Source organism: Rattus norvegicus, chromosome 17 (assembly GCF_021556685.1).
Source record: "Rattus norvegicus strain SHRSP/BbbUtx chromosome 17, alternate assembly SHRSP_T2T, whole genome shotgun sequence".
Classification (NCBI taxonomy): Eukaryota; Metazoa; Chordata; class Mammalia; order Rodentia; family Muridae; genus Rattus; species Rattus norvegicus.
Window position 1 is genome coordinate 14,299,910 of NC_141550.1, and position 265,508 is coordinate 14,565,417.

The 265,508-nt window shown below is 45.1% G+C and overlaps 10 protein-coding genes, 4 long non-coding RNA genes, 1 other non-coding gene and 1 pseudogene across 32 annotated transcripts; 8 read left to right on the forward strand and 8 right to left on the reverse strand.

Annotated features, from left to right (window-relative positions):
- Positions 1-964: 964 nt before the first annotated feature.
- Positions 965-6,351, reverse strand: LOC120097801 (spermatogenesis-associated protein 31E1-like). The gene is made up of 4 exons (XM_087591659.1): positions 6,137-6,351; positions 4,889-4,940; positions 4,300-4,360; positions 965-4,052 (listed from the first exon to the last, which is right to left on the reverse strand). Exons 1-4 carry the CDS (start codon positions 6,317-6,319, stop codon positions 1,088-1,090), a joined length of 3,261 nt encoding a protein of 1,086 aa, XP_087447785.1. The 5' UTR covers positions 6,320-6,351; the 3' UTR covers positions 965-1,087.
- A 16,131-nt stretch (positions 6,352-22,482) lies between these two features.
- Positions 22,483-28,134, reverse strand: Spata31a5l1 (SPATA31 subfamily A member 5 like 1). Its single transcript, XM_087591660.1, has 4 exons — positions 27,895-28,134; positions 26,654-26,705; positions 26,079-26,139; positions 22,483-25,827 (listed from the first exon to the last, which is right to left on the reverse strand). Exons 1-4 carry the CDS (start codon positions 28,078-28,080, stop codon positions 22,554-22,556), a joined length of 3,573 nt encoding a protein of 1,190 aa, XP_087447786.1. The 5' UTR covers positions 28,081-28,134; the 3' UTR covers positions 22,483-22,553.
- A 12,532-nt stretch (positions 28,135-40,666) lies between these two features.
- On the reverse strand, positions 40,667-108,470 carry LOC689316 (hypothetical protein). 2 transcript variants are annotated; one of them, NR_144439.1, is given in 3 exon segments: positions 40,667-41,123; positions 105,023-105,143; positions 108,384-108,470. It is a non-coding gene; the product is annotated as a hypothetical protein LOC689316 (long non-coding RNA).
- On the forward strand, positions 42,928-60,794 carry Fbxw17 (F-box and WD-40 domain protein 17). 9 transcript variants are annotated; one of them, XR_015640867.1, is made up of 10 exons: positions 42,928-43,085; positions 46,004-46,041; positions 52,393-52,553; positions 52,843-52,961; positions 55,949-56,158; positions 57,717-57,875; positions 58,661-58,885; positions 59,267-59,442; positions 59,523-59,650; positions 60,372-60,794. XR_015640867.1 is itself a non-coding variant. In NM_001082409.1 (10 exon segments), coding segments are annotated over 10 exon segments (1,401 nt in total). In that variant the 5' UTR covers positions 42,975-42,995; the 3' UTR covers positions 60,481-60,781.
- LOC139441155 (uncharacterized) lies at positions 75,148-75,770 on the reverse strand. Its single transcript, NM_001436249.1, has one exon. The coding sequence runs from the start codon at positions 75,661-75,663 to the stop codon at positions 75,430-75,432; it is 234 nt and encodes a 77-aa protein (NP_001423178.1). The 5' UTR covers positions 75,664-75,770; the 3' UTR covers positions 75,148-75,429.
- Positions 108,471-111,016: 2,546 nt separating the features above from the next.
- On the forward strand, positions 111,017-118,773 carry Nutm2 (NUT family member 2). The gene is made up of 7 exons (NM_001419755.1): positions 111,017-111,166; positions 113,049-113,760; positions 114,716-114,844; positions 116,025-116,152; positions 116,562-116,857; positions 117,206-117,322; positions 117,742-118,773. Exons 1-7 carry the CDS (start codon positions 111,109-111,111, stop codon positions 118,507-118,509), a joined length of 2,208 nt encoding a protein of 735 aa, NP_001406684.1. The 5' UTR covers positions 111,017-111,108; the 3' UTR covers positions 118,510-118,773.
- Positions 118,774-124,630: 5,857 nt separating this feature from the next.
- Positions 124,631-178,011, reverse strand: LOC134482691 (uncharacterized). Of its 6 annotated transcripts, none has more exons than XR_015641117.1 (8): positions 175,594-175,755; positions 175,364-175,508; positions 159,642-159,820; positions 144,588-144,771; positions 142,403-142,529; positions 141,787-141,925; positions 140,594-140,669; positions 124,631-126,401 (listed from the first exon to the last, which is right to left on the reverse strand). It is a non-coding gene; the product is annotated as an uncharacterized LOC134482691 (long non-coding RNA). The 6 variants fall into 6 exon arrangements; XR_015641120.1 differs by lacking the exon at positions 141,787-141,925 and adding an exon at positions 177,841-178,011 and having other exon boundaries at positions 124,669-126,401; positions 175,594-175,707; XR_015641118.1 differs by lacking the exons at positions 124,631-126,401; positions 141,787-141,925 and adding exons at positions 132,672-138,557; positions 177,841-177,989 and having other exon boundaries at positions 175,594-175,707.
- Positions 153,434-159,088, forward strand: Spata31c2l3 (SPATA31 subfamily C member 2 like 3). The gene is made up of 4 exons (XM_087591661.1): positions 153,434-153,664; positions 154,850-154,901; positions 155,436-155,496; positions 155,862-159,088. Exons 1-4 carry the CDS (start codon positions 153,482-153,484, stop codon positions 158,962-158,964), a joined length of 3,399 nt encoding a protein of 1,132 aa, XP_087447787.1. The 5' UTR covers positions 153,434-153,481; the 3' UTR covers positions 158,965-159,088.
- Positions 178,012-186,051: 8,040 nt separating the features above from the next.
- On the forward strand, positions 186,052-191,469 carry LOC148000013 (uncharacterized). The gene is made up of 5 exons (XM_087591668.1): positions 186,052-186,266; positions 187,078-187,316; positions 187,451-187,502; positions 188,039-188,099; positions 188,349-191,469. The coding sequence occupies exons 2-5, from the start codon at positions 187,299-187,301 to the stop codon at positions 188,929-188,931; spliced, it is 714 nt and encodes a 237-aa protein (XP_087447794.1). The 5' UTR covers positions 186,052-186,266; positions 187,078-187,298; the 3' UTR covers positions 188,932-191,469.
- On the forward strand, positions 189,068-189,760 carry LOC148000014 (uncharacterized; the record flags this gene model as incomplete). The annotated part of the gene is made up of 1 exon (XM_087591761.1): positions 189,068-189,760. A coding segment is annotated over one exon (693 nt), but the record flags the coding sequence as incomplete, so codon positions are not given.
- On the reverse strand, positions 191,203-205,720 carry LOC148000015 (uncharacterized). 3 transcript variants are annotated; one of them, XR_015641124.1, is made up of 7 exons: positions 205,587-205,720; positions 203,328-203,441; positions 203,097-203,245; positions 202,235-202,306; positions 201,127-201,223; positions 191,956-192,133; positions 191,203-191,714 (listed from the first exon to the last, which is right to left on the reverse strand). It is a non-coding gene; the product is annotated as an uncharacterized LOC148000015 (long non-coding RNA). The 3 variants fall into 3 exon arrangements; XR_015641125.1 differs by lacking the exon at positions 203,328-203,441; XR_015641126.1 differs by lacking the exon at positions 202,235-202,306.
- Positions 205,721-217,997: 12,277 nt separating this feature from the next.
- On the forward strand, positions 217,998-223,454 carry LOC134482689 (spermatogenesis-associated protein 31-like). 2 transcript variants are annotated; one of them, XM_087591667.1, is made up of 4 exons: positions 217,998-218,206; positions 219,396-219,447; positions 219,984-220,044; positions 220,296-223,454. In XM_087591667.1, the coding sequence occupies exons 1-4, from the start codon at positions 218,024-218,026 to the stop codon at positions 220,732-220,734; spliced, it is 735 nt and encodes a 244-aa protein (XP_087447793.1). In that variant the 5' UTR covers positions 217,998-218,023; the 3' UTR covers positions 220,735-223,454. The 2 variants fall into 2 exon arrangements, 1 of the variants encoding a protein (XP_087447793.1); XR_015641123.1 differs by lacking the exon at positions 219,396-219,447 and having other exon boundaries at positions 218,006-218,206.
- On the reverse strand, positions 223,044-241,093 carry LOC148000016 (uncharacterized). The gene is made up of 9 exons (XR_015641128.1): positions 240,960-241,093; positions 238,718-238,831; positions 238,487-238,635; positions 236,873-236,969; positions 234,367-234,513; positions 233,533-233,616; positions 233,000-233,127; positions 223,933-224,110; positions 223,044-223,696 (listed from the first exon to the last, which is right to left on the reverse strand). It is a non-coding gene; the product is annotated as an uncharacterized LOC148000016 (long non-coding RNA).
- An 8,093-nt stretch (positions 241,094-249,186) lies between these two features.
- Spata31c2l2 (SPATA31 subfamily C member 2 like 2) lies at positions 249,187-254,924 on the forward strand. The gene is made up of 4 exons (XM_087591664.1): positions 249,187-249,493; positions 250,810-250,861; positions 251,398-251,458; positions 251,710-254,924. The coding sequence occupies exons 1-4, from the start codon at positions 249,260-249,262 to the stop codon at positions 254,798-254,800; spliced, it is 3,438 nt and encodes a 1,145-aa protein (XP_087447790.1). The 5' UTR covers positions 249,187-249,259; the 3' UTR covers positions 254,801-254,924.
- A 2,127-nt stretch (positions 254,925-257,051) lies between these two features.
- Positions 257,052-257,124, forward strand: Trnak-cuu17 (transfer RNA lysine (anticodon CUU) 17). Its single transcript has one exon. It is a non-coding gene; the product is annotated as a tRNA-Lys (tRNA).
- A 1,418-nt stretch (positions 257,125-258,542) lies between these two features.
- Positions 258,543-259,483, reverse strand: LOC148000017 (general transcription factor IIF subunit 2 pseudogene; annotated as a pseudogene).
- Between the last annotated feature and the right edge of the window lie 6,025 nt (positions 259,484-265,508).

The window sequence follows — 265,508 nt, forward strand, 5'->3', positions numbered from 1 at the left end:
TTGTGAAGTACGAGTGTAGGTTTCCAAATTATTCACATAGAAAGGGTTTCTGTTCTCCTTAGATCTTGAAGGATGGTAAAGTATGAATGTAGGTTTCCAAGTTGTCTACATAGAAATCTTTTACCAGGAAACAATCTACAACTGACAGACATTGTCTACACCAGGTTGGCACTGGTGCAGCATCATATGACTTGAATGTCCACATGTCAGCAAGGAGATGGGCTGGGCAGGATGATTCCAGGTCTCCAGGGAGGGCACTGAGGGGACTGACTGGGATGTCTCTGGTTTCTCTGCAATCTTTCCTGTGTTACTGAGCAGGCCTCTGTGACATGGCCCTCAGTAACCACCTATGGTCACAGACTGCACATTCTATTCTGGCTCTGGCTCTAGTCACAGAGGAAGGCAGACTGTGGACAGTTACTGACCTATTGAACAGGCTGTAATAAATACTAATATGGACTCAGCCTACATCAAGGTGAGTACGAACTCCTGGGATAGGAATTCTCTATGTCTGTCCTGGGAATGTAGGGAGAGCTTTTCGTACCTTTGTAACAAGGATGAAATGTTTGTAGTTGCTGTCTCTGCACATTGTGTGTACAGTGACACAATCATCAAGGTGGGAAAATGAAGGGAACACATTGGGACCTAGACCTGGGTGGGGTCTTTACGGGGTTGGCTCATCCTAAAAAAATGTAGTGTTTTGTTGTCTTTGCAATGACAGATGCTTAATAATAACTATAAAATGATGTATAAAATGATGTACTGTATGTCGATGACACCTCAAAGTGACTGTGCCTTCCCACCTGCCCTGTCTCTCCATGAACTGCACTGAGGCAGAAATATGCTATTCCATCACTGTGAGACCGAAACCACTGTGGTGAAAGGCAGGGGTGTTTACAAGGAAGCAGCTCCTATCTGGGAAGGAGCCATGAGTGCAGGAGGAAGAGCTCCGAAAAAGAAAAATCTTTCTTTGCAGGTACAAAACCAAGTTTATTACCAGGAAGCATGGGGGACACAATGGATGGGTAGATGGGACACCTTCTAGAAAAAGGATGGCCAGAGCCACCTGCTCCTTGCCCTGTCCTGGTCAGGTGTACCTGGTGTCAGAGGCTTGCTGGGCAGCAACTGAATGTGAGGACCAGTCAGTTCCCGTCTGACTGACTGGATGGTTCTCTTTGGGACTCAGAAAGCAGGCACAGCCCATTCCTTTCTTTGTATTTTGATGAGTGTCAAAGGCTTTATGGACAATGCCTGACTGCTGTTTGTCTGTAATTTCTCTGTATCTGAAGGAATGGTTGTGCCCTTCGAGGCTGCTATGTGGCCAACAGCCTATTCCAACCTTTGTTGTAATTTTACCTGGGTCACAGGCTCTCTGGGCTTCAATCCCTGACTGTAGTTGGTCTTCAATCCCTGTATATGTAAAGGGGAAGTTAATGATCTCAGGGCTGACATGATCACAGCTCAGTCTGTTTACTGCTCTGCTGTGGATTGTATCATGCAGACCCACAGGAGTGTGGGATGGGTCATCCAGCTGGGATGTCAGGGACTCCACTTTACACCCTAGTACCTTTGATTGGTACTCTTCAGTGTTTTCCGTGATCCGGACGAGAGCATTCACAAGTGATTGTATTTCAGCTACTGTATTGTAGAGGACCTTGTTTTTTGTTACAACCTCCTGTATTTGCTTAGTACCTGAGGTAGGGAGAACATTCTCTAAGAAATCCCCCTGTCCAATGTATTTTGTGCCGGAGGTTTGATATTTTGAAGCAGTCCCTGTGATGTTATCCCAAGGACTTTTCGAAGTAACCTCCCCTTTCCCTGGAATCCAAGTCTTGGTTGTATCCGTGATCTGGGTGGAGCTTTGGATGGAAGGACTTACCCTCCTGAGCCGTTCTCCCTGGCTTATGGCTCTAGATCTTATAGTAATCTGCTTCTCTTTCTGGGGATGGGACCCCTTGAAATCTTTCACTTCAATTTTTTCCTTTGGGACACATATCTCTCCAGTTTCCAGCATTTCATGTCTCTTCACTAAATCTTCACTTAAAGCCAGTGTAGTTATGGGGTTTTGGCATGTAATTTGAAAGCTGGGCATTAGGTGCTGTGAAGGCAAGCTGACCTTGGCAAGGTGTACTGTACTGGGGACATCTGGATCATGACTCACAGGCCAGGGCTGTGCCTGCTCCTTTGATTTCAGGTCTATCTTACTGTGTGATTGTGGTTTTTGGACCGAGTCCTCTGAGTGCTGTAGGGTAGGTGTTTGCAGATGACCAGGATGTTGGTTGGGCTGTGAAGACTCAAAGTCCCTGCGACTGATATTGATGGATTGGCCATTGTGAACCTCACTGGATCCCAGACTCACTGTCCATGCAGATGGCTCTTCTTTCACCTCCACTCTGTTGCTTGGTTTGGCTGCTGAGGGTGGAATGGTTTCATCCTGACCAAGCACTATCACACGACAGCAGGGTTGAGATGAGTCCACATACTGAAACCCCTTCCATGGTAGATACTTGTCAATTTTTATGCTTGTATTTTGTTGGAGACTGCCTGTTTCACTTCCTTGGATGGTCCGGTTCTGCTGGGGTTGAGCCTGGAGGCAGAAATCAGGTTGCTGACTACTCAGGTGACTCTGCCATGAATCTGGATGAGCTTTTGAGGGCCCATGGCTGGCATCAGGTTGAGGGGCTCTTTGGTTCTCTTGCACCTCTGCAGCTGAGTGCATACACAGAGCACTCTCTAGCCTGGCAGCTAACGCACTTTCTACCCTTGTCCCTCCTGGGTCCTGGTGATGCAAATTTTCCAGGATTGTGGCAGCCTTGGAGTAGTGTTCCTCCTTGGAATCACAGATGGGGGAGGAGGGAAACACAACTTGGGGAATGTTTGAGGCTGGAACTCCAGGTGGGGTAAGATCCTCTGTCTCAAGGATCTGCAGATATGATTTCCTTCTGTGTTTGACTGGAAGTTCTGTGATATCTAATGCCAGCTTCCTTTCAGTGTTTGAGTCATCCATGGAAAGATATTCAGCAGGGTTCATGTAGGACAGTTCGTCTGACTTTAGTGTGGGAATACTAGGATTCAGCCCCTTTTTATGGATGCTGCTTGAAGTGCAAGGCAGGTGCTTGCTCCCAAGACCAATGCCCTTCTTGATGGTGGTATGTTTTTCACTCTTTTCTATGACCTCCCTTAAGGGGACCTCCACGGGCACAGACCCCCTCATTTTGATCCACGTGTACCTTTTGTGGTCGAGGATGGATGAGTGGACAGATTGGGAGAGTAGAGGCCTGCTCTTGCAATAATGACTGTATGCTGGAAAATTTCCCTGAAGCTGGGCCAGCCTCCAGGATGGGAGGAATATGATGGGGGTTCCTTGTTCTTGTCCCACATTAGTTTCCTTCCCTTCATTCTGTGGCCCCTCATTTTTGTGGGCCATCTGCCAATACTCAGGAAGGATGGAGTGGGACCTGAAAGCCTCATCGTGTAGGGTCAAGTTTTGAGTCGGTCTCATAAAGGCTGCCTGATGTTTTTGGATATCATCACCTTCGGTGGGGTTCCAATACTGTCCATGTTGCCAGGCATGTTTTTCCGTTGATAGGGATACCTGTATCCCTTTATCACTGGTAGGATGTGGTTTTCTAAAGGCCTGCCTCTTGAAACAAGGAGGTGTTTTGATTGGTGTAGAGCTTGGGAAGATTTGCATTAGTTGGGCCTTTGTCACAGCTAACAAGCTTGGTGTCACAAGTTGTGCAGGCAATGGCTGTTCTTGGGAACACTCTGGAGGTCCTTGAGCCTGGGAAGGAGCTTGGCCAGGGTGACAGGCATCACAAAACCTCATGGTTTTATGTTCTGTTGAGGAAGGGCTTCTGAAGATGTGGGCAGTAGCCAGGACCGACTCAGAGAACAGAGTGGATATGCCCCAGAAAATGTGACTAAATTCCTTGTGTATAAGATATTCCAAGAACTTGAGATAAGACAACAACTGAAAGAGAGGAAGGTGTTCCATTTTCTGAAGAGGGTTCCACCAGGGACGCCATGTGGAGTCCTGGGGAAGTTGCTTGCTGAAAGTGCAAAAGAAAGGAGGCAAAAGCATCAGCAACAATCAGAAGAACAAGAGGTCCACAACTCTGTGTAAATAGGGCACCTATAGACATATAGGGCCTCATTGCCTCCATAAATCCTGTCTCTCAGTGTGATATCCAAGAGGCCTGTCTTCCCATCCCAACCTGCATAACATCTTCAGTATGAAGATACCCAGACCCTTATACATTTTGGCATGAAAAATTCCACAAGCCAGATATTTCTTACATTTTCATAGGTCGTGATGGAATCTTGGTCTCTTCCACATTCTTTCTATCTTCTCTGCAACCTGGAGATGGTCATGTAAAAAATATAAGGAATGAGAACACCTAGGACTGAGGCGTCTCTCATGACTCCCCATGCTAAGAATGGAATGCTCAACTCCCATAGTGCAAGGACAGAACACTGAGTGTGCACAAGGGGAATGGAGGGAGTTTATCTGCCCATTAAAAATTTCCTTCCCCCCTCCACTCCTGTCATTCCTGTTACAATAAGGCAAGGGCCACAGGTTCAGTTATGTGAAAGGGAATTGCAGGTCGGAGAACTGAAGCTCCCCCGTTTTCAGGTGGAAGTGGGATTCCCCCATAAGGGGCACAGAATCACTGCAGTGCCTTGAACAACATTCCCATGTGCAGCACTCAGCGCAGGTCAACCACAGTTTCTTTCTATCACAAACATGGGTGTTTTCTGAATGTATATTCCTTCCCTGAAGCCATTCTTCTGTTCTGCATATCATGTCCTAGGGTTTACATCATGACCCTGGTCACTGAGGGATAGGCCAGATTTACTATCTCAACCCTAAGAAACGGTAGCCTACCTTTGACAGTAGTGATTTTCATCCTGGTCTTTCTCTGCCTCATCTTCAAATCCTGCCATTTAGAAACAACACAAATTAGTTGGGCCCCTTCTACCTCTCTCATTGACAAGCTACCTGTTTTCTTTGGTCCTATAATACATGAAATCTTAATTTCCCAGGGAGATCTCTCTTATCCCTCCTTGCCTCTTCAACACTGTACATAAATCCATCTCCTTATTGCCTTGTTGGAAAGGCAGCAAAAGGGGCTTCCTATGCCACAGTTACCAGGGATGTCCTCAGTTAGTGTTCCTCAGACTATGCAGCTGCCTCTGGTCTCAGGTGATATCTGCTTCCTCAGAGGAGAGGAGACTCAAGCCCTGATTTGAGCCCTTGGTCTCATCACCTGCTTCACATCAGCTCAACACAATTGAAACCAAGTGCCTGAGCAGAGGACAGATTGCCTTGCACTGAGCTTGTTCTGCGTCCTCAGCAACTCAGAAATGCAGTCTTTCCAAGTAGCCAGAGTCGTACTTAGTGCCCTCTCTGCATCCTCTTACCAATGGTGTGAGAGCTTCAGGCAGACACCTCAGGGCCACACTCTCCTATGCCCTTCCTGCTAACCCATTCAGACTCTTTCTGGAGATTTCTCATTCCCTGTCTGTAGCTAGATTTTAGCTAATTTGTTGGTTCTTCTTTCTTTCATCCTTCTCCACCCTTTTCCTACCACCCATTCTATCCCCTAACACCAGACAGAGGAGAAGAAGGATAGAGGGTTAAGGGGGAGACATTATTCTTGAACTATTCTGCTGATTACAGGGGATGATGTCCTTGGTGAAAATTTGACCTTTACTATCAGGATATCCAGGATGACTTCTTTTTTCTTCTGTTCACACAACTAATTAACAAACCACAAATACCAACAAGGGCTAGAAATGCCCAACAAACGAGAACCCCCCATGCCTCTCAAGGTTCTAGCTTTTATATACCCTCCAAAAATTTCCCAGAATTCCAAAAGTCACAAGAACAATGAAACTATCTGCCGTTGAAAAATTCATGGTCCTCCTTGGTCATGTGACAATACAGTTACTGTGGACAATCTGAAGCAGCCCCTTATCACCCACCAGACTTTAAAAATTAAATTCTTATATTTATGGTTCTTTTTTTAAATACCAGAATTGTCACTAAACCTGTATCTCTATGAAAAGTTAGAGAAGCAGTAGTGAACAACAGACAGCTTCTCTATTCCATGTGAACCAAGGCTCTCCTCACCTCTGTGATGTCCATTTCACTTTCACATGGTGACACAGGGAGGTTCTTCAGGAAGGGGGTCAGTAGGAAATAGAGCCCAGCTCCACACAGAATGGCAATGCTCATGTCTATTGCTGTGTCTATAGTGCTGGGGCTCACCCACGAGTAAATAATGCTATTCATCAGATTGAGAAAGCTCTCCATCTTCTGAATCGCAGTGCAGCTCACAGGCCACTGACCTGTGCTGTATAGCATGTGACTTTTCAAGGGGGCTCAGGCCACATCACACAGCTGTGGTCTCCTCATCACAAAGGGCGCCTGCCAGGGGAGAGGGTGCCACTGCCCCTCCCCAGCCTCCATGCCAGGGTTACCTGCTGTGTCTTTTCCCTTTCCCTTCTTCCTAATCCTGTTGCTGTATCAGGCACAAATAGACCTCTGTCCATATTTTGTTCCTTCTTTCTGAGCACCAGTATTTCTCGGCGTAGGCATATGTTTTGCTCAACCTACTTTTATAAGATTTCACCCTCCCCTCTGACCCTCCACCCACCAGTGAAAGAGGAATGTTATTAGGATATGGGGGGACAGGGAGCTGAATGGAAATAGTTCTTTTGGGACATTTCAATCTTCCTTGTACCCGGTTCAGTTCCCTAGTGAACACCAAACATGAATTAGCAGCTTCAGTGCTGTCTACTCACAGACACCACACATGAATCAGCAGGGGCAGTTCTATTCAGAAGAATCTGGGAGGCTGGCCTGTTGGGCCCAAGTCTAATGAGACGGCAAGAATCCTCGAGGTTCTTTGGTGAGTCTTCTCAGACGAATCCCCAGGAGAAGCTTAGGAATGCAATGTAAGGTGGACCAATACAAGCTTTTCTTCAGCAATGACTAGGAAGGCAGAGTAAGGTGAACCAAAGCCAGAGATCCCATTGTCTCTGGGGTCTTATCAATATTCCTTCTAAATATCATGTTTCCTTTCATGTGTCACCTGTGTCTGCTTCAGGCAAACATTCTTTCATGTGTCCGCTGTAGCAAAGCATTCTTTCCCCTGTCTGCCCCAGCAAAACATTAGTATCATCTGCCTGGGTCTCCAAAGAAACCCAAAATTTACACTTTACCTTTGTCTTCTGGAAGATATCTGCTCAGGTCCATTGGTTCTTAGTTTTTCAGAAAATGAGCTTCTCTGTGGAACTTATGTTTCCTTCTTAGGGATTCTTTCTGTAGGGTTGTGTTTTTCTGTAGATTTATGTTTGTCCATTATGTGATCACAGCTCATCTCCATTCAGACATTAAACTTCCATTTTCTCCTATTTATTTAGCTTTGTCATTGTTCAGTATAATCAAAAACAATGTACTTTTATTGTCTTCTGGTATAGGATGGTAAGGATAATGAAATTCATTTCCGAATCATAAGAAAGCACGTGGGTAATTCTGAACTAAACCTTCTATGATTATTGCCATGCTTAGTAGTGTTTTCCTTCTTGACATGTTCAGTTTTCTTAGTTACCAAACTCTAGTAGAATTTATTTAGGTATTTTTAACTATTTAATTGTTTTGTTGTTGGGAGTGGTACCACAATCAACATGGCTGTGCCCTTATCTCCTTGTCATAGACCACATCCTTTGAGTCCTTGCTCAGAAACGGTATCCCTGGGCCCATGGTAGTTCTGCTTTTAGGAATGTCTGTACTGATTTCCCCCATGCTTCTCCAGTTCACACACCAGTTAACAGTTCCTGATGGGTCCCTTCCTTAATCTTTGGCCAAGTTTCTCTTTTGTTTTGATCTCAGTCATTGTTGTTAGGTAAAATGGAATCTCAATGTTTCCCTAATTTGAATCTATCTGATGGCTAAGGATATTGAAAGTTCTCTGTTGTGTCTTCTCTGTTATCCTCTGTCCCTTATAATTTGGTGACTTATTTTGGTTGTTTGTGTCTCTTTTCTTGTGTTCATTATATATTCTGAAGTTGAATTTATCTGAAGGCAAAGAATGTTGATCAATTGGTAAAATAGTTAATTTTAAAATTGTTCATTAGTCCATATATTGGTTTTTTGATATTTAAATTGCAATTCTTTGTACATTCTAAATGTTAAGGCCCCACATTGGAATTTCACTAGTGGGATTGTCTCCCATCCTCTAGGCCTGTAACGCAAGCATCTTTGTTTGAACAGAGACTTTTAATTTCATTTCATCTCATTTTCTATTTATTGGGCTCTTTTCTGTGCTACTGGAGTTCTTTTTTTCCATTAAAGTTTTTTATTCCCTTTATCCCTTGATCCTAGTACATCTTTCCAGTCTAAGTCTCACAAATACCTCCCCCATTACTCCCTTTCCTTCTCCTCAAAGAAGGGGACACCCTACCTTGGATACAAACCAGCCCTTACAATCAACTGGGAGAAGGCCTAAGTGCATCCTGTCCTGTCTGAATGAGGTCTACGCAGGCAGTCCAGCTGGGGGAAGGGAATCCAAAGGCAGGCAACAGAGTCAGAGGCAGCTCCCACTGAAATTTTACAGTATCCACAAGAAGCTTGAGCTGCACAACTGCTACAAATGTGTAGGGGGAATGATGGATTTGATGTGGTCTTTCATTTGGTTGGTTAGAATTTAATTGAGTATTTTTCCACTTATTTATTAGTGAAATTGGTCTGAAGTTCTCTTTCTTTGTTGGGTCTTTATGTGGTTTATGTATCAGAGCAACTGTGGCTTCATAGAATGAGGTAAGTAGTGTTCTCTCTGTTTCTATTGTGTGGACTACTCTGACAAGTATTGCTATTATGTCTTCTTTGAGTGTCTGGTAGAATTCTTCACTAACACCATCTGGACCAGGGCTTTTTTGGTTGAAGATTTTAATGACTGCTTGTATTTCCCTATGGGTTATGGGACTGTTTAAATACTGGAGCTGATCTTGATTAATCTTTGGTGTATGGTATCTGTCAGCCATACCCACACTCATGCATTTCATCTAGATTTTCCAGTTTTGTTGTGTCTAGGCTTTAGTAGTAAGATCTGATGATTCTTCAATTTCCTCAATTTCTATTTTTATGTATCACTTTTCATTTGTTATGTTGTGAAATTGGATATTGTCTCTGTGTGCTTTAGTTGGTTTTGCTACGGTTTGTCTATCTTGTTGATTTTTTTTCCTTTTCTTTTTTTCAGAACTGGGAATCGAACCCAGGGCCTTGCGCTTGCTAGGCAAGCGCTCTACCACTGAGCTAAATCCCCAACCCCTATCTTGTTGATTTTTATCAAAGAACCAGTTCTTGGTTTGGTAATTCCTTGTCTCACTTTCTTTGTTTCTAAATGATTTCAGCCCTGAGTTTATTTCCTCGCTTCTACTCCTCTTGTGTGTGATTGCTTTCTTTTGTTCTAGAGCTTTCAGATATGCTGTGAAGTTAGGATAGTAGGATTTCTCAAATTTCTTCATGAAGGCACTTAGTGCTCTTTATTTCATGCTTAGGACTACTTTCATTGTGTCCCATAAGTGTGGATATGCTGTGCCCTCTTTTTCATAAAATCTAGAAAGACTAATTTCGTTCTGTATTTTTTCCCTGAACAAGTTAGCACAGAGAAGAGAGTTGAAGAGTTTCCATGAGTATGGGAGGTTTCTGTTGATTGACAACTTCTGTTAATTCCACTGTGTCTGTGTTTAATTACTGTTTCAGTGACCTGTTTATTGGTGAGAGTGGGGTATTGAAGTCTGTCACTATTATTGTGTGAGGTTCAATGTGTACTTTGGTCAAGTTTCCTTTACAACAGTGGGTGAGCACATGGGCACCCACACCTGTAAGAGGTGCTGTGTGCCTGTACTGTGTTTGGAGATGGTGTAAGTGAGCAGCAGTAGCTCTTTCTTAGTACAAAAGCAAAATAACTGAGATGGGGCATAGAGAGTGAAGACTCTGTATCCATCACAGGCATGAAGAGTGCGCACATACTTTGTAAGGCACCATCTTCCCTGAACACAGAATCATGTGGATTTCACCCAGTGGTAGATGGTACAGTCTGATCTTGAGCATGCTCAGTGAAGGAGGGTCTTGTCATCCTGAGTTTTCTCAGCTTAAGGCCATGTCACCGAAGCACAGAGATTTCTGGTATGGGGCAGATGTTGAGTTGTTTGAGCAGGAAAAGCACCCCCTCTGTAACCGCACAACCCCAATAGGCCCCAGATTCAAATGATAAAAGAAGAACACTGATACCTCAAGTTGTCTCAACAGTCACACATGTGCCCACAAGTTACACTAAGCACACACAAACACACACACACAGACATACACACACACAGTCACACACACTCACACACACACACACTCACAGTCACACACACTCACACACACACATTTGACAACTAGTCTCTGCTCTGACAGAAGTCAGTCTGAGACTGGAGACTGTGATGGTCTGGAGATGCGGCACTCAGAGCCCCTGGCTAAGAGTTAGACCTGTTAGATGGTCTTTCTTCAGAGTTTGTAGGCTCCACTCTCCCTGGGAAGGAGTTGTATATATGGATCTTGCTTGGTTCCCAAAACATGAGCAGCAAACCTACTTAATGCTGAATTGGATTACCTGTGTGAACCCAGGCTTATAAGCAGGTCTCAGAGAATCCTGGGTACATAGTGACAGTCCCTGCTTCTTCTGATAGTACACCCACATTACCTCTACTGTGAGGCTGGGCCTAAGGGTCATACAGGAAGGGACACCAGCCTGAAGTGAGCTCCAGATGCATCCAAGGACAGGAATGAAATGTTTATGCTCTTTCCTTGTTATTGTCATTGCATCTTGGATCTTGAAATATGCAGTGTGTGTGTTTGTTTTCTGTGGGTGTGTGAATGTGAATGTTTGTATGTGACTGTGTGTGTGTGTGTTTGTGTGAATGTGTGTGTGAGTGTGTGTGTTGGTGTGTGTGTTAGTGTGAGTGTGTGTGTGTGTGTGTGTAGCACTTTTGCTCCTATCAGCTCTCTTCTCAGAGGACAATGTCTGCCATCTTCAGTGACCCTGGTGTTAAGGCGTTGTGGCCAGCTTTCTCCATAAAGATTTGTTTTGTTTTTGTCCTCTTATTTCTTCTCTCCCTCTTTCTCCTCCTGCTCCTCCTGTTCCTCCTTCTCTTTTCCTTCTTTTCCTCTTCTCTTTCTCTTCCTTCTCCTGGAGTTATATGCATGCTAAGCAGTGATCTCCCACAAGCCATAGTCCCATACTCAGATATAAAATTAAAATAGACTGTGAAGTGCAGAAGCAGTGTGATATTTCCTCAGTTAGAAACATAACCAACTTATCATTAATGATTACTAAATTTGTAGGGTTTTTGCAAGCTCATCATAAAAGGTAGCCATTGCTCAATGATATCCTTTGTTTAATTATGTAAATATATTAAAAGGATATTATGTGCATGATGCTTAACATACCCATTGCCATCACCACATGGAGGTCCCACTCTATGGGTCACTATCCTCCCAGTGCTCTCTCTTAGACTTTGAACAATCTAGGCTGACATGCCATGGGTGACAGGTAGGAGCTTTGCCACTGAGTCATCCTCTGTACCTCAGATAAGAGTGCTTAGTCATCCTCAGTGATTTTATACAATGGAATAAGGACATTTATTCAAGGGCAGGGCTCTATGTGTCACAGGCTGACCTAAACTCTCTTAAGTATTTGAAGATAACCTTGAAACCTTGGACATCGGATCCTCCTGTCTCCTCTGGGAGCTGGGATCCCAGGCTTGTGCCACAAGCATGGCATGTGTGGTGCACAGAATGGAATACAGTGGCTCCAAACTCTCGCTTCATCCGGTTGAGGACTGTCAAAGCTTAGCTTTTTATCATCCATCGTCTGCCTGCTGAGGTCCTCATCTCTGGAACAATTGAAAAACTCACATTTATTGGCAAGTGGTAGCCATTGTTAATAGCTCTCCCAACCCCTGAAAATCTGACCACATGAGAGGTGGAGGATGATCAGGAGTTCAAGGCCAGCTTCAGCCATATAGCAAAATAGAGGCCAGCTTGGTCTACATTAAATCCTCCTTGAACAAACCATATAAATACCAAGGTGTAACCACTCTGCAAATCAGTATGGGGAACTCTTGGGAAGCAGAGAACACAGGCAGATGTGACAAAGCCATACCACCCACTGATTTACTCCCAAAAGAATGGGCATCCTACTTCCCTGAGTCTTTCCCTGGCAAGTGCATTGTGCCCTCCCCCCTCTCTAGTGGAGTCACCCCAGAAAACAGGAAAGTACAAAGGGTGTGGGAGCTGGAGGGTAGTGGACAGGGGGATAGTAGGACACAGGTGCCTAAAACAGGGGAAACAGCAAGAAATATGAAGGTGATTGTGACAGTTTCTGGGGATGAGGGAGGGAGGGAAAACACTGAGAGAGGATGGCACCAAGGATGATAGGAAAAACCAGAGGAACATTATTTTATTTTTATGTAAACATACAGAAGGTGGACACACAGACAGCATCCCTGTCCCTGCACACTGCACACATATTCTGAAAACTCCCCAGAACAAAAACAGTGCACTTTATGAAAAGGAGTAGGTTACTGGGTTCTGGCACAGACCTGTGTACGTATGGCTCCAACAGTTTGTTCACCCGGATCTCATACTTAGACACAGCAGTGTATGTGGTACTGGACAGCATGGAGGGCAAGTCAGGCAGGGGATGGTTTCCAGCAGGGGTGGTGGTGGGGATGGAGTCTGCTAGAGAGTCTGACCTCCAGCTGCGTCTGTGATGGGGTAGCATTGTTTGAACTCTATGAAGGTTACCTCTGTCCATCCTAACCTGCCTAAGGCATTCTCAGATTGGCTTTAATATAGAGCTTCAGACCTAGATCTGCGCAGGACAGGGAAGGTGGGACTTCTGGGCAGAGAGAGGAACTGTGGGAAGAATTCAGAGGTTTGAGAGATTTACCAGCCAGCCATGCATGAAGTCAGATGTACTGAGGGAGAGGCAATGGACACATGTTAGATGTGAAGCAGAATACATGGGTTAATAAGTTACACCTGCTTGTTTGAGGTAGCAAGCTAAGGCCCAAGCACAATCAATAAATACAAGTCTGTGTCGCTGTCCAGCAGCAGTCGGGTGAGACAGTTCTGGGATTGTTCTGTGAAGGAGTTCAGGAAATAGCAGTGAGTAATGGCTGGAACCAGGGGTGCTGAAATGCCCGACACCTAACTGTACCCATGGAGTTTCATGAAAAGGGAGGTGGTTATCTAACAAGCCCTGATATCTAGCAGTGCCTGCAGAATGGGGAGAAGGAGAGAGAGCCTGATGTGTAGGAGTTGATGTGGAGGCAAGGACTCAATATCCAGTTTTGTTGTGGATTGCAGGGTGAGAGCTGGACTGGACATGTTTCCTACTCAGCCACAGCGAATCCCACATGTACCACTCTGCAGCAGGCCCTCCTGGATACCTCAGGGTACTACTGTTTGACTACACTGTCAGAGTTAGTCTGTGCCTTGGAGGCCTGGAATCTAAAGGTTGGTGTGTGCTGCTGAAGTGGAGGTTTCCATCAGAGTCTGATGAATCACCAGGCTGCTGGCTTCCCCTAGTCGTGTGTGTCATAGGCCTGATTTCCAGCATGGTTTGTGGGTGGAGTGGGGTGGATGCATGGCTCAGGCTGCTTCAGAACCAGGATAGCAGAGCACCTCAGGGTGAGAGTCTTTATCCTGCACTCAAAACTGGAGATTTGCAGCCAGGGATCAGGACGTGGGGACTGGGTTCTGTGAGGAGCAGGATGGGTAGTCAGTTGTTTTCCTTAGATTAGCTGTTTTGAAAGTGTGGGCTCTGTTGTCTCATTTTGCAACTACCAGGTGTCTGGGATGGGGTCAGCTGCTTTTCTTCTGCCTTCCCTAAATAGCCAGCTCAGTTTAGGGAATCAGCTTTTGTGGGGTTCATTTAAGAATAGTTCTTTCCACCCAGCAGGGAGGAGTGAAGCCAGATCAGCCTGTCTCCTATCCCGGTATGAGTTGGCACATAGTGAAAGGAGAGGTTGGGAGGTGAGAGCTGGCCTGGCCAGAGCATGCAAGCCCTTTGCTGTACCTGTTCCATGGGAAAGAGCATTCCTGAGACTAGGTTTTAGCTAGTCACCAACAAAGACCAGGAGAGTTCTTGACAAGTGCTGGGCGCTTTTTCCTGGAGCATGGCAGAGAGAGGATCTGCAGAGAGGTTGTCTACTTGGGGATTCATGAAGGGCAGCCACGAGACCCTGCTCTCAGCTGCTCTGTGAGATGTGGTGGCACAAGTAGCTGCTGTAGCAGGCTGTGCTGATTATCCCTGTCCCAAGTGGGTGTCAAAGGCTTCATCTTCAGCTCCCCGCAAGCCTGTTACTTCCTTAGCTGTCTTGGGAAGAGGAGAGCCCCCAACCTTTTTTATGGACAACCAGGTTAATTTCATATCCTTGGTATTGTGAATGTAAGAGCAATAAGCTGTTTTATCTCTGTAGTAGGATGCAAAGTCTTTTGGACTTGTGTGCACAAGTAGATGGGTGTATTTTTAGTTATTTTTGAAACTTCCCAATTTCCATCATGACTGTATCAGTTTGCACTGTACCGGCAAACAATACTAGTTTTTAATCAAATTGTACCTAGGACCCCCCCTCCCCACTTGAACAATTTACATAGGATGGCAAGGCTCCAACCTGCCTGTCTCACATCTTCATGAGCAGAGGCTGGGGAAGGCCAGCTTGGAGCCAGGCTGCATGGAGCCAGGCTGTAAGCTGTGCCCTCCTTGGCTGCATGGAGCCCCTCTCTAAGCCATGCTCTCACAGGCTGCAGTGGGGTCTAGGTGTAAGCTGTGCCCTCCTGGGTTTCACAGCTGCTTCTGCTGGAACATCCTCCACCATGGACTGAGCCTGGGACAGACCTAAGGAGAGAGTTTGCTCTCCAGTTCCAAGGGACCTAGGTTTGCCAATGAGAAGAGGAAGAGCATACATTCAGGGGGAGATGGTGACAGTGGGCAATGTTGTCACCTCTCCCTCTTCTTGGACAGCCACAGGCTACCAGATTTCTTAAGGACTCAGGCAGTAGAGAGCACCCTGCATTATCACGCCTAGACTTGGACCAAAATTGTCCTGAGCCGCCTCTTTGCTAAGCACTTGTGTTCTTACGAACAAGTTATGGACTCCGTCGGCTCAGTGCGAGTGATGTAGACATCTCTCTTCGTGAGGCTTGAAGTGTAGGCAACACCCTGGTCACCCTCATCCTAAGGGAATCGTGTTTCACCTTTGGACCTGAAAATTACCCCAGCTCTGGGCAAACCCCAGCTCTCTGCCCTGCGTTATCAGGGGTCCCCCAAGTCTGTCCTGGACAAGAGCGCTGAAGTTCTGGAAGATATCATCTTCCTTCCTGTGACACATTTATCAAAAGAACCCAGGTCCAGAGCATTGGAAGGATTCACCTTGGGGCTCTTAAATTTCAGGGCTCTGTCTATCCTTCTGTAGCAGGCGGCTCACCCCTGATTCCCTGGCCTCTAAGTGTGGCTGTGGATTCCAAAGCAGCATTCAGTGGTAGTGATGCCTGGCGTGCCTGAGATCTGCCTGCCAGGGCACCAGGGGTCTCTTCTCTTCTATGCTGCCAAATTCTGGTACACAGCACACACAGGTGGTAGTGCTTCCGGGTTCAGCTCTGCTGATGAAACCCAGACTCCTACACAGTCACAGAGATTCCACCAACCCCTCAACTGAAGAGAAACAGGAAGAACCAGGTCACCTAATAATTCTCCCTTCCTCAACACATGCACATTTGAGGCCTACTCTCTGCTCTGACAGAAGTCAGTCTGAGACTATGATTGCCTGGAGATCCCACACTAAGAGCCATTGCCTAAGATCCAAGTCTGTTAGAGAGTCTTTCCTCAGAGTAAGTTGGCTCCAATTTGCCTGGGAAGGAATTCTGTTTATGGACCTAGCTGTCCAATTCAAATTGAGGGGCAAGCTCACCGGAACCAATCTTGGACTATGTTGTGTGGCCCAAGGATTATAAGCAGGTATGTAAAGTCCTAGGGACACAGTGACAGTTCCTGTTCCTTTAGATAGTGCACACACATTAACTCTACTCTGTGCCCATGTCCACGGGTCATGCAGAAAGTGATGCCAGCATTACAGGAGCTCCAGGTGCACCCAAGAAGAGAAACGAAACGTTTATTGCGGCTGACTGTATAGTGTCATTGTATCTTGGGATCCTGAATTGTGCAGTGTGTGTGTGTGTGTGTGCGCGCGCGCGCGCGCGCACATGCGTGCCTGTGGAACTAATACTTCTATCCACCTAGCACTGTTCCCAGAGGACAGAGTGTCTGCCCTCTTCAGTGACCCTGGTGGTGAGGCTTTCTGGACAGCTTTGTCCTGTTCAGGTTTTTGTTTCCTGTTCTTTTGTATTGTCTTGGTTTTTTTTTTTGGTTTTTTTTTTTTTAATTCTTTCATCATGCACTACCTTTAGCTAGCAGCAGGTGGCGCTTCCTCAACGATGACACTAGCCAAGATGGAAATGAGCTTTAGACCTGGGACTGACACAAAGCATCCAAGTAAGGTAATAAAAGGTAAGAGTCAGGGAAACCTCTAGGTGTGCTGGGGCACGAGGGGGGTAAGGCAGACACTGAGAAGTCTCCTGTCAGGACAGCTTTACTCCTCTCAAACACTGAGCAGCATCAGGGAGAGAGTCCCCACAGCACAGTGTTTGAAAATGAAGAGGCTAGGACCTCTGTTATGAGAGGGATTCCAGGCACTGGGGGTGATTCTCAATGGAGGAGCAGAGTTTGGTTGTCCTGGGGATCATATATGTCCTTCAAGTTCTGTGAACCTAGACAGAGAGGGAACAACCTCCCAGAGTTTTGGGGAGGAAGGAGCTGCCACTGAGAGGAGAGAAGAGGGGCACCCATATCTGCCTTGCTAGTGAGATGGGTCCCTCACCTGCCTTCTCATCCTGTCTGAATCACATTGGTCAGGTTTCAGGTACTGACATGCTGTTTCTGCCGCCTGGCTAATGGAGACCTCGGGGCTGCAGGCGTCTGGAATCTGAATCTCCCAGGACTCTGTGCAGCACTGGCTGGACAGTCTGTGGTGAGGGAGACACCCAGGCCCCTGCCTAGCACCTGCCCTGTGGACCATCGCAGGGAAGCAGAGCCCTGCCCTCTTCCATGTCCCCTTTTATGTCCAGGCTCCTCCTAACCTGCAGATTCTGCATAGCAGAGAAAACACACCATGTTTGTCTTCAGAGACTTGGCTTGTCGCATACAGCATTATCTTTATTTCCACTATTTTCTGGAAAGTGACATTATGTCATTTTTAAGGCTAGGTGCTTTTTATCTTGTATACCCTTCACATGCTTTTGTTTGTGATCTGCGTATTTTAAACTTACCCTATGTTCACGAGTGAACTGATCTCGATCCTGAGCTTTTAAATGTTTTGTTGAAATGGTGCGAAGTATCAAGTACTCACGTTGAGGTTTTCACGTCTTCTGCATGAAAGCATTGACATAGTGTTGGTTTGCTGTAGTTTTAATTCTATGTGAGAGCACACATGTGGACAGAGGACAGACAGGCTGTGGGGCCAGTTCTCTCCTTCCACCATGTGGGCTTGAGGAATAAGTCTCCGTCATCAGGTCTGGCAGGTAGCAGCTCTGCCCAGGGAAGCAGCATATCTTCCTTTGGTCTGGTTGTGGTGACAGAGTAACAATGTCTGCTGGAACACATGGGAAGGTGTCCCTTCCCTTCCAGTTATGGAATCATTCCAGGAACATTGGTGTTCTTTAAAAGTCATGGAAATTTCATCCACAGTGATGTCTGGCCTTGGGATTTTTTTTGTTGATTTTTTGTTTGTTTATTAATCTTTCAACTTCATTGACTCTTACTGATATATAACATTGTTGTACATTTTATATATTAGGAAATTTGCCCATTTCTCCCAGTTTCAAACTTGAGTACAGTATGGGTTTCTTATATTTATTCTACAGATTCTATAGGTTCATTTGTCCCTAGTTTTATTCTGAATCTTCTTGTTTGGTTAGTTTTGGTCATGCTTCCTCAGTTTCCTCTGTCCTTTCCAAGGACCATGCTTTCTTGTTGTTTTAGTTGTTTTGTTATGCTTGGTTTTTTGTTATTTCTCATTCATTGTTGTTTATGATCTGGTTAGGTTCAGCTCTCGCCTTCAGCATGTTTTATCAGCTATGGCTCTGAGGTTTTGTTTCTATGACTCTGAAGTGCACTGTGGGACCTTCTCACATCTCTCTCTCTCTCTCTCTCTCTCTCTCTCTCTCTCTCTCTCTCTCTCTCTCTCTCTCCTGGGAATTGAAAGCCGTACAGCTTCCTCCCATCCTGCTTCTCTTGAGTGCAATATCATGGTTTTCATGTCAGTGTTTAGTCAGCTGGTGTTAGCATGGGAATTGCCGAGCAACCTGCCAGCAAGTGAAGAGAGCAGGCAGCAGTGAAGCTGGAACTGGAGTTAGATCCTCCAAAATGTGTCCGTTTCACACGATCTTGTCACCTTCAGGACCCTTGGCACAGAAAGGCAGCTTTCCCCAGCTGTGCCTCCTCCACAGGAGGCATAGGACACTTTCAGGGTCCAGGAAATGGGGGAGAAAATGACTGAGTCAACGTGACTGAAATTGACATAATGAATCTTCTGGGCCATCCAAATATAATGCAGCTGTTCCCCCTCATAATGGGAAAAGGTATCTGTGTGGTGCTGTGACGACTGCTGAGGGAGATCTGGTGAGCCTCATTGAGAAGGTCGGGCGTCTACAGGCAGAACAGGCTCAGCCCCTCTTCACAGAGACGATGTTCAGTTCACTGAGCAGTGAGAACAGCATTGCACACAGCAGCATCTAACTGTGTGAATTTGGCCATCAAAGTCACCTCTGGAGAGACGTTCAAGCCTAGTGATGGTGCAGTGTGTGCTGTGCTGAGGCCAGATTCCCAACGTACTGTGTGTGGCAGGGAGGCTCTGCAGCTGGAACTGATCACAGCAGTATATTGGCAGGTGCTTTGGGATGTTGTATGCAACATTGTCTGTTATCCTAGAGTCTCATATATGTAGTTAACTTGGTCCTCCCACCCTGTTAACACTGTATAATTATTGTTAGTGTAAGGAAATTTAGGACACTCACCATAGAGATTTCTAGATATCAGTCCTGCCTAGACAGTATCTCTTCTACTGTGGCGTATACAGTGCCAGGTTCCAGAACCTGCTCGACAACCCCTCTGACCCCAGTATAACCTGAGACTCAGGGATAGGTATCAGGTCCTGCTGGACACCCCACCACCTGTCATTGACACAAACATTCTGCTAGACTCAGATCTTGCTAGACAACTTCTGCCCTGGCGTAAGAAAGGAAGTTAAAGGTTATTGGCTTCGGTGTTGATAGAATTTCTTCCTAAGGTCCCAGTGACACACTCTGACAGGATACACTCTGGGAATCAATGAATGAATAGGGCTCACTTACAGAGCCGAGGCTACCTGCAGAGGTGCGGTACCCAGTGAGGCTAACATCTTCCACATACCTACCTGGAGGGAGGCCCCTGCCCTAGTTTTCCCTGGCCTATATCCTCTAGCCCCACTCCAAGGCCAACATCAGGAAGGAAGGTGTTGCACACAGGATTTGTTTGTGGCGGTGACTCTCTTCCTGGTTGCAGATGAGCCTCTTGTATTGGCACACCCACCCACCAAACAAAAGAGAAAGGTCCACACACATAAACACACACGCCACACACATGCATAATCACACACACCACACATACACATACACTGCACATAGATGATAGTGCAATACTTGTCCTCTCTTTCTGTATACGAGGGTCTCCCTCTAGATAGGAGGTCCCATGCCCCTAGTAACCTAGTGATGCCCCAAAGCCCATCTCAGGAGGGAACAGAGTTTGTGTGTGAAGTGGGCTGGAGCAGGGCACTAAAGGCACACATTATAGGAAAAGGAAGAGAGAGGAAAGCTCTGGGAAGTGAGCCAAGTAGCAGGTTAGCAGGTCAGTGTGCAGCGATAAAGTGTGTTTCCAGGTATGAAAAGAAGTCTTAGTTGCCTTTATTTGAATGGGGCGTGCTAGCACAACTCTTCATTTTCCCAACTATTGTTTGGCTTTGTTTTTTGTTCGTAAGTATTTGTTACAATATATATGGGTCATATTTTCTCCTCCCTCCAACGTTTCTCAAAATTTTCTCTCACTACCCACCCAACTTTATCTTTTTATCTTAAGTGAATCAAAAGAAATAAAAATCATAAAATTATAGTGGTCTGGAGGTTACAATTTTAAAACATGACTTGTACTTAGAAAAGTATCTAATATAAGGAGGAAATCCTAGAAGGTAAATTTTTCAAAATTATGAAAAGATACATTTAATCGTCGTAAACTGAAAATAGTAACATCATCTTCATACTTTAATGATGGCAAGGGCTATTATAATTGATACATATTCTAATTTAATGAAAATGAGAATTCAATGTAATGATAGATTTCATGTTTTTTTTTTCCTCCGAAATTTCTGACAGCTATACACAAATAAAGGGGCAAAATAAAATCCTTTTGATGGGTGAAGTAGTGAAAGTCTTGTCTCACAGTATTAGGACCTGTGGGACTGGAGAGTTGCCTCCGTAGTTAAAAGCAGTGGCTGCCTTGGGCAGAACCAGGGTTCATTCCCAGCACTCACATGGTAGCTCCCAGCCCTGTGTAAGCCAATCTCCAGGGGAAAGTTCTTCACATGGAATAATTTCCTGCCAAGATATAACCAGTGAAATGCTCACATCCAGAATATACCTTCCTATCAATCAGTGAGGAGAAAGGAAGAGTGAGACTGGCATGGCAGCAGGTAAGAAAACAGAACCATGAACAGCACCAAGCAAACCGAAGTCTTAAAACCCACCCGTTCACCCTGTAGTTACTCAAGTGAGCGCGACTGGGAAAGGAGGCCCGAAGCAGCCACAAGCAAACCGACCCTTGTGCCAGTGGGACCTCTGTACACCAGAGGAGCAGCCCTAGAAGCAGGGATGCCGCATCCAATGCTACAGTGGCAAAGGGAAGATGGCCGACAGAGAGGAGACAGAGCATGAGGGAGCCGGGCTGCTGAGGTGAGCAACACAAGCTCAGGGGATCAAGATTCTGCTTACATGTGAGGAGGAGGTTCCTAAAGCAAGGTGGCTGTCCTTGTTGAGGGGGCTTGGTGACAGAGAAGCGTGTGGGCTTTGAGGGGCTGACAGCATCCCGCATGTTTACCCTAGGGAGTTTGTGCACTTCTTTGGTTTATACTAATTCATTGATATCACTTAGTCTTAGCTATATTGTCTTTATTTTACACTAAAACCAAATATATGAAGGAAACACAAAAGAAGTGGAGAGGAGATCTGGTGAAGCAGTGGGGGATGAAAGGTGGATTGCTTCATTCAGGGCTTGCAGGAGGAATGCAGAGTTGAAAGAAAATTATGGGAGGAGAGAGGGGAGGTTGAACTTTGACAGAGCATAGATCCAGAAAGGGTCTCTGTTCTCCTCAGATCTTGAAGGATGGTAAAGTACGGATGTAGGTTTCCAAATTGTCTGCATAGAAATCTTCCACCAGGAAACAATCTACAACTGACAGACATTGTCTACCCCAGGGTGGCACTGGTGCAGCATCATATGAGCTGCATGTCCACATGTCAGCAAGGCGATGGCCTGTGCAGGATGATGCCAGGTCTCTAGGGAGGTCAGTGAGGGGACTGACTGGGATGTCTTTGGTTTCTCTGCAGGTTTCCTGTGCTACTGGGCAGGCCTCTGTGACATGGCCTCCAGTAACGACCCATGGTCCCACACTGCATGTTCTACTCTGGACCCTACTCTAGTCAAAGAGCAAAGCAGACTATGGACAATCTCTGCCCATCACACAAGGTGAGGTAAGCTGTGCTAGGGCCACCGTCTGCATCAAGATGACAGGGGCTCCTGGGATAGTTGTTCTCTATGTCTGTCCTGGAAATGCAGGTTGAAATTCTCCAACCTTTGAAGTGGGGATGAAAAGTTTGTGATTGTTGTCTCAGCACATCATTCTGTAAAGTGACAGAAACATAAAGGTGGACAGTAAGGGAACAGATTGAGCCACAGACCTGGGTGGGGTCTTCACGGGGTTGGCTCATCCTGAAAAAGTGTAACCTTTTGTTGTCTCTGTAATGACAGAAAGATTATTACTAACTGCACAGCAAAGGGAGTGTGTGAGGGTGACACCTGAAAGTGACCGTGCCTTCCCACCTGCCCTGTCTCTCCATAAACTGCACTGGGGCAGGAGCAATGCTGACCCTCCCCTGCTCCATCACTGTGAGACAGGAACCACTGTCCTGAAAGACAGGAGTGCTTACCAGGAAGCAGCTCCCATCTGGGAAGGAGCCATGAGCTCAGGAGGAAGACTTCCAGAAAGAAACGACTTTCTTTACAGGGACAACACCAAGTTTATTACTAGGAGGCATGGGGGACACAATGGCTGGGCAGATGGGACACCTTCTAGAAAATCGGTGTGAGAAGGCAAGGACAGCCTGAGCCACCTACTCCTTGCCCTGTTCTGGTGCCAGAGGCTTGCTGGGCAGCAACTGAAGGTGAGAAGCAGTCAGTTCGCCTGTGCTTGACTGGACGGCTCCCTTTGGGACTCAGACAGGAGACACAGCCCATGTCTTCCTTTGCACTTTGATGTGGGTCCAAGGCCTTATGGGTAAAGTCTGGCTGTTGTTGGTCTCCAAGTTTTCTATATCCAAAGGAATAGTTGTGTCCCTTGGTGCCTCCATGTGGACAGTGGGTCATTCCTAACTTTTCTGTAATTTTATGTTGGTCACAGGTCTGGTCTGTGAGACCCAGCTCCTGCTGGTGTTGAATTCCCCTGTACATACGTGAAAGGTCATATTTTTTGGGCATAGGGAGCTGGTCTGAGAACATCCCTCTGTTCACCTGGTTCAGATGTTGGTCACAGGCTGTCTTGGCTTTAATCCCTGACTGTGTTTTGTCTCCAATCCCTCTTTTTGTGAAGGAACAGTTATGCATCTCGGGGCTGGTGTGGCCCCTGCTCACTGTGCTTGCTGGTGTACCTTGATTTATGCCATAGACACCCTCAGAAGAGTGGGATGAGCTACCCAGCTGGAATTTCAGGGATTCTATTTCACACCCTTGTACCTTTGATGTGTCCTGTTCAGTGTCCTCTATGACCTCAAACAGAAAGTTCATAAGGTATTGCAGGTGAGCTATCATACTGCAGATGACCTTTTTCCCTGTCCAGTCTTCCTCTGTCCGCTCAGCCACTGCTGGGGGCTGATCTTTCTTTGAAGTGTCCCCTTGTCCAATGTCTTTGGAGCCAACATATCCATGTTTTAAAATCTCCCTTATGTCGCTCTTCCAAGAGCTTTTAGAAGTAGCCTCTCCTTTATCTGATGTCCGAGTCCTTGCTGTATCCTTGAGCTGTGTGGAGCTCAGGCTACAAGGCCTTGATCTCCCAAGCCTTTCTCCCTGGCTTATGGCTGTAGGTCTTATAGAACCCTGCCTCTCTTTGTGGAGACACAAGTCCTTGAGATGATTTATTCTAATCTTATCCTTCAGGACTCTATTCTCTTCAGTATCTGCCCTCTCATGCGTCCTCAGGAAGACATCACATGAGCCCTGGGCAGTCTTTGGCTTTTGGCACGTATTCTGGAAGCTGGACATTGAGTGCTCTGAAGACAAGTTGACCTTGGCAGGGTGTACTGTACTGGGGCATTCTGGATCGTGTCTCCCGGGCCTGGGCTGTGGCTGCTTGTTTGAACTGACACTGATACTCCTGTACCCTTGTGTTCTTAGAGTTGAGTCCTGCGAGTGTTGTGGAGTACATGTTTGGAGATGGCCTGGGCTTCTCTTGGCCCCTAAAGAGCCAAAGACCCTGGGACTGATATTGATGTCCTTGCCAGTGTGACTCTCGTTGGATCCCAGACTCCCTCTCCATGCATAAGGTGTCTCTTTTTTTACCTCCCCTGCTTTAGTCTGTTTGGCTGCTGAAGCCCATTCTCCAGGGCCCACCACTGTCCCATTCCACAAGTGATGTCTTGAGTCCCCCTCATGAAAGCTCTTGAGTGGTGCATGCTTGGCCTTTTGGGGGTTGTTATTTTGTTGTAGGCTGCCCTTTCCAATCCCTCGGATAATCCTGCCCTCCTGCGGTTTTGCCTCAAAGTACAAAGCAGAGCGCTGAATACTCAGGTGTCTCTTCAGTAGATCTGGATGTGTTTTTGGGAGTCTATGGCTGGCAGCAGGTGGAGGGGCTCTTTGTGTCTTCTGCACCTCTGCAGTTGAGTGCATAGACAGAGCCCTCTCTAGACTGGCAGCTGATGCACTTTCTACCCTTGTCCCTCCTGGGTCCTGGTGATGCAAATTTTCCAGGATCACGGCAGCCTTGGAGTAGTATTCCTCCTTGGAATCCCAGATGAGTGAGGAGGGAAATACAACACGGGAACATTTTGAGGCTGGAACCCTATATGGGGTGGGATCCAGTGCCTCAAGGATCTGTAGATATGGTGTCCTTCTGTGTTTGACTGGAAGTTTTGTGCTATTTGATGCCAGCTTCCTTTTAGCCTCTAAGTCATGCAGAGAATGATCGTCAGTAGGGTTTATGTCGGACAGCTCGTCTGTCCTCAGTGCAGGGTTCCTGGCTTTCAGCCCCTTCCCAGTGATGCTCCATGAACTGTGAGGCACATTTTTTGCCCCAGCACCACGTCCCTTCTTGATGGGCTTTCCCATATCATACCTTGCTGTGTCTTTCTTTAAGGGCACCCTTCTGGGCTCAGACCCCATCCTTTTACTATGTTTGTACCTTTTGGAGTTGCGGACGGAAGCCTGTGGAGCCTGGGAGACTTGAGACTGCATAGTACAGTCTGCTCTGTCCTTCATTAAGGTCATCCCTGCAAACACAGACGCTAAGATTTTGCCTAAATTGTAGCTCTTGGAATTGAGGATGGAGGGCTGGCCAGGCTGGGAGAGTTGAGGCCTTCTCTTGCAATAATGATCAGTGTTTGGTGGGAAACGTCCCTGAAGCTGCTTCAGTTTCTTGGATGGAGGGAATCTGATGTGGGTTCCTTGTTGTTCTCCCACATTTGTTGCCTTTTCTTTAGTCTGTGGCACCTTGTGGTACTGGAACATCCGAAGATGCTCAGATGCAGGCCTGATAGCCTTAGTCTTCAGGGTGTCCCTGGGCAAGTTCCCAGGGGGCTTTCCAATGGCTTTTTGATGGTTTCGTTTAACATAACCTTTGACGGCTTTAGAATACAGTCCATGTTTATGGGACAGGCATTCAGGGGGTAGGGATGTCTGGATCCCTTTCTCAGTGGTAGGACATGACACTCCATAGGCCCTTCTCTTCAAACTGGGATGTATTTGTTTTGGGGTAGATCTTGGGAGGATTTCCTTTTCTGGGACCCATGTCAGATCTACCAAGCTTGTTTTCCTATGTTCGTGAGGCAGTGGCTGGTACCAGTAATGCTGAAGTCCTTGAGCCTGGGATGGAGCTTGGGCAGGGACACAGGGATCACTAAACCTCACAGATTTCTGTTGTTCAAAGCAAGGGTTTCTGAGGACATGGGCCATAGCCACAACTGATTCAGAGAAAATAGAGGATGTGCCCCAGAAACATCGATTAAATTTCTGCAATATAAGATCCTCTAAGCTCATGAGGGAAGAAAACAGCTCAGAGAGTAAAAGGTGGTCCGTTTTCTGACTTGAGTTCCAAAAGGGTTGTGGTGTAGAGTCCTGGAGAAGTTGCCTAGTCAGACTGCAAAAGAAGGAGGTGAAAACCTCTGCCCAAGCAGAGGATCAAGGGGCCCTCAAGTCTATAAGTATGGCATTTGTACTCAGAGCCCTCCCTTGCCCCATATCCCAGTCCCTTGGTGTCGCATACTACATGGCTGCCTTCAAATCCCACCCTGCATACACCTTCCATATGAAGATGCCCAGACCCAGAGCTCACCAGACCCAGAGCTCACATTCTGGTATGAAAAATTCCACAAGACAAAGATTTCTTACATTTTCATAGGTTGTGATGGAGTCTTGGTCTCTTCCACATTTTCCCCTCCATCTCTACAACCTGGAGATAGTTATGTAGGATCAGGATAAGGAGTGAGAACACACAAGAGAGTGGCATCTGTCTTATGATTACCCATGGTAAGACTCTAATGCTCAACCACCATAGTCCAAGGACAGAACACTGAGCATGAGCAAGGGGCATGGAGGGACCTCCTCTCTCCATTTACACTGTCCTTGCTCCTCTGTCAGACCTTGTAATTCCACTGACAACACTATAATGGCCACAGGGTCAGTTATCTGAAATAGAAATGCAGGTGGGAGAACTGAAGCTACCTGGTGTCAGTTGGACCTGGGAGTCCCCATACAGGGCACAGTATCACTCCAGTGCCTTGCACAACAGTCCTCTGAATAGTACCCAGCCCAGGCCAACCACAACTCCTTTCTATCACAAACTTGGGGATTCCATAATGATAATTTCCTTCCCAGAAGTTCCCTCTTCTTTCCTGCATATCGTGTCCTCCTGACTGAGGGTTAGGCCAGAGGGCGTTTCTCTCCACAGAAAAGCAGAAGCCTACCTTTTTCCACATCAGTTTTCCTCCTGGTGTTGCTCTGCCCCCTCTTCACATCCTGCCAGTTAGAAACAACACAAGTGACCCTGCGTCCTTTCCTCCTCTCTCTGGTAGACAACCTTCCTGCTCTCTGTTCTCAGGGATAACATGAAATCTGCATTTCTCAGCGGGCTCTCTCTCATCCATCCTGCGTCATTCTCACTGTGTGCAAACATTTCCTTTTGGCCTTCTTGGATAAACAGCAGAAGCTGCTATGTATACCACCCTTACCAGGGATGACCTCAGTCACTGTTCCTCAGACAGGATCCTCCTACCTAAGGCTGCTCTCTGCAGCTGTCTCTGTGCTGTCAGGTGATATCTGCTTCCTCAGAGCAGAGGAGACTCAAGCCCTGATCTGAGGGCCTTGGTCTCATCACCTGCTTCACATCAGCCCAACCCAAAGAAGGCAAGCACCTGAATGAGGACAGATGACCTTTCACTGAGGGTGTCCTGAGTCCCCACCAACTCAGAAATGCATCTGCCCATGGAGCCCAGTCGTCCTGAGTGTCCTCTCTGCCTCCTTAGACATGGTTTGAGAGCTTCAGGCAGACACCTCAGGGCCATTCTCACCCCTTTGCTGCCTGTCAGCCCTGTCTGACTCTGAGATTTCCCCTCACCTGTCTGCAGCTGGACATTAGCTACTTTGTAGCTTCGCCTTTCTTCCACCTCCCCCACCCCTTTCTCCCACCCATTCTATCCCCTAACACTAGATAGGGGAGAAAAATAGCAGGGAAAGGGGGAGAAGTTATTGGTAGATTATCCATATCTGTCGATTAGGTGGATTGAATTCCTTTCATCTTCCCTGTCAGGATACCAAATTTCTTTTTCTTCTTTCTTCTGCACAAACAACTACTGAACAAACCACAAACACCAGAGACCCACAACAAAGGACCCACATGTCTCCTAAGGACCTGGCATTTGTTTATTCTGGAAAGTCCCCAGAGTTCCAGAAGTCACAGGAACAGAGAAACTCGCAGCTGATGGAAAATCATGCTCTGGCTTGACCATGAGCAAGGCTCACTCAGCTGCTGTGGACAAGGTAAGCAGCCTACATCCCATCCCTGAGTTAAAACAAAGAACATCTTCTTATGTTAATGTTTTTATAAAATAATCAACTGCCACTAAACCTGTTTTCCAGGAAATATGAGAGTAACCGTCATGAACAACAGCTTACTGCTCCATTGTGTGTGGACCAAAGCTCCCCTCACCTTTGGGATGTCTGTTTTGTTTCCAGAAGCTGGTGACAGTGGGCAGTCCTTCAGGAAGGTGATTAGTAGGAAAAAGAGCCCCACCCCACACAGAATGGCAATGCTCAGGTCCATTGCTGTGTTCACAGAGTTGGGGCTCATCCATGAGTAAAGAATGCCTTTCATCAGATTGAGAAATCTCTCCATCTTCTGAATGGCAGTGCAGCTCACAGGCCACTGAGCCCTGGGCTGCAGTGTGAGATGTGTCAGGAGGGCTCAGGCAGCATCACACAGCTGTGGCCTCCTCATCACAAAGGGCTCCTGCCAAGAGAGGGGATGCCACAGCCTGTCCCCAGCCTCCAGCCCAGGAGTCCCTCGTGTGTGCTGTCCTTGCTCCCTCCTTCCAAGGGAACCAGTCACAAATAGATCCCAGTTTATGCTTTGTTCCTTATCCCTGAGCCTCAGTAGTCTTTTGTGTAGACATATATTATGTTTATCCTACTTTAGTAAGGGTTCTCTTCCCCTCTAGCCCCCCAGCCCACAGAGAAAGTGGGAAAGAAAGGTTATTAGAGATCTGGGAGAAGCAGACGTGTGTAGAAATAGTTCTACTGGGCAATTACAATCCCTGTTCTCATCCAGTCCCCTAGCAAACACCAACCATGAGTCAGCTCCTTCAGATCAGTCCCCTGGGTACAAGGAACACACTAATCACCAAGGGCAGTTATGTCTGAAGAGTCTGCAAGCCTCCCCAGTGGAGCCAGAGTCCAAGGAGACTCGGGAATCTCACTAGAAGTTCTCTGGTGACTTTCTCTCTAAGAAGACCCCACAGGCAGAGCTCAGCAATTGTAGGGGGAACCAATCAATACAAACTTGTCACAAGCAATGACGAGCAAGGGAGGGCAAGGCGAACCAAAGGTGGAGCTCCTTGTCTGTTGGGTCATATCAATGTCCCTTCTAAACGTCATGTGTCCCCTCACGTGTTTGCTACAGCAAAGCATCCTTTCACCTGTGACTGCTTCAGCCAAACTCTCTCACCTGTCTGCCCCAGGAAAACCTCAGTATAACCGGAGTCTCTAAAGAAACCAGACGTTTTCACTCCACCCTTGTGTCCTGGAAGCTGTCTGCATAAGTCCATCAGGTTCCGAGTTTCTGACAAAGTGGCTTCTGTGTGGAACTTGAGTTTTTTCCTTGGGGATTGTTATTCTCAGGTTGTGTTCTGTCTGCAGATCCATGTCTGTCCATTATGTGATCCCAGCTCGTCTCAAGTCAGACGCAAAACTTCCATTTACCTCCTATTTTCAATTTTGTCATTATTCAATTAATTCTAAAACAGTATACTTTTATTTTCTTCAGCTATAGAACGGCACGGAAAGTGAAATTCAGTTCTTAACCATAAAAATGCATGTGGCTAATTATGAACTAAACTAGCTATGATAATTTGTATGACTAATAGTGTTTTGCTTCTTTTCTTTACATGTTCACTTTTTCAAAGGAGCAAACTCTGAAAGAATTTATTTAGGCATTTTTCAACTACCCAATTGTCTTGCTTTTGGTAGTAGAATCACAGTCAACATGGATGTGCAGGTATCTCCTTGGCAGGGTGTAGACCGCATCCTTTGAGTCCATGCTGAGAAATGGTATCCCTGGGGCTATGGTAGTTCTGTTTTTAGGAACTCTAGAACAATTTCCAACATGCTGCTCCAGTTTACACACCCAATCCCAGCTCTGACAGGTCCCTTCACTCATCTTTGGTAGAATTTCTCCTTTGTGTTGATCTTAGCCATTGTCATTAGGCAAAATGGAATCTCAAAAGTTGCCTTAATTTGAACTCCCCCGGAAACTAAGAATAGTTTCCTGACCCCTAAGGTCCAATCAGGAGCCAATCTGATTTGATCACACCAGGTTCTTTATTTACAAGCTGGATTTCTGGCTTAAGTCACTACCAACCCACAGGAAGGTTCCAGCAGAGAAAAGCTCTGAACGCTCATCGGGTCAGGTTCTATAGAAAATGGCAAGCAAGGTGTAAGTGTTTCTAGCCTGGAATGCACATGAGTGGGAGGTTACTGTTGCCTTAACATAATTGGCTGCTGTTGGGAGCTAAACCATAAAATTAACTTCTGCATTTCTCCTACTTAGTGGGGCTGTTGGGCAGGGGTGGGCGTGTAACCTGGAGGTGCAGATTTGTTGGGGACCCCTGGAAACTGGTGCGAGATGCTGGATTTGTTGGTGGGATGACCTGGGGGTGGAGCCCTTGCTGGACGTAGACAAGAAATGGGAGCTAAGCTCAGGTTTTCTAAGATGGAGTTTAAAACCCAGAAATTTGATGTCTCACTGTCCCTTCTCTGGTAACCGGAAGTCCCAATCATGGGACTTCCTGAAGCTATTATTATATTTTAGAGGGGGTATCAGGGTTGGTACCACTCAAGTCCTCATGGTGCCCCTGTGGCTTGGGTAGGTGGCCCATCAGTGGGACACAGGAGGGAGTCCCGAGGCTGAGTAACCTCCAGCTGCTCCAGTTTGGCCTCAGCTGATAACGGATCTGCCATTCAAGAGTGAGTGATGAATGCACACTACAGTTGTGTCAACATTTATGGTGGTAGATGTGAAGGATGGCATGGGCGTCTTTCCAGCATTGATTTAATGCCAGTATCTCTTGACTAAGACTCATTCTGTAGGCTGGAATCCATAGGGCTCTGGAGGTAGACCTGTTTCACAGAGAACAGGAAGTTTAGGTTTTTGTGGTAATTTCTTACCCTGATAAGCCCGCATAAAAAGCACACAACCAGTTATTATATTTATGAACTCTGTTCCTAGAGTGGGCGGGTCTATCACTGTATCTGTCTGGTCCCCAGCTATGAGACCCCCACCCCGATACCTGCAGCTTCTTCAAGCCATGTGGTTCTGCCCCATCTTCCTCCTCCTCCTATCTGAGACCACCCGTTCCACCTTTCTTTTCCACTGCCCAATCATTGGCTCATGTCTTTATTTGTCCAGTAAGAATGGGGAGGATGTTCAGGAAGATCACCTGAGTATGTGATCTACTTCTGCAGACCCTCTGGAGGAAGCGAGATTAACATCAAAATACAAACAGCGCCAGGGCAACTGACCACAGTTCCCCCTTTTTGTACAATTAAAAGGCTCTTTTCTCTCAGATATAAATTGAGCACAATTCTCACAATTATGCAAATGGTAAAATATAATATGCTTTTAACATACAGTCTATCATATTTGTCAATTTAGATAAAGCACTCTACTCTTTATCTGAACTTTAAGAGTTTACGATTCTACACCTGAATTACGTTCTGATTGTATTTTGCATTACCATCTGAGAACCATCCTGTCAAGTCTATATCGTATCTCTCAATGCTAAACAACTCAAGTTTGCTTATGAGACTCTAACCAGTCTTCAACACATCAGAAATCCCAGAACGAATTAACTATTATCTGAGTATATACGAAACACAAAACATAGATTCTAGGACTTAAACAGTTTGTAGAGACGGCTGACTATGTGGAAAGCCCCCAATTTCTTATAAAGTTGGAGCATCGTCTCCAGCCTTCAGGCCCAGTACCATCTGACAGACCTTGAAATGAAGCAGAAGCAATGGAGAACTAGCTTACCCTGTCTTGGCAGAGTTTGGCAGTCAACTATCCCACATCTTGTTTTTCCTTTTTGGACAGTATTTTATCTGCAGATGATGTAGGCGAGTTCTGCCCAGGGGCTACCTTGTCACAATAAGCAACCTCGCCTGGAGACAAAGATGCTCAAAGTCATCTTTGAACTGTGAAGGCGGAAGCTGTCAGGGTCAGACATGTCTCATGGTCAAATTATCCTTAAAAATGAAATACCATTAGTGATAACCATGCCTCTGGTCACACTTGTCCTCAAGGAGTCTCTGGACGGGAACGCTGACATAGGCTCTGGCGGAACCCCAGCTCTCTGCCTGGATTGGCAGGGGGCCCCACGAAATGAACCACAACGTAGAAAGTCCCCAAGAATGCAGTACACTGAGAGACAGAGTGACAGCAATTACAGCATGCAGCTCAGCCTTGCTGAAACTGTGTCAAGCGGCTGCGCTGGCCCCATGACTCCTACCATCTCCAGTGGAGACGGCTCTGCCCTATTTCCTTTTGAGAACTGTCCAGCTCATTAGCCCATTGACTGACCGCTTGTCTTTTAGTGTTTAACATTTGCAACTCTTTACATTCCGATGTTAGCACCCCACAGTGATGATCTTATCCCATACTTTAGGAGGTCTGTTCCCTCGAATGCTAGCATCTTCTTGTGCTGAAGCTTTTTAATTTCATGTACTCTCATTGTCACACATGGTTTCATGTACTCTCATTGTCACACATGGGTCCTTCCCTGTGCTCTTGGTGCTCCAGTCAGAGAGTTCTGCCAATGCCTGTGTAGGAAGACTCTTCCTTCTCCTCCCTCCAGCAGCCTCAGCACTCAGGGTTGAAATTCAGGTCTTTTGAGGCTGGAGAGATGGCTCAGTGGTTAAGAGCACTGACAGCTCTTCCAGAGGTCCTGAGTTCAATTCCCAGCAACCACATGGTGGCTCACAACCATCTGTAATAGGACCTGATTCTCTCTTCTGGTGTGTCTGAAGACAGTGACAGTGGACTCATACATGAAGTAAACAAATCTTTAAAAAAGATGTTAAATTCAGGTCTTTTGTCTATTTTGATCTGATATTTGTACATGGTGAGAGGCAGAGCTGTCTAAATTCTTCTTCAGTTTTGAGGCCTCAGTTGATTGTGCCACCCAGCCCCAGGCTTACATCTGTCTGGGCCCAGCCCCAGGCTTACACCCCCCGCCCCCCGGGAAGAGATACCCAGCCTGAGGTGATCAGATATGTCCCATTGAAGAGGCCTCACCCTTTCCCACCAGCCCCAGGAACAAAGACCGGCCCCAGTGGCTCAAGTAAGGTCTGCTCACTGGGCCCCTGGAGTGTGCTACCTACTAGTCAGGAGGATAAAGCAGGAGGCTTTCTGAGCCTAGGAGTTCAAGATCAGCTTGGGCAGTGTTTTCAAACCTCAGATTTAGCCGTGTGTGTGTGTGTGTGTGTGAGAGAGAGAGAGAGAGAGAGAGAGAGAGAGAGAGAGAGAGAGAGATGAGAGGTGGGGAGGCTCAGCTGATGACGTTTTTCTGTGTTCCTTGAACTTTCTTGCCTCTGAAAGCACCATGAAGCATGAGCACAGACCCCACAGTTTGATCTTTTTTTTTTTTTTCTATGTTGAGTTTAACCGTGTTCTAGATTAAGGTGACATGTCATGTCATCCAGGAACTCCTTCAGACTCTGCAGCAAGCAGCTCTTCTCCAAAGGGTCTCAGTTGCTCTTGCCTTCAAAGTCATAGACTTTACCACACATGCTTCTTCATCTCTCCCTGTGTGTGCATGTACACGCATACCTGTGTGCACATATGTGTTCATAGGTTCCCGAGAGTGACCAGTGTGAGCTCTGTCATTAAGCAGTAGCCTCACCTTCTGTGCTCCCAGCCACCTCAGCCCCAGGGGCAGAACAGCATCGTTGCCATGACAGTATGCCTGGGACCCGGTGCTGTGCCCGACACATACCTAGCTGCATGGGTCTGTTGAACAAATCGGCACCTCTCTTTGCATTGTAGGACGTCTCTAGAATGATATGCTGTGTGGCTCGCCTGTCACTGTTCCTCATGAGGATGTTGGAAGCAGAGAAGGATGCTGCAGGTAACTGTGAGAACAAGTGTCACCTACTGTAAGCAAGGAAGGGGACACCATGCCTCAAAGAATGACTGGAGGAAACCAACAAAGACCTGGACACTCCACATCTGCACTTTAATATTTTTTATTCTAAGGCAAGTAGCATTTTCACCCTGGGTCAGCAGGTGAAAGGCTTATTTATATATGCAGGTCTACCGTAAGCCCCATTTTTAAGGAACCCAGAGCCCCTGCATAGCATTTCTACTGATGTGGCTTTTCATTTAGTTCACAAACATCCAGGGGCCAGGGGGAAGCTTGAAGCTTGCCAAACAGAACAAAGGAGAACCGTGTCCTGGGACAGCGTAGAGGACACTTAGGAGCACTTGGACACCTCTGTTTTCTGCAATCGTGGAAACCTCCATAGGAAGCGGCATGCATCGCCACTTTTCAGCAGGGCGGTGGCCTTGGCCAGGGGATCACTCCTGGCATCACTCAGTATTTCCTGCACAGCAAGAACAAGGCCATAACGGGCAAAAGGGGCTTCTGGGGCCATGTCCCGTATCCCTGCAAATAAAAATGGTAGACCAAGTGTGAAGGCTAGCATGGGGAAAAATGAGGCCTTTTTATATTCTTTTTTAATGAAATTGTTCTTCTTGCCACGTCTGGCTACAGTGTACTTCCAGTTTCAGTGAGAGGTATGGGCCCGATCTCCAGTTGCCTGTGGGTGTGAAGTCTGGGACACGCTGGTGCCCATGCCTCAAACAGCTGTGAGCCTTGTACTTCTGAGGTGGCAGCACCAGCCTTGATGCCACAGAATTCACTCCAACTGAAGCAATGGAACTGATGACAGGAAAGATGGCCATGGGATGCTATGGGGTTGATATCGGAACTCCAAAACCCAGTCTGAGTCCACAGAGTGTGGCTCGCACTGTCTGAGGCAGACTCATGTGTCAGTGAGCTGTTAGCGTGTCTCCTTATAGCTTCAGGGTTACGGTGCAAATAACCCTCAAGCAGGAGCTCCATAGCCTTACACCGATCCTGCTCAGGAATGCCATGGGCAGGCAATGTAGGGTGCACATGTCTTCACTGCACTAGCTAAGGCCTGGTTCGCACATAATTGAGATACATCAGTTCCCTGTGAAATCCTTATGCTTTCCCTGGAGGAAGACACTGCCTCCCAGATAAAGCCCACCCTCTCCCTTCCTCAGACAACACATCTCTCTCTATACCTCATCTGTTTACTTTGGCTTTGTTTTCTTGGTGTTCAACTATTGTAAATTATCAGAGTAGCTAGAAACAGCAGCAATTCTAGTCTGTGCATTTGATGTTGAGGCTAACCTGGCCATGCAATCTTCACACCATGGAAAAGCCTTCAGGGGGAAGGAGTCAGAGACACACCACCACGATAAGGAAAGAAACACATTTAGGGGGTGGATAATGGACATAATGTTTGGTATTACCCAGGACTAACTAAGGTCAGCTTTCTCTGCAGAGGACAGAAAGTTCATTTTGGCTGGTTTCCAGGGACTAAGGGAGACAGCCATAAAACCTCTCTGCCTCCTTCCTTTGTGACACCTGGGCATTTTCTGCAGTGGCTTCCCAGAGGTCATCATTTGCAGTGACTAATGTTGCCTGGGTGGCCCTGCTGCTGTCCTGGGCACCAGGTTCTGGAACAAATGGCTCCAAAACAAAACAAAACAAAACAAAACAAAAACCTCCCACCCACCAACATGCCTGGACCTGGGGCCTCTACCCGCCATACCTCAACTCACTTGCACCTATCCATTTGGGACCAGGGACCCAAGATGAGAAGATGAGCTCCTTCATACCTCACATGGGCCAACTGAGCCCACAGAGCTGATGGCAAAAGAGCCCGTGGGGGGCTCTGGGGTTGGATTCTGAACTCCAAAACCAAGTCAGAGGCCACACAGAGAATCACAGCTAGGGCCAAAAGGCCTGGCTCATTAGCTCCAAGGGCCATCATGGAGAGCCTGTCCTTCACTAGAAGCTAACTATTCACCACCCCTCTTTCGGTGTTCCAATCTGAGGTAGACATCGTGGGTTACATGAGGATCTATGCAGACAGACTGATATATAGGAGCTCTAATGGCACTCTCCACCCCCACTGTGAGGGTAGGAACTTGTGGATAAGAGAGTGTGCTGGGGGTTGGGCATGTTGCTTTCCTCTCTCTCTCAGGTAAGAGTTCCACACCACCAGCCCAGCCTCCTGGGCAGTGCAGACATGATTGTGTACAACAAGGCTACTGGACCCTGATGGAAAGCAGCTCTGTACACACCAGAGACTAAAAGCCTTCCTCAGAAACCACCATGCTGAAGCACTCACCCATCTGGCCTGCTTCACTTAGGGCAATAGCTGCCCTCTTCTCTTTCCTCGTGCCCTGGTCCCATAAAGTGAACAGGGTCACAGGCTGGCCTCTGCAGTCACCCACTCAATCAAACCCACTCTGGTCCCTTGAGCTCGGTGTCTCTACCTCTATTTCCCCCACGGGAATCACCTGACAGTTGTGGTTTTACAGCACGGTGCAGGTTCAGTGGCTGACCCACTCAGTCATTTTTAGCTCTTCAGCAAGTCAGGCCATTACACTGTCCCCTGGGGATTGTGGGAGCCTGGCCTCTGCTGCCTCCTTATCCTTACTTAGGCCAGCGTTCATCAAAACCAGGCTTCAGAAACTCATCTTCTGCCACCGGCTGGCACTTAGTAGACTCAGTGCCATCTTCAGCAATAAGAGTTCCACCTACCATTTAGTACTAGAGGTGGCCTGGCAACTTGAGGGTGTCCAGTCGATACTGCACCACTGGTCGAGAGTTTCAGTCCCATGGCAATCCATTTCCTTGTAGGTCTGATCCCAAAGGTGGTGTTGGGCACAGGGTAGAAAAATGACCACTGGCTTTGTAAGGGCTTCTGTGTCCAAGGCCTGACAGGGCCGTCTTCTCCAAAGTGGGACAGCACCAACTCAGTGATCCAGTCAATCTCCTGGGTTGGTAGAATAAAACTCAGACTAATGGAAACCAGTCAGGGAAGGAGATGACAATATCACCTGGGTACCAGGGCCTGGACCAAGGAAGCTGAGAAGACAAAGACACAGCATATAGTAGAGCTGCCCAAGGCTAGGTCAGACAGGAAGAGGGATGGTCTCCTCCTGAGCTGGGGCTTCCCTTCTCCTCTCTACCCATACCTCTCCTGTCCATGCCAGGAGCAGTTTGCCAAGGCTGCCTCCCATTTGTGCACCTTGACCCGGAGCTCTCCTTTCCTCATGACTGCCCAGGTCCCGCCCCCTCCAGCTCCACTCTTCTGGGGACTTGCTGCATGGCCTATTTGCCACCCAATGCCTTCATCCCTTTCCCTCAGCTCAGGATCTTGAATTTCCTCAGGACAGACTCTCCTTCTGGCCCCAATCCCCACATCCCATTCTCTATCCTTCCTTTCCCTTCTCTCTTCACCTAGCCCTCCCCTCTCCCCATCCCTTCCTCTACTTCTCCTCTCCTCACCCCCTCCCCTGCTTTCTGTATTTCTTTCCTACGTTGGTCAGTAGAAGACTGTTAAGCCTGAAGGGGCCAAGCTGGTGAAAAGGCCCCGGGTTCAATTTCCATAGGTGACTGAAGGTCCCACAGGTCCCTCAGGAGCTAGGGTGGGGTGGTGGTGAACCGTCTTTCTCTGGCTCCAGCATATAGTACTGGGACCACAGTGAGCCGAAGGAGGCAGGAACCCAGCAGCTGGAGGAGTGATGGGCTCGGGGTGGGGGTGGGGGTAGAAGGGTGGTGGTGTGCCCTACTGGCGTCTAATGAGTGTGGATGCAGACACGCTCCTGCAGTTCTGACTTGGATCCTTCCCGTGGCTCTCCGTCCACACCAGGTTGGAAACAGACACGACATTCAATAACCATAGAACTGGGCGTGTTCTTCACTCCTTGAAAAAATACGTGGAGAGAACTCTATTAGAGACTTTGACATAGACAGGACTTAGCCTGGAGCCACCCCGCTGTGTCCTCCCTTCTGAACCTGTGTTCTTCCATTTGCCAAACCCTCCCTCCCTCTTTCCCTCTCTCTCTCCCCCTCCTTCCCTACCTACCTCTAGTTACACCCTGTGCTGTCCCCTTCTGCCTCAGCTTTCCCAGATTTCCTAAGAAGGACAAAGTTCCTTCTTAGGTGAAAGACATCACATTTCATGTCCTTGTGATGGGTGCACACTGCAAAGGTTAATTAAAAGGCAAATATAAAATAAGAATGAAGAAGTATTGAAAGGCCAGCGGAGTGGGGAAGACCCCACTCAAATCTCGAGACAACACAGCCCCCCAAGAACTCACGAGAAACCAGTCTTGATGTAATGAACAAGAGGTGTATTTGAGGAACCAGAAACAGAGGAGTCGACCCCAAGCCCAATTAGGGGAAGGGATTTATAGGGAGAATTACATAGGCAGGTGGCAACAGTTACACAAAGCAAAGCAATTTTACTAGTTTGTTTACATTGGTGCACATGATCTAGCTTGGGCTCAGTCCAACTCCAGGCCACCCTGCCTCTGGGGCGAGCTGACCCCAACTCTTTTTCCTCAGGATTGGTAAGTCAGGCCTTATCGAGGCCAGATGTCTTATGTCGAGTTAGGCCTTAATGAGGCCAGATGGCTTATGTTCGGCCAGGTCTTTTCTTTCTTTTTTTTTTTTTTTGGTTCTTTTTTTCGGAGCTGGGGACCGAACCCAGGGCCTCGCGCTTCCTAGGTAAGCGCTCTACCACTGAGCTAAATCCCCAGCCCCGTTCGGCCAGGTCTTATTGAGGCCGGATGGTCTATGCTGAGCTAGGCCTTCTCGAGGCCAGGTGGTCTATGGCTGGACTACTTCCCCATAACATGTGGTGTTATTCTTTTGTGAGGTGTACTGGCCCTCACAGCAGGGACAGTGGGGGATAGTTTAAAAATCTTTATTCTTTCAGTATCAAGATCGCCTCAGTTATTGGGTCTCCTGCAGACTCCGATGTCCTCACCTCTCACTGTAACCTCTTACCTTGGGGATATAGTTTCTTCTCTCTGGGTCTGGAGGGCAAGAGCAAAATGTTCTAAGCACGTGGGTCTATCTCCCTAAACCCTTCCAGCCCCTGTGTCAACTGGACTCAGAGGCTGTGGGCACAACCTGAGGCTGGTTCCTGGGGATGTTTGGCCCAGGATGATTCCTGGGAAGGAAGATAGACCTGTGTCACCTCCACCGGCCCCTGCGGTTGTCATATCCTAGGGTGGTGCAGAGGAGGATGGTCATCAAGTGGTGGGATGTCATGCCAGTGTTACTCTCCCCAGACTGCTGGTTATGATATTGGTACCCAGGGCATCACTCTGCAACCCTGGGCTGCACAGTGGTCTTCTCCCAGCAGCACTGTATGCCGGGAAATTCTTCAGCTCTTCCACCTTCCCTTCTCCTCCTCCCCCTCCAATCGGCTCGTTCCAGATGAGAGGAAAGGAAAGCAGGTTTACTTCACCTCTTCCTTGGGGAAAGGGGTGCTGACGACCTTGGAGGGGTCCCTTCAGAACAGGGCTTCAGGCTTCACAGCCTGCCGACAGGTGTCTGGATAGGTCAGACACCGTTGCAACCTATTGGTATGTTGCTTCACCTCACTAACCTTGCTGTTCTTTGTAGATGTCATGATTTCCCAGACATACAAGGTTTCCACCATGCTCGTGACTGGGAGTCTGGGGGCTGTCTTTATGGAGGCTACAAAGTGAATCTCCTTCACAGTCAGATAGCCATGCATGCCCCTTGGGCTGGCCTGTAGGCATCCTGGTCTTGGGGCCCACATAGAGCAAGCACATCATGAGACATTGCATGATCCTAGATGGGTTGGTAGAACCTGATAGTGTGCGGCTGTGATCAGCCAGCGCAGGCCTCAAGGGGTTGACGCTTTGCGTGGTGTGCAACCACAGAAGTGACTGCGTTATGAATTACTACGCCAAGGAAGCACATGCTGATGGGAAGTCCCTGGTAGCCTCTGCCCTCCAGTTAGTATCTCTTGGGCTAAAAGGAAAGGTGGTCAGGGGATCCCCCCCCCAGCTCTTGCCCAATGCAAAGTCACTGCTCGGCATTGTCTGTCCCCTTCACTAGGATATTCTCCAGTTCTATGTCTGGGTGGGCCGTGAGTGCTGTCACCATCCAGTGGAGAATGAGGTGGCCCAATGACACTCTCCAATCTTCCCTGCTGCAAATTCTATGACCAAATACGGCTTTGCTGGCGTGTCGATTAAGTGGAAGAGGGTAATGATATTTGTATGTTATCCAGACTCCATGAGGGCCACCTCAGTGGTGATGCTGGAGGTCCTGTTGACGCCCTTGTCCAAGATTGTCACAGCCACTTCGGTGTTGTGTGGATGTGGCAGACACGCTTTGTCTCTGCAGATGTGCCACAGGCAAATGTCACTGACATCTTGGACTTATCTTTGAGGGCTTCCTCATCAGAGGGCTGGCCTCAAGCTCCTCCTCCATTGCCACCATGTGAAGTGTGACATCATTGTACAGTGCTAGATCAAACAAACAAACAAAGCAGGTCTAGGAGACAAGTGCATGGTTATACAATCCTATGTCATTAAAAAAAGAGTTATCTTGAACAACTGGATGATGACCTTCAAGGTTATAGAAAGATAAGAACAAACCAAACCACAGAGCATAGTCAACAAAACACAATAAAAATCAGAGCTAGAATTAATAAAGATGATCGGAGCTCGTTATATGCATGTATAGAAATGTCACAATAAAATTCCTTATCTTGTACAGTTAATATATACCAATGTAAGCTTTATGATGAGAAAAGCCAGAGTTGAAAATGATAAGCATAAATAGTCTACATGGTGGTTTGAATGAGGATGACCCCCATAGGCAGGCAGAGAGAGAGAGAGAGTCTCAAGTTGGTGGAACTGTTTGAGAAGGATTAGAGGGTGTCTCACTCTGGGTAGGCTTTTAGGTTTAAAAACTCAATCTTTCTCTGAGGTAGAGAGATGTAAACTCTCAGCTCTTGCTCTAATGCCTGCCGGCCTGCCTGCATGTAATTGTAAATCAGACTCAAAAGCACAGCTAGTAAGTGGATAAATACAAAATTTAAAAACCAAAACAGGCTGGGCAAAGTGACGCCTATCTTTAATCCCATTACTCCAGAAGCAGGGCAAAGGGAGAACTGTGAACTCTGGACCAGCCTGCTCTACATAGCAAGCTCCAGGCCAATCTGGTCTACATGGTTTCAGGCCAGCCCAGGAATTAGAGACTCAAAGACAACAGAATCAAGCAAAACGGCCCCATCAAAAATCAAAGAGCCAGTAAACGTACTATGTCAAGGTCCAACTGATCAGGGAAGCCCAAGTTTATCAACGTCTATCCAAGTCCAACTTCTTTCCAAGCAACCAACAGCTTCTCTCAGGTATAAGCACAAAGCCAGCTGGAGCCAGTGCCTTGTATGAACAGGTTCCTATGACGACTCCTTGTGAGGTCACCCCAAAGACGCACCAGACATGGGGAAGTACGGCCCACATGACGTTCTTCTTTCTCCCGCTATTTTCTTGTGGCCGTTCACCTCAACCTGACAAAACATGACACAGAGAAGGAAGAATTTACTTTGGCTTAGGCTTTCTGAGGGCAGGGACAGGATGGTGGTGGGCTCAGCTGGTGGCCCTGGCAGCAGGGTGTGAGGCATCTGGCTAACATTGCACTGACAGTCTCCCAGGCCTCCCAGAAGCCCCAGTATTGCCATAGAATCTCCAACTTTCAAGGGTTTCCCAACTTTCTAACACAGTGCTGCCTATTGGGGACCAATGGTACAAACACATAAAACAGACCCTTTCGCTTTATTAATGTCAGCAGTAGTAACTCTGCTAATGAGAGACTTGGGACACTTTGTACTTCCCTGGGTTCAATGCACTGGCATTTACTAGTTAGGGAGTGACTGTAGGGTGCTTCAGTGGTCTTATGACTTGTTAATAATTTGACATTCAAAGATCCTGTCTATCTCTTTACTCTAGGTATGCAAACCCTTTTCATTTAAACATGGGTCAATGGCTTTAAAGAATGGTAGGCCTCACTGGTGCTGCAGTGCACAGGGATTCGTGTGTACACATCTGGAGGTACTAGATCCCTCCACGGCTGGCCCATGTGCAGGGGTGGGAGAGGAGGTCATGTCTGTCATCCCAGTTTTAGGTGCTCCTCAGTGAAAGGGGGAGTGGCGTGTGTTGGGAAGATGACCAGGTGCCTGGTCTAGGGCAACCGTCAGCTTAGCTCTCTGCTCCACACTCTTCTTGGTCACCCCTCTTGCCTTAGGTCACCTTATGCTATGCACAAAGCAATCGTTTCTGTCCCTGGAGGGTTGGGAGATCTTTCCATGTTCAAGCATCTTGACCGTAGTGCACTGAAATGACCCACATGACACAGTTATTGGCAACCATGGTGATGAAGCCAGTTAAAGGTTTTAAGGCCTTTTTATTGATGGCCAGACCAAGAACAGGCTTATGCCTCTGAAGAGTCTCTTGGCGTCCAAGCTCAGGGGTGCAGACTTTTTAAAGGCAAAACTCACAAAGACCATAATTGACATCAAAGTCAAACGAGGGTCAAGGAACCTCCACACGTCCGTCACTGGCAAAGCATACTGATTATTTCAGACATAGTGTGTCATTTTTTTTTTTTTGCTTGTGCCTTTAAAATGTATTGTAGTTTATTTTTGGTTAATATATCTGGCCCATGGTCAAAGCCACGGAAATGTCAAATGTGTGGCCACTGCAGACCGAGCTATCTGAGCAGACAGGAAATGAGAGTCGAAACAAGATGATGCTCCCTTAATCATTTCAGAACCACACAGGCCTCACCTTGCTTAGGGAAGGTGTGGCTCTGACTGGGGAAAATGTCTTCACCTGCCCACCAGTGGCAGTAATGATGGTCTATGGCCAAGGATGGGCAGTGTGGGCTTGTAGCTGCCCTGATCCCTATAGGAGTACAGAAGCGTTCATTACGGACACACAGTACTCAAAACTTTCTCTTTTCTAAGGTTAAACTTATTTGTGCGTGGTGTTAACAGAAGCTGTAAATTGCAGTATTAGAGGAAGCAACTGATCACAATAGAAGATTCATGCTTCCTACGCTTTGTCCTACGGCGCAGCCCATTTCTGGACAACACCGAATGCATATAAAAACAATGCAGAATCATAAGCAGGGAGGAGGCTGAAGCCAGAACCGGTGAGGGACAAAGACTGGTTGTAAGAGGAGAGGCAGAGAGAAAAACAAGGTCAAGATCAGGCTATTCTAACTTCAGTGTTCGCTAGGCCAGAGCAGGATGGAGTTAAGGGTCAGCAGCTGGGGAGGAGAGCTCAGGAGCGGAAGTAACCAGTACTAATTCCGCATGTGGGCGGGCTTCTCTAACGGTGGAGGAAGCGGACGCCCGCAGGGCTGGGGCGTGGCAAGCAGGATGGCGCTGCAGCTTGGCCCGCACGAACTGCAGCACGTCTTCTCCTTCCTGGAGGCCCGCGACCTGCTGCGCGCTGCGCAGGTGAACAAGGTGAGGTCCCGGGCGGGGTCGCCCCACCGGCGCGTACCGCCGGCCCGGGGTCGAAGGGCTTCTCCTCCAGGAATTGGCTTGGCGGGTGGCCTCGGATGGCTCCGGGTGGCCCCGCCCTACCCTTCCAGTCCACTTTGTTGACCACGCCCCTGTCTTGGTGGTCATCTGCCCCTAGCACTCTCTAAACCCCTGCAGTGGGCTTCCCCTGAAGGACTGACTGCAAGGGCGACTAATCACTGTTAGTGTAAGGTACTTATTTTTCCTTGCCAGATTCATTACTGAACTGTGACCGAAAAAAAAAAATGCTAAAAACTCTCCCTCTTTAATGTCTATCCCAAGTACCCGGTGCATTGTAGTGTGTCTTCATTAAATGTTCAAAAGGTTAGACGCAACGTTGCTTGAACAGAACACTTAATTTGCAGTTTCAGACCTGTTCGGTTTTAAAGCTTTTACTCACAGAAAGAGACCAATACTATTCATTCCAATCTTGTCAACTTTGCCAAAACCATCAAATGACAAGCATGCCACTAGCTCTTCTGTTAGGATCACCAAAGAATGGTACCCCAAACTCAGATAGTTCGCAAAAGCAAAGAGCGTTTACTGAGCTGAGTTTCCGGCGAGTTGGGCTCTCCCCACTGGGAAATGGAGACCCCTGGTGGACTCCAAGCTCAGCTTTTGTTGTCCGGGGAATTCCAGGAAGGGGTGTGCGCCTTTATCTCTATCTCTCCGGGCCTGACTGATTGTACAATTCCTTAGGCTCAGGAGACGTCCCAGCCGGTTGCTTACTCATTCTAGCTACCTATCCTTACTTCAGGCCAGAAGGCGAGGTGTCCTCAGATTGGCTGTCCACTGCTGTGGTTGGCTGACTGGAAGTTCCTGGATCCCGGTTCTCATTTCTGGGAAACAGAAACTTTGGCCTGTCATAGAGACAGCCTGACTCTGGCTAGCTCAGTCTTTTCACTTCAGACTTCATCAGAGGACCCAGAGTTGACATCTGGCAGTGAAGCTGGAAGGTTCTAGACTAAGGATGTGTATGTAGATAAGGCATCATCTAGTTCTGTGCTTTTTTTTTTTTTGTCGTTCTGGGGGAAGTGCCTAGGATCTTGAGCGAGCCATGTTTTCTTACCAGGTGAGGGACCTTCCTGTCTGCCCTTGTGGGTTTTTAATGCTGCAGTAGTTTGACCAGTATCTCTAGCTATTTCTTCTTTCTGCTACATGGTAATACTTCTTGGGGCCTGCATCTTTTTCCTTTGCATCAGTTGTCAAAACTTTGTGAATTGGAGAACTCACCCCACATTCTAACAGTTGGTCATTTTACACCTTGTCCCTGACAGACCCTGGAGAGAAAATGGAGGTCGTGATTGAATGGTCTGCCTACAGCGACTAGTTAACATCTTGGTTGATGGATGGAGATGGCTAAAGTTATATTTTAAGTTTAAATTACTGTGGGTAGGAGATCTGTAGAGCAAAAGTTGCCTCTCTCTTGCAAGCCCCACCTGTACAAGAACAGAAAATTTTCTGGAATGCCGGGGGCTGTTGTTCGTGTAAGATAACAAGCCACGAGTTTTCATTTCTGTAAACAAGATTGGTTACCTCAACTACACAGGATGCGCTTCATCACACATAGGTGGGAAGTACATAGGCGAGAAGTAAGTCAGGGACGTACTTGCCCTGAGTGGACAGAGGTGGCAAGTATGCAGCCTCATGGGTTTTGCCTACATAAGCCCCCATCTAATGTAATCCAGTGACATACTTTGGAAATACCAGGTATGGACCTGTCCAGGGTCCATCATCCTGGCCAATATGCATGTCTTGGTCAGTAGTTAATAAAGCTTGCTTCAAATTTGGCTCAAAAATTGGTGGTGGTGGTGGTGGTCGTATTCTCGCCTGGTGAGCTTAACTTAGTGAACAGGTAAATGATTTCTACCTCTGATGCTGTTCCAAATGCTTGAGTAGCTTACTGGCATTTTTACTTGGAAGCTTGGGAGCAGTAGGGTCCTTTTTCTGTTTATTTTCCAACCAGAACCTCGTGCTCTGAGGCAAATTACACAACCATCCTTTTCATATTTATGAGTTGTTTGCATATCTGGCGTGTTTCCCTACATCTCTTTAGACCAGCTATCCAGCCCTTGTGTCTCTGAGCTCCTGGGCCCCGACCCATCAACCCCACTGAACCTCCCTTTCATCACTTGGTGGTGGCTGTTTGCCTTTTATTTATTATTCTCTCCTATATTACATTCCGACTGCAGTTTCTCCTTCCTCTTCTCCAGTCCCTCGCCCACCTCCTTTTCCCCCAATGTCCATTCCTCCTCAGTTTCCATTGAGAAAAGAGCAGGCCTCCCAGGGATACCAACTTGGCCTAACAAGTAACAGTAAGACCAAGCTGGGCAAGGAGACCCGGTAGGAGGACATGGATCCCAAAAGCAGCCAAAAGGTCATCTGTTCCCACTGTTAGAAGTCCCACAGGAACACCAAGCTACACAATCATAACATATGTGGAGGACCCAGGTCAGACGCCTATAGGCTCCCTGGTTGTCGGTCCATCTGTGAGCCCCTATGACCCTGGCTTAGTTGACTCTGTTGGCCATGTTCTTGTGGTGTCCTTGACTCTTCTGGTTCGTCCAATCCTTCCTCCTCTTCTGAAGGGTTCCCCAAGCTCTGCCTAATGTTTGGCTGTGTGTCTCTGCATCTTCTCCCACCAGTTGCTGGATGAAGCCTCGCTGATGACAGTTATGCTAGGCACTGTCTGTTTTTGTGACTGGCCCATTTAGTGGTTCTATGGTTTGGAATGCCCCGGGTTGAGCTGTGTTGAATGCAGGGCTGGTTTTGTTCTTTGTTCCCCTCCATGGGATTTGGTAGGCCATGGTGCTAAATGGTCATTGACTGACCAGATCTGTCTTTCCCACTCCTTATTCTAGGTCTGGAATGAGGTTTCAATGACCAATGAACTGTGGAGGTGAGTGAAGAGGAGCCAAGGGTATCCTGCAAAGGAGAGGGGCTCGTTCACCAGAAGTGGCTTTCAAGTGTCTTATACCAAGATAAAACTACCAGCAGCTGGAGGATGGGCAGCAGCTGAGTCCTCTCAGGCTAAACGTAGGACAGGCAGCCTTGAGGGTCAGGTGGGAGTTGTATTTTAGTCACGCTTAATGGGAAACAACTGTTCAAACATGAAGTTGCTTCAAAAGCTGGAGGGGGGGTCTTTGCTTTTATTTGGGGGTAACTATGACACCCCAGAATTCTCCGTTATTTCAGGGCTATCTTAGCTTACTCAATTTTCAGCATCTTAGGTCCTGTGGGGTTTCATTAGCTTTTATTTTTTTTAATTGGTTATTTTGTTTATTAAAATTTCAGATGTTATCCCCTTCTCCAGTATCCTATCCACCAGCCCTCTATCTCTTTCCCCCTCTCCCCTGCCACTTATGAGGGTGCTGTCCTACCCTCCCACCCGCTCCTGCTCAGAACCATGGCATTCCCCTACCCTAGGTCACTGAGCCTCCATAGGACCAAGGGCCTCTCCTCCCAGTGATGCCCGATAAGGCCATCCTCTGCTACATATCTAGCTGGAACCTTAGGTTCCCACATGTGTACTCTTTGGTTGGTGGTTTAGTCCCTGGGAGCTCTGGGGGGAGGTCTGGTTGGTTGATATTGTTGTTCTTCCTATGGTGTTACAACCCCTTCAGCTCTTCAGTCCTTGCCCTAACTTCTCCATCAGGGTCCCCATGCTCAGACTGATGTTTGGATGTGAGCATCCTCATCTGTATTGGTCAGGCTCTGGCAGAGCCTCTCAGGGGCCAGCTATACCAGAATCCTGTCAGCAAGCACTTCTTGGCATCAGCAATGGTGTCTGGGTTTGGTGTCAGCAGATGGGATGGATGCCCAGGTCGGGCAGTGGCTGGATGGCCTTTCCTTCAGTCTCTGCTCTACTCTTTGTCCCTGCATTTCAGTTTTTTTAAAAATAATTTATTTAATACACCATCACTGTCTTCAGACACATCAGAAGAGGGCATCAGATCCCATTACAGATGGTTGTGAGTCACCATGTGGTTGCTGGGAATTGAACTCTGGGCCTCTGGGAGAACAGTCAGTGCTCTAAACCACTGAGCCACCTCTCCAGCCCTGCATTTCGTTTTGACAGGAGAAATTCTGGATTAGTATTTTTGAGGTGATGGGTGGCCATCCCTCGACCTGGGACCATGCCTGTCCACTAGATGTGGTCTCTCTAGGTTCTATCTCCCTTTTGTTGGGTATTTTGACTAATGTCCTCCCTGTTGGATCCTGGGAACTCTTGGGTCCCTGGCATCTGGGACTTTCTAGTGGTTGGCCCCCAGTTGCCCCTCCCTTCTTGCTAATCTCCTCCTTTCAAATTCCTTACTCTCTGTACTTCTCCCCCACCCCCTTTCTTATTTGAACCAGCCCCGTTTTCCATCCTTCTCTCTCCCCCTCCAAGACCCCTCCCTCCCTCGACTTCAAGATTATTTTCCTCCCCCTTCTGAGCATGACAGAAGCATCCACTTTGGTGTGATCTTTCTTCTTGGGTTTCATATGGTCTGTGAGTTGTATCATGGGTATTCTGAGCTTCTTTTTGGCTAATATCCACTTATCAGTGAGTACACCATGTGTGGGTTTTGTGTGTGTGTGTGTGTGTGTGTGTGTGTGTGTGTGTATGTGTATGTGTATGTGTATGTGTATGTGTGTCACTGGGTTACCTGACTCAGGATATTTTCAAGTTCCGTCTGTTTGCCTGCGGATTTCATGAAGTCATTTTTTAAAAACAGCTGAGTAGTAGATTCCATTGTGTAGATGTACCACATTTTCTGTATCCATTCCTCTGTTAAGGGACATCTGGTTTGTTTCCAACTTCTGGCTATTATAAATAAGGCTGCTATGAACATAGTGGAGCACGTGTCCTTGTTATATGTTGGAGCATCTTTGGATGTATGCCCAGGAGTGGTATAGCTGGGCCCTCAGGTAGTGTGCTATGTCTAATTTTCTGAGGAACCGCCAGACTGATTTCCAGAGTGGCTGTACCAGCTTGCAATCCCACCAACAATGGAGGAGTGTTCCTACATCCTTGCCAGCATCTGTTGACACCTAAGTTTTTGATCTTAGCCATTTTGACTGGTGCGAGGTGGAATCTTAGGGTTGTTTTGATTTGCATTTCCCTGATGACTAAGGATGTTGAACATTTCTTTAGGTGCTTCTCAGCCATTCAGTATCCCTCAGTTGAGAATTCTGTTTAGCTCTGTAGCCCATTTTTTAATAAGGTTATTTGGTTCTCTGGAGGATAACTTGTTTTTTGTATATATTGGATGTAGGATTGGTAAAGATCTTTTCCCAATCTGTTGGTTGTAGTTTTGTCCTTATGACAGTGCCCTTTGCCTTACAAATGCTTCTCAATGTTATGAGGTCCCATTTCTCGATTCTTGATCTTAGAGCATAAGCCATTGCATTCTGTTCAGAAAAATTTCCCCTGTGCCAATGTGTTCAAAGTTCTTTCCCACTTTCTCTTCTATTAGATTCATCATATCTTGTTTTATAATGTGGAGGTCATTGATCCACTTGGACTTGAGCTTTGGACAAGGAGATAAAAATAGGTCAATTTACATTCTTCTACATGCCAACTGCAGGTTGAACCAGCACCATTTGTTGAAAATGCTGTCTTTTTTCCACTGAATAATTTTGGCTCCTTTGTCAAAGATTAAGTGACCAAAGGTGTGTGTGTTCATTTCTGGGTCTTCAATTCTATTCCATTGATCTACCTGCCTGTCTTTGTACTAATACCATGCGGTTTTTATCACTATTGCTCTGTAGTATAGCTTGAGGTCAAGGATGGTGATTTTCCCATGAATTCTTTTATTGTTGAGGTTTTTTGTTATTCCAAATTAATTTGCAAATTGTTCTAACTCTATTAAGAATTGAGTTGGAATTTTGATGGGGATTGCACTGAATCTGTAGATTGCTTTTGATAAGATGGCCAATTTTACTATATTAATTCTGCCAATCCATGAGCATGGGAGATCTTTCCATCTTCTGAGATCTTCCTCAATTTCTTTCTTTGAGACTTTAGGTTCTTGTCGTACAGATCTTTCACTTGCTTGGTTAGAGTCATACCAGGATATTTTTATATTATTTGTGACTATTGTGAAGTGTCGTTTCCCTAATTTCTTTCTCAGCCTGTTTATCCTTTGAGTAGGCTACTGATTTTTTGAGTTAATTTTATATCCAGTCACTTTGCTGATGTTTACCAGGTTTAGGAGTTCTCTTGTGGATTTTTTAGGTCACTTATGTATGCTATCATATCATCTGCAAATAGTGATATCTTTACTTCCTCCGTTCTAATTTGTCTCCCTTTGATCTCCTTTCGTTACTCTGGTAGGACTTCGAGTACTATATTGAATAGATAGGGGGAGAGTGGGCAGCCTTTTCTTGTCCCTGATTTTAGTGGGATTGCTTCAAGTTTCTCTCCATTTAGTTTGAAGTTGGCTATTGGCTTGCTGTATATTGGCTTTTACTGTGTTTAGGTATGGACTTTGAATTCCTGTCTCAGGCTGGTCCGTGGTTCCTGTGTCCCATGGGGTCCAATTGTGTCCCCACTTGGGCCAGGTTTTGGAGCAGTAGTGGTGGTCTCAGCTGTGATCTTATGTGTGTCAGCAGCCCTGGGAGACCAGCTCTCTCCAGGTGGGATTTGGGTGTGGAGAGCTGTGGCACAGGGTCAGCCCTGGGGTGCCGATCATCAGCTTTTATAACTAATATTGATTACAAAAACAATCTCAGGTTCAAAGCAGACTTTCATTGAAATCCATTCTTAGGGAACTGTAGGTAATTTAGGTAAAGGCAGGTCTTGCCTTGTGTGCGGCTCAACAAAATCATCTGCATGGATGAAGTGGCAGTGCAGCTGCCGCTATAGCCCGTGGGGGGCACACATAAGCCAGGGCAGAGCTCTCCCTGAGTGAAATGTTCTTGAGAAGGTAACAGAGGATTCCGTTTTCATCGCCTAACTTCCTTACAACATCTCGATGCTCACAAGTTCATTTTTCTCTTGTTCTTCTTTTTGATGTAGCATCATGATTCTTTGATGTTGACAGCTGTCAATCCCATGCAGGCCCAACAAAATCACTCAGCAGCTCTTTTTGTCTGGGGCTGGTCCACATGCTTTATTCCTATAGACCAGAGAGTCCAAGACCACATTTGCCCGGACGTGTGAGCAGTGGAGGCCTCGTGCCATACACGCAGAGAGCTTACATACTGAGGCTGACCGTGGGGGTTTCTGTTGCTGTGACGACCAGAAGGCAACTTGTGGAGGGCGGGGTTTATTTGGCTTACACTTCCACATCACTGTGCATCACTGGAGGAAAACAGGACAGGAACTCAAGCAGGGCAGAATCCTGGAGGTAGGAGCTGATGCAGAGGCCATAGGGAGTACTACCTATTGGTTTGCTCCCCATGGCTTGCTTGGCCTTCTTTTTTTTTTTTTTTTTTCTTCTTTTCTTTTTTTCGGAGCTGGGGACCGAAACCAGGGCCTTGTGCTTGCTAGGCAAGCGCTCTACCACGGAGCTAAATCCCCAACCCCTTGGCCTTCTTATAGAACCCATGACCACCGTCCTAGGGATGGCACCACCCACCATGGGCCTGGCCCTTTCTTATTGATCACTAATTGAGAAAATGCCTTACAGCTGGATCTCATGGAAGCATTTCCTCAAGAGAGGCTCTTTCTCTGTGATGACTCTAGCTTGTGTCAAGTTAGCCCACAAAATCAGCCAATACAATGGATGTGTAAGTTAGGATAAAGGTCAGTTTGTACTGGTGGTGTTCAAACTGTGGAACTGTGAACAGGCTCTTTCCCATCTGACCACATTCTCCGCTTTCTGAACTGACCCATGACGGGTAGCAGCAGAGTATTCTGTTTTAGCTCCAGTTCTGAAAGCTGCTCTCCTCCCCAGCCAGACCTCCACTGTTCTTGCACTCAGCTCTCACAGCACCATTAGCTACTCCTCTCCAACTCCAGACAGGAGCTTTAGTCCACATAAACACATACCAGCAGTAAAGGCAAAAGGAACTATGTAGAAACACGGTGTGGAGGTGGTGTGAGTGCCTTTTGTAACGTTGTCGACTGTGGTACGAAAGCAAAGCACTGTGACCCACCCCATCTCCTGCTCTTCTCTTTTCCAGCTGGGGTCTAAACCAACACACCACACTCCGACTCTTACACAGGCCGTCTTTCCTCACAGCCTAGGCTGGCTCAGGCTCAGCGCCTGTACTGCCTCAGTCTCCCAGGCTCTGGCAAGTGCACGCCTTTACAACAGCATAGAAAGTCCCTTAATGGGTCTACAGTGTAAGACGGTGTGATTTATGACACATGTTAAAGGAGGAAGGACAGAAACAGACACGTATGCACAGAAGTTTTACTACTGAAAATTGATTGTGTACTAGTCAAAAAATAAAACTTCGTATTTCAAAATCCAAGTTATAATCTTAAAGCCAACCACTGAACAGTAACTAGTAATACAAAGAAATGACCAAGAAATTGAAACAGTATATTAGACCGTGCTTAACACAAAACATGGCAGTAATGAAGTATTGGGGCTTAATCCAAGAGAGCATTAAAATAATGAAAAACACGATTACACAACCCAAGGGCTTTCCCTTGGAAGGAGCCACAGAACTGGCAGAGAGAAATGGTCCGGCTTAATGCTGTACACACGAGATACACTTAAGTCTTCCTTTTTCTTCTTTTTGTTACGAGAGTTGGAGATCAAAGGCTGTGCTTGCTCGGCAAGCACTCCTGAGGCAGACTTTGGCTTAAAAGACGTAATGTGCTGAACGCTGGGTTTTGGAAGAGGCATACGCAGACAGTATTGAAAGCAGCTGAATGCCAGCACTGAATAGAGTTTGGGGTCAGGCGTGTAAAGAAGTGTCATAATGACAAACAGGTGGATCTGAAGAGACCCTCTGACCCCTGGCAACAGCAAGGAAACTCAGGAAGGACCAACAGAACAGCAAGGGCAAGTGGGGAGTTTGACATAGTTGGCAACATGAATCCGTCCTTTAGCGTCTGTGTCCCCAAGAGTGGGATGGTGGTGAGCGCCTCCTCCATAGGGCTGCCGTGAGGGGCAGCCTGTCATATAAAAGGTACACATGGTTCACACTGCCACCATTCACTTATCATCAGCACTGCCCCCGTTCGACAGAGCAGGAAGTTGAGGCCTAGGTAGGGACAGTTGGTTTCGAGGCCAGAATTCAAAGCTAGATCTGGTTTCGGAATCACTGACTGTTGTGTCCTGCCTAAGCTTGTGCGTTTGTGTTTCAGGCAGCTGTGTCTGAGGCGATGGGCCCCCTGCAAGGCCCTCCCAGTGGTCCTGGGCACGCAGACTTGGAGGCAGTACTATTTCTGCCGGTCTGAGCTTGAGTTCCGTGTGAAATCTGGGCGGCCACAGGACTTCATCTGCAAAGCTATTTCTGGGCACACAGGTATGGGCTGGAGAGTGTAGGAGCCATGTCCACTCCCACCGATCCCCCTCTTCCTGATCAAGTCTTGGGGTACTTGGCATCCCAGCTGATGCCAGTTGATGAATGCAGGTCTATCATATCATAGGGGGAAAGAATAAGTTGCTATCTCCATTTCTAAATTGTCTAAAACGGCAAGACGGGCCTCGGTAGGCTCTGCTCTTGGGAGTGCTCACCCACCAGCTGAGTGGCTATAATGGGAAAAGAGGAACACATGTGTGTCAGATCCATCTCTGCCTGTGCTCTCTTCCAGGAACGATAGATCAGCTGGCCTACGTCTCACCCCACGAGTACCGCTTTGATGAAAAGGCAAGGTCCGTGGTTTGCACTGTGTCTTCAGACTGTACGGTGCGTGCCTGGGATCTGCAGGAGGTGAGCTGCACCCTGGGGAGGGACGTTTGGGGTGATTCTCTTAATGCAGGGCAGGTGTCCCATTTTGCAGATGAGACATCTGAGCTGTGCCTTCGGCTGTCACCAGTAGGACAAACTGATAACAAGCACAGCCAGGGGACTTTGGAAACTTGAGTGTGACCTATTTTGTGTGACACATGCTTGGCTTCCCTCTTGAGACCAGACTTTGCTGATGGTGGTGGGGGCTCTTGTGGCCTGTGCCTGGGATGACAGCTGCTTTGCCATTCCTTACTTCACAGCAAACCACACAGTCACGGTCCTCCATGCTGGAACTCATGTTGACACCAGGAGGTTCTGCAAGAAGACAGCTTTTGGTCAGCCCTTTGTGTGTGCGTGAGCGCATGCCAGCCTGGACAACTTGCCTAGAATTTTGAACCTTGTCAGTACTTGTGCAGATGTAAAATCTGAAGTGTTAGATGGAATATAAAACAAAAGCATCCACACTAACGGCAGCTTGCCCCGGCAGACGGCCTCTGCTGAGAGAGCGCATTCTTCCCTTTCCTCCTGTCTCATTGAACCCCATCGATGGCTGTCACCACGGGCGCCTCCAAATTCCTGTGGCTGCTTGGGATGCACCCTTGCACACTAAGCTCTGTTGCTCCTTTCTCTGGAACTCAGTTGAGTCGCATGAAGGAAAACACCACACAATCTTACTTTAGAACCAACAGGTAACACAATCGCTGGGTGCAGAATCTAGCATCTTAAGTTTACAAACTGTTCTAGGTCAGAAACCCTCCGGTCAGAATCCACTCGAAACAACAGCCTCTAGCCTCTTAGTGCAGCAGACCGTGGTGTGCAAGGGTGCATCCCGGCCAGCCACGGAAATCTGGAAGTGCGTGGGTGCGCGTGGAAACAGCCAGCTATGGGAACTTAGTGAGATGGGAGGAGACAGCCCTGGTTGAAAGGAAAGTGTGCAGTCTCAGCCTGCCCGGGCTGGAGACAGACTGAGGCCATCTGCTGGTGCTGGCCTGGTATTTTGTGTTTTGTTTTGGAGATAGCATCTCATTCTGTACACACACACACACAAATTATTAGGTAAATAATTTAAAAAGACATCTTTCCATTGTTGCCAAAAGAAAAGAGTGATGTGCTGAGTGGGCCAGCAGCATTTTCTTGAAACGACTCGACCAACTGTTTAACCCCTCGTAGGCCCATCTCTGTCAAAACTACTTACCAGGCCCGCTGTGACACAAAGGGAGCCACGGACAATGTCTAAACAAGCGAAGAGTAGTGACCCCCAGCAGTACTTCAGGTCATTGCTCCTTTTTGAAACCGAGATACAAAACTGCTCAGTGGCCTGTGTGGCTGCGGGCAGGCGGTGTCACCCCAGACCCTGCATTGCTGCCTCTCCATTGTCTCCAGTGTGGGATGCCTGCAGGACGCCAGCAGCCCTTCCTGCCATCCGGCCTGGTCCCAGCCTTAATGCTATTTGTGAGCAGATCTTACTGTCCTTTCTCCCTGAAGGAGTCCGATGTCGAGCTGGTGCTGGGCCACACTGAGCCCTGCTTCGCAGTAGCAGGCAGGGTCTTTGCCTGAGCTCTGGAGGTGACAGATCTATGGTCCTCTACTGAAAGGTTCTAACCGAGGGGTTCACACCCCTTTCCTTTCCCACCATATGTTATTTAAGGACATGAAAAGAGAACCTTTACCAGACAATCAAACCTGCTTATGCCTTGATTATGGGCTTTGTAGCTCCAGAAATGTGTGAAACCCCATTTCTATACAAACTGCTGGGTGTTTGGCATTTTGTGGCAGCAGCCCAGATAGAAGGACAGTATGTACCTTTTAAAATTGGCTTCTGTCAGGTAGCACATGCTCCTCCATGTGGTTTGTAGGGTCTTGTATAGCTCAGGCTGGCCTGAAACTTGGGATTCTCTTGCTTCCCTAGTGTCGGCACCCCAGGATGTGCAAACCGCAGCTGGCTTGTGTTTGTGCCTTGAAAGGTTCTAAAACAAACTGGCAGGCTGGAGAGTAGGCAGTGCCCGCCTGGCTGGGAGGGAATTTAGTGAGTGGCGCTCGTCTGTACCTGGAGGGCTGGTGTTTTCTTCTCTCCTTTGTCTGCCCCTCTCTCATTTGTTCATTAGCTTCAATTATTTCTTGGCACATTGCTGTGGGATGCTTTTGAGGAAATGCTATCAGAAGAAACTGTAGAGCCTTGCAGAACTTTTCTTGAGTCTCCTAGAAGTCCAGAAGCACTTGCCTAGCAGGCTGGGAGATTAGTGAATGGGCAGCTCTTGCCTGGCATGGGTGAGGTTTGGGGTTGAATCCCTAGACAGTCACTTCACCATCAATAACAACAAAAGCACAAACAGAAACTAGACAATTCTGATGAACAAATATTCTCCATCCCTTCCTTCCAGTCCTTCAAATTAACAGTGTTAACAGTTTGCCCCTTCTCCTGCCCTTCTGGCTTTTTGAGATCAGGTTGGATTTTGCCCTGCAGCTCAGGCCGGCCTGGCGCTTATGGGAGTCTTTGAGCGTTTCCTCCCAGTCACTGGGATAGCAGTTCGTGATGCCATGCCTGCCTTATTTTGCTTGTTTTCATCAGAGTAGTTTGCGTCCATCCACACCCAGATACGGGATTCTTTTAGTATTTAATCTTTTTGAAGGTTTGCTGTTCATGTGTGAATGCGCCGGTGAGATCATGGTGGTCAGATGAGGGTGTCAGATCCCTGAGAGCTGGAGTTCTAGGTTTTTCTCTTTTTCATTCAGTCCAGGACCCCAGCTCATCAAATTCTCACGTCAGTTAACCTAATCTAGCAATTCCCTGTCATGTGTGACATAGGTTTGTTTCTGGGTGAGCCTAGAACCACACAGGTGGGTCAGCCTCGGTCTGCTACGGAGCCTGGTAGAGTAGGCCCAGGAAACCTATGCTGATTGATAAAAAACCATATCTATCTATGGAATAAATCAAGCCCAATGTCAATAGTTAATTTTGTTGTTGCCAGGGCACAGAGATGTGGTCGAGCCCTGTGCAGCCTGCCCCTCTGGTGAATTTGGTGGCCTACCCTCAGCTGCAGCTGGTTGTCACTGTGGATACACAGGGCCTGATCCGGGGGTGGAACACAGACACAGGGTCTGAATGGGCCTTCTTCAGCTTACCCACTTCCTGTTCTTCAATGGAGGCCTGCGACCACCCAGAGGGCTCCTTCCTGCTGGTGAGTGACACGCACATGCGCACACACACCCACCCGTTCTCTGGAGCCCCTCGGGGTCTATCCGTCTCTTGGGGTAGCCACTGTGGTGGGTGGAGCCCGATTCCCTCTTCATAGCGGGGCGCTGCTCTTCTGGCTCTGTTTTGCCTGAGGGGAAGGCAGCTTGTAGGCAGCTCGTCTGTCCTTCAGAAGCAGGTGGCATCAACTGTTCCCCGCAGCCTCTGCTGATGTGGTGGGAGCCTGCAGGGTGCACTCTCTTCCTTTTGTAGCCATGAACCCTTGCTTTCCTGTGTGCTGGAGCCCTCTGTCAACTGTGTTTCTTCACTCCTTCACTTTTTGTAGCTTTTTATGAGGGGCAGAGCTCCTGACCTTCAGGGGCCGGTACCTTATACCATGTGCACCCTGCTTTTCAGTTTGCCAGTGTCTGTTCTTCCCGTTGTCTCCACAGCCACCTTCAAGGGTCCTCACCCCAAGTCGCAATGGATTAAATTCTGGCTCCTTGGCTTGGGTTTCCTCTCCTCTCTCAGGACCCCAGGGGAGCACCCTTTTCAGCTGGTTCCCCGATATACAGTGCCTGGAGTCCGCCCTCTGTCATACAGTGACACGATGAGAGCCCCCTCCAGCACGAACTTATCCCCTGGGGAAATCAGCTGTCACGCAGACCTGTGGCTGGGTGTTGAGGATTGTGTACTTGTATTGAAAGTAAAACAGGTTTTCCTCCACCAGATGCTGCCTGGCTTACTGCAGAGGTTTTGGCTTGACACACACACACACACACTCAGTCCCCACCCTCACCCCGACATGCACACATACATACGCACATGCCCCCCCCCCCCCCACACACACACACGAACACAGCCGTGGATAAAGCTGTTTGGTCATTTTGGCGCCTGCCTGACTGTTCTTCGCGTCTCAGCTGTTGTCACTTCCTTTGAGTTGAGGACAGTGGCTGTTCCTGTTCCGACTCTGTCCTTCACCAGGTCACATGCAGGACACAGTCTTACCCAGAAGTGTTAAAATGTTTATTTTTCTACAGGCAAAGTGGGAATGTGCTTTGAACTGGCTTCCAGAGTTGGGTGGTTATTTCAATTTTTGAAACTTTTTTTTTTTTTTTTGTTCTTTTTTTCGGAGCTGGGGACCGAACCCAGGGCCTTGTGCTTCCTAGGTAAGCGCTCTACCACTGAGCTAAATCCCCAGCCCCTGAAACATTTTAAATATGCATACTTTCGACCTAATGATGATAATTTAGGCACCCTCCTGAGTGTATATACAGGGTCTAGGCAGGAGCACTCAGTGTAGCAGAAATTATAGTGACTTTTGTACTCAGGGTGACCTTCCCAAATTAGTAAACATTTTCTTTTGACCTTTTAAATTGCCCTCAGTGCCAGAGGAAACACAGAGGCGGGCTGCTTCTGTCCTGGCTTACATGGCAGGCTCCTGCAGGGGACTTGGCTCGGCTCTGAACACTTACATTGCTGTGAGCTGTGCCCACCTTTCAGCGGGGACTCGGCTCTGTCAGGATGTGGTGGTACACCTCCTCCTCACTTTCTTTCTCTTCCAGGTAGCCTGTGCTGAAGGGACCCTCTACACCATGACGGTACCTCAGTTGCAAGTCGTCTTCAGAGTGGCCACATTTCCTCACACCCCTGTAAGCCTCATGTGCTCACCTGACAAACAGTGGGTACTTGTGTCTGCACAAGACTCCGACTTAGGCCCAAAGGTCAGTGCCCAGGAACCCAGTTCCTGGTGAACCTGCTGCAGTGGGGGGTGGCTAACGTTTCTGCACAACATGGTTGCAGGACATGGGCTCTCAGACCACCACAGGACCAGGCACAAGTGATGCCTTCCATGCAGGAAGCCCAGTCCTGTTATTCTCTTACTCTTTCCTGTCACCATGCTATGAGCTAAAAGGGTCAGCTCTCTGTTAGGAGGGGCAAAGTCAGCTTTGAATAGGCTGGGCTTGGGCATCTCGACTGGGATGGTCCTAACATGTTGTCTGAGCTGAGATCAGGGCAAAGACAAGTGCACAGTGAGGCCCATGCAGTGCTGGGGAAGAGAGCATATGATGCACGGGGTGCGGGTCTGCTCTGCCTCATCCTCTGTGGTCAGGAGCAAGCCCTGCAAGTCACAAGGAGTATACTAACCGTGACCTGGTTCATAGACACAGAGATGTCCAGTCATTTGCCAGAGGCGAAACCCTGATTGAGTGCCAGAACCTAACTTACAAGTTAGACCCTAGAAAGAAGAGCTGGTAGAACACAGGAGAGAGACGTGGTAGCCAGGGAAGAAGCAAATAGCAGTCTGGTACAGAGGATACAGGATGCTGTAACCCACAGCCTAGAAGGGGGACAGGAAAATGACCTGGGTTGCCCTGTTGGGCCTAGAATAGAGGCTTCAGTGTGTGACCAGCCAGGTGTCCAGGCCGTCCCGCCAGAGGGTGAAGTCAGCTTGGGGCTGGAGGGCTTTGGGAACAATCAGACCCCTCACCACACTGTGACCATACAGGGGTGTTTCCACAGGTGTTCTACACTCAGCCCTTGCTACACCCATCAGAAGACAGACTTCCTGCCTCTGCTACCCTCCCCATCAGGCTGAGCTCCAGAGCATGCTGGGCTCCAGATGAGGCGGCCAGGCTCATGGTGACACACAGAGATGACAGTGGCGTCCATCTGGTTATCACTACCTTCGAGTTAAAGGCCAACAAGTCCAGGGACAGAGTGAGCATCCTGGGTAAGGTCCCTGTGCTGGCCAAAGCCTTTAGTTGGTACTTGAGGAGAGGTTCCTCACAGTTCCTCCAGGATAGTCTCTTTTCCCTTCCGGGGAAGGAGAGCAGAGTGGCCTGGAGCCTTTGCTGCATGATTTCATGTCCTAGGTGGTGGAATGCTTAGCACATGTTGGTCCCCATGTGGTCCTTGTCTTCAGGAGTAAATTCCACACCCATGGTCTCTTTCTCTGTGGGTGGTGGCACCCCAGCACTTTACTGCTCCTGGACTGAGCTTTAGGGGCCGAGCTCTCTAACTGTAAAGTCCTGCACTTTTCAGTGTACCAGATCATTGGGTGAGGCACACGGCCATCCCAGAGAAGCAACCTGTGTGCTTTTATTCTCCCAAGCACAGCAGCTGGCCAGCTTCCCCCTGCCAGACACCATGACTCCTCACCTCATGCAGGGCCACGGCTCCCAAGTGATCCTGCTCACCTCTGGGTCAGAGCTGGTGCTGTTCAACATTCACGGCCTGCAGCTGATGGCCTTCCAGGACCACCAGAAGCCCATCACGTCTGTGTGGGTGGTGAGTGTGGTACTCCCTTCTGGGACATGCTTGCTGCTCTTGGGAACCCATGGCTGGAGCTCACTGGACTTCTTTTCAAGGATCCAGACCGTGTCATCACTGCTGCCTTGGACCTGTCCTTGTGTGTCTACGTGTGGAATAAGGAGAACACGTCTCCCATTCTCAAGAGCTGTTATCATTTGCTCGGGGGATCTCACAGATGGGCCAGGTAACTGGCTGTTCTCCAGCCCTGCATCTGTAGACTGGAAAAGCACTGGTTTTCTTTCTTTTGCAATAAGTTTTGCCACGTTGCCCAGGATGGTTTCAAACTTCCAGCATAAAGTATTCCTCTGCCTCACTTTCCTCAATAGCTGAGACCAGATGTGCATATCACATCTGCTGGAAGGAATGATTCTAAAGGAATTGTGGGAAAGTCCAGCCTCGTTAGCTGGGTCTCAAGATGAGCCACGGTGCACACCCATTTCTTATTCTGCCACAGATCAGACTTCCCAGCTCTCTCTGGGTGCTGTGTGTTGTCTCCTGTATTGGACAAAACCAGCCCATGCTGATATTACCCACACTTTGCAAATGAAATAGATGAGAAATTTAGATGTTTTGTGTATAGTCCACAGAGAACATGGGGGCTAGATGCAGGTTAGACCTTGAAAAGGTCCTGGGAGCTCTTACGGGCACACAAGCTTTGACTGTGGATGGGTGCACTGTAGACCCTGGTGGAGACGCACGTGGATCATGGTGATTCAGGCAGCCCTGCTGGGGGAACCTGACATGCCCTTCCCCCTGAAGAATGCAGTACCTTTTCCAGTCTTGGTAGCGGGCTAGGTAGGATTGGGATGGTGCAGGCTGGGCTCTGTCTTCATGTAAAATCTTTTTTACGTAGACGTCTGCCTTTATTCCAAGGTTAATGCCTGGCATGTCCTTCTTCCTCGTAGTGGATTCACCCACGTGAAAAGCGACAGCAGGAGCATTGCTGGGGTGGAAGCCAGAAGCACTGGAACAAGTATTCTGAGGTCATATTGCTACAAGGTTCAGCTTGGGTAGGCGCCACCAGTTGAAGATGCTCTTGCTTGGTGTGCAGAGTCCTTACCAAAGATGTTGTTGGCTCTAGGGAAAGAACTAGCAAGGTGCCCGCTGCCTTCTCACAGTGAGCCAGTCAAGTAGTTTCTATTGTCTTAGGCTTTCCTGTCCTGCTCAGAGAAGCACGGGAGAATCAGCACCATCTCCAGTCACAGAGTGGACCGCTTATGGTAGTGATAATTAATGGCCTGCTTGTTTGCAGCGTCCAGATGGCCATAGAGCTGCTTTTGTTATCAAGAATGTAATTAAAATATTTTTATCTGCCTGTGCTGTAGACATACATTTGTACGTGGACTTTGTTGTTGCTGAGATGAATTCTGTGAGGTCATTTTGAAAGCTCAAGGTCACTAACAGAGCAGAGTGGCAGGGTCAGCAGGGGAGCCCTGGCTGGGCTGGTGGGTGTCTGCTAGGCTCCCAAGTGTGAGCAGTATGAGCAGGCAGCCACTCACGGAAGCCCAAAACAGACCTCGGCCTAGGTCAATAGAGCACCTCACTTCCAAGGAGAAGGCTGGGGAGCTACATGGAGCCAGGCGGCGTAGCAGCAGGGCACGGCCAGGCTCTGTTCTGGCACCCTGCCTCCTCGGTTGCCAAGTTTAACAACAGTGTCTGTGTACCACAGATGACCGTGGGCGTGTAGGACATAGATGGCATCATGAGACTGCCTCCCCTGAAGCTGTCAGTGGGAATCCTAACTTAACTCCACCACAGACAGGTCCATAGGCTGTTCTATGACTGAGCCATCCCTAGACAGCCATGGACAACAACGAGGAGGAGAAACCAGCAGACATGAATACTGTGGCCCAGCAAGAAAGGTAACGGTCATGTTCTGAAGATGATGGGAAGGGTCAGACCAGGCAAAGCTGGTTTCTGCTGGAGACCTCACGGGCACGTTCCGTTTGCAGGGCCTTGCACAAGCAGCGTCCTCAGCAGATGATTCCTGTTAAATCCCTCCTTGGCAAAGTGTCTGCTCTGACATTACAGTGACTCAAGGCTGGGCCTAGTGCCCCTACCCAGGAACACAAACCGCTCTAGGGATCTTGCTCTGGAGTTGTGAACCCGCGTGGTAAGGGAAGTCTTACTGGAGACAAGGGGCCAAGACCAGCCATAGCCAGTTAATCTTGCTGAACGGATTGATCTTGGGTGTGGTGCTCTGGGCCCCCAAGAAGAGACTTAAAGAAACTGCTACATGCCCCAGTCCTCCAGTTCCATGTTTTGAAGCTCCCTTCCGGTACTGTCAGTGGGCACAGCAGCTGATGGGGCAAGAAGCCACAGGTGAGCACATGAAGCTATGTGAGCCTTCCTTCTGCAAACCAAGTGAGAGACGAACCAAGGGGCCAGGCCGGCAAGACAAGCTCATCACCTCTGCCACTTTGAGAGTTCAGCCTAGTCTACTTAAAGAGTGTAAGCCCGTCCTGAGCAACTTAGTTTCAAAATATGAGGTAAAATGAAGCCAGAGATGAATGTCATTTAGTGCTGCAGACCATTTGCCTAGCTTGTGAAGCCTAGGGCTCAAGTCCTGGTACTATTTAAAAAAAAAAAAAAAGGAGGAAGAAGGAGGAAGAAGAGGGGGAGGAGGGAGGAGAGGGAGGAGGGAAGGAAGAGAAGGAGGAGGAAGAAGTAGTAGTAGTAGTATATAAGTTCAAGTGTTATCTGGAGGTGATAATACAGGATTTTAAAAAATATAAACAAGTTCTAAAAATATTGCATTCTTTAAGACATGGCTCAATGGTTAAGAACACGGACTTCTCTTCTAGAGGACCTGGGTTCAAATCCCAGCACCCACATGGCAGCTCACAACTGTACCTTGAAATCTAACACTCTCACACAGACATACATGCAGACAAAACAACAATGCACATATAATAAAAATAAATTCTAAAAAAGAAAAAATGTTGCCCCCTTTGATACTATATTTTAGAAACCTACATAAGTTGTTAGAATTACTAAAGCCAAACTCTGCAATACTGGCAAAGCATCCCATGTTGTAGGGCACATTGGCCGTGCCACCAGGTGGACATGGACTGCTGAGGTGGAGCATGCTCTAACCCCAGGAATCTGAGGTTGAGATGGCAGGAGTAGAGCTGGCCCTCCATGCCCCCATGCCTGCTTTGGAACACTTAACCATGACCCTCAACGAGGTGGTCATGTAGCACAGCCCCTAGAATTCTTCCCCGTGCAAATAGAGGCGTCACCAGCACCATAGCCTTAGCCAAAAGCATGTACCCCCAAATCACATCCCCACTTCCCAAGGTTCATATAGTCCCTACCCACATGGAATAAAACACACAAGTTATTTCACCAAGAATGGTCTCAGAGTCGTTGTTTTTACTGAGTTGTAACACTTAGGGGAAGACTCAGCAGGGACCATGAACCCCATCTGCCTGGCCAGGCTCCCTTTGGCTGCAGAGACTTACATCACACTGTAGACGCCATAGGAATCCAGACCCTACCCCTGCGCCTCACCAGAACCTCTTTAGTCCTCGTTAAGAGGTGTGACACTCCCAGCATTCCCCGCTGGGCCGGAGCCTACGCACCATATCTGTCCCAAACTCCACTCCATCCTCCTTGGTCTGGCATATGGCGACATCTGACACCCCCGAGGGAAGGGGTGGGCTGGGGTCTAGGGACACCACCCGTTCCAGACTTTGCCCTGCTTTCTCTGAGCTGGTGTCCCCGAGGTGCCTGGACACCCCAAAAGGAGAGGCAGAACGACGCCAGGTGTGAGTGAGAGTCACTGTACCAGCCACTAGGCAAGATGGAGTGTCCTGCTCACGGGAACAGTAGAATGTACAGGAGGAAGACAAAGACTTTCTAGAACAGTCATTATTTCCATGTACACAGAATACTGACAGTATTGCTATAGTTTTTACGTGGAAAAAAATCCTAAACTACACGTGGAGCTACAACCAGTCAAGAACAAGAACAGACTTGTAGAAGCAAGAGTTAGAGAATGGGACAGGCCTGCCCTGTGAGTTATAAAGAAAACAGAAGCTCCAATTATTAAATAACGATTGGCATCAGTGCATACAGCAGAATAGAGGGTCAAGAAACAGCAAGGGATCTAGAAGCTTAGGCACACTGAGAGAGGGTTCAATGGGTGTGTGGGGATCAAAGCTGAAGAGGCTTCCCCAGTGAATAAAGTCAGATCCTCCCGTGTGCTGGCACATTATCGCTCCTCAAATGGAAAAGGCCAAAAGGAAAATTATAGACAAAACAGGGATGCAGATAACTCATGGCACAATCCCTAGTGTGTGCCCCCCCCATTCTTTTTATCTTATACAGGAATCACACCTTTATTTACTGCGTATCATGACATCAAAAGGCTTATTTATACGCGGTGGATTTTGTTTTAGAATGCATGCTTGTAGAACTATTGTGTGATACACAAGAAACTTCTGTGGGAACAAGAACTGGAAAACAGCCAAAATAGATTGCTATGCTCAGTAAAAAGTGACGTCGAGTAAAAGAGTATGGAGCAAGTGTGACGTCACCCACAGAGCTGCCCTTTCCTCACCACATACGCTGCAAACTAGAAATGACCTCCCTTTACAGGTCCAAGGGCCAGTCAACACAAACGTCCTGGCTGGTTTTGTGAGTCAGCTTGACACAAGCTAGAGTCATCGGAGAGGAAGGAGCCTCAGATGAAGAAATGCCTACATGAGATCCAGCTGTAAGGCCGTTAAGTCTCTCAATTAGCAATCAATGGGGGTGATGCCATCCCCAGACTGGGTTCTATAAGGAAGCAGGCTGACGTGACCTACAGATACCCAACCCCTGCAAGCCAGCAATTTCCATTCGTTCTTCCAGCCCTCTGGCCCTCTCCTGTCTCTCCCCACACCTGATCCTGAACCTCTCCGCCCTCCCCCCACTTTCTCATCTAGTTTCCTCCCTCTCTCTGCCTCCTATGACTATCTTATTCTCCCTTCTAAGTGAGATTCAAGCTTCCCCACTTGGGCCTTTCATCTTGTTCGGCTTCTTTGGGTCTGTGGAGCATAGCATGGGTTTCCTGTATTTTACGGCTCGTATCCACTTATGAATGAGCACACACCATGCATGTCCTTTTGGGTCAGGGATACCTCACTCAGGATGACATTTTCTAGTTCTATCCATTTGCCTGCAAAGTATCCTTCTTCTAATAGCTGAATGGTACTCTGTTGTGTAACAAACCACAATTTTTGTATCCATTCTTGGTCGAGGGATATCTGGGTTCTTTCCAGTTTCTGGCTATTGTAAATAAAGCTACTGTCAACATGGTAGAGTGCATGTCCTTGTGGTAATGGTGAAACATCTTTTGGGTATAAAACCCAGGAGTGTTTTTATCTGGGTCTCAAGGTAGAACGATTCCCAGTTTTCTGAGAAGCTGCCAAATTGATTTCCAAGCAGCCGTACACGTTTGCGCTCGACCAGACATGGAGGAGTGTTCCTCCTGCGCCATATCCTTCCCTGCAGGAGATGTCAGTTGAGCTTTCACCTTAGCCATTCTGATGGGTGGGGGATGGCATCTCAGGGTTGTTTTCATTTGCATTTCCCCATGGCTGAGAACACTATAAACATTTCTTTAAGTGCTTCTTGACCATTCAAGGTTCCTCTGTTGAGAATTCTGTTACCTCTGATTTCCATTTTAAAGTTGGGCTATTTGGTTTGTTGGCGCCTAACTTCTTAAGTTCTTTATATATTTTGGATATAGGAATCTGGGATCGGAAGGCTCCCAGGAGTCTATGGAGGTGACTTTAGCTGAGACTCATAGCAGTGGGAATATAGAACTCTAAGTGGCCACTTCCTATATCCAGACAGGACTCCTAGTGGAGGGACAAGGACACCAACCCACCCAGAAAACTTTCAACCCAAAATGTATCCTGTCTACAAGAAAGGCAGGAACAAGGATGGAGCAGAGACTGGGGCAATGGCCAACCAGTAACTGGCCCAGCCTGAGACCCATGCCATGGGCGAGCACCAGTCCCTGACACTATCCGTGATGCTGTTATGCTAGCAGACAGGAGAATCCCCTCAGAGGCTCCACCTCCACCCAGCTGTAAAAACAGAGGCAGAGACTCACAGCCAACACCGGATGGAGCTTCGGGGCTCTTACGGAAGAGTTGAGGGAAGACCTGAGGGACCTGGAGAAAACAGGAACCCACAGGAAGACCAAAAGAGTCAACTAACGTGGGCCCTTGGGGGGTTCACAGAGACTGAACCACCAACCAAACATACACGGGCTGAACCTAGACACCCACCCCCCAAATATGGAGCAGATTGGTCTTCATGTGGGTCCCCCGACAACTGGGGTGGGGACTGTCCCTAAATCTGTTGCCTACCTGTGGAACCTGCTCCCCTAACTGGGCTGCCTTGTCTGACCCTCAGTGGCCCTGCAGAGACGATGCGTCAGAGTGCAGGGGCACCCAGGGGCAGTGGGCCTCCACACTCTCAGAAGGAAAGGGGATTGGGGGAAGGGATTGTGTAAACAATGGACCAAAAGGAGGGTGTAGTGGTTGGGATGTAGAATGAATGAATGAATGAATGAATGAATGAATGAATGAGTGAGTGAGTGAAGAAAAAGAAAGAAATATAGGAAGGAAGAAAGGTTGAACAAGCCATGTGAAGCAAGTCAGTAAGCAGCAGCCCTCTATGGCCTCTGTATCAGCTCCTGCTTCCAGGATCCTGCCCTGCTTGAGTTCCTGTCCTGACTTCCCTGATGAACAGCAATGTGGAAGTGTAAATTAAATTAACCCTTTCATCCCCAACTTACTTTTTGGTCTTGGGTTTTTATCATAGCAACAGAAACCCTAACTAAGACAACAAACAACCAGTTAAGCAAAGGAAATTTAAGTTCCAAAGCATTTGGCTTAATCTTTATTTTGTTAGCTGCCACGTCTAACATAAAATGTCTCCCTGCATCCCCATTTTTTAAGAAAAGAAAATTGAGAGATGAGAGCTCACTACCCAGGTTTGCCTAGAACTCTCCATCCTGGACCTTCTCACTTCTGCTGCCTGAGTGCTGGAGTTACAGAAGTGAGCGGCTAGCACAGCCTGACCAAAACCTAAGTCTTTATGTACCAAAGGCACCAGGGAGTTAAAAAGCACGTTGTCAGCTCAGTTCCCACAGAAGGCAACAGACAGGAGTCAGGGATACAGTGAGGAGGCCCCTTTGCTCCAGGTTGTCAGTGTGGACAAGAAAATCAAGCCATCTGGAGTGGTTGCTTAGTGGGGTGACCTGGGCCTTCCTCTTGGGGTCTGAGCTCCCCAGATGAGGATATGTTCACTGCTGGGTGTAAAAGTTTAGAGACACCTTGTGAGGTACCTGTTTCCAGGCTCCCTTTACCATTTTCCCATCATATGAAAGCAAGCTTCATCCTTGTTGTTCATAGCTACGGCCCCAACCTTTCCTGTTGAACCACTGACTCCAAGAAACACACACACAAACACACACACACACACACACACACACACACATACACATTCTCAAGGCAGTGAGTACAGGTTCTTTTCAGTTAACAACAGTCTCTGAAAAGAATTGTCACCATTCCCACACCTGGTAATTTGGCTTTTAATCACCACGAGTGCAAGGCCACACAAATGTAGATAAAAGTATACAAGAGGCCCACTCCCTAGATGCGCAGAGAGAAGCACTCCTTGTACTTGCTGGCTCTCGGCTTCGGGTGCTGATGAGGCATGGCAGTGGGAGTTGTTAGTGTACAGGATGTTCTAGACCGGAAGGCGGTATCCAGATCTCAGTGGATCAGATCTCATCCCATCACCACCACTTACACTAACCTCAGTGGATTGGCTCCAGTGCCCTGAGCTCAGTGTCTTGTGTCCTAAAGGACTGTGTGTGTTATCAAGCTGATGGACAAGGCATTCGGCAAGGCTTTGGGAGGGGCACAAGCGAACTCACATGCAGGGATGGCAGACTCATCCCCTAAACTGTAAGAAAGCAACCCGAGCTCAGCCAGCCCGTGTGCATTAATTCATGCTCTCTGCTCCTGACTCGGGATGCAATACAACCAGCGGCTGCACGTTCCTGCCACCCCGGATGCTTGCTGCAGTGAGGAACTGTACTCAGACACTGAGAGCCACATGCATCTTTCCTTCCTTAAGCTGCTTTGCCATAGCAAGAAAAAAATAACTTGGTTTGAGGATTCTGGTGGCAGCTTATGAACATGTGCAGAACGGCAGATGTGTAAGGGGGAAGAAATAAGACTGAGTAAGAAAGATGAATTAATTTTATAACTGGCTTTCTCTTGGGATCTAATCCCGTCCCCTGAGATCTGCCAGATCCCTCAAGATGGCTAACTCATTTAGGAGGGTCAGGCCTCTACCTACATGCCTCTTTCTTCTTTTAGGCTCCACCAAGTCATCACCACCTGTACACTGCTACATAGGAGAACAAGATGGTAGCACGTGCACCTTTGGGAGCGACCCTGAAATCACATCAAAGCCATGGAACAGTCCTTGCACCTCTCAGAGTCCGATCAAGGCTCATCTTTAGCTGCCCAGCAGATATAAGAGGTACTCCTAGACACTAACAAAAGAAACTGGTATGGGCTTTTAAAGAGAACCGAGTCAGTTCAAACCACACAGGCCACTGTCTGGATGGTGTGCAAGATTTGGCTGTACCATATTTAAATTCACTATAAGTAAGGGGGCCTCCAACATCGATGCTGTAATTTCTAATGAGCATGCTGGAAACAAAATACAATTTCACGGACAGAGAGTTCTGATGTTACCTCCCACAGCCAAGGAATAGCCTGGCACTTCCTCTCCCCTCTACTTCCTTGAAGAAAAGCTGCTGGTTCTTCTGAGGCCCTGATAGGGACTTGGCACTCTGAGTCCCTGTGCTGCCAGCTGATCACCTAGGACCAGCAGCTCTGACCAGTGCTATGGGGAGAAGCATCCTCAGCTGCCACTCTCTCATGCTTACTGCACTACAGACGTACAGTAATCCAATCTCAACTGGACGGCACCCCAGCACTATTAGGGAGTAGCCAGTTCCCCTCTGCTGGTCACACATGACCTGCAACTTCAGTCTCTACCATGATACTCTGCCCTTTCTTGGGGAATTCCTTTCTTATGGGATGTTCTTTTAAAAGCACACAATTCACAGAAGACGGTCACCAAAGGCCAGCAGTGCTACTGCTGGAGTATCCCAGCTGCCATGTGTGGCTGAGAGAACAGATAGTGTCACAAGGCAACAGCCGTACAGCCAGCCATTATGTGACATATTGGATCCAGTTCCGTTTTCTAAAAATAAATTGTCTCCCCTATGAGAAGCCCATGTGTGAATGCCTTATGGTCAAGGGGCCAACTTGGTATACAACTAAATTAACTTGTTTTGCAGATGCAGAGGGCACCTGATCCCATACCCATAAAAACGCACCACGCTTCTAGATACTGGTGATTAACAGAGACTCTATCACCCATGTGATGCCGCCACAGTACAAACAAGGACCATACATTTGCTCAGGACATCATGACCAGTCAGCATAGCTCTCCACTGGCCAATCCTTCCTCGCCGGGACAAGGTTAGACATTCAACAGGGATACTGATACCCAACAAATGTAAGACAAACTCACACAGATGTATGGGTTCAGCAATGGGGGGCTGAGCCCATAACCAACTGAGGTGGTCCAGATGCTGACGATGGAAGATAAACCAGAGGTTGCTTCCCTGTAACATCACAAGCTCTGATTCCTGCTGCTTAAAACTGCACGCTCCCATGAATTTACCTTCACAGACGCACAGAGAATACCCCACCTGCACACAGTTTCTCCAACAGCACCTGGCTTTCATGCCCTTGGGGTCACTCACTCGGAAGGTGACAAGCACAATGTGTATGTGGTTCCCCATAGGAGGGTGACCAGCAGCAGAGAGAGACCCATGCCCATGTCCACATCCACATGCAAGGCCTGGGACTTTGCACAGAAACTTTGTGTACTTCAGGGATGGTGGTTTCAAACAATGAGTGCTGGCGTTTGCTAACTAGCCGTGTACCTGTTAGCATATCTTACTATGTTTCGCTCTAGTTTTTTTTTTTAAAGATTTATTGTTGTGACTAATATTTTAATTTTACCTAGGTGTGTGTGCCCGTGCACACACGCAGGTGCACTCGTGAACATGCATGTATGTATATGCACACATGTGCTTGTGTAGGTCAGGGTCAATGGAGCTGGAGTTACAGATGTTATGAGGTTGTGACCTGGGTTTTCTAGAAGACCGACAAGTGCTCGTCTGCTGACTCATCCCACCTGTCCCTGCCCTAAGACTTACCAATGGCTGGGGAGGTGTCAGAGGGCCTCAACTCACATAAGAACCTTGTCACATGTTCTCCAGGCTTCCTCTACTAGGCAAGCCAGTCAGCTAAGATCATGCCATGAAATTCTGCCTTGTATTCAGGATGGTGGCTTACATTTGTAAATCCAGCACTCTGGAGACTGATTCAGGAGAAATGTCACAAATTTGGGGCCAACCTGGGCTATACAGTGAGTTGCAAAGCCAGGCTGGTTACAAAGTGAGATCTGTCTCAAATTTGACACACACACACACACACACACACACACACACACACACAGAGACACACACAGACACACACACACAGACACACGCACACACATACACACAGCACACACACACACAGACACACATATACACACAGCACACACACAGACACAGACACACACACACACACACAGACACACGCACACACATACACACAGCACACACACAGACACAGACACACACAGACACAGACACACACACACATACACACACACACACACAGACACACGCACACACATACACACAGCAAAACAAAGCAAAGTAAAATAAAAAAAAAATCACTACCAAACCAGACCTTGGCTTATGGCATTTACGATTATAATTTTTTTCCCCTGGGAGCTCAGGCCCAAACCCAGGCCCTTGCGCTTCCTAGACAAGCACTCTACCACTGAGCTAAATCCCCAACCCCTACAATTATAAATCTTATGCACTCACTGATAAGCGGATATTAACCCAAAAGCTTGGAATCCCTAAGATATAGTTCACAAACCACAGGAAGCTCAAGAAGAAGGAAAACCAAAATGTAGATGCTTCAGACCTTCTTAGAAAGGTGAAAAAAGGGGTTGGGGATTTAGCTCAGTGGTAGAGCGCTTGCCTAGGAAGCACAAGGCCCTGGGTTCGGTCGCCAGCTCCGGAAAAAAAAAAAAAAAAAAAGAAAGGTGAAAAAAACATACACTCACAGGAGGAAATACAGAGACAAAGTATGGAACGGAGACTGAAAGGCCATCGAGAGACTACCACACATGGGGATGCATCCTATATACAGACTCCAAACACTGACACTATTGTGGATGCCAAAAAGTGCTTGCTGACAGGAGCCTGATATAGCTGTCTCCCGAGAGGCTCTGGCAGAGCCTGACAAATACATAGGGAGATGCTCACAGCCAACCTGTTCTCAGCCAACTGAGAAAAGGGTCCCCATTGGAGGAGTTACAGAAAAGACTGAAGTAGCTAAAGGGGTTTGCAACAAACCAGACCCCCCAGAGCTCCCAGGGACTAAACCACCATCCCAAGAGTACACAGGAATGGACCTAGGGCTCCATCCGCACATGTAGCAGAGGATAGGACTTGTTGGGTATCAGTGGGAGGAGAGGCCCTTGGTCCTGTCAAGGCTCGATGCCCCAGTGTAAAGGAATATCAGGGCAGGGAGGTGAGAGGGAAAGAGGAGTGAGAGTGGGATAGCAGGTTTATGGAGGGAAAACCAGGAAATGGAATAACATTTAAAATGTAAATAAAATGCAATTAAAAAATATAATGTGGGATCCCGGCCCACAGATCCCTGCTCCCAAACCCCGTGGAAGAGAGAGCTCATCGCTCAGACAGGTGGGCACTCCTGAGACTGCAGGGTAGGAGAGACTGCCAGTACTGACCACTCTTGCCCATATCCCTGGCCAAAGAGGAAAATGAATAGGGCCTCTAGGAACAGGAAGATAGGGGCACTCAAGCCGCAGGAGCGTTGAGGTCCAGACTGTGACCAGATCTGAAGGGACCTGGTCAAACAGTTTCCTGCACCCAAATCCTGTGGGAGAGAGAGCTAGACCATCAGAGGGGCAGATATGCCTGGGAAGCCAGAGGAGACTACTCTCTTCCCACGTTTCTGACTCTAGAGGAAAATGCCTAATGCCATCTGGGCCCCCTGTGTACTGCTGCCCTCATGGAGTGCTGAAATGCAGCTCAAGGAGTGACTTCAGGCCTGAAAACTGAGGTAAGAACAACTTTTCTGCTCCAAGTCACCTGCCTGGTGGACTCAGGACACACGCCCAAAGGAACAGCTGAAGACCAGTAGACAGGAATGACTACAAGCCTGAAAGCTGAACACTCTGCTCCCATAACTGGCTGAAAGAAAACAGGAAAACAGGTCTATAGCACTCCTGACACAAAGGCCTATAGGACAGGCTAGCCAATGTCAGAAATAGCAGAACAAGGTAACACCAGAGACAACCTGATGACGAGAGGCAAGTGCAGGAACCCAAGCAACAGAAACCAAGACTACATGGCATCATCAGAGCCCAATTCTCCCACCAAAGCAAACACTGAATATCCAAACATGCCAGAAAAGCAAGATCTAGATTTAAAATCACAATTGATCATGATGATGGAGGACTTCAAAAAAGACATGAAGAACTCCCTTAGAGAAATGCAGGAAAACACAAATAAACAAGTAGAAGACTATAGAGAGGAAACACAAAAATCCCTGAAAGAATTCCAGGAAAACACAATCAAACAGTTGAAGGAATTAAAAATGGAAATAGAAGCAATAAAGAAAGCACAAAGGGAGACAACCCTGGATATAGAAAACTAAAGGAAGAGACAAGGAGCTGTCTACAAGCATCGCCAACAGAATACAAGAGATAGAAGAGAGAATCTCAGGAGCAGAAGATTTCATAGAAATCATCGACACAACTGTCAAAGATAATGTAAAACGTAAAAAGCTACTGGCCCAAAATATACAGGAAATCCAGGACACAATGAGAAGATCAAACCTAAGGATAATAGGTATAGAAGAGAGTGAAGACTCCCAGCTCAAAGGACCAGTAAATATCTTCAACAAAATCATAGAAGAAAACTTCCCTAACCTAAAGAAAGAGATGCCCATAAGCATACAAGAAGCCTACAGAACTCCAAATAGATTGGACCAGAAAAGAAACTCTTCCCGTTACATAATAGTCAAAACACAAAATGCACAAAACAAAGAAAGAATATTAAAAGCAGTAAGGGAAAAAGGTCAAATAACATATAAAGGCAGACCTATCAGAATTATACCAGACTTCTCACCAGAGACTATGAAAAGCCAGAACATCCTGGACAGATGTCATACAGACCCTAAGAGAACACAAATGCCAGCCCAGGTTACTGTATCCAGCAAAACTCTCAATTAACATAGATGGAGAAACCAAGATATTCCATGACAAAACCAAATTAACACAATATCTTTCTACAAATCCAGCCCTACAAAGGATAATAAATGGCAAAGCCCAGCACAAGGAGGCAAGCTACACACTAGAAAAAGCAAGAAACTAATCGTTTTGCAACAAAACAAAGAGAAGACAAGCACACAAGCATAACCTCACCTCCAAATATGAATATAACAGGAAGCAAGAATCACTATTCCTTAATATCTCTGACCATCAATGGACTCAATTCCCCAATAAAAAGACATAGATTAACAAACTGGATACGCAATGAGGACCCTGCATTCTGCTGATTACAGGAAACACAGCTCAGAGACAAAGACAGACACTACCTCAGAGTGAAAGGCTGGGGAAAAAACTTTCCAAGTAAATGGACTGAAGAACCAAGCTGGAGTAGCCATTCTAATATCAAATAAAATCGATTTTCAACCAAAAGTCATCAAAAAAGATAAGGTAGGATACTTCATATTCATCAAAGGAAAAATCCACCAAGATGAACTCTCAATCCTAAATATCTATGCTCCAAATACAAGGGCACCTACATACATAAAAGAAACCTTACTAAAGCTCAAGGCATACACTCAAACTAATAGAAGAAAAAGTGGGGAAGAATCTCGAACACATGCGCACTGGAGAAAATTTCCTGAACAAAACACCAATGGCTTATGCTCTTAAGATTAAGAATTGACAAATGGGATCTCATAAAACTACAAAGTTTCTGTAAGGCAAAGGACACTGTTGTTAGGGCAAAACGGCAACCAACAGATTGGGAAAAGATCTTTACCAATCCTACAACAGATTGGTTATATAATTGGCCTTATATCCAAAATATACAAAGAACTCAAGAAGTTAGACCGCAGGGAAACAAATAACCCTATTAAAAAATGGGGTTCAGAGCTAAACACAGAATTCACAGCTGAGGAATGCCGAATGGCTGAGAAGCACTGAAAGAAATCTTCAACATCTTTAGTCATAAGGGAAATGCAAATCAAAACAACCCTGAGATTCCACCTCACACCAGTCAGAATGGCTAAGATCAAAAATTCAGGGGACAGCAGATGCTGGCGAGGATGTGGAGAAAGAGGAAAACTCCTTCATTTTTGGAGGGATTGCAGACAGGTACAACCATTCTGGAAATCAGTCTGGAGGTTCCTCAGAAAATTGGACATTGAACTAGCTATACCTCTCTTGGGCATATACCCAAAAGATGCCCCAACATATAACAAAGACACATGTTCCACTATGTTCATAGCAGCCTTATTTACAATAGCCAAGAGCTGGAAAGAACCCAGATGCCCTTCAACAGAGGAATGGATACAGAATATGTGGTAACTCTACACAATGGAGTATTACTCAGTTATCAAAAACAATGACTTTGTGAAATTCATAGGCAAATGGGTGGAACTGGAAAATATCATCCTGAGTGAGGTAACTCAATCATAGAAAAACACACATGGTATGTACTCATTGATAAGTGGATATTAGCCCAAATGCTCGAATTACCCTAGATGCACAGAACACATGAAACTCAAGATGGATGACCAAAATTAGAGTGCTTCACTCCTTCTTTAAAAGGGGAACATGAATACCCTTGGGAGGCAAAGTGTAGAACAGAGGCAGAAGGAACACCCATTCAGAGCCTGCCCCACATGTGGCCCATACATATACAGCCACCCAATTAGACAAGATGGATGAAGCAAAGAAGTGCAGACCGACAGGAGCCGGATGTAGATCGCTCCTGAGAGACACAGCCAGAATACAGCAAATACAGAGGCGAATGCCAGCAGCAAACCACTGAACTGAGAATAGGACCCCCGTTGAAGGAATCAGAGAAAGAACTGGAAGAGCTTGAAGGGGCTCGAGAGCCCATATGTACAACAATGCCAAGCAACCAGAGCTTCCAGGGACTAAGCCACTACCTAAAGACTATACATGGACTGACCCTGGACTCTGACCTCATAGGTAGCAATGAATATCCTAGTAAGAGCACCAGTGGAAGGGGAAGCCCTGGGTCCTGCTAAGACTGAACCCCCAGTGAACTAGACTGTTGGGGGGAGGGCGGCAATGGGGGGAGGATGGGGAGGGGAACACCCATAGAGAAGGGGAGGGGAAGGGGTTAGGGCAATGTTGGCCTGGAAACTGGGAAAAGGAATAACAGTTGAAATGTAAATAAGAAAATACCCAATTTAATAGAGATGGAAAAAAATAATGTGTACATTGCGTGTTACCACTTTGAGATGTAAAGAAACTCACGCAAAAAGCTAATGCTTATTTTGCGTTGTGGGACAGATATGGGTGGATTCTTTCATTCATGTCCTCATTTAAAGTCTTACTTTTGGCTTCCAATTGCATTTTTACTGCTTTCTTTGGTTATATGGAGAAAAAAAGAGACTCGGTGTCTTTGGATTTGAAGCTTTAAGATGAATCTTTCACCTGCAGTTGCAAATGTCACCATAATTTTCCTTGAGGAAAATACCCACTAGTCTTTTGAAGCTTCACCAAAAACAACTTCAGCATTATCCTCTCCTTCTCGATCTCTCTTATGCGGAGGAGTAGAGCTTTCTGTAGTTTTCGGATGTGAAGCCTGGTCCTCTTTTCCTCTCCGGAGTTGTTCACAAGGGCCTTCCGGAGGCATACACCATCTCTAGCTTTGAAGCTTGCATTCTTTATTAAGCTACCCATTCCACCCCTCTTGTAAGTGTGGCCAAGTGGGATTGATGAGGCTCAAGGCAGGGCAGGGCAGCTGCCTATAAATGTCTCTGGAACAGAGCGGCATGGAAACAAAGCTCACGGAATCTTGGAGCTGGGTGACATCAGAGATGTACCTAACCCCAAACTCTAAGACTCAGTGCACAGAAAAAGCGTTTACTCTAGGGTGTTAACCACTGTTACTCTGGGAACAGATTACTATATGTAAATACCAGGCGAGGCTGGCTATCAAATACCTCCTACCACTTTGTGCTTCTACTGATGCCCCATGGCAAGTGCCTTAGGTGCTTACCAGGACCAGAAGGTTTATGTTTATGGGGAGAAAAAATTAGAAGGATGATTCAATAATTGTGTTTAGTTTCAAAAGTGATCCATTATTGTGGGAAAACTCTGCTAATTAAGGGCGCAGTCTACCACAACCACAGAGTCCCGAGCTTGGCACAATATGGGAGACTCCCTTTGGTTAGCAGGGCTTCTTCTCCTCTGACCTTGTCCAGGGAATTTTAAGGCCCCAAACTCACCTCTACCTGAGGATGTCAGGTAGTCTCAATTAGCTCATAGGATCAATTTCCTTTCCCTTGATAAAACCTGTTCAGCCAGTACCTGAGATTCCTGAAATGCTTCCCCATCTAATGAGGCAGTCCAGGTATCCTAAGCCCCCACCAGCCAATGACCTTTACCCATCCCAGATGTCCCTATCCTCAGTCCCCTAAAACTTTATAAGCCTTCATTCACCCTAAGTAAAGTTGATCAACTGACAAGTGGTCCCAGTGTGGTCATTCACAGGGCTTCTGAACCCCCATTTGATGTCTCTGCTCCTACTGCCCTTGTGGGCTGATTAGGCCAATCAGAGCAGGGGTGTGTGTGCATGTATATATTTATATGTAATAATTATACTACATACATTTATGTTTACATGTTATATATTTATAAGTATAAATATATTTCTATATAACATGCATATATATGTGTATATATATACATACATATATATATATATACATACATATATATATAAAACATTTCTGTTACAGAAAGCTAGAGTGAAGACAGTAGCAAGGGTATATGTACTGGGATTGGCGATACCAATACAAATCTGGTTTTTCTGAATCAGTTGAACTTATGGCTCTATCTGCCAGTCAACTATCAGCAGCAGCAAGGACGGATACACAGCTCTAAGACTAGCCCACAGCAGCCTGGGGCACTCTTAATCTCGTAGAGACCTCAAATTTGGGCAAAGCCAAATCCTTCACTACAGAGCAGAATCTTAGTATCAACTAGCGTGACCAAGTACAGTATATTAAAAGACATTGTAAACACAGATTTTAATGAACCTGCACACCTATGGGCGTTGCAATCTGGTATAAACACTCTGGAAATCAATCTGGAGGTTCCTCAGAAAATTGTATATAGTACTACCTGAGGACCCAGCTAGGTACCTGAGGACCTCTCTTGGGCATATACCCAAATGGCTCCAATATATAACAAGGACACATGCTCCACTATGTTCCTAGCAGCCTTATTTATAATAGCCAGAAGCTGGAAAGAACCCAGATGTCCTTCAACAGAGGAATGGATACAGAAAATGTGGTACATCTACACAACGGAATATTACTCAGCTATCAAAAACAATGACTTCATGAAATTCATAGGCAAATGGTTGGAACTGGAAAATATCATCCTGAGTGAGGTAACCCAGTCACAAACAACACACATGGTATGCACTCACTGATAAGTGGATATTAGCCCAAATGCTTGAATTACCCAAGATACAATCCACAGACCACATGAAGCTCAAGAAGGATGACCAAAGTGTCAGTCCTTCTTAAAAGGGGGAACAAAAAAATTCATAGGAGGAGATATGGAGGCAAAGTTTGGAGCAGAGACTGAAGGAGTGGCCATTCAGAGCCTGCCCCACCTGGGGATCCAGCCTATATATATATATATATATATATATATATATATATATATATATATATATATATATAGCCACCAAACCTAGACAATATTGATAAAGCCAAGAAGTGCATGCTGACAGGAGCCTGGTATAGCTGTCTCCTGAGAGGCTCTGCCAGAGCATGACAAACACAGAGGCTGATGCTAGCAGCCAACCATTGAACCAAGAATGGGGTCCCCATTGGAGGAGTTAGAGAAAGGTTTGAAGGAGCTGAAGGGGTTTGCAACCCCATAAGAACAAGAATACCAACTAACCAGAGCTCCCAGGGACTAAACCACTACCCAAAGAGTACACATGGAGTGACCCATGGCTCCAGCTGCATATGTAGCAGAGAATGGCAATGTTGGGCACTAATGGGAGGAGAAGCCCTTGGTAACTGCCAAGGCTGGACACCCTGCCCCCAGTGTAGGGGAATGTCAGGGTGGGAAAGGGGGTTGGTTGGGGATGGGAACGCCCTCATAGAAGGGGGAGGGGGATGGGATAGGGGGTTTATGGATGGGAAACCAGAAAAGGGAATAACATTTGAAATATAAATTTAAAAAATATCCAATAAAGAAAAAGAATAGAAAACAGATACCAAGTCTCAGAAGATATAATTCTATAATTCTAGAGATAAAAGGTAACTCCCAAATAAATTACATTATTGCATGATTAAAAAGAAAAGCATGAGTGTTAAAAGAAAGAGAGGCACTTGAGAGGAAAAGCAAGACATGCTAGAGACCATGGCTGTGGGCTTCTCAAAGAAGACACAGTAAACACAGGCTGCTCTGTTGGGCGTGACTGACATCTGAAAAGGCTGTTAAGAAGTCCCCCCACCCCACCCCACCCCACACTTTACAAAGCATTTAAAATAGTTAGAGGACTGGCAGTGGACAGTCACAAGGCTGGTTTGGATGGAAGCCTGATCTGAGTTTGTCCTCATGTGGAGGCAGAGTTACATCGTTCTGTAAAGGACGAGGAATAGGCCCAGAGAACGTGATAAAGCTGGAAGCTGTAGGAGCTGGGGCCATTGAGAAGGGGTACCCTGGACAGTAGCTAGAGCTGGAAGGTGCTAGGATATCAGGGTGGGGACGAGGGTGGGCAGGATATGGGTCATTGGTTGTAAAGAAGCTTTCTGGATGAGGTTCCCAGAAGATTGCAGTTTGTATCTGGGAAGACAGAAGGGTGTGATTAAATGTTAATTTTACTGGGCTTCTGATTGTCAGCTGACAAGAGTCTTCAACCAGGTCCTGAGCACAGGATTCCTTTTCCATCTTGTATCCCCATAATTGGCTCTGGTGCGTGCGTGCGTGCGTGCGTGTGTGCGTGCGTGTGTGTGTGTGTGTGTGTGTGTGTGTGTCTGTCTGTCTGTCTGTCTGTCTGTCTGTCTGTCTGTCTGTGTCTGTGTTTATGAAGATACATGTGTGAAAGCCAGCAGAGGGTTTCAGTTTTGAGGCACGCTCCCTCACTGGCCTGGAACTTGCCAAGTAGGCTAAGCTGGCTGGCTAACAAGTTCCAGCTGTTCTCAGGTACAATGGTGTTCTGCCATATTCTGCTGTTTTACATGAATTTTGAGGATCATATTCATGGCCTCATGGTTGCAGGGCAAGCCCACATCTTCCTAGCCTCTCTGTCTTTCTCTCCACCTTTAATTTCACGTCAGAGATTTTGATCTAGAATTTATAAGGAACCTTCAAAAACTAAACACTAAAAAAGTCAAATCATCCAATCACTGTATAAGCAAATTAACTGAATGATCAGTTCAATTTTAAAAAACCTTCAAATGTCCCCACAGTCTCAACAATGTTTAAAAGTTCAAAGTCTCTTCTGAGATCCATCCAATTGCTTAATTCTAATTCCCTATAAAATCAAAATAAAAAAGCCAATCACGTACCTCCAAAGTCACAGGATATACATGCCATCCCAAAACATCATAGAAGGGAAATCCTGGATAAAAGCACCAAAACCCACCCAGCCAAACTCCAAACTCTGCATCTCCATGGCTGCTGTCAATGCTCTTCAGATCTCCTTTCTGCCTTGTTAACTGCGGCCCACTTCCTTCTCTGAGGCTGGCTGCACTCCCTGTTAGCAGCCTTCCTCAGCAGGTATCCCACAGCTCTGGCATCTCTAGCATGAAGCGGTTTCCCGTCACAGCTAGGCTTCGCCGATCGCCTCTCAGAGGCTCACTTCATGTTGCCAAGCCTCCACTCCTTTGCCTGACCGTTTCAATCCTGGGCCATCAACTGCAACCCAGTCTGTACTTTTACCAATGGCCTTCCCTGGCCTCTCACAGTGCCCAGCCTCAGCTGGTCTCCACGACCCCTTCATGCCTTCAAAACCTATAGCACCTGGGTAATGCTTACACATTACCAGGTCCTGCTGCTGCAGGAGATACAACCTTGGCAATCTCTAGAACACAGCTTCTCCGTGCTCTCAGAAATCACCTCCCAGAAGATTTCGCCTCAGTGATGCTGGTCTCTTTTTTAATCACTGCTAATTTCTTAGCTCCAGCTGACCGGCATCATTAACTGTCTCTGTAGTCTCTTTCTGCTCTTGATTCTAAAACCAGAGCCACATGGCCCTGATTACTTACTGAGTTCTGCTGCTTACTGGAGTTGGAACGTGCCCCCCTTGTTCTATTACATTATAATCAGCTGTCTGTTTTCCAACTTCTTCACCGCCTAAGCTTGGCTGTCCTGGAACCTGCTCTGTAGGCTGACCTTGAACTCAGATCTGCAGGGCTCACTCTTTCCTGAATGCTGGGATTAAAGGTATGGACCACTAGCTGGGCTTTAGCTTTTCATGGCCACTGATCCTCAAGAGCAGGATCAAAAGTCTGTGTCTTCCAGCCTCAAGGTCTGGATCACACTTGTGCCCTCCACGTCTGGACTGTAGTTCATTTTAGATTAAAAGTCTAAATGAAAATAACACCCAAGTCCCTAGTTCCACTACAAAAGCATAAACAATAAACTTAGCAGGGTGGGGTCTTGCTTCCGGGTGACCACTCCCTTAATCTGAGAGTCTCCTAGAACAAAGGATTCAGGTCCATTCTACTTCCTGGTGCCCCTATGTTCTTTTTAATGCATTTATTAACATGTCTGCGTGCTCTGCCTTCACGTGTCCCCCTCTGTTCCTGAATCAGACGTGTTTGTATTTTTCCGTCAAAGCTTGCTCCTTTTCATCAAACACTCTTCCTAAGAGTGAATTTTAGTAACTACATAACAGAATTTATACCTGGCTGTTTTAAGGTTTCTTTTGTCAAAGCAATTAAATCTAACTATCTTCACCTTAGCCTCAAGCAGACTCTTCAGACAAAGACAAAGAGCAGCCACATTCTTCACCAAAATATCTTAAAATAGTCTCTAGGCCACATACTGAAATTCTTTTCCACTGAAACCTCTTGGGCCAGGTCTGCACAGTTCAAATCACCCCAATACCAATGTCTTTTATACTCCTATTAGGATGGCTCATTAAGCCCCGCTTAAAAGCATTCCACTGCATCCCAAATCCAAAGTCCCAAAATCCACATTCCTCCAAATGAAAATATGACAGCAATATTATAGGCCTATTACAGCAATACCCCAGACCCTGGTACCAACTTCTGTCTTAGGATTTCATTGCTGTGAAAAGATGCCATGACCATGGCAACTCTTATAAAAGACACCATGGCTTACAGGTTCAGAAGTTCAGTCCACTATCATCATGGCAGGAAGCATGGCAGTGTCCAGGCAGGCATGGCACTGGAGGAGCTGAGAGTTCTATATCTTGTTCTGAAGGCGTCTAAGAGAATACAGACTTTCAGGAAGCTAGGAAGAGGGTCTCAAAGCCCACCTCAACAGTGACACACTTCCTCCAACAAAGCCACATCTACACCAACAAGGCCACATCTAGTAGTTCTGAAAGAGTCAGAGTTGGGGTCAATCTAAGGCCAGTGGGAGAGTTCCACCACAAACCTCCAAGTACAAAGACCCTTCCCTTCCAGGGAGTAGTTAGTTCCCGGAGCAACTGCAAACCAAACTGTCAAAGAAAGCTACCTGTAACTCCCAACTAACCTCCCCTTGACTCCCAACCGTCCCCCTGGAAAGTCCGGAACGGTCCACTGATCATTAGTCAGCTTGGGGGTCACTTTGCCCCATCAATAATACCCTTCCTAGTTACCAATTGTTTGAATTCTGCCCCAATTGTTTGCAAGGTATATAATTCCCTGTCAGAGTCTGCTCGGGGTCATTACCCCTTGAAGTGGGAGGACCCCGACATGTCGGAATTAAACTCCTCTTGCTTTTGCATCGATCACTGTCTCTGTGAGTCTCATTCAAGATGTCCTGGAGGAAGTTCAACTTGGACCTCAAGTTGAACTGGGCCACGCATATTCAACCTGTCTGCAAAATATGGTCTTTAATCTAATAATGGCGTGGATATCAGGTGAATAATTAACCATTTTCTACTAGACTAAAACCTGCTGTATGAAATGGACCTTGACACTTCATGAGGCCAAGAACCAGGACTAGATAGATAGGTCATGGACCTAGGGTAAAACCTACTAATACTATTCTGTTAAGTGAACATAGCAATAAAACATCTAATGATATATCACTATATCCATAGATCAGAGCATAGCTTAACCCTCACCAGAGGCTTCTTTTTGAAGTAGATGGGCATTAATTAACATTAACAACTAGACAGCGTGCAGAGCATGAGGGATCGTGGGGCATTCAGCCCTAAATGGGATGTCTTCATCATAGCATCCTTCCCCTCAGGCTTCAGGGAATCTATGTGACGGAGGTAGAAAGATGGTAGAAGTTAGGGTAATGGATATTTCCCACACACAACAGGGCAGGTGCGCAGGTGAATTTACAGAGACGATGACCTGCAGAGACCTCTGTAAGCTGAAGTCAGCACAGAGGTGGTGTCTTAGAGTTTCCACTGCTGTGAGCAGACACCATGACCAAGGCAAGACTTATAAAGGCCAACATTTCATTGGTGCTGGCTTACAGGTTCAGAGGTTCAGTCCATTATCATCAAGGCAAGAACATGGCAGCATCCAGGCAGGCATGGTGCAGGAGGAGCTAAGAATTCTGCATCTTCGTCTGAAGGCTGCTAGGAGAACACAAACTTCCAGGCGGCTAGGATGAGGGTCTTAAAGCCAACACACACAGTGACAGACCTACTCCAACGGGGCCACGCCTACTCCAACAAGACCACACCTCCAAATAGTGACACACCCTGGATTAAGCACATACAAACCATTACAGGAGGGAAAGTAGTGGCACTAAGTTCCGCCTCTAGTCAACAAGTGTTTTTTCTCAATTGTGAGCTGCTGGAAGTGGGGATATCAGTTTTCATCAGTGGAGTGACAATGAGTTTATCAACCACGATCCAGGGCAGGCTTCATGATTAGGTATTACTGACCAACCAACATAAAATGGACTCCACATTTTTTTGTGGGTTCTGTATTTATTTTTTAAGAGAGAGAAGGAACATAAAGTTGGGTGGGCGGGAGATAGGAAAGGATCTAGGAGGAGTTGGAGGAAGGAGAAAGAATATGATCAAAATATATTGTATGAAATTCTCAAAGAATAAAAACATTAAGAAAATAAAACATATGGCCTGGAACTTTACAAAACAACAATAACATGTAAGCAATCAAGGAAATGCAAATTAATCTGCTTTGAGATTCCATTTCATTCCATTCAGACTATATTCAAGAAAACAAGATTCATGATCACAGCAGCTGTGTTACCTGCACCAGATGGGCCCATTGTGATTCCAGCATGGATGGGAGGGTGGATGTATGAGGCTAGATCCCTGCCAAGGTACTGGCAAGTAATGGGATTGGAGGCAGTCATTTTCTCCAGTAATGTAGTCACTGGTAACTTGCCCCTGTTCCAGGAGAAAAAAAAAACTTGCATGCAACCCTAATTAAACTTAGTGAACCATGAGACAGCAAAACAAAAAGAAGTCATGAAAAGCAGGAGAGTAACTTTGTCTTTGCTGCTTGGGTTCTTCTTTTGCTGGCATCTTGGAAAAAACCTCCATTCCTCTGTCCCCTGTCATTTTCTTTGTGGCATTTGAAATCAAACTTCCCATTCTGCTTAGCTCCACACCTGGACTGCACTTGTAACTGTCTCTCGGTACTGTGTGGGTTCTTCTTTCTACCCCCTTACTTCCACCCTCTCAACCCCCTAACACTACATAGGAGAGAAAAACAGATAGAAAGGGATGAGATCCCTGAATAAAGTCAAGGGTTTAGAAAGAGGCGGCATTATCATTAGGCTACTTCCTGCTGATTAGGGGTGTCCTGTTCTTTGGGGCAAGTTTGATCTTGGCCATCGGGATACCTAACTTCTTCTTGTTATTTCTTCTTTGCACAGGAGTACATAACAAACCATGACCAACAACACACCATACCTCTCAGTGGCCTAGCATTTATATAGCCTCTGAAAATACCCAGAATTCCAAACTTCACACAATCATTAAAACTATCTGCAGGCAGAAATATCATGTCTCTGCTAGAGCACCAGGCAAATCTCAGTCAGTTGCTGTGGGCAATCAGAGGCAGCGAACGTGAGATTAAAACAAAAGTATATTCATGTAATATTTCTGTGTTTTTTTAAAAAGAAACCAAAACTCCAAAATTGTCACTACAAGATTTGCTAAAGAAAAGGGATTTAAGGAGTGTCAGAGAAGGAAGAGAGAGGATTATGAGGTTGAAAATGATATCTATATATATCTATATCTATATCTATATATATATACACACACATATATATGTAGTGTATATAATATGTAATATATATATATATATATATATATGAGAGAAAATATCAAATAAATAAATAAAGACGAAAACAAGCAGCAATGAGTGCTGGTGAGGATGTAATGACAAAATCTTATCCCATGCTGGGAGCTTCCTTGAGCCACAGGTACGCACATAGACACACACAACACACGCACAGACAGCTACACACCCATACATAATACACATAAACACATACACAGATGTGCCTAGAAGTCTGTGATGATTCAGTATAGATGATAAAAATTACATACAAGGGATCTTGCACATTACTTAACAAAAGTCTTATAATGTAGAAGGCAATGTAATGAAAGAATTAAAATGCTTTACAAAGTTCATCCAAAATCTCTCTCTAACAAAGTTGTCATTGAAAAGTAACAGACATTCAAAGACAAGAGTCAAAGGAGTTCATTACCACTCGTCTAGACCTGTAAGAAATATCACAAGTGGTCTTGGTGGGATAGCCTAGTCAGTAAGCATTTGCCTTGTGAGTCTGAGGACCTGCCCTCCACCCCCAGAACCCAAGTGAGAATGCTGGGCATGGTGGTGAACACTTGTGTTCCCAACAGTGGGGAGGCAGGGACCCAGGGGCTTGCAGAGCGGCCAGTCTACCCTAGTGGTTAAGTTCCAGGCCAGTGAGAGACAAAGGAAGGAGAAAGCTTTTCTAAAGGTAAGACTCAAAGCATCTGTTCTCCACATGTGCACACACACCAGCACACATATGACGGTGCACACATACCTGCTTACGGATGGGTATGCAACATACCTGAATATGAACACACATGGATAGCCACACACAGGCGCAGATCAAGTACAGCAATGTCCATTTGGAATTCCTCTTGTGTCTCCTCTCTGCCTTTTCTTCCTCACCTTCCATGATCACTTTTGGTGGAGAGAAGCAGTCCCTTGGGTTTCAGTTAACTGGTTTCAGGAGTCTAATTCTGCTGTGATAATCCTGCCTGAATGGAATAACCCTTCCACTCTCAGATCCCCAGGGTGCATCCCCATTCAAACAAGCCAGTGCTTCACACACATGGAACAGGAGTGAGAGATTGACAGTCGGGTGTGGCTGTGTAGATGGAAACAATGTTCATGCTTGTGCTGGCTGGCGTTGTGTGTCCACTTGACACAAGCTGGAGTTAGCACAAGGAAGGAGCCTCCTTCGAGGAAATGCCTCCATGAGACCCAGCTGTAAGGCATTTTCTCAATTTGTGATCAAGTGAGGGAGGGCCCAGTCCACTGTGGGTGGTGCCGTCCCTGGGCTGGTGGTCCTGGGTTCTATAAGAAAGCAAGCTGAGCAAGCCAGGGTGAGTAAGCCAGTAAGTAACATCCCTCCATGGCCTCTGCATCAGCTCCTGCTTCCTGACCTGCTTGAGTTCCTGTCCTGACTTCCTTTGGTGATGAACAGCAGTGTGGAAGTGTAAGCTGAATAAACCCTTTCCTCCCCAACTTGCTTCTTGGTCCTGATGTTTTATACAGGAATAGAAACAGTAATTGTGAAGGTCGAGGATGTGCAGAAATCTGCTGTTGGTTATTTTATGGAATGTAAGGTGAAGAACTGGGGCTTTGAGGGAAAACTTGTTTGCTCTGCTTTGTCTCCCAGCTCTTTTCTCCAGGGCTTCTCATTGTCGAAGGGTATCCTCTGCAACGGCTCCTCCTTGCCTTATGAATTTGATTTTAAATAAGAAGGTGGAGATGCTCATTTCAGGTGGTTGAACTCTAGTCACATTTTCAACAAGGAAAGAAAAGAGCACTGTGAAGAGATGGTGGTCTCTCCTCAGCCCGGGAGTTCAGGTTCATCTTCTCACTGTAACCACTAGGGTCCTACAGGACCTGCCCCTCCCTCCTGCCCCAGAACCCTCAAAAATGGAGATTTGACACAGAAAAGTAGTCTTTTTTTTTTCAGAGCCAGCATTGAGGCAGGAGGATCGTGATTTGGAGGGGAACCTGGCCTACGTGCTGAGACCCCCGTGAGGAAGTTAGTTAACACTGTGAGACAGAGGTTACTTGGCCTACACAGAACCAATGGGCAGAGTTAAATGTTAGCGAGGAGGACAGGGAGAAGGGTCAATGAGTGATGTGCTTTCTGTGCAAAAGCAAGGACCAGTACCCATGTGCAGCAACAGATACCTATAAGCCCAGTCCCCCGGAGGCTCCAGAGACAGGAGGATCATACAGAGATGTTGGACAGCAAATCAGCAAATTGGCAAGTTCCAGGAAGAATGAGAGACCCTATCTCAGAAAAGAGGTCAAGAGCAATAGAGGAAGGCATCTAAAAGCAACCTTTTTATGGTCTTTATATGGAGGCACACATATATGTATATTATACATGTACACACAATACTCATGCACACAGACAATACTCATTTTTAAATCCATTCAAAATGCTAGTGATATGGTCAATAACCGACAATTTCACTTTGAAATCATCCTCCAGCTACATCTACACTGAAAAAAGACCATTGCAAGCTGGAACCGAGATGAGAGCTTCTGAAGAAGCAGGATAAACTCCATTTTGTCCCTAAGACTTCGTTCTAAGTAAACTTGCTGTTAGGTAGGCGTGGTCCCTACCCTCTGGGTCTGAGAGAAAAATCACTAACTGTCCCTGGCAGTTGCAAAACACACACAACAGCTGTAGCTGTTAACAGATAATGGATAACAGATAGCTGATAACAGAGTTGGCTAAGAAAACATGAAGTCTTAAAAAAAAAAAAAAGAAAAGGAAAGGAAAATGACAATTGGTCTGAAGCGTCCGTGTCCCAGCCTTTAGGACTTTACAGAATTACAAACAACATTATGAAACTGTTATTTGGACAACAATCTCTCTACCCTCTAGTTCCCAAGGCAGGTTGCCACCATGCCAGACATACACATCCCAATTCCATGGTGTCCCAGTGTCTCCAGTGCTCACATGTTGCTAACGAGGACTGTGCTCGTGGAGATTTGTCTCTACAACCCATCTCAGTTCTGGAAGCCGTGTTAGGTTTCCTATGTTTATATTATTTGGTCATTCTCAGATTTCTGACAGATTGAAGACTGATTATAGTCTCATAGCCTATTGGGCTGTTTAACTTCGAAAATACATTATTTTATAAGATAGTTATCAGATAGTAAGCATACAAGCTAGCCAGGACAAAACATAGATTTTAAGCCTTTCTTAAGCGGGAATGGATAACTAAATGTTCTGTTTTAACTGATAGAGTGTTAGACTGGGTGTTAGATAGATTTTATGCTTTTAATTATAAAATGATAATAGTTGTGCTCATCTTATATTTGAGAGAAAAGTTTTTAATTAGACAAAAAAGGGTGAAATGTAGGATGATGTCATTATGCAGGTGAAGGCAGGTACAAGATAGAACGAGGCCTGTCATTGGATGAGAAGGAAGGATGGGCAGGAGAGAAGTTTTAGAGAGGAGGAGGAGGAAGAGCCTGGAGCGAGGGAGGAGAAGCAGTCGAGAGAACATGGAGGCGGATGTTAAGATTCCTCTCTACACATTTACAGGTTGTTATGAATATTCTTAAGGGGTGGATTGTACGGGGCTTTGTGTGTCTAGGTGGGCAATTACATCTTATCAATTGGATTAGAGGTTGTTGTGTTGTGTGTTCTTTCATGTGGTGATTTAATTGAATTCAAGAGGGTGTGTGGTGGCTGGAGACACTGGGCCGCCACAGAGTTGGGATGTGTGTTTCTGTCATGGTGGCAGCCTGCCTGGGGAACTGGATGGGTAGAGAGATTGTTGCCAGGCTCAGAGAGTAGCCATTGGCAGTGTGATATGGGATGGAGCAGAACAGGTGAGAGGCTTTGCTGACTGAGATGAGGATATCCACCAGATATCTTGGGGCTCCTGGGTGCTGGATCTAGTGTGGGGTAAAAGACAGCATTTTTCTTTTTTAATTTTACCACAACAGCCCTTCCCTGTGGCACTCAATAAAGCTCATCGCAGAGTTCCCTACCCTTGGGGGTCGGTCTGGTGTTGCTATGTATTCAAATGCTAAATTCTGTAACTCTAGCTCTGGTTGCCCCAAGATGAGAGAATTGTCAAGTACCCCAGCTTTTGCTGTGCAAACCTTGTTCCTCAAGTTAACTGGGCAATAAAAGCTAAGTCCTGTGACTGGCAGTAGAGAGATGGATGGGACTTCTGGGAGGGAGAGGGGAACTCTAGAAAGAAGAGGAAGACCTTTTGAGAGGAGACGTGTGAAAGATAAAAGTTTTAAAGTTGCCCCTCTAGACACAAAGTTTAGAGCAGAAAAAGAAAACAGGTTAGGCCCCAGAATTGTATGTTCCAAGAAGCCTCTCCTAGGGCTATAGAATGGATAATTACATTGGCCAGCTCAACAGCTTTCTCCCAGAAACTAGCTGACCATAAATCTTAGAGAACAATCTTGAGAAGCAGGAAACAACTTCTCCTAGGAACTAGCGGACCATGAAGTTAAACAATCTGAGAAGTAAGAGACGGCTTCTCCTAGGAAACAATCTTGGGAGACAGAGAGTTCTTCCTTGTGATTTTTTCACTGTTATTCTATGACACCATCCCTGCCCCCTCAGGTTGTGGTTTCTCCCTTTAAATACCTCTTCTCCCAGCCTCTCGGGGTCGAACTCCACTGCCCCTGCGTGGGATACGAGTCTCGACCCCAGTGCACTGGTTGCTATCGATAAACCTCATGTGATTACAACAAGGACGGTCTTGTGTGAGTTCTTGGGGGGTTGCGTCATCCTGAGACTTGAGTGAGGGTCTCCCCACTCCGGGGGTCTTTCATTTGGGGGCTCGTCCGGGATGGGTGACTACCCTCGTCTCCAGAGACCCATTTGGAGGTGAGATAGCATCTGTGTCTTTGTCTGTGTCTGTGTTTTGTGCCGGCTAAACTCTGGGTCTGTATTTGCTACTCTGGGTCTGTATTTGCTCGAGAGTTCTGGAGTTCTGGTTTCGCAGTCACTCTCATCTCGGGCTGAGAGGGAGGCTCGTGTCTCAGGAGAGAAGCGAGTGTGAGCGGTAGACGTGCCTGGGGCTCACTGATTGCACTGCCCTGGGAGACGTCCCAGGAGGTGAGGAGGGACCCCAGGGATGCCTGGGAGATTCCCATCTGGGTGCTTGTGAGGATTCAGTGATTCTCCTGGATTGGAGAAAAGACCTGCCCTCCTGGCCATCTGTATTTCCAGAGTGGTTTTTGTCTGTGTGTCTTAGGTCTTTGTTTTGTGTTACCACTAGATTGAACACACAACTTGTCAGTTGAGATTCTGGTTGGGAAAGAGGAGTGATGTGGAATCTGCTCCCCTTCATCAGTTTTTGGTGAGCTCACAGAAGTTCCCATCTGAATCAGTTCGGTTTTGTGGTGATCTTGCGGCGGCCACTTGTCTTTTGTTTTTGTGCGCACTTCTGTTTTTTTTTTTTTTTTTTTTTTTGTCTGTTAATCTTTTGATTGTCTTTCTGTGTGACTGAATGCTTTTGTCCTTTTTGGTGGACTTCTATTTTCTGGACTCTCTTCTTGTTTTCTCACCATCCCACTTGAGATGCTTGTTAATAGCTGTTATAGGAAATACAGAATCCTACTAGAGGCCAGAAAAAAAATGTTCCAGACATGGATGGAAGGCCCTCACTTCTGCCTGTTGGATTCAATACGCCTGAAGGTAGGGAGTGCTCCGGGTCTGCCCCTAGGCTCCAAGGGTGGGTCTCCGAGGGGCTAAAAAATGCCCCACCAATCTGGCTAAGATAAGGAAAAGATATGAAGAGAAAGTTACAGAAATTTAAAGGGTTAAGAAGTTAAAGAGCTAAAGAGAAATAAAAGACAAGAGGGGAACATATACTGGCCACAGTAGTTAGGGAACCTAAGAAGATAGTACCTGACAACAGAAGAGAATTCCTGGCTAAAGATCAGTGTGCCTAATACAAAGAAAAAGGACACTGGGTCAGGGACTGCCCCAGAAAGAACAAGAAGGGCCACTAGAGAGCCTCTTGGTCCTAGAGTGCTGGCTATGCGCAGAGATAGAAGAGAAGCCTGCCCAGTTGTTTTATAGATACAGAGACCCAACGCTCTGTGCTCCTATGCCCCAGTTGGCCAGTATCCAAAGACCTTGGGTACAGGGGGCTACTGGCAACAAACAATACTTATGGACTACCCAAAGAACAGTGGACCTTGGCTTGGGCCGAATAACCCATGGTCATCCCTGACTGCCCCTATCCCTTGCTCATGAAAAATTTGCTCTCCAAGATGGCTTGCGTGGGCTAAAATGGCTGGGTGAGGCCATGTGTATGCATATCTGCAGACTGTGTATGTGGAGCTTAAGACTGTCTCAGTGCACCAGTACCTGATGCTGGGAGATGTGTGGCTTAGTGCCTAGAACCCATCACTCCTGCCAGCCGGGCACTAACAACTGTCACCCAATCCAGGGTGATAGAGTGGCTGATGTTTTGCCTCTGAATAGAACATCCCAAAAGATGGGACCACTGGTCAGCTGCCATGGACTAGATTCTCCACTGGTTGGGGGCAATCTGGTCACCTTGCTGCCCAGTCCGGACCTGGAGCCACCATAGCATGAGTATCAAGTACTGGCAGAAGCCAATGGGTGGAAAAAAAGACCTCTGCGACTGGCTGATTGATCCCTGCTGAAAGCCGAGGCTACCTTGTCTACCGATGGAAACAGTTCTCTTCATAAAGGTCAAAGATAAGTACATGCTACAATGAAGGACAACACAAATGTCATCTGGGGTGGACAAACCTCTACCCGCCCCCAGCACATCAACGCCACAGATGCCTTACCATCTCTTGGATGCCCTGATGAAGCCAACAACTGTGAGTATTATTCATTGCCCAGGACATCAGGAAGGAAGAGATTCAGTGACATGGGACAGTAACAAAACAGATAAAGTAGCTCGGGGAATGGCTATGCAGGAGCCTATCCTGGTTACAGGCCTACAAGAGACAGCCACTGGGAACTGGGATTGGACTAAGGGATGGCCTCACTTAAAATGTACAACAGAAGAAAAGGCCCAAATTGCTTATCTCCTAGTGTTTATAGATACCTTTCCAGGAATAGATAAAAGCTTTCCTCACCAAACAAGAGACGGCCTCGATAGTCATCCAGAAGATACTGGAAGAAATCTTCCCCTGATTTGGAATGCCCAAGGTAATCTGGTCAGACAATGGCCCTACTTTCGTTGCCAAGGTAAGCTAGGGCGAGGCCAAGTATTTAGAGGTCGATTAAAAATTACATTATATCTACAGACCTCAAAGTTCAAGACAGATAGAATAAATAGATAAAGCTCTAAAAGAGACCCTGACCAAATTAACCATGGAGACTGGCACAGACTGGGTGATACTCCTTCCCTCTTGCTCTCTTCAGAGCAAGAAATCTCCCTTCTAGATTCAGCCTAACCCCCTTTGAGATCTTATATGGGGCCTCAGCTCCTCTGACTGTATTAGATGATGTTACTGAACCAACATGTCATAGTAATAATGATTTATATGCCATGCTAAAAGACCTCCAGGTGATACAGAAAGAAATCTGCTCACAGATGGCAGTAGCCTATGCCCCGGGGACCCCCGAGACATCTTATCAGTTCCAGGTCAGAGACTGCAGCTACATACAATGACATGGAGCCCAGACACTCGGGCCTCGCTGGAAAGGACCGTACCTGGTGCTGCTGACCACCCTGACAGCTGTCAAGTCTCAGCCTTCACTAGACACATACTAGCCGTTGGGGCTGAGAGCTGGGACCTAGAGAGACACTCAGATCTTCAAAAAGCTCCCTAGACTTACACATCAGAGATGGTTCGAGAGCTGGTTTAGTAGATCTCCTTAGATGACTAATCTGATATCTTCCCTTATGGGACCCTTCTTAAATTTGCTTCTGTTTCCGATTATAGGTCCCTGTGTGTTAATAAGCTAGTTACCTTTATTAAAAAAAGATGAGTACTATTCAGATTTTGATGTTACGTCAACAATATCATGTTTTACAAGGTTAAAAAAAACAATATTATAAAGATACAAAAATTTAGTTCTAAGATTAGAACTAGCCACGAGAAGAAGTGGGGAATGAAAGATAAAAGTTTTAAAGTTGCCCCTCTAGACACAAAGTTTAGAGCAGAAAAAGAAAACAGGTTAGGCCCCAGAATTGTATGTTCCAAGAAGCCTCTCCTAGGACTATAGAATGGATAATTACATTGGCCAGCTCAACAGCTTTCTCCCAGAAACTAGCTGACCATAAATCTTAGAGAACAATCTTGAGAAGCAGGAAACAACTTCTCCTAGGAACTAGCGGACCATGAAGTTAAACAATCTGAGAAGTAAGAGACGGCTTCTCCTAGGAAACAATCTTGGGAGACAGAGAGTTCTTCCTTGTGATTTTTTCACTGTTATTCTATGACACCATCCCTGCCCCCTCAGGTTGTGGTTTCTCCCTTTAAATACCTCTTCTCCCAGCCTCTCGGGGTCGAACTCCACTGCCCCTGCGTGGGATACGAGTCTCGACCCCAGTGCACTGGTTGCTATCGATAAACCTCATGTGATTACAACAAGGACGGTCTTGTGTGAGTTCTTGGGGGGTTGCGTCATCCTGAGACTTGAGTGAGGGTCTCCCCACTCCGGGCGTCTTTCACGTGAACGGAGATGGTCATGATCTCAGGCCTGGAAGATATAGACAGCCACGTGGCTGAATGGAGCTAAGTGGTTGGGTTGAGCGAGTTAAGAGTCTGCCCAAGTAAGGCCTAAGCTATGAGATATTAAAAGGTCTCTGTGTGATTTGGGAGCAGTTGGGGGGTAGGGGAGAAATAGCTAGTCAAGGGATAACTGCTGCCATATTAATTTTCAGCACCAATTAATATACAGAGGACATTAATAATCAGTTTTACACCCCAGTCTCCCAACCTGAAGCCCACAGACTGAAGCCGTTCTGAGGTGCAGGATGCAGACCCTCAGGGCATGACTCCAGAGTCACAGAATCTGAGCACCCGAGTGATTTCACATCAACTCCAAAGTCAAAACTAAAGTGACCCATCTCCTGTCTGTCACAACAGGAGCCATTCTCTCTCCTGGGTGTGCTTTGCCCACTTTGCTTCTGCTTCTTTATTAACACTTTTAGTCTACTAAATGCTTCGTCTTGTCATTGCTGGCGAGATGCACGAGACACTCCAGCGTGCGCAGATGTGCACAAATTCCATAGGCGCTATGAATTCACACACACCTACGTGACTAGAGTTCAACATATACATCACACACCCTTACTTCATCCAGAAGCACACATACAACTCCCCCCAAACATTGAATAGCCAAACGAACCAACAGAGAACCAGCACATATATAAACTCCACCCTACCTAATCCCACAGATAGCTTTAAAGCTCCCTCACAGTTCCTCACAGTTCCTCACATCCACTAAACTCATAGGTCTAAACCCTAATGTTTTACACAGACGAGCTACCCTGTCATCTGTCAGCCACCTCAGCACTTGGCACCAGCTGCGGACAGCATTTGGACATGCAGGGCAGTAACAGCATATGATAAAAGATCTATGCCCAAGAACAGCCCTGATGGATGAGACATTTCAACTCTAGGTAACACACAGCAGTAGATGATGGTGTTTTTGGGGCCCAGCGTTTCTATGTGTTGGGGGTGTTGTGGGAGCATGTGAGTATGTATGTGTGTGTGTCCACTCATGAGTGGAGGCCATCTTGTATTATCCCATATCATTCTTAGTTTTGAGGGAGGGTCTCACTGACCCTGGAGCTGACTGAGTTGGCCAGGCTGGCTATCCAGTGAGCTCCAGAGATCATCCTGCCTCCTCTGGGTCCTCAGTACTCTGATTATAAGTGTATGCCAGCATATGCAACTTTTTATATGAGAACTGAACATCTAAGCTCAGGTCCCCATGTGTCCTAGTCACTATTCTCTTGCTGCAGAGAGACACCATGGCCAAGACAACTCATAAAATAAAATTTAATTGTAGGCTTGCTTACAGTTTCAGAGATTTAGCCCATTATCAACAGGGCAGGGAGGATGGCGGGGAGCATAGTGGCATGCAGGGAGTGGCTGGAGCAGTAGCTGAGATCTACATTCTGATCCACAGGCAAAGACACAGATACTGGGCTCAGCATGGACCACCCCCAGTGGCACACAGCCTCCAACAAGGCCAAAACCCCCAATTCATTCTGTAATAGTAATTTTCATATAAATAGATGTAGAAAATTAATCTATCTGACTGTTTATCTTATCTAGTCCCTTCAATAACAACATGAAGAGACTGAGATTTATTTAATCAGGCTTTATCTATCTCACAATACCTGGGCAACATTGATCTATTTCAATCCTTTAAGCTAATCTGGCAATACCCACAAGCCAAAATGCCCAATGCATTTTAGTATTGGTCTGGCTCTCTGGGCTGTATTTTCCCATGATGTCTCCTCTTACCACCCCCCCCCACCATACTGAATTCCCCTTCTTCCTCCTCTCCCTCCTCATCTTCTTCCTCCTCTCTCTTGTTCCTTCCCTCCCTCCTTCCCTCTCCTGGATGGCAGAAGTCTTACCCTATTCTCTCTGGCTGATCAGCTTTTATTGACAAGGTAGAGAACAAATTGCAAGCATCCTTTACACAAACTTGAAACAGGAGATATTTGGAATAAGCATTACAATGCCTTGTCCAGATTGCCACAAGATATGAAGGCAGAGAAATCAGCATTTGAATAACAAAAGGAAAACCTTCACAACATACAAAAGCATCACACCTACACACTTTCCAAATAGTACTGCTGTCTGATGGCTATACCCTAAAACATGTGAACCTATCGTAAGAGGGGGGGCCATTCTTATTCAAACAAACATACTGCATTTGTCCAGCAAGTCGTTCAATGACCGAGCCATCTTCCCATATTTTGAGTTCTCCCCAAATAAACTGTGTGCCCCGTTTTACTTTTGAAGTCAACCGTGCCAATGAATATAAGGAATTCAACATAATATCACATTCTTTGATTTCTTCGTTCTAGAATCGCTAAACAGTCTCAAACAATGAGTTTTTAACCACTTGGTGTTCTACAAAGATCAGCCTCTAATACAGACAATGGAGGTTAAAATAAAGAAGAGAATCCCCTACGAGTGAGGGTAGAGGCTGAGGAGAGCAGCTTGTGGACTGCTTCAGGGATGGTTGACAAGAGATTCTCCTCCCACTTCTCTGCCCACCTTCAGACCTGTGGATCCAGAACCATACAGGTGAGCTTTGTAGGGAACCGTATTGGATTTGGGCCTGGCCGCTTTGTGACTGTATGGCCACAGTTAAGATTACTGCCATAAGTCTTGAGATTGTTGGACAAAAAGCCTCTCCCATGAATTTACAGCACAGGAAGAAAAGACCAAGTATCTCCTGAGTAAACACCCGGTATCTCCACTGCATGACCTCTGCTGAGCCCAGCTGATGCATGAGGAACCGACACACCTGGGCCACACCTGGGCAGTGGTCAATTTACTTCTGCCTTTTGCTTCCTCAGCCTTTGTCCTTGAGATTTAGACTGGTCTTCTGGGATTTCTCCCTAATTAATTCAGGTCTCATAGTTGGTCTTTTGTTACCGAAGTCACGAGCCAGGTAGTCACGAGCCAGGGTTTCCCACTGTGCTTCCCAGTTATTTTCTACCTGGAGACTTGGGTGTATAAGTGGTGAATAAAGCTACAGGAGTCGCTCCCTCTTCCTCTCCTGGCTTGACACGAATAACCTGTATGTGTGTTTCTTTAATCCTGCAGGCTTTCGCCCGATTCTTGGTATTGTGTCGGTGCAGGCGCCGCCAACTGGAGGTCCCACTGAGATTGGAGAAGAGAGGATTACTGACAGGACGTCCCAGAAGCCCTGCCGACATAGAAGAAGGGACGTATTGGGTGAGTGAATAGTGAAAAGGAAAATTTTCGCGCCATGGGAACTGCGAGTTCTACTTTACAACTAGTGGATCAGACAGTTGCTTTGCTCGAGCATCAGGGAATCGGTGTAAAGGAAGAAACAGTTGAAGAATTTATTAAAACCTTAGAAAAAACTAGTCCTTGGCTTGTCCATTCAGGAGAACTTAATATTCCTGATTGGGAACGGGTTATGAGAGATTTGCAAAGAACGCTGCGGAGAAATGGCCCCGAGAGCATTCCTGCCGCCACACTTTCTTTGTGGAGATTGGTCAAGGATGCTCTCTTGAAAACAAGGGGACGGATGTCAGAGATAGAAAGAACATTTGGAGCGGCACAAGATGATGCCTCTCATAGGTCCTTACAAACCTCTGATTCAGATCAGGATTCTAGCTCAGAGGAGGAAAAAGGAGAGACATCAGTAGAGGAATTAGAGGTGCCTAAGAGAAAGATTAATAAGCACAGGGCCACTGAAAGATCAAGATCTCGTCCCCCTAGCGTAAATCCCTTCTTTACAGGAGAGGGAGCTACTGCTCCTCCTGCCTATGAACCCTATTCCTCCTTGCAGTGGTGTTGTGAAGACAAGGCTACAAGGAGAGGGGTAATTTTCTCTGAGCCTCCCCTTGGACAGGGGGTGGCATTTCCTATTGTTGAGGTCCCGGACCCCAGCAATGCGGATCAATCCATCAGACAGCATGCTCCTTTGAGTTTTTAAGGAGTTGAAAAACCTGAAAGAGGCAGTCTCTGCCTATGGTCCCCTCACTCCCTTTACCTCTGCCTTTACTTATTTTTGAGTCCTATGTTGCTTCCACTCTGACTCCTGGAGATTGGCAACAGTTATGCAGGGCAGTATTGAGTGGGGGAGACTTTCTGTTATGGAGGGGAGAATTTCAAGAACAATGTGCGCAACTAGCTAGACTTAATGCGCAAGCAGGATTCCCCCAGCGGAATCTAGAAATATTGACAGGAACAGGACAATATGCAGCCCTTCCAGCCCAGATTCAATACGATTTTGCCGTTTATGCTCAAATTTCCCCAGCGGCAGTTAGAGCTTGGAAGGCCCTGCCAAATAAGGCAGCTGGAGAACAATTATCGAAGGTAGTACAAGGACCCTCGGAACCTTTCCAGGAATTTGCGGATAGATTATTACAGTTGGCTGGGAGGCTGTTTGGAGATATTGATACTGCTATGCCTTTAGTGAAACAATTGGCATATGAAAATTCTAATAAGTGGTGCAAGGAGATTATTAGCTCTCATAAGAATAAGAGTTTGATTGACTATATTAAATTGTGTAAAGAAATAGATGGGAATTATGTGATGGGACAGGTCATGGCTGCAGCCATGCGGAAGGGAAATGGAGGAACCAGGACTTGTTTCGGGTGTGGACAACCTGGACATTTTAAAAGAGTGTGCCCTCAGAATGATAAGATAGGAGGCCCTGGATTGTGCCCTCAGTGCCATAAAGGCTATCACTGGGGAAATAAGTGTAGATCTAAGCAAGATGTTGAGGAACAGCCTTTAAACCTTCTGGGAAATGGGAGACGGGGCCTGCTCCGGGGCCCACAAGCCAGAGTGTACGGAGCCATGAAAACTTCTGTGGTAGAACATACCCCAACACAGTTTATCCCTCAAACCAATCCCTTTTCATCAAGGACCTGGTCAGAGGGACCCCAGGAAGTGCAGGACTGGATCTCTGCTCCTCTGCCAGAGCAGTGTTAACCCCTCAAATGGGCCCCCAGGCCCTTGGCACTGGGGTACATGGGCCTCTGCCCTCCGGGAGTATAGGCCTTTTATTAGGCCACAGCAGTGCCCTGATGAGAGGAATAAGAATCTTTCCTGGAGTGATTGACTCCGATTTTACTGGAGAAATTAAATTTATGGTTTCTGTAGAAAACGGAGTTGTAGTTATTCCTCAAGGGGATAGGATAGCTCAATTGGTCCTTTTGCCCCGGTTTCATACTGATAATCCTGTGTTTAAATCTGCCCGTGGTAATCAGGGCTTTGGGTCCACTGGGCCCGGAGCATTTTGGGTGTCCTCCTTAGAGAAGCGTCCCACACTCACTCCATGGGTTGAAGGAAAGCCCCTGCATGGGCTCCTAGATACTGGAGCTGATACAACTGTAATAGCTAAAGCTTTCTGGCCAAAGGCCTGGCCGCTAGAGATATCTTACTCCACCCTACAAGGAGTGGGGACAGCTACAGCTCCTCTAAAAAGCAGCAAGATTCTTAAATGGAGAGACGAGGAAGGACATGAGGGATGGTTTCAGCCTTTTGTTTTAGAGCAAATACCTACCAATTTGTGGGGACGAGATGTGCTCAATGATATGGGGGCTGTGCTGACAACTCAGCCTGAATGAAATGTGATGAGGAAACAAGGCAAACCTTGTAGTGTAAGCGGTAAAACAGGCTTGGGAAATCTATCCTAAGGGCCACTGTTAATAAGCCTCCGAATGTTAAACCTCTGTCCATCACCTGGAAGTCTTAATGATCCAGTGTGGATTCCACAGTGGCCCCTATCCAAGGAAAAATTGGAGGCAGCTCATCAATTAGCACAGGAACAATTAGAAGCTGGTCATATTGTTCCTTCCACTTCCCCTTGGAATACACCTATTTTTGTGATTAAGAAAAAGTCTGGGAAGTGGAGATTATTACAAGATTTAAGGGAAATCAATAAAATTATGATACCTACGGGACCTACTCAGCCTGGTCTCCCTACTCCTGTAGCTATACCTAAAAATTGGCATATGATAGTTATTGAGTTAAAGGATTGTTTCTTTACTATTCCACTAGATCCTAAAGACTGTGAGAGATTTGCCTTTAGTATTCCTTCCATAAATTTTCAAGAGCCTTCTCATCGCTATCATTGGGTCATGTTACCTCAGGGGATGGCCAACAGTCCTACCATGTGTCAGGTGTATGTAGCCTCTGCCCTAAAGCCTTTAAGGCAGAAATATCCACAGATTTATATCGTCCATTTTATGGATGATATCTTGATAGTGGCTCCAGATGAAAACGAGTTGCTGACAGCATATGCTGACTTACAAGAAAGTTTGGCTGCTACAGGGTTAGTGATTGCCCCTGAAAAGGTCCAAAAGGACTTCCCATATCAATATTTAGGACATGAATTATTATGAAAAGGAATTCGCCCACAAAAACTTAAAATTAGATTGGATACATTGAGGACCTTAAATGACTTTCAAAAATTATTAGGGGATGTAAATTGGCTCCAACCAACGTTAAAATTAACCACGGGACAGTTGAAGCCATTGTTTGATATTTTAAAAGGTGATTCCTCTCCAAATTCACCTAGACAATTAACTCCAGAAACTCGTGAATGTTTAAATGTAGTACAACGGGCTTTGGAAGAGGCTCACCTTAATTATATTGATTATTCTAGGCCTCTTTTATTTTTGATTTTCATATCTGCCTATTCCCCTACGGGACTTTTTTGGCAAGATGGACCTTTAACGTGGGTTTATTTACAAGCTTCACCTGCGAAAATAGTGATGGCTTATCTTCAGGCCGTTGCTCAATTACTGTTTAAGGCTCATAGAATTAGCTTACAGAGTTTTGGTAAAGAACCAGATCTTATCATTACTCCCTATACCAAAGAACAGCTACAACATTTAGCCCAGGAACTTACAGATTGGGCTATTTTAATGTGCACAATTGTTAGTCGATTTGATAACCATTATCCTGATAGTAAGATTTGTCAATTTTTCAAAATGCATCCAGTGATTTTTTCCACGAATTATTGTTAGTTCTCCTTTACAAAAGGCTCGTTTAGTATTTACTGATGGTTCCTCCAATGGTAGTGCTTCGGTAGTGTCTGGAGGGAAGGTAGAGGTTATAAAAATTCCTAATTGTTCTGCACAGCTAGCAGAATTGAAAGCCTTACAATTAGTTTTGGTTATGTTTTCTGATGAACCTTGCAACACATACACTGATAGCGTATATGTGTCTCAGATTGTTTCACCCCTTGAGACTGCTGCCTTTGTTGCTCCTGTTTCATCCATTTGTGCCTGCTTATTACAAGTACAGGCTTTGCTGTGGCAGTGTCGGGAACCTATTTTTGTGGGCCACATAAGAGGTCATTCCATGTTACCTGGCCCCTTAGCACAAGGCAATGAATTGGCCGACTCTTATACTCGATCTTCATGTTGCTATGTGTTAATGAATAGTACTGCCTATGATAAAGCTTTACAAATGCACAGAAAATTTCATCTTAATGCTAGTTCTTTGAGGTTTCACAATGGAATAACTAAAGAACAAGCAGCTCAAATAGTCAGTCAATGTCCCCAGTGTGCCCCATTTATTTCCTCTCCCAATTTGGGAGTTAACCCAAGAGGGTTACAATCTAATGATATTTGGCAAATGGATGTTACCCATATTTCTTCCTTTGGAAAGCTACGGTTTGTCCATGTGTCTACTGATACCTATTCTGGCCTGCTCTTTGCCTCTGCTCATAGTAGAGAGAAAATTAAAGATGTTAAAAGTCACTGTTTACAGGCCTTTGCCTTTACGGGAGTCCCTCGACAATTAAAATCTGATAATGGTCCAGCATATACTAGTGGGCCCTTTAAGAAATTTTGTGAGGATTATGATATTGTACATAAGACTGGCATTCCTTATAATCCTCAAGGACAAACCATAGTAGAAAGAGCTCACTTGACACTTAAGAATTATCCTGAAAAAACTAAAACAGGGGACCAGAATTCCCCACCTGCTAAACTTGCCTTTATTACCTATATTTTAAATTTTTTGTTAGTAGATAAGAATAATTGTTCAGCAGCAGACAGACATTGGAAAGGAAAAAGACATAAGGAAGGTCTGGTCCGTTGGAAAGATTTGACCTCAGGATTATGGAGGAGACCTGACCCTGTCTTAGTTAGGGTTAGGGGTTCTGCTTCTGTTTTTCCTAGAGATGCTGGAGCACCCATTTGGATTCCTGAACATTGTGTTCGTCCTGTCTCCATGGAATCCGGTACCGATGGAGATCGTGATCCTGATACCAGTAGGAACAAGAAGCACACTTCAGTCAGCAGTGATGTCCACCAATAGGACACCAGAAAAAACAGCTGTCTTGCCTGCTGACAACAAGATTCAGCTCTCCTGGTTTGGGTCCCTGGAGTCATTCCTGTGTCCTTAGAGGAAGATGGAGGATTCCCCCTCATCTTTTGTCATCACAGAGATTTTGGCATTGCTGCAGTCAGTGTTACCACTGCGTGTGTCCCATCCCACTGTGGCCTACACTCAGACCCTCTGTGCACTGCTGCTTGCTGGAGAAGACTGGACTCCAGCTGTAACCCCTGTCCCCCCTCATTCCCCTGGTGACTCTTGCTGCCTTAACTGGTGTTGTCATCTTGCAGTCTATAGCTTCACAGGAATGCCATCTGTGTGAAGCTGCTGTGGACTGGGGAACTCTGCCCTGGTTCTGCAGATCTCAGACATGGTTCCATTGCCTGCTGGTTGTTCTAGAGAAGAATGGCCGATCCTGAACTGTCCTGTGAAAGACCTTGTCATTTTCGCTGCTATTGTAGCAGCCATTACTGCTGCAGCCATTGTGTCTGCAGTGTCTGGAGTTACCCTCCCCCAATCTATTGTTAGGCGAGCACAGTGGGTGAACTTTCTGAAGTAGTTGCTAACAATTGGGAATTCTAAATTTTATTACAGGAGCGGCTTGACTACGGCCCTTGGTAGTAGCAGCTGAGGAGAACCAGAGAGACAACGAACTAGATGAGGTGCCCACTACTTATTGGGAGAGGCTCAACTTCCACAATCTCTTAAATTAATGCCATCTGGCCCCTGCTCTTTCGCACCTGGGCTCAAATAAGAGGAATGAGAAGATGACCCAATGTAGCTATCCTCAGCGATGGGCAACTTCCTCTGACCCTTGACCAATCTAAGAAATGGAACCTTGGGGGCGACAAGGTGACCCTATGACAGATAAGGCTGGGGTTCGAGAGGTCAAACCTAAGACAGAGGTGGCTACACCACGTTTAAACATACGGGCCAGTCAAATGCTCCTCTGCCCAGTTTCTCCCCCAAAACACACACGTATAGCCCAGAACGGTGTGTTACAGCATAAGTTCATTCCTAGCCATTGGGGTGCAGTCCTAACTGCAAGAGTGGCTCTCCATGGCCGAGCTGGGCACTCTGTGAGGCATGTCTGATCTCTCTCAGACCACTACTTCCACCTAATGGTCTTTTATAAAAGAAAAACGGGGGAGATGTAGTGAGCCATATTGGATTTGGGCCTGGCCACTTTGTGACTGTATGGCCACAGTTAAGATTACTGCCATAAGTCTTGAGATTGTTGGACAAAAAGCCTCTCCCATGAATTTACAGCACAGGAAGAAAAGACCAAGTAGTAAACACCCAGTGTCTCCACTGCATGACCTCTGCTGAGCCCGGCTGATGCATGTGGAACCGACACACCTGGGCCACACCTGGGCAGTGGTCAATTTACTTCTGCCTTTTGCTTCCTCAGCCTTTGTCCTTGAGATTTAGGCTGGTCTTCTGGGATTTATCCCTAATTAATTCAGGTCTCGTAGTCGGTCTTTTGTTACCGAAGTCACGAGCCAGGGTTTCCCACTGTGCTTCCCAGATATTTTCTACCTGGGGAACTTGGGTATATAAGTGGTGAATAAAGCTACAGGAGTCGCTCTCTCTTCTTCTCCTGGCTTGACACGAATAACTTGTGTGTGTGTGTTTCTTTAATCCCGCAGGTTTTCCCCCGATTCTCGGTATCTTGTCGGTGCAGGCGCTGATAGAGCTTCCCTCCCCACCCCGTACTCCCCCCATCTTACCTGCTCACTGAGTCCTCTCAAGCAAGCCAAGCTGCTCTGAGCAGCCTGGTATCCCAGGGGGACCTCCATTTTCCCCACCACCTCTCTGCCCACCTTCACTGGACCTGTGGCTCCTGAACAATGTAGACTGCAGATCCAGAACAAGACAACCTGAGGATGCCCATCAGAGGCCTGCCACACCAAGGCCATTGACATTAACCCCCTTCTCAATACCTACTACTAGAAGAACATCTGGGGACAAAGCCTATCCAGATGACTAAAGACCCTCGAATGAACAAAACCAGTAAATGCCAGGGGAATAGGATACCCTACACTACAGCAAGCCCTGCATATCCTAACACAACAGAAACACGAGAAAATGACCTTAAATCCAATTTTATCAAAATAACTTTAAAGAGGAAATGAATAAATCTCTTAAAAGAAATACAGGAAAATATAACCAAAAAGGGAGAGGTCTTTAAAGAAGAAACAAATAAGTTCCTTAAAAATATACAGGAAATTACCATTAAACAGGTGAAGGAAATAAAACTGTGCAAGACCTGGACATGGAGATAGAAGCAATAAAGGAAACAAAATCTGAGGGAATCCTGGAGATGGAAAACCTAGGGAAGAGAACAGGGGCAACAGATGCAAGCATCTGGACAGAACACAGGAGATGGGAGAGAGGATCTCAGGCATAGCAGACACAGTAGAAGACGCCGATACATCGGTCCGAGAAAACACTACATCTAAGAAATTTCAGACAAAAAAAAATTCTCAATCACCATAGATGGAGAAAACAAGATATTTCAAGACAAATCTAAATATAAGCAGTATCTATTCGCAAATGCAGCCCTACAGAAAATACTTTAAGAAAACCTCCAACCCAAGGAGGATAATCACATCCAAGAAAACACAGGAAATAAGTCCATCCCCAACAAAAACAAGGAACACACACACACACCACTAACATCAAAATAACAGAAAATAATTACTGGTCAATAATCTCTCTCTATATCAATGGGCTCAATTCCCCAACTGAAAGACACAGGCTAACAGAATAGATAAAAAACAGGATCTATTTATTATTCTGCTGTATACAAGAAACACACTACAGCAATAAAAATAGACACTCCCTCGGAGTAAAGGGCTGAAAAAAAGGTTTCCAAGCAAGTGGACCCAAGAAGCAAGCTGAAGTATAGATATCACTTACCAAAGTTAAATCAAGACCAGATAAACTATTTAAACAGCCCTTGTCTTAGTGTTTCTATTCCTGCACAAACATCACGACCAAGAAGCAAGTTGGGGAGGAAAGGATTTATTCAGCTTACACTTCCACATTACTGTTTCATCTCCAAAGGAAGTCAGGACTGGAACTCAAGCAGGGCAGGGAGCAGGAGTTGATGCAGAGGCCATGGAGGGATGTTACTTACTGGCTTGCTTCCCCTGGCTTGCTCAGCCTGCTTTCTTATAGAACCCAAGACCACCAGCCCAGGGACGGCACCACCCACAGTGGGCTGGATCCTCCCACCTTGATCACCAGTTGAGAAAATGCCTTACAGCTGGATCTCATGGAGGCATTTCCTCAAGGAAGGCGCCTTTGTGGTAATTCTAGCTTGTGTCAAGTTGACACACAAAACTAACCAGTACAGCCCTATAACCCCTAAATAAATAGAAGCAGTCATTAAAAAGTCTCCCAACAACAACAAAAAAAGCCCAGGGCCAGATGGCTTTAGTCCAGAATTCTACCAGATATTCAAAGAAGAGCTAATGCCAATATTCCTCAAACTATTCCACAAAATAGAAAAAGGAACACTGCCAAACTCATTCAATGAGGCCACAATTGGCAATACCTAAACCACACAAAAACTCTATAAAGAAAGAGAACTTAAGGCAGATTTCTCTTATGAACATTGATGTAAAAATACTCAATAAGATACTCACAAACCAAGTCTAGGAACACATCAAAAACTTCATCCACCATGATCAAGTAGGCTTCATTCCAGGAATGCAGGGATGGTTCAATATATGAAAATCCACCAAGGTAATCCATTATATAAACAAACTGAAAGAAAAAAAACGCACATGATTATGTCATTATATGCTGAAAAAACCTTTGACAAAATCCATCACCCCTTCATGTTAAAAGTATTAGAGTGATCAGGGATACAAGGCACACACCTAAACATAATCAAAGCAATATACAGCAAGCCAGTAGCTAACATCAAGCTAAATGGAGAGAAACTTAAAGCAATTCCACTTGTCTGTCAGGGACAAGACAAGGCTGCCCACTTTCTCCCTATCTATTTAATATAGTACATGAAGTTCTAGCCAGAGCAATAAGACAACTAAAGGAGATTAAGGGGATACAAACGAGAAAAGGAGAAGTAAAAGTATTGCTATTTGTGGATGATATGATAGTATATATAAGGAACCCCAGAAATTCTACCAGACAACTCCTACAGCTAATAAACACCAGCAAAGTTGCTGGATACAAAATTAATTCAAAGAAATCACTGGCCCTCCTTTATACAAATGATAATTGGGCTGAAAAAGAAACTAGGGAAACAACACCCTTTATAATAGCCACAAATAATAGAAAATATCTTGTTGTGACTCTAAGCAAGTGAAAGATCTTTATGACAAGAACTTCAAGTCCCTGAATAAAGAAACTGAAGATCTCAGAAGACAGAAAGATCTACCATGCTCAGGGATAGGTAGGATTAACTGTGAAAATGGACACCTTACCAAAATCAATCTACATATTCAATGCAATCCCCATCAAAACTCCAACACAGTTTCTTACAGACCCTGACAGAGCAATTCTCACCTTCATATGGAAGAATAATAAACCCAGGATATCCAAAACAATCCTGAACAATAAAAGAGCTTCAGGAGGAATCACCATCCTGACCCCAAGCTGTACTGCAGACAACAGAGCTAAAAACAATAGTGACACATTTATCGATGGGATTGAATCAATGGCCCAGAAATAAACCCATGAATGATGAATACTTGATTTTTTTTTGTAAAGGAACCAAAAGCACACAATAGAAAAAAAGCATCTTCAATAAATGGTGCTGGCCTAACTGGATGTCTGCATGTAGAAGAATGAAAATAGATCCATTTTGATCACCCTGCACAAAACTCAAGTCCAAATGGACCAAGGACCTCAGCAGAGGAACAGATACACTAAATCTCAGAGCAGAGAAATTGCAAAATACAATGTCCTGGACAGAACGCCAATGGCTCTAAGACCAACGATTAATAAATGGGATTTCGTGAAACTGAAAAACTTCTGTTAGCCAAAGGACACTGTTAATAAGACAAAACATCAGCCTACAGGTTGGTAAGATTGTCACTAACCCTTTATCTGACAGAGGGCTAATATACACAATTTATAAAGAACTCAAGAAGTTAAACACCAACAACCCTAATAATCCTATTTTAAAATAGGCTACAAAGCTAAACAGAAATTCTCAATGAAGGAATCTCGAGACGCCGAGAAGCACTTACAGAGATGTTCAGCATCCTTAGTCATCAGAGAAAACAAAAACATCTCTGAGATTCCATCAGAATGGCTAAGATCAAAAACTCAAGTGACAGCTCATGCTGGCATGATCTGGAGCAAGGGGAACACTCCTCCATTGCTGGTGGGGGTGCAAACTTGTACAACCAGTCTGGAAACCAATTTGGTGGTTCTGTAGAAAACTGGGACTAGTTCTACCTCGAGACCCAGCTATACTATTCCTTAGCAGATATCGAGAAGATGCTCCACCATCCCACAAAGACGGTTTATCAACTGTGTTCATAGCAGCTTTAATTCACAACAGCCAGAAACTGGAAACAACCTAGATGTCCCTCAACTGAAGAACGGATAAAGAAAATGTGGTACATCTACACAATGGAATACTATTCAGCTATTAAAAACCAAGACATCATGAACTTTGCAGGCAAATGGGTGAAACTTGAGACTGAGTGAGTCCTGAGTGAGGTAACCCAGTACCAAGAGGGCATGCCATGGTAAGGACTTATAAGTGGATATTAGCCCTAAAATACAAGTAGCATGTTATACTCCACAGACCCAAGGAGTCTCGATAGGACTGAAGGCACAAGTGAGGATGCTTGAATCTCTCCTGGAAGCGGGCATGAAAAGGTCATGAAGGCAAATTGAGGGAGAGAAGTGGATGGGACAGGGATTCGGGAGGGGAGTTGGGGCATTGGAGGGACAGAGGGGCTGGCCAGATGGCCATGAGAATAAATGGAAATCTGAAACTGACAGGGGGAGGGAGGGGTGGGCATAGGGGGCATCTCCAGGAAGAGACAGAGACCTGGGATAGGGAAGGTACCCAAGAATGGGTGAGGTATCTTCAGCTGTGGGAGTATGGAGCCTGGGGATGCTGCCTCCTGTAGCCAGGCAGGAAGTCTGGTGGATGAACAGGGACACCAACCCACCCACAAAACTTTCCACTCAAAACTTATCCTGTCTATAAGAAATGCAGGGATTGGGGACGGAGCAGAGGTTGAGGAAATGACCAATCAACTTGAGACCCATCCCATGGGCAAGCACCAACCCCTGACACTAATAATGATGCTCTGTAATGCTTGCAGACAGGAGCTTAGCTAGCATAGCTGTCCTCTGAGACACATCACTTAACAGCTGACTCAAACTGAAGCAGACACCCATACCCCAAACTCTGCATGGAGTTTGGAGACCCTTATGGAAGAATAGGAGGAAGGATTGCAACCCCAAGGGGATGGGAACTCCACGGAAAGACCAACAGAATCAACTAACCTAGACCTCTGGAGCTCTCAACTGAACCACCAACCAAAGAACATACATGGACTAGGCCTAGGCCTCACTGCACATATGTAGCAGATATGTAGCTTGGTCTTCACGTGGGTCCCGAAAAACTGGGGAGGGGCTGTCCCCAAAGCAGTTCGCCTGTCCGTGGGATATGTTCTTCTAGCTAGGTTGCCTTGTCTGACCTCAGTGGGAGAAAATGCGCCTAGCCTCAAGGCACTTGGTAAAATAACTGATTTTAAAGGGGGAAGAACAAGAAAAATACCATCCGCACCCAACACACATATCAAAAGCCAGGCACCCTACGGAATGATGGAAAGAAACCCTGGTCTGAGCACTTGCCAATTCCAGTGGTGTAAGAACTCTGAGCGTCAGGATGGCCTCAGGAGGGTACTGAAGTCACTCGAGGCCACACTGCCTGCAAGACACAAGGAACTGACAGCCAGAAGCAGCCACAATGCTGATTGCATGCTCAGGAAGTTAGGCCTGAGTTTCCGTTACCTCTTTCTCTATAACGGACTCTGGACGCCGCCATATTCAGCAAACGTTAAGAGGCGTCCTCCATACTCGCGCTGGCGTGCTCGCTCCAGCGTCCTCCATGCTCGCGCTGGCGTGCTCGCGCTGGCGTGCTCGCGCTGGCGTGCTCGCGCTGGCGTGCTCGCGCTGGCGTGCTCGCGCTGGCGTGCTCGCGCTGGCGTGCTCGCGCTGGCGTGCTCGCGCTGGCGTGCTCGCGCTGGCGTGCTCGCGCTGGCGTGCTCGCGCTGGCGTGCTCGCGCCCTTGTTTATTTATCTGTCTGAGCGGGTGGACACAACGGATGGATGCTGGGAAACAGGGATGGGGCGGGGGTAGTGGGGAGGAGCTCGCGCTAGAACTCCAATAGCATGCACAAAGAGGAGCTCTCAGGTGAAGCGTAGAGCTTTGCGGGGAGAGGAAAGAACACATCGCCGCCGTCCCCCTCCCCAGCCCTGCCTCCTCAATGAACCTGTGCCAGCCAACCCTCCTTAAAACCAGGGATTACAAACCCTCCACCCATGCACCTAGTGTCCTCACCGAACACTGTTGAAGAGATATGACTCCTTCTGGACCCAACACTTTGGATGACATTTGTCTCCTTTGCATCTTTTTTTTTTTTTTCTTTTTTTCGGAGCTGGGGACCGAACCCAGGGCCTTGCACTTGTTAGGCAAGCACTCTACCACTGAGCTAAATCCTCAACCCCTCCTTTGCATCTTTTAAAGTTCCTCTCCCATACTTTTTGAAAACTCCATTAAGAAACAATGGGGGTTTGGGGGATTCAGACCCAGGAGACTCTTGAGACATGCTTTATCCAGACTCTGCCTCTAGGGTCCCTCCTACAACATCCACTGGGTTAAGACCTGCCAATAAATGTTGGTTCACAAATGTTTCCAGTAAAATTTGACATAATATTTTTAATTGAGACTTGATAGTCTGGGTCCCTCTAAACCTCCCTTTCTTTCCCAAACCTGTGGGACAGCTACCAGGGAAGCAGCGAGGCTTGCACTTAGCCGCTTCCAGGATCGTCCCCACTGGGACCATTTCCTAGCAACCCTCTTGTCACAATACAAAATGAGACTGCTGTCCCCCAGCATTCGGCACTGATCAAATGAGATACACAATATTAAAATAGGAACCAGACAAGCTTTTTTTTTTTTTTAAGGGTGCCACAAATGTCCCCCACACAGAAGAGCCCCTGCTCCTTCAGTCATGACTCTGTATCATCAGAAAATACCACAAATCAAACACATATTTAACTTGCCAAGCCTCCAAGGACAGTTAGCACGGTCCACCTTACTCGTGTCCACCTTACTCGTGTTCAGAACAGACATTATCCTGTAATGGAGTAAAATCATCTAATGCAAAGTTCTTTATGATGGAGTACTGAATAGCTCATGCTACTGAAAACTTGCAGTTGGTGTCTTTGCATCAGATAAGTCTCAAAGACTCCTGATATGCAAAATGCAAACAACTCACTGAGGTTACCCTGGGCCCCCTGCGCCACCCAACATGCATTGTGATAGCATTTTCAGTCCATGCAAACGTAATTTGTTTGTGAATGCCTTTTGCTTTAGCATCCTAACATTAACTATTTGTCAGGTAAATTCTATTAAGTCAGAGATAGTCTTTTCCTGCAACCAGGAAACGTGATTTTAAGGATACCAGCAAATTACAAAAAAACCAGGAAGATGGTAGCCTACGGTTGGTGAATCCAGTGTCATGATGGAGCTAGGAATAAGGTGGGCACATGCACACAGGAATCTGTATTGGGCATGGTAGATGGAATGCTGACTTTGTCAAATGTACACAGGGAGTGGGGTTTGTACGCTTGGAAAAGCAGGGCACTAAGAATGCCAAGCCCCTTCACCTTGGAGTGGGAGAATTTATTTCCTCTTCTGTCTCTCACATTTAACCCTATTCCCATTGAGAGTCTCGGGAGGGCCAATTTGTCACCAAAGCCTACGAATTCATTTTGTCATAGTGACTAGATTTTTAATTCTGTTGTCAAAGATGTTTGCACTAATAGGACTCAGTATCACTGAGCCAGAGAGAAGTGATGTCAGCATTGAGTCCTGTAGGCTACACACCGAGTAATGCCTTCACGAGCTAGGACTTCTAGCAAAAGGAGATGGTAACAGAGGCTATCGTGGGCAGGGTACAGCCGTCCTAGCACCGCACTGATTGGACACAGAAAGAGGACTCTGTAAAGAATGGTACGCTCATGGCAAGAAGAGCCATTGGATCTCCCAACATCAACTTTTCAAATATGCTGTACTCCTCTACTACTGAAACCCTTAATGTCTGTCTGAATATATGTTGTAATTTGTTCAGAGTAAATGGAACATTACAAGAAATATTCAAGAGCCTACCCTCTGTCGAAGGGATGGAGAACCCAGGATGAAGGGGGTCAAACGAGGTCTATGGAGGAGGAATGAGAGAAGAGGCATGAGGCAAACCCCAAACATGTGCAGGTATCTCCGACAAGGGTGCATCGTTTGACTTGACCCCAAGGTTCTCGTGCACCTGCCACAACCCCTCACGGAATGTTCCCCCAGTCCTGTTCTACTTCCTGCCCCACCCCCACTCTAGAATGCTGTATGCCACATTCCGGAGCTGTTTACTTTCAAACTTTTCTCAGCTGTGGCTGACTCTCTTGAGTGTCTGCCACACGTTGGTGACTCTTGGGTGTGATTTATCTGAATTGTCTCGACATGGACCTGAGCAGACAGGCGTGGTTACTGTCCAAGCCTATAGGAATAGCTTCAGAAGGTAAGGCTGGAGTGTCAGGGTATGGGGGGTCTAACAGCCTGACAGAGGCAATTTAAACTCGATACTCCCAATGACTGACTGGACTAAGGAGTGGGGGGACAGAGCTCTGGACTTCTACAAGGACGTCTCACCTTGGAGACTGATGAAAGAGCGGGTGATGCAACTATGTTGCCATAGGAAGTCCGCTGATGAGAAGACTTGGACTAGTTCTTCCTGTATGGCAGGCAGGTCTCCTGAACACAGTTCGTATGTGTTTGGGATGGGTCACTGTGGTGGTCCAGAGAAGGAAGGTTCTTAGGCAACAACTGATCTCTGGGTCACTTCTCTTGACTGCTGGAACTTGCTCAATGAAATTGTGGGTTCCAGGAATTTTAACTGAGCCATCCTAGACCTGAGAAGGACCGTTGAGACAAATGGCAAGATGGAGACCAGCTGCATGGGGCCCTCTCTATAGAAGTAGAGGCTACTCCATCAACTGGCAGTCTGGGGTTCCACCTTCCCACCCAGGGAAGGTTTCTCGCTTATCGGGTGGTTAACGTCTTTGATTCTACAGAGGCAGAATTGTTAGAGGACATCAACTAGGGAAGATGTTGGTGCTTGTTCCGAATCTTTAGACTGTTTTAAAATATCAATTTAGAGGTGTTGTCTTGGCACTATCTCTACAGTCCCCTTAGCCCATCGTTTCATTGTGACAGGACGCCTCTCTTCCCTGACACTGCTTTGGCAAGCGAATGGGATGCGGAGTGCTGTTGGTTTTAGTGGGTTCTGAGGTGGCTGGTTTCCTTTGCCAGAGGCTTGAGGGAGAGCCATTTCTACATGTTCTACAGTTACTGTTAAGCAGACCTAGAATGTGTGTCCTGGTCATCATGCGCAGAATCTTTGGGCTTGTCTCTTTGATGTGGTCCTCCTGAGTTCCTGCTGAACAGCCATAACTTAAGATATCTGCATCTTGCTTGGCATCGGGCTCATGACTGTATCCCCAAGTCATTCCTTCATTTAGGTGGGAGCTCATAAGATTTCATGGCCAAATTGTGACAATGTCAGTAGCTGTGATAAACCCCAGAAACCTCCTGGTGTCCCCTCCATTCATCACTCCATTGCGGCCTCCCACAGCCACTGCAGGGATGGCAAGGACAGGCTTTGGAGAGATGGCTTACACACTGGTGCTGTGGGAACAGCTCCCATCCATGGTGGGGACCAGTAATTGTCAGTGTGGGGCTGTTGAACCTATCCCTTTACTGTTTCCTGTGGGCATATTAGGAGCGGGAGCCGCAGCATGGGTAGGGGTTGCTACGGGATCCCCTCTAGGATTCCAGAGTACCGGCTTGGAGGACCTCTCGGTGTTGCTTTTGGATTGTTGCGCTGGATTAGAAAGGGAGGGAACTTTGAGGGTGTGAAAGGGACACTCAGAAGGAGCCGAGGTCAAATTATTTGAAACCTGCTGCCCTCGCAGAGACCCTTCCAGAAACTGGCCCTCCTTGATGGTGCCTTGCCTCCCGTGAGCATCAGCACTGAGACAGTGGGGAGGGAGACACAAACTGATCCATTTCTGGGTAGAGAACTAGAACACTGTTGAGCTTTCTGCCAGAGATTCCTGAAAGGGACTCTCAGAGGTGGGGAAAGCTGGTGTGTGTGTGTGGGGGGCTCCTCTCCACAGACAGCCCAGTGATCTGGGAATCTTGGTGACTGTGGAGGAAGGTCCCTGCTGTGACAATGCTCAGGCAGATGACTCCCGCAGGGGATTTACTCAGGGACAGCTGCAGACTGTATAGTTTCCTCTTCCCGGTGACTCTCCCTCAGTTTCCACTGAATTATCAGGATCAGAGAGCCACCCTCCTGTGCGATTTCCCTCATCCTCCCACTCTCTCCTTTATCTCCACAGCATCTTCACTGGGACAGAACATGACTGTCAACGCTGGTGCCACCATGTCTACATTTGCAACCTTGCCTGTTCTCCCCCCTGCCCCCCAACCAGCACCCCAGTTATTTTGGGAGCCCCCAGCACCCCTCATGACTGCGGGCATCTCTCCCAGGAATCCTCTAGTCCTGTCTGCCTTGCCTGGGATGTCGTTGGTGGCAGAAGATGGGAGCACTGCCCTGAATGCAGCTGTTCCCCTGAACATCGTACCGCTTGGAACACTGGGCAGGCCCGTCCAGCCTGTGCATAATGCCAACATTGTTCTCACTCAGGTGCCTCTCAACTACAATATTCCTGGGGCCCAAGGTGTGGGTATGGGGTACTCAACTCCACTCTTCATGGCAACACCTGCTGCAAACACCTTCATTAATACACGAATTGCTTCGGCTGTCCAGCCCCAAGAGGGAACATGGGTCCTGGGACCTCGCCCTCCCACCACACAGCAAGTTGTCCAGCTAGTTCCTGTCAGGTCTCCAGTGACCTCAGCACCACCTCCGAAAGGAGCATATGGAGAGAGTGTCCCAGCCAACATCCAAGCCAGAAACTCCCCAGAAAATTACTTGTCCAAGCCAGACAGTGTCTATGGGAACTTCCGACGCTGGCAGCATATCAAGACACTCGTCCAGAGGCACTTGCCCCAGACACCTGATGTGGCGGCTTTCTCCTGCTTCCTCATGTGAGTGTGATCTGTAACCGGAAGGTCCTCCTGGGGCTCCAGCACCGTGAGTGTGAGGTAGACAAGGAAGGTGCTGAAGTTGATGGGGCCACTTTAGAGAGACACAGTCTGAGGAGCAGCTATGTCACACCCTGGATCCCGAAGTCCTGGGATCGAGGGTTTGGACATAGGACTTTGATTCCATTGGGTAATTCTTCTCCTTAACTTTTTTATCTTCAAGCATGAATTGGAGGGTTTGGGGCCCACAGCACATCACAGTGGGGGTGGGGAAGAGCACACCTGGATGTGTGTCCCCCACCTCATTGTTCTGGGGAATTCCCCTTAGGCCAGAAAGGCACTGGACCTGCACTGGGGAAATCATTGGGGCCGTTGCTCCATTTTAATCTTCAGCAAGCATTCGCGCCATTGCCCCAGGTAACCCTAGGTTCCAGATCTTTCTGGGGCATTTTGCCAGCCAATTCAGCTACATGACCAGGTAGACTAGATGACTGAAACCACAGACACTATATTCTCATGGTTCTGGACACTAGAGACCCAGGCAGGACCTAGAAGACCCAGCTCTGGTGAAGGGTCCATGGCTGACTCACTGGACCAAAAGAAAACTTCAGAGTTTCTTCTCCCTTCCTGGAATAGCACTCTCCTATCCTGGGAGCCCCACATCATGACCTACACCTAGCTATCACCAAGGTCCCATTTGTAGTGACTTTTACTTTTATTCTGTTGTCCATACTTTCATGTTGCGATCCTAAACCCCATTCATTTTCCCCTACATGGTGATACATGGAGAATTCACATGGCAACTAGAGAAACAGGCATATATCTTTGTGTTGATCTTTGCTGGGGCTCCTGGAGGCTAACACTACACTGGTACAAAGACATAGATGTGTCTGGGCTGAGCCTGCTGGGGCTGGGGTATAAGCCGATCATTAGATTGAATGGTCCTAATGAATTACAGTCCAGTGCTTCGGTCCCTGGCCCGGAGGAAGCCCACCATGAATGTGGAGGAAGGCCTGTGGAGGGGGCTGCAGGAATGGCAGTGTACAAGCAACTATGACCGGATGATCTTCTTTGAGATGGCAGAAAAGTGAGTCAGGGTATCTTAAAGGAGGGCACATGGGGAGCTGTTTAGATGTAGATGGGTCTTGTGAGTCAGGCATCTTGAAGAGGGTGTGTGTTGGGGGACTCTGCTCAGCTAGAGCTGGGTCTGGTGAGCTCATTACCCACACCTTGCCAGGAGGGTAATCTTGCTGTTCAGAGGGCTGTTCTCACTTCCGATAGTGCTGGGTTTTCTGCTCCATGGTCCCAGCAGCTTCTGATCTCATTGGTCATGAGTATCTATCCCTGCTTTTTTGTTGAGGGTCAGGGTGGGAGAAGTGACCCATTCCAGCCCCAGGACACTGAAATATTGTTGTCTCCAAGTGCTCTCCCATATGAGTTCAAGACATAGCACCTCTTGCAACATCTCCCTTCACAGATCTTTAGAGAAGACTGTTTTGGATCACCCTAGGCCATTGCAGTTACCCTGCACATAGGGTCTCCTCTCCTCTAGCACTGTGGGATGTGCAAAGGCCACATGCTTCACAAGTCTTAATGCCATCTACCTGACAATTAAACCATCTTTTCACAGTAAAGACTGCTATGCCAGCTAACAGTTAAGTCACTTCTCTTTTTGGCAGTAGAGACCACTGTGTCTCAAGAGAGTTGCTTCAGTTGATCCTAATGTATCATACTGGGTGAGACTCAAGAGAGCGCACAGGAGATGGATGGCTCTTAAACACTCTGAGAACACGTCTCTGCTCTTTTTGCCTTTGCACCGTGTGCGACGCCCTCATGCACACAGCTCTCAGAAGGAGGCAGTTACACCTCTCAGTTTCCCTTCTGCTTTCTCCCGACATCTCCTGGGCCCTTGTCTCCCAGGCTATCCTAGCTTGCCCAGTCTCCGCTCTCGCATCTCTGCAGCTGGTCCGAGATTCCTGATATATTCCATCAGTTATATCTGTGGCCATCTTGGCAACTGGCTCTTCTGTGTGGCTCTAGGCAAGGTCAAGATGGGACTTAAGGAGGAGTCTCATGTAAGCCCTGCTTGTGACACCTCAAACATGTTTGATTCCCTGCAAGGATCAAGGGATGTAGGGTCCCTCAGAACTGTGGTTATGTCCCAAGGTCAGCAACTTCATGTGTCTGTACCAGACTATGTCAAGACCCTGTGCACATTACCACCATAGTAATCTCCCATGCTGGGCCATGGCCTCCTTCATCCCTAGGTTCACAGAATTTGAGAATGCAGAAGAAATGGAGAACTCAATGAGAAACATCCAGTACCAAGTTCTTGCAACCGCACCAAGGCAAGATCCTCCAAGGCTCCCAGCTCCCAAGGCGGTTAAGGAACCAGGTAGGGTTCACATATATTTAGATTCTATACAGAGGCCAAATTAGTAAAAATAGACTTTTGTCCCACACATAGGCTTCTTCCTTCAGGATGGGGTATTTGCTATGTAGCCTGGGGTTCCTTGCAGCCCTTGGTTTTGAACTGGGTAATCATTGAACTGGCTTCTCTGCCTTCATCTCACCAAGCATCCAAACACCGTGTGATCAGAACCTGGGCACTGAAATATTGGTGGCTCTAAATATTCACTTGTTGCATACCACCTCTTGCAACATCCCCTCTCACAGAGTTTTAGAGACAACTGTTTTGGCTTGCCCTAGGCTATTTTAGTTCCCCTGAACTATATGTCCTGCATGATTTGTCTGAGGTGTCAGTGGTCTCTGTCCATGTAGCATCATGCTTTCCTGTCTCCTAGAATGTACCTCTATGAAGACTGTCCCCAGGACCGATTCTGCCCATCTCCCAGAGTTCAGACACCAGCAGTTACGAAAGGCCAAAACACCCACGGAAATTCCACCAGAAGCCGTGCAGGAGTACATGGATATCATGGACTGGCTGGAGGGGTTTCCTCAGCCATTCGCAGGAGACCCCAAGGAAAAGGAGGAAGATGAGAACAGTGGGACAGAGCAGGAAGGAGATGACTTATACTCAGACGCGGGACTCCTGAGCTACATTGATGAGCTATGCTCACAGAAACGGTTTGTTGAGCAGGTGAGCTACATCTGGAGCCCTAGGGTGGGCCAGATTCTGAGTTTGGCATCCTAGCCCTTGTTAATGAGCCTGCTCTCCCTTCTGCCTCTGCCTCTATCTCTTCCCCCAAACACACACACACACACACACACTCTCTCTCTCTCTCTCTCTCTCTCTCTCTCTCTCTCTCTCTCTCTCTGTGCGTGTGTGTGCGTGTGTGTGCGTGTGTGTGTGTGCATGTGTGTGTGTGTGTGTGTGTGAATGTTGGTTACCATCATGACTTGTCAACAGCATTGGGCAAGATAGAGGTCCTCTTGGCTTGGAGGTTCCCTGCCCCTGGCACTCAAGCTCTTTTACTTATGTTTATAGGTAGAGGCCATAATAAACCCCCAGTTTGTGGCAGAAATTCTATCTGCCAAACCAGAAATGGACATCCTGGCTCTAACCAAGGAGCTGGAGCATGAGGAAGAACTCACGATTGACCAGGTATACAGGGAAGGTGAATGCCAGAGACATGGGGAAGGAGCAATAGGTTAAGAAGAGGCCACCAGACACCATGTATATAAGATATAGAGAGACACTAGGTAAACTGGACGGGGCAGGAAGGACCCCGAATGGAATGGGACACTGAGACACAGCAGGTGAACAGAGAGAAGACCATGTTCATAAGACCATGTGACCTTAACTCACCCTGACCTATGGGAAGTCAAGTCATCCTGCCTCGGGCTTCACCCAGAAGGGGACGCAGGCAGCGTGACATGCACAGTTGTAAGGAACAAAGCATGTCAGCCCATCTCTGACACTCAGATAGTTGATTATTCCCTTGGCTAACTCCACCCCAGTGCTTTGCCCTCTCTGGTCCTTCCAGCCTGTGGTGGGTCTTACATACCCGTTTCCTCCTGCAGCTGATAGAGAAGCACTGCCTGGCTTTGAAGAAGAAAGGAGTTGAGAGAGCAGCTCTGAATCCTGGTGACCCTCAGAATCCTGCCAACGCTTCTGTACTGCCTGCCTGCCAAGGTGCACAGAGAGATGACTGTGGTGCCCAGAAAGGAGCCAGTACACAGACTGCTTCCTCACGAATGGCTTCCTTAGACCAGCAGTGTCTTGGAGGCACCAATACAGAACTATGGGGGCCTAAGCCTGCTACTCTCCACCCCAGTAATCAAAGTTCACCATCACTGGTAGACAATGGATCCACTGGTTTTCCCTGTGGCAGAGGAGCACATAACCAAAGCCCAGGATCCAGATGCGCGGGGATCCTCAGAGGAACTTCTGCTACGGAGGACCCTCAAGGGCCACTGGGCAAAACCATTGAGGACAAGGAGGAACTCCATAGCCTGTCTTTCCTCCTGTCCTCCCAGTACAGGCTAGTGCCCTGGAGACTATCTCCCCAAATGTGCCCCTATGCAGATCTCCCCGACTCTGCTAGTATCCCCAAACCATGCCCAAAGATGAGGGGCCCTAGCCCTGATCCATGTCCAATTGTCAAGTCAAAGAAGCGAGCAGTCTTTGGAGGCTTGGTTCCTACGGCTAAGAAGCCTAACTTAGAACCTGGTTTTGGGGTGTCTGAAGAGCCACTCTCAGCTCTGGAGCTGGTTCACCTCTCACAGACTCAGAAGAGGAATCACGAGACACTAGGTACCCGTAAAAGGAAAAGGAAGAAGAGGCATTAAGCCTCCTGTGTGATGTCCCCTCCAAGTGGACAGAGGTTTCACCCTTCCTCTATCCCAAAACCCCAGAGTGAGGAAAAAAAACCAACAAAACAAAACAGCTCTTCCTCACTCAGGACTGATCCAGCTGCTGCCAAGGGACTCTAGAAGGTCAAAGGCCTTGGAAATAAACACAGGGATGAGGGGTGGGGCAAGGGTTGGGAGTATGATATCACTTTAGGATTAATAAGTTTCCAAGTTACAGTAAATAAAGGTAGCATCATGGAAAACAGTGTTAGAGCTGTCACTTTGATTCTGACACCCCTGCCGCCACATGGAGTAAGAGGTTGAAGGGAAGGCCTAGAGAGGCAATGCTCTAGGGTGCTCTAGATTTACTCACTGATCTAGGGAGAACGTAGACTGACAGCTCCTGGAATCCCACCCTGACCCTCTCACAAAGTCTGTCTGGTTACAGGTACTACTTAGAACATGCTATTATTACCTGTGTCCTCAAAAACCTGTGACTAGGGAGATGTTTTCCAGCCTTCAGCCCTAAGGACCATTACCCAGTTTCTAGAGTTAGCCTGGAGATTGAAGTTCTCTTAGGGAGCTTTTTCTGCTCCCCTAAAGACTAGGGTGGCCAGACTAATCCAGGCCTCAGTGAGCCAGGGACCTCTTGAGTGAGTGGTTTGAGGAACAGGCCTGGCATTTAGAGGAAGGGACCAATAGTCATCTGGGGGGGGGGGGTTGGGTTGACAACTTTAGGCAGCTTCCACCTTATGTGTCTGCAATCACCATGCTCCCTGACAGCAGCAGGAGGACCCTGTGCTTGTGGATGTTCCTTTGTAGCCCCACTTGTTTTTTTTTTTCTTTACTGGGGACTTTAAGGCAATCACTAACTAAAAGAACCATAACTTATGGTATGCTAAGAAAGGAGACAAAATAGATAATAATAATAAAAGATGTTCATTTGTCATTACAAAGGTCAAAAACATAGAAAACAAAATAGGAACGAAGGACATGGCAGATGGCAGTTAACATACTTAGACCACTGATGTGTAAACCGGTCACAATATAACAGCTCATTACTAGCTAGCATATTCACTATGAGATGGAGACTACAAAGTAGATTATTAGTCAAGACCAACAAAAGTTAATTAAAACAGTGTAAATGTGTGGGCTGGGGGCTAGCCCAGTGCTTGCTCTCTCAGGGTAAGTACCAGAGCTCAGGTACCAGAGCCCTCATAAAAGATCCAGGCAGATCTCAGCAGTGAGAAGGCAAAGACAGTGGACCCAAGGGGATAAGTGACAGGTAGACTGGCTGAATTAGCAAGCTCTGGGGTCTGAGAGAGACCATGTCTCCAAAGATAAAGAACAGGACAATCAAGGAAGAGATCTGTTATCAACTTCTCACATCCACACACACACATACACGCACACACACTCAAAAAACACATATACCCATGCAAAAATATACAAGGACACACAGACAAACAGTAATGGGACAGAAAGACACATCTAGTTTCTGCTAATCGAGAATCGGTCAGAGGGTTATTATGATAAAGAAGGTTCCAGCAAACATGGGACCTCAGGTTTGACCTCTGGGCACCCAAAATAAACAAAGGTAGGGATAGGTGTGTGCTGATTTCTCTCGGAGCAGACATTACAGCTAGGGAGCTAACAGGGCTTGTAGCACATGACGATACAGTCACTGCCCGCAATGCTGTGTTTCTTAGTGTGTGTGAGCCACTCAACAGAGACCCAGAGGAAGTGAGCCTAACAGAACCACCAGGAGAAGCGGAGAAGCACAGGGCTTCACTGGGGGCCTTCCAGACCCAGACAGCAGACAGAAAAGCAGGAGGGTCAGCAGCACCAGCCTTCCTTCAACAGGACATAACTGACATCTTCAGACCGAGTCATCCAACACAGCAGGATACAGACTCTTCTCCAGCTTTCATGGAACACTCACCAACATAGATCACATTGTAAACCATAGCGCACACCTGCTAGGAACAGGAAGGACAGAAATCACGTCGTGTCTATCCTTAGACCACAGTCACATTAGAAACAACAGAAGCACCCAAGAAACCCCCCAGTACTAGAGATGGTGGTGGTGGTGGTGGTGGTGGTGGTGGTGGTGATGGTAGTGATGGTGATGGTGGTGGTGGTGGTGGTGGTGATGGTGATGGTGGTGATGGTGGTGGTGGTGGTGGTGGTGATGGTGATGGTAGTGATGGTGATGATATAATACACATCATTTTAAAGATGAGTCAAAAAGGCAATCAAGAGAAAATTTTAGTGTTTAAATATGCTCATGAAAGTTATACAACAAAAACAGTGCTTCCCAGAAATTTACAGCATTAAATGGATAAAAACCATCCTCAACTTAATAAGAAACAGATACATAAAACCTAGAGGTAGCATAACTCTTAGTAGCCAAAAAACAAAACAAAACAAAACCACAAAAAAAAAAACTGTGAAGAGTTCCTGATAAGATCAGGAACAAGACAAAATATATCCTCTCATCACCAATGCCAATGCTTCCCTAAGAAGGGTTACCAGGCAAAGCAGAGACAACACCAACTGTGGACTTCCACCCATTATTGCTACAAACTCACTGTGGCAACGTTTTGGAAGCCAGTTTGACAGTTTCCAATTTCCGGTAAGATTTCCATAATACTAAGTTGCTCCATGTCCAGCAAAGTTGTGAATTATGTAAGTATTGATTCTCCCAAGACCACAGCAAGACGGGGGTGGAGGGTGGGGCAGAACTTGAAGGACATAAAATTAGTCCTCATCAAGAAATAGGAACCTAAGATAGACGTGTTCACCTAAGGTCTATGTCTCTGTGACACCATTTGAGAGGGCCAGGTCATTGGATGTGGCCCTTAAGGGGATTTGGGACAGCAGTTCCCACCCTCACGTGCTCTGGTTCTGAACTGTTGTGGAATTGTTAGTGCTCTTTCACACACAGCCTCCTGTCATGCTCGGCTGCAATGCAGACCTCAAACAGTGGAGCCCACATGAGCAGGAACCTCACACGATACTGCACAACACAAAGCATAAAGTACTTCCCACATTTTTATGTATGTATAATGCATGTGTGACTGTCTGTGTGCGTGCTGATCTGTGTGTGTGTGTGTGTGTGTGTGTGTGTGTGTGGTAGAGCCTGGTGACATATGTCTTCCTCAGTCATCATCCATGTCATCTGTGGATACAGCGCCTCTCACTTGCCCTGGTGTTCACTGGTGGTTGATGAGATGGGCTCACCAGGGTGCTCTGGGGATCTGCCTGCCTCCACTCCACCATTCCAAGGGCTACAGGCTTATGTATGTGATCATGCTTAGCTTTTATGTGAGGGTGGGGATGAAACAGGTCCTCCTGTGTGCTTAGCAGGCCCATTATCTGTGGAGGTGTCCTCTGGCCCACAGGCTCTGCTTCTCAAGCACTGCGCACGCTCCCATCTCTTGCCGTGTTAGCTTTGCTAATAGTTCTGTTGATGTCCAGGGAAAGAGTAAAGAGTTGAGCACGTGTTGGTATCAGTTTGTGGAACTTACATAAATGGCCACAGGCGTTTGAAGATCGTTATACCTTATAACCTCTTCAGGAAAAAAAAACATGGCACATGACTGTTCTACTGGAGTGACTTTTTATAATAGAAATACCACACAGGTCTTTTAGATTCTCAGTGGGTGTAAACAAGTGTGTAAAAATTTAAACATCTAAATCTTTGAAACAAACAATTATAGAAGGATAAAGAATATTCATAACAGCCCCCAACTGCATACAATATGAATGCTCGTACTTGATAAGTAGGTGTAATTGTAAGTGTGGTACAGACATAACACAACAGGAAGCACCAGAGACCCTTTCCCGAAGGAGCCCATATCCCTGCTCTCAGGTGCAGCTGTCTCTCCCTTCTCCTGTGTACTTTTTTCCTTCTCCCAAACTTCTGGCCAAACTCTATTAAAATAGCTTTTTAAAACACAAGCATTTGCTTCATTACAAAAAAAAAAGGAAGGAAGGAAGGGAGGAAGAAGGAAGGAGGTCAAATAATAGGTGTGGGAGGAAAGAAGAACTTTTAAAAATATGGTATGTGCAAGAAAATGCAAGTTTAAAAAGCTATGGAGGAGATCAGGGACACAGCCTTACACTGTGAGGGATTTGAGTGAAAGGCTTGAAGGTGCAACAATCAAATGTTAACTTAAAATCAAACCCATGTAACAATCTGAGGCACACTGCCATCCCACTCTTGTGTTAGATCATACAACTTCAACTTGGCTCTGAACACACAGCCACACAGTGCACTATGTACACATGCACGGCCACTCCAAGTAACTGAGGAGTGGCTCCTGAAAACTTGTGTAGCCGTTCTTTGGCTACTGTGTGGGTTCTTCTTTCCTCTGTGCTGTTCCACCATCATTCTGCCCTTTCATCCCCCCAACACTAGGTAGGAAAGAGATCGATGAATCGAATTCCCTTCTTTCTGTTTCTTCTTCTACCCTGACAACTATCAAACAGGAAGCAACCCTCTCAAAAGACTGACCAACAATCTACCTGCCTCTTAGGGCCCCGGCCTTTAGACACCCTCTGAAGAGTCCCCAGAATTCCAAACGTCACACAATCACAGAAACGATCTGCAGCTGGCGAAACCACGCCTCTGCTAGAGCACGAGGCAAATCACAGTCACCTGCTGTGGACGGTCTGAGGCAGCCTCATACCCCACACCTGGGATTAAAACAAAATCGCATTCCCATGTAATACTTCTGTGTTTTTCAAAGAAACCAAAATTCTCCCTGCACCCCCTAGCCCAGATTGGAGATTCTGGTGTATTACTATAAATTTTTCTGCTCTTACAAGAGGAACACGATGTTTTCAATACAGAAAACCAAGGCTTTTTTCTCTTTTTCCTGCCATCATTCCACAGCATGTAAATGCCAAATGTTTGGATTGAGAATTGAATTACATTTTTAAACTTATGTCCATTTAGCGTGGGACCCAGACAGAAAGTAATGTGGGTACATCCTGAGGGGAACATAGTCTATGCCCTGGAATCCTGATGGGAGAGTGACATATGTCCAGAAGTAATATTCTGCTCCTTTTCCTAACAGGAAACGTTGAAAGAATGGATGAATTTCTAAATGCACAGTACCTACCAAAGTGACACAAGGCTGAAGCACATACTTTGGAACAGACATAACAGCAGTGAGATAGGATCAGTGATTTAAAATGCCCCGCCCACCAAATAAACATCCAGGGCCATATATGTGGGAGTTAACTGAAGAATCAGAGCTACATACACACACACACACACACACACACACACACACACACACACACACAAGCAAGTGTATTGATCTCAGAAAATGGAAAGTTACCTTCAGTAGTACTCTAACAAATGTCAACAAGATTATTGACTTGATGCATGGGAAGTGGTCCTGGCATTGGTAAAGCACACAGCACATCAATCATTACAAGCTGGGTTCAGTCTGTCAACTAGAAGCAGAACACACAGTCTGGTCCGTTTATTAATAGCCAAAATGTCAACTGTTAACTCATTACAGAGACCAAGAGGACTGTTTGCTCTACACAGTTGTGTAAATAAATAAGAAAATCAGTAGAGTGTTATAAATGACACCTAGTACAGAACACTAGGAGGCAAACAGATACTACATATGCCTGGACCTTAAATTCTGGCTGGACAGCACTGGCGAATTCCTAACTCTGAGGCTACACACTGAGCCGTGTGCCCAGACATGTTTAGGTCCCCCACTGTGCTGGATGCTTGTTTACTGACACTGTATATGTAGACATTATCAGTTAGAAGCAGTTCTCCTACAGTGCAAACATACTTCACTCTTGCCTCTACAGAAATTATTTTAAGTAAACTACCATAAAAAAAAAAAACCAACAAATTTCTAGACACTGAATTTCTTCCTAACTCTTCCTGGGAAGTTGCTAATGTAAAATGGTCAGGTATTTCTCCCTTTCAATTACCTGAGATCACTAAGATATTTATTACAGGATTGCTGTATTACACATTAATCAATAACTTCAACTAAGCCTTTGATGGAACACCCTGACTCCATCTTAAAATTAGAAACCATCTTGTTACATGGTTAAAGAAAGTTCATTCCTGTATTGATTGATTGATTGATTTTGTTTTATTTTCATTTTTTTGTTAAACCATATCTTAATGCATTTCCTGGAATTTGAGTTTTTCCAGACTTTATACCCTAACCTCCAAGGTGTTCTGCCAAATAATTCTGAGATGTTCTGCCAAGTTCCTACGTAACCAAAATGCCTCCGGAAATCCCCCACCCCTTGAAAACTCTAGTCTTGCAGGTTTTTGAGCTCCGTAAACCCTACTTTCTCCTATGTTCAGGGAAAGCCTCTCAGATCTCTCACTTAGAGGAGGCGGTGGCCAGGCCAACTGTGTTGTGAGCTTGTAATAAAGCTTGCTACAAATTTGGCTAATATGGGTGAAAATTCATTCTCATTAAAAAAAATTAATGAAATATGGAGCCTCTCTAGGCCAGTTGCTTCCTTACATCATCTGTGTCCTTTAATATTAATCCAAATATCTTCATTCGTCCCAACAGTGGGAAAGCTGTCTTTTCAATAGACCAGTGCGAGGGCCTCAAAACCCTAATGTCTTTTCCCTGTCCACTCAAATCCTTGTCCACCATATATTTCCTGTTGCCAATGGACATTTCTGAAAATGCAAATCTCACGTTGTACTCCGTGGAAGAATCCATGTGAATTTTTACAGTATGCCATTGCTGCGGGTTTCTTCACTGGGTGAAGTCTAGGGCTGAGGATCCTTGTAGCCCAGCGCTACCCAGATCAACACACATGAATATACTTACATCAGCATAAAATAAAAATATAACTACATTCTAATTGAAAATTGGTACTCCATGGTTGGAAATAACTGCTATAGGATCCAGTCTTTTCTACACTTTTACTAAGCCACCTAAGAAATGCACATTTTACTAGCGATGTGAATATGTTAGGTTTTTGTTGTTTGTTTTTTGGATTTTTGCTTGTTTTTGAGACAGAATCTCACTTTGTAGCCCTGACTAGCTTGAAACTCAAAAGACTCACCGGCCACCCACTGCATCTCTAGTGCTGGGATCAAAAGCATACATGGCCATGGCCTTCCCCACTTACTACAGATTGACTAAATCACTCACATCTGAGGGCCGCCCCCTTAAGAGCCCCACCCAGAGCACACTGGTGCTGCCAAGGAAGCCCCACCCAGTTCAAGCCCCACCCCTCACCTTACACCTTGTTTTGCCCCTGCTATGTATTTAGGCCCTTGCACACAGTGTGATGTTGTCTTTTACCATGACTTCAACTTGTGCTCTCCTGACACTGCATGATCTAAAACATTCCATTTACATGTGTTTGGTTGGGTGTCTGCTGAACCCTATTTAAAAAATGGTCTGTCTTCCAATTGTCTTTTGTTAGGATTCTTTGCATGTCTTACAGCCCCTTTGTCAAGTCTGTCTTTCGTGGATGTTTCCTAGCCTGTGGCTTGTAGTATTATTTTTGACCTTATCCCTTACAGAGCAGAAGTGTTTACAGTGAGTGGTGGGGCTTGAACCCATAGTCTCTTGAATCCATTTCAGTAAAGTGTTACCACTGAGCTGCACCCGGAGTTCAGAAGGCTCCCATTTCCATGATGTAGGTCTTATCAACAGTTTGTCCCTGAGTTTTAGTTCGGTTTTGTGTGAGACTTGGCTGAAGACTTGGCTGGCAGCTGAGAGTACTTACTGCTCTTGCAGAGGACTCGTGTTCCACTCTAGCACCCACATGGTGGCTCACAGCTGTCTAGAACTCCAGCTCTAGGCTATGTGACATCCTCTTCTGGCCTTTGTGGGTAGTACTCAGACATACATGAGGGAAAACACCTGTACATATAAGAAATAAAAATTAAAAAAGCAAAAACACCTTCCTGTAAGGCATGTAATTTTCCTATGTTATGCTCTACATGTTCATAGTTTCCATTAACATCTCAGTCCATGGCCCATTTGAGTTATATTTTGTCATGGAATAAGACTGGGCCTATATTTGTTTCATTTTTGGTTTGGTTCTAACTGGCTTTGCTTTATTTGTGGGTTACATATTGAATTCTAACTCTCCCGTGAGCATATGTTGAAAAAAGTGACTGCTGTATTTACTGCTTTGCCCAATACGAGTTGATTGTGTGTAGATGAAGGTGTTTCTAGGCTCCATGTACTGTCCCACTGCAATGAATTTACAGATCAGTTTGGAAAAACCGACATACTGATAATATCGACAAGGATTTGTTTTTTGTTTTGTTTTAATTCATGAACATGGGATATTTCTTTTTGCCTAACTGCTCCAAGATTTCATTTGGGTTTTGAGACACCTTATGTGTATATTGTATATATTCTTAGATTTGTATGTATCCCCTCCCCACCCCTTATCCTCTTCCTTCTCTTCCTTCTCCTACACCCTGATTCTCCTACTTCACCTCCCTTCTCCTTGTGCTTGGCCCTGTCTGGGACCCCGCAGTTCTACAGATATAACTGAGGGCTTGACTGGCAGTGGGCTCTGTGGCAGGCAGAGGTTGGAGCACACCCTGGCCAATGACGTGAAAGCCAAGCCACCAGAACTAGGGCTAAGTGCTTACGGGTGCAGGGAGTCTGCATCTTGCTGTGTATCTCAGGCTGGCTCAGAATTCACTATGTAATTCATACTGGTCTTGAACCTTCCTGTCCTTGCCTCCCAGGTCCTGCCATGACAGGCTTCCTCTAAATACATCTGGACTCTGTACTAATATATTGTGGAGTTATATTTGTGTTCATAGGAGACACTGGTCTGTCATTTTCTGTTTTTGTAATGTCCAGTCTTGGTATTTGGGTAATTCTGGCTTCGTGGAATGGATTAGGATAGATATCTGCTTCTGTGCTCTGGGGAGGTTGTAGGGAATGGGGAAGGGTGAGGGCGATACCTCTCGGTGGTAGGGCGCCTGCCTCCCTAGGTTCAGTCAACAGTACTTCTGGGCAAAGGGGAATTTGTATAATTTCTTCCCCAGATGACCGATACAGGTCTGGTGTTTATTTAGTGTCATGTTGGTGTGCACTGTGCACCAGTGGGTCACGGACGACCTGTGGGAATCTCCTTCCATCACGTGGTATTATGTGCTAGAGCTCAGCCATTACACTTCCTATTGCCATCCATTTCACTTACGCCGAGGGCCATACACCCTTGTCTGCATCCGCTCACGCACAACACACCTGTATCCACTGTTACTTATCGCTGGACCCGATTTCCTTCTTTCCTTCCTTCTGTGTACATGTTCACACACATTTATGCATATAGAAGCCAGGGAACAACCTCAGGTGCCAATCAAATGCCCCCCTGACCCTGGGATTACATCATGTGCCAGGCTTTTACATGGGCTCTGAGGACCAACCCTAGATGTTCAGACACACTTACTGAGCAGCTCTGCTAGATGAATTATGAGTCAGGAAAATCAAATCACTATTTCTTTGCTTTCTTCTTTAATGTTCTTCCTTTCATTATGTAGATTGGGTTGTCTGACCTCCATCCTTTTTTATTCTCTGGGAATTTTATCTAAAATTTCTTTTAAGGTGAGTTGCCCAGTTACAAATGTTCCCCAAGTTCTTCCTATTTGTAAGATCTCTCTCTCTCTCTCTCTCTCTCTCTCTCTCTCTCTCTCTCTCTCTCTCTCTCTCTCTCCTCTCTCTCTTTTTGTATATACCTGTGTGTGTATGTGCACGAGTGTGGGTTCCTATACCCTGAAGCTGGGGTTCCAGTGGTTGAAAGTTGCCTCCTGTGGGTGCTAGGAAATGAGCTCAGGTCCTCTGCAGGAGAGGTACTCTTAGCTGCTGAGACCTCTCTCCAACCCTTGGCCTTGGCCTTTGAAGGATAATTTCACCGATGATAGCACAATCACTGGTAGAGTTATCCCTGAATGCTTTTTAAATAGACTTTTTTATTGTTTGTTTTTATTTTATGGGCTACAGGAGTCAGAGTCTCAATATGTAACTCTGGCTAGCTAGGAATTCACTACGTAGATCAAGTTGACCTTGAACTCATGGAATAATCCTCCTCCCTCAGGGAGGGAAGGGTGTGTGTTGGGTATACAAGTGTTCGATACCAGGGGTTGGGGATTTAGCTTAGTGGTAGAGCGCTTGCCTAGCAAGGGCAAGGCCCTGGGTTCGGTCCCCAGCTCCAAACAAGTGTTCGATACCACGCCCAGCTTTAAAAGTATATTTTAAGTGTTCTTCACTTATTTTAAAATATTTAATTCTATTTGTTTTAATTATGTATAGGTATATTACAGCAGGAGCTTTCCCATGGCTACCTAGGCCTCTAGGGCTTTCCTGGATGTCAACCTGAAAGAGACTTTTCGGTACAGCTCTGGCCAGGAAGTCATTTACTGTAGCCCCATGAAACAGTCACAACATTGACTGAAGCTCCCCTGGGAGAGGAACACCCCACTGCTAACTGCAGCATATCCATCCTCCGCCTGGCTACTCCTGGTCCACCAGCTTGGACTGGTGTGCCTCTTCCTACCATGTATTAACACCTGAAAATGGGCCTCAGGCTATCCCACAGAAGTATTTAGTCCCCTGCCTCAAGGCTTGGTGGGTCCTTTACTAGGCAGATCTAGCGAAACCACGAGGGGATTTTTTTTTTCCTGGACATCACTGATAATTACATAGAATAAAATTAAAGTTATGGCTCATTTTTCTCAAGGAATTCCACAGTATGCTCTAATTAGCATTGCCTGATTATAGCACCACTAGTTAAAGGAAATTATCATGTGCTTACTGGCTTCAGGGGAACAAACGATGTTGGTTTGTCCGATATTGCCTTTTAGTATAATTGGTGGGGCTACAACATCCTGAGTTGCAGCTAAAAAATCTATGGCCAAGCATTTCAGGGCCCAGTGAGTACTGAGCTGATGTGTCTGTGATAGGCTTGAGTGGTTGGCCCAAGGCCTGGCCTCTGCAGGAGGCTATCACAAGGCTGCAGGATGCTGGATAAGCACAGATCCCTCAGAAATGCTGTCCTTCTTACCTAGGAAACAGAGGAGGGTCACCAAGGGCAACTTTAACCAACGTGTTCTTTCTGTCTTCCCCATTAATTTGTGGGAAAGGGATGTGCTCTCTAGGAAGAGAGCAATGGTGTCTGTCCCCATGTCTTACTGTGGCCCGGCAAATGTTTCAACAGGGATATAACTCCTGAGAGGATTTGACAGAGAGGGAGAAGAGACAATTTCTACTATTGTGTCTTCCCTCAACCCTGGATCAGAAAGCTTGGGTCTTTCCATGAGGTACTGATCCTCCGTGACTCAGACATTAAGAGCCTATGGTGTGGCTCACTGAACATGCAGGCTGGGCGGGTCAGTAGATGATTACACTGGAAGGACTTGCTACACAGTTGGTTGAGGGGCACCTTTCTCTGGACATCTCCAGCCCAGTCTCTGTAATACTATTTTTAATATCAAGACAATGGAGTTATTATAAGACCCAAGAGCTGTCAATGGTTATGCAGCCTATGGGAGCTTTAGAGCCTGGCCTCTTTTCCCTATGCCGTGTCTTTTCCTTGGGGTCTTATGGTGTTAAAGGATGCATACTTACTAGTCCCCCTTTATCCCCAGGACCTCCTTGTTTTGTTTTTAGACTCCCTTGGCTTAATTTTCAGGACCTATGATTAAGTTTCAATTGACGGTGTTACCGCGGGGTGTGGACAACAGCCCCTCCTTGTGTCAGCACCTTATTGCTTGGATGTAATTCCCAGTAATAGAAAGGAAAGTGGCACGCTCTCAAGGCTACCATTCTCTCAAGGCTACCCATCATGTGGAGGCTTTGCTCTTGGCAGGTCCTACTGGCGAATTAGTGACTCGGGTTTTTCTTACTATCCAGTTTCATCTTCAGCTAGCAATTTCTCCATAAAAGAAAAATACGGCTCCCCATTCTTATTAGAGGAACACACTATCTGCCTACAGAAGGCACAACTATATATGGATCAATTGCAGGTGCTTCATTACTTTCAAACTATGTTGTTAGGAGACATTAACTGGCTTATACCTTTCTTAAAATTAACTACAAAAGATTGTTCTCCTGTTTTCCCCATTCCAAAACCCCTCTTCTCCTGGACAGCTTCAGTCTGAATGCAAAAGGACCTTATAATTAGTAAAGCCAAGCTACTAACTCATAGGTGGCTGACCCATAGTGACATGGGGCTTCCCCTATCTCTTACTTTATTTCTTATTCCTACAAAGACTTCTACATACTCCCACAGAGTGCATTTTCCTGCCCAGTAATGTTGGCTGTGCTTTGACCTTTTACTGTAAACTTCTGGCTTGGTTCCCTCAGTGGGGTTGTTGGTTATTGCCTGTCCGGTCATTGCCTGAGACCTGATGTCATAGTATGCCCCTTCCTTCCTTTTACCTCTTTACCTTGGACATTCTTTGACTCGTAATAGACAGCCCTTGCTTACTTGATGGGTCAGCTTTATACTCCATATCCTGCAGATTCTTTAACTCAGTTTTCTCAACACTACCCTGTGATGATCCCAACTCCCTCTATGAAGTCCCTATATTCCGGGCAGCTACTGCGTTTCTTGATGGAAGTTCTTCTGGGGTCACTGCTGTTATGCTTCATGAAGAAGCTCCTTGTATTTTTTTTTCCAGGCAAAATCTGTTTAATTATTTCTATACAAACCATTTGGGAGTTATTAAAAATAATCTGGTAACTCTGGTGTCAGCCATCACAGGGCCTTTTATCCTTATGTTTCTGCCAATCGCTGTTGGCTCTTACCTCATTAATGCCCTAATTAGATGATAATTCTCGTTTGGGTAGCACTGAGCTGATGGTGCTGAGACCGCAATATAAACAAATACCTATCACAGAGTCAAGGGCTTGTCCTGGGATACAACTGAAGGAGAGAGTGTGAGAGCCAAAGCTGTTTCACGTTTTAATTAGTGTTTAAGAGAGCCCTGAAACAAAAGCGCCACTCACCTTGCCCAAGGACAGATACTGCCTGAGATGCTGGAGGCTCTTGTTCATATAGCATAACAAGCCACACTTCCCTAAATAAATGTGGTTGACCCAAATGTGCCTGATTACATGCAGGTGGGCGGCGCATAGGCAGGAAGTACATCACGATGTATGCTTGTCCTGATTGGATGGAGGCCGGAACTATGCGCATAGCCTGTGGGTTCGCGATTCTAAGCGACATAGCTCATGGCCATTTTCTGGGAACCCTGAGGTAGACCTAGTCAGTGCCTATAATCCTAACCAGTGTTTGATTAAAGCTTGCTTCAAGTTTGGCTCAAAGTATTGGCAAAGGTTTTATTCTCACCGGTGGGATTAACAGCTTTAGGTTTTATTTTTGTTCTGGGTTTGATTTGTGCTCATGTTTTGACTGTATAGAATAAGGAATTCATTACAACATTTCCATACATGCATATACTGTACTTGGATCATATTCATCTGCTCCAGTCACTTTCTCCACATGGCTAATGCTGTCCCCCTTTCCTAACCAGCCCCATCCACTTTTCCATGTTTCTAAACATATAACGTGGACTCTACTTCCATGTATTTTTCTGAAAATGACAAAATTTTGTATTTTTTATGGATAACTGGGGTTGAAGCTTCGAGTCTGCTTAGATGCTGTGTTCTTCATCAATGTGTATGTGGACTTACCCTAAGAATTCTCCCAAATAATCATTGGGATTTTAGCTATATCTGTAAAAATATCACCTCCTTGTATCTCTAATTTATTTTTTTTTTACTGTCTTGGTAACTTTAAATAGGGTTTGTCAACCTTTCTTACTTTGTTCAATGCCAACGCTGTTCTTTGACCCTGTGCTGTGCTTTTTCCTCTCTCTCTCTCTCTCTCTCTCTCTCTCTCTCTCTCTCTCTCTCTCTCACACACACACACACACACACACACACACCCTCCCTCTGCTGCTGAGCTGCCTTCCCCACCTCTCATTCTAGCTGTGTTGCTTCAGTTTGGACACCAGTCCTTCTGGAGTCTGGTTTGTTCTTGTTTCTCTTGAAGTGTATAATTACGCTTCTGTTTATTTTTCGATATTGGAATTTATAGCTATAAACTTTTAAGACCTGTTTTTAATTTAAATGTTTATTTAGAAGAAATTTAATACATGCATACACTGTTTTCTGATTATATTTATTCCTTTCCCCTCCAATTCCTGGTGGACTGATCCCAACTCAAGTCCTCCTCCCTAATGTAAACCGATCTGTTTCTGGAGTCCATCTCCGGCCTCCCCACCTGCAGCAGTCATCAGCTGTGTGTAGCACCTCAGCTAAGATTGGCTCCTGTGTGCCTATGGTGAAATGTTGACTGGCTTCATCCTGTTCAGGCCTTTGTAGATAACCAGAGCTGCTGTGAGCACAGTGATTCTTCCCAAGTTCAGGAGATACAATTTCACCCAGGTCTCCCTGACCTCTGGCTCTTACAGTCTTTCCGCCCCCTCTTCCGCAATGTTCCCTGAGCCTTGACAGGAGTGGGTGTGATACGGGAGTCGCATTTATGACTGACCACTCCACTGACACTTGTTCTTCCTGCTCTGTCCACCCAACTAATTATGACTCTGTATATTAGCCATCAACCATAACGCAAGGATCCTCTTTGGTGAGTACTAAGAACTGAACTGGGCACACAGAGAGAGATTTAGAAGGCAGCTTGATATTACATCCATCCATTTAGCAATGCATTAGTAGTGGGGGATGGGAACTGGTTGGGGATGTTTAAACAGGGAGGAGGAAAGGAGGGATAAGAAAAGGAAAGGTTGGGGGGAAAGATGACACTCAGGATTCTTGAAAGACCCATATAGAAAAACTATTATTAACTTCTTAAATTATATATAAACAGTCGGAATGGAGTTGCCTTACGTGGGGGATACTACTTCTTCCTCGAGCCACAAGTTGCCATATAAAAGCCAGCCCAGTGCCAGGTTTGAGATACCTCCCCTCAAGCTGTTAATCCAGAGGTCCCAGAGGTGTACCTCCCGAATTCAGGCTATTACTATTGGTTGCCCACCAGAAGTTTTTTTTTTTTTTTTTTTTTTTTGGAGCTGAGGACTGAACCCAGGGCCTTTCGCTTGCTAGGCAAGCGCTCTACCACTGAGCTAAATCCCCAACCCCACACCAGAACTTGATAGTAAGACCCCCCCCCCCCCAATGCTGAAGGCATCACACACTTTGGACACAGAGCCTGAAGGAATCCAGCTGGTACTAAACTGGAAGCTCACTCCCCGAAGGCTACGGCTCACAGTGCAGAACGGTGCTCCGAGGCCAGCGAGGCAGTGTCATAGTCAGCTACCAGTGTCAACTTAACACAAACCTAGAGTCACCTGAGAAGGGGCGGGGGGAGGGCCTAAATCCAGGAGTGGCCACTACTCAATTGCTTGCTGCTGTGGACAGTACCTGTCTCACTGTGCATGTACTACTCACAGGCAGCAGGGCCTGGGCTGGGCTGTGTGAGAAAGGGAGCTGACCTTGAGCAGGAAGAAAGCCAGTAAGCAGTAGCTCTCCAGATCCCTGGTTCAGTTTCTGTCCCAAGTTCCCGCCTTAGCTTCCACTGATAGTGCACTGTCACCTCCCAGGTGACATAAACCCTTCTCTCCTCTGAGTTGCTTTTGGTCTGTGTGTTATCACAGCAAGAGGAGCAAACCAGAACAGGAAAAAAGTCATAAAAAGTGCTACCCAGCTTATGAACCCTATGAGCTCCAGCAATGATCAGGCTGACAATACAGGACCATAAGTACAATAGCAGAATAAATATAAGGGAACTAACAAACCACTTCCTTCTTAGACTCAAGGCCTTTTTACATAGGAATAAATTCATACTCGATACTGTATATCTGGTTAAGAACCCGAGGGTAGGGAGGCCACAAGTCCTAGAGGTGAACTTACTATTAATTTTTTCTAATGTGGCACTGTGTGGTGGTGTTACAGAAGATAAGGTAGCAATGGGGCAGGCCTTAACGCCCAGCACCTCTAATGAAGACATAATCACAAACTACTACAATATTTTAATGACCCTGGGCTGTGGTACCTTTGTGGAGATGCAGCTGGCCATGCCACACCTCCACAGATATCCAACTGGACAAGAGGAGGACAATGCCACCATCATCGTTGAGGTAGAATACATAAATCCATTAGATCACCCAAACATTATCAACCTTTACCACAGAACTGATACACCATCAAGCATGTTTGTCATCATGGGACATGTGGCTAGTGGGCCTCACTCAAGCATGCTGGGCTGTATTCACAAAGAGGAGACAGTTTGCATTTTCTGGCAAATGGTGCTGACAGTTATTACCTCCACCAAAGCAAAATAGCACACAAAAAGCATTAAGCTGACGGAACATCCTCACAGATGAGAGACACACCAGATTCTATGATTCAGGCTGGCCACAAAAGTCATCCCTGAGCAGAAGCCACAAAAGACCTGCGGTACCTTTGCTATATAATCCCACAGGGTCTTTGGGGCAGATGCTAGGATAGACTTGCCAATGCCATGTGGGGCCTTGGTTTAGTGCTTTATGAAATGGTAACAGAGTGCTTATCATACTAAGCACCAACCTTTTTGGAAATCCCACAGCAAACCAATACCACAAAGGGATACTTCACTTAACTTCTTGAAAAAACAAAACACGGAAAACATCACTGTATACATACTCAGTGTCAACCCTGGGTACCAGAAGACTATAGACCAGCTCATAGGGAACTCAGAACAGCTTCAGTGAAGAAGGTTCACACCTTCCCATGGAGAAACAGTCCTCTGTGTCTCAATCTCCAAGATTGTCGAGGCCATGTTCATCATGGGATACAACCATTCAATGAGGTCACAGCAACATACATCATATTAAGTCACTAAGTTAGAGGGACAGCTGTTAGCAGACAGCAAAGCCCAGGTAACCCTGGTTTGACAAAAACCATGGGGGAAAGAAAAAAAGCCTTGCTGTACCCCTGCCCCATCATCCCTCAGAACGAGGAGTAGGAATGAAGTTGACCTTTCTATTTTCTCATTGCTTAAGAAGCCACAGCTGCTGGACAGCCAGAAACAAAAGGTGAAGGTGGGGGTTGGGTTTAGGGTTGGGTCATGAACACCATGCTTTGTCACCTGTAGAAAATGCCCTGCCCCTTGCATCCCATTCACATGGCATGGGGTTGTGGGGGCCAACTTAGGCAGCCGTGCTTTTGGGAAACACTGAGATCAGCATGACATCCTGTGACACCCCACCTGAAAATCTATCCTCCTTGGAGTCACCCCATGAACTGACAACCACAGAGCCAAATGAAAATACAGTCAGCTTGTCCTCGTAGCAAACACCAGCTGAATCAAACAGCACCAGCAGGCAAACCCATGTTGCGCCCACGACTTTCAAGACCAAGAAATGCAGGGAGTAGACGGAGGCAGGGAGTCAAACTGTTAACACCCGGAGAACACCGTGCTGCTTCCTCTCGGCTCCAAATAGAAGCCAGGAATCCCAAAGGTAAGAGGCTAGAATGGAGGGAACAGAGGTAGCCACCTTGTAGGCACACTAGATGAACTCCTGCCTTCTATCTTTGCTTCTCGAATGCCCTTTGCAGATGAAGAATTCTAACTCATTATGGAGAATGCCACTGGACATTTGTCACCATAGGAGGGACAAAAATCACCCATATAAACCAGAAAAAGTGAGCTAAAAGTAGACAGCAGAAGATGGGACCAGAAGTTGGGGGTTGGGGGATGGCCAAGAAGCACAGGCTCAGAAGGGAAGAATTAGGTAGGTACTATGAGACTAGATAAGCGCTGAGTCCTGTCTGTGTTGAAAGTCACTAACAGAGCCCCTTCCATATGTCTCTGCTTTGAAGTGGTGAAGGGAACAGGGAACACCCAGTAGATGTCCACTTCATAAAGGGGAGCGTGGGCAGATTCATGGATGCTGAGGGGACAGAACAAGTTTGGTCAGGTTACTGCGTAACTTCTGAGTCAGGTCTTTTTCCTTGCATGGCTACAGGCTGGGCTAGTGTGGAAGTTTATTTTGATTCTCTTCACTGTGTCTCTGCTGGACAAGTGGAAGAGACGATGAGTATGAGAGGGAAGAGAACTGAGGTACAGGTACCGCTGGTGTGGGTATGTTTGTGGCTGTAGGATTCCAGACCCTATTGCCAAGATGGTACCAGGACCAACCAGACTAAGCTCATTCCTGAGGACTGAGGGCCCTGAGCAGGTCCTTCTAGCATCTCCTCCGGGGAAGCCACAAAGGAAGGCGATAAGAGCTTACCTATCCCTTCAGTTTTTGAATATCAGCAAAAATAAACGTGTTTTCTGCAGGAGCTATAGGCCTTAGCTTGGGGGACGTGGGGTTTTGTATCAGCATATCTATTTTCCTGGAATGTTCTTCCTCTTTTGTATCTGCTTATCTACATCTTGTACCATGTAGCTAGGGATTCTTCCACCAGGATGCCAGCATTGACAAGCCATGGCGGTGATGACACAGAAACCCATCCTGGTCTCTTATTGAAGAAGCTAATTGTGATTTTCTGGGGCTCTGGAACTCAGTCCAGGGGCTCAGAAAGGACCTATGTGACAGGGAACAATCTTTCCTTCAGGGGCTGGTGTTCGATAAGGCCTTCTGAGGTCTAGGCGCGGAAAAGGCAAATACCTTGGGAGCTACCATGTTTCAGAGGCCAACCGTTGAGCATCCCCGCACACCTTTTTTGCTGGATTGTTTTTTAACTGCATGATGCACAGTGTTCACCATGTGCGGAGGATCAACTATCCCTGCAAACATCCCAGGTCACCATTAACATGAAGATGAGGAACTTGAGGTCCTCCAGGTGGACCATCTCTTTCTCATTCGCAGTCAGAGCCACAACCCAGTTAGGTTACAACTGGGATCAGATTCTACACCAATGGAAACATCAGGATTGCTGCTGCTGTGTGCAGCGACTCTGACGGGTTACAAGAGCCCTGGGTTAAACCCCAAGGCTCTCATTTTGGTGACTGCAAAGCCAAAATATGCAGAGTCAAGACATCAAGAAGGGGGGAAAGAATTAACTATTTGCAGTGGGCTAGAGGAACAAGAGTGACATTTCAAATGCAATGTCCCTCTCAAAGAAAACTTGGGGACTTTACTCGGGACCTTTGGAGATGTTATTAGATGAGGAGATGCCCTCCTGGTTGTCGTCTGTAAAGGAAAGCACTACACTGTTGAACATCCTTGGTGAAGACGTTCATGCTCAGAAAAGGAATTCACATTCCTGAGCTTGCTCAGTTCAAGGTCACAGAGTTCATCTTTAAAAACTTAAGTGATGGACAGAAATGCCTGTGGACATCGTTAGTTTGTACTGAAGCTGAAAATGGCAGAGGGGACACTTTGAAGGCACCATTCCTGGTGTCTCTCCTGGGAGGGGCCTGTTTCACATCGCCCCTGAGAGCAGCATAGTGGACACGGGCCTCAAGTTGTCATCTGTGAGGCACAAGGCTCCCATGGAGCTGCCACTTCTAGACCTCACACTTAAAACGTGCTGGTGAGCTGTATCAATGCTACCCACTGGAAGAAGACTCAAAATGCAATTATGATATACCAGGAAGCACTGGCTAATATATAGTGACACAGTTCGTGTCCCTTCTGGTCTTCACATCAGGTCTCTTCAGTCCTTTAAACACATCTTCCAGGGAGAGAAGCATGGGCTGCATACCTTACCCCAACCTCCTTTGCAATAGTCTCCCTATGCCTTTGTTTTTAACCTGTGAGAAGAGGGTCTGATGTAAAGCTGGTCCCCAGCCATGGCCACAGGCTCCAGACAGAGCCCTCCTCTTCAGTGACAGGCCATTTATGCTGCCAGACTGTAAGAGTACATTCTTATCGCCATGTCAGGCTTCTTCCTCTGCAAGGAACAACCTCCATGCTCAGAGAGGACAGTTCCTGTCCCCTGTGTTCTCCAGGCTTCTTCTGGCTGTGGCAGGACACTGTGTCCTTGTTGGCTCCATTTGACCGGCTTTAAGCTTCTCCCTGGCACCCACATTTGTATAAACTAAATAAAAAAAATAACAGTAATCAAAATAAATGCTGTGTGTTAGGCTCATGGCAAATTTAGTGCATAACACACCCAGTATCTTCTCTTGGGGTAATGGCTCCCATATGTTGAGTAAACATTTACTTACTTACAAAAATGTTCTTTGCCCTAAAGAATAAAAAAAATGGAGTGGAAGTGGGGAGAGGTCTTATATGAGTCTCCCGTCAACTGTTCTGTGAGTCACCATGTCCCTCTGTCTGAATTGCTTCTGTCCTCACAGTCTATGACACTATTTACCCACCCCTTGAGACCCTCTTCTGTTTCAGTGTGCCTTTCCAACAGCCCATGAGAAATGGCTACAGGTTGGGCCTCTAGGTCAGTTCTACAGTGCATGAGAGACATTGACTCATTCGACAGACCTGAGTGGATACCCATTGTGTGCTATGCCTGGCACAGCGTGGGATCCTAGGAAGACTACAGTAGTCAAGATGCTGTCCTGTTCTCAGGGATGAAATATGATGCATGAGAGAGCAGAAAAGAGGGAGTGAGGGAGAGCACATACTGAGCATGCTCAGTCCCTAGCACCAAGCACACATCTGGAGGTGACCTAAGGGTGGGGAACGAAGAGTTACAGCATCCTGAGAGTCATCAGAGGATTATTTTGTTGCTTCTTCTTTGGTGTTGGTGATCAAATGTGAAGCCTTTCATGCACTAAGTACACATTCTGCCCTTAACCTAGACTCCATTCCACATTCTATGGTTTGTTTGGAGATGTTCTGCCTAAGCTGGGTCTTGAATTCCCAGACTCAAGCAATCCTCCTGCCTCATCTTCCCGAGAGGCTGGGACCACCCACATACCATGACTCTCAGGCAACAGCTCTTCTTTTTAACAGAAATTTTATAATGAACCTCATTTCTGGAACTACATCATCTTTTAATTTGCCCTGCAGAATTTTTCTTTTCTCTTTCTTTCTTTGCAGTGCTAGGAATCAAACCTGAAATTTGCTCAGTCTAGATTCATGCTCTCTCGAAAACCTACGTTCCCAGGTGATCCTGTGCCAACGTAAGACTGGTAATGGACCAGTGCAGAGAACCCTAATGGGAAGGAGGTGCTCTGTCTCAGCTGCTTGGTTTGGGAAAGACTTTTAAGCAAGCCCTGAAAGCTTCTCACAGCCTGGCCCTGAGGTTAGACATAGCATGGAAGGACCAGGCTGACTACCATAAATGCAGAGAAATGAATAACCAAACTGCTCATTCTTCCTCACTAGAAAGGCTACAATGCCTGAGGCAAAAAGGGGTTAGTCAGTCAGGCTCTGTAGGACTAGCTCATGGGAGCTACTAAAGACACTTGGTTGTCATAGACCGAGGTCCCCATAATTTTCAGGAACTAGAAGACAAAGAAAAGACAGCCATCATTGACAGAAACAGTGGTGAGAAAGGCAGCTTAGGATGTTCGGTCACTAGGCCGAATAAGACTGTGCTCACCAGAGAGTTATGAGAGGTTGATTCAATGGAGATCTTAGGACTATGGTGGGGCTTTGGTGGCTTTGCTGAACTCTGTGGTGGAAAGTGATCTTTATATAGACATTGGTTTTGAGAAGTGAAAAAACAGTGAAGAATGAAGGAGAGAAGGACAAAGGGGTCTGTCCAGGTCAGTGAAAGGCAAATGCGGCCAGAACTACAGTAGGTAGCTCCTAAGGAAACAGTTAACAGAATGTCAGGAGCTGTGGTAGTGAGCCTCTGGAGGCTCTGACATCCAGCAGCAGTTCATAGAACACATGTGCTTTTAAAAATGCAGACAAAAATGATTATCAGTATAGGCACCCTACCCCCACCCAAAGTGTGTGATTTAAAGAATGCAAGGGGTGGGGGTTATTCTGGGCAAGAAACAGAAATTCCAGGTAGACATCTCATCTACCCAACAATGGGGCAGCACCAGGCCATGTCACCCTGTTCTCAAAGTGTCAGGCAGATACAACCTCCAGAGTCAAGGGCAAAGCAGCCGACCTATGATATTCTGGAAACACCACAGAAGCAGTGCTCCTCAGGCTTACCATTCTAGGGGGGAGTAGGTTGTCTGTCCATGGAATTATTCCAAAGGGTCCCTTGGATCCAGTTCTTTCAGTTCACCTGAGAAGAGGAACACACACACAGGATTTAGCTTTGTACAGGAGCAAAGATAGCTGTTCAAGCAAGCCTACCAGCATGCAGAAAACTCTAGAGGAAGAAGACAAAGCAGGGCCTTGTGGGTAAACTTGCCTGAGTGTAGAACGGCAGTCTCTCACCTCACAACCCCTTTCATAGGGGTCACCTAAGACTATTGGAAATCACAGATATTCACATTATGATTCATAAGAGTAACACATCAAAGTTATAAAATAGCAATGAAAATAATTTTATGTTTGGGCGTCACCACGACCCAAGGAACTGTTTTAAAGGATGTCAGCATTAGGAAGGTTGGGACCCACTGCCCTAGAATAAGTAGAGGCAGAGATATCTGCACACAGCAATAGTGCCTAGTAGGCAAGTTGTAAAGTAACAACAAGCTGTGTGTGTGTGTGTGTGTGTGTGTGTGTGTGTGTGTTTTATCCGAGGATTTAAGGGTCTCAGGAGAGGCTGGTAGCTCAACTGGTCCTGTGCAAAAGCAGGTAGAAAGGGAAGCTGGGTTAGAGTTTGTGGTGGCTGGCCCTGGACAAAAGCAGTAGTGATTGAAGCCAGAAGGGGCTGGTAACACAGTCATCTCCTGAGGCTAAGCAGGATAGAACAAGAGGGGAACCCAGAGGGGCTGGTAGAGTCACAGCTCTAGGGCAAAGGTGGTAGTGATTTTTAAAACAAAATGCAACAAAGATGTTGGGGAAGAGAAAGAGAAGGCAATAGAATGCCTATGCCCTGAACTCTGAGAGGAGACTTCTAGAGACAGAAGGATGCAATGGGGTTGGGGGATGGAGGACAGTTAAGGGAAACAAACTTTGTTTGAAACTTCTACAACAAAACCTTATACCCTACATGTTAATAGAAAACAAACAGAACACAGAATTTGAAAATGATGCTAAATAGAACACTAATCTACTATTTGTAGATTAAATGGGTAACTAGGCAGAGGCATTAGCTGGAGTCTTGTTTTTGCCGGGGCCATGGTGAATCACAGGATCTTCACTAATCCACAGGTAACACTGGTAATACTGTTTGTGCCTCAGGTACCATCTGCTGGCTAGCAGGGATATCCTTGATGAAGAATAAACATCACCTTATCCATCAAATGTAGAGGCAGACAGGGAGATCCCACATAAACAAAACCATCATGGGACCTGAGGAAATCCAGCACTCTGCACTGCAGAGGAGACCCCATCTCCCTCTTCACTAGTCATTCCAGGGCATCACCTCATCTGGAAGCAGAAAAATATTTGGACATGAAGATGCTTCCCAAACCCAAGAACCATCTGCTGCAGGAGGAGGCTTCTCCGATAATGGCTGAGCAAGACATTGATCATACTTGTCTTTGTGGGCCAAGGTCAACCAGTAAGCCCCACCTGCCCAAGGACAGATAACTTTCTGAAATACTGGAGGTGTTTCTTTAAGGAAAATAACAAACCACAATATGGTTTTGCTACCCCTAGCAAGTTTGCTCAATCCAACTATGTCAGAAGTGCTTCATCACAGGTAAGCAGGAGGTTATGTGGGAAGAAACACATCAGGGTGTATGCTTGCCCCTGATTGGACCTGAAGAGAAATATGGTGATGCCTTTTTAAGCCTCTGCAATGGATTGGGAATGGACCTGGTCAGAGTTCATCAACCTGGTCAGGATTGAATTAAAACTTGCTTCAAATCTGGCTTAAAATTGTGGTAGTAGTCTTTGCCTCACCTCAATCAGGATGATTTTTTTCTAGTTTCCCACAGCCAGTAATCGCACAGTGAGTGAGAAACCTTGGCACACTCTTCCTTAAATGGAGTGTTGCTATCAATCCCTTCCCTTTAGGGCTCAGGGACTTCTGTTGAAGAGGAGGAGAAAAAGTATAAGAACCAGAGGACATGGAGGAACGAGGCCATCTAAACATAGCACAACTGACACATATAAACTCAGACTACAGCACAACGCACAGAACATACACCAGTCTGCACTAGATAAAGTCCTAGAGCCAAAAGAGGTGAACATACTCTGTCCCATGCAGTTCCCTATTTCTCCACCCTCAGCTCCCCCCACCACGCCCTGACGTTCTTAACTCTGAAGCAATATCCAATTGCTAACCACTTGCAAATAAAACAAAGTTAGTTTTTTCTCTAGGGAAACAAACCACTCCTAAAGGTAGGCCCCATGACCAGCAGTAGATGGAAACTCTATTCAAACTCAGTAGTATCTTTGGGTATTCTTTGTCTCATGGTGTTGAACCAGGGTATTCTCCTTGGAGCCTTTTTCTTTTTCTTTTTCTGTCTTTATAGGTTCTTGGATTTTATATTTTTGGAGGGTTCCTGTGTGTGCAAATGTGTGTGTCTCTGTGTCTATATGTGTTCCTCATGCCTTCTCTTTCGATCCTTTTGTTTGTTTTTGTTCTATTCTGATGGTTTGTTTTTGTTTTATCTTATTTCTTAGACACCCATTTGCTTTCTAAGGGAAGACATAAAGGTTGTGGGCTGGGAAGGCAGAGGAGGCCGAAGAACTGAAGAAAGATGTGGGGGAAGGGAAACTCTAATCAGAACATAGTGTATGAAGAAAACTTTTCAATAAAAGAACAAACAAAACAAGAAACAACAAAAGAAAACCACACAACTACACAGAAACAAGAAGGCCCATTCAGGTGGCATGCTTATACAAAAGGAGCTCCCACATGAAAGGTACACCTAAGTGGAAGGAACCCCACACAGAAAGGGGTGCCCATGCTTAAAGGGCCCCACATCACAAAAGAGGCACCTTGTAGAAGGGGCCACTCTGGGATGTGGAAGCCCTGACACTGGATCATATAAGGATGCTGATGAGTATAGTTCCCAGTCTGAGAATACTCTAGCTCTAGCTTGTTGGTCTTATCTCAGCAAATTCCTCAGTGGAAGCATCCAGTAGCACAACTTTCTATTAGTGCCAGGAATAAAGTACATCAGACCAGTGATGGTCCAGGATCATTTCACTCTCTTTCCCAATTTGTCATGTCCTGTGCATCAGTCCTCAGTCCTCGTCCACACAGTATTGACTCCAGTCTCTTCCCTCTTCCCTGCCCCCATCTTAAGAACAATCCCCACAATCCTTGCTGACATTTACTCCTGTCCTCCTCCAGGTCTACACCTACATGTGTGGTCCCCTGACAAACACATCTTTTCAAGAGACAATTGAGCCATGTTGCTTCCTCCAAATGACCTCTCAGCCAATCCACTAAAGCTACAGATCCTGCTCAGAGCTTCCAAGGACCTGTCTCTGTTGTCTGAAGAGTCTCATCTCTGATCAGGTTGCTGGCCTGACCTTCTGATAGTTTGGCACATCCCAGTCTTTCCTTGCTCTGAGACACCGATAAGTACTCTGTGATCTTGCCACAACTTCAGCTCAAGGTCCATCTCCCTGCAAATCAGCTACAACTTTGATGTTACCTACCTGAGGTCTCCAGTGCCATTCACTTTCTAACACTGTCTCTCTGGCACTTTCAGTGCCTTATTTGTTACCTTATTGCCTTTACCCCATAAATGAGATAATTCCATGATTTCCAAGAAATGGCATGGTGGTCTCTTATGGCTTGTGTTTAGGCTTCCTCCTCCAAATGGATATTGAAGATTGGTTCTAATGTAACATCAGGCAAAATGGCTTATCAGGTAAAGAGCTGGGCACAAGTGACAATTCTGGAATCCACGAAAATGTGGAAGAAATAAAGTAACTCTACAAAGTTGTTCTCTTGCCTCTGAATGTGTCCTGTGACATGTACATGTCCCAACATCCCTACTCGTGTCAAACTCAATAGAAGGAGCCCATGAAGGTATTACCTAATCCCCAAAGTTTCAGGCTTGACTTAGAGGCATGTCTGTTCACAACTAGTAAAACAGAAACTTACCTAATACCCAGAAGTACTCACCTAACACGAAAGGGGTACACAGCAGAAAGAGCACAGGACCTGTAGGCTTTCAATAGCTACACTCTGATGGGGAGGGAATTCTAGCCCACCAGCTGTCCTATACAGAAGTCAGCAGTATCTTTGGCAGCCAAATGATTCTCAGGGAGATTGATATCAGTGAAGAAGACCCAGCACATCTGATTGCCTGTCAAAGCAATACCACAATACTGTGACTGCTGCCACCCATCAAACACAGACAACACATTATCAAAGATACATTCTTCACAGCTATCTCTTCACCAGACCCAACCATTTTGACATGTTTGTATCAGGAATGCATAGAGGTTAAAAGAGCATCTGTGTTCAGACAATTCTGAATCCATCTGCATAAAGAATAATCCAAAGTCAACACTGAAGAGAGCTCTTTGGCCCTGAAGAATTAACCAGCAGAGTAGAGAGAAGATTGTAACAGCTAAGAACCACTATGGTCAACAGCCTAAAGGACCAGTAACAATTCACATAGCCCTCGGATACATGCCAATTCTTTGTTGCCTGCACACTCTCCACAAAAACATCTGATCATATATATCATATACATGAGTGCATGTATGGGGAGAATATGTCAGTAAACAGCAAGATATCCTCAGGGGAGGGAGACAAGCCTTGACTTTTGCATCATGTAACAATACCAGCGGGACATATTCCATACCAACTTGATGCCACTGAACACCGAGCTGAGAAGAGGTGAACCTCATATGATCCCGAAGTCAGCTCCTGCACATCACATCCTGCTGTGTAAATATGGCCCACAGGCCACCTGCTTTCCATTAAGAGCCTCCTCTCCAACCCCCAAGCCACCATACATATTTCATAACATAACACACTTCATAGTTTGTGAACACACGCATAGATCTGCCATTTACATCCTAAATACCCCAACACACCATGTGTTACTGAAAATAAGCCACATATGCTTCCCAGTGGCTCATGTGAACACAATAAGGATACAATAGGCACAGACTGTACAAACCACTGGGCACACACTCTCTCATGTATCACCCTGAAAAGCATCCATAGTATGCGTAATAGTACCCATTAAACACACCCACAGTTCCTGAATGTACACACAAGTTCCATAGCCTCTCTGCTTCCAGTCACAGACAAGAAGGTCCCACATGTACCATAAAAGACCCTACATCAGCCCTGAGAACTCAAATTCATCCACAGATAAAATGAACATACACTTATCTAACATACAGGACCAAACACAAACACTGGGCATATACATACAAAGAAAATCTTCAAAAATATTACTGGTTTAGGGGGTACTGGTGTACACCTGCCTTGCCCTTCTTCCATCAGCACCCTTGAGAAGGGGCTGAAATTCAGGAACGCCACACTAAGGACAGACAAGCAGCTTTATGTAAAGGCTGCTAACGATCATACCTGCCTTGATTCAAAAAATGAAAGGAAGCTGCAGTTGTACAGAACTTCCAGTCAAACCCAGAAGGAAACCATATCTGCATTTCCTTGAGGCAAGTGATCTCGCCACACCTGGAGTTCCAGCCTCAAACCTTCCCCAGGTTGTGTTTCCCTCCTCAACCATCTGTGATTCCAAGGAGGAGTACTATTCCAAGGCTGCCATGATCCTGGAAAATTTGCATCACCAGGACCCAGGAGGGACAAGTGTAGAAAGTGCCTCAACTGCCAGGCTAGAGAGTCCTCTGTGGAAGCACTCAGCTGCAGAGGTGCAGGAGAACCAAAGAGCCCCTCAACCTGGTGCCAGTCATGGGCCCTCACAAGTCTGACCAGATCCACTTCAGACATATCTGAGTATTCAGCTACTTGATTTTTGCCTCCAGGCAAAACCCCAGCAGAGCACGACTGTGGAAGGAAGTGAAACAGGCAGTCTCCAAATAAATACCAACACAAAAATTGACAAGCATCCACCAAGGAAGAGATTTCAGTATGTGGACTCAGCTCTTCCCTGCTGTCCTGTAATAGTGCTTGGTCAGGATGAAACTGTCCCACCCTCAGCAGCCAAACCAAGCAACATAGTGGAGGTGAAAGAAGAGCCATCTGCATGGACAGTGAGTCTGGGATCCAGTGAGAGTCACAGTCGCCAAGCTTTCGGTATCAGTGCCTGGGACATTGGATCTTTACAGCCCAACAAACATCCTGGTCATCTGCAAACACCTACCCTACAGCCCTCAGAGGACTCAGTCCAAAATCCACAATCACACAGTAAGATAGACCTGAAATCAAAGGAGCAGGCACAGCCCTGGCTTGTGAGACACGATCCAGATGTCCCCAGTACAGTACACCCTGCCAAGGTCAGCTTGCCTTCAAAACACTGGATGCATAGCTTCCAGAATACATGCCAAAACCCCGTAAATGCCATGAATTTAGGTGATGTCCCCATGAGGAGACATGAGAGGGTAGAAACTGGAGAGATATGTGTCCCAAAGGAAAAACTCGAAGTGAAAGATTTCAAGGGGTCCCATCCCCATGAAGAGAAGCAGATTACTATAAGATCTAGAGCCATAAGCCAGGGAGAAAGGCTTGGGAGAGTAAGTCCTTCCATCCCAAGCTCCACCCAGATCAGGGATACAACCAAGACTTGGATACCAGGGAAAGTGGAGGTTACTTCAAAGAGCTCTTGGAATAAAATCACAAGGAATGCTTCAAAAATGGAGGCTCCAGCACAAAATACTGAGGGCAAGGGGATTCCTTAGAGAATTTCTCCCCACAACAGGTACGGAGCAAGTACAGGAGGTGATAACAAGAAACAAGGTCCTCTACAATATAGTAGCTGAAATACAATCACTTGTGAATGCTCTGGCCCAGATCCTAGAAAACACTGAAGAGTACTGATCCTCCCACTCTGCTATGAGTCTGCATGAAACAATCCACAGCAGAACAGTAAACAGATTGAGCTGTGGCCATGTCATCCCTGAGATCAATAATTATTCCTTCACATATATGGGGACTGAAGACCAACTACAGTCAGGGATTGAAGCCCATAGAGCCTGTGATGAAGATCTGAACCAAGGAGGGACAGATATCTGGTTTGATCAGTTCCCCGTCCCCAAGGGAAGTGACCTTCTTTCTGAGTATAGGGGAATTGGAGACAAGCAGGAATCAGGTCTTGCCGACCAGAGATTCTGTGACCCAGATAAAATCACAAGAAATGTTGGGATGGTCTGCTGGCCACATAGCAGCTTTGAGGGGCACAACCATTCCTTCGAATACAAAGAAAACAGAGACAAACAGCAGTCAGAAATTGTCCATAAACCCCTTTTCCCACATCAAACTACGAAGAAAGGAACGGGCTGTGGCCGTTCTCTGAGTCCCATAGAGAACTGTCCAATCAAGCACAGGGGAAATGTCTGCTTAAGGACTTCAGTTGCTGCCCACCAAGCCTCTCACACCAGGTTGACCTCACCAGGACAGGGCAAGGAGCAGGAGGCTCTGGCCATCCTTTTTCAAGAAGATGTCCCATCTACCCATCCATTGTGTCCCCCATGCTTCCTGGTAATAAACTTGGTTTTGTCTCTGCAAAGAAAGGGTTTTCTTTTCGGAGCTCTTCCCCCTGCACTCATGGCTCCTTCCCAGATAGGAGCTGCTTCCTTGTAAACACTCCTGCCTTTCACCACAGTGGTTTCGGTCTCACAGTGATGGAGCAGCATTTTTCTGCCTCAGTGCAGTTCATGGAGAAGACAGGGCAGGTGGGAAGGCACAGTCACTTTGAGGTATCTTTGTCACACAATACACCATTGTACAGTCCGTAATAATTTTCTGTCAATGTAAAGACAACAAAACACTACATTTTTTTAGGATGAGCCAACCATGTAAAGACCACACCCAGGTCTAGGTCGCAATGTGTTCTCTTCATTTTCTCACTTTCATATTTATGTGACTGTACACACAATGTGCAGAGACAGCAACCACAAACATTTTATCCTTGCCACAAAGGTACAAAAAGCTCTTCCTGCATTCCCAGGACCTAAATAGAGAATTCCTATCCCAGGAGTCCGTACTTAACCTTGATGTAGGCCGAGCCCATATCAGTACTTATTACAGCCTGTTCAATAAGTCAGTAACTGTCCACAGTCTGCCTTCCTCTGTGACTAGAGCCAGAGGCAGAATAGAACCTGCAGTCTGTGACCACAGGTTGTTACTGAAGGACAGCAACACAGGAAAACCTGCAGAGAAACCAGAGACATCCCGGGCAGTCCCCTCAGTGCCCTCCCTGGAGATCTGGACTCATCCTGCCCAGGCCATCACCTTTCTGACATGTGGACATTAAGGTCATATGATGCTGCACCAGTGCCAACCTGATGTAGACAATGTCTGTGACTTGTAGATTGTTTCCTGGTAGAAGAATTCTATGTGAATAATTTGGAAACCTACATTCATAGTTTATGGTGCTTCTGGATCTATCAAGACCCAAGGTCCTATCTGCATCCATTTTCTAGCAGAGTTCGACATCCCCTCTCTCCTTCCATAATGGTCTTTTGATTCTGCATTCCTCCTGCAAGCCCTGAATGAAACAATCCATTTTCATTCCCCACTGTTTCACCAGATCTCATCTCTCCTTCTTTTGCACTTTCTTCATATATTGGTTTTTAGTGTACAATAAAGAATATACACAACACCCAGAGCAAGGGTATCAGCCAGGTGCTGTAACACGCCTAGGGTCACAGGTGAGGAGGATATAACATCTGTTACAACACTGGGAGTGACTGGGTCCCTGAGAACCAGGGATGCAGGAACCTTTGCCCAGCCACCCATGGGGCGTCCCTTATGGTCTAAACTTGTGCCCTGAGCAGACCTTGGTCCCATACCCAATTCCATGACACCCAAAGGAAGCCCATCACCCAGGTGCTCTAACACACACAGGATCACAGAGGAAGTTCAACAACTAGGAGATTGACACAGCCAGGAGCCCTGGAGAACTGACACACTCAAGGTCACAGTTGAGGGTACAACTTCCTTCCCAACACACAGCATAACTGGGACCCACATAGAAACCAGGAAAGCACAAACCCCGCCATTTATATCTGAATAGGTGACTATGGCTTGTGGGAGAGCACTGCTTACCATGCATACAACTCCAGGAGAAGGAATAGGAAATGAAGGAGAAGAGGAGGAAGAGGAGGAGGCACAGAAGGAGAAAGAAGAGGAGGAATAAGAGGACAAAAACAAAACAAAATTTTATGCAAAGAACTGGCCAGAACGCATTAACACGAGGGTCCCTGAAGATGGCAGATACATTGTTCTCTGAGAAGTGAGCTAGATAGGAGCAAAAGTGCTCTACACACACACACACACACTCACACACACACAACACACACACAGACACAAACACAGACACAGACATTCACACAATTACATATGAACATTTATATTCACACACTCACAAAAACCACACACACACCGCATGTTTCAAGATCCAAGACACAATGACTATAACAAGGAAAGAGCATAAACATTTCATTCCTGTTCTAGGATGCACCTGGAGCTCACTTCAGGCTGCTGTCTCTTCCTGTATGACCCTTAGGCCTAGCCTCACAGTAGAGGTAATGTGTGTGCACTGTTGAAGAATCAGGGACTGTCACTATGTACCCAGGATTCTCTGAGACCTGCTTATAAGCCTGAGTTCACACAGGTAATCCAATTCAGCATTGGGTAGGTTTGCTGCTCATGTTTTGGGAACCAAGCATATCCATATATACAACTCCTTCCGAAGGAGAGTGGAGCCTCCAAACTCTGAAGAAAGACCATCTAACAGGTCTAACTCTTAGCCAGGGGCCCTGAGTGCCACATCTCCAGACCATCACAGTCTCCAGTCTCAGACTGACTTCTGTCAGAGCAGAGAATAGGTGTCAAATGTGTGTGTGTGAGTGTGTGAGTGTGTGTGTGTGTGTATGTCTTTCTGTGTGTGTGTGTGTCTGTGTGTGTGTGTGTGTGTTTTAGTGTAACTTGTGGGCACACGTGTGACTGTTGAGACAACTTGAGGTATCAGTGCTCTTCTTTTATCATTTGAATCTGGGGCCTATTGGGGTTCTGAGGTTACAGAGGGGGTGCTTTTCCTGCTCAAACAACTCAACATCTGCCCCATACCAGAAATCTCTGTGCTTCGGTGCCACGGCCTTAAGCTGAGAAAACTCAGGATGACAAGGCCATCCTTCACTGAGCCTGCTCAAGATCAGACTGTACCACCTACCACTGGATGACATCACATGCTTCTGTGTTCAGGGAAGATGGTGCCTTACAAAGTATGTGCGTACTCTTCATGCCTGTGACGGATACAGAGTCTTCACTCTCTATGCCCCATCTCAGTTATTTTGCTTTTGTACTAAGAGAGAGCTACTGCTGCTCACTTACACCATCTCCAAACACAGTACAGGCACACAGCACCTCTTACAGGTGTGGGTGCCCATGTGCTCACCCACTGTTGTAAAGGAAACTTGACCAAAGTACACATTGAACCTCACACAATAATGGTGAGAGAAATCAGTATAGAAGTTTGTTGTGGTTTGCCCTGAGTTATCTGTATTTTCATGCTAATTCCACTGCCCCAAGGACAGCTGCCTAGTTACACACTCAGGAATCAGATGACTTCACCAGAACCTTCTCCCCATTGAATTTGTAAAGTACATGTGAGGGGCAGGTACAGGATAGAAGGAGTCCTGTCATTGGAGGAGAAGGAAAGATGGGCTGCAGAGAAGTTTGGAGGAAGAGGAGGAGATGAGAACAGAAAGGAAGAGGCGGGAGGGAGAGAGAGAAACAAGTGGTGGCAGGACGATGGATGCTGATGTGAAGGCCTCGCTCTGTGGATTTACAGGTTCTTATTAATGTTCTCAAGGGATGGATGGTACCGGGCTTTGTATGTTAAAGTGGGCAATTTTATCGTACCAACTAGGTCAAAGGTTAATGTGTTGTGTATTGTTTATGTGACGGTTTGAGGGTTGGAAAGTGTGCGGTGGCAAGGACACTGGGCCACCGAGAAGTTGGGATGTGTTTCTGTCAAGATATCTAGTAGATATCTTGGGGCACCGCGGTACGGACCAAGCGGGATAATTAACAATGATACTTTTTTTGTTTTCATATTTTTACAACAACAGAAGTTCCTAAAATCAGAAGTGCCAAAGGCCTGGGGATACCGTTTCTGAGAATGGACTCAAAGGATGTGATCTATACCCTGACGAGGAAACACCTGCACATCCATGTTTATTGTGGTTCTACTCCCAACAACAAGACAATTGGGTAGTTAAAATATGTAAATAGATTCTATTAGAGTTTGCTAACTTAAAAAATGCACATTTACAGAAAAGAAGCAAAAGAGTACTAGGCATTCCAATTATAGAAATTTTAATTCAGAATTACACACATGCATTCTTTTTTCCCATCTTTATTAAATTGGATATTTCTTATTTACATTTCAAATGGTATTCCCTTTCCCAGTTTCCAGGCCAACAACCCCCTAAGCCCTCCCTATCAACTTCTATATGGTGTTCCCTCCTCACCCTCTCCCCATTACTGCCCTCTGTCCAACAATCACTTTCACTGGGGGTTCAGTCTTGGCAGGACCAAGGGCTTCCCCTTCCACTGGTGCTCTTACTAGGATATTCATTGCTACGTATGAGGTCAGAGTCCAGGGTCAGTCCAGGTATAGTCTTTGGGTAGTGGCTTAGTCCCTGGAAGCTCTGGTTGTTTGGCATTGTTGTTCATACCCATTTGCATTCTTATGATTAGGACATGAATTTCATTATCCTTAGCATTCTATCCCTTAAGACTATCAAACTACATGGTATTCGATTAAATTAAATAATGACAAAGCTAAAAATAGGAGAGAAATGGAAGTTTAGTAAGGAGTTGAGGTGTGATCATATAATGGAAAAATATTAGTCTACAGAGAAGCAGAACCCCAAAAAGAATCCATAAGAGAAAAACACGAGTTCCACACAGAAGTGCATTTTCTCAAAAACCAAGATCCTGAAGGACTCAGGGAGATAGCCTTCCAGAAGAAAAGGGAAAGTATAAAGTTTTGGTTTCTTCAGAGACCCAGGAAGGTGATAATGTTTTGCTGGGGCTGACCATGAAGAATGCTTTGCTTCAGCAGACACATGAAAGAGTATTTGGCTAAAGCAAACACAGGTAAAAGGTTGTTTTTCTATACTAAACCCATGAAAGGACACGTGATGTTTAGAAGGAACATTAATATGACCCAAGAGACAATGGGATCTCTGACTTTGGTCTGCCTTACATTGCATTGCTGATTTCCTCCTGTGGATCCTTCTGAGAAGACTCACCAAAGAACCTGGAGGATTCTTGCTCTGTCATTACACTTGGACCCCATTTGTGATACCCCCAGATTCTTCTGAATAGAACTAACCCTGTTGATTCATGTGTGGTATCTGTGAGTAGACGGGACTGAAGTTGCTAACTCATGTTTGTTGTTTGCTAGGGAACTGGACCAGGTACAAGGAAGATTGGAATGTCCCAAAAGCACTATTTCCAATCAGCTCCCTGTCCCCCATATCCTAATAACATTCCTCTTTCACTGGTGGGTGGAGGGTCAGAGGGGAGGGTGAAATCTTATAAAAGTAGGTTGAGCAAAATATATGCCTACACCGCGAAATACTGGTGCTCAGAAAGAAGGAACAAAATATGGACAGAGGTCTATTTGTGCCTGATACAGCAACAGGATTAGGAAGAAGGGAAAGGGAAAAGACAAAGCAGGTAACTCTGGCATGAAGGCTGGGGAGGGGCACTGGCACCCTCTCCCCTGGCAGGAGCCCTTTGTGATATGGAGACCACAGCTGTGTGATGTGGCCTGAGCCCCCTTGAAAAGTCACATGCATTACAGCACAGGTCAGTGGCCTGTGAGCTGCACTGCGATTCAGAAGATGGAGAGACTTCTCAATCTGATGAATAGCATTATTTACTCATGGGTGAGCCCCAGCACTATAGACACAGCAATGGACATGATCATTGCCATTCTGTGTGGAGCTGGGCTCTTTTTCCTACTGACCCCCTTCCTGAAGAACCTCCCTGTGTCACCATGTGAAAGTGAAATGGACATCACAGAGGTGAGGAGAGCCTTGGTTCACATGGAATAGAGAAGCTGTCTGTTGTTCACTACTGCTACTCTAACTTTTCATAGAGATACAGGTACATTGACAATTCTGGTATTAAAAAAACACGAATATGAGAATTTATTTTATAAACTCAGGTGGGTGATAAGGGGCTGCTTCAGATTGTTCACAGTAACTGTATTGTCACATGATCAAGGAGGAGCACGAATTTGTCAACGGCAGATAGTTTCATTGTAGTTGTGATTTTGGAATTCTGGGAACTTTTCGGAGTGTATATAAAAGCTAGATCCTTGTGAGGCATGGGGGTACTCGTTTGTTGGGCATTGCTATACCTTTCTGGTGGTTGTGGTTTGGTAACTAGTTGTGCAAACAGAAGAAAGAAGAAGTTTTCCTGGATATCCTGACAGTAAAGGTCAAACCTTCACCAAGGACATCATCCCCCTTAATCAAGCAGAAAATAGTCTAAGAATAATGTCCCCACTCCCATATTTATCCTTCTCCATTATCTAGTGGTAGGGGATAGAATGGGTGGGAGAAAAAGGGTGGAGAAGGATGGAAGGAAGAAGAATCAGCAAATTAGCTAAAGTCTAGCTACAGACAGGTAATGGGAAATCTCCAGAAACAGTATGAATGGGATAGGTGAAGGGCATACTTGAGTGTTGCTCTGAGGTTTCTGCCTGAAGCTTTCACACCATTGGCACAATGATGCAGTTAGGGCACTAAGTAGGACTCTGGCTACTTAGACAGAAGGCATTTCTGAGTTGCTGAGAACGCAGAACAGGCTCAGCGCAAGGCAATCTGTCCTCTTCTGAGGCACTTGGTTTCAATTGTGTTGAGCTGATGTGAAGCAAGTGATAAGACCAAGGCCACAGATCAGAACTTGAGTCTCCTCTCGTTTGAGGAAGCAGATATCACCTGAGACAGGGGCAGCTGCATAGTCTGAGGAACACTGACTGAGGACATCCCTGGTAACTGTGGCATAGGAAGCCCCTTTTGCTGCCTTTGCAACAAGGCAATAAGGAGATGGATTTATGTAGTGTTGAAGAGGCAAGGAGGGATGAGAGATCTCCCTGGGAAATTAAAATTTCATATACTAAAGGACTGAAGAGAGAAGGCAGCTTGTTAACGGGAGTGAGGAAGAAGGGACCCCAGCTAATTTGTGTGGTTTCCAAATGGCAGGATGTGAAGAGGAGGCAGACAAAGACCAGGAAGAAAATCGCTACTCGAAAAGGTAGGCTACTGTTTCTCAGGGTTGAGATATTAAATCAACCTGCCCCTGAGTGACCAGGGTCATGATGACAGACATGCTCCCAAAGTCATGATATGCAGCACAGAAGAGTGGCTGCAGGGAAGGAACATAGATTCAGAAAACACCCAGGTTTTGTGAGAGAAAGAAGCTGTGGTTGGCCAGGGATGGGTGCTGCACATGGGAATGTTGTTCAAGGCACTGGAGTGATTCTGTGCCCCTTATGGGGGAATCCCACTTCCACCTGAAAGCGGGGAGCTTCAGTTCTCTAAGTTGCAATTCTCTTTCAGATAACTGAACCTGTGGCCCTTACCTTATTGTAAGAGGAATGACAGGAGTGGAGGGGGGAAGGAAATTTTTAATGGGCAGATAAACTCCCTCCATTCCTCTTGTGCACTCTCAGTGTTCTGTCCTTGCACTATGGGAGTTGAGCATTCCATTCTTAGCATGGGGAGTCATGAGAGACACATCATTCCTGGGTGTTCTCATTCCTCATATTTTTTACATGACCATCTCCAGGTTGCAGAGATGCTGCAAAGAATGTGGAAGAGACCAAGACTCCATCACAACTTATGAAAATGTAAGAATATTTGTCCTGTGGAATTTTTCATGCCAAAATGTGAGAGGAAGTTCTGGGCATCCTCATAGTGAAGATGCTATTGCAGGGTGGGATGGGAAGACAGGCCTCTTGGATATCACACTAAGAGACAGGGCTTGGGGCTGGGGATTTAGCTCAGTGGTAGAGCGCTTACCTAGGAAGCACAAGGCCCTGGGTTAGGTCCCCAGCTCCGAAAAAAAAAGAACCAAAAAAAAAAAAAAGAGACAGGGCTTATGGAGGCGATGAGGCCCTATATGGCTATTGGTGCCATAGTTACACAGAGCTGTGGACCTCTTGTACTTCTGATGGGGGCTGATGCTTTTGCGTCCTTTCTTTTGCACTTCTAGGGAGCAACTTCTCCAGGACTCCACACCACATCCCTGGTGGAACCCTCTTCAGAAAATGGACCACCTTCTGATATTTCAGCCATTGTCTCATCTCAATTGCTTGGAGTATCTTATACAGAAGGAATTTAGTCACATTTTCTGGGGCATATCCACTCTTTTCTCTGAGTCTGTCGTTGCTACTGCCCATGTCCTCAGAAACCGTTCCTCAGCAGAACATAAAACCGTGAGGTTTCGTGATGCCTGTCTCCCTGGCCAAGCTCCTTCCCATGATAAAGGACCTCCAGAGTGTTCCCAAGAACAGCCATTGCTTGCACAACTTTTGACACCAAGCTTGTTAGCTGTGACAAAGGCTCAACTAATGCAAATCTTCCCAAGCTCTACACCAATCAAAACACCTCCTTGTTTCAAGAGGCAGGCCTTTGGAAAACCACGTCCTACCTGTGACAAAGGTATACAGGTATCCCTATCAACGGAAAACCATGCCTGGCAACATGGACAGTATTGGAACCCCACCGAAGGTGATGATATCCAAAAACATCAGGCAGCCTTTATGAGACCGACTCAAAACTTGACCTTACACAGTGAGGCTGTCAGGTCAGGCTCCATCCTTCCTGAGCATGGGCAGATGGCCCACAAGAATGAGGGGCCACAGAATGAAGGGAAGGAAACTAACGTGGGACAAGAACAAGGGACCCCCATCACATTCCTCCCATCCTGGAAGCTGACCCAGCTTAAGGGAAATTTTCCTGCAATAAATGAAAATGAAAATTATTGCAAGAGCAGGGCTCAACTCTCCCAACCTGCCCAGCACTCCATCCTCAACCACAAAAGCTACATGTGGAACAACATGATGGGGACTGTGCCCATGGAGGTACCCTTACAGGAGGTCACAGAAAAGAATGATACACATACCACCATCAAGAAGGGCACTTGTTTAGGGGGCAAACACCTGCCTTGCCCTTCCATCAGCAACCTTGAGAAGGGGCTGAAATTCAGGAACACCACACTAAGGGCAGAAAAGCAGTTTTATATGAACACTGCTGACGATCATTCTTACCTTGATTCAAAAACTGAAAGGAAGTTGCAATCCAATTTTACAGAACCTCCAGTCAAACCCAGAGGGAAACCATATCTGCATTTCCTTGAGGCAAGCCATCTTGCCACACCTGGAGTTCCAGCCTCAAACCTTCCCCAGGTTGCGTTTCCCTTCTCCCGCATCTGTGATTCCAAGGAGGAGTACTATTCCAAGGCTGCCATGATCCTGGAAAATTTGCATCACCGGGACCCAGGAGGGATAAGGGTAGAAAATGCCTCAACTGCCAGGCTAGAGAGTGCTCTGTGGATGCACTCAGCTGCAGAGGTGCAGGAGAACCAAAGAGCCCCTCAACCTGATGTCAGTCATGGGCCCTCACAAGTCCAACCAGATCCCTTTCAGACATACCTGAGTTTTCAGCAACCTGATTTTTGCGTCCAGGCAAAACCCCAGCAGACCACGACTATGGAAGGAAGTGAAACAGGCAGTCTCCAAATAAATACCAACACAAAAATTGACAAGCATCCACCCAGGAAGATATTTCAGTATGAGGACTCAGCTCATCCCTGGTGTCGTGTGATAGTGCTTGGTCAGAATGAAACCGTCCCACCCTCAGCAGCCAAACCAAGCAACATTGTGGAGGTGAAAGAAGAGCCATCTGCATGGACAGTGAGTCTGGGATCCAGTGAGAGTCACAGTTGCCAAGCTTTCGGTATCAGTGCCAGGGACATTGGATCTTTACAGCCCAACAAACATCCTGGTCATCTGCGAACACCTACCCTACAGCCCTCAGTGGACTCCATCCAAAACATACAAACACACAGTATGATAGACCTGAAATCAAAGGACCAGGCACAGCCCTGGCCTGTGAGTGACGATCCAGATGTCCCCAGTACAGTACACCCTGCCTTGGTCAGCTTGCCTTCAAAACACTGGATGCATAGCTTCCAGAATACATGCCAAAACCATGTAAATACCCTGGGTTTAGGTGATGTCTCCATGAGGAGACATGAGAGGGTAGAAACTGGAGAGATATGTGTCCCAGAGGAAAATCTTGAAGTGAAGGATTTCAAGGGGTCCCAACCCCATGAAGAGAAGCAGATTACTATAAGATCTAGAGCCATAAGCCAGGGAGAAAGGCTCGGGAGAATAAGTCCTTCCATCCCAAGCTCCATCCAGATCAAGGATACAACCAAGACTTGGATACCAGGGAAAGGGGAGGTTACTTCGAAGAGTTCTTTGAATAACATCACAAGGACTGCTTCACAATATGGAAAGGTCAGCACAAAATATTTAGGGCAAGGGGATTCCTTAGAGAATGTTCTCCACACATCAGGTACTGAGCAAATACAGGAGGTGATAACAAGAAACAAGGTCATCTACAATACAGTAGCTGAAATAAAATCACTTGTGAATGCTCTGGGCCAGATCCTAGAAAATACTGAAGAGTACCGATCAAAGGTACTAGGGTGTAAAGTGGACTCACTTACATCCCAGCTAGATGACCCATCCCACACTCCTGTGGGTCTGCATGAAACAATCCATAGCAGAACAGTAAACAGATTGAGCTGTGGCCATGTCAGCCCTGAGATCAATAATTATTCCTTCACATATATGGGGACTGAAGACCAACTACAGTCAGGGATTGAAGCCCATAGAGCCTGTGATGAAGATCTGAACCAAGGAGGGACAGATATCTGGTTTGATCAGCTCCCCTTCCCCAAGGGAAGTGACCTTCTTTCTGAGTACAGGGGAATTGGAGACAAGCAGGAGTCAGGTCTTGCTGACCAGAGATTCTGTGACCCAAATAAAATCACAAGAAATGTTGGAATGGTCTGCTGGCCACATAGCAGCTTCGAGGGGCACAACCATTCCTTCGAATACAAAGAAAACAGAGCCAAACAGCAGCCAGAAATTGTCCATAAACCCCCTTTCCCATGTCAATGTACGAAGAAAGGAACAGGCTGTGGCCGCTCTCTCAGTCCCATAGAGAACTGTGCAGTCAAGCACAAGGGAAATGACTGCTTAAGGACTTCAGTTGCTGCCCACCAAGCCTCTCACACCAGGTAGACCTCACCAGGACAGGGCAGGGAGCAGGAGGCTCTGGTCATCCTTTTTCAAGAAGATGTCCCATCTGCCCATCCATTGTGTCCCCCATGCTTCCTGGTAATAAACTTGGTTTTGTCCCTGCAAAGAAAGGGTTTTCTTTTCGGAGCTCTTCCTCCTGCACTCATGGCTCCTTCCCAGATAGGAGCTGCTTCCTTGTAAACACTCCTGCCTTTCACCACAGTGGTTTCTGTCTTACATTGATGGAGCAGCATTTTTCTGCCTCAGTGCAGTTCATGGAGAAGACAGGGCAGGTGGTGCCCTGTCTTTGAGGTATCTTTGTCACACAATACATCATTGTACAGTTAGTAATAATTTTTCTATCACTGCAAAGAGAACACTTTGAGGTGTCTTTGTCACACAATACATCATTGTACAGTTAGTAATAATTTTTCTATCACTGCAAAGAGAACAAAATACTACATTTTTTGTAGGATGAGCCAACCCTGTAAAGAACTCACCCAGGTCTAGGTCCCAATGTGTTCCCTTCATTTTCTCACCTTCATATTTATGTCACTGTACACACAATGTGCAGAGACAGCAACTACAAACATTTCATCCTTGTTACAAACATAGGAAAAGCCCTCCCTGCATTCCCAGGACAGACATAGAGAATACCTATTCCAGGAGTGCGTTCTCACCTTGATGTAGGCTGAGCCCATATTAGTATTTATTATAGCCTGTTCAATAGGTCAGTAACTGTCCACAGTCTTCCTTCCTCTGTGACTAGAGCCAGAGCCAAAATAGAACGTGCAGTCTGTGACAACTGGTGGGTACTGAAGGTCATGCCACAGAGGCCTGCTCAGCAACACAGGAAAACCTGCAGAAAATCCAGAGACATCCTAGTCAGTCCCCTCAGTGCCCTCCCTGGAGACCTGGAATCATCTTGCCCAGGCCATCACCTTGCTGACATGTGGACATTCAGGTCATATGATGCTGCAGCAGTGCCAACCTGGTGTAGACAATGTCTATGACTTGTAGATTGTTTCCTGGTAGAAGAATTCTATGTGAATAATTGGGAAACCTGCATTTGTAGTTTATGGTGCTTCTGGATCTATCAAGACCCAAGGTCCTATCTGCATCCATTTTTTAGCATAGTTTGATCTCTCCTCTCTCCTCCCATAATGGTCTTTTTGATTCTGCATCCCTCCTGCAAGCCCTGAATGAAACAATCCATTTTCATTCCCCACTGTTTCACCAGATCTCATCTCTCCTTCTTTTGCACTTTCTTCATATATTGGTTTTTAGTGTACAATAAAGAATATACACAATACCCAGAGCAAGGGTATCAGCCAGGTGCTGTAACACGCCTAGGGTCACAGGTAAGGAGGATACAACATCTGTTACAACACTGGGAGTGACCGGGTCCCTGAGAACCAGGGATGCAGGAACCTTTGCCCAGCCATCTGTTGGAGGTCCCTTATGGTCTGAACTTGTGCCCTGAGCAGACCTTGGTCCCATACCCAATCCCATGACACCCAAAGGAACCCCATCACCCAGGTGCTCTAACAATCCCACGATCCTAGGAAGACAGGATCACAGAGGAAGTTAAACTCCCAGGAGATAAACACATGCAGGAGCCCTGGAGAATTGACACACTCAAGGTCACAGTTGAAGAAACAACTTCCTTCCCAGCACACAGTATAACTGGGAACTACATAGAAACCAGGAATACTCAAACCCCACCCACGCAGAGGCCCAGGTTTGTCCCAGATTTTATCTATGCTCCAAGGAATCTCAGGCTTCTCAATTCCCCCAATCGACTCGTGCAACATACAAAGTTTGACTCACAGGAGCTCTGAGAAAAGAGAAACTCAGGAGCTTGGTCACTAGGACTTCAGTATCTCAGAGGCAACTTGACCTCCAGAAGCTTTGACAAACATAGGATCTTAGGATCAGAAAGACACCTGGACTCTGAGAGTTCTGACACAACCAAGATCACAAGAAGGACAGGCTCCAGTCAGAGTCAGGTAGGGCAGGCACTAGAGAAAAGCAGATGGCAAATGGCAAGCAGAAGATCGTAAGCCATAGAAACCAAGGCTACTTATCCTCAGAAACCAGTTCTCCCCCTACAGTAAGTCCTGGATTTGCCATCACACATATAAAGCAAGATTTGAAGGTAAAATCATATCCCATGATAATGATAGAGGCCTTTGAGAAGGCCATAACTCCCCTAAAGAAATACAGGAAAATACAACCAAACAGGTAAAGGAATTGAACAAAAACAGCCTAGATTTAAAAACGGAAACAGAAACTGATGAAATATCAAAAGGCAAGAGCCCTCAAGATAGAAAACCTAGGAAAGAGATCAGGAATCATAGATGCAAGCATCACCAATCGAATACAAGAGATAGAATCTCAGGAGCAGAAGATACCATAGAAAACATAGACACAACAATCAAAGAACATGCAAAGTGAAAAAAAAGGTCCTAACCCAAACCATCCAGGAAATCAGGGACACAGTGAGAAGACCAACCTTAAGGATAATAGGTATAGAAGAGAGTGAAGATTCCTAACTTAAACGTCTTCAACTAATTATAGACGGGAACTTCCTCAAACTAAAACAACAACAACAAAAAATGAGATGCCCATGAACACCCAAGAAGCCCACAGAACTCGATAGATTAGAACAGAAAAAAAAAAATCCTACCGACACAGAATAGTGAAAACACCAAATGCAGAAAACAAAGAAAGAACATTAAAAGCAATAAGGGAAACAGGTCAAGTAACATATTAAGGCAGACCTATCAGAATTACACCAGACTTTTCAACAAAGACCATGAAAGCCTGTCCCAGACGACACACCCACAAGTGGCCCATACCACTCAGTGAAACTGGAAGTACAATGTAGCCAAGACGTGGCAAGAAGAACAATTTCATAAAAAAGAATATAAAAGGCCTCATTTTTCCCGATGCTAGCCTTTACACTTGGTCTACCTTTTTTATTTTCAGGGATACGGGGCATGGCCCCAGAATCCCCTTTTGCCATTTATGGCCTTGTTCTTGCCGTGCAGGAAACACTGAGTGATGCCAGGAGTGATCCCCTGGCCAAGGCCCCCACCCTGCTCAAAAGTGGTGATGCATGCCGCTTCCTACAGAGGTTTCCACGCTTGCAGAAAACAGAGGTGTCCAAGTGCTCCTAAGTGTCCTCTATGCTGTCCCAGGACAAGGCTCTCATTTGTTCTGTCTGGCAAATTTCAAGCTTTTCCCTGGCCCCTGGATGTTGGTGAACTAAATGAAAAGCCACATCAGTAGAAATGTGGTGCAGGGTTCTGGGTTCCTTAAAAATGAGGCTTAACAGGTAAAGATAGGTTCAGTGCATAATTCTATCAGACCTTCATAGAAGAGCTCATATCGATATTATCCAAACTATTCCACAAAATTGAAACAGATGGAGCGCTACCGAATTCCTTTATGAATCCACAATTACTCTTATACCTAAACCACACAAGGACACAACAAAGAAAGAGAACTTCACAACAATTTCCCTTATGAATATAGATGTAAAAATACTCAATAGAATTCTGCAAACCAAATCCAAGAGCACATCAAAACAATCATCCACCATGATCAAGTAGGCTTCATCCCAGGCATGCAGGGATGGTTTCATATACAGAAAACCATCAACGTAATCCACTATATAAACAAACTGAAAGATAAAAACCACATGATCATTTCATTAGATGCTGAGAAAGCATTTAACAAAATTCAACACCCCTTCATGAGAAAAGTCCTGGAAAGAATAAGAATTCAAGTAAACATAGTAAAAGACATATACAGCAAACCAGTAGCTAATATTAAACTAAATGGAGAGAAATTGAAGCAATCCCACTAAAATCAGGGACTCTACAAGGCTGCACACTCTCTCCCTATGTATTCAATATAATTCTCAAAGTTGTAGCCACGGCAATCAGACAACAAAAGGAGATCAAAGGGTTACAGATTAGAAAGGAAGAAGTGAAAATATCACTATTTGCAGATGATATGATAGTATATTTAAGTGATCCCTAAAGTTCCAACAGAGAACTACTAAACGTGATAAACACCATCAGCAAAGTGGCTGGGTATAAAATTAACTCAAATAAATCAGTAGCCTTCCTCTACACAAGAGATAAAAACAAGCCAAGAAAGAAATTAGGGGAACGACACCCTTCATAATAGTCCCAAATAGTATAAAATACATCGTTGTGAATCTAACCAAGCAAGTGAAAGATCTGTACTATAAGAACTTCAAGCCTCTGAAGAAAGAAATTGAAGAAGATCTCAGAAGATGGAAAGATCTCCCATGCTCATGGATTGGCAGGATTAATATAGTAAAAATGGCCATTTTACCAAAGGCGATCTACAGATTCAATGCAATCTCCATGAAACTACCTATCCAATTTTCAGAGAATGAGAGAGAACAATTTGCAAATTCATCTGGAATAAAAAAAACCCAGGATAGCCAAAACTAACCTCAACAATAAAAGGACTTCAAGGGGAATCATTATCCCTGAACTCAAGCAGTATTACAGAGCCATCCAATGGAAACCATCCAATGGAAAGAAGATAGCATTTTCAGGAAATGGTGCTGGTTCAACTGGAGGTCAGCACATGGAAGAATGCAGATCAATCCATTTTTAGCACCCTGTACAAAGCTTAAGTCCAACTGAATTAAGGAACTCCACATCAAACCAGATACACTCAAACTAATAGAAGAAAAAGTGGGGAAGAGTCTCGAACACATGGGCACTAGAGAAAATGTCCTGAAGAAAATACCAATGGCTTAGGCTCTAAGATCAAGAATCAAGAAAGGGGATCTCATAAAACTGTCAAACTTCTGTAAGGCAAAGGACACTGCTGTTAGGACAAAATGGCAACCAACAGATTGGGAAAAGATCTTTACCAATACTACAACTGATAGAGGGCTCATATCCAAAATACACAAAGAACTCACGAACTTAGATGGCAGGAAAACAAATAGCCCTAATAAAAAATAGGGTTCAGAGCTAAACAAAGAATTCACAGCTGAGGAATGCTGAATGACAGAGAAGCACCTAAAGAAATGTTCAACATCTTTAGTCATAAGGGAAATGTAAATCAAAACAACCCTGAGATTTCACCTCACACCATTCGTAATGGCTAAGATCAAAAACTCATGTGACAGCCGATGCTGGCGAGGACATGGAGAAAGAAGAAAACTCCTCCATTGTTGGTGGGATTGCAGACGGGTACAAACATTCTGGGAATCAGACTGGAGGTTCCTCAGAAAATTGGACATTGAACTACCCGAGGACTCAGCTATACCTCTCTTGGGCATATACCTAAAAGATGCCCCAAAATATAACAAAGACACATGTTCCACTATGATCATAGCAGCCTTAGTTATAATAGCCAGAAGCTGGAAAGAACCCAGATGCCCTTCAACAGAGGAATGGATAGGGAAAATGTGGTGCATTTACACAATGGAATACTACTCAGCTATCAAAAAGAATGACTTTATGAAATTCATAGGCAAATGGAGGAAACTGGAAACTATCCTCCTGAGTGAGGTAACCCAATCACAGAAAAGCACACATGGTATGCACTCATTGATAAGTGGATATTAGCCCAAATGCTCGAATTTCCCTAGATGCACAGAACACATGAAACTCAAGAAGGATGACCAAAATTCGAATGATTCACTCTTTCTTAAAAGGGGAACATGAATACCCTTCGGAGTGAATAGGGAGGAAAGTTTAGAACAGAGGCAGAAGGAACACCCATTCAGAGCCTGCCCCACATGTGGCTCATACATATACAACCACCAAACTAGATAAGATGGATGAAGCAAAGAAGTGCAGGCTGACAGGAACTAGATGTACATGTTTCCTGAGAGACACAGCGAGAATACAGCAAATACAGAGGCGAATGCCAGCAGCACACCACTGAACTGAGAACAGGACCCCCATTGAAGGAATCAGAGAAAGGACTGAAAGAGCTTGAAGCTGACTTGAGACCCCATATGAACAACAATGCCAACCAACTTGAGTTTCCAGGGACTAAGCCACTACCCAAAGTCTATACATGGACTGACCCTGGACTCTGACCTCATAGGTAGCAATGAATAGCCTAGTAAGAGCACCAGTGTAAGGGGAAGCCCTTGGTCCTGCCAAGACTGAACCCCTAATGAACCTGATTGTTGGACAGAGGGCAGTAATGGGGGGAGGATGGGCAGGGGAACACCCATTGAGAAGGGGAGGGGGGTTAGGGGGATGTTGGCCCGGATACCCGGAAAGGGAATAACAATCAAAATGTAAATAAGAAATACCCAAGTAATTAAAGATAAAAAAATTAAAATAAAAATCAACTGTTAATATAGAAATATGTGATAGAACCCACTTCTCATATCACAGATACTTGAAGTTAAGCATATCTTAAACCATAATGCAGTTAGTACAGTTCCCACACTTCTCTGGGCACATGCACAATCTCACCTATCCATCAGATGCACATACCCTTATTTCCTACATATAAATTACTCCCTAGTTATAACGTAAAGTTTCATAGAAAATATTCATCAAAATTTCCATGACCCTTTAGTAAATATATTGTCACTTCAACATTCCCTTCAGAAAAAATCATGTTCTTTACAGAAAGAATACACGGGCAGACGGTATAGAAATCATGCAGTCTCCATAAACACAAGATTCAATAGGACTTTCTAGAATTCAAGGAAAATGAAAGCCCAACATACGTAAATTCACAGTACATGAGGAAAGTAATGCTAAGTTGGGGATTTAGCTCAGTGGGTAGCTCAAGGCCCTGGGTTCGGTCCTCAGCTCCAAAAAACAAACAAACAAACAAACAAACAAACAAACAAGAAATAGTGCTAAGAAAGTCCATAGCACTAAATGCCTTCACAAAGGGTTTGGAGAGATTTCCTCCTAGCAATGTCAAAGCAGGCCTGAAAGATCTAGAATAAACAGAAGCAAAATAAAACAAGCAGTCAATAAAAAATAATCAAACTCAATCCTTATTCAACAAATGAGAAATAAAGAGAAGCACATCAAGACCCAATGTAACCAAGGACTGCTTATTTCAGAAAATCAAGAAGACAGACAGAACCTTAGCAAACTAAAGAAAGAAAGAGAACACCCAAAGCAAGGAAATCAGAAATTACAAGAAAGCTAGAGCAAAGGACACTGAAGAACTACAAAGTGTCATGACGTCTTACTTCAAAACCCTGAATGCCACAGAATTAAAAAATCTGCATGTAATGGACAGTTTTCTATAGAAAATATTTTCCAAAGGCAAATCAAGATCAAGTAAACAATTCAAACAGTCCTATAAACCCTTTAAGAAATAGAAAGTCAATGAAAGTCTCTCAAACAAAACAAACTCAGGGCAGATGATTTTCATACACAATTCCACCAGACTTTAAAAAGAAGACTTATACCAACACTCCTTAAACTACTTGACAAAATAGAAAGAGAAGAAACACTGCCAAACTTCTTCTATGAGGCTACAGTCATAATGATACCTAATCCACAAGAAGACACAATAAAGAGAATTTCAGATGAATTACCTTTATGAACGTTGATATAGAAACAATCAGAAAACACATCCAAACTCGATCTAACTACGTATCTTAGATAGCATCCACCATGATCAAGTAGACTTGATCCCAGGGATGGAAAGATGACTCATTAAATGGAATTCCACCATGGGAATCCACTGTATAAAAACACTGAAAGGAAAAACACCCCACAGGATCATTTGAGGCTGACGAATCCTTTGACAAAATCCAGCAACACTTCATGTTAAAAAGTCATGGAGACATCAAGGATACAAAGTGCATACTTAAATATAATGAAGTCAATATATAGCAAACCAATGGCAAACATCAAATTGAATGGAGGGGAATGTAAGCAATTCCACTAATATTGGAGAGAAGGTTGCCCACTCAACATAGTACTTGACGTTCTCGCTAGAGCAATAAGACAACTAAAGGAGATGAGGCAGCCAAAAGTACCCTTATTTGCAGATGATATGATAGTACACATCGGTGACCACAAAAATTCTACCCAAGAACTCCTACAGCAGAGTGCATGTAACGAACACATCAACAAAGTGGGTAGACAATATTCACTCAAAAAATCAGTAGTCATAACATTAATTTTTTCAAAGCTTACTTTTAATTATGATCATAGATGCTTTAATCACCATTTTAGCACACTACACACCAGAAGTAGTGGAAAAGAAATGATACAGGGGAAGTGGACCTGTGTAGAAATGGTTCTTGGGAGCAAATCCAATCTACCTTCTCAGGAAATCATCAGTTCACAGGTCAGCAGTGGAAGCTGGACTGACTCTCAAAAACAATTTACAGATACATGAGGAGACAAGTTTGGTATTGTCAGGATAGCAGCAGTGATAACAGACCTTAGTAGGTATAACTAGGCCTCACTTGAATTAACATGAGGCAGGCAGCAGGAGGGATTCGGACCAGCAGGGATGCCAGGAGCAGCTGTGTCTCTCTGGACTGAGGGAACATCAGTGAAGACACAAGGCCAAGAAGAGGTTAGAGTGCGAGCAATGCAATCTCTTCTCACAGCTGTTGAATCCTATTTATACGCCCTACAAACATCACATGACCTCCCTGGGTTTTAGCTCACCAGGTGTCTTACCTCAGGATGTGAGCCTGCCTCAGCTGACATCACTCTGCCATTTGGCTTGTGATCTCAAAAATATCATGAAACACAGCACACAACCAGAAAATTTTGATGAGTTTCTCTCTAGGACATCCTGACAAATGAACCTCAAGTATGGAAGGTAGATCAATACATGTGAGTTGTTAGCAAAGAGTCATTCATCATGTGCCCTGGCACAAGTTTGCTTAGGTAAACATCTTTTCAACCTCATCTACTTCAGGGAAATGTTCCTTCATGTCTTCGCGCCAGCAAATCACCATTCAACGCAAATGACTTTCCAAAGAATGCTTAAGCTTCCTCATCATGTCCCCCTTTCTGTTCAAGAACTGACCTTTCCTCTGACATTAACTATTTACTCACAATAGATACAACTGAAAAACCACCACATTTTCAATAAAGGCCTTATTACAATAGTCAAAAATAGGCTAACAGAACAAGTTTAAATTTCGAAGAATATAGAATGACTTAATGAAAAACATATTTCTTTCAATATAGAACACAAAAATCAAACAAACACGTTAAATTTCACTTAATATACAAAAATTCAAACAAAACTATCTACAACCCTGGATGATAACAACCATAACACATGCAGCGACTAAAACTACCCAGCCAACTTAAGGGATTGTGACGAGTCTTCTGTATTGGGCCAAAGAATTCCTGCTTGAGCTCCAAGAGGGAAAAATTGTTAGTCTGAAAAAAACTAGGTCTAGCATTTATTGCCTAGTCTCTCGGCTTATGTAATCTCTGTATTGTATGTTGTTAGAACCCCACAACCACCCCCAAGAAATGACTAGTCTGAAAAAAAGCTGCTAGTAACAGTTTTTGCCCTGATTCTGTTTATCCAGTTTCTGTACTGTCCTTCCATCTATATATTGTCCAGTCTCTGTGTTTATCTGTGTGTGAAAAAAACTAGGTCTAGCATTTATTGCCTAGTCTCTCGGCTTATGTAATCTCTGTATTGTATGTTGTTAGAACCCCACAACCACCCCCAAGAAATGACTAGTCTGAAAAAAAGCTGCTAGTAACAGTTTTTGCCCTGATTCTGTTTATCCAGTTTCTGTACTGTCCTTCCATCTATATATTGTCCAGTCTCTGTGTTTATCTGTGTGTGATCGATCACTTGGGCTAACCTTTTGAATTTGCATTAATTTTTTTTTTTTTTGTAAAATCAGACACTGTGTCCGTGAATCCCTTGGGCTTTTTGCTTTGTGAAGAACTGCATGTCTTTGGTGACAGGAGGATATATCCATGTTCCAGTCATGAAACATTTGCATATTTCATTCTAATGTCAACTCACCCTTACAGAATACTGGTTGACCTTGTTTGTTCTGGCTTGAACTGCCCTTCCTGATTCCTGTGTGGTGTCTGCTCCGTGCTCCAGACGGCAGCTGCATGCTCATGTTTGGTGTTCGCTAGAGGAATGGACTGAGAACAACAAGAACTGGAATTGACCTAAAGAACTGATTCTGAACAGGTCCACTTCCACACTTCCCCATATCCCAATACCCTTGCTTTTTAACTACCTCATGTGTGTTGTAAGCCAGAGGGGAGGTTGAATGGGATTAAAGTACATTGTGAAAAATAAGTGCGCAGACAGAGAAGTTCTGGGGCTCAGAAAGAAGGAAGAAAACATGGACAGAATGCATTTCTGACCGATCTGGCAACAGCATTTGGAAGTAGCAAACAGGAAAAGGATACAGGAGGGGCTGGCTGGGCTGCAGACTGGAAAAGGGCTGTGACAACCTCTCTACTGCCAGGATCCCTTGGTGATGAGGAGGCCGGCTCAGTGTTATATGCCCTCAGCTCTTCTGACACATGCCAAAGTGAGCTTTCCTGAGATCTGCACTGCAATTCAGAAGATTGAGAATTCTCTCCTTCTGATGAATATTGTTAGAGATTCGTGAATGAGCCCCAGCTCTGTGGACACGGCAATAAGAACTGGGATGTGTGTGAACAGGGGAGTCTTTTCCTACTAATCCTATTCTTCAAGGATTACCCACCATCACCAAGAGCTGGGAACAAAGGGGTCATCCCAAAGGTGAGCAAATACATGGTTCACACACTTGGAGCAAAGACCTGTTGTTCACAAAATTTACTCTCACGTTCCCTAGAAAGAGAGGTGTACTGACAAATTTTAGCATTTTTCTTCTTTTAAAACCACAAATATATGAGTATTTTTATTTTAATCACGGGTGGGGAATATGGCGCTATTTCCTATTTTCCACATCAGCTGACTATGATTTGCCTCATGCTCTAGCAGGTGCGTGGTATTGGGAGCAGCAGATAGTTTCCTTGTTTCTGTGACTCTTAGAATTCTGAGGTCTGACAGAATTGATGCTATCCCACAGCTCTCTTCACCCAAATACTGTGGAAGAGAGAACTGAACACCCAGAAGTACGGACCATCCTCAGACTTCAGGACAGACCACCCTTCTGCACACCTTTGCCCACATTGCTGGCCCAACTGCATGATGCCTCTGGACACAGGGAATATAGGAGCAGTCAGCGGCAGGTACCTGTGGTCCCATTCAGTGCCCTGAACTGAAGTGAACCGGTCAAACAGCTCCCTGCACCCAAATCCCTTGACGTGGGTGTGGACCCTCAGAAGTCTGGACGCTCTGGAGAAATTAGAGAAGACTACCCCTGTCCACATTCCTGACCAAAGAGGGAATCACCTAGTGCCAGATCTGCCCTCTGCACACAGGAACCTAGGAGTAGTCAGTGGCAGGACCCTTCTGATTCCTTCCTGTGCTGAGAGCAGAAAGACAATCACTAGCACCACCTACATGCCTGAGGGCAGAGCACTCTGTTCCTAGAAATGGCTGAAAGAAAACAGGAAAACAGGTATACAGGAGTGCTGACACACAGCCTACAGTAGGGTCAAGCCATTCTCAGAAATATCAAGACAAACTAACACCAGAGACAACTGATGGTGAGAAGCAAGCTCAGGAACCCAAGCAACAGAAACCAAGATTACTTGGCACCATCAGTTCCCCCACCAAAGCAAATACTGGATATTCAAACACATAAGAAAAGCAAGATTTAGATTTAAAATCACATTGTATCTTGATGATGGAGGAATTTAAGAAGGACATATATAACTCCTTTAAAGAAATACTGGGCAACACAAGTAAACAAGTTGAAGCCCTTAGAGGAAATACAAAAATCCCTAAAAGATTTTCAGGAAAACGCAAACAAATAGGTGAAGGAATTGAACAAAACAATCCAGGAGATAAAAATGGAAATAGAAACAAGAAAGAAAGCACAAAGGGAGACAACCCTGGTGATAGAAAACCTAGGGAAGAGATCAGGAGTCACAGATGCCAGCATCACCAACAGAATACAGGAGATAGAAGAGAGAATCTCAGGAGCCAAAGATACCATAGAAAACATTGACACAACTGTCAAAGATAATATAAAACAGAAAAAAAACCTCCTAGCCCAAAACACCCAGAAAATCCAGGACACAATGTGAAGATCAAACCTAAGGATAATAGGTATAGAAGGGAGTGAAGACTCCCAACTTAAAGGACCAGTAAATATCTTCAACAAAATTATAGAAGAAAACTTCCCGAACCTAAAGAAAGAGATGCCCATAAAGTACAAGAAGCCTACAGAACTCCAAATAGATAGGACCAGAAAGTAATCCCTCCTGTCACATAATAGTCAGAACACCAAATGCACAAAACAAACAAAGAATTTTAAAAGCAGTAAGGGAAAAAGGTCAAGTAACATATAAAGGTAGACCTTTAGGAATTATACCAGACTTCTCACAAGAGACTTTGAAAACCAGAAGATCCTGGACCGATGTCAGAGACCCTAAGAGAATACAAATGCCGGTCTAGGCTACTATATCCAGCAAAACTCTCAATTAACATGGAGAAACCAAGATATTCCGCGACAAAACCAAATTTACACAATATCTTTCTACAAATCCATCCCTACAAAGGATAAAAATCGAAAAGACTAAAACAAGGATGGAAACCACATCCTAGAAAAGGCAAGACAGTAATCTCCTTGCAAAAATACCAAAAGAAGAGAGACACGCAGACATAATCCCACCTCTAAATATGAAAATAACAGAAAGCAACAATCACTTGTCCTTAATATCTCTCAACATCAATGGACTCAATTCCCCAATAAAAATAAACAGACTAATAGACTGGATACGTAAAAACGACCCAGCATATTTCTGCATGTAGGAAACCCACCTCAGAGACGACAGGCACTACCTCAGACTAAAAGGCTAGAAAACAAATTTCAAAGCAAATGGTCTGAAGAAGCAAGCTGGAGTAGCCATTCTAAAATTGAATAAACTCAACTTTCAACTAAACATCATCAAAGAAGATAAGGTAGGACACTTCATATTCATCAAAGGTAAAATCACCACGATGAACTCTCAATCCTAAACATCTATGCACCAAATACAAGGGCACCTACATACATAAAAGAAACCTTACTAAAGCTCAAACCACACATTGTACCTTACCCAATAAGAGCAGGAGAGTTCAACACCCCAATCTCATCAATGGACAGATTGTGGAAACAGAAACTAAACAGAGACATAGAGAAACTAACAGAAGTTATGAACCAAATGGATTGAACAGCTACTCATAGTCCATTCCATCCTGAACCAGAAAGATAGACCTTCTTCGCAGCACCTCATGGTACCTTGTCCAAAACGGATAGTACAATCAGTCACACAACAGACCTCAACAGGAAGATAGAAATATTCCCATGCATCCTATCAGATCACCATGGACTATAGCTGATCTTCAATAACAATAATAATGATAGAACTCGCACATAAACATGTAAGCTGAACAACACCCTACTCAATGATATCTTGGTCAAAAAAAAAGAAAGAAAGAAATTAAGGACTTGTTAGAAGTTTATGACAAAGGAGGTACAACATACCGAAACTTATGGGACACAATGAAAGCTGTGCCAACAGGAAAACTCATAGCTCTGAGTGCCTCCAAAAAGAAATTTGAGAGAGCTTACATCAGCAGCTTGACAGAACACCTAGAAGCTCTAAACAAAAAAAAAGAGGCAAACACACTCAAGAGGAGTAGAAGGCAAGAAATAATCAAACTCAGGGATGAGATCAACCAAGTAGAAACAAAAAGGACTGTACAAAGAATCAACTAAGCCAAGAGCTGGTTCTTTGAGAAAATCAACACGAAGGCTAAGCCCTTAGACAGACTAACAAGAGTCCACAGAGAGCGTGTTAAAATTAACAAAATTAGAAATGAAAAGGGAGACATAAGAACAGAATCGGAGGAAATTTAAAAAAAAAATCAGATCCTACTACAAGAGCCTATACTCAATAAAACTTGAAAATCTGGAGGAAATGCACAATTATCTAGAAAAATACCAGGTACCAAAGTTAAAGCAGGAACAGATAAACCATCTAAACAACCCTTTAACTCCTAAAGAAATAGAAGCAGTTATTCAAATTCTCAAAATTAAAAACAGCCCAGAAACAGATAGGGATAGTGCAGAATTCTATCAGACCTTCATAGAAGACCTCATACCAATACTGTCCAAACTATTCCACAAAATAGAAACAGACAGAGCACTACCAAATTCCTTCTATGAAGCCACAATTACTCTTATACCTAAAACACACAAAGACCCAACAAAGAAAGAGAACTTCAGACCAATTTCCCTTATGAATATCAACACAATAATACTCAATAAAATTCTTGCAAACCTCATCCAAGAATACATCTAGAAGGAGTCCATAAGTGTTTGGGAAAAGGCTCAAGTTGTCTCTTCTCCACCCTGCAGCAGGTTCACGCATTGTGTTTCTGAAAGGGAAGAACCCAGACGAGACACGGTGTAAGATCAAACACCCAGAATTTAGGGAGTGACCAAGGAAAACTGATTCACACTTAAAACACAAGTGGACCTAGCACAATAGGCCCACATCTCTCCTGTCTCTGTAACCTATGCCTCCCTCAGAGAGAGCACATGAATGACAGAGGAGTCCTTTTCTTAAAAGCCCATTTTCCCATGAATTAAGTCTAAATATTCATATATATAATTATGGCATATAATATATATTATTAAAATATGAACAGGGGTCTAAATATACCCATAGGTAAAAACTTTATTGGAGGAAAGGGGAACCAGAAAGTACCTGAAGGGTCTTGAGGCTTCTGCCACCTTCTTTGCATCCTGTTTGGACATGAGCTGACCTGACTGGAGTCTAACACTGCACTGTCGATCTGTCTTGACCACCAGTGGACTGAAACCCTTAGCTCATATCCTCTTAGAGGGCCCTAAGGAGGCCCAACTATTACCGTTTAGGTGCTTTTTGAGAGACCTGTTTATGGCTCCTCCCGGGAATTTGCCTCTGGTCTCACACAAGAATAGTGAATCTTAGATAACCAAAGCCTGGAGTGCACAGGCTGGCTAATGTCCTCTACACTTGATCTGTGTACCACAATCATTGAAGCTCCAAGACTCAGGGAAAAGAAGGAAATGGACCTAAAAATATCCCTGCACCATCACACTTCCGCAGTATAGCTGTCTCATCACAGAGGAGAGAACATTGTGGCAGGGAGCTGTGAGCCACCCTCGGACACCAGGCCCTCTCAGGTGTCAGGGGATCAGCCAAGCTGACAGCCCTGCACGAGCTGCTCTGAGAGTTGGTCCTCAATGAGGATCACAACCACTTTGGGGCTTATATATCAGATATCCTGCATCTCAGATAGTTACAATATTATTCATAGCAGTAGAAAACTAGGAAGCTTGGAAGTAGCAGTAAGGTAATTTTATGGTTGTGTGTAGGGGTGTGGAGGTCACCACAACATGAATACCTGCATTAAATGGCTGCAGAGTTACAAAGGTTAAGAAGCAATGGCTCATATGAAGGAGACCAGGCACGTAGGCTGGAAGGAAAAGCAACTCTGTTATTCTATATTCTTTCCACACGTGACCCCTGCTAACACTGACTGAACTGTACATAGCTTCCCAGCAGTACTTTGATATACAGTCTACATGAAGGAGCTTTGAATCTCACACAGTTGCATGTGTGCCCTGTGCCCAAGGTCTGGCAACAAGTCAGTGTCCACTGTGGTGTCTAAGCCATACTCGGTAGTATTCTTTGTCACACTGTGAGGCAGGCACCTGTGGAGTCTGCTAAAAGATAATGTCCTCTCCTCTGTGTGTCATTTAAATTATTAAGGTATGTGCGGCATCAACCGGCATTTAGCATGCCCTGGAGTACATAATCTGTTCCTAAGCTTAGATTAGTGAACTCCTGTACCGAGCTAACTCACGGCATGATGCTCTGCCTCCATGGAGCCTGGTCAGGGATCGCCCGAAACTTCTGCCGTTAGGTCCAGGATCCTGGAGAGAAGCTACTCTGCTTTACCTATTGCAGTGGGCATGGCCTTCCAAAATGGATGCCAATGCTCTCCTCACTCCATCAAGTTTCTCCTTTCCTCCTCCTCATCTCTGCTTACTTTGGCTTTGACTCACTGCCATGACAGCCCTTGGTGCTTTTCTTGATCTTAGACTATCAGTGTAGTCCACAGGGCAGGCATCGGTCATGCTGCTCTCTCCATTTGGTCTGTATCAGTAACGTCACAGGCAGGGCATACACAGGTGTGCTGCCTTCAGGGCAGTGAAGCCCTTCAGGGAAAAGGAGTCAGAGATGGACTTACTCCTCATATTCACCTTAGCAGTGTCCTGGTTAGGGAGCGGGAATATGGATGGCCCTTCCTCAAGTTGTTCCGTCCAGATGACAGGCGCAATATATGTTCACATCTCAAGGCTCAGCGGAAACACTTTCACATCTTGGTCAGAAAGTTCGTTGCACCATCTGCTGGGAGAGAGAGGACATGACGGTTCAGCCTAGTAAATGTGCAAAAGGAACCAAAGGGTCCCATTTCCCATGGGTAACTCACCTGCTGCTGGTGGTCAAGGATCCAGGACATGTTGCAAATACAAAGTCAGGATCTGGGATAGGGTGCCATGCTTGACCAGTTTGACCATGACATCATGGCTGGTGCTGCAGTATGCTGACAGAGCGTAGAGCTAGTAGGTAAATTACAGTCACTGGAGGAAGCCTATAAGCACACAGACCCAGAGTCTCATTGCTGTCTGATGGTGTACAGACACACATCCCCAGAAAGCTAGAACCTGGCTCCTTCCATAACCTCTCAGTCCTTGTCAGGATACTCCCTGCTCCCATGGTTCAACAACCAGAGAGATGAGCCTCTTCTCCTTCATCATTTGAGAGACACAGGAAAGATTCTCTGTCAGAAAAATAACAAACAAAACCCAAAGCAGTAGCTGACAAAACACACTGAAGGTGAGAGCTGACCCTAACCAAACAGACCATAATGAACAATGAAAAAAGAAAGCATGGTCCTTGGAAAGGAGAGAGGAAACTGAGGCAGCATCCCCAAATCTAACAAAATTAAAAGATACAGAGTAAAATGAGAGAAACAAATGAATGTTGTACACTAGTACATATGCTAGGCTCTAAGAACCATCAGAACAAGGGTGGAGATGGCTCAGTGGTTAAGAGCATTGACTATTCTTCCAGAGGTCCTAAGTTCAATTACCAGTAATTTATCTGGTGGCTCACAACCATGTGTAATGGGATCTAATGTCCTCTGCTGGTGTGTCTAAAGAGAACAACGCTATACTAACTTGCATCAAATAAATAAACAGATCCAACAAAACAACCATTAAAACAGACCTGAGAATCTATGGGTAAGAATAGGAAACCTATATTGTAATCAATGGAGAGGGAGAAATGTGCAAACTTCAATATGCATATAAAATGCCTGAATAGGTCAATAACAAGCAATGAATTTAAAAGATTAATAACCAAAAAATCAACAATAAATCCAAGGCAAGATGTATTCAAAATGAATTCTACTAGATTTTAAACAACACCAATGTTCGTAAAATAATTCCATAAAATGAAAATAAAGGGAAACTTTCCAATATGTTCCAAAAATCCAATGTTACCCTGTACCCAAAACCAGTGCTGCTTACCACCAGAGATGATGATCCAAGACTCATCCCTCAAGCACACACGGTAGAAGGAAAGAACTGGCCCCACATTTGTCTTTTGACTTTCACGGTGTGCAGATGCACACATACACTTAAAACTACAATAAACCTCTAAAGGCATAGCCTACCATTTACGCGGGAAAAATAAAACTAGACTTCAGAAAAACTACAATAAACTAAAAACTATGCCCGTATTTTCATATAAAAGATGTGACAAACCTTAATGAGGGTACATGTTACTTCACACTATTTCAGACACATTTAAAAGTCACATTCATGATCAAGATCAGTTTACTAAGGAATAGAAGGTGAGATTGAAATACACAGATCCATACATTAAAAACACGTGAAGCATATATAGAGAAAAGATAGTGCCTTGCTTTAAGAATGAGATTTTGCAACCACATAAGAACAACAATGCCAACCAACCAGAGCATCCAAGGACTAAACCATTACCCAAAGTCTATACATGGACTGACCCAGGGATCCAATGGCATATGTAGCAGAGAATAGACATGTTGGGTAACAATGGAAGGAGAAGCCATTGGTCCTGCCAAAGTTGGACCCCCAGTGCAGAAGGGGGCTGCTAAGGGCGGTGGACGGGGGGGAAAACTCGTATGGGGAAGGGGGAGGAGACAGTGGCTTATGGACAGGAAACCAGGAAAGGGAATAACATTTGAAATGTAAGTAAAGAAGAAATATATCTAAAAAAATGACATTTTGTCATTTTCTAGAAAATAGGTGGAACTAAGGATAATGTTACACAAGATAAGAGAAGTTGCTAAAGACAAATGTGGTGTTTTCTCCCCTAAGCAGAATGTGCACATTTGCAGGATCCTGAACATAAAAAGGGGACATCAAAGAGGGCAGGGCTCTGCTTCCCTGGGGAGGCCAAACGGACATGTCCTGGGCAGGGGCCTGGGTGTCTCAGTCAGCACTGACTGTACAGTGAGGGCTGCACAGAGTCCTAGGAGAGTCATAGACTCCTGTAGCCTTAACACCTCAGTTAGCCAGGCGGTGGGAAGAGAGGGTCAGTGCCTACAACCCAACCAAAGTGGATCTAACAAGCAGAGAAGTCAGGGTGAGGGACCCACTTCTGTAGCAAGACTAGGAAGAGCAGGATGTACCTGGGTTTTTGAGGAATAGACAAGAGCCGCTGTCCTCTAATCATGGTGTCACACACTGCCTCAGCATACTGTCTCTGCCTCTGGAGTGCCAGAGTGAAACCTTAACCTCAGTGATAGCAGGCCAGTTACCAACTGTCTCAGCCACCCTGCACCAACTGTAACTCCTCATCTATGACTTAATTGGTCACATGTCCACAACTTGGCCAATCAGACTGGCTAGCCAACCAGGACTCCCCTGAATGGTCATATTGAAATCACGTGACTCCTGCTCTCTAGTGAGAAGACTCACATTCAGACCATAGGGTGGGCAATAGTATTACAGCAGGGGTAAGGAAAGTCATTAGCCTGCTTTGAGCTTCCTTTCCAGAGATGTGACAGCTAGGGTGCACCTCCCCCAATCCCACCTCCTACTTCAGCAGGACAAGTCAGGATTGCACTTCCTTTTCCAGGTCCTGAAATACTGATTTATTTCCTAAGGTCAGGTTTTGGGTTTGCTCCCAGCTGTGTGTCCTCCCTAGTACAAGGGACTTCAGTTAGGTATTCAGTCCATGATCGTTCAGTTTTCACTAGGGATCACCTTTGGGTTCAGAGGGCAACAAGACTGAAGGAATTCCTGTCTTCAGGAAGCACACGGTCTAAAATAATGAGTGAGTCTCTTTCAAGCAGTGTCTATGTCTGGAGTGTGTACAGCCTTTACCTCAGAGAGGGGCTCTTCCTTAATGCCTGTGCTTCCCTGTGTGCTAACACCATTAGTTAGTGAACTCCATCGTAAAATAGTCGAGGCTTCTCATACTTGAATTTCCTCTCAAAAAATCTTAAAATTAAATGGCTTTTCCTTTGCCTTTTCCCATCATTCTTTGCAATGCTTTTGTGATGGATAATTTTAATCCAGATTTTTTTTCCGCTGTAGCAACTTCCCCAAGTTTTTTCATGATTTCTCAATTAGTTTTGGAAAATAGTTTCAATCACTTGCTAACAAGTCCTCATGGTACTGTGCACTATTTATATTTCTTCTAAACTTTCAATTTTTGGTTTCATCTAGTTTAATGATTTCATATATTTTTGACAACCTCCTACAGGACAACTGCATCTACTTCAGTCATGGCCCTCGGGTTCTCCCATCCTCTACCCAACGCATTATTTCTTTATTTTTGCATTTGTGTGTCTACATAATAACTACAGAGTTTGACCTTCAAACTCTGGTACACACGGAGGAGCGATGATGTCATTGCATCTTGTTTGGGGAAATCTTCAAACTCTTATGTGTCATACAAAGGAAGATTTCCCAGGCATCAGGACTGTGTTTATCGTGTCTCTTGGCAGAATCAGTATCAACCAAATTGGCAAAACTCTTTTTAGATTATATATACACTTGGACACACAAATTGTGTGTGCATGTCTGTCTGTCTGTCAGTCTGTCTGTCTCGCTCTCTCCCTGTCTCTCTCACGCTGTGTGTGTGTGTGTGTGTGTGTGTGTGTGTGTGTGTGTGTGTGTGTGTGTATGTGTGGGGTGTCAATGACCAAGGGGGCTGGCTTACATGTTCAGAGGTCCATTATCATCAAGGACAGAAGCAAGGCATCTTCCAGAAGGCATGGTACTGGAAAAGTTGCTGAGAGTTTCGTGTCTGGATCAGCAGGCAGCCGGGAGAAGACTGGTGCAGGTAGGGAGAGGGTCTCAAAGCCAATTGGTAAAGTGTCATACCTCTTCCAACAAGGCCACCTAATTCAAAAAGGTCACGCTTCCTAGTAATGTAACTCCCTGTAGGCCAAGCATTCAAACACAAGTGTCTAAGGGGGAAAACCTATTCAAAGCACCACAGTGAGTGTAGACAGCCCTACAATTCCCAGAGAGGTTCACTTGATGATGTTGCCTTGATTAAAGGCTCTACCCTCAATTTGGAAGTCCCCTTCCCAGGAAAAACATTTGCAAACCAGACTTGGCTTTCAGACTCCATATTCTGCCATGAGTATGATTCATGGTGTACATGTTGATCTAGACTCAGCGGCAAGGGGGTCTATCACCCCACGAAGACCCACACCTAGAAGTGGAGCAGCTGTTGTTGGTTGCACAGAGGAGAATACTGGCAAAGACATTCTTCCTCAGATTCTCCAGTTGCAGGAATATTCCAGTAATGAGGTGGCAAGTCAGGAAGATGTGGAAATCCCATCAGGGAAACAGTATTGAGCTTCCACAAGCATCCTTATCAAGGTGTTGCCAAAATATGGCCATGCCACAGAGAGGATGACCTCATGGGAGTGCTTAAATTTAAATTAATCCACCACAAAGTTAATCGTGGGAAGGAGAGTAAATCTAGGGCCGAGCATGCAGTGCAGACTCACATTTCCCCAACTCCTCAGAAGCTGGGAAGTTGGCCATTTTGCCACTTTCCACTCAGCCTGGGGATTCTGCTTCTTCTCCTTTGAATCAGCCTCTTTCCTCGGGGTCCACTGTAGACTGCTTCTCTGCAAACTTCCTACCAGAAAATCACTGATTCATTTCAATACATTCCTAAAATGAGGTTGCTTAATGCAGATGAGGAAACAGAATTTGGTTCTTTATGGAAGACCTGGAAATCAAGAGGGTCACGAACTGTCATGGAGCCACACGAGGATTCAGAGAATTGTGGTGTCAACCAGGATTACTTGCCTGTGCACAAGAGAAATCTTCAACTTATCTGGGTGACAAGCAGTCCTGCAATTCCCCTCAACACCTCTGCAACTGCAGTGCACTGTATACCCTGGAGGATGCTCAAGGTGAGGACAGCGAGTGCTGGATGGAGAATTGATGTCACTAACGCCAATGCTCCCTCATTGGGCAGACAAGCTGCTGCCTCTGTCTGTGGTTCTCCATTGCTCTGGCAAAAGGGATTGCTTTGCTCTCAAGCACACAAAATTCATCCTCACCCTTAAATACTGAAACCTCATGCAGAGGGAGTTTGCTGCAAAACTCGGGGATTCTGTTGTTTTGGCCAATTCGAGGCGAGATGCTAGTAGGCGCACATGGCCTGAATCCTGCACACTGAACAGCAATGAGGACCATGAAATCTGGGAGTGTTCAGAATGTATGTGCAGTGTGCAGGGACAGGTGCTGTCTGTGTGTCCCCATAGTCCTTTATGTATCTTTACATAAACAGAAAATAATGTTCCTCTGGTTTTCCTATCATCCTTGATGCCATTCTCTCTCAGTGTTTCTCTCCCTCCCTCATCCCCAGAGACGGTCATAATCCCTTTCATATTTCTTGCTGTTTCCAGTTTTAGGCAACTGTATCTTACTATCTCCCCTCCACTACCCTCCACCTCCAATACCCTTTGTACTTTCCTGTTTTCTGGCATGACTCCACTAGAGAGGGGGGAGGGCACAATGCACTTGCCAGGGAAAGACTCAGGGAAGTAGGATGCCCATTCTTTGGGGTAGTAAATCAGTGGGTGGTATGGCTTTGTCACATCTGCCTGTGTTCTCTGCTTCCCAAGAGTTCCCCATACTGATTTGCAGGGTGGTTACACCTTGGTATCTATATGGTTTCTTCAAGGAGGATTTAATGTAGACCAAGTTTGCCTCTATTTTGCTATATGGCTGAAGCTGGCCTTGAACTCCTGAGCATCCTGCCTCCACCTCTCATGTGGTCAGATATTCAGGACTGGGGAGAGGTATTAACAACAGCTACCACTGGCCAATAAACGTGAGTTTTTCAATAGTTCCAGAGATGAGGACCTCAGCAGGCAGATGATGGATGATAAAAAGCTAAGCTTTGACAGTCCTCAACAGGATGAAGCGAGAGTTTGGAGCCACTGTATTCCATTCTGTGCACCACACATGCCATGCTTGTGGCACAAGCCTGTGATCCCAGCTCAGAGAGGAGACAGGAGGATCCGACGTCCAAGTTTTCAAGGTCATCTTCCCATACTTTAGAGTTTAGGTCAGTCTGTGACACATGAAGCCCTGTCTTTGAATAAATGTCCTTGTTCCAGCATATAAAAACACTGACGATGACTAAGTACTCTTATCTGAGGTACAGAGGAAGACTCAGTGGCAAAGCTCCTGCCTGTCACCCATGGCATGTCAGCCTAGATTTTTCAAAGTCTGAGAGAGAGCACTGGGAGGATAGTGACCCATAAAGTGGAGCCTCCATATGGTGATGGCTGTGGGTAGACTCAACACCATGCATACAATATCCATTAAATACACTTATATGATTATTAAAAGTATATCATTAAGCAATGGTTATCATTTACAATGAGCTTGTGAAAACCCTGCAAATTTTATAATCATAATGATAAGTTGGTCACATTTCTAACTGGAAATATAGCACTGGCTTCTATACTTCACATGCAATTTTAATTTTATATCTAAATAGGGGTCTATGGCTTGAGGAAGAGCACTGCTTAGTGCTTAGAACTCAGGAGAAGGAAGAAGAAAAGAAGAAGAAGATGAGGAGGAAGAGGAGGAGAGAACAGGAAGAGAAAAAAGGGGAGGAATAAGAGGACAAAATTAAAACAAAACTTTATGGAAAGAGCTGGCCACAACACCTTAACACCAGGGTCACTGAAGATGGCAGATACATTGTTCTCTAAGAAGAGTGTTAGATAGTAGCAAAATGCTCAACACACACACACTCATGCACACACACACACACACACACACACACACACACACACAGCCACAAAGACACTCAGTCACGTACAAACATTCATACTCACACACCCACAAAAAACACATACATCACATATTTCAATATCCAAGATGAATGACAATAACAAGGAAAGAGCATAAACATTTCATTCCTGTTCTTGGAGGCACCTGGAGCTCACTTCAGGGTGCTGTCTCTTCCTGTATGACTCTTAGGCCTAGCCTCACATTAGAGGTAATGTGTGTGCACTGTTGAAGAATCAGGGACTGTCACTATGTACCCAGGATTCTCTGAGACCTGCTTATAAGCCTGGGTTCACACAGGTAATAAAATTCAGCATTGGGTAGGCTTGCTGCTCATGTTTTGGGAACCAAGCAAGATCCATACATACAACTCCTTCCCAGGGAGAGTGGAGCCTACAAACTCTGAAGAAAGACCATCTAACAGGTCTAACTCTTAGCCAGGGGCCCTGCCTGCCAGATCTCCAGACCATCACAGTCTCCAGTCTCAGACTGACTTCTGTCAGAGCAGAGAATAGGTGATAAATGTGTGTGTGTGTGTGTGTGTGTGTGTGTGTGTGTGACTGAGTGTGTGTCTGTCTGTTTGTGTGTATGTGTGTGTGTATGTCTTTCTCTCTCTCTCTGTGTGTGTGTGTGTGTGTGTTTGAGTGTAACTTGTGGACACATATGTGACTGTTGGGACAACTTGAGGTATCAGTGCTCTTCTTCTATTGTTTGAATCTGGGGCCATTGGGGTTGTGAGGTTACAGAGGGGGTGCTTTTACTGCTCGAGCAACTCAACATCAGCCCCATACCAGAAATATCTGTGCTTCGGTGCCACGGCCTTAAGCTGAGAAAACTCAGGATGACAAGGCCCTCCTTCACTGAGCATGCTCAAGATCAGACTGTACCACCTACCACTGGATGACATCACATGCTTCTGTGTTCAGGGAAGATGGTGCCTTACAAAGTATGTGTGTACTCTTCATGCCTGTGACGGATACAGAGTCTTCACTCTCTATGCCCATCTCTGTTATTTTGCTTTTGTACTAAGACACAGCTACTGCTGCTCACTTACACCATCTCCAAACACAGTACAGGCACACAGCACCTCTTATAGGTGTGGGTGTCCATGTGCTCACCCACTGTTGTAAAGGAAACTTGACCACAGTACACATTGAACCTCACACAATAATAGTGAGTGAAATCAGTATAGAAGTTTGTTGTGGTTTGCCCTGAGTTATCTGTATTTTCATGCTAATTCCACTGCCCCAAGGACAGCTGCCTAGTCACACACTCAGGAATCAGGTGACTTCACCAGAACCTTCTCCCCATTGAATTTGTAAAGTACATGTGAGGGGCAGGTACAGGATAGAAGGAGGCCTGTCATTGGAGGAAAAGGAAAGATGGGCTGCAGAGAAGTTTGGAGGAAGAGGAGGAGACGAGAACAGAAAGGAAGAGGAAGGAGGGAGAGAGAGAAACAAGTGGTGGCAGGACGATGGATGCTGATGTGAAGGCCTCGCTCTGTGGATTTACAGGTTCTTATTAATGTTCTCAAGGGATGGATGGTACCGGGCTTTGTATGTTAAAGTGGGCAATTATATGTTACCATTCGGTCAAAGATTGTTGTCTTTTATGGGACTGTTTGAGTGTAGGAAAGTGTGTGACTGCAAAAGACACTTGGTGGCCGAGGAGATGGGATGTGTTTATGCCAAGTTATCTAGCATATATCTTGGGGCATCGCGGTAGGGACCAAGTGGGATAAAAGACACCGAAACTTTTTTTATTTTTATATTTTTACAACGACAGAAGTTCCTAAAATCAGAAGTGCCACAGGCTCGGGGATACCGTTTCTGAGAATGGACTCAAAGGATGTGACCTACACCCTGACAAGGAAACACCTGCACATCCATGTTGATTGTGGTTCTACCAACAACAACAAGACAGTTAATTGGGCACTTAAAATAAGTAATATTACCCATCAAAGGTGCTATTAGAGTTTGCTAACTTAAAAGATTGCACGTTTAAAGAAAAGAAGCAAAACATTACTAGGCACTCCTATGATAGAAATTTTAGTTCTGATTTTCCCACATTCAATCTTTGTTCCCATCTTTATTAAATTTGATATTTATTATTTACATTTCAAATGTTATTCCCTTTCCCAGTTTCCAGGCCAACAACCCCCTAAGCCCTCCATCTCCCCTTCTATATGGTGTTCCCTTCCCCATCCTACCCCCATTACTGTGCTTCCCCCAAGAGTCCCATTCACTGGGGGGTCCAGCCTCGGCAGGACCAAGGGCTTCCCCTTCAACTGCTGCTCTTACTGGGCTATTCATTGCTACCTATGCAGTTGGAGCCCAGGGTTAGTCCAGGTATAGTCTTTGGGTAGTGGCTTACTCCCTGGAAGCTCTGGTTGGTTGGCATTTTTGTTCATACCCACATGCATTCTAATTATTAGGACATGAATTTCATTATCCTTCGCGTTCTATTCTGGAAGACAATCAAACTACATTGTATGCGATTATATTAAATAATGACAAAGCTAAAACTAGGAGAAAAATGGAAGTTTACTGTCTGACAGGAGTAGAGCTGTGATCACATATTGGACAAATAGTACTCTACAGAGAAGTAGAACCCCAAAAAGAATCCATAAGAGAAAAACACGAGTTCCTCACAGAAGTCAATTTTCTCAAAAACCAAGAACCTGATGGACTCAGGGAGATATCCTTCCAGAAGAAAATGGAAAGCGTAAATTTGTGGTTTCTTCAGAGACCCAGGAAGGTGATAATGTTTTCTGGGGCTGACCATGAAGAATGCTTTGCTTCAGCAGACACATGAAAGAGTATTTGGCTAAAGCAAACACAGGTAAAAGGTTGTTTTTCTATACTAAACCCATGAAAGGACACGTGATATTTAGAAGGAACATTAATATGACCCTAGAGACAATGGGATCTCTGACTTTGGTCTGCCTTACATTGCATTGCTGATTTCCTCCTGTGGATCCTTCTGAGAAGACTCGCCAAAGAAACTGGAGGATTCTTGCTCTGTCATTAGACTTGGACCCCATTTGTGATACCCCCAGATTCTTCTGAATAGAACTAACCCTGTTGACTCATGTGTGGCACCTGTGAGTAGAGGGGACTGAAGCTGCTAACACATGTTTGTTGTTTACTAGGGAACTGGACTGAGTACAAGGAAGATTGGAATGTCCTAAAAGCACTATTTCCAATCAGCTCCCTGTCCCCCATATCCTAATAACATTCCTCTTTCACTGGTGGGTGGAGGGTCAGAGGGGAGGGTGAAATCTTATAAAAGTAGGTTGAGCAAAATAAATGCCTACACCAAGAAAGACTGATGCTCAAAAAGAAGGAACAAAATATGGACAGAGGTCTATTTGTGCCTGATACAGCAACAGGATTAGGAAGAAGGGAAAGGGAAAAGACACAGCAGGTAACTCTGGCATGGAGGTTGGGGAGGGGCAGTGGCATCTCTCCCCTGGCAGGAGCCCTTTGTGATAAGGAGACCACAGCTGTGTGATGTGGCCTGAGCCCCATTGAAAAGTCACATGCATTACAGCACAGGTCAGTGGCCTGTGAGCTGCACTGCGATTCAGAAGATGGAAAGATTTCTCAATCTGATGAATAGCATTATTTACTCATGGGTGAGCCCCAGCACGATAGACACATCAATGGACATGATCATTGCCATTCTGTGTGGAGCTCGGCTCTTTCTTCTACTGACCCCCTTCCTGAAGAACCTCCCTGTGTCACCATGTGAAAGTGAAAAGGACATCACAGAGGTGAGGAGAACCTTTTTTCACATGGAATAGAAAGGCAGTCTGGTCACAACTGCTCCTCTAAGTCTTCATAGACATAGAGGTGTAGTGACAATTCTGGTATTAAAAAAACATAAATATAAGAATTTATTTTTTAAACTCTGGTGGGTTTTAAGGGGCTGCTTCAGATTGTCCAAGTAACAGTATTGTCACATGATCAAGGAGGAGCATGAATTTGTCAACAGCAGATAGTTTCATTATTCTTGTGACTTTTGGAATTCTGGGAACTTTTTGGAGTGTATATAAAAGCTAGATCCTCGCGAGGCTTGGGGGTACTCGTTTGTTGGGCATTGCTATACCTTTCTGGTGGTTGTGGTTTGGTAACTAGTTGTGCAAACAGAAGAAAGAAGGTTTCCTGGATATCCTGACAGTAAAGATCAAACCTTCACCAAGAACATCCCCCATAATCAGCATAAAATAGTCTAAGAATAATGTCTCCCCCTTACCCCTCATTCCTTCTCATTTATCTAGTGTTAGGGGATAGAATGGGTGGGACAAAAAAGCTGGAGAAGGATGGAAGTAAGAAGAACCAACAAATTAGCTAAAATCTAGCTACAGACACGTAATGGGAAATCGCCAGAAATACTCTGAATGGGATAGGTGAAGGACATACTTGAGTGTTGCCCTGAGGTGTCTGCCTGAAGCTTTCACACCATTGGTAAGAGGATGCAGTAGGTCACTAAGTAGGATTCTGGCTACTTGGGCAGACTGCATTTCTGAGTTGCTGAGGACGCAGAACAAGCTCAGTGCAAGGCAATCTGTCCTCTCTGCTCAGGTGCTTGGTTTCAATTGTGTTGAGCTGATGTGAAGCAGGTGACAAGACCATGGCCACAGATCAGGGCTTGAGTCTCCTCTCCTCTGAGGAAGCAGATATCACCTGACAGACCAGAGCCAGCTGCATAGTCTGAGGAACCCTGACTGAGGACATCACTGGTAACTGTGGCATAGGAAGCCCCTTTTGCTGTCTTTGCAACAGAGTAATAAGGAGATGGATTTATGTACAGTGTTGAAGAGGCAAGTAGGGATGAGAGAGATCTCCCTGGCTAATTAAAATTTTATGTACTAAAGGACTGAAGAGAGAAGGCAGCTTGTTAATGGGAGTGAGGAAGAAAGGACCCCAGCTAATTTGTGTGGTTTATAAATGACAGGATGTGAGGATGAGGCAGAGACAAACCAGGAAGAAAATCGCTACTCTAAAAGGTAGGCTACTGTTTCTCAGGGTTGAGATATTAAATCTACCTGCCCCTGAGTGACCAGGGTCATGATGAGAGACATGCTCCCAAAGACATGATATGCAGCACAGAAGAGTGGCTGCAGGGAAGGAACATAGATTCAGAAAACACCCAGGTTTTGTGATAGAAAGGAGCTGTGGTTGGCCTGGGATGGGTGCTGCACATGGGAATGTTGTTCAAGGCACTGGAGTGATTCTGTGCCCCTTATGGGGGAATCCCACTTCCGCCTGAAAGCAGGGAGCTTCAGTTCTCTAAGTTGCAATTCTCTTTCAGATAACTGAACCTGTGACCCTTACCTTATTGTAAGAGGAATGACAGGAGTGGAGGGGGGAAGGAAATTTTTAATGGGCAGATAAACTCCCTCCATTCCTCTTGTGCACACTCAGTGTTCTGTCCTTGCACTATGGGAGTGGAGCATTCCATTCTTAGCATGGGGAGTCAAGAGAGAGACGCCTCAGTCCTTGGTGTTCTCAATCCTCATATTTTTTACATGACCATCTCCAGGTTGCAGAGATGCTGCAAAGATTGTGGATGAGACCAAGACTCTATCACAACCTATGAAAATGTAAGAATATTTGTCCTGTGGAATTTTTCATGCCAAAATGTGAGAGGAAGTTCTGGGCATCCTCATGGTGAAGATGCTATTGCAGGGTGGGATGGGAAGACAAGCCTCTTGGATATCACACTAAGAGACAGGGCTTATGGAGGCGATGAGGCCCTATATGGCTATTGGTGCCATAGTTACACAAGTTGTGGACCTCTTGTACTTCTGATGGGGGCTGATGCTTTTTCGTCCTATCTTTTGCACTTCTAGGGAGCAACTTCTCCAGGACTCCACACCACATCCCTGGTGGAACCGTCTTCAGAAAATGGACCACCTTCTGATATTTCAGCCATTGTCTCACCTCAATTGCTTGGAGTATCTTATACACAAGGAATTTAGTCACATTTTCTGGGGCATATCCACTCTTTTCTCTGAGTCAGTTGTGGCTGCTCCCAACATCCTCAGAAACCCTTCCTTAGCACAACACAAAACCCTCAGGTTTCATGATGCCTGTCGCCCTGCTGCCCAAGTTCCTTCCAGGGAGCAAGGACCTCCAGAGTGTTCCCAAGAACAGCCATTGCCTGCACAACTTGTGACACCAAGCACGTTAGCTGTGACAAAGGCCCAACTAATGCAAATCTTCCCAAGCTCTGCACCAATTAAAATACCTCCTTGTTTTAAGAGGCAGGCCTTTGGAAAAGTACGTCCTACCACTGACAAAGGTATACCTGTATCACTATTAATGGAAAACCATGCTTGTCCACATGGACAGTATTGGAAACACACCAAAGGTGATCCAAGAACATCAGGCAGTCTTTACGAAACCCACTCAAAACTTGACCCAAAACAATGAGTCTGTCAGGTCAGGCTCCATCCCTTGGGAGCATTGGCAGAATGCCCATAAGAATGAGGGGCCACAGAATGAATTAAAGGAAACTAATGTGGGACAAGAACAAGGAACCCCCATCACATTCCTCTCATCCTGAAAGTGGACCCAGCTACAGGGAAATTTTGTAGCAAAAACTGATAATTATTGCAAGAGCAGGGCTCAACTCTCCCAACCTGCCCAGCACTCCATCCTCAACCACAAAAGCTACATGTGGAACAAAATGAAGGGGACTGTGCCCATGGAGGTACCCTTACAGGAGGTCACAGAAAAGAATGAAAAATATACCACCATCAAGAAGGGCACTGGTTTAGGGGGCAAACACCTGCCTTGCCCTTCCATCAGCAACCTTGAGAAGGGGCTGAAATTCAGGAACGCCACACTAAGGACAGACAAGCAGCTTTTTGTAAAGGCTGCTAATGATCATACCTGCCTTGATTCAAAAAACGAAAGGAAGCCACAGTCAAATTGTACAGAACTTCCAGTCAAACCCAGAAGGAAACCATATCTGCATTTCCTTGAGGCAAGCGATCTCGCCACACCTGGAGTTCCAGCCTCAAACCTTCCCCAGGTTGTGTTTCCCTACTCCTCCATTTGTGATTCCAAGGAGGAGTACTATTCAAAGGCTGCCATGATCCTGGAAAATTTGCATCACCAGGACCCAGGAGGGGCAAGGGTAGAAAATGCCTCAACTGCCAGGCTAGAGAGTGCTCTGTGGAAGCACTCAGCTGCAGAGGTGCAGGAGAACCAAAGAGCCCCTCAACCTGATGCCAGTCATGGGCCCTCACAAGTCTGACCAGATCCCTTTCAGACATACCTGAGTATTCAGCAACCTGACTTTTGCCTCCACGCAAAACCCCAGCAGAGCACGACTGGAATGAAGTGAAACAGGCAGTCTCCAAATAAATACCAATACAAAAATTGACAAGCATCCACAAAGGAAGATTTCAGGATGTGGACTCAGCTCATCACTGCTGTCCTTTAATAGTGCTTGGTCAGGATGAAACTGTCCCACCCTCATCAGCCAAACCAACATAGTGGAGGTGAAAGAAGAGCCATCTGCATGGACAGTGAGTCTGGGATCCAGTGAGAGTCACAATGGCCAAGCTATCGGTATCAGTCCCAGGGACTATGGGTCTTTACAGCCCAACAAACATCCTGGTCATCTGCAAACACCTACCCTACAGCCCTCAGTTCACTCCATCCAAAATATACAAACACACAGTATGATAGACCTGAAATCAAAGGAGCAGGCACCGCCCTGGCCTGTGAGAAATGATCCAGGTGTCCCCAGTAAAGTACACCCTGCCAAGGTCAGCTTGCCTTCAAAACACTGGATGCATACCTTCCAGAATACATGCCAAAACCCCGTAAATACCCTGGGTTTAGGTGATGACTCCAGGAGGAGACATGAGAGCGTAGAAACTGGAGAGATATGTGTCCCAAAGGAAAAACACGAAGTGAAAGATTTCAAGGGGTCCCATCCCCATGAAGGGAAGCAAATTACTATAAGATATAGAGCTATAAGCCAGGGAGAAAGGCTTCGAAGAGTAAGTCCTTGCATCCCAAGCTGCACCCAGATCAGGGACACAACCAAGACTTGGATACCAGGGAAAGGGGAAGTTACTTCGAAGAGCTCTTGGAATAAAATCACAAAGAATGCTTCAAAATATGGAGGCTCCAGCACAAAATACTTAGGGCAAGGGGATTCCTTAGAGAATGTTCTCTCCACACCAGGTACTGAGCAAGTACAGGAGGTGGTAACAAGAAACAAGGTCCTCTATAATACAGTAGCTGAAATACAATCACTTGTGAATGCTCTGGCTCAGATCCTGAAAACACTGAAGAGTACCGATCATCCCACTCTTCTATGGGTCTGCATGAAACAATCCATAGCAGAACAGTAAACAGATTGAGCTGTGGCCATGTCAGCCCTGAGATCAATAATTATCCCTTCACATATACGGTGATTGAAGACCAACTACAGTCAGGGATTGAAGCCCAGAGAGTGTGTGATCTGAACCAAGGTGAGACAGATATCAGCTTTGATCAGCTCCCCATCCCCAAGGGAAGTGATTTTCCTTCTGAGTACAGGGGAAGTGGAGACAAGCAGGAGTCAGGTCTTGCTGACCAGAGATTCTGTGACCCAAATAAAATCACAACAAATGTTGGAATGGTCTGCTGGGCACATCCATTCCTTTGGATACAGAGAAAACAGAAACAAACACCAGCTAGAAATTGTCCATGAACCCCTTTTACCACATCAAACTACAAAGAAAGGAACGGGCTGTTGCCGTTCTCTGAGTCCCATGGAGAATTTTCCAATCAAGCACGGGGGAAATGACTGCTTAAGGACTTCAGTTGCTGCCCACCAAGCCTCTCACACCAGGTAGATCTCACCAGGCAAGGAGCAGGAGGCTCTGGCCATCATTGTTCAAGATGTCCCATCTGCCCATCCATTGTGTCCCCCATGCTTCCTGGTAATAAACTGGGTTTTGTCCCTGCAAAGAAAGGGTTTTCTTTTCGGAGTTCTTCCTCCTGCACTCATGGCTCCTTCCCAGATAGGAGCTGCTTCCTTGTAAACACTCCTGCCTTTCACCACAGTGGTTTCTGTCTTACATTGATGGAGCAGCATGTTTCTGCCTCAGTGCAGTTCATGGAGAAGACAGGGCAGGTGGGAAGGCACAGTCACTTTGAGGTGTCTTTGTCACACAATACATCACTCTACAGTCAGTAATAATTTTCTGTCACTGCAAAGACAACAAAACACTACATTTTTTTTAGGACACGCCAACCATGTGAAGACCCCACCCAGGTCTAGGTCCCAATGTGTTCCCTTCATTTTCTCACCTTGATGATTGAGTCACTGTACACACAATGTGCAGATACAGCAACCACAAACATTTCGTCCTTCCTACAAAGGTAGGAAAAGCTCTCCCTACATTCCCAGGACAGACATAGGGAATACCTATCCCAGGAGTCCTTACTCACATTGATGTAGGCTGAGCCCATATCAGTACTTATTACAGCCTGTTCAATAGGTCAGTAACTGTCCACAGTCTTCCTTCCAATGTGACTAGAGCCAGAGCCATAGTAGAACGTGCAGTCTGTACCATAGGTGGTTACTGAGGGCCATGTCACAGAGGCCTGCCCAGCAAAACAGGAAAACCTGCAGAGAAACCAGAGACATCAGAGTCAGTCCCCTCAGTGCCCAAACTGTAGACCTGGAATCATCCTGCCCAGGCCATCACCTTGCTGACATGTGGACATTCAGGTAATATGGTGCTGCACCAGTGCCAACCTGGTGTAGACAATGTCTGTCACTTGTAGATTGTTTCCTGGTAGAAGAAGTCCTGGTAGAAGAATTTGGAAACCTGAATTCGTAGCTTATGGTGCTTCTGGATCTATCAAGACCCAAGGTCCTATCTGCATTCATTTTCTAGCATAGTTCGATCTCCTCTCTCCTTCCATAATGGTCTTTTTGATTCTGAATCCCTCCTGCAAGCCCTGAATGAAACAATCCATTGTCATCCCCCACTGTTTCACCAGATCTCATCTCTCCTTCTTTTGTACTTTCTTCATCTATTGGTTTTTAGTGTACAATAAAGAATATACACAGCACCCAGACTATCAGCCAGGTGCTGTAACACGCCTAGGGTCCCAGGTGAGGAGGACACAACATCTGTTACGACACTGGGAGTGACTGGCTCTCCTGGGAACCAGGGATGCAGGAACCTTTGCCCAGCCATCTGTTGGAGGTCCCTTATGGTCTGAACTTGTGCCCTGAGCAGTCATTGGACACTGGTCCCATATCCATTCCCACATCACCGAAATGAAGCCCATCACCCAGGTTCTAGAACATGTCCAGGATCTCAGGAACACAGGATCACAGAGGAAGCTCAACATCCAGGAGATTGACACAGGCAGGAGCCCTGGAGAACTGACACACTCAAGGTCACAGTTGACGAAACAACTTCCTTCCCAACACACAGTATAACTGGGACCCACATAGAAACCAGCAAAACACAAACCCCACCCACGCAGAGGCCCAGGTTTGTCCCAGATTTTACCTATGCTCCAAGGAATCTCAGGCTTCTCAATTCCCTCCAATCCACTTGTTCAACATGCAGACAAATTTTGAATCACAGGAGCTGTGACAAAACAGGTCCTCAGGAGCTTCGTCACTAGGACTTCAGTATCTCAGAGGCAACTTGACCACCAGAAGCTTTGAAATATAGGATCCTAGGATCAGAAAGACACCTGGACTCTGAGAGTTCTGACACAACCAAGATCACAAGAAGGACAGGCTCCAGTCAGAGACAGGTCGGGCAGGCACTAGAGGAAAGCAGATGCCAAATGGCAAGCAGAAGATAAATAAGCCATAGAAACCAAGGCTAGTTATCATCAGAAACCAGTTCTCCCCCTACAATAAGTCCTGGACTTGCCATCACACCTATAAAGCAAGATTCAAAAGTAAAATGATATCCCATGATAATGATAGAGTCCTTTGAGAAGGCCATAACTCCCCGGAAGAAATACAGGAAAATACAACCAAACAGGTAAAGGAATTGAACAAAAACAGCCTAGATATAAAAACAGAAACAGAAACAATAAAGAAATATCAAAAGGCAAGAGCCCTCAAGATAGATAACCTAGGAAAGAGATCAGGAATCATAGATGCAAGCATCGCCAATAGAATACAAGAGATACAAGAGAAAATCTCAGGAGCAGAAGATACCATAGAAAACATAGACACAACAATCAACGAACATGCAAAGTGAAAAAAGGTCCTAACCCAAACCATCCAGGAAATCAGGGACACAGTGAGAAGACCAACCTTAAGGATAACAGGTATAGAAGAGAGTGAAGATTCCCAACTTAAATATCTTCAACTAATCATAGATGGAAACATCTCAAACTAAAACAAAGCAACAACAACAAAAAATGAGATGCCCATGAACACCCAAGTAGCCCACAGAACTCGATAGTTAAGAACAGAAAAAAAATTCCTACCGACACATAATAGTGAAAACACCAAATGCAGAAAACAAAGAAAGAACATTAAAAGCAATAAGGGAAACAGGTCAAGTAACATATTAAGGCAGACCTATCAAAATTACACCAGACTTTTCAACAAAGACCATGAAAGCCTGTCCCAGACGACACACCCACAAGTGGCCCATACCACTCAGTGAAACTGGAAGTACAATGTAGCCAAGACGTGGCAAGAAGAACAATTTCATAAAAAATACTATAAAAGGCCTCATTTTTCCCCATGCTAGCCTTCACACTTGGTCTAACTTTTTTATTTGCAGGGATTCAGGGCATGGCCCCAGAATCCCCTTTTGCCCTTTATGGCCTAGTTCTTGCCATGCAGGAAACACTGGGGGATGCCAGGAGTGATCCCCTGGACAAAGCCACCGCCCTGCTCAAAAGTGGCGATGCATGCTGCTTCCTATGGAGGTTTCCACGATTGCAGAAAACAGAGGTGTCCAAGTGTTCCTAAGTGTCCTCTACGCTGTCCCAGGACACGGTTCTCCTTTGTTCTGTCTGGCAAGCTTTAAGCTTCCCCCTGGCCCCTGGATGTTTGTGAACTAAATGAAAAGCCACATCAGTAGAAATGCTATACAGGGGCTCTGAGTTCCTTAAAAATGGGGCTTACCAGGTCCAGATATGTTCCGTGCAGAATTCTATCAGACCTTTAAGAGCTCATAGCGATATTATCCAAACTATTCCACAAAATTGAAGCTGATGGAGCGCTACCAAATTCCTTCTATGAAGCCACAATTACTCTTATACCTAAACCACACAAGGAAGGACCCAAAAAAGAAAGAGAACTTCAGACGAATTTCCCTTATGAATATCGACACAAAAATACTCAATAAAATTCTGCACACCGAATCCAAGAGCACATCAAAACAATCATCCACCATGATCAAGTAGGCTTCATCCCAGGCATGCAGGGAAGGTTTAATATACGGAAAACCATCAATGTAATCCACTATATAAACAAACTGAAACATCAAACCCACATGATCAATTTCATTAGATGCTGAGAAAACATTTGACAAAATTCAACACCCCTTCATGATAAAAGTCCTGGAAAGAATAGGAATTCAAGGTCCATACCTAAGCATAGCAAAATCCATATACAGCAAACCAGTAGCTAATATTAAACTAAATGGAGAGAAACTTGAAGCAATTCCACTAAAATCAGGGACAAGAAAAGGCTGTGCACTCTCTCCCTACATATTCGATATAGTTCTCAAAGTTCTAGCCAGAGCAATCAGACAACAAAAGGAGGTCAAGGGGATAGAGATTGGAAAGGAAGAAGTGAAAATATCACTATTTGTAGATGATATGATAGTATATTTAAGTGATCCCTAAAGTTCCAACAGAGAACTACTAAACCTGAGGAACACCATCAGCAAACTGGCTGGGTATAAAATTAACTCAGATTAATCAGTAGCCTTCCTCTACACAAGAGAGAAAAACAAGCCAAGAAAGAAATTAGGGGATCGACACCCTTCATAATAGTCCCAAATAGTATAAAACACATCGTTGTGAATCTAACCAAGCAAGTGAAAGATCTGTACTATAAGAACTTCAAGCCTCTGAAGAAAGACATTGAAGAAGATCTCAGAAGATGGAAAGATCTCCCACGCTCATGGATTGGCAGGATTAATATAGTAAAAACGGCCATTTTACCAAAAGCGATCTACAGATAAAATGCAATCCTCATGAAAATACCAATCTAATTTTCAGAGAATGAGACAGAACAATTTCCAAATTCATCTGGAATAGCAAAAAAACCAGGATAGTCCAAACTACCCTCAACAATAAAAGGACTTCAAGGTGAATCATTATCCCTGAACTCAAGCACTATTATAGAGCCATCCAATGGAAACCATCCAATGGAAAGAAGATAGCATTTTCAGGAAATGGTGCTGGTTCAACTGGAGGTCAGCACGTAGAAGAATGTAGATCGATCCATTCTTAGCACCCTGTACAAAGCTAAAGTACAACTGAATCAAGGAACTCCACATCAAACCAGATACACTCAAACTAATAGAAGAAAAAGTTGGGAAGAGTCTCGAACACATGGGCACTAGAGAAAATGTCCTGAACAAAATACCAATGGCTTAGGCTCTAAGATCAAGAATTGAGAAAGGGGATCTCATAAAACTGTCAAACTTCTGTAAGGCAAAGGACACTGCTGTTAGGACAAAATGGCAACCAACAGATTGGGGAAAGATCTTTACCAATACTACAACTGATAGAGGGATCATATCCAAAATACACAAAGAACTCAGGAACTTAGATGGCAGGAAAACAAATAGCCCTAATAAAAAATAGGGTTCAGAGCTAAACAAAGAATTCACAGCTGAGGAATGCTGAATGACAGAGAAGCACCTAAAGAAATGTTCAACATCTTTAGTCATAAGGGAAATGCAAATCAAAACAACCCTGAGATTCCACCTCACACCATTCGTAATGGCTAAGATCAAAAACTCATGTGACAGCTGATGCTGGCGAGGACATGGAGAAAGAAGAAAACTCCTCCATTGTTGGTGGGATTGCAGACGGGTACAAACATTCTGGGAATCAGACTGGAGGTTCCTCAGAAAATTGGACATTGAACATCCGAGGACTCAGCTATACCTCTCTTGGGCATATACCTAAAAGATGCCCCAAAATACAACAAAGACACATGTTCCACTATGATCATTAGCAGCCTTAGTTATAATAGCCAGAAGCTGGAAAGAACCCAGATGCCCTTCAACAGAGGAATGGATACAGAAATATGGTGCATTTCCACAATGGAATACTACTCAGCTATCAAAAACAATGGCTTCATGAAATTCATAGGCAAATGGAGGGATCTGGAAACTATCATCCTGAGTGAGGTAACCCAATTACAGAAAAACAAACATGGTATGCACTCACTGATAATTGGATATTAGCCCAAAAGCTCAAATTTCCCTAGATGCACAGAACACATGAAACTCAAGAAGGATGACCAAAATTCGAATGATTCACCCTTTCTTTAAAAGGGGAACATGAATACCCTTCGGAGGGAATAAGGAGGGAAAGTTTAGAACAGAGGCAGAAGGAACACCCCCTCTGTATATGTATGAGCCTGCCCCACGTGGCTCATACATATACAGCCACCAAACTAGATCAGATGAATGAAGCAAAGAAGTGCAGGCCGACAGGAACTGGATGTAGATCTCCCATGAGAGACACAGCCAGAATACAGCAAATCCATAGGTGAATGCCATCAGCAAACCACTGAACTGAGAACAGGACCCCTGTTGAAGGAATCAGAGAAAGGACTGAAAGAGCTTGAAGGGACTTGAGACCCCATATAAACAACAATGCCAAATAACCAGAGCTTCCAGGGACTAAGCCACTACCCAAAGTCTATACATGGACTGACCCTGGGCTCCACCCCCATAGGTAACAATAAATATCCTAGTAAGAGCACCAGTGGAAGGGGAAGCCCTTGGTCCTGCCAAGACTGAACCCCTAGTGAACCTAATTGTTGGACAGAGGGCAGTAATGGGGGAAGGATGGGCAGGGGAATACCCATATAGAAGAGGAGGGGAAGTGGTTATGGGGATGTTGTCCCGGAAACCCGGAAAGGGAATAACAATCGAAATGTAAATAAGAAATACCCAAGTTAATGAAGATGGAAAAAAATAAAATACAATAAAAATCAACTGTTAATATAGAAATATGTGATAGAATCCACTTCCCATATCACAGATACTTAAAGTTAAGCATATCGAAACCATAATGTAGTAAATATGGTTCCCACACTTCTCTATGCACATGCACAATCTCACCTATCCATCAGATGCACATACCCTTATTTCCTACATACAAATTACTCCCTAGTTATAATATATTGCATCATAGAAAATATTCATCAAAATTTCCATGACCCTTTAGTAAATATACTGTCACTTCAACATTCCCCTGCACCCAAATCCCTTGACGTGGGTGTGGACCCTCAGAAGACTGGACGCTCTGGAGAAATCAGAGAAGACTACCCCTGTCCACATTCCTGACCAAAGAGGGAATCACCTAGTGCCAGATCTGCCCTCTGCACACAGGAACCTAGGAGTAGTCAGTGGCAGGACCCTTCTGATTCCTTCCTGTGCTGAGAGCAGAAAGACAATCACTAGCACCACCTACATGCCTGAAGGCAGAGCACTCCGTTCCCAGAAATGGCTGAAAGAAAACAGGAAAACAGGTATACAGGAGTGCTGACACACAGCCTACAGTAGGGTCAAAGCCATTCTCAGAAATATCAAGACAAGCTAATGCCAGAGACAACTGATGGTGAGAAGCAAGCTCAGGAACCCAAGCAACAGAAACCAAGATTACTTGGCACCATCAGTTCCCCCACCAAAGCAAATACTGGATATTCAAACACATAAGAAAAGCAAGATTTAGATTTAAAATCACATTGTATCTTGATGATGGAGGAATTTAAGAAGGACATATATAACTCCTTTAAAGAAATACTGGGCAACACAAGTAAACAAGTTGAAGCACTTAGAGGAAATACAAAAATCCCTAAAAGATTTTCAGGAAAACGCAAATAAATAGGTGAAGGAATTGAACAAAACAATCCAGGAGATAAAAATGGAAATAGAAACAAGAAAGAAAGCACAAAGGGAGACAACCCTGGTGATAGAAAACCTAGGGAAGAGATCAGGAGTCACAGATGCCAGCATCACCAACAGAATACAGGAGATAGAAGAGAGAATCTCAGGAGCCAAAGATACCATAGAAAACATTGACACAACTGTCAAAGATAATATAAAACAGAAAAAAAAACCTCCTAGCCCAAAACACCCAGAAAATCCAGGACACAATGTGAAGATCAAACCTAAGGATAATAGGTATAGAAGGGAGTGAAGACTCCCAACTTAAAGGACCAGTAAATTTCTTCAACAAAATTATAGAAGAAAACTTCCCTAACCTAAAGAAAGACATGCCCATAAAGTACAAGAAGCCTACAGAACTCCAAATAGATAGGACCAGAAAAGTAATCCCTCCTGTCACATAATAGTCAAAACACCAAATGCACAAAACAAAGAAAGAATTTTAAAAGCAGTAAGGGAAAAAGGTCAAGTAACATATAAAGGTAGACCTTTAGGAATTATACCAGACTTCTCACCAGAGACTTTGAAAACCAGAAGATCCTGGACAGATGTCAGAGACCCTAAGAGAATACAAATGCCAGTCTAGGCTACTATATCCAGCAAAACTCTCAATTAACATGGAGAAACCAAGATATTCCATGACAAAACCAAATTTACACAATATCTTTCTACAAATCCATCCCTACAAAGGATAATAGATCGAAAAGACCAAAACAAGGATGGAAACCACATCCTAGAAAAGGCAAGACAGTAATCTCCTTTCAAAAATACCAAAAGAAGAGAGACACGCAGACATAATCCCACCTCTAAATATGAAAATAACAGAAAGCAACAATCACTTGTCCTTAATATCTCTCAACATCAATGGACTCGATTCCCCAAAAAAAATAAATAGACTAATAGACTGGACACGTAAAAAGGACCCAGCATATTTCTGCATGTAGGAAACCCACCTCAGAGACGACAGGCACTACCTCAGACGAAAAGACTAGAAAACAAATTTCAAAGCAAATGGTCTGAAGAAGCAAGTTGGAGTAGCCATTCTAAAATTGAATAAACTCAACTTTCAACTAAACATCATCAAAGAAGATAAGGTAGGACACTTCATATTCATCAATGGTAAAATCCGCCACGATGAACTCTCAATCCTAAACATCTATGCACTAAATACAAGGGCACCTACATACATAAAAGAAACCTTACTAAAGCTCAAACCACACATTGTACCTTACCCAGTAATAGCAGGAGAGTTCAACACCCCAATCTCATCAATGGACAGATTGTGGAAACAGAAACTAAACAGAGACATAGAGAAACTAACAGAAGTTCTGAACCAAATGGATTGAACAGCTACTCATAGTCCATTCCATCCTGAACCAGAAAGATAGACCTTCTTCGCAGCACCTCATGGTACCTTGTCCAAAACGGATAGTACAATCAGTCACAAAACAGTCCTCAACAGAAAGATAGAAATATTCCCATGCATCCTATCAGATCACCATGGACTATAGCTGATCTTCAATAACAAAAATAATGACAGAACGTGCACATAAACATGAAAGCTGAACAACACCCTACTCAATGATAACTTGGTCAAAAATAAATAAATAAATAAACAAACAAACAAACAAACAAACAAACAAATAAAGGACTTCTCAGAATTTAATGACAAAGGAGGTACCACATACCCAAACTTATGGGACACAATGAAAGTTGTGCCAACAGGAAAACTCATAGATCTGAGTGCCTCCAAAACATACTAGAGAGAGCTTAAATCAGCAGCTTGACAGCACACCTAGAAGCTCTAAAACAAAAAGAGGCAAACACACCCAAGAGGAGTAGAAGGCAAGAAATAGTCAAACTCAGTGAAGAGATCAACCAAGAAGAAACAAAAAGGACTGTACAAAGAATCAACTAGCCAAGAGCTGGTTCTTTGAGAAAATCAACACGAAAGGCTAAACCCTTAGACAGACTAATAAGAGTCCACAGAGAGTGTGTTCAAATTAAAAAAATTAAAAATGAAAAGGGAGACATAAGAACCGAATCTGAGGAAATTTAAAAAAATCATCAGATCCTACTACAAGAGCACATAATCAATAAAACTTGAAAATCTGGAGGAAATGCACAATTTTTCTAGAAAAATACCAGGTACCAAAGTTAAAGCAGGAACAGATAAACCATCTAAACAACCCTTTAACTCCTAAAGAAATAGAAGCAGTTATTAAAATTCTCGAAATCGAAAACAGCCCAGAACCAGATGGGGTTTGTGCAGAATTCTATCAGACCTGCATAGAAGACCTCACACCAATATTGTCCAAACTATTCCACAAAATAGAAACAGACAGAGCACTACCAAATTCCTTCTATGATGCCACAATTACTCTTATACCTAAAAACACACCAAGACCCAACAAAGAAAGAGAACTTCAGACCAATTTCCCCTACGAATATCAACACAAAAATACTCAATAAAATTCTTGCAAACCTCATCCAAGATCACATCTAGAAGGAGTGCACAAGTGTGCGGGAAAAGGCTCAAGTTGTCTCTTCTCCACGCTGCAGCAGGTTCACGCATTGTGTTTCTGAAAGAGAAGAACCCAGACGAGACACAGTGTAAGATCAACCACCCAGAATTTAGGGAGTGAGCAAGGAAAACTGATTCACACTTAAATACAAGTGGACCTAGCACAATAGACTCACATCTCTCCTGTCTCTGTAACCTATGCCTCCCTCAGAGAGAGCACATGAATGACAGAGGTGTCCTTTTCTTAAAAGCCCATTTTCCCATGAATTAAGTCTAAATGTTTATATATATAATTATGGCATATAATATATATTATTTAAATATGCAGGGGTCTAAATACACCCATAGATAAAAACTTTATTGGAGGAAAGGGGAACCAGAAAGTACCTGAAGGGTCTTGAGGCTTCTGCCACCTTCTTTGCATCCTGTTTGGACATGAGCTGACCTGACTGGAGTCTAACACTGCACTGCCGATCTGTCTTGACCACCAGTGGACAGAAACCCTTAGCTCACAGCCTGTTTGAGGGCCCTAAGGAGGCCCAACTATTACCGTTTAGGTGCTTTTTGAGAGACCTGTTTATGGCTCCTCCCGGGAATTTGCCTCTGGTCTCACACAAGAATAGTGAATCTTAGATAACCAAAGCCTGGAGTGCACAGGCTGGCTAATGTCCTCTACACTTGATCTGTGTACCACAATCATTGAGGCTCCAAGACTCAGGGAAAAGAAGGAAATGGACCTAAAAATATCCCTGCACCATCACACTTCCGCAGTACAGCTGTCTCATCACAGAGGAGAGAGCATTGTGGCAGGGAGCTGTGAGCCACCCTTGGACACCAGGCCCTCTCAGGTGTCAGGGGATCAGCCAAGCTGACAGCCCTGCACGAGCTGCTCTGAGAGTTGGTCCTCAATGAGGATCACAACCACTTTGGGGCTTATATATCAGATATCCTGCATCTCAGATAGTTGGAATATTATTCATAGCAGTAGAAAACTAGGAAGCTTGGAAGTAGCAGTAAGGTAATTTTATGGTTGTGTGTAGGGGTGTGGAGGTCACCACAACATGAATACCTGCATTAAATGGCTGCAGAGTTACGAAGGTTAAGAAGCACCGGCTCATATGAAGGAGACCAGGCACGTAGGCTGGAAGGAAAAGCAACTCTGTTATTCTATATTCTTTCCACACATAACCCCTGCTAACACTGACTGAACTGTACATAGCTTCCCAGCAGTACTTCGATATACAGTCAACATGAAGGAGCTTTGAATCTCACACTGTTGCATGTGTGCCCTGTGCCCAAGGTCTGGCAACAAGTCAGTGTCCACTGTGGTGTCTAAGCCACACTCTGTAGTGTTCTTTGTCACACTGTGAGGCAGGCACCTGTGGAGTCTGCTAAAAGATAATGTCCTCTTCTCTGTGTGTCATTTAAATTATTAGGGTATGTGCTGCATCAACACGCATTGAGCATGCCCTGGAGTACATAAACAGTTCTTAAGCTTATATTAGTGAACTCCTTTACTGAGCAGACTCACGGCATGACGCTCTGCCTCCATGGAGCCTGCTCAGGGATTGCCCGAAACTTCTGCCGTTAGGTCCAGGATCCTGTAGAGAAGCTACTCTGCTTTACCTATTGCAGTGGGCATGGCCTTCCAAAATGGATACCAATGCTCTCCTCACTCCCTCAAGTTTCTCCTTTCACCCTCCTCATCACTGCTTACTTTGGCTTTGACTCACTGCCATGACAGCCCTTGGTGTTTTTCTTGCTCTTAGACTATCAGTGTAGCCCACAGGGCAGGCATCGGCCATACTGCTCTCTCCATTTGGTCTGCATCACTGACGTCACAGGCAGGACATACACAGGTGTGCCGACTTCAGGGCAGTGAAGCCCTTCAGGGAAAAGGAGTCAGAGATGGACTTACTCCTCATATTCACCTTAGCAGTGTCCTGGTTAGGGAGCGGGAATATGGATGGCCCTTCCTCAAGTTTTTCAGTCCAGATGACAGGCACAATATATGTTCACCTCTCAAGGCTCAGCGGGAAACACTTTCACATCTTGTTCAGAAAGGTCGTTGCACCATTTGCTGGGAGAGAGAGGACATGACTGTTCAGCCTAGTAAATGTGCAAAAGGAACCAAAGGGTCCCATTTCCCATGGGTAACTCACCTGCTGCTGGTGGTCAAGGATCCAGGACATGTTGCAAATACAAAGTCAGGAGCTGGCATAGGGTGCCAGGCTTGACCAGTTTGACCATGACATCATGGCTGGTGCTGCTGTAAGCTGACAGAGCATAGAGCTAGTAGGTAAATTCCAGCCACTGGAGGAAGCCTATAAGCACACATACCCAGTGTTTCATTGCTGTCTGATGGTGTACAGACACACATCCCCAGGAAGCTAGAACCTGGCTCCTTCCAGAACCTCTCAGTCCTTATCAGGATACTCCCTGCTCCCATGGTTCAACAACCACGGAGATGAGCCTCTTCTCCTTCATCATTTGAGAGACACAGGAAAGAGTCTCTGTCGGAAAAATAACAAACAAACCCCAAAGCAATAGGTGACAAAACACACTGAAGGTGAGAGCTGAACCTAACCAAACAGACCATAATGAACAATGAAAAAGAAAACATGGTCCTTGGAAAGGAGAGAGGAAACTGAGGCAGCATTCCCAAACCTAACAACATTAAAAGATACAGAGTAAAATGAGAGAAACAAATGTATGTTGTACACTAGTACATATGCTAGGCTCTAAGAACCATTAGAACAAGGGTAGAGATGGCTCAGTGGTTAAGAGCATTGACTATTCTTCCAGAGGTCCTCAGTTCAATTACCAGTAATTTATCTGGTAGCTCACAACCATGTGTAATGGGATCTAATGTCCTCTGCTGGTGTGTCTAAAGAGAACAACACTATACTAACTTACATAAAATAAATAAACAGATCCAAGAAAAACAACCATTAAAACAGACCTAAGAACCTATGGGTAAGAATAGGAAACCTATATTGCAATCAACTGAGAGGGAGAAATGTGCAAACTTCCAAATACATATAAATTGCCTGAATAGGTCAATAACAAGCAATGAATTTAAAAGATTAATAACCAAAAAATCAACAATAAAGTCCAAGGTCAGATGTATTCAAAATGAATTCTACTAGATTTTTAAAGAACACCAATGGTCCTAAAATAATTCCATAAAATGAAATTAAAGGGACACTTTCCAATATGTTCCAAAAATCCAATGTAACCCTGTACCCAAAACCAGTGCTGCTTACCACCAGACATGATGATCCAAGACTCATCCCTCATGCACACACGGTAGAAGGAAAGAACTGGCCCCACATTTGTCTTTTGACTTTCACAGTGTGCAGATGCACACATACACTTAACACTACAATAAACCTCTAAAGGCATGCCCTACTATTTACATGGGGAAAATAAAACTAGATTTCAGAAAAACTACAATAAACGAAATACTATGCCAGTATTTTCATATAAAAGATGTGACAAACCTTAATGAGAGTACATGTTACTTCACACTAGTTCAGACACATTTAAAACTCACATTCATGACCAAGATCAGTTTACTAAGGAATAAAAGGTGAGATTGAAATACACAGATCCATACATTAAAAACACAAGAAGCATATATGAGACAAAAGAAAGTGCCTAGCTTTAAGAATGACATTTTGCAACACCATAAATAAAACAAAGCCAACCAACCAGAGCTTCCAAAGACTAAACCACTACACAAAGACTATACTACATGGACTGACCCAGGACCCCGACAGCACATGGAGCAGAGAATAGACTTGTGGGGCAACAATGCAACAATGGAAGGAGAAGCCATTGGTCCTGCCCACGTTGGACCCCCAGTGCAGAAGGGGGCTGCTAAGGGGGGTGGATGGAGGGACACTCGTATGGGGGAGGGGGAGGAGATGGTGGTTTATGGACAGGAAACCAGGAAAGGGAATAACCTTTGAAATGTAGGTAAAGAAGAAATATATCTAAAAAAATGACATTGTGTCATTTTCTAGAAAATAGGTGGAACTAAGGATAATGTTACACAAGATAAGAGAAGTTGCTAAAGAGAATTGTGGTGTTTTCTCCCCTATATAGAATGTGCACATTTGCAGGATCCTGAACATAAAAAGGGGACATCAAAGAGGGCAGGGCTCTGTTTCCCTGGGGTGGCCCACAGGACATGTCCTGGGCAGGGGCCTGGGTGTCTCAGTCAGCACTGACTGTACAGTGAGGGCTGCACAGAGTCCTAGGAGAGTCATAGACTCCTGCAGCCTTAACACCTCAGTTAGCCAGGCGGTGGGAAGAGAGGGTCAGTGCCTACAACCCAACCAAAGTGGATCTGACAAGTAGAGAAGTCAGGGTGAGGGACCCACTTCATTAGCAAGACTAGGAAGAGCAGGCTGTACCTTGGTGTTTGAGGAGTAGACAAGAGCCGCTGTCCTCTAATCATGGTGTCACACACTGCCTCAGCATACTGTCTCTGCCTCTGGAGTCCCAGAGTGAAACCTTAACCTCAATGATAGCAGGCCAGTTACCAACTGTCTCAGCCACCCTGCACCAACTGTAACTATGACTTAATTGGTCACATGTCCACAACTTGGCCAATCAGACTGGCTAGCCAACCAGGACTCTCCTGAATGGTCATATTGAAATCACGTGACTCCTACTCTCTAGTGAGAAGACTCACATTCAGACCATAGGGTGGGCAATAGTATTACAGCAGGGGTAAGGAAAGTCATTAGCCTGCTCTGTGCTTCCTTTCCAGAGATGTGACAGCTAGGGTGCACCTCCCCCAATCCCACCTCCTAATTCAGCAGGACAAGTCAGGATTGCACTTCCTTTCCCAGGTCCTGAAATACTGATTTATTTCCTAAGGTCAGGTTTTGGGTTTGCTCCCAGCTGTGTGTCCTCCCTAGTACAAGGGACTTCAGTTAGGTATTCAGTCCATGATTGTTCAGTTTTCACTAGGGATCACCTTTGGGTTCAGAGGGCAACAAGACTGAAGGAATTCCTGTCTTCAGGAAGCACACGGTCTAAAATAATGAGTGAGTCTCTTTCAAGCAGTGTCTACGTCTGGAGTGTGTACAGCCTTTACCTCAGAGAGGGGCTCTTCCTTAATGCCTGTGCTTCCCTGTGTGCTAACACCATTACCTAGTGAACTCCAAAGTGAACTCCATCGTAAAATAGTCGAGGCTTCTCATACTTGATTTTCCTCTCGAAATATCTTAAAATTAAATGGCTTTTCCTCTGCCTTTTCCCGTCATTCTTTGCAATACTTTTGTGATGGATAATTTTAATACAGATTTTTTTTCTGCTGTAGCAATTTCCCCAAGTTTTTTCAGGATTTCTCAATTAGTTTTGGAAAATAGTTTCAATCACTTGCTAACTCGTCCTCATGGTCCTGTGCACTATTTATGTTTCTTCCAAACTTTCCATTTTTGGTTTCATCTAGTTTAATGATTTCATATATTTTTGACAATTTCATACAGGACAACTGCATCTACTTTAGTCATCGCCCTCGGGTTCTCCCATCCTCTACCCAACGCATTATTTCTTTATTTTTGCATTTGTGTGTCTACATAATAACTACAGGGTTTGACCTTCAAACTCTGGTACACACGGAGGAGCGATGGTAGCATTGAATCTTGTTTGGGAAAATTTTCAAACTCTTATGTGTCATACAAAGGAAGAGTTCCCAGGCATCAGAACTGTTTTTATCGTGTCTCTTGGCAGAATCAGTATCAACCAAATTGGCAAAACTCTTTTTAGATTATATATACACTTGGACACACAAATTGTGTGTGCATGTCTGTCTGTCTGTCAGTCTGTCTGTCTCGCTCTCTCCCTGTCTCTCTCACGCTCTGTGTGTGTGTGTGTGTGTGTGTGTGTGTGTTTGTGTGTGTATGTGTGGGGTGTCAATGACCAAGGGGGCTGGCTTACAGGTTCAGAGGTTCAGTCCATTATCAGCAAGGCCAGAAGTAAGGCATCTTCCACAAGGCATGGTACTGGAAATGTTGCTGAGAGTTTCGTGTCTGGATCAGAAGGCAGCTGGGAGAAGACTGGTGGAAGTAGGGAGAGGGTCTCAAAGCCAATTGATAAAGTGTCATACCTCTTCTAACAAGGCCACCTAATCCAGAAAGGTCACGCTTCCTAGTAATGTAACTCCCTGTAGGCCAAGCATTCAAACACAAGTGTCTAAGGGGGAAAACCTATTCAAAGCACCACAGTGAGTGTAGACAGCCTGCAATTCCCAGACAGGTTCTCTTGATGATGTTGCCTTGATTAAAGGCTCTACCCTCAATTTGGAAGTCCCCTTCCCAGGAAAAACATTTGCAAACCAGACTTGGCTTTTGGACTCCATATTCTGCCATGAGTATGATTCATGGTGTACATGTTAATCTAGACTCAGTGGCAAGGGGGTCTCTCACCCCAGGAAGACCCACACCCAGAAGTGGAGCAGCTGTTGTTGGTTGCACAGAGGAGAATACTGGCAAAGACATTCTTCCTCAGATTCTCCAGTTGCAGGAATATTCCAGTAATGAGCTGGCAAGTCAGGAAGATGTGGAAATCCCATCAGGGAAACAGTATTGAGCTTCCACAAGCATCCTTACCAAGGTGTTGCCAAAATATGGCAGTGCCTCAGAGAGGATGACCTCATGGGAGTGCTTAAATTTAAATTCATCCACCACAAAGCTAAACGTGCGAAGGAGAGTAAATCTAGGGCCGAACATGCAATGCAGACTCACATTTCCCCAACTCCTCAGAAGCTGGGAAGTTGGCCATTTTGCCACTTTCCACTCAGCCTGGGGATTCTGCTTCTTCTCCTTTGAATCTTTCTCTTTCCTCGGGGTCCACTGTAGACTGCTTCTCTGCAAGGTTCCTACCAGCAAATCACTGATTCATTTCAATACATTCCTAAAATGAGGTTGCTTAATGCAGATGAGGAAACAGAATTTGGTTCTTTATGGAAGACCTGGAAATCAAGAGGGCCACGAACTGTCATGGAGCCACACCAGGATTCAGAGAATTGTGGTGTCAACCAGGATTACTTGCCTGTGCACAAGAGAAGTCTTCAAGTTCTCTGGGTGACAAGCAGTCCCACAATTCCCCTCAACACCTCTGCAACTGCAGTGCACTGTATATCCTGGAGAATGCTCAAGGTGAGGACAGAGAGTGCTGGAAGGAGAATTGACGTCACTAATGCCAATGCTCACTCATTGGGCAGACAAGCTGCTGCCTCTGTCTGTGGTTCTCCATTGCTCTAGTAAAAAGGATTTCTTTGCTCTCAAGCACACAAAATTCATCTTCACCCTTATATACTGAAACCTCATGCAGCGGGAGTTTGCTGCAAATCTCGGGGATTCTGTTGTTTTGGCCAACGTGGAGGCAGGATGCTAGTAGGAGCACATGGCCTGAATCCTGCACACTGAACAGCAATAAGGTACATGAAATGTGGGAGTGTTCAGAATGTGTGTGCAGTGTGCAGGGATGGGTGCTGTCTGTGTGTCCCATAGTCCTTTATGTATCTTTACATAAACAGAAAATAATGTTCCTCTGGCTTTTCCTATCATCCTTGATGCCATTCTCTTGGTGTTTCTATCCCTCCCTCGCTCATCCTCAGAGACTGTCACAATCCCTTTTCATAGTTCTTGCTGTTTCCCGTTTTAGGCAACTGTACCTTACTATCCCCTCCTCCACTACCCTCCACCTCCAACACCCTTTGTACTTCCCTGTTTTCTGGGGTGATTCCAAAAGAGAGGGGGGAGTGCACAATGTACCTGCCAGGGAAAGACTCAGGGAAGTAGGATGCCCATTCTTTGGGGGAGTAAATCAGTGGGTGGTATGGCTCTGTCACATCTGCCTGTGTTCTCTGCTTCCGGAGAGTTCTCCATACTGATTTGCAGGGTGGTTACACCTTGGTGTCTATATGGTTTTGTTCAAGAAGGATTTAATATAGACCAAGCTTGCCTCTATTTTGCTATATGGCTGAAGCTGGCCTTGAACTGCTGATCATCCTGCCTCCACCTCTCATGTGGTCAGATATTCAAGAGTGGCAAGAGCTATTAACAACAGCTACCACTGGCCAATAAATGTGAGTTTTTCAGTTGTTCCAGAGATGAGGACCTCGGCAGGCTGGTGATTGATGATAAAAAGCTAAGCTTTGACAGTCCTCAACAGGATGAAGCGAGAGTTTGGAGCCACTGTATTCCATTCTGTGCACCACACATGCCATGCTTGTGGCACAAGCCTGTGAACCCAGCTCACAGAGGAGACAGGAGGATCCGACGTCCAAGTTTTCAAGGTCATCTTCCCATACTTTATGGTCATCTTTCCATACACATGAAGCCCCATCTTTGAATAAATGTCCTTGTTCCAGCATATAAAAACACTGACGATGACTAAGCACTCTTATCTGAGGTACAGAGGATGACTCAGTGGCACAGCTCCTGCCTGTCACCCATGGCATGTCAGCCTAGATTTTTCAAAGTCTAAGAGAGAGCACTGGGAGGATAGGAACCCATAAAGTGGAGCCTCCATATGGTGATGGCTGTGGGTAGACTCAACACCATGCATACAATATCCATTAAATATACTTATATTATTATTAAAAGGATATCATCAAGCAATGGTTATCATTTACAATGAGCGTGTGTAAACCCTGCAAATTTAATAATCATAGTGATAAGTTGGCCACATTTCTAACTGGAAATATAGCACTGGCTTCCATACTTCACATGCAATTTTAATTTTATATCTAAATAGGGAACTATGGATTGTGGAAGAGCACTGGTTAGCATGCATAGAAACCAGGAGAAGGAAGAAGAAGACGAGGAAGGGGAGGAAGAGGAGGAGGGAACAGGAGGAGAAAGAAGAGGAGGAATAAGAGGACAAAATTAAAACAAAACTTTGTGGAAAGAGCTGGCCACAACGCCTTAACACAAGGGTCACTGAAGATGGCAGATACATTGTTCTCTAAGAAGAGTGTTAGAGAGGAGCAAAAGTGCTCCACACTCACACACTCATGCACAGAAACACAAACACACACACACACACACACACACACACACAGCCACAAAGACACTCACATGTACGAACATTCATATTCACACACATGCAAAAAACACACACATCACATATTTCAAGATCCAAGATTCATTCATGGTTGCTGCTGCCACGGAGAGCTCGTAGGCAGCACCCCACGAGCAATCTTGTGCCTCGGGACCGCAGGTAAGACCAACTTTTCTGCTGCAAGAGACCTGCCTGGTGAACTCAGGACACACAGAGGCAAAATTCCTCTAGGACCGCGCACTTCCAGTGTTTACCGGGAGTCCCAAACCCGAGGATCCCGGCCCACAGCAGCTCTCTGCTCCCAAATCCCGTGGGAGAGAGACCTCAACGCCTGGTCAGATGGGCACTACTGAGGCTGCAGAGCGGAAGAGACCACCAACACTGCCCACCCCTGCCCACATCCCTGGCCCAAGAGGAAACTGTATACAGCCTCTGGGTTCCCGTGGGGGAGGGCCCAGGAGCAGCAGGACCCCTGGGCCTGAGACAACGCCGGAACCTGAAGGGACAGACCAGATAAACAGTTCTCTGCACCCAAATCCCGTGGGAGGGAGAGCTAAACCTACAGAGAGGCAGACACGCCTGGGAAACCAGAAGAGACTGCACTCTGCACACATCTCTGAGGCCAGAGGAAAACAACAAACGCCATCTAGAACCCTGGTGCACGGAGGCTCCCGGAAACGGCGGTGCAGATCTTTCTGGTTGGTGCCGCCACGGAGAGCTCAGAGGCAGCACCCCACGAGCAAACTTGAGCCTCGGGACCACAGGTAAGACCAACTTTTCTGCTGCAAGTGACCTGCCTGGTGAACACCAGACACAGGCCCACAGGAATAGCTGAAGGCCTGTAGATAGGAAAAACTACACGCCCAAAAGCAGAACACTCTGTCCCCATAACTGGCTGAAAGAAAACAGGAAAACACGTCTACAGCACAACTGACACACAGGCTTATAGGACAGTCTAGCCACTGTCAGAAATAGCAGAACAAAGTAACACTAGAGATAATCTGATGGCGAGAGGCAAGCGCAGGAACCCAAGCAACAGTAACCAAGACTACATGGCATCATCGGAGCCCAATTCTCCCACCAAAGCAAACACGGAATATCCAAACACACCAGAAAAGCAAGATCTAGTTTCAAAATCATATTTGATCATGATGCTGGAGGACTTCAAGAAAGATGTGAAGAACTCCCTTAGAGAACAAGTAGAAGCCTACAGAGAGGAATCACAAAAATCCCTGAAAGAATTCCAGGAAATCATAAATAAACAAGTAGAAGCCCATAGAGAGGAGTCACGAAAATCCCTGAAAGAATTCCAGGAAAACACAATCAAACAGTTGAAGGAATTAAAAATGGAAATAGAAGCAATCAAGAAAGAACACATGGAAACAACCCTGGATATAGAAAACCAAAAGAAGAGACAAGGAGCTGTAGATACAAGCTTCACCAACAGAATACAAGAGATGGAAGAGAGAATCTCAGGAGCAGAAGATTCCATAGAAATCATTGACTCAACTGTCAAAGATAATGTAAAGCAGAAAAACATACAGGAAGTCCAGGACTCAATGAGAAGATCAAACCTAAGGATAATAGGGATAGAAGAGAGTGAAGACTCCCAGCTCAAAGGACCAGTAAATATCTTCAACAAAATCATAGAAGAAAACTTCCCTAACCTAAAAAAAGAGATACCCATAGGCATACAAGAAGCCTACAGAACTCCAAATAGATTGGACCAGAAAAGAAACACCTCCCGTCACATAATAGTCAAAACACCAAACGCACAAAATAAAGAAAGAATATTAAAAGCAGTAAGGGAAAAAGGTCAAGTAACATATAACGGCAGACCTATCAGAATCACACCAGACTTTTCGCCAGAAACTATGAAGGCCAGAAGATCCTGGACAGATGTCATACAGACCCTAAGAGAACACAAATGCCAGCCCAGGTTACTGTATCCTGCAAAACTCTCAATTAACATAGATGGAGAAACCAAGATATTCCATGACAAAACCAAATTTACACAATATCTTTCTACATATCCAGCACTACAAAGGATAATAAATGGTAAAGCCCAACATAAGGAGGCAAGCTATACCCTAGAAGAAGCAAGAAACTAATCGCCTTGGCAACAAAACAAGGAGAAATAAAGCACACAAACATAACCTCACATCCAAATATGAATATAACAGGAAGCAATAATCACTATTCCTTAATATCTCTCAACATCAATGGCCTCAACTCCCCAATAAAAAGACATACATTAACAAACTGGATATGCAACGAGGACCCTGCATTCTGCTGCCTACAGGAAACACACCTCAGAGACAAAGACAGACACTACCTCAGAGTGAAAGGCTGGAAAACAACTTTCCAAGCAAATGGTCAGAAGAAGCAAGCTGGAGTAGCCATTCTAATATCAAATAAAATCAATTTTCAACTAAAAGTCATCAAAAAAGATAAGGAAGGACACTTCATATTCATCAAAGAAAAAATCCACCAAGATGAACTCTCAATTCTAAATATCTATGCCCCAAATACAAGGGCACCTAAATACGTAAAAGAAACCTTACTAAAGCTCAAAACACACATTGCCACCTCACACAATAATAGTAGGAGATTTCAACACCCCACTCTCATCAATGGACAGATCATGGAAACAGAAATTAAACAGAGACAGACTAAGAGAAGTCATGAGCCAAATGGACTTAACAGATATTTATAGAACATTCTATCCTAAAGCAAAAGGATATACCTTCTTCTCAGCTCCTCATGGTACTTTCTCCAAAATTGACCATATAATTGGTCAAAAAACGGGCCTCAACAGGTACAGAAAGATAGAAATAATCCCATGCGTGCTATGGGACCACCACGGCCTAAAACTGGTCTTCAATAACAATAAGGGAAGAATGCCGACATATACGTGGAAATTGAACAATGCTCTACTCAATGATAACCTGGACAAGGAAGAAATAAAGAAAGAAATTAAAAACTTTTTAGAATTTAATGAAAATGAAGGTACAACACACCCAAACTTATGGGACACAATGAAAGCTGTGGTGAGAGGAAAACTCATAGCGCTGAGTGCCTGCAGAAACAAACAGGAAAGAGCATATGTCAGCAGCTTGACAGCACACCTAAAAGCTCTAGAACAAAAAGAAGCAAATACACCCAGGAGGAGTAGAAGGCAGGAAATAATCAAACTCAGAGCTGAAATCAACCAAGTAGAAACAAAAAGGACCATAGAAAGAATCAACAGAACCAAAAGTTGGTTCTTTGAGAAAATCAACAAGATAGATAAACCAGTAGCCAGACTAACGAGAGGACACAGAGAGTGCGTCCAAATTAACAAAATCAGAAATGAAAAGGGAGACATAACTACAGATTCAGAGGAAATACAAAAAATCATCAGATCTTACTATAAAAGCCTGTATTCAACAAAACTTGAAAAACTGCAGGAAATGGACAATTTCCTAGACAGATACCAGGTACCGAAGTTAAATCAGGAATAGATAAACCAGTTAAACAACCCCATAACTCCTAAGGAAATAGAAGCAGTCATTAAAGGTCTCGCAACCAAAAAGAGCCCAGGTCCAAACGGGTTTAGTGCAGAATTCTATCAGACCTTCATAGAAGACCCCATACCAATATTATCCAAACTATTCCACAAAATTGAAACAGATGGATCACTACTGAATTCCTTCTATGAAGCCACAATTACTCTTATACCTAAACTACACAAAGACCCAACAAAGAAAGAGAACTTCAGACCAATTTCCCTTATGAATATCGACGCAAAAATACTCAATAAAATTCTGGCAAACCGAATTCCAAGAGCACATCAAAACAATCATCCACCATGATCAAGTAGGCTTCATCACAGGCATGCAGGGATGGTTTAATATACGGAAAACCATCAACGTGATCCATTATATAAACACACTGAAAGAACAAAACCACATGATCATTTCATTAGAGGCTGAGAAAGCATTTGACAAAATTCAACACCCCTTCATGATAAAAGTCCTGGAAAGAATAGGAATTCAAGGCCCATACCTAAGCATAGTAAAAGCCATATACAGCAAACCAGTTGCTAACATGAAACTAAATGGAGAGACACTTGAAGCAATCCCACTAAAATCAGGGACTAGACAAGGCTGCCCACTCTCTCCCTACTTATTCAATATAGTTCTTGAAGTTCTAGCCAGAGCAATCAGACAACAAAAGGAGGTCAAGGGGATACAGATCAGAAAAGAAGAAGTGAAAATATCACTATTTGCAGATGATATGATAGTATATTTAAGTGATCCCAAAAGTTCTACCAGAGAACTACTAAAGCTGATAAACAACTTCAGCAAAGTGGCTGGGTATAAAATTAACTCAAATAAATCAGTAGCCTTCCTCTACACAAAAGAGAAACAAGCCGAGAAAGAAATTAGGGAAACGACACCCTTCATAATAGACCCAAATAATATAAAGTACCTCAGTGTGACTTTAACCAAGCAAGTAAAAGATCTGGACAATAAGAACTTCAAGACACTGAAGAAAGAAATTGAAGAAGACCTCAGAAGATGGAACGATCTCCCATGCTCATGGATTGGCAGGATTAATATAGTAAAAATGGCCATTTTACCAAAAGCGATCTACAGTTTCAATGCAATCCCCATCAAAATACCAATCCAATTCTTCAAAGAGTTAGACAGAACAATTTGCAAATTCATCTGGAATAACAAAAAACCCAGGATAGCTAAAACTATCCTCAACAATAAAAGGACTTCAGGGGGAATCACTATCCCTGAACTCAAGCAGTATTACAGAGCAATAGTGATAAAAAACTGCATGGTATTGGTATAGAGACAGACAGATAGACCAATGGAACAGAATTGAAGACCCAGAAATGAACCCACACACCTATGGGCACTTGATTTTTGACAAAGGAGCCAAAACCATCAAATGGAAAAAAGATAGCATTTTCAGCAAATGGTGCTGGTTCAACTGGAGGTCAACATGTAGAAGAATGCAGATCGATCCATGCTTATCACCCTGTACAAAGCTTAAGTCCAAGTGGATCAAGGACCTCCACATCAAACCAGACACACTCAAACTAATAGAAGAAAAGCTAGGGAAGCATCTGGAACACATGGGCACTGGAAAAAATTTCCTGAACAAAACACAGAGTCTTCACTCTCTATGCCCCATCTCTGTTATTTTGCTTTTGTACTAAGACAGAGCTACTGCTGCTCACTTACACCATCTCCAAACACAGTACAGGCACACAGCACCTCTTACAGGTGAGTGTGCCCATGTGCTTACCCACTGTTGTAAAGGAAACTTGACCAAAATACACATTGAACCTCACACAATAATGGTGAGAGAAATCAGTATAGAAGTTTGTTGTGGTTTGCCCTGAGTTATCTGTATTTTGATGCTAATTCCACTGCCCCAAGGACAGCTGCCTAGTCACACACTCAGGAATCAGGTGACTTCACCAGAACCTTCTCCCCATTGAATTTGTAAAGTACATGTGAGGGGCAGGTACAGGATAGAAGGAGTCCTGTCATTGGAGGAGAAGGAAAGATGGGCTGCAGAGAAGTTTGGAGGAAGAGGAGGAGACGAGAACAGAAAGGAAGAGGCAGGAGGGAGAGAGAGAAACAAGTGGTGGCAGGACGATGGATGCTGATATGAAGCCCTCGCTCTGTGGATTCACAGGTTCTTATTAATGTTCTCAAGGGATGGATGGTACCGGGCTTTGTATGTTAAAGTGGGCAATCATATGTTACCATTCGGTCAAAGGTTATTGTCTTTTATGGGACGGTTTGAGTGTAGGAAAGTGTGTGAATGCAAAAGACACTTGGTGGCCGAGGAGATGGGATGTGTTTATGCCAAGATATCTAGCATATATCTTGGGGCATCGCGGTATGGACCAAGCGGAATAAAAGACACCGAAACTTTTTTATTTTTATATTTTTACAATGACAGAAGTTCCTAAAATCAGAAGTGCCACAGGCTCGGGGATACCGTTTCTGAGAATGGACTCAAAGGATGTGACCTACACCCTGACAAGGAAACACCTGCACATCCATGTTGATTGTGGTTCTACCAACAACAACAAGACAATTGGGTAGTTAAAATACATAATATTACCCATCAAAGGTGCTATTAGAGTTTGCTAACTTAAAAGATTGCACGTTTAAAGAAAAGAAGCAAAACATTACTAGGCACTCCTATGATAGAAATTTTAGTTCTGATTTTCCCACATTCAATCTTTGTTCCCATCTTTATTAAATTCGATATTTATTATTTACATTTCAAATGTTATTCCCTTTCCCGGTTTCCAGGCCAACAACCCCCTAAGCCCTCCATCTCCCCTTGTATATGGTGTTCCCTTCCCTATACTCCCCCCATTACTGCCCTTCCCCCAAGAGTCCCATTCACTGGGGGGTCCAGCCTCGGCAGGACCAAGGTCTTCCCCTTCAACTGCTGCTCTTACTGGGCTATTCATTGCTACCTATGGAGCTGGAGCCCAGGGTCAGTCCAGGTATAGTCTTTGGGTAGAGGCTTAGTCCCTGGAAGCTCTGGTTCGTTGGCATTTTTGTTCATACCCACATGCATTCTAATGATTAGGACATGAATTTTATTATCCTTAGCGTTCTATTCCTGAAGACAATCAAACTACATTGTATGTGATTATATTAAAAAATGACAAAGCTAAAACTAGGAGAAAAATGAAAGTTTACTGTCTGACAGGAGTAGAGCTGTGATCACATAATGGACAAATATTAGTCTACAGAAAAGCAGAACCCCAAAAATAATCCCTAAGAGAAAAACACGAGTTCCACACAGAAGTGCATTTTCTCAAAAACCAAGAACCTGATGGACTCAGGGAGATATCCTTCCAGAAGAAAAGGTAAAGCGTAAATTTGTGGTTTCTTCAGAGACCCAGGAAGGTGATAATGTTTTCTGGGACTGACCATGAAGAATGCTTAGCTTCAGCACACACATAAAAGAGTATTTGGGTAAACCAAACACAGGTAAAAGGTTGTTTTTCTATACTAAACCCATGAAAGGACACGTGATGTTTAGAAGGAACATTAATATGACCCTAGAGACAATGGGATCTCTGACTTTGGTCTGCCTTACATTGCATTGCTGATTTCCTCCTGTGGATCCTTCTGAGAAGACTCACCAAAGAACCTGGAGGATTCTTGCTCTGTCATTTGACTTGGACCCCATTTGTGATACCCCCAGATTCTTCTGAATAGAACTAACCCTGTTGACTCATGTGTGGCACCTGTGAGTAAAGGGGACTGAAGCTGCTAACACATGTTTGTTGTTTACTAGGGAACTGGACTGAGTACAAGGAAGATTGAAATGTCCCAAAAACACTATTTCCAATCAGCTCCCTGTCCCCCATATCCTAATAACATTCCTCTTTCACTGGTGGGTGGAGGGTCAGAGGGGAGGGTGAAATCTTATAAAAGTAGGTTGAGCAAAATATATGCCTACACCGAGAAATACTGGTGCTCAGAAAGAAGGAACAAAATATGGACAGAGGTCTATTTGTGCCTGATACAGCAACAGGATTAGGAAGAAGGGAAAGGGAAAAGACACAGCAGGTAACCCTGGCATGAAGGCTGGGGAGGGGCAGTGGCACCCTCTCCCCTGACAGGGGCCCTTTGTGATATGGAGACCACAGCTGTGTGATGTGGCCTGAGCCCCCTTGAAAAGTCACATGCATTACAGCACAGGTCAGTGGCCTGTGAGCTGCACTGTGATTCAGAAGATGGAAAGATTTCTCAATCTGATGAATAGCATTATTTACTCATGGGTGAGCCCCAGCACTATAGACACAGCAATGGACATGAGCATTGCCATTCTGTGTGGAGCTGGGCTCTTTTTCCTACTGACTCCCTTCCTGAAAAACCTCCCTGTGTCACCATGTGAAAGTGAAAAGGACATCACAGAGGTGAGGAGAACCTTTTTTCACATGGAATAGAAAGGCAGTCTGGTCACAACTGCTCCTCTAAGTTTTCATAGACATGGAGGTGTAGTGACAATTCTGGTATTAAAAAACATAAATATAAGAATTTATTTTTAAAATTCTGGTGGGCTTTAAGGGGCTCCTTCAGATTGTCCACAGTAACAGTATTGTCACATGATCAAGGAGGAGCATGAATTTGTCAACAGCAGATAGTTTCATTGTTCTTGTGACTTTTGGAATTCTGGGAAATTTTTGGAGTGTATATAAAAGCTAGATCCTTGTGAGGCTTGGGGGTACTCGTTTGTTGGGCATTGCTATACCTTTCTGGTGGTTGTGGTTTGCTTACTAGTTGTGCAAACAGAAGAAAGAAGAAGGTTTCCTGGATATCCTGACAGTAAAGATCAAACCTTCACCAAGAACATCATCCCCCATAATCAGCAGAAAATAGTCTAAGAATAATGTCTCCCCCTTACCCCTCGTTCCTTCTCATTTATCTAGTGTTAGGGGGTAGAATGGGTGGGAGAAAAAAGCTAGAGAAGGATGGAAGTAAGAAGAATCAACAAATTAGCTAAAATCTAGCAACAGACAGGTAAAGGGAAATCTCCAGAAATACTCTGAATGGGATAGGCGGAAGGACATACTTGAGTGTTGCTCTGAGGTTTCTGCCTGAAGCTTTCACACCATTGGTAAGAGGATGCAGTAGGTCACTAAGTAGGACTCTTGCTACTTGGGCAGACTGCATTTCTGAGTTGCTGAGGAAGCAGAACAAGCTCAGCGCAAGGAAATCTGTCCTCTAGTCAGGTGCTTGGTTTCAATTGTGTTGAGCTGATGTGAAGCAGGTGATAAGACCATGGCCACAGATCAGGGCTTGAGTCTCCTCTCCTCTGAGGAAGCAGATATCACCTGACAGACCAGAGCCAGCTGCATAGTCTGAGGAACCCTGACTGAGGACATCTGTGGTAACTGTGGCATAGGAAGCCCCTTTTCCTGTCTTTGCAACAGGCTAATAAGGAGATGGATTTATGTACAGTGTTGAAGAGGCAAGTAGGGATGAGAGAGATCTCCCTGGGAAATTAAAATTTCATGTACAAAAGGACTGAAGACAGCAGGCAGCTTGTTAATGGGAGTGAGGAAGAAAGGACCCCAGTTAATTTGTGTGGTTTATAAATGACAGGATGTGAAGATGAGGCAGAGACAAACCAGGAAGAAAATCGCTACTCTAAAAGGTAGGCTACTGTTTCTCAGGGTTGAGATATTAAATCTACCTGCCCCTGAGTGACCAGGGTCATGATGAGAGACATGCTCCCAAAGACATGACGTGCAGCACAGAAGAGTGGCTGCAGGGAAGGAACATAGATTCAGAAAACACCCAGGTTTTGTGATAGAAAGGAGCTGTGGTTGGCCTGGGATGGGTGCTGCACATGGGAATGTTGTTCAAGGCACTGGAGTGATTCTGTGCCCCTTATGGGGGAATCACATATCCGCCTGAAAGCAGGGAGCTTCAGTTCTCTAAGTTGCAATTCTCTTTCAGATAACTGAACCTGTGACCCTTACCTTATTGTAAGAGGAATGACAGGAGTGGAGGGGGGAAGGAAATTTTTAATGGATAGATACACTCCATCCATTCCCCTTGTGCACACTCAGTGTTCTGTCCTTGCACTATGGGAGTTGAGCATTCCATTCTTAGCATGGGGAGTCAAGAGAGAGACGCCTCAGTCCTGGGTGTTCTCATTCCTCATATTTTTTACATGACCATCTCCAGGTTGCAGAGATGCTGCAAAGAATGTGGAAGAGACCAGGACTCCATCACAACCTATGAAAATGTAAGAAATATTTGTCCTGTGGAATTTTTCACGCCAAAATGTGAGAGGAAGTTCTGGGCATCCTCATAGTGAAGATGCTATTGCAGGTTGGGATGGGAAGACAGGCCTCTTGGATATCACACTAAGAGACGGGGCTTATGGAGGCGATGAGGCCCTATATGGCTATTTGTGCCATAGATACACAGAGTTGTGGACCTCTTGTACTTCTGATGGGGGCTGATGCTTTTGCGTCCTATCTTTTGCACTTCTAGTGAGCAACTTCTCCAGGACTCCACACCACATCCCTGGTTGAACCGTCTTCAGAAAATGGAACACCTTCTGATATTTCAGCCATTGTCTCATCTCAATTGCTTGGAGTATCTTATACACAAGGAATTTAGTCACATTTTCTGGGGCATATCCACTCTTTTCTCTGAGTCAGTTTTGGCTGCTCCCAACATCCTCAGAAACCCTTCCTTAGCACAACACAAAACCCTCAGGTTTCATGATGCCTGTCGCCCTGCTGCCCAAGTTCCTTCCAGGGAGCAAGGACTTCCAGAGTGTTCCCAAGAACAGCCATTGCCTGCACAACTTGTGACACCAAGCTGTGACAAAGCCCCAGCTAATGCAAATCATCCCATGCTCTACACCAATCAAAACACCTCCTTATTTCAAGAGACAGGCCTTTGGAAAAATACGTCCTACCACTGACAAAGGTATACCTGTATCACTATTAATGGAAAACCATGCTTGTCAACATGGACAGTATTGGAAACACACCAAAGGTGATTCAAGAACATCAGGCAGTCTTTACGAAACCCACTCAAAACTTGACCCTAAACAATGAGTCTGTCAGGTCAGGCTCCGTCCCTTGGGAGCATTGGCAGATGGCCCATAAGAATGAGGGGCCACAGAATGAAGGAAAGGAAACTAATGTGGGACAAGAACAAGGAACCCCCATCACATTCCTCTCATCCTGAAAGTTGACCCAGCTACAGGGAAATTTTGTAGCAAAAACTGATAATTATTGCAAGAGCAGGGCTCAACTCTCCCAACCTGCCCAGCACTCCATCCTCAACCACAAAAGTTACATGTGGAACAAAATGAAGGGGACTGTGCCCATGGAGGTACCCTTACAGGAGGTCACAGAAAAGAATGAAAAATATACCACCATCAAGAAGGGCACTGGTTTAGGGGGCAAACACCTGCCTTGCCCTTCCATCAGCAACCTTGAGAAGGGGCTGAAATTTAGGAATACCACACTAAGGACAGAAAAGCAGCTTTTTTGTAAAGGCTGCTAACGATCATACCTGCCTCGATTCAAAAAATGAAAGGAAGCCACAGTCAAATTGTATAGAACTTCCAGTCAAACCCAGAAGGAAACCATATCTGCATTTCCTTGAGGCAAGCGATCTCGCCACACCTGGAGTTCCAGCCTCAAACCTTCCCCAGGTTGTGTTTCCCTCCTCAACCATCTGTGATTTCAAGGAGGAGTACTATTCCAAGGCTGCCATGATCCTGGAACATTTGCATCACCAGGACCCAAGAGGGACAAGTGTAGAAAGTGCCTCAACTGCCAGGCTAGAGAGTCCTCTGTGGAAGCACTCAGCTGCAGAGGTGCAGGAGAACCAAAGAGGCCCTTAACCTGATGCAAGTCATTGGCCCTCAAAAGTCTGACCAGATCCATTTCAGACATATCTGAATATTCAGCAACTTGATTTTTACCTCCAGGCAAAAACCCAGCAGAGCACAACTGTGGAATGAAGTGAAACATGCAGTCTCCAAATAAATACCAATACAAAAATTGACAAGCATCCACCAAGGAAGATTTCAGTATGAGGACTCAGCTCATCCCTGCTGTCCTGTAATAGTGCTTGGTCAGGATGAAACTGTCCCACCCTCAGCAGCCAAACCAAGCAACATAATGGAGGTGAAAGAAGAGCCATCTGCATGGACAGTGAGTCTGGGACCCAGTGAGAGTCACAATGGCCAAGCTATCGGTATCAGTGCCAGGGACATTGGATCTTTACACCCCAACAAACATCCTGGTCATCTGCAAACACCTACCCTACAGCCCTCAGAGGACTCGGTCCAAAATCCACAATCACACAGTAAGATAGACCTGAAATCAAAGGAGCAGGCACAGCATTGGCCTGTGAGACACGATCCAGATGTCCCTAGTACAGTACACCCTGCCAAGGTCAGCTTGCTTTCAAAACCCTGGATGCATAGCTTCCAGAATACATGCCAAAACCCCGTAAATACCCTGGGTTTAGGTGATGTCTCCAGGAGGAGACATGAGAGGGTAGAAACTGGAGAGATATGTGTCCCAGAGGAAAAACTCGAAGTGAAAGATTTCAAGGGGTCCCATCCCCATGAAGGGAAGCAGATTACTATAAGATCTAGAGCCATAAGCCAGGGAGAAAGGCTTCGAGGAGCAAGTCCTTCCATCCCAAGCTCCACCCAGATCAGGGATAGAACCAAGACTTGGATACCAGGGAAAGGGGAAGTTACTTCGAAGAGCTCTTGGAATATAATCACAAGGAATGCTTCAAAATATGGAGGTTCCAGCACAAAATACTTAGGGCAAGGTGATGCCTTAGAGAATGTTCTCCCCACAACAGGTACGGAGCAAGTACAGGAGATGGTAACAAGAAACAAGGTCCTCTACAATATAGTAGCTGAAATATAATCACTTGTGAATGCTCTGGCCCAGATCCTAGAAAACACTGAAGAGTACCGATCATCCCACTCTTCTATGACTCTGCATGAAACAATCCATAACAGAACAGTAAACAGATTGAGCTGTGGCCATGTCAGCCCTGAGATCAATAAATATCCCTTCACATATACGGATATTGAAGTCCAACTACAGTCAGGGATCGAACCCCAGAGAGCCTGTGATCAAGATCTGAACCAAGGTGAGACAGATATCGGGTTTGACCAGCTCCCTGTCCCCAAGGGAAGTGACTTTCCTTCTGAGTACAGGGGAATTGGAGAAAAGCAGGAGTCAGGTCTTGCTCACCAGAGATTCTGTGACCCAAATAAAATCACAACAAATGTTGGAATGGTCTGCTGGCCACATAGCAGCTTCATGGGGCACAACCATTCCTTCGGATATAGAGAAATCAGAAACAAACACCAGCCAGAAATTGTCCATAAACCCCTTTTCCCACATCAAACTACGAAGAAAGGAACGGGCTGTTGCCGTTCTCTGAGTCCCATAGAGAAATTTCCAATCAAGCACGGGGGAAATGACTGCTTAAAGACTTCAGTTGCTGCCCAGCAAGCCTCTCACACCAGGTAGACCTCATCAGGACAGGGCAAGGAGGAGGAGGCTCTGGCCATCATTTTTCAAGAATATGTCCCATCTGCCCATCCATTGTGTCCCCCATGCTTCCTGGTAATAAACTTGGTTTTGTCCCTGCAAAGAAAGGGTTTTCTTTTCGGAGCTCTTCCTCCTGCACTCATGGCTCCTTCCCAGATAGGAGCTGCTTCCTTGTAAACACTCCTGCCTTTCACCACAGTGGATTCTGTCGTATAGTGACGGAGCAGCATTTTTCTGCCTCAGTGCAGTTCATGGAGAAGACAGGGCAGGTGGGAAGGCACAGTCACTTTGAGGTGTCTTTGTCACACAATACATCATTCTACAGCCAGTTATAATTTTCTGTCACTGTAAAGATAACAAAACACTACATTTTTTAGGATGAGCCAACCATGTAAAGACCCCACCCAGGTCTATGTCCCAATGTGTTCCCTTCATTTTCTCACCTTGATGATTGTGTCACTGTACACACAATGTGCACATACAGTAACCACAAACATTTCCTCCTTCCTACAAAGGTAAAAGCTCTCCCTACATTCCCAGGACAGACATAGAGAATACCTATCCCAGGAGACCTTACTCACATTGATGTAGGCTGAGCCCATATCAGTACTTATAACAGCCTGTTCAATAGGTCAGTAACTGTCCACAGTCTGCCTTCCTCTGTGACTAGAGCCAGAGCCATAGTAGAACGTGCAGTCTGTACCATAGGTGGTTACTGATGGCCATGTCACAGAGGCCTGCCCAGCAAAACAGGAAAACCTGCAGAGAAACCAGAGACATCCCAGTCAGTCCCCTCAGTGCCCTCCCTGGAGACCTAGAATCATCCTGCCCAGGCCATCACCTTGCTGACATGTGGACATTCATGTCATATGGTGCTACACCAGTGCCAACCTGGTGTAGATAATGTCTGTCACTTGTAGATTGTTTCCTGGTAGAATTCCTGGTATAAGAATTTGGAAACCTGCATTTGTAGTTTATGGTACTTCTGGATCTGTCAAGACCCAAGATCCCATCTGCATCTATTTTCTACAATAGTTCATTCTCCCCTCTCCTTCCATAATGGTCTTTTTGATTCTGCAACGCTCCTGCAAGCCCGGAATGAAACGATCCATTTTCATCCCCCACTGTTTCACCAGATCTCATCTCTCCTTCTTTTGTACTTTCTTCAGCTATTGGTTTTTAGTGTACAATAAAGAATATACACAACACCCAGACCCTCAGACAGGTGCTGTAACACACCTAGGGTCACAGGTGAGGAGGACACAACATCTGTTACAACACTGGGAATGACTGGCTCTCCTGGGAACCAGGGATGCAGGATCCTTTGCCCAGCCATCTGTTGGAGGTCCCTTATGGTCTGAACTGGTGCCCTGAGCAGTCATTGGACACTGGTCCCATACCCATTCCCACAACACCCAAAGGAAGCCCATCACCCAGGTTCTCGAACATGCTCAGGATCTCAGGAACACAGGATCACAGAGGAAGCTCAACAACCAGGAGATTGACACAGGCAGGAGCCCTGCAGAACTGACACACTCAAGGTCACAGTTGAGGAAACGACTTCCTTCCCAAAACACAGCATAACTGGTACCCACACAGAAAGCAGGAAAACAAAAACCCCACCCACACAGAGGCCCAGGTTTGTCCCAGATTTTATCTATGCTCCAAGGAATCTCAGGCTTCTCAATTCCCTCCAATCCACTTGTTCAACATGCAGACAAATTTTGAATCACAGGAGCTGTGACAAAACAGAAACTCAGGAGCTTGGTCACTAGGAGTTCAGTATCTCAGAGGCAACTTGACCTCCAGAAGCTTTGCAAACGTAGGATCCCAGGATCAGAAAGACACCTGGACTCTGAGAGTTCTGACACAACCAAGATCACAAGAATTACACGCTCCAGTCAGAGACAGGTCAGGCAGGCACTAGAGGAAAGCAGATGGCAAATGGCAAGCAGAAGAACATAAGCCGTAGAAACCAAGGCTACTTATCATCAGAAACAAGTTATCCCCCTACAGTAAGTTCTGGACTTGCCATCACACCTATAAAGCAAGATTCGAAGGTAAAATCATATCCCAAGATAATGATGGCGTCCTTTGAGGAGACCATAACTCCCCTGAAGAAATACAGGAAAATACAACCAAACAGGTAAAGGAATTGAACAAAAACAGCCTAGATTTAAAAACCGAAACAGAAACAATAAAGAAATATCAAAAGACAAGAGCCCTCAAGATAGAACACCTAGGAAAGAGATCAGGAATCATAGATGCAAGCATCGCCAATAGAATACAAGAGATACAAGGGAAAATCTCAGGAGCAGAAGATACCATAGAAAACATAGACACAACAATCAAAGAACATGCAAAGTGAAAAAAGGTCCTAACCCAAACCATCCAGGAAATCAGGGACACAGTGAGAAGACCAACCTTAAGGATACTAGGTATAGAAGAGAGTGAAGATTCCCAACTTAAATATCTTCAACTAATTATAGGCGGAAACTTCCTCAAACTAAAACAAAGCAACAACAACAAAAAATGAGATGCCCATGAACACCCAAGAAGCCCATAGAACTCGATAGATTAGAACAGAAAAAAAAAATTCCTTCCGACACATAATAGTGAAAACATCAAATGCAGAAAACAAAGAAAGAACATTAAAAGCAATAAGGGAAAAAGGTCAAGTAACATATTAAGGCAGACCTATCAAAATTACACCAGACTTTTCAACAAAGACCATGAAAGCATGTCCCAGACGACACACCCACAAGTGGCCCATACCACTCAGTGAAACTGGAAGTACAATGTAGCCAAGACGTGGCAAGAAGAACAATTTTATAAAAAATAATATTAAAGGTCTTATTTTTCCCCATGCTAGCCTTCACACTTGGTCTAACTTTTTTATTTGCAGGGATTCGGGGCATGGCCCCAGAATCCCCTTTTGCCCTTTATGGCCTAGTTCTTGCCGTGCAGGAAACACTGAGGGATGCCAGGAGTGATCCCCTGGCCAAAGCCACCGCCCTGCTCAAAAGTGGCGATGCATGCCACTTCCTATGGAGGTTTCCACGATTGCAAAAAACAGAGGTGTCCAAGTGCTCCTAAGTGTCCTCTTTGCTGTCGCAGGACATGGTTCTCGTTTGTTCTGTCTGGCAAGCTTTAAGCTTCCCCCTGGTCCCTGGATGTTTGTGAACTAAATGAAAAGCCACATCAGTAGAAATGCAATGCAGGGGCTCTGGGTTCCTTAAAAATGGGGCTTACCAGGTCCAAATATGTTCCGTGCAGAATTCTATCAGACCTTTAAGAGCTCATATCGATATTATCCAAACTTTTCCACAAAATTGAAGCTGATGGAGTGCTACCAAATTCCTTCTATGAAGCCACAATTACTCTTATACCTAATCCACACAAGGAAGGACACAAAAAAGAAAGAGAACTTCACACCAATTTCCCGTATGAATATCGACACAAAAATACTCAATAAAATTCTGCAAACCGAATCCAAGAGCCCATCAAAACAATCATCCACCATGATCAAGTAGGCTTCATCCCAGGCATGCAGGGAAGGTTTAATATACGGAAAACCATCAATGTAATCCACTCTATAAACAACCTGAAACATCAAACCCACATGATCAATTTCATTAGATGCTGAGAAAACATTTGACAAAATTCAACACCCCTTCATGATAAAAGTCCTGGAAAGAATAGGAATTCAAGGCCCATACCTAAGCATAGGAAAAGCCATATACAGCAAACCAGTAGCTAATATTAAACTAAATGGAGAGAAACTTGAAGCAATTCCACTAAAATCAGGGACTACACAAGGCTGTGCATTCACTCCCTACATATTCGATATAGTTCTCAAAGTTCTAGCCAAAGCAATCAGAAAACAAAAAGGCAATCAAAGGGATAGAGATTGGAAAGGAAGAAGTGAAAATATCACTGTTTGCAGATGATATGATAGTATATTTAAGTGATCCCTAAAGTTCCAACAGAGAACTACTAAACCTGAGGAACACTATCAGCAAACTGGCTGGGTATAAAATTAACTCCAATAAATCAGTAGCCTTCCTCTACACAAGAGAGAAAAACAAGCCAAGAAAGAAATTAGGGGAACGACACACTTCATAATAGTCCCAAATAGTATAAAAATACATTGTTGTGAATCTAACCAAGCAAGTGAAAGATCTGTACTATAAGAACTTCGAGCCTCTGAAGAAAGAAATTGAAGAAGATCTCAGAAGATGGAAAGATCATCCACGCTCATGGATTGGCAGGATTAATATAGTAAAAATGGTCATTTTACAAAAAGCGATCTACAGATTCAATGCAATCTCCATGAAAATACCAATCCAATTTTCAGAGAAAGAGACAGAACAATTTGCAAATTCCTCTGGAATAACAAAAAAACCAGGATAGACCAAACTACCCTCAACAATAAAAGGACTTCAAGGGGAATCACTATCCCTGAACTCAAGCAGTATTACAGAGCCATCCAATGGAAACCATCCAATGGAAAGAAGATAGCATTTTCAGGAAATGGTGCTGGTTCAACTGGAGGTCAGCACGTAGAAGAATGCAGATCGATCCATTCTTAGCACCCTGTACAAAGCTAAAGTACAAGTGAATCAAGGAACTCCACATCAAACCAGATACACTCAAACTAATAGAAGAAAAAGTGGGGAAGAGTCTCGAACACATGGGCACTGGAGAAAATGTCCTGAACAAAATACCAATGGCTTAGGCTCTAAGATCAAGAATAAAGAAATGGGATCTCATAAAACTGTCAAACTTCTGTAAGGCAAAGGACACTGCTGTTAGGACAAAATGGCAACCAACAGATTGGGAAAAGATCTTTACCAATACTACAACTGATAGAGGGCTCATATCCAAAATACACAAAGAACTCACGAACTTAGATGGCAGGAAAACAAATAGCCCTAATAAAAAATAGGGTTCAGAGCTAAACAAAGAATTCACAGCTGAGGAATGCTGAATGACAGAGAAGCACCTAAAGAAATGTTCAACATCTTTAGTCATAAGGGAAATGCAAATCAAAACAAACCTGAGATTCCACCTCACACCATTCATGATTGCTAAGATCAAAAACTCATGTGACAGCCAATGCTGGCGAGGACATGGAGAAAGAAGAAAACTCCTCCATTGTTGGTGGGATTGCAGACGGGTACAAACATTCTGGGAATCAGACTGGAGGTTCCTCAGAAAATTGGACATTGAACCACCCGAGGATTCAGCTATACCTCTCTTGGGCATATACCTAAAAGATGCCCCAAAATACAACAAAGACACATGTTCCACTATGATCATTAGCAGCCTTAGTTATAATAGCCAGAAGCTGGAAAGAAACCAGATGCCCTTCAACAGAGGAATGGATACAGAAATGTGGTGCATTTACACAATGGAATACTACTCAGCTATCAAAAACAATGGCTTTATGAAATTCATAGGCAAATGGAGGGAACTGGAAACTATCCTCCTGAGTGAGGTAACCCAATTACAGAAAAACAAACATGGTATGCACTCATTAATAATTGGATATTAGTCCAAAAGCTCGAATGTTCCTAGAGGCACAGAACACATGAAACTCAAGAAGGATTACCAAAATTGGAATGATTCACTCTTTCTTTAAAAGGGGAACATGAATACCCTTCAGAGGGAATAGGGAGGGAAAGTTTAGAACAGAGGCAGAAGGAACACCCATTCAGAGCCTGCCCCACATGTGGCTCATACATATACAGCCACGAAACTAGATCAGATGGATGAAGCAAAGAAGTGCAGGCTGACAGGAACTGGATGTAGATGTCTCCTGAGAGACACACCCAGAATACAGCAAATACATAGGCGAATGCCAGCAGCAAACCACTGAACTGAGATCGGGACCCCTGTTGAAGGAATCAGAGAAAGGACTGGAAGAGCTCGAAGGGGCTTGAGACCCCATTTGTACAACAATGCCAAGCAACCAGAGCTTCCAGGGACTAAGCCACTACCCAAAGACTATACATGGACTGACCCTGGACTCTGACCTCATAGGTAGCAATGAATATCCTAGTAAGAGCACCAGTGGAAGGGGAAGCCCTTGGTTCTGCCAAGACTGAACCCCTAATGAACCTGATTGTTGGACAGAGGGCAGTAATGGGGGGAGGATGGGCAGGGGAACACCCATTGAGAAGGGGAGGGGGGTTAGGGGGATGTTGGCCCGGATACCCGGAAAGGGAATAACAATCAAAATGTAAATAAGAAATACCCAAGTTAATAAAGATGGAAAAAAATAAAATACAATAAAAATCAACTGTTAATATAGAGATATGTGATAGAATCCACTTCCCATATCACAGATACTTAAAGTTAAGCATATCTTAAACCATAATGTAGTAAATATGGTTCCCACACTTCTCTATGCACATGCACAATCTCACCTATCCATCAGATGCACATACCCTTATTTCCTACATATAAATTACTCCCTAGTTATAATGTATTGCGTCATAGAAAATATTCATCAAAATTTCCATGACCCTTTAGTAAATATACTGTTACTTCAACATTCCACTCACAAAAATCATGTTCTTTACAGAAGGCAAACCAGGGCAGAAGGTATAGGAATCATGCAGTCTCCATATGCACAAGTCTCTAGAACTTTCAAGAATTCAAGAATAATTAAAGCCCAACACAAGTAAATTCATAGTGCATAATGAAAGTAATGCTAAGAAGAAAGTCCATAGCACTAAATGCCTTCACAAAGGGTTTGGAGAGATTTCCTCCTAGCAATGTCAAAGCAGGCCTGAAAGCTCTACAACAAACAGAAGCAAAATGAAACAAGCACTCAATAAAAAATGATCAAACTCAATCCTTAAGTCAACAAACGAGATAGAAAGAGAAGCACATCAAGACCCAATGTAACCAAGGGCTGTTTATTTCAGAAAATCAAGAAGACAGACAGAACCTTAGCAAAATAGAGACAGAAAGAGAACACTCAAATCAAGGAAATCAGAAATTACAAGAAAGCTAGAGCAAAGGACACTGAAGAACTACAAAGTGTCATGAGGTCTTACTTCAAAACCCTGAATGCCACAAAATTAAAAAATCTGCAGGTTATGGACAGTTTTCTATAGACACCATTTACCAAAGGTAAATCAATATCAGGTAAACAATTCAAACAGTCCTATAAACCCCTGAAGAAATTGAAAGTCACCGAAAGTCTCTCAAACAAAACAAACTCAGGGCAGATGATTTTCATACACAATTCCACCAGACTTTAAAAAGAAGACTTATACCAAGACTCCTTAAACTACTTCACAAAATAGAAAGAGAAGAAACACTGCCAAACTTCTATGAGGCCACAGTCATAATGATACCTAATCCATAAGAAGACACAACAAAGAGAATTTCAGATGAATTACCTTTATGAACGTTGATGTAGAAACAATCAGAAAACACATGCAACCTCGATCTAACTACGTATCTTAGATAGCATCCACCATGATCAAGTAGACTTGATCCCAGGGATGGAAAGATGACTCATTAAATGGAATTCCACCATGGGAATCCACCGTCTAAAACACTGAAAGGAAAAACACCCCACAGGATCATTTGAGGCTGACGAATCCTTTGACAAAATCCAGCAACACTTCATGTTAAAAAGTCATGGAGACATCAAGGATACAAAGTGCATACTTAAATATAATGAAGGCAATACATAGCAAGGCAATGGCAAACATCAAATTAAATGGAGGGGAACGTAAGCAATTCCACTAATATCGGAGACAAGGTTGCCCAGTCTCCCTATCTACTCAACATATTACTTGAAGTTCTAGCTAGAGCAATAAGACAATTAAATGAGATGAAGGAGATACAAAATGCAAAGGAAGAAGCCAAAGTACCCTTATTTGCAGATGATATGATAGTACACATCAGTGACCACAAAATTCTACCCAAGAACTCCTGCAGCAGAGTGCATGTAACGAACACATCAACAAAGTGGGTGGACAAAATTAACTCAGAAAATCAGTAGTCATAACTTTAATTTTTTCAAAGCTTAACTTTAATTATGATCATAAATGCTTTAATCACCATTTAGCCCACTACAACAGAGGTAGTGAAAAGAAATGATACAGGGGAAGTGGACCTGTGTAGAAATGGTTCTTGGGAGCAAATCCAATCTACCTTCTCAGGAAATCAGCAGTTCACAGGTCAGCAGTGGAAACTGGACTGACTCTCAAAAACACTTTACGGATACATGAGGAGACCAGTTTGGTATTGTCAGGATAGCAGCAGTGGTAACAGACCTTAGAGGTATAACTAGGCCTCACTTGAAATAACATGAGGCAGCAGGAGGTATTCGGACCAGCAGGGATGCCAGGAGCAGCTGTGTCTCTCTGGACTGAGTGAACATCAGTGAAGACACAAGGCCAAGAAGAGGTTAGCTGTGCGAGCAATGCAATCTCTTCTCACAGCTGTTGAATCCTATTTATACACCCTCCAAACATCACATGACCTCCCCGGGTTTTAGCTCACCATGTGTCTTGCCTCAGGATGTGAGCCTGCCTCAGCTGACATCACTCTGCCCTTTGGATTGAGATCTCAAAAATATCATGAAACAAAGTACACAGCAGAAAATTTATTGTGAGTTTCTCTCTAGGACATCCTGACAAATGAACCTCAAGTATGGAAGGTGGATCAATACATGTGAGTTGTTAGCAAAGAGTCATTCATCATGTGCCCTCGCACAAGCTTGCTTAGGTAAAACATCTTTTCCACCTCATCTACTTCAGGGAAATGTTCCTTCACGTCTTCGCGCCAGCAAATCACCATTCAACGCAAATGACTTTACAAAGAATGCTTAAGCTTCCTCATCATGTCCCCCTTTCTGTTCAAGAACTGTCCTTTCCTCTGACATTAACTATTTACTCACAATAGATACAACTGAAAAACCACCACATTTTCAATAAAGGCCTATTACAATAGTCAAAAATAGGCTGACAGAACAAGTTTAAATTTCAAAGAATATAGAATGACTTAATAAAAAACATATTTCTTTCAATATAGAACACAAAAATCAAACATGTTAAATTTCACTTAATATACAAAAATTCAAACAAAACCATCTACAACCCTAGATGATAACAACCATAACACATGCAGCGACTAAAACTACCCAGCCAACTTAAGGGATTGTGACGAGTCTTCTGTATTGGGCCAAAGAATTCCTGCTTGAACCCCAAGAGGAAAAAATTGTTAGTCTGAAAAAAACTAGGTCTAGCATTTATTGCCTAGTCTCTGGGTTTATGTAATCTCTGTATTGTATGTTGTTAGAACCCCACAACCCACAAAGAAATGATTAGTCTGAATAAAAGCTGCTAGTAACAGTTTTTGCCATGACTCTGTTTATCCAGTTTCTGTACTTTCCTTCCATCTATGCATTGTCCAGTCTCTGCGTTTATCTGTGTGTGATCGATCACTCGGGCTAACCTTTTGAATTTGCATTAATATTTTTTTTTTGTAAAATCAGACACTGAGTCCGTGGATCCCTTGGCCTTTTTGCTTTGTGAAGAACTGCCTGTCTTTGGTGATAGGAGGATATATCCATATTCCAGTCATGGAACATTTGCATGTTTCATTCTAATGTCAACTCACCCTTACAGAATACTGGTTGAACTTGTTTGTTCTGGCTTGAACTGCCCTTCCTGATTCCTGTGTGGTGTCTGCTCCGTGCTCCAGACGGCAGCTGCATGCTCATGGTTGGTGTTCACTAGAGGAATGGACTGAGAACAAGAACTGGAATTGACCTAAAGAACTGTTTCTGAACAGGTCCACTTCCGCACTTCCCCATATCCCAATACCCTTGCTTTTCCACTACCTCTTGTGTGTTGTAAGCCAGAGGGGAGGTTGAATGGGATTAAAGTACATTGTGAAAAATAAGTGCGCAGACAGAGAAGTTCTGGGGCTCAGAAAGAAGGAACAAAACATGGACAGAATGCATTTCTGACCGATCTGGCAACAGCATTTGGAAGTAGCATACAGGAAAAGGATACAGGAGGGGCTGGCTGGGCTGCAGACTGGAAAAGGGCTGTGACAACCTCTCTACTGCCAGGATCCCTTGGTGATGAGGAGGCCGGCTCATTGTTATATGCCCTCAGCTCTTCTGACACATGTCAAACTGAGCTTACCTGAGAGCTGCACTGCAATTCAGAAGATTGAGAACTCTCTCCTTCTGACGAATATTGTTAGAGATTCGTGAATGAGCACAGGCTCTGTGGACACAGCAATAAGCACTGGGATGTGTGTGAACAGGGGAGTCTTTTCCTACTAATCCTATTCTTCAAGGATTACCCACCATCACCAAGAGCTGGGAACAAAGGGATCATCCCAAAGGTTTGCAAATACATGGTTCACACACTTGGAGCAAAGACCTGTTGTTCACAAACTTTACTCTCACGTTATCTAGAAAGACAGGTGTACTGACAAATTTTCGCATTTTTCTTCTTTTAAAACCACAAACATATGAGTATTTTTATTTTAATCCCAGGTGGGGAATATGGCACTATTTCATATTTTCCATATCAGCTGACTATGATTTGCCTCATGCTCTGGCAGGTGCGTGGTATTGGGAGCAGCAGATAGTTTCCATGTTTCTGTGACTCTTAGAATTCTGAGGTCTGACAAAATTGATCCTATCCCACAGCTCTCTTCACCCAAATACTGTGGAAGAGAGAACTGAACACCCAGAAGTACGGACCATCCTCAGACTGCAGGACAGACCACCCTTCGGCACACCTTTGCCCAAGAGGAAACTGCAGGATGCCTCTGGACACAGGGATTATAGGAGCAGTCAGCGGCAGGTACCTGTGGTCCCAGTCAGTGCCCTGATCTGAACTGAACAGTCAAACAGCTCCCTGCACCCAAATCCCTTCAGGGGCGTGTGGACCCTCAGAAGTCTGGACACTCTGGAGAAATCAGAGAAGACTACCCCTGCCCACATTCCCGACCAAAGAGGGAATCACCTAGTGCCAGCTGTGCCCTCTGCACACAGGGACCTAGGAGCAGTCACGGGCAGGACCCTTCTGATTCCTATGTATGCTGAGAGCAGAAAGACAATCACTAGCACCACCTACATGCCTGAGGGCAGAGCACTCTGTTCCCAGAAATGGCTGAAAGAAAACAGGAAAACAGGTATACATTAGTGCTGACACACAGCCTACAGTAGGGTCAAGCCACTCTCAGAAATATCAAGACAAGCTAACACCAGAGCCAACTGATGGTGAGAAGCAAGCTCAGGAACCCAAGCAACAGAAACCAAGATTACTTGGCACCATCAGAGCCCAGTTCTCCCACCAAAGCAAATACTGGATATTCAAACACATAAGAAAAGCAAGATTTAGACTTAAAATCACATTGTATCTTGATGATGGAGGACATTAAGAAGGATATAAATAACTCCCGTGAAGAAATATGGGGCAACACAAGGAAACAAGTAGAAGCCCTTAGAGGAAATTCGAAAATCCCTTAAAGAATTTCAGGAAAATGAAAACAAATAGGTGAAGGAATTGAACAAAACAATCCAGGAGATAAAAATGGAAATAGGAACAATAAAGAAAGCACAAAGGGAGACAACCCTGGTGATAGAAAACCTAGGGAAGAGATCAGGAGTCACAGAATACAGGAGATAGAAGAGAGAATCTCAGGAGCCAAAGATACCATAGAAAACATTGACACAACTGTCAAAGATAATATAAAACAGAAAAAACCTCATAGCCCAAAACACCCAGAAAATCCAGGACACAATGTGAAGATCAAACCTAAGGATAATAGGTATAGAAGGGAGTGAAGACTCCCAACTTAAAGGGCCAGTAAATATCTTCAACAAGATTATAGAAGGAAACTTCCCTAACCGAAAGAAAGAGATGCCCATAAAGTACAAGAAGCCTACAGAACTCCAAATAGATAGGACCAGAAAAGAAATAAATCCTGTCACGTAATAGTCAAAACACCAAATGCACAAAACAAAGAAAGAATATTAAAAGCAGTAAGGGAAAAAGGTCAAGTAACATATAAAGGTAGACTTTAGGAATTATACCAGACTTCTCACCAAAGACTATGAAAACCAGAAGATCCTGGACAGATGTCAGAGACCCTAAGAGAATACAAATGCCGGTCTAGGCTACTATATCCAGCAAAACTCTCAATTAACATACAGAAACCAAGATATTCCACGACAAAACCAAATTCACAAAATATCTCTCTACAAATCCATCCCTACAAAGGATAATAGATTGAAAAGACCAACACAAGGATGGAAACTACATCCTAGAAAACGCAAGACAGTAATCTCCTGTCAAAAATACCTAAAGAAGACAGACAGACAGACCCATATCTAAATACGAAAATAACAGAAAGCAACAATCACTTGTCCTTAATATCTCTCAACATCAATGGACTCGATTCCCCAATAAAAATAAATAGACTAATAGACTGGATACCTAAAAAGGACCCAGCATATTCCTGCATGCAGGAAACACCCCTAGAGACAATGGCAGGCACTATCTCAGAATAAAAGGCAAGAAAACAACTTTCAAAGCAAATGGTCTGAAGAAGCAAGCTGGAGTAGCCATTCTAAAATTGAATAAACTCGACTTTCAACTAAACATCATCAAAGAAGATAAGGTAGGACCCTTCATATTCATCAAAGGTAAAATCACCACGATGAGCTCTCAATCCTAAACATCTATGCACCAAATACAAGGGCACCTACATACATAAAAGAAACCTTACTAAAGCTCAAACCAAACATTGTACCTTACCCAATGAGAGCAGGAGAGTTCAACACCCCAATCTCATCAATGGACAGATTGTGGAAACAGAAACTAAACAGAGACATAGAGAAACTAACAGAAGTTATGAACCAAATGGATTGAACAGCTACTCATAGTCCATTCCATCCTGAACCAGAAAGATAGACCTTCTTCGCAGCACCTCATGGTACCTTGTCCAAAACGGATAGTACAATCAGTCACACAACAGTCCTCAACAGAAAGATAGAAATATTCCTATGGGAGACATAAGAATAGAATCTGAGGAAATTTTTAAAAAAATCATCAGATCCTACTAAAAGAGCCTATAATCAATAAAACTTGAAAATCTGGAGGAAATGCACAATTTTCTAGAAAAATACCAGGTACCAAAGTTAAAGCAGGAACAGATAAACCATCTAAACAACCCTTTAACTCCTAAAGAAATAGAAGCAGTTATTAAAATTCTCGAAATCAGAAACAGCCCAGAAACAGATAGGGATAGTGCAGAATTCTATCAGACCTTCATAGAGGACCTCATACCAATACTGTCCAAACTATTCCACAAAATAGAAACAGACAGAGCACTACAAAACTCCTTCTATGAAGCCACAATTACTCTTATACCTAAAACACACAAAGACCTAATAAAGAAAGAGAACTTCAGACCAATTTCACTTATGAATATCAACAAAAAATACTCAATAAAATTCTTGCAAACCTCATCCAAGATCACATCTAGAAGGAGTGCACAAGTGTGCGGGAAAAGGCTCAAGTTGTCTCTTCTCCACCCTGCAGCAGGTTCACGCATTGTGTTTCTGAAAGAGAAGAACCCAGACTAGACACAGTGTAAGATCAAACACCCAGAATTTAGGGAGTGAGCAAGGAAAACTGATTCACACTTAAAACACAAGTGGACCTAGCACAATAGACTCACATCTCTCCTGTCTCTGTAACCTATGCCTCCCTCAGAGAGAGCACATGAATGACAGAGGTGTCCTTTTCTTAAAAGCCCATTTTACCATGAATTAAGTCTAAATATTTATATATATATATATATAATTATGGCATATAATATATATTATTAAAATATGAACAGGGGTCTAAATATAGCCATAGATAAAAACTTTATTGGAGGAAAGGGGAACCAAAAAGTACCTGAAGGGTCTTGAGACTTCTGTCACCTTCTTTGTATCCTGTTTGGACTTGAGCTGACCTGCCTGGAGTCTAACACCGCACTGCCGATCTATCTTGACCCCAGTGGACTGAAACCCTTAGCTCACATCTGTTTGTGGGCCCTAAGGAGGCCCAACTATTACCGTTTAGGTGCTTTTTGGGAGACCTGTTTATGGCTCCTCCCGGGAATTTGCCTCTGGTCTCACACAAGAATAGTGAATCATAGATAACCAAAGCCTGGAGTGTACAGGCTGGCTAATGACCTCTACACATGATCTGTGCACCACAAGCATTGAGGCTCCAAGACTCAGGGAAAAGAAGGAAATGGACCTAAAAATATCCCTGCACCATCACACTTCCCCAGTACATCTGTCTCATCACAGAGGAGAGAGCATTGGGGCAGGGAGCTGTGAGCCACCCCTGTTAACACTGACTGAACTGTACGTAGCTTCCCAGCAGTACTTCGATATACAGTCTACATGAAACAGCTTTGACCCTCACACAGTTGCATGTGTGCCCTGTGCCCAAGGTCTGGCAACAAGTCAGTGTCCACTGTGGTGTCTAAGCCACACTCTGTAGTGTTCTTTGTCACACTGTGAGGCAGGCACCTGTGGAGTCTGCTAAAAGATGATGTCCTCTCCTCTGTGTGTCATTTAAAATATTAAGGTATGTGCGGCATTAACACGCATTGAGCATGCCCTGGAGTACATAAACGGTTCTTAAGCTTAGATTAGTGAACTCCTGTACTAAGCACACTCACGGCATGACATTCAGCCTCCATGGAGCCTCCTCAGGGATCGCCCCAAACTTCTGCCGTTAGGTCCAGGATCCTGGAGAGAAGCTTACTGCTTTACCTATTGCAGTGGGCATGGCCTTCCAAAATGGATGCCAATGCTCTCCTCACTCCATCAAGTTTCTCCTTTCCTCCTCCTCATCTCTGCTTACTTTGGCTTTGACTCACTGCCATGACAGCCCTTGGTGCTTTAATTGCTCTTAGACTATCAGTGTAGTCCACAGGGCAGGCATCGGCCATACTGCTCTCTCCATTTGGTCTGCATCACTGACGTCACAGGCAGGACATACACAGGTGTGCCGACTTCAGGGCAGTGAAGCCCTTCAGGGAAAAGGAGTCATAGATGGACTTACTCCTCATATTCACCTTAGCAGTGTCCTGGTTAGGGAGCAGGAATATGGATGGCCCTTCCTCAAGTTGTTCTGTCCAGATGACAGGCGCAATGTATGTTCACCTCTCAAGGCTCAGCGGGAAACACTTTCACATCTTGTTCAGAAAGGTCATTGCACCATTTGCTGGGAGAGAGTGGATATGACTGTTCAGCCTAGTAAATGTGCAAAAGGAACCAAAGGGTCCCATTTCCCATGGGTAACTCACCTGCTGCTGGTGGTCACAGATCCAGGACATGTTGCAAATACAAAGTCAGGAGCTGGGATAGGGTGCCGTGCTTGACCAGTTTGACCATGACATCATGGCTGGTGCTACTGTGAGCTGACAGAGTGTAGAGCTAGTAGGTAAATTCCAGCCATGGAGGAAGCCTACACGCACTCATACCCAGAGTCTCATTGCTGTCTGATGGTGTACAGACACACATCCCCAGGAAGCTAGAACCTGGCTCCTTCCTGAACCTCTCAGTCCTTGTCAGGATACTCCCTGCTCCCATGGTTCAACAACCACAGAGATGAGCCTCTTCTCCTTCATCATTTGAGAGACACAGGACAGAGTCTCTGTCAACAAAATAATAAACAAACCCCAAAGCAATAGGTGACAAAACACACTGAAGGTGAGAGCTGAACCTAACCAAACAGACCTTTATGAACAATGAAAAAGAAAGCATGGTCCTTGGAAAGGAGAGAGGAAACTGAGGCAGCATTCCCAAACCTAACAAAATTAAAAGATACAGAGTAAAATGAGAGAAACAAATGAATGTTGTACACTAGTACATATGCTAGGCTCTAAGAACCATTAGAACAAGGGTGGAGATGGCTCAGTGGTTAAAAGCATTGACTATTCTTCCAGAGGTCCTCAGTTCAATTACCAGTAATTTATCTGGTGGCTCACAACCATGTGTAATGGGATCTAATGTCCTCTGCTGGTGTGTCTAAAGAGAACAACACTATACTAACTTACATAAAATAAATAAACAGATCCAACAAAACAACCATTAAAACAGACCTGAGAACCTATGAGTAAGAATAGGAAACCTATATTGCAATCAACGGAGAGGGAGAAATGTGCAAACTTCAATATGCATATAAAATGCCTGAATAGGTCAATAACAAGCAATGTATTTAAAAGATTAATAACCAGAAAATCAACAATAAAGTCCAAGGTCAGATGTATTCAAAATGAATTCTACTAGATTTTTAAAGAACACCAATGTTCCTAAAATAATTCATATAATGAAAATAAAGGGAAATTTTCCAATATGTTCCAAAAATCCAACGTTACCCTGTACCCAAAACCAGTGCTGCTTACCACCAGACATGATGATCCAAGACTCATCCCTCAAGCACACACGGTAGAAGGAAAGAACTGGCCCCACATTTGTCTTTTGACTTTCACGGTGTGCAAATGCACACATACACTTAAAACTACAATAAACCTCTAAAGGCATAGCCTACCATTTACACGGGGAAAATAAAACTAGATTTCAGAAAAACTACAATAAACTAAATACTATGCCAGTGTTTTCATATAAAAGATGTGACAAACCTTAATGAGAGTACATGTTACTCCACACTAGTTCAGACACATTTAAAACTCACATTCATGACCAAGATCAGTTTACTAAGGAATAAAAGGTGAGATTGAAATACACAGATCCATACATTAAAAACACGCGAAGCATATATGAGACAGAAAAAAGTGCCTAGCTTTAAGAATGACATTTTGCAACCACATAAGAAAAACAATGCCAACCGACCAGAGCTTCCAAGGACTAAACCACTACACAAAGTCTATACATAGACTGACCCAGGACACCAACAGCATATGGAGCAGAGAATAGACTTGTGGGGCAACAATGGAAGGTGAAGCCATTGGTCCTGCCCACGTTGGACCCCCAGTGCAGAAGGGGGCTGCTAACGGGGGTGGATGGGGGGACACTCGTATGGGGGAGGGGGAGGAGATGGTGGTTTATGGACAGGAAACCAGGAAAGGGAATAACCTTTGAAATGTAAGTAAAGAAGAAATATATCTAAAAAATGACATTTTGTCATTTTCTAGAAAATAGGTGGAACTAAGGATAATGTTACACAAGATAAGAGAAGTTGCTGAAGACCAATGTGGTGTTTTCTCCCCTAAGCAGAATGTGCACATTTGCAGGATCCTGGACATAAAAAGGGGACATTAAAGAGAGCAGGGCTCTGCTTCCCTGGCGAGGCCAAACGGACATGTCCTGGGCAGGGCTTGGGTGTCTCAGTCACCACTGACTGTACAGTGAGGGCAGCACAGAGTCCTAGGAGAGTCATAGACTCCTGCAGCCTTAACACCTCAGTTAGCCAGGCGCTGGGAAGAGAGGGTCATGCCTACAACCCAACCAAAGTGGATCTGACAAGCAGAGAAGTCAGGGTGAGGGAACCACTTCATTAGCAAGACTAGGAAGAGCAGGCTGTACCTGGGTGTTTGAGGAGTAGACAAGAGCCGCTGTCCTGTAATCATGGTGTCACACACTGCCTCAGCATACTGTCTCTGCCTCTGGAGTCCCAGAGTGAAACCTTAACCTCAATGATAGCAGGCCAGTTACCAACTGTCTCAGCCACCCTGCACCAACTGTAACTATGACTTAATTGGTCACATTTCCACAACTTGGCCAATCAGACTGGCTAGCCAACCAGGACTCTCCTGAATGGTCATATTGAAATCACATGACTCCTGCTCTCTAGTGAGAAGACTCACATTCAGACCATAGGGTGGGCAATAGTATTACAGCAGGGGTAAGGAAAGTCATTAGCCTGCTTTGAGCTTCCTTTCCAGAGATGTGACAGCTAGGGTGCACCTCCCCCAATCCCACCTCCTACTTCAGCAGGACAAGTCAGGATTGCACTTCCTTTCCCAGGTCCTGAAATACTGATTTGTTTCCTAAGGTCAGATTTTGGGTTTGCTCCCAGCTGTGTGTCCTCCCTAGTACGAGGGGCTTCAGTTAGATATTCAGTCCATGATTGTTCAGTTTTCACTAGGGATTACCTTTGGGTTCAGAGGGCAACAAGACTGAAGGAATTCCTGTCTTCAGGAAGCACACAGTCTAAAATAATGAGTGAGTCTCTTTCAAGCAGTGTCTACGTCTGGAGTGTGTACAGCCTTTACCTCAGAGAGGGGCTCTTCCTTAATGCCTGTGCTTCCCTGTGTGCTAACACCATTAGTTAGTGAACTCCAAAGTGAACTCCATCATAAAATAGTCGAGGCTTCTCATACTTGATTTTCCTCTCAAAATATCTTAAAATTAAATGGCTTTTCCTCTGCCTTTTCCCATCATTCTTTGCAATGCTTTTGTGATGGATAATTTTATTCCAGATTTTTTTTTCCGCTGTAGCAATTTCCCCAAGTGTTTTCAGGATTTCTCAATTAGTTTTGGAAAATAGTTTCAATCACTTGCTAACTAGTCCTCATGGTCCTGTGCACCATTTATGTTTCTTCTAAACTTTCAAATTTGGTTTTATCTAGTTTAATGATTTCATATATTTTTGACACTTCATACAGGACAACTGCATCTACTTCAGTCATGGCCCTCGGGTTCTCCCATCCTCTACCCATCGCATTGTTTCTTTATTTTTGCATTTGTGTGTTTACATAATAACAACAGTGTTTGACTTTCTAACTCTGGTACACACGGAGGAGCGATGGTGGCACCCCATCTTGTTTGGGGAAACCTTCAAACTCTTATGTGTCACACAAAGGAAGATTTCCCAGGCATCAGGATTGTTTTAATCATGGCGCTTGGCATAATCAGTATCAACCAAATTGGCAAAACTCTTTTTAGATTATATATACACTTGGACATACAAATTGTGTGTGTGCATGTCTGTCTGTCTGTCAATCTGTCTGTCTTGCTCTCTCCCTGTCTCTCTGTCTCACGCTCTGTGTGTGTGTGTGTATGTGTGTGTGTGTGTGTGTGTGTTTGTGTGTGTATGTGTGGGGTGTCAATGACCAAGGGTGCTGGCTTACAGTTTCAGAGGTTCAGTCCATTATCAAGGCCAGAAGCAAGGCATCTTCCAGAAGGCACGGTACTGGAAAAGTTGCTGAGAGTTTTGTGTCTGGATCAGAAGGCAGCCGGGAGAAGACTGGTGCCGGTAGGGAGAGGGACTCAAAGCCAATTGGTAAAGTGTCATACCTCTTCCAACAAGGCCACCTAATCCAGAAAGGTCACGCTTCCTAGTAATGTAACTCCCTGTAGGCCAAGCATTCAAACACAAGTGTCTAAGGGGGAAAACCTATTCAGAGCATCCACAGTGAGTGTAGACAGCCCTGCAATTCACAGACAGGTTCTCTTGATGATGTTGCCTTGATTAAAGGCTCTATCCTCAATTAGGAAGTCCCCTTCCCAGGAAAAAAATTTGCAAACCAGACTTGGCTTTCAGACTCCATATTCTGCCATGAGTATGATTCACGGTGCACATGTTAATCTAGACCCAGTGGCAAGGGGGTCTCTCACCCCAGGAAGACCCACACCCAGAAGTGGAGCAGCTGTTGTTGGTTGCACAGAGGAGAATACTGGCAAAGACATTCTTCCTCAGATTCTCCAGTTGCAGGAATATTCCAGAATGAGGTGGCAAGTCAGGAAGATGTGGAAATCCCATCAGGGAAACAGTATTGAGCTTCCACAAGCATCCTTACCAAGGTGTTGCCAAAATATGGCAGTGCCACAGAGGGGATGACCTCATGGGAGTGCTTAAATTTAAATTCATCCACCACAAAGTTAAACGTGGGAAGGAGAGTAAAACTAGGGCCGAGCATGCAATGCAGACTCACATTTCCCCAACGCCTCAGAAGCTGGGATGTTGGCCATTTTGCCACTTTCCACTCAGCCTGGGGATTCTGCTTCTTCTTTGAATCTGCCTCTTTCCTCGGGGTCCACTGTAGACTGCTTCTCTGCAAGCTTCCTACCAGCAAATCACTGATTCATTTTAATACATTCCTAAAAAGAGGTTGCTTAATTCAGATGAGGAAACAGAACTTGGTTCTTTATGGAAGACCTGGAAATCAAGAGGGCCACGCACTGTCATGGAGCCACACCAGGATTCAGAGAATTGTGGTGTCAATCAGGATTACTTGCCTGTGCACAAGAGAAGTCTTCAACTTATCTGGGTGACAAGCAGTCCCACAATTCCCCTCAATACCTCTGCAACTGCAGTGCACTGTATATCCTGGAGGATGCTCAAGGTGAGGACAGCGAGTGCTGGATGGAGAATTGATGTCACTAATGCCAATGCTCACTCATTGGGCAGACAAGCTGCTGCCTCTGTCTGTGGTTCTCCATTGCTCTGGTAAAAGGGATTGCTTTGCTCTCAAGCACACAAAATTCATCTTCACTCTTAAATACTGAAACCTCATGCAGAGGGAGTTTGCTGAAAATCTCAGGTATTCTGTTGTTTTGGCCAACGTGGAGGCGGGATGCTATTAGGAGCACATGGCCTGAATCCTGCACACTGAACAGCAGTAAGGACCATGAAATCTGGGAGTGTTCAGAATGTGTGTGCAGTGTGCAGGGATGGGTGCTGTCTGTGTGTCCCCATAGTCCTTTATGTATCTTTACATAAACAGAAAATAATGTTCCTCTGGCTTTTCCTATCATCCTTGATGCCATTCTCTCTTGGTGTTTCTATCCCTCCCTCATCCCCAGAGACTGTCATAATCCCTTTCATATTTCTTGCTGTTTCCTGTTTTAGGCAACTGTATCTTACTATCCCACCTCCACTACCCTCCACCTCCAACACACTTTGTACTTTCCTGTTTTCTGGGGTGATTCCACTAGAGAGAGGGGAGGGCACAATGCACTTGCCAGGGAAAGACTCAGGGAAGTAGGATGCCCATTCTTTTGGGAGTAAATCAGTGGGTGGTATGGCTTTGTCACATCTGCCTGTGTTCTCTGCTTCCGGAGAGTTCTCCATACTGATTTTCAGAGTGGTTACACCTTGGTGTCTATATGGTTTTGTTCAAGAGGATTTAATATAGACCAAGCTGGCCTCTATTTTGCTATATGGCTGAAGCTGGCCTTGAACTCATAATCATCCTGCCTTCACCTCTCATGTGGTCAGATATTCAGGGCTGGGGAGAGCTATTAACAACAGATACCACTGGCCAATAAACGTGAGTTTTTCAATTGTTCCAGAGATGAGGACCTCAGCAGGCAGGTGATTGATGATAAAAAGCTAAGCTTTGACAGTCCTCAACAGGATGAAGCGAGAGTTTGGAGCCACTGTATTCCATTCTGTGCACCACACATGCCATGCTTGTGGCACAAGCCTGGGATCCCAGCTCCCAGAGGAGACAGGAGGATCCGACGTCCAAGTTTTCGAGGTCATCTTCCAATACTGTAGAGTTTAGGTCAGTCTGTGACACATGAAGCCCCGTCTTTGAATAAATGTCCTTGTTCCAGCATATAAAAACACTGACGATGACTAAGTACTCTTATCTGAGGTACAGAGGATGACTCAGTGGCACAGCTCCTGCCTGTCACCCATGGCATGTCAGCCTAGATTTTTCAAAGTCTAAGAGAGAGCACTGGGAGGATAGTGACCCATAAAGTGGAGCCTCCATATGGTGATGGCTGTGGGTAGACTCAACACCATGCATACAATATCCATTAAATATACTTATATGATTATTAAAAGGATATCATCAAGCAATGGTTATCATTTACAATGAGCGTGTGAAAACCCTGCAAATTTAATAATCATAGTGATAAGTTGGTCACATTTCTAACTGGAAATATAGCACTGGCTTCCATACTTCACATTCAATTTTAATTTTCTATCTAAATAGGGGTCTATGGCTTGTAGAAGAGCACTGGTTAGTGCTTAGAACTCCAGGAGAAGGAAGAATAAAAGAAGAAGAAGATGAGGAGGAGGGAGTGGAGGAGGTAACAGGAGGAGAACGAAGAGGAGGAATAAGAGGACAAAATTAAAACAAAACTTTATGGAAAGAGCTGGCCACAACGCCTTAACTCCAGGGTCACTGAAGATGGCAGATACATTTTTCTCTAAGAAGAGTGTTAGATAGTAGCAAAATGCTCAACACACGCACACTCATGCACAGACACACACACACACACACACACAGACAGACACACACACACAGCCACAAAGACACTCAGACACATATGAACATTCATACTCACACACCCCCAAGAATCACACACATCACATATTTCAATATCCAAGATGCAATGACAATAACAAGGAAAGTGCATAAACATTTCATTCCTGTTCTTGGATGCACCTGGAGCTCACTTCAGTCTGCTGTCTCTTCCTGTATGACCCTTAGGCCTAGCCTCACAGTAGAGGTAATGTGTGTGCACTGTTGAAGAATCAGGGACTGTCACTATGTACCCAGGATTCTCTGAGACCTGCTTATAAGCCTGAGTTCACACAGGTAATCCAATTCAGCATTGGGTAGGTTTGCTGCTCATGTTTTGGGAACCAAGCAAGATCCATATATACAACTCCTTCCCAGGGAGAGTGGAGCCTACAAACTCTGAAGAAAGACCATCTAACAGGTCTAACTCTTAGCCAGGGGCTCTGAGTGCTGCATCTCCAGACCATCACAGTCTCCAGGCTCAGACTGACTTCTGTCAGAGCAGAGAATACGTGTCAAATGTGTGTGTGTGAGTGTGACTGTGTGTGTATATGTCTGTCTGTGTGTATGTGTGTGTATGTCTGTGTGTGTGTGGTGTGTATGTCTTTCTGTGTGTGTGTGTGACTGTGAGTGTGTGTGTGTGTGTGTGACTGTGTGTGTGTGTATGTGTGTCTGTCTGTGTGTGTGTGTGTCTGTGTGTGTGTGAGTGTGTGTGTGTTTTAGTGTAACTTGTGGGCACATGTGTGACTGTTGAGACAACTTGAGGTATCAGTGCTCTTCTTTTATCATTTGAATCTGCGGCCTATTGGGGTTGTGAGGTTACAGAGGGGGTGCTTTTCCTGCTAGAACAACTCTCAACATCTGCCCCATACCAGAAATCTCTGTGCTTCAGTGCCACGGCCTTACGCTGAGAAAACTCAGGATGACAAGGACGTCCTTCACTGAGCATGCTCAAGGTCAGACTGTACCACCTACCACTGGATGACGTCACACGCTTCTGTGTTCAGGGAAGATGGTGCCTTACAAAGTATGTGCGTACTCTTCATGCCTGTGATGGATACAGAGTCTTCACTCTCTATGCCCCATCTCTGTTATTTTGCTTTTGTACTAAGACACAGCTACTGCTGATCACTTACACCATCTCCAAACACAGTACAGGCACACAGCACCTCTTACAGGTGAGGGTGCCCATGTGCTCACCCACTGTTGTAAAGGAAACTTGACCAAAATACACACTGAACCTCACACAATACTAGTGAAAGAAATCAGTATAGAAGTTTGTTGTGGTTTGCCCTGAGTTATCTGTATTTTCATGCTAATTCCACTGCCCCAAGGACAGCTGCCTAGTCACACACTCAGGAATCAGGTGACTTCACCAGAACCTTCTCGCCATTGAATTTGTAAAGCACATGTGAGGGGCAGTTACAGGATAGAAGGAGTCCTGTCATTGGAGGAGAAGGAAAGATGGGCTGCAGAGAAGTTTGGAGGAAGAGGAGGAGACGAGAACAGAAAGGAAGAGGCAGGAGGGAGAGAGAGAAACAAGTGGTGGCAGGACAATGGATGCTGATGTGAAGACCTCGGTCTGTGGATTTACAGGTTCTTATTAATGTTCTCAAGGGATGGATGGTACCGGGCTTTGTATGTTAAAGTGGGCAATCATATGTTACCATTCGGTCAAAGGTTGTTGTCTTTTATGTGACGGTTTGAGTGTAGGAAAGTGTGTGGCGGCAAAAGACTCTTGGTGGCTGAGGAGATGGGATGTGTTTCTGCCAAGATATCTAGCATATATCTGGGGGCATCGTGGTATGGACCAAATGGGATAAAAGACACCGAACCTTTTTTTATCTTTATATTTTTACAACGACAGAAGTTCCTAAAATCAGAAGTGCCACAGGCTCGGGGATACCGTTTCTGAGAATGGACTCAAAGGATGTGACCTACACCCTGACAAGGAGATACCTGCACATCCATGTTGATTGTGGTTCTACTCTCAACAACAAGATAATTGATTGGGCAGTTAAAATACGTAATATTACCCATCAAAGGTGCTATTAGAGTTTGCTAACTTAAAAGATTGCACGTTTAAAGAAAAGAAGCAAAACATTACTAGGCACTCCTATGATAGAAATTTTAGTTCTGATTTTCCCACATTCAATCTTTTTTCCCATCTTTATTAAATTGGATATTTATTACTTACATTTCAAATGTTATTCCCTTTCCTGGTTTCCAGGCCAACAACCCCCTAAGCCCTCCATCTCCCCTTCTATATGGTGTTCCCTTCCCCATCCTCCCCCCATTACTGCCCTTCCCCCAAGAGTCCCATTCACTGGGGGGTCCAGCCTCCGCAGGACCAAGGGCTTCCCCTTCCACTGCTGCTCTTCCTAGGATATTCATTGCTACCTATGAGGTTGGAGCCCAGGGTCAGTCCATGTATAGTCTTTGGGTAGTGGCTTAGTCCCTGGAAGCTCTGGTTGGTTGGCACTGTTGTTCATACCCACATGCATTCTTATGATTATGACATGAATTTCATTATCCTAGGTATTCTATACCTGAAGATTATCAAGCTACATTGTATTCGATTAAATTGAATAATGACAAAGGTAAAAATAGGAGAAAATGGAAGTTTAGTGTCTGACAGGAGTTGAGCTGTGATCACATAATGGACAAATATTAGTCTACAGAAAAGCAGAACCCCAAAAAGAATCCCTAAGAGAAAAACACAAGTTCCACAGAGAAGTGCATTTTCTTAAAAACCAAGAACCTGAAGGACTCAGGGAGATATCCTTCCAGAAGAAAAGGTAAAGTGTAAAGTTTTGGTTTCTTCAGAGACCCAGGAAGGTGATAATGTTTTGCTGGGGCTGACCATGAAGAATGCTTTGCTTCAGCAGATACATGAAAGAGTATTTGGGTAAACCAAACACAGGTAAAAGGTTGTTTTTCTATACTAAACCCATGAAAGGACACGTGATGTTTAGAAGGAACATTAATATGACCCTAGAGACAATGGGATCTCTGGCTTTGGTCTGCCTTACATTGCATTGCTGAATGCCTCCTGTGGATCCTTCTGAGAAGACTCACCTAAGAACCTGGAGGATTCTTGCTCTGTCATTAGACTTGGATCCCATTTGTGATACCCCCGGATTCTTCTGAATAGAACTAAACCTGTTGACTCATGTGTGGTATCTGTGAGTAGAGGGGACTGAAGCTGCTAATTCATGTTTGTTGTTTACTAGGGAACTGGACTGTGTACAAGGAAGATTGGAATGTCCCAAAAGCACTATTTCCAATCAGCTCCCTGTCCCCCATATCCTAATAACATTCCTCTTTCATTGGTGGGTGGAGGGTAAGAAGGGAGGGTGAAATCTTATAAAAGTAGGTTGAGCAAAATATATGCCTACACCAAGAAATACTTGTGCTCAGAATGAAGGAACAAAATATGGACAGAGGTCTATTTGTTCCTGATACAGCAAAAGGGTTAGGAAGAAGGGAAAGGGAAAAGACACAGCAGGTAACTCTGGCATGGACGCTGGGGAGGGAGAGTGGCACCCTCTACCCTGGCAGGAGCCCTTTGTGATGAAGAGACCACAGTTGTGTGATGTGGCCTGAGCCCCCTTGAAAAGTCACATGCTATACAGCACAGGTCAGTGGCCTGTGAGCTGCACTTCGATTCAGAAGATGGAGAGATTTCTTAATCTGATGAATAGCATTATTTACTCGTGGGTGAGCCCTAGCACTGTAGACACAGCAATGGACATGATCATTGCCATTCTGTGTGGAGCTGGGCTCTTTTACCTATTGACCCCCTTCCTGAAGAAACTCCCTGTGTCACCAAGTGAAAGTGAAATGGACATCACAGAGGTGAGGAGAGCCTTGGTTCACATGGAATAGAGAAGCAGTCTGTTGTTCACCACTGCTGCTCTAACTTTTCATAGAGATACAGGTGCATTGACAATTCTGGTATTAAAAAAACATAAATATGAGAATTTATTTTATAAACTCAGGGGGGTGATACAGGGCTGCTTCAGATTGTCCACAGTAACTGTATTGTCACATGATCAAGGAGGAGCATGAATTTGCCAATGGCACATAGTTTCATTGTTCTTGAGACTTTGGAATTCTGGGAACTTTTTGGAGGGTATATAAAAGCTAGATCCTTGGGGTTGTGGATTTAGCTCAGTGGTAGAGCGCTTGCCTAGGAAGCGCAAGGCCCTGGGTTCGGTCCCCAGCTCCGAAAAAAAAAAAAAAAAAAGAAAAAGAAAAAAAAAGAAAAAGCTAGATCCTTGAGAGGCATGGGGGATTCTCATTTGTTGGGCATTGCTATACCTTTTTGGTGGTTGTGGTTTGCTAACTAGTTGTACAAAGAGAAGAAAGAAGTAGTTTTCTTGGATATCCTGACAGTAAAGATCATACCTTCACCAAGGACATCATCCCCCTTAATCAGCAGAAAATAGTCTAAGAATAATGTCCCCACTCCCATATTTATCCTTCTCCATTATCTAGTGGTAGGGGATAGAATGGGTGGGAGAAAAAGGGTGGAGAAGGATGGAAGTAAGAAGAACCAGCAAATTAGCTAAAATCTAGCTACAGACAGGGAATGAGAAATCTCCAGAAACAGTATGAATGGGTTAGCTGGAAGGGCATAGGAGAGTGTGGCCCTGAGGTGTCTTCCTGAAGCTCTCACACCATCGGTAAGAGGATGCAGAGAGGGCACTAAGTACGACTCTGGCTACTTGGACAGACTGCACTTCTGAGTTGGTGAGGACGCAGAACAAGCTCAGCGCAAGGCAATATGTCCTCTGCTCAGGTGCTTGGTTTCAATTGTGTTGAGCTGATGTGAAGCAGCTGGTGAGACCAAGGCCTCAGATCAGAACTTGAGTCTCCTCTCGTCTGAGGAAGCAGATATCACCTGAGACAGGGGCAGCTGCATAGTCTGAGGAACACTGACTGAGGACATCCCTGGTAACTGTGGCATAGGGAGCCCCTTTTGCTGCCTTTCCAACAAGGCAATAAGGAGATGGATTTATGTACAGTGTTGAAGAGGCAAGGAGGGATAAGAGAGATCTCCCTGGGAAATTAAGATTTCATGTACTAAAGGACTGAAGACAGTAGGCAGTTTGGTAATGGGAGTGAGGAAGAAAGGACCCCAGCTAATTTGTGTGGTTTATAAATGACAGGATGTGAAGATGAGGCAGAGACAAAAGAGGAAGAAAATCGCTACTCTAAAAGGTAGGCTACTGCTTCTCAGGGTTGTGATATTAAATCTACCTGCCCCTGAGTGACCAGGGCCATGATGAGAGACCTGCTCCCAAAGACATGATATGCAGCACGGAAGAGTGGCTGCAGGGAAGGAACATAGATTCAGAAAACACCCAGGTTTTGTGATAGAAAGAAGCTGTGGTTGGCCTGGGATGGGTGCTGCACATGGGAATGTTGTTCAAGGCACTGGAGTGATTCTGTGCCCCTTATGGGGGAATCCCACTTCCACCTGAAAGCAGGGAGCTTCAGTTCTCTAAGTTGCAATTCTCTTTCAGATAACTGAACCTGGGACCCTTATCTTATTGTAAGAGAAATAACAGGAGTGGAGGGGGGAAGGAAATTGTAAATGGGCAGATAAACTCCCTCCATTCCCCTTGTGCACTCTCAGTGTTCTGTCCTTGCACTATGGGAGTTGAGCATTCCATTCTTAGCATGGGGAGTCAAGAGAGAGACGCCTCAGTCCTTGGTGTTCTCATTCCTCATATTTTTTACATGACCATCTCCAGGTTGCAGAGATGCTGCAAAGAATATGGAAGAGACCAGGACTCCATCACAACCTATGAAAATGTAAGAAATATTTGTCCTGTGGAATTTTTCATGCCAAAATGTGAGAGGAAGTTCTGGGCATCCTCATAGTGAAGATGCTATTGCAGGGTGATATAGGAAGACAGGCCTCTTGGATATCACACTATGAGACAGGGCTTATGGAGGCGATGAGGCCCTATATGGCTATTGGTGCCATAGTTACACAGAGTTGTGGACCTCTTGTACTTCTGATGGGAGCTGATGCTTTTGCATCCTTTCTTTTGCACTTCTAGCGAGCAACTTCTCCAGGACTCCACACCACAACCCTGGTGGAACCCTCTTCAGAAAATCGATCACCTTCCTCTCTTTCATGTGTTGTCTTATGTCAAGTTCTTGGAGTATCTTATACACAAGGAATTTAGTCACATTTTCTGTGGCATATACACTCTGTTCTCTGAGTCAGTCGTGGCTACTGCCCATGTCCTCAGAAGCCCTTCCTCAGCAGAACATAAAACCGTGAGGTTTTATGATACCAGTAGCCTTGGCCAAGCTCCTTCCCAGGCTCAAGGACCTCCAGAGTGTTCACAAGAACAGCCATTGCCTGCACAACTTGTGACACCAAGCTCGTTACCTGTGACAAAGGCCCAACTAATGCAAATTTTCCCAAGCTCTACACCAATCAAAACACCTCCTTGTTTCAAGAGGCAGGCCTTTGGAAAACCACGTCCTACCAGTGACAAAGGTATACAGGTATCCCTATCAACGGAAAACCATGCCTGGCAACATGGACAATATTGGAAACACGCCGAAGGTGATGATATCCAAAATCATCAGGCTGCGTTTACGAAACCGACTCAAAACTTGACCCTACATGATGAGGCTGTCAGATCCCGCTCCATTCTTCCTGAGCATTGGCAGATGACCCACAAGAATGAGGGGCCACAGAATGAAGAAAAGGAAACTAATGTGGGACAAGGACAAGGAACCCCCATCACATTCCTCCCATCCTGGATGGTGACCCAGCTTCAGGGAAATTTTGTAGCAAAAAAAGATCATTATTGCAAGAGCAGGGCTCAACTCTCCCAAACTTCTCAGCACTCCATCCTCAACCACAAAAGCTACATGTGGAACAAAATGATGGGGACTGTGCCCATGGAGGTACCCTTTCAGGATGTCATAGAAAAGAGTGAAACACATACCACCATCAAGAAGGGAACTGGTTTAGGGGGCAAACACCTGCCTTGCCCTTCCATCAGCACCCTTGAGAAGGGGCTGAAATTCAGGAACACCACATTAAGGACAGACAAGCAGTTTTATGTAAACACTGCTGACAATCATTCCTACCTTGATTCAAAAACTGAAAGGAAGCTGCAGTCAAATTGTACAGAACTTCCATTCAAACCCAGAAGGAAACCATATCTGTATTTCCTTGAGGCAAGCGATCTCGCCACACCTGGAGTTCCAGCCTCAAACCTTCCCCAGGTTGTGTTTCCCTCCTCAACCATCTGTGATTCCAAGGAGGAGTACTATTCCAAGGCTGCCATGATCCTGGAAAATTTGCATCACCGGGACCCAGGAGGGACAAGGGTAGAAAATGCCTCAACTGCCAGGCTAGAGAGTGCTCTGTGTATGCACTCAGCTGCAGAGGTGCAGGAGAACCAAAGAGCCCCTCAACTTGGTGCCAGTCATGGGCCCTCAAAAGCTCATCCAGATCCACTGAAGAGACAACTGAGTAGTCAGCAACCTGATTTCTGCCTCCAGATTCAACCCCAGCAGAACCAGACCATCCAAGGAAGTGAAACAGGCAGTCTCCAACAAAATACAAGGACAAAAATCGACAAGTATCTACCATGGAAGGGGTTTCAGTATGTGGTCACAGCTCAACCCTGCTGTCGTGTGATAGTGCTTGGTCAGGATGAAACCGGCCCATGCTCAGCAGCCAAACCAAGCAACAGAGTGGAGGTGAAAGAAGAGCCATCTGCATGGACAGTGAGTCTGGGATCCAGTGAGAGTCACAATGGCCAAGCTATTGGTATCATTGCCAGGGACATTGGGTCTTTACAGTCCATCAAATATCCTGGTCATCTGCAAACACCTACCCTACAGCCCTCAGAGGACTCAGTACAAATACCACAATCACACAGTAAGATAGACCTGAAATCAAAGGAGCAGGCACAGCCCTGGCCTGTGAGTGACGATCCAGATGTCCCCAGTACAGTACACACTGCCAAGGTCAGCTTGCCTTCAAAACACTGGATGCATAGCTTCCAGAATACATGCCAAAACCCCGTAAACACCCTGGGTTTAGGTGATGTCTCCATGAGGAGACATGAGAGGGTAGAAACTGGAGAGATATGTGTCCCAAAGGAAAAACTTGAAGTGAAAGATTTCAAGGGGTTCCATGCCGATGAAGAGAAGCAGATTACTATAAGATCTAGAGCCATAAGCCAGGGAGAAAGGCTTGGGAGAGTAAGTCCTTCCATCCCAAGCTCCACCCAGATCAGGGATACAACCAAGGCTTGGATACCAGGGGAAGGGGAGGCTACTTGGAAGAGCTCTTGCAATAACATCACAAGGACTGCTTCAAAATATGGAAACGTCAGCACAAAATACTTAGGGCAAGGGGATTCCTTAGAGAATGTTCTCCACACATCAGGTACAATACAGGAGGTGGTAACAAGAAACAAGGTCATCTACAATACAGTAGCTGAAATAAAATCACTTGTGAATGCTCTGGCCCAGATCCTAGAAAACACTGAAGAGTACCGATCAAAGGTACTAGGGTGTAAAGTGGAATACCTGACATCCCAGCTGGATGACCCATCCCACTCTGCTATGAGTCTGCATGAAACAATCCATAGCAGAACAGAAAACAGATTGAGCTGTGGCCATGTCAGCCCTGAGATCAATAGTTATCCCTTCACATATACGGGGATTGAAGACCAACTAGAGTCAGGGATTGAAGCCCAGAGAGCCTGTGGTCAAGATCTGAACCAAGGTGAGACAGATAACGGGTTTGACCAGCTCCCCGTCCCCAAGTGGAGTGACCTTCCTTCTGAGTACAGGGTAATTGGAGACAAGCAGGAGTCAGGTCTTGCTGACCAGAGATTCTGTGACCCAGATAATATCACAACAAATGTTGGAATGGGCTGCTGGCCACATAGCAGCTTCGAGGGGCACAACCATTCCTTCGAATACAAAGAAATCAGAGACAAACAGCAGCCAGAAATTGTCCATAAACCCCTTTTCCCACATCAAAATATGAAGAAAGGAACGGGCTGTGGTGGCTCTCTGATTCCCATAGAGAACTGTCCAGTCAAGCACAGGGGAAATGACTGCTTTAGGACTTCAGTTGCTGCCCACCAAGCCTCTGACACCAGGTAGACCTCACCAGGACAGGGCAAGGACTAGGAGGCTCTGGCCATCCTTCTTCAAGAAGATGTCCCATCTGCCCATCCATTGTGTCCCCCATGCTTCCTGGTAATAAACTTGGTTTTGTCCCTGCAAAGAAAGGTTTTTCTTTTCGGAGCTCTTTCTCCTGCACTCATGGCTCCTTCCCAGATAGGAGCTGCTTCCTTGTAAACGCTCCCGCCTTTCACCACAGTGGTTTCTGTCTTACAGTGATGGAGCAGCATTTTTCTGTCTCAGTGCAGTTCATGGAGAAGAAAGGGCAGGTGGGAAGGCACAGTCACTTTGAGGTGTCTTTGTCCAACAATACATCATGGTACAGTTAGTAATAATTTTTTTATCATTGCAAAGAGAACAAAACACTACATTTTTTTAGGATGAGCCAACCATGTAAAGACCCCACCCAGGTCTAGGTCCCAATGTGTTCTCTTCATTTTCTCACCTTGATGATTGTGTCACTGTACACACAATGTGCAGATACAGCAACCACAAACATTTCATCCTTGTTACAAAGGTAGGAAAAGCTCTCCCTGCATTCCCAGGACAGACATAGAGAATTCCTATCCCAGGAGTCCTTACTCACCTTGATGTAGGCTGAGCCCATATCAGTACTTATTACAGCCTGTTCAATAGGTTAGTAACTGTCCACAGTCTGCCTTCCTCTGTGACTAGAGCCAGAGCCAGAATAGAACGTGCAGTCTGTGACCATAGGTGGTTACTGAGGGCCATGTCACAGAGGCCTACTCAGTAACACAGGAAAGACTGGAGAGAAACCAGAGACATCCCAGTCAGTCCCCTCAGTGCCCTCCCTGGAGACCTGGAATCATCCTGCCCAGGCCATCACCTTGCTGATATGTGGACATTCAGGTCATATGATGCTGCACCAGTGTCAACTTGGTGTAGACAATGTCTGTCACTTGTAGATTGTTTCCTGATAGAAGATTTCTGTGCGAATAATTTGGAAACCTGCATTCGTAGTTTATGGTGCTTCTGGATCTATCAAGACCCAAGGTCCTATCTGCATCCATTTTCTAGCATAGTTCGTTCTCCCTCTCTCCTTCCATAACTGTCTTTTTGTTTCTGTTTCCCTCCTACAAGCCCTGAATGAAACAATCCATTTTCATCCCCCACTGTTTCACCAGATCTCATCTCTCCTTCTTTTGCACTTTCTTCATATATTGGTTTTTAGTGTACAATAAAGAATATACACAACACCCAGACTATCAGCCAGGTGCTGTAACACGCCTAGGGTCACAGGTGAGGAGGACACGACATCTGTTACAACACTGGGAGTGACTGGCTCTCCTGGGAACCAGGGATGCAGGAACTTTTGCCCAGCCATCTGTTGTAGGTCCCTTATGGTCTGAACTTGTGCCCTGAGCAGTCATTGGACACTGGTCCCATATCCATTCCTACAACACCCAAAGGACACCTGTTGTTGTAATTATTTAAAAGTAAAATGGTAATTGTTTGGTCTTTTACCCTGCTAGGTCCTACACCTCAGTGCCCCAGATATCTGCTAGATATCTTGGCGGAAACACAGCCCAGCCACACACTCTCTTACACTCAAACTCTCACATAAAAGAACACACAACACAATAATCTTAGATCTAATTGGTAAGATATAATTGCCCACTTAAACATACAAAGCCCAGTACCATCTATCCCTTGCACCTTTTATTTACCAGGTCTCCAGCTTCTCCTTCTCCCACAACGACTCCTCGCTTCTCCCCTCTTTCCATCTTTTCTTTACTCACTCTCCCAACTATATCAACTCTTCCATGCTTTAGTTTCTCCTTCTCCTACAACGACTCCTAGCTTCTCCCCTCTCCATCTCCTGTCTCCTCTAACTCTTCTCAGTTCCCCATCGTGTCTCTAAACTGTCCCCTTTTCCACCTATATTCCTTACTTACTCTCCCCTCTCTCCATCTCCTGTCTCCTCTAACTTTTCTCAGTTCCCCATCGTGTCTCTAAACTGTCCCCTTTTCCACCTATCTTCATTTCTCCTCCCTCACTCTCTCCTGTCTCCTCTAACTCTTCTCAGTTCCCCATCGTGTCTCTAAACTGTCCCCTTTTCCACCTATCTTCATTTCTCCTCTCTCTCCATCTCCTGTCTCCTCTAACTCTTCTCAGTTCCCCATCGTGTCTCTAAACTGTCCCCTTTCCCACCTATCTTCATTTCTCCTCCCTCACTCTCTCCACTGTTCCATCCTTTTTCCCCCTATATTCCTTACTAGCTCAGTCGGTAGAGCATGAGACTCTTAATCTCAGGGTCGTGGGTTCGTGCCCCACGTTGGGCGCCATTTGTTGTTGTAATTCTATAAAAGTAAAACGGTAATTGTTTGGTCTTTTACCCTGCTAGGTCCTACACCTCAGTGCCCCAGATATCTGCTAGATATCTTGGCGGAAACACAGCCCAGCCACACACTTTCTTACACTCAAACTCTCACATAAAAGAACACACGACACAATAATCTTAGATCCAGTTGGTAAGATATAATTGCCCACTTAAACATACAAAGCCCAGTACCATCTATCCCTTGCACCTTTTATTTGCCAGGTCTCCAGCTTCTCCTTCTCCCACAACGACTCCTCACTTCTCTCCTCTCTCCATCTTTTCTTTACTCACTCTCCCAACTATATCAACTCTTCCATGCTTTAGTTTCTCCTTCTCCCACAACGACTCCTAGCTTCTCCCCTCTCTCCATCTCCTGTCTCCTCTAACTCTTCTCAGTTCCCCATTGTGTCTCTAAACTGTCCCCTTTTCCACCTATCTTCATTTCTCCTCCCTCACTCTCTCAACTGTTCCATCCTTTCCCCCTGCTCAGGTTCTACTCGCTCAACTGTCGCCAACTGTCTTCTCTCAACCTATTCTCTGAATCTAATCCCCCTCTTGCTCCTGACTCCTCCCTCTGCCCAAATCTAGCACTCTTGCCTAGAGAACTCCAAGGCAAACCACAACAGACGCCCATCACCCAGGTTCTCGAACATGCCCAGGATCTCAGGAACACAGGATCACAGAGGAAGCTCAGCATCCAGGAGATTGACACAGGCAGGAGCCCTGAAGAACTGACACGCTCAAGGTCACAGTTGAGGAAACAACTTCCTTCCCAACACACAGCATAACTGGGACCCACATAGAAACCAGGAAAACACAAACCCCACCCACGCAGAGGCCCAGGTTTGTCCCAGTTTTTTTTTTAACAAAGGGAACAGATCTCTTTATTAACATATGTTTAAAGGCAAAATATTACCTCTGTAGAAAGGGACAAGTTCCCTCTTCAGTTTCAGAAAAAGGAACTTCGACTCTGTTCCTTTAATAGTTTCCCTCCCCCCACTTTCTCCATTCTTACCTTAGTTCCTCAGAGATACAATTTCATTTAGGAAATGTCCCATTTACACTTGCAAAGCTAACCAGTGGGAACAGAGGCAGTTGTAACCCCAGACCCTACCCATACTGTAATGTTTTCCTTTTATAGGAGAGGGTCTTGCTGTGTATTCCAGACTGGTCTCAAAGCCACTCACCCTTTGCCTGCCTCAGTCTCCTGAGTGTCAGATACATATATGTGTCAGCATGCTCGCTGAATGCTATGGCTTAACACAAGTCTAGTCTATAAATAATATCTTTCTCTTCAAAAAACACTTAGAAACCTTTATGGAATCCCAGCTTTAGCAGTTTACTGAGGAATGGCCGACAGACTCAGTTGTGTTTGTCCTGACAGGGTGGGCAGGCAGTCAGCGTGTGGTGGCAGAGGCCTGCGTGTAACTGTTGCACACGCTTCTCTCAGTCGCTCTTCTCTGTTTGGTAATGCCTGTACTCTGGCTTCAGCTCCCACATATTCTTGTGAATTCCTTTTACATTCTGAATGCCGATTTCTTTCAAGATTTCTTTCAGGTATCCCACAGGTTGCTTTGTGATGTCCACCAAGTCCTTAAGATTATAGTACTAGTGTTTCTCAAAGGCTGAGAACAGCATGTCTAGGACGTGTTTTTTGTCTGCCCGAGCTCGCTTTCCATCTTCTTTCTTCTTCCCTTCATATTCAATATTGTACTGATGGTTAGCGACAGGCTTGTAATTGGTTGTTACAACTTTGTCCAGCTGTTGTGAGAGCCTTACAGGTTTGGAAGATTCTTCTATTTGCAATCTCTTTAGTTTCATGTAGTTTTCACTGGCAGCAGGTCGGCATTCCGCTCTCTGAACCACTATTCCTTCCAATGACAGTTTATCTGAGGAGCTCTCCGTAAACACTGTTAATGTCCAACACTTTGCAAGACAAATGGATGTTCTCTAGGAGCACTGACTGAAGCTGGTTTCGCACCAATATCATGAATATTCGCAAGATCCTCATTCAAAGTAAATGATACCTCACTCCTTCCTTGATTCTTGGCAATCCTCAGTTTCCCAACTTCACCTCTTCCAGGAGCTTTTGCCCATTGCTGGGACAAATATTTAGGAACCTTGACCAGTCAGTCACAAGCCGGTGTTCTGTTTGGCGCCCCTCAGATCGAGTTCCCCGCGCTCTGTCATGAGTTTGTCACGAGGCAGCGTGCGCGCACAAGCAGAGACCCGGAACTGAACTTCAGAGAGCGACAGACAGTCCAGAGTCAGACACTGGGACAAGTAGACCACGAAAAGCTGGAGTGGCTCACTGGCCAGAAACTAGGCACTTAAGACGAGAGGAACACGCCTCTGAATGAAGATTGTCCCAGTTTTTATCTATGCTCCAAGGAAACTCAGGCTTCTCAATCCCCCCAATCCACTCGTGCAACACGCAGACAAAGTTTGACTCACAGGAGCTCTGACAAAACAGAAACTCAGGAGCTTGGTTACTAGGACTTCAGTATCTCAGAGGCAACTTGACCTCCAGAAGCTTTGACAAACATAGGATCCAAGGATCCCAAGATCCGAGGATCAGAAAGACGCCTGGACTCCAAGAGTTCGGACATGACCAATATCACAAGAAGGACAGGCTCCAGTCAGAGACAGGTAGGGCAGGCACTAGAGGGAAGCAGATGGCAAGACGTAAGCACAAGAACATAAGCCATAGAAACCAAGCCTACTTATCATCAGAAACCAGTTCTCCCACTATAGTAAGTCCTGGATTTGCCATCACACCGATAAAGCAAGATTCGAAGGTAAAATCATATCTCATGATAATGATAAAGGTCTTTGAGAAGGTTATAACTCCCTGAAAGAAATACAGGAGAAAGCAACCAAACAGGTAAAGGAATTGAACAAAAACAGCCTAGATTTAAAAACAGAAACAGAAACAATAAAGAAATATCAAAAGGCAGGAGCCCTCAAGATAGGAAACCTAGGAAAGAGATCAGGAATCATAGATGCAAGCATCACCAATAGACTACAAGAGATAGAAGAGAAAATCTCAGGAGCAGAAGATACCATAGAAAACATAGATACAACAATCAAAGACCATGCAAAGTGAAAAAAGGTCCTAACCCAAACCATCCAGAAAAATCAGGGACACAGTGAGAAGACCAACCTTAAGGATAATAGGTATAGAAGAGAGTGAAGATTCCCAACTTAAATATCTTCAACTAATCATAGATGGAAACTTCCTCAAACTAAAACAAACAAAAAAATGAGATGCCCATGAACACCCAAGAAGCCCACAGAACTCGATAGATTAGAACAGAAAAAGAATTCCTACTGACACATAATAGTCAAAACACCAACTGCAGAAAACAAAGAAAGAACATTAAAAGCAATAAGGGAAAAAGGTCAAGTAACATACTAAGGCAGACCTATCAGAATTACAACAGACTTTTCAACAAAGACCATGAAAGCGTGTCCCAGACTTCATACCCACAGCGACTGGAGATCTGGCCCATAGCACTCACTGAAACTGGAAGTACGATGTAGCCAAGACTTGGCAAGAAGAACAATTTCATAAAAAATAATATAATTTTTCCCCATGCTAGCCTTCACACTTGGTCTACCATTTTTATTTGCAGGGATATGGGGCATGGCCACAGAATTTTTCCCCATGCTAGCCTTCACACTTGGTCTACCATTTTTATTTGCAGGGATATGGGGCATGGCCACAGAATCCCCTTTTGCCCTTTATGGCCTTGTTCTTGCCGTACAAGAAACACTGACTGATGTCAGGAGTGATTCCCTGGCCAAGGCCACCGCCCTGCTGAAAAGTGGCGGTGCATGCAGCTTCCTACGGAGGTTTCCATGATTGCAGAAAACAGAGGTGTCCAAGTGCTCCTAAGTGTCCTCTACGCTGTCTCAGGACACGGTTCTCCTTTGTTCTGTCTGGCAAGCTTTAAGCTTCCCCCTGACCCCTGGATGTTGGTGAACAAAATGAAAAGCAACACCAGTAGAAATGCTGTGCAGGGGCTCTGGGTTTCTTTTAAAAAGGGGCTTACCAGGTCCAGATAGGTTCAGTGCAGAATTCTATCAGACCTTCATAGAAGAGCTCATACCGATATTATCCAAACTATTCCACAAAATTGAAACAGATGGAGTGCTACCGAATTCCTTCTATGATGCCACAATTACTCTTATACCTAAACCACACAAGGACCCAACAAAGAAAGAGAACTTCACAACAATTTCGCTTATGAATATCGACACAAAAATACTCAATAAAATTCTGCAAACCGAATCCAAGAGCACATCAAAACAATCATCCATCATGATCAAGTAGGCTTCATTCCAGGCATGAGGGATGGTTTAATATATGGAAAACCATCAACGTAATCCACTAGATAAACAAACTGAAATATAAAAATCACATGATCATTGCATTAGATGCTGAGAAAGCATTTGACAAAATTCAACACCCCTTCATGATAAAAGTCCTGGAAAGATTAGAAATTCAAGGCCCATACCTAAACATAGTAAAAGCCATATACGGCAAAACAGTATCTAATATTAAACTAAATGGAGAGAAACGTAAAGCAATCCCACTAAAATCAGGGACTACACAAGGCTGCTCACTCTCTCCCTATGTATTCAATATAGTTCTCAAAGTTCTAGCCAGAGCAATCAAAAAACAAAAGGACATCAAAGGGATACAGATTAGAAAGGAAGAAGTCAAAATGATATGATAGTATATTTCAGTGATCCCAAATGTTCCAACAGAGAACTAATAAACCTGATAAACACCTTCAGCAAAGTGGCTTGGTATAAAATTAACTCAAATAAATCAGTAGCCTTCCTCTACAAAAAAGAGAAAAACAAGCCGAGAAAGAAATTAGGGAAATGGCACGCTTCATAATAGTCCCAAATAGTATAAAATACATCGGTGTGAATCTAACCAAGCAAGTGAAAGATCTGTACTATAAGAACTTCAATCCTCTGAAGAAAGAAATAGAAGATCTCAGAAGATGGAAAGATCTCCCACGCTCATGGATTGGCAGGATTAATATAGTAAAAATGACCATTTTACCAAAAGCAATCTACAGATTCAATGCAATCCCCATGAAAATACCAATCTAATTTTCAGAGAGTTAGAAAGAACAATTTGCAAATTCATCTGGAATAACAAAAAAACCAGGATAGCCAAAACTACCCTCAATAATAAAAGGACTTCAAGGGGAATCACTATCCCTGAACTCAAGCAGTATTACAGAGCCATCCAATGGAAACCATCCAACTGAAAAAAGATATAATTTTCAGGAAATGGTGCTGGTTCAACTGGAGGTCAGCATGTATAAGAATGCAGATCGATCCATTCTTAGCACCCTGTACAAAGCTTAAGTCTAAATGAATCAAGGAACTCCACATCAAACCAGATACACTCAAACTAATAGAATAAAAAGTGGGGAAGAGTCTCGAACACATGGGCACTGGAGAAAACTTCCTGAACAAAATACCAATGGCTTAGGCTCTAAGATCAAGAATCGAGAAAGGGGATCTCATAAAACTGTCAAACTTCTGTAAGGCAAAGGACAGTGCTGTTAGGACAAAATGGCAACCAACAGATTGGGAAAAGATCTTTACCAATACTACAACTGATAGAGGGCTCATATCCAAAATATACAAAGAACTCACGAAGTTAGACTGCAGGAAGCAAATAACCCTATTAAAAAATAGGGTTCAGAGCTAAACAAAGAATTCACAGCTGAGGAATGCTGAATGACAGAAAAGCACCTAAAGAAATGTTCAACATCTTTTAGTCATGAGGGAAATGCAAATCAAAACAACCCTGAGATTCCACCTCACACCATTCGTAATGGCTAAGATCAAAAACTCATGTGACAGCCGATCCTGGCGAGGACATGGAGAAAGAAGAAAACTCCTCCATTGTTGGTGGGATTGCAGACGGGTACGAACATTCTGGGAATCAGACTAGAGATTGCTCAGAAAATTGGACATTGAACTACCCGAGGACTCAGCTATACCTCTCTTGGGCATATACCTAAAAGATGCCCCAAAATATAACAAAGACACATGTTCCACTATGATCATAGCAGCCTTAGTTATAATAGCCAGAAGCTGGAAAGAACCCAGATGCCCTTCAACAGAGGAATGGATACAGAAATGTGGTGTGCATTTACAAAATGGAATACTACTCTGCTATCAAAAACAATGGCTTTATGAAATTCATAGGCAAATGGAGGGAACTGGAAACTATTCTCCTGAGTGAGGTAACCCAGTCACAGAAAAACAAACATGGTATGCACTCATTGATAATTGGATATTAGCCCAAATGCTCGAATTTCCCTAGATGCACAGAACACAAGAAACTCAAGAAGGATGAACAAAATTCGAATGATTCACTCCTTCTTTAAAAGGGGAACATGAATACCCTTCAGAGGGAATAGGGAGGGAAAGTTTAGAACAGAGGCAGAAGGAACACCCATTCAGAGCCTGCCCCACATGTGGCCCATACATATACAGCCACCAAACTAGATCAGATGGATGAAGCAAAGAAGTGCAGGCTGACAGGAACTGGATGTAGATGTCTCCTGAGAGACACAGCGAGAATATAGCAAATACATAGGCGAATGCGAGCAGCAAACCACTGAACTGAGAACAGGACCCCTGTTGAAGGAATCAGAGAAAGGACTGAAAGAGCTTGAAGGGACGTGAGACCCCAAATGAACAACAATGCCAACCAACCAGAGCTTCCAGGGACTAAGCCACTACCCAAAGTCTATACATGGACTGACCCTGGGCTCCAACCCCATAGGTAGCAATGAATAGCCTAGTAAGAGCACCAGTGGAAGGGGAAGTCCTTGATACTGCCAAGACTGAATCCCCACTGAACGTGATTGTGGGACGGAGGGCAGTATTGGGGGAGGATTGGGAGGGGAACACCCATATAAAAGAGGAGGGGAAGGGATTATGGGGATATTGGCCCGGAAACCAGGAAAGGGAATAACAATCGAAATGTAAATAAGAAATACCCAAGTTAATAAAAATGGACAAAATAAAATAAAATAAAAATCAACTGTGAATATAGAAATATCTGATAGAACCCACTTCCCATATCACAGATACTTAAAGTTAAGCATATCATAAACCATAATGCAGTAAACACAGTTCCTACACTTCTCTGTGCACGTACACAATCTCACCTATCCATCAGATGCACATACCCTTATTTCCTACATATAAATTACTCCCTAGTTATACTGTATAGCGTCATAGAAAATATTCATCAAAATTTCCATGACCCTTTAGTAAATATACTATCACTTCAACATTCCCCTCACAAAAATCATGTTCTTTACAGAAGGCAAACAAGGGGAGAAGGTATAGAAATCATTCAGTCTCCACATGCACAAGATTCTCAAGGACTTTCTAGAATTCAAGGAAAATGTAAGCCCAACACATTTAAATTCATGGTGCATAATGAAAGTAATGCTAAGGAGAAAGTCCATAGCACTAAATATCTTCACAAAGGGTTTGGAGAGATTTCCTCCTAGCAATGTCAAAGCAGGCCTGAAAGCTCTAGAACAAACAGAAGCAAAATAAAACAAGCAGTCAATAAAAAATAATCAAACTCAATCCTTAAATCAACAAACGAGAAAGAAAGAGAAGCACACCAAGACCCAATGTAACCAAGGGCTGCTTATTTCAGAAAATCAAGAAGACAGACAGAACCTTAGCGAACTAGAGACAGAAAGAGAACACCCAAAGCAAGGAAATCAGAAATTACAAGAAAGCTAGATTAAAGGACACTGAAGAACTACAAAGTGTCATGAGGTCTTACTTCAAAACCCTGAATGCCACAAAAATAAAAAATCTGCATGTAATGGACAGTTTTTACCATTTACCAAAGGTAAATCAGGAGCAGGTAAATAATTCAAACAGTCCTATAAACCCCTTAAGAAATAGAAAGTCACCAAAAGTCTCTCAAACAAAACAAACTCAGGGCAGATGATTTTCATACACAATTCCACAAGACTTTAAAAAGAAGACTTATACCAACACTCCTTAAACTACTTGACAAAATAGAAAGAGAAGAAACACTGCCAAACTTCTTCTATGAGGCTACAGTCATGATGATACCGAATCCATAAGAAGACACAACAAAGAGAATTTCAGATGAATTACCTTTATGAACGTTGATGTAGAAACACACAGGAAATACATGCAAACTGGATCTACCTACATATCACAGATAGCATCCACCATGATCAAGTAGACTTGATCCCAGGGATGGAAAGATGACTCACTAAATGGAATTCCACCATGGGAATCCAC

Excerpts from the sequence above, each read along its gene's own strand:
- LOC148000013 (XM_087591668.1), top strand. Across the intron at positions 187,503-188,038 it reads GAAAATCGCTACTCTAAAAG|GTTGCAGAGATGCTGCAAAG; the intron begins GTAGGCTACTGT and ends GACCATCTCCAG. Across the intron at positions 188,100-188,348 it reads CTATCACAACCTATGAAAAT|GGAGCAACTTCTCCAGGACT; the intron begins GTAAGAATATTT and ends TTGCACTTCTAG.
- LOC139441155 (NM_001436249.1), bottom strand. The coding sequence starts at position 75,663 with ATGGGTAGCTTAATAAAGAATGCAAGCTTCAAAGCTAGAGATGGTGTA.
- Spata31a5l1 (XM_087591660.1), bottom strand. The coding sequence starts at position 28,080 with ATGGAGAGATTTCTCAATCTGATGAAAGGCATTCTTTACTCATGGATG. Across the intron at positions 26,706-27,894 it reads ACAAAACAGACATCCCAAAG|GATGTGAAGAGGGGGCAGAG; the intron begins GTGAGGGGAGCT and ends TCTAACTGGCAG. Across the intron at positions 25,828-26,078 it reads CCATCACAACCTATGAAAAT|TCTGACTAGGCAACTTCTCC; the intron begins GTAAGAAATCTT and ends CTTCTTTTGCAG.
- Spata31c2l3 (XM_087591661.1), top strand. The coding sequence starts at position 153,482 with ATGGAGAGACTTCTCAATCTGATGAATAGCATTATTTACTCATGGGTG. Across the intron at positions 153,665-154,849 it reads GTGAAATGGACATCACAGAG|GATGTGAAGAGGAGGCAGAC; the intron begins GTGAGGAGAGCC and ends TCCAAATGGCAG. Across the intron at positions 155,497-155,861 it reads CCATCACAACTTATGAAAAT|GGAGCAACTTCTCCAGGACT; the intron begins GTAAGAATATTT and ends TTGCACTTCTAG.
- LOC134482689 (XM_087591667.1), top strand. The coding sequence starts at position 218,024 with ATGGAAAGATTTCTCAATCTGATGAATAGCATTATTTACTCATGGGTG. Across the intron at positions 218,207-219,395 it reads GTGAAAAGGACATCACAGAG|GATGTGAAGATGAGGCAGAG; the intron begins GTGAGGAGAACC and ends TATAAATGACAG. Across the intron at positions 219,448-219,983 it reads GAAAATCGCTACTCTAAAAG|GTTGCAGAGATGCTGCAAAG; the intron begins GTAGGCTACTGT and ends GACCATCTCCAG.
- LOC120097801 (XM_087591659.1), bottom strand. The coding sequence starts at position 6,319 with ATGGAGAGCTTTCTCAATCTGATGAATAGCATTATTTACTCGTGGGTG. Across the intron at positions 4,941-6,136 it reads GTGAAATGGACATCACAGAG|GATTTGAAGATGAGGCAGAG; the intron begins GTGAGGAGAGCC and ends TCTAAATGGCAG. Across the intron at positions 4,053-4,299 it reads CCATCACGACCTATGAAAAT|CAAGCAACTTCCCCAGGACT; the intron begins GTAAGAAATATC and ends TTGCACTTTCAG.
- Nutm2 (NM_001419755.1), top strand. The coding sequence starts at position 111,109 with ATGGACCTGAGCAGACAGGCGTGGTTACTGTCCAAGCCTATAGGAATA. Across the intron at positions 116,858-117,205 it reads AGAAACGGTTTGTTGAGCAG|GTAGAGGCCATAATAAACCC; the intron begins GTGAGCTACATC and ends TTATGTTTATAG. Across the intron at positions 117,323-117,741 it reads AAGAACTCACGATTGACCAG|CTGATAGAGAAGCACTGCCT; the intron begins GTATACAGGGAA and ends TTCCTCCTGCAG.
- Spata31c2l2 (XM_087591664.1), top strand. The coding sequence starts at position 249,260 with ATGCTATACAGCACAGGTCAGTGGCCTGTGAGCTGCACTTCGATTCAG. Across the intron at positions 250,862-251,397 it reads GAAAATCGCTACTCTAAAAG|GTTGCAGAGATGCTGCAAAG; the intron begins GTAGGCTACTGC and ends GACCATCTCCAG. Across the intron at positions 251,459-251,709 it reads CCATCACAACCTATGAAAAT|CGAGCAACTTCTCCAGGACT; the intron begins GTAAGAAATATT and ends TTGCACTTCTAG.
- Fbxw17 (XM_087590988.1), top strand. The coding sequence starts at position 55,958 with ATGTGGTCGAGCCCTGTGCAGCCTGCCCCTCTGGTGAATTTGGTGGCC. Across the intron at positions 56,159-57,716 it reads CAGAGGGCTCCTTCCTGCTG|GTAGCCTGTGCTGAAGGGAC; the intron begins GTGAGTGACACG and ends TTTCTCTTCCAG. Across the intron at positions 58,886-59,266 it reads GGACAGAGTGAGCATCCTGG|CACAGCAGCTGGCCAGCTTC; the intron begins GTAAGGTCCCTG and ends TATTCTCCCAAG.